This window comes from Ochotona curzoniae, unplaced genomic scaffold, assembly GCF_017591425.1.
Source record: "Ochotona curzoniae isolate NIBS_2020 unplaced genomic scaffold, NIBS_Ocur_1.0 contig_883, whole genome shotgun sequence".
Lineage (NCBI taxonomy): Eukaryota > Metazoa > Chordata > Mammalia > Lagomorpha > Ochotonidae > Ochotona > Ochotona curzoniae.
Window position 1 is genome coordinate 49108149 of NW_024466599.1, and position 288358 is coordinate 49396506.

A 288358-nucleotide genomic window follows, 5' to 3' on the forward strand; every position below is an offset into this window, starting at 1 on the left:
AAGTGAGAGGATCAAATACTCTGGCCTCCCAAGTCCCAGATTTAAATCCTCATGTGTCTTGTTTAGCCTTCTTTTGTCTCTACATTGGTAACCTTTGGGGATCTTACTATGGTGTAAGCATTTATTTGTATTATAGCAAGAGAAAATCAAATGTACTGGAAATCAACTGTATGCACATTTAATATGCAAGGTATTGAACAGCTTGGATTCCTTTTACAATTCCGTTCTCTAAAGACTTATTGTGGCCAAAATATTGAGTGCCATATTTAGAAATGGCCTGGATTCCTTTCTATTTGATTAAACCTTGTGTTTACCTGACAATACAACAGAGATTCAACAAATACTTATTGAAAACCTGAAAGGAAAACAAAAACGAACAGGATTCTCTTGGGAAGCATTTACCAAGTGTTTTGCAGGACTAAGAAGAATGGATGTGAATACCAGTTCTGTCCAGTCTCAACCTCATGTGTGTTTCACTCAGTTGCGAGATGGCCCTTCTACATACCTTATTTACTTATTTTCATTTTTTTTCAGAGAAATATTCGATCTGCTTAATCACTCCTTAAATATTAGCCCACAATAGCCAGGACCAGGTCAGGCCAAAGCCAGGAAGCAGGAATTCAATCCGAGTCTCCCAGCTAAGTGGCACAAGTCCAAGAACTTGAACTATGGTCTGCTGCCTTCCCAGGGTGTGCATTTGCAGGAAGCTGGAATCAAAAGCTGAAATGGGATACAGCATCCCCAGAGGCGTCTAAATGCTGAGCTAAATGCAGGCTCTGCAACTACTTACCGAGAACATTTGGGTGAATTTCTGTGTGAGGGCTCCTCACTCAATCTGAGCATTGGTGACATTTGGTCAGAGAGGTTTTTGTCCTGGATACTCTAGGCTATTAGCACCCACTGCATTCTAGTCGTGCCCCCACCCAGTTAAACCAAAAGTGGATCTAGGCATTGGTGAATATGCTGGGGAAGGGGAATCCCCTTCATCTAGAAACCTAAACGAAGTAGCAGTGAGTGATTCTGCTATCTTAAACAATGCTACAATGCAATAACCAGTGCTTTATTTCTGCTTGATGAAGATGTTCTGTAACATCCTGCTTCAAGGAACACAGACTGAATGGAATGGACTTTTGCTTGAGAAGTAGAGCTTTTGTTTCTGGGAACAATGATCCTTGCTTCGGCACAGAAACTTCTTGTTACAAAAAGTTTCAAAAATATTTGATTTCTTTTGAGACAGAATAATAGAAAAACAAAGTCCCAAATGATCATAATCCTACCGCTGCTAAATTCTTAATGTTAAAAAAGTAAAATTCATAAGTGTACATGATAAAAAAAAAAACAACAACAAGAAAGTAGCAATGGAAAAACAAACGTATCCCTTGTTCTGTTCTGGTCCTCATTCCTCTCCCTAGAGTTACCTACAGTGCTTCCAACATTTTTTCATTTCAGACAATAAATAAATAAATAAATAAAGTGTACTGAGAAGGAAAGGTTAAGTTTTCCTTTGGAAGAGCTGGACTAGAGGCCAGGCATGGCGCGAGGTGGAGACAGGGTAGCTTGGGGCTAACGCCAATTCTGCACAGATCAGAAAGCAAGACCTGAGCTGTACTTTCAGTAAACGCACCTGAGACAATTCATTACCTATCTGGCCTCTCGGTGAAGGCAGAGTCATTGTCTCGTGGTGCTCTGGCTGCATATTTTGGAAAGTTAGCTGTTTTTAGCTTAAATCTGATAGAGTTTTAACTCACAGAGCGGGTCTGCTGAGGCCAGTTCTTTGGCAGACAGCTCTATCCGCAGCTTTGTGAAGGCTGACCTGTTGTATTGGTGCCAGGGACTCATTTACTGCCTTTCCTACCCCCTCCTCCCCGCTGCAGTACACTGGGCACCCACTCTTTCACTGCATTATCATGTTATTCTGCAGAGAACAATTAGGCCTTTGTCGTGTTGCTGAGTGGCCCCAGGCAAACTCTGTGAATGGGCGCGGGTTTCTAGTGAAACGGGCACCCAGTGCTACTGTCACTTCTGCTCCTTCCCAGGCACCTGTGGATTTAGGCAGCTTCTTCGAATGAGTCAGCTCTTCCAAAACCCCTGAGTTTGTCTGATGCCCTGAAACACTTGAGGCTCTAGATCTACAACTGTAGACTCTGGGAAGAATTTCTTAGTATTCTCTAAGCATGCTTTTCATGCAGTGAATGAATCCCTTTATGTGTTCTAGCTGCTGACACCCTAAAGTTCAGATGCGCAGAAGCAAAAAGGCCTTTTTGTACGAGGAAAGACTATTTCAAGATAACAGATTTATATTATTATTATTATTATTTGTGAGCTTTCTTGACATTTCCCCTCTGAATATATTTATATCTGCTTATTCATTGGTTCATGCAGACACAGACCCTAATTAATCCACAATTCTCAAGGTACATTGCTGGGGCTGTGTGGGATAGAGGAATAACTGGGAATGTGCGTAGCAGAGTGGCTAAGAGCTAAAGTTTGGGAAGCACAACATTTCTTAGCTTGGCCTCTTCTAAGCTATGAGCAAGTCACTTAACCTCTTTCTGGCTCAGAGTCCACATCTGAAAAGCATAATAAGATTATCTGCTTTATAGGGATATTGTGTGAATTAAGATATGCTGGCAGAGCAACACTGCCAAATGTCTTATAATCACCCACTCGACATTCGTTTTTAAAAGAAAGCAACTTGCAGGCAGCATGGCTGGAAAAGGCACAGCTGTAAGTAACTGTGTCTCATGTGGTGAAGAACAGCAAACACTGTGTGGAGTCAGGGCTGAGGCTTACACAGAGGAAGCCTGTCCCTGCGCAGCAGCCAGCAGGGCTCGGGGCTGCGCTTTGACCATGGGGCAGCTCCTTCAAGGGGCTCAGGCTCCCTGGCTCCCTCCAGTGTGCAGCCATCTCGAGTTTTAGAATCATTCACTTCAAGGTTTGTCTGAGTTTGTCTGAAATATTATATTGGATGTTTACTAGCTGAGCCTGAAGCTTACATGACTCATCTATTAATCTGTTAGTTATCTACCATCTTAATAGTTTTAAACAAAACCCACTCATTAACTCACAGTTTCTGTGGATCAGGAATTCAGGGCAGCATGGTTCTGGTTCACTCACGAGGCTGTAATCAAGGTTCACTTGGGCTGCAGTCATCGGAAAGCCCAAGTTTGGGGGAGGACCCTCTTCAGTTTGACTTCATTCACATGGCTGTTGGAGGCGGGTCTCAGTTCTTCGCTGGATATCGGGAGGAGGATTCAGTTCCTTGCCATGTGGTCCCCTCCCTCTGTCAGGATGACTGCACATTGCCATGACAGGGTAGTTGATCTGATCTGAGCAAGAGCCAATGATCAGAGACCAAGAAAGAGAAAGAGTGGTGGAAATTCTAATGGCTTTCTATGATATAGTCTCAGCTACATGGGGAACCACTGTCATCTTTGTTCTTCAGATGAGACTCATAAAGTTTAAAGCATATGCAACAAGAGGAATTAAACTTCACTGCTTGAGAGAAACAATATCAAAGAATGTGTGGATGTATTCTAAAATCATTACAGCCTAAAAGGGATGAGTATCAATTCTGTCCACACAGCACTGGCATAAATTAGCCACATGGTCCAATCAAACGAATGGGAAAAAAGGGAGCACAGGAAGGAAGAGAATGGCTATTGGGTAGAAAACATCTGTGTTTATTAGTGTGCATGAATGGGCTAGTTAGTATTTGTGGAAGAGGAGGAGGTAAAATACAACTTGATTGGAGAAGTGACTTTTAAGTGTTAGAAACATGAAACGGTGACAGATAATGTAATAGTGAGACCATCAATGAAAATGTACACTTGACAAATTAAATTCTGCTCAGCCACTTTTTATGGCATAAGCTATTAACCTCTCCAGGCCTTAGCTTCTTCATTAATAACATAACTAATACTTACTGTGAGCATGCTTCAAGGAATACTTGAGATGAAATGAAAACTACTTAGGTGCTTATTGATACAGAGCAGGTACTGTACACAGGACAGCTACCTCTCTGTTCCTTCTCTCCTGGCATTCTATGACCCGACAGTCAGAGAGATAGTCATCATGGCTGTTCTCCCTCTGGGCTTTACCTAGAGGGAAGACAAGAAGAATCTTCACTAAAGAGCTATAGGAGAAAGCCTGCTGGCTTACAATCAGGTGTTAAGTCAGATGCAGTGTTATGGAAAAGTCATTCAACCCCTCCACCTCAGAGGGGCAGGTGGAGAAAGGTGGCTGAACAGATTTTAACTTCAGGGAAACGCAGGTCTTTAAAGGACAGCAGAGCAAGTAGTTGAAGATAGAGAATTTGATAATAGACAAAGCCAGGGTCTAATCTCTTTATTGCTCCTCATTAACTCTTTACCTTTGGGACATTTACATAGTTTCTCTACATCTCAGTAGCCTCATCTGAATGACTGAGAACAATAATCCTTATCGTGGGTGTTGGGAGGATCTGAGAAATCATGTGTCAGCTACTTAGAGTAGTTGGTACAAAGTGCACAGGCCTCAGTAAGTGGTTGCTTCCATGAACAATGAAACCTCTTTATGGTAAGGAAACAGCCTGGAGAGTTTTAGCAATCTGCTCAAAATCACTTGAGTAGTTAGTTAGGAATCGCATTGGAACCTCACAGTAGAGCCAGCATGAGCAAAGTTACAGATGACACAAAGATCACCTGGGCCCAGAACAGAGGTGGCAAAAGAAGGGCTGGGCAGAGAGGGGTGTGATAACACCAGTCCTTGGAAACAGAAAAGGAGCTTGAGCTTAAGGAGGCTGCAAGCAGGCTAATAGGATTCTAAATTCTCGGCAGGGAGATGTTTTATGCAAATGTATACCGAGACTCAGTGGCACGGAGATGAGTGATATAATTAATACAATAAGCATTGCCTCAAGACTAGGAATGCAGTCATTCAGCTCAATGGTGAAAGACCTTCTACAAGGCGCCAGGAGAGTTTTCATCATTCTCAATCTGTAGTCAAGGTAACAAGAGGCTAAAAAAGACTGCCACAGAAACGGTTTTGAAAATACCTATAAAGGACAAAGGAGAACCAATGTTGTATTCTGTGCCCACATTCTCATGTCTGTGTGTGAAGGGGTGGATAGGGAGGGCATATATGTGCTGCGGGGGGTGTCAGCAGCAGCCATAGAGAAGCCCAGCCCTGACTCACACGGCACTGCACTGGAGAGGAGGTGCACCCACACAGTTCTGTAGCATCTCCAGGTGGGGGAAGACTTCTCAAGCTTTCTGAGCTTTTAAATTCTTGTGCCAAATGAGCTGTGGGGCAGCATATCAGAGATCCTTTTTGGATCATTATAGAATAATATATATATATATTTATATATATTTATTTATATTTATATTTATTTATATATTTATATATATACTATATATATAGAATAATATATATATATATATATATACGATGGCCACACCATCCTGAATGTGCCCGATCTCATCTGATCTCAGAAGCTAGGCAGGGTCGGGCCTGGTTAGTACTTGGATGGGAGAAAAAAAATATCAGTTGTAACTGACAGGCAAATGGGTAGATGCTGAGAGGGAGTGGGACCGCCATGAGATATCATGGGAAATGGAGAGGATATAGAGCCAGACACACTTGTCTTAGAATTGAGACTTCACATTCATTGTGGGTGTTTTGGCATTTGTCTCATCAATACCTGGGTTCCTAGACTCATTACTGAAAGGGAATAACAAAAACATCTACTTTGGTGATATGAAAGTCATAAATAAAAGTACTAGGTATTTGGGAAACACTCAACTCACTGGCTTCCCTCTTCCTTCTAAAGGAAAGACTCTCAAAACCTTAGAGTGCATAATCACCTAGTAGGTGTAGACCTCAACCACTCCCAGAATCTTATGCAGAGGTCTGCGAGGGGAGCCCAGGAATCTGCATGCTTAATTATGGGCATGAGGCACCTGATGAGGTAGCCAGGAACACACATTGGGAATCACTGGCCTGGAAAAGTGAGGAACCAAACAAAAAACAATGTCAAAGGATGAAATCTAACACAGATGCCAGGAGACTTCATTATCCACAGCAATGAGGCAGCATTGTCGCCAGCAATCAGGTCACCTTCCAGTGACCATTTATAGCAAAAGCCCTGCCTTTAAAGTCCAATCAATGAACTTTTCTTGTGTACGATAAGGAGAGGAAATTGAGGGCCCCGGAAGTCGTGTTTTGCCATATTTACCGTGAATGCTCATTGGTTGCTTGGCAGTGTCATGTATTCATTGAGAAGTTGGGTGCCTGCTATGGGGAGTGCAGAGAGAAGCTACAGGGCTTGCTCCAGCCCAGGCTGTCTGTCCTCCCACAAAGAAGATGCTCAAATAGCACGATAGCTCAAATCTCTGCCAAGAGCCATGGCACTCAATGTAAGGAGAATACAATTACAGTGGTGGAGCTAAGAAGTCCTCCATGGTGAGAATTTGTGGGTCCAGAGAGGTTTATCAGAGCCTTTCTGACCTGGCCTTGGACTTGAGCAGGAGATTGATTGGCTAGATACAGCAGAGAGGAGAGCACCCCAGCTTTCTCCTTGATTAAGTATTTACCATTTTGTGACTTGCTATATATCCTTTAATTATTTTTGTTGTTCAACCCAGTACCTCATTATTAATTATAATATGCTCTGTTTTATAGAAAACTGGGCATTCCTGCATTTCTCCTCTATACTTCTCTTTGGTAATTTCACCTAAGTAGTTTCCCAAAAAGATTTTAGAATGAAACTTTAATGTTCTAACAAAAACAAAAGTTAAGTTTTTAATGTTAGTGATAATTGACATCAATCACATGCATCAATCATATGACATAATTAATGTATTAGGAAATAATTGAAATTGTTGCGAGAGCTTTCCTGCGTAAGCTATTTTATGCTCCTGTTGGAGTAATTTGGGAACAGGCCTACCACCTTGGATAAACTCTCCAGGCTATAAGGCTGTGCGAGTCTGAGATTGTTTTCCCCAAGCTTAGGAACCTTGGTAACTGGAGGCATACTAGCCCCTCCCCCCACCTGCTGGCCGGCTCCATCTGCTGAGGCATCCACCTGCAACAGCAGCACTGGTTGGGAGGGCTGAATTACACATCCTTGCCAAGCAGGAGAAGTATAAGGGCAGTGTTTCTTCCAGCCTGATCCCAACTCTGCCAAGAAAGGAAGGCAAGCCAGGCCTGGATTCCTGGGCTCTGTTGCTGTTGCTATGGGCGCTCCTAAGTCTGGAGGTTCTGTACATCTCTCAAATGACCTCTGGTAACTAGCGGAGGACCTGAAGGAGGTTGCTCAAGAGAAATGGTTCTAATATATATCATGTGCCTGTTGTTACAGGTGGCTTACATAAATCAGTCCTTATACCCCACACTTGTTCTATGTTTAAACATAGTCTCTACCCACTTTCTTTTTATTTTCAAAATAATTCCACAGGCAAAAACATTTATTAAACTACATTACACATTGATATACAATAGCCACTTGTCTGACTCCAATGACCATGCACTCCTTTGTTCACTGTTCAGTCCAATATTTTTTTCATGATTAAAAACCAGTATTCTTTCAATGTAGCAATTTCAGAATGCTCTGAAACTAGCCTGTATTGATTTTCAAAAACCAACTATTAAATTTTCAGCAATTTTGTGAATCATTTGTTGTACATAACTATTATTAGAAATGAAATTACACAAAACTATGATTTAATTTTATCCTAAATGTTAATCATAGGTGTGATCAAACTGCATTAAAAACACAGGTCTTAAATATTCGAAACTTGCCACTTTCTAATTGTCTTGTTAAAATTTACTATTGTCTCTACTCTTGAGGTAGAAATATTAATAGTGCTAACAGAGTATTTCAAAATGCTAGGGGAAAAAATGAATGAAAAGACAAGCTTATTTTCTGCACACAACATTTTTTAAATCCATTCATGTTATTTTAACAATATACATTTGCATGATTTTTTTCAAGACTCCTCCTATGTGTGGACTTTAAAATGCAATATACCAAAGTAAACTGACTGGGTAGGCATTTGGCATAGTCATTAAAATGATGCTTGGGACGCCGTATCTCATATTGGAGAGCCTGGATTTGAGTCTATGATTTGCTTCTGATTCTAGCTTCTTGCTCGTGTGCACCCTGAAAGGTAGTAGATAACGGCTTAAGTACTTGTGTCCCCAGGATGCATGTTGAAGATTTTGACTGAGTTCCTGGATCCTGGATTCAACTGGTCCAGACCTGGCTGTTGTGAACATGTGGCGAATGAGCTAGTAGATGGAGGATCCATCTTTGTCTCTGCCTCTCTGCCCTTCGGTTCAATAAAAACAGATAAATAAAATTTTAAACGCACATCTTCTAATTCATTCTCACAAACTTATGCCCAGCACGATGGTTCAGTGGCTAAATTCTCACTTTACACACACCAGGATCCCATATGGGCACCAGTTTGTGTCCCAGTGGCCTGGCTTCCCATCCAGCTCTCTTTGCACTCAAGGAAAACCAAGACTTGTGTTTACAGTGCTCAGCTGGCAGGAGCCTTGGAGGGTGGTTGACACACTTTCCAGACAACTCCAGCTTCCTAGGCCTCAGTGCAAACTGCCTTCTGGCAGGCAGCTCTGACAGTGGGGTGTGTCCATAGCAAGTGGCAGGTGGTACCTTTCTTCAACTCCTTCTGTCCTGACACCAAGCACTGACTGCCCATTGTACAGTGAATAGATCCTGCTTTATTTAAAGTACTCTTCACAGAAGTCAAATTTATTCCTGTAGGGACAGGTGTCTGGAAATACAGAAGGGTGATGGGGAGGAGGGTCAGAAATGAACCACTGGACTCAAATTTGAAATCCTAGACCTCTAGTAGAGTTCTAAGAGTCCAATAAGTGAGCTTGAGATTTTAAGGGAAACACACTGTTTTGGGGGGTTCCTTCACATTTTGTAAATTGAAACGTATGACAGGAATATAGTTAGAGCTTCTTTGGATACTGATTTTTTCTTAAGTTGTTTCAATTAAAAAATTTAAAAATAATATAATCATAATAATCTTAAATAGAAAAATATGGAGAGTATAAAGGGTAGTATAAATCTAAGTGAGTTTCTTCTTTATCTACTCTTTTCTAGGATAATCATTTTATGGTGGAGAATCATTCAGAAGTTTATCTACACAGACCTACACACATTCTCATCTATATGATTGGAATCTTTAAGAAAATGGGAACATATTGTCCATATAGATGTTTTGTGACTCTCTTTCATACTTCACGAATCTATCTTGGAGAAAAGCTAGTTTATGCTTTGAGGGCAAAATGGAGAATTTCATTACGCAAAGGTACCATGATGCTTTAAGTGTGTTATTCATAACCACTGACATGTTCTTCAGTTGTTTGGAAGGCAAATTGCTGTTCTTATACATTACTTGTGACTATCCTTTAAAATATGCTCTTATTTACTTGTACAATTATTTCTTTAAGAAAAATTAGATTAAAATTGTATGAATTATATCTACATTTATAATTTTGATAACTTTTGTCAAACTGCCATTCTAAAAATGTTGTACCAATATACTTCTACAACATTAACGTATGTATTTCCTCCAAATATACATACTAGCATTGTCTATGACCAATCTTTTAAATTTTGATTCATCTCATAGGTTAGAAACGCGTATCTTCTCCTTATTCTCCAAGTATTTAGTGGTATTTAATCTGTATTTCTTCTGCAAATTATCAATACATGCCCTTTGCTGATATTCTTATTAATTTGGTTGATGCTGTTTTATTGATTTGTATAAGCTCTTCTGTGGTTTAGATGTGGAAGGTGGGTCTTCAGTGTGGTGCTGTTGAAGCGGTAGAACCTTGAAGAGGTGATGTCTGGTGGAAAGTATGAGGTCATGGTGGCATTGTCCTGGAAAGTAGGAATGATGGCCTCACACTTGAAAGCAGACACTTATAGACAGAGCAAGCCTGGTGCTGCCTGGTGTCCGCTTGCTATATGATCTCTCTCTCTTGCTTGCCTTCACTGAGTTGTGACACAGCCAAGGAGTGTTACTCCAGAGATTGCACAGGAAATGACTCATCTTGGAGTTCAGCTTCTGAAACTGTAAGTTGAACAACCTCTTTTCCTTATAAAGTGTACAGCTTCCGGTATTTTGCTATAGCAACAGAAAGCAAATGAAGACAAGCTCTTCCTATTATAAAATCTTTCTATCTTACGTATCAGGAATGTTAACAGCTTTTTGTGTGTTATATCTGCTTTCATTCTTCCTATCAACATTTTATATTCTTTTGTAGATAAATCTGTTCTGTTTCCTCCCAATTTATGGGTTTGGTCTCTCATTTTGGACTTTTTATTGCTGTTAAGGTAACAGAAAGTCTTTTTTTTTTTAAGATTTGTTTTTATTGAAAAAGCAGATTTCTACAGAGGAGAGTCAGAAAGAAAGATCTTTAATCCACTGGTTCACTCCCCAAATGGCCACAATGACAGGAGCTAAGCTAATCTGAAGCCAGGAACTAGGGGCAGGGTCCCAAAGCTTTGGGCTATCCTCTACTGCTTTCCCAGAGCATAAGCAGAGAGCTTGATGGGAAGTGGAGCAGCTGAGACATGAACCAAACCCCATATGGGATCCCAGAGCTGGGAATTAGACAATCAGCCAATTAAGCCATCGTGCTAGGCCCAGCTAGAAAGTCTTATGAAGAAATGTTACTAAAACTCTGAGTAAGTGGGGGAGAACATGTTGACACAACATGCTAATCCTCAGCCCTGTGGCAATAGTACTCCATATGCCCTGGCTGCTCCACTTTCAATCCAGCTCTCTGGTTATGGCTTGAAACTGCAGATGGAAGGCTTCTATCTCTACCTCTCATTCTCTACTTCTCTGTCTGTAAATTCTACCTTTCAAATAATTTTTAAATAAAATTTTCAAAAGTAAAAGTTTGACTAACTAATGTAAATAAAGATAATCAATATTTATTTAATTAGATAATCTAATCTCTAAAAAGGATTAAAGAATGTTGTTTGCAGACCAGAGAAGAAAGCAGTGGGGAAAATCATGTTGAGCCTTCTGTGCACTATAAACATGCAAGAAGTGAGTTGAGGAGGCAAAAAAAAAAAATTAATTAATTAATTAATTAATTAAATAAAATAAAAGCACCCCCCCCCCCCAAAAAAACCCTGAAAGGTATCATGATGTGTATATTTCATCTATAGCTCTGGGGGAAAAATCAGTACTGGCTTATTCTGTCTTTACCAAGAAAGAAAGATAATTAGAAATCTGTCAAGTGCTGTGTGATTGAAAAGTGACCAACATTTGAGTTCAGGCTTACGCCACCTTTCTCTTTCCAGCACACATGTGAATGATTAATATAACATTTCTGTAAAGGAACAACTGGCTGGTGTGCAAGTTCTTTAAATGATGACAAACTAGTTTGTTATTTTGGAAGGAATTTGTTCTTGCTGGAAACACTTTGGGTGCACTATTGGTTCTTTAAGCATTATTTTATCTTACTTAAAATATTAAAACTCTTACATCCCTTTTACCTTAAGATAGTTTTATTTTCGAAGTTAAAATTTCTTTAATGACAAAATGGACTGCATATATCCCAATAGTTTTTAAAACTTCATTTCTCAATCAGATAAATTTAATCACTCAAAATGACTGCTTGTTTTCAAAAGAACTTCCAGTACCTAGGCATGAAATGACTTGGTATATGTCATGAAAGGGAGAGATTCTTTTTTTTTTTTAAAAAAAAGCAGATTTCCATATTTGGCTGTAATAGTTACAGCACTAAGCAAAAAATGCTCAGATAAAAGTGGAAACCCAGTTACTATGGAGAATATGGACAATAAGAGAATGCAGTGATACAGAAGAGCATCTTGCATTGTATAAAACAGCTCACAATCATGCAAGAGAAGGCAAGAAACAATACTGTTGATTTTAGGTGTTCACATGACACTGAGCATCAATTCACCAGCTCGATAGCAGATTTCTTAAAAACAACCTCATATACTGTCCTAACACCTGATGTAAGGACTCCACAACAGGATACAGGAATGAAACACACTCTGACTAAAAGAAACAGGCTATGAAGAAAATAAATATGTGAACAGAAACACATGAACTGAACATGGCACCAGTATGCGGGCACAGATGAGAGCAAGGATCCAAGCAGTACACAGGTGGGCAAGGTGCTTACACACCCAACTTTTTGGGAGATTTGAACTGTTTGCCCAATGCTCAAGCCTCGTTCAGTCCAAAGACATAGCTGCATGTCAATGATACAATGCCAAGGAGCTCAGCTTTCATGAACAGGCAGCCACCTGAAGTTCTGGAGAACAGATGAACTTTGAGGGCTGCACTTTCTTTTTAGGTTTATTTTTATTGCAAAGTCAGATATACAAAGAGGAGGAGAGCCAGAAAGGGAGATCTTCCATCTGCTGGTTCACTCCTGAAGTGGCCACAATGGCCAGAGCTGAGACAACCTGGAGTCAGGAGCTTCCTCTGGGTATCCCACCCAGGTGCAGGGTCCCAAGGTGCTGGGCCATCCTCAACTGCTTTCCGAGGCCACAAGCGGGGAGCTGGATGGTAAGTGGGGCTGCTGGAACATGAACTTGTGTCCACATGGGATCCTGGTGTGCAAGGTAAGGACTTTAGCTACTAGGCTACCATGCCAAGCCTTGAGGGCTACACTTTAAAAATACAAATGAAATAAGGGTAACAACTACTTTTGGAATTAAGGCAGTATCAGAGGAAATTCTAGAAACCTCTATAACATATATATTATATACCAGGAAGGCCCTGGATTTATTGAATTGCTACCAAAGTGGCACACGTACTAGGAAACAATGGGATGGATATGAAGAAGTGTGTGTTGTGCTTGGGGTTGTTAGAGCATGACCTGCAGAGAGTCATATCTGAGCTAGTTCTTAGAGGGAGAATTACATTTTATAGATATGGGAGAGGTAAGGGCAATATAAGAAAAGGGAACCACGTGGAGATGGGAGAAGCACAAACAGCTTGTCATGATCAGAGAGGGAGGTGCTCTGGATGTGAGCATGGAACGCAGGAGTAGAGCCTGGCTGGCTACGGAAAAGCTGCCCAACCGTGAAGGTCATGTCAGTTCTTCAGGCAGCAATGGGGAGCCAAAGAGGAATTTAAGAAGGAATGAGACTAATCAGGCTATAGGCACATATAGAAAGACCAGTGCAAGCAAGAGCAGTGCAGAGAAAGGGTGCAAGTGGGCAAAAGCAGAGATCAGTTAGGACACCGGCACCTGTGGGTATGGACAGAAGGAAAGCGGGACAGTGGAAGTAGAAGAAAAAGCAGATGAAGAAACAATCTGATAACTGATGGGAGATGGAAATTGAAAATTCCTGACTGACTGGTTGACTATGACACCATGGTCTGGAAGACAGGACTACATTTACAGGGGAAATGCAGGAAGCAGGGATGACTGCTTCGGGACTAAGTATATCAGTTATCTACTACAGCACAAGAGATGACCTCAGCCATGGTGACAAACAGCGGTCATTTTATTAGGCAATGGGTAAGGTTTGTCTCTGCTCCTGTCTGATCCTTCCCTGAAAAGACATGGGATGACTCACGTGGCTGCAGGAGCCATTTCTAAGATAATTTTTCAATCACTTGTCTGGCATCTTGGTAGGGAAGACTGCAAGGTTGCCCTCAACTGGTGGAATGCTGGCATGTGACCTTCCTTCTAGCATGGCACCTCAGGGGAATCAAACCTCTTACAAGGAGGCCTAGCGTCCCAGCAAACAATGCCCTTTTATGACCTAGTCTTGGAGGGTTCACTTCATCACTTCTGTCTTACACTATCAGTCTAGACAGCCACAAGGCCACCTAGATTTTAGTGAAGGCACACAGACATACTATGTCAGTGGGAAAACAGAGTTTGAAGTCATGTTTTACACTGTTGCAACAGTATAAGAGAACAAAAACAAGAGGACAATTATGGGACATGGGGAGACCCTACATGGTCTCAGCAGTGACTTAAATTGCCATTTCAGGGATCAGTGCCATGGATCAAAAGGCCAATTCTCCACTTTTGAGCACCGGCATCCAATATGGGCACTGGTTTGTGTCCCAAGTGCTCCACTTCCCATCTAGCTCCCTTCCATGTGTTCTGAGAGGTAGTGGATGATGTTCCAACACTTGGGTCCATGTTACCCACATGGGAAACCCAGATGGAGTACCAAGTACTTGGTTTATGTCTACCCCAGTCTTGATAAATGCAGGTATTTGGGGGAATGAAATAGTAGGTGAAAAATCTCTTTCCCTCACTCTTTCTCCCTCCCTGCCTTTCAAATACAGTGAAAACAAGATTTAAGGTTTAGAAATCAAGCCATCTAGGCCCAACACAATGGCTCAGTGGCTAAATCCTTGCCCTGCATGTTGCTGGGATCCTATATGGATGCCAGTTCATGACCCGGCTGCTCCACTTCCCACCCAACTTTATAGTTTGTCTGCAGCAACTGGCTTACTCTCCCTTTTTTCCACTTGCCCCTCTTGAACAGGGATAACAATAACAATCTGATTCAAAGGTTGGTAAGGATTCCAGTTAAGACACAGACAGCTCATAGTACCAAGCAGGCACATGGTCTTACTCTGTGACAGCAGCTATTGCTGTTTACAAAGCACTCCCACAGGCATGATCTCATTCATTCCCTATGAGGACCACGTGATGTAGCTGTTCCATTATCATCATCTAACAGATGAAGAGCTGTGACTCTGGGAGTCTGGCTAACACTCTGAAGGTCACACAGCTGGGAGGTGACAGAGCAGCGAGTCGGAAACCTGCTTCCCTGCTTCCATGGATGCAGCTCTTCCCACGGCTGTGCAGCTGCTCTCCAAGCAGGAGGCAGCCCGGGGCCACTCCTGCGCCCACCCACTCTGTGGGATTAGCTTCCTGGCAAAGCTATGATTGTGTTTCTGGCACTGGTGTCGTCCTCCCAGGAGACGCCACCACGGCTGCCTCTGCCCTCGCCTACCACTGGCATGTCTGAAATTTACTAGAAACAAGATGTGGACAACTGTGATAGCAGGTGTGATGCCTGTGGCGACCCAGCCTCCCTTCAGCGGGCTCCAGACTGGGGCTTGCACCCTGTAATTGCAGGGGTGCTGTGTTGGGATATCGCCTTTCTTCCCAAGACCAAGCAGAACCTAGGTCAAGGCACCTGCTGGGGCCAGCCGTGCCCCTCTAGGAGGTGGCAAGGGGAAGCAGCATAAGGATGGGCCTGCCTCAGCTTTGAGGTTCCCACAGCAGCTTGCACCCTCCCAGACAGGCAGGGTGTCGACTCCCAGCAGTGGTGCTACAGGGACAGGCCTTCTCATTTCCACAGTGCTGCTCTAGCATGGGAGAGGGGTACACATCTCCATATCCCAACATGCCCCATTTTGCTATCTGCAGGACTCAGGAAGAAACGAGGACATATTCAGACAGCAACTTGATTTCTCTATTTCCTTGAACAACCTCAAACACAGACATGGCTGTGAGAAAATTCATCTGGCCGCCCATCAGACCCCATGGGTGCCTGGAAAGGACTAACAGCATCCGCTGCTTTCTGTCAAAGGTCACCCCCTAGGCTCTGAGGAATTTTTTCCAGATTTACAAAGGAGGAACGGATCAAATGCCTGTCATAACACACTTCAGAAAACAAGGAGCAACCAGAAGTTCCCATTCAGCTAAGGAATCTTTGAAAATCCTGCCCTGGGTGGAGTGACATTTGCTAACAATAAAAACAGTTCCCTTGGCAGGCCGCCCTGGGTATGGCCAAGCCTATCCAGGCAGCCACACTGTCCCTCTGGGGACTGTGTCTCACCTCTCAAGACTTCCAGGAAGTTCCTGAGAACGTCAGGAACTCTGTGCTGGTCCTGGTGGGTCACACACTGCCCTGCCATCCCAGCTTCCTCTCCACCCACAGAGCAAGAGAAGCAGACCTCTGCCAAAGAACTTTCCCCCTGCTGTGGCCCACAGGAGGCTGTTTTCACTTTTCCCTACAGTTTTGACTGACCTGTGTTGGTGGAGGCAGAGTCAGTAGGCAGAGAGGTCCCGCCAGTCTGAAAATGTGGTTTCAACTCCTTCTTTAAGGGATGACAAAAATACGAGACTAGCAGAGAATCACTCAGTGTGCTTGCACCATGTGAACTCCCTACAATGCTAGCGGCAAGGTGAGGGGAGGACCGTGGCGCTCAGCCACGCTGCACCGGGGATGCCTTTGTTGCTCTTGCTGGATTCTTTCAATAACCTTGGCAACTTGGTGCAGTGAGAAATGTCAGTGTGACACTGATTTACAAATGACCCCATGGCCTGGGAAGGCAATATATTTAAATACATATGAAAACAAATTGCTCTATGGTATTCCTTTTCTCTCCTCCAAAGAGTGCTTGCACTCTAACCAAGGAACTGCGCTGGTCACTGAAAGAACCATTTTCATGTGCTAGTTAAAATATTCATCATGACTTTAAAGAGGAGACGGTGAAATTCTGCAGCTGTTAGTTTACAAATTTAAAAGCACTTTCAAACCAATTTTCTTCTCTTCTTGATGTTTAAATTCCTCCAGTGAGTCAGGGAGTATTGCTGTACTTTTTGCTTCAAGAGTTAGGAAACTCAGATTTCTTTTGACACAACGACCTTCTCCAAGAGCTGCCTTGGGGTTAGAAACCAGATCATCCAGCATTTGGTCCAGTGTCTGGTCCAAGTTGCCTGCTCAATGGTTTTCAGGGCTTCTATTCAGCTTCCTGACAGAGGGATTACTGTTAGACAATAAACGCCATGATGTCTATAAACTCAGGGTCATTTCACATCAAATATCCCATACAAATTCCCAACCTTTTCCAGGAAAATCATTTTGGTGAACTAAGGATTTCAGTGCTTGGTATGGAAGGACTCTGTATTCCAGTGTGATGGCCAAAGTTTCTTGCGGCCTGGGTGTGACTTGTATGCGTAATTGTGTACAACACTGATTGGAGCTTCAGGTCCCTACAACGACCCTCAGGCTGGATAGTTTGTCAGAATCACTCCAGAGCCCACTGAGAGCTCTTCTTCTCACTGGCATAGTTCATATGGTGTAAGGGTCAGATTAGCTCCAGAAGCCAAAGGAGGCAGGTCCTCAGGAGGTCTAACTCCAGGCTCCCTGCGGAACTGTGGACAGCACTAACCTCTCTCAGCAGGCATGCATGACAAAAGGCACAGCGTGCTGCCTCACGGGGAACTTAGCTGAGCTCAGGGTGTCCAGAGTTCTCTGAGCTTTGTCCCAGGTTAATGGTTGGCTGCCTGCATGGCTAATCGTAGTTCACAATGCCTGTAGAGGTCAAGTGTGTACCAGGCAGCCCAAGACCCTTCATCATAAAGCATCACATGTTAGTAAAAAGTAATTGGCATGGCTAAGAACCCTAAGTAAACAAAAACACTCCTATCAGGGAGGACATATTGAGCTGTTAGAAATGACCTCCCAGGAACCAAGAGCAAGAACCAGGCCTCTTTTTGGACAAGGTTAATCCTTTTCTGAACAAGCATATATAGGATCAGAGGAGTCCAATGTTGAAACAAAATGGAGGAAACTACAGATAGACATCTGATAGGGATTCTTTCTCTGCCCCTCCAGAGCAGTAATATTTTTGAGTGTGTATGAGAATTACTATATACCAAACTGTGTGTACTATTAGCAAGAGAATCCAGCTTTAATTATTTTAAAGATACCATCCCACTACCCTGAGCTTTCACCACAACAAAATACATCAGCTGTTGCTGCTCTACAATAAACAAAATCAAGCAAACAAAAGCGTCTCCTCAAATAAAACTGTTTTTACAGAACTAAAGCTGAAAACCCGATTTGTGATTCCTACAAGTAATATTTTAGCCATCAAAATTGAGATCATGATTTTCTGCAACTCTTTGGATTATGATTGTGAAACAAAGGGCTAGGAACTCTGGGGACCGATTCTGGAGTGTCTCCTTCTAGTATAAAGTTGACTCGTTAATGAGGAAATGGTGTGAGCCATAACGTTTCCCAAGAGTAAAATATTAGATGTTCCAATATGTAGAACTTTAAAACTTGGTTTTACAGAGCTATTTGGAGAAAACATTACAATAAAAACTTAATACAAGTAAGTAAAATATAAACTCCTTTCTCTACTTCTCACAAAACCCATCTTTGAATGTCATGAGCTCATAATGGTAGTGGGCTCTTGCTTCCTGGGTAAAATATTGTACCTCATCTTCATAAACTGAGTCAAACAAAATCATTCCCTCCATAAATCTTAATAAATTACCAATGTATTTCTGTGATAGAGAATGGTTTCCTTCTGCTACATTTTGATTTATAGCATACCCTTTACTAGAGCCATGTTCTTAAGTAGCGCATTTTCTAACCAAACGGTTTTATGCAGTCTGTATCCTAACATCCTGAATACAAATATATTTTTTTAAAAAGACCATTACTAGACTACATTAGCAATAGACTTTATACATATGCATTTCCAGGAACATTTATAAAAAGGGGGCACTGGCACTGTGGTATAACATGTTAAGCCACTGATTGATGGCAGAAATCCAAGAGTGCTGGTTTGAGTCCTGGTTGCTCCATTTCTGATCTAGTTCCATGCTTATGTGCCAGAAAAGCAGCAGAAAAGTTCACAGAGAAGCAGTGGGAGCAATTCTAGGGCCCCTGCATCTGGGTGGGAGACTCGGATGGATTTTCAGGTTGCTGGCTTCAACCCTTGCCCAATTCTGACCATTGAGGTCATTTCGTGACTGAAGCAACAGATGGAAGATCTCTCTCTCTCCCCCTGAATTCAGTCTTTCAGATAAATACATCTTTTCTTAAATAAATCTTTATTGCACAATAGAGGAGGCCAATAGTTTCTAGACTCTTGAGATTTCACAGACGAAGGAAATTACTCTAATTTGAGGAGAAAACGACGTAAAATCATATTTTCTTTTGCTAAATAGGCACAGCAAGGAAAATGCAACTCCTAGAAACCATTATCAGACTATTTCATGAAGGAACATTATTGTAGTGAATATACAGATTAACTATAATATGACTGACTTGACTGCTTTTCTGTTTATATCTACCTTTTCCCATTGGATTTAATATATGTTTATTTTTTAATTGAACTATTGGAAAGGCAGAGTGGCAGGGGCAAGAGACAGAGAAGACAGATCTTCCATCCACTGGATTCCTCCGCAAAGGCCCACAACAGCCAGTACCAGGCCATGTCAGAACTGGGAACCAAGAATTCTATTCCAGTCTCCCCTCTGCATGGCAGGAACCAAAGTATTTATGCCATTATCAAGTTGCCTCCCATGTATATTGGCAGGAAGCTGGATCAGAAACATAGTAACTAGGACTTGATCTGGGACTCTGATAAGAAATGTGGGTGTTCAGACTTTCTGCACCTCGACACTCACCCCTTAATCTTTTAAATGACATTGTTAAGTGTCTACTTAAGTGAACACTAGTGGGTGCCTGATACCATTAGTCGTGAAATAATGAGACATGGTGATCAACTGAGTCTGGAGCAGAATACTCGGGTTTGAATTCCAGTCTGACTGCTTAATAGCTATGTGACCTTGAACACATTATTTAAACTCTCTAAGTCTGTTTCATTATCTCTACAATAATAATATTAATAACATCCACTTAAGAGAGATGCTGTGTGGATTACTGATTTAAAATACATCTTACACATAGAACAGGGCCTTTTACAACTGGATTGTGTTTAATATTATTTATAAAGGTCTATGTCTACAGGTATCCATATTTTGCCCTCATGTTTGAATTGCAATTTGGTTTAGCTTAGAACTCTCTCCTGAGTGGACAATGTTGTAGTATACAAGGTTAAGCTTGCTCTTATGATAACAACATCAAATATGTGCATCCCTTCATTTCCTAGCTGTTCCGGTGACACATCTGGGAAAGCATCATATGATGGTCCGATTACTTGGGCCCTTGCATGCATGTGAGAGACCCGCATGAATCTCAAGGCTGCTGCTTGGAAGGTCTCTCTCTTCTCTCTCTCTATATATATGATATATATGATAAAATAATACACATATATCTATTATAGTCAACCCAGATGCAAGGAAATCTGAGAAATATTACTTTTAACTATGGTTAGCCAAAATTCCAGATAAAAATGGGTGATCTTTATTTTTAGAGAAAATAGAGAGACTGGCTATTGAGGAATAACTGTATCATTACCACTTTTATGGCTAATTTCTCTCATATTCCCCCTATTATCTACTTTTGGCACCTGTAGTATCCTGTGTCTTCATTTTAATATTTTTATTTTTATCTTCACACACTGCATTATGAAAGATTCATTTTTTGTGTATTTTGTATTAATACAAACATACTGTAAGTCTTCCAGAGGTACAGTTCTAAGAAAACAACTGTACTACCCTTTCTGCCCTTCTTCTCCTATACCCCCCTCTTCCCTCCCTCTCTTCAGCAGTACTTGTGCAGGTAGAATTTTAATCCACTCTATATTTGCAGGCTTTGTAACAGCTGGCATATAACAAAAAAAACATGATATTCATTTTTTAAAAAGATTTATTTTCTTTTCATTACAAAGTCGGATATACAGAGAGGAGGAGAAACAGAGAGGAAGATCTTCCATCCGATGATTCCCTCCCCAAGTGAGCGCAACAGCAAGTGCTGCACTGGTCCGAAGCTAGGAACCAGGAACTTCTTCTAGGTCTCCCACACAGGTGCAGGGTCCCAAAGCTTTGGGCTGTCCTTAATTGCTTTCCCAGGGCACAAGCAGGGAGCTGGATGGGAAATGGAGCTGCTGGGATTAGAACCGGCACCCACATGGGACCCCAGCATGTTCAAGGCGAGGACTTTAGCTGCTAGGCCACTGTGCTGGGCCCTGATAGTCGTTTTTTTGATAATGGCTTATTTCACTAGGCACAGTGGTTTCAAGTTGCATTCATTTTGTTGCAAAACATAGGATTTCATTCTTTTTTATGGCTGAGTAGTATTCCACAGGGTATACATACCACATTTTCCTTATCCAATCATCCATTGATGGACATCAGAGTTGATTTCATATCTTAATTATTGTGAATGGAGCTGTTATGAACCTAGGTGTACACATAACTCTCTCATTTGCTGGTTCTATTTCATTTGGGTAAATACCCAGGACTGGGATAGCTTTGTAATATCATGCATTTATTTTCACATGCCTGAGAAAACTTAAAACTGTCCTCCATAAGGGTGGTGCTAGTATATATTCCCACCAACAGCAGGCTAGGGTCCCCTATCCCCCACATCCTTGCCAGCATTTATGTTTTGATTTTCAGATGACAGCCATTCTAACTGGGATGAGGTGATGCTTCATTGAGATCTTTATTTGCACTTCCCAAATAACAAGTGATTCTGAGCATTTTTTCATGTTTATCTTTGCCATCTGTAATTCATCCTTTGAAAATTGCCTGTTTATGTCCTTTGCCAATTTTTGTTGTTGTTGAATCTCTTAAGCTCTTCATAGATCTTAGATATTAATCCTATATCAGTTGCATTTTGCAAATATTTTCTGCCATTCTGTTGGCTCCATCTTTGTTGACTTTTTTTTTTTGGCAGAGCAGAAGCTTCTAAGCTCGATGTAATCCCATTTATTTATTTTTGCTTTAATTGCTGTGCTTCTGGGGTTTTCTCCAAGGTTTTACATCCATGTCTTAAAAAGTTTTGCTAATGTTTTCCTCTACTACTTTGATGGTATGGGACCATGGGTTTAGTCCTTTGATCTGTTTTGATTTGACTTTTGTATAAGGTGTAAGGTAAGGGTCTTGTTTTGTTGTGGGATAAGGAGTCAATTAGTGCTCCTTAGCCTGGGCACAACAGTAACTGGGCTTGTGGCTAAAAACACCTAGACTAATTGGACTCATCTGTATCCAATATCCTGCCTAAAGAGGATGTGGGGGGAAGAGTATATAAGGAGAAGTGAAGGAGCAATAAAGGGAGATTGTGCAGACTTCTACCATTACTGGTGTCCTGTTGGTGCTTCATCCCCAGACCCTCTCCCTGTCCACATTACTGACTGCTGGCCGGAGCATTGTTTCATGCTTTTAAACATGTACATCCAATTTTTCCAGCACCATTTACTGAAGAGACTGTCTTTTCTCCTTGGATTTCACTTTTCTTGTAAAAGTTAATTCCTGGGCATTCTATTCTGTTCCACAGATCCAATGGCACATGTATTATTAGATTTCTGAGAAATCTCCATATTGTTTGATTCATTTAGCTTCATCTTCCAATTTATTTATTCATTAAACATGTTTAGGCTACTGACTTATGTTTTTGAAAAATAATGTATTTTTGTCTCTGGAATCTTCACAACTTTTTTCTCCAGATATACTTTTTTTTTATTGTGTCCTGATCTTTTTGTATGGATTCCCCTCCACCCCCATATTTAGAGTCATTCTTACCATATTCATTATATTATTTTTTCTTAAACTTTTATTATTTTATGATACAATTCCATTTACAAATTTACAGCACCATGACGTTCAACAACATGCTACTGAATGACTATTGTGTCACTAAAGAAATGAAAATCAAGAACCTTCTGAAGAAAATGATGTTACTGTATGATCTATGAGTCAGCGAAGAATTTAATGAGAAAGTGTTTTGATGAAACTAAATTTAAAAAGGTCAAAATCCATGAGATATTGCTTCTGCTAATCTTTGTTGGTGAGATATGTCTCCTTTAGGCAACAAATGTTTCTTTTTTTAATCCAGTCTATTCATATATGACATTTGATTGATGAGTTTAAGCCATTTACATTAAGGTTAATATGAATGGGTGGTAATTTTGTCCTGTTATTTAAGCAATGGGCTGTTAACTATTATTCTGTTGTATTACTGGTATGTTCTTTGCATTTGCCTTTGGTTTTGTTTGGTGCTATTCCTCTTCTCTGTGAAGAGAACATCTTGAAGTATCATTTGTAGGGCAGGTTTGGAAGAGGCAAATGCTTTTAATTTTTCTTTACTGTGGAAGAATTTTTCATTTTCAAAAACAAAGGAAAACGTTGCTAGGCACATTATCCTGGGAGGACAATTTTTTTTTGCCTTTAGAATCTGGAATATATTGCTCCATTCTCTTCCTGCACGTAGTTTCCTGAGAGAGGTCTCCTGTGAAGTTGCCAGTTCTCTATAGGTCAATTGAGTTTTTTTCACATGCACATTTAAGGATCATTTCTTTATGTTCAACTGAAGAGAGCTCAATGATCATGTGTCTTGGTGAAGATCATTTTTGATCAGGCCTGTTGGGAGTTCTATGCCCCTCCTTGATCTTGTTTCCCAATTCTTTCTCTAGATTAGGGAAATTTTCCCTTATTATTTCATTAAATACAGCTTTAATCCCAGCTTCTCCTTTTTGCACCTTCTGGGACTCCCATAACTCTTATATTTGGCCTTTTAAGAGTGTCTTTCAATTCTTGAATACCTTTTTTTAGCTTGATCCAGCTCTGCTTCCAGCTTTTTGTTTGCTTCCCCCTGGTGACAGGAAATATCTTCCAATTCTGAGATTCTTTTTTCTTCTGCTTGCTTCATTCTATGTTGGAGACTATCCGCTGTACATTTAATTTGCTCCACTGTATTCTTCATTTCTGATATTTCAGTTATCGTTGGATTAATTTCTTGAGTGACATGTTCCTTAAATTTCTTGAACTCCTATATTATGTGCTTCTTGTTGTTAAGTTTTATAATAAGTGTTTTGAATTCTGTATCCCCCATTTTCTTGATATCTTCCTCAGTAAACTGTGAAGTTTGCAAAAGCTTTTGCTCCTTTTCAGGGGAGTCTTCAGTAATATTCCCTGTGCCTCTGTCTCTTCTTTTGCTCTTGGTCATTGTACTTCTGGTTAGCAAAGTCTTCTCCTTGGGGCAGGTTTCTAAGCTGTCACCCACAGGTCTACAATGTGATTTTACTTATTGTGGTTGACACACAGCTCTTTATTTGCAATCACTTGTGCCACTCCCTCCAGCGGGTTCCAGGTCTGGGTTCTTATGTTAGATTTCCACCATGGTCTCTGTAGGCCTAGCTCCTGGCTCACCAGTCTCCACCTCCTGTGATGATGTGCTGAGCCTATACCATTGCCTGTATAATCTTTCTCCCACTTCTGGTTTGAGCAGGTCCCAGGATTAGGGAGACACCCAGAATCCTAGATTGCTGGTGGTGCTAATTTTGCCAGAACCTGTTGGGTATTAGGTCTGAGAGTTACACGGACCTTTTTTGAATCATACAATGTCAAAGTCGGTATTATTTTCACTGTGGGGCCAGTGCAATGCACTGATCTCAGTGAGTTTGTGCCCAGCTCGGTGCATGCACGGTTCACTGTTGTTTCTGCAGTAGTGAAGTCTTTCCACACTGTAAATGGTGCCTGATGTGCCACTACTAGAGTTCTTGATCTGCTGGCCGTCTACCACCTTAAAATTTTATGAATTCTTTATGGTCAGCATATTAAAAATATTCTTTGAGATATACATGTATTATTCCCACCCTGCTATGCCATAGGAACCAGAATTCATTCCTCCTCATTAACTGCAACAGTGTACTCACTGAACAACCTCTTCCGTCTCTGATTCTACTGCTACTATCTGTGAGATCAACGTATTTCAGATTCTAGCATCACGTAGTATTTACTTTCTGGAGCCTGACTTATTTCACTGAACTTTATATACTCCAGCCTATAGTTGTTGCAAATGTGCGTAACCACCCACACACATTGTTTTTTTTCTTTCTTTTTCTGTTAAATTGGCTTTTAGGTTGATTTCCCATCCTGATTATTGTGAATATTGCTGCAATAAACATGGGAGTCAGGTGCTTCTTCATTATGTCAAATTCATTTCCCCTGGATCTATCCAAGTAGTGAACATTCAGTGTTTTAACATTACTGGATCATCCAGTAGGGTTTTTTTTTTTTTTTGAGGAATCTCCACATTGTTTTCATACTGGTTATACTGATTTATATCCTTACTAAAAATATATGAAAATTTTCTGAATCTTCATAAGTATATTTTTATCTTTAAAAAATATTTGAAAAGGAGAGTAAAAAAAAAAAAACCCAGAATCAGATGAAGAGCTCTAATTCACTGATATGCTCTCTAAATACCTGCAAAGTCCGGGGCTGGGTTGGATCAAAGCCACATGTCAGTACCTCAGTACAGGTTTCTGACATGGGTAGCAGGAGCCTATTTACTTGAACTTGACCACTATTACCCCGGAATCTGCATTAGCAGGAAGCTAGAATCAGAAGTAGAGCTAGGATTTGGACCGTAACTACCCTGATATGCAATGCAGGCATCTTATCCCTAGGCCAAACAGGTCCCATTTCTCACTTTTTTTTTTTTTACAGTCATTCTCACTGGGGTGAGGTGGTCTGTCCTTGTGGCTTTATTTGCCATTTCCATAATCAAGCCAGTCTTTCTGCTTATTTCTTGGTTTGGGTGTCCTACACTACCTATACATACACATTTGGACCCCCCTTATATGCACAGCTCAGTATGGTAAATATATCTTCTTGGTAATCAGTTTCTTAAATCTTAGACAATTGGGAGAAGACAGTCTACAATCCTTTTCGTGGCAAGAAACCTCTTCCAGGAACTTGGCTTTCTACTTAGCTCCAACTCCATTGGATATGGGATTTCCATTTTTATGCCACATCAGAGATTAAAATCCTCAGCTGCTATGTACATTTTCTGATTTTGATAATCTAGTTACCTACTCAGTTTTACCTCTTTCTCAGTGATTCTTTTATTTTCTCTGCATCTGAGGCTTTTAAATTCCTGTTTTAGTTAACTGTGTTTCAAATGTTTTTTTTTTTAAGATTTTACACAGAATTTATCAGTGATAGGAATGATGGGTACTTTCCATGTAGTTCATCACAGTGATGTCTAACAAGCAATAATTTAAATATTCCAAAGCAATGAAATCACAGCCTTTCACTAAAAGAGCCAGAACTACTTACTCTGACACTTCTTTGACTGCCTGTGTTTATTTGCAGTGTATCAGTATTGCCTTGTTGGTTGACATCAAGAATTAAGAGAATGGGCACTGAAGATTCTAGGTTCTGGCCCTAGTTTCCTTACTTGCTAAAGACGAACTTGGGGCAATCATGTTAAATCTGTTTACCGTCAGCTGTAAAACCAGAATACTATTTTCCCAGTTCCATGGATTTGTAAGGACTTATTCCAATATCCCACCCTGGACCCTGCGCCATTCCTTCTTCCTCACAGCTCACGGAATTCGCGCCAGTCCAGCCATCCACCAATCAGATGTAACCTGGCATTCCACCTGAGAATCTCACCCCCAGTCTCTCAGCCCCTTCCCCAAACCCGCTCACTCGCCAATCATCCCCAGGCATTCACCTGCAGGCACCAATCCCCTGGGGCCTTGACCTCAATCCCTCCCAATCCCCGCTCCCCCACACCTGGCAGACAAAAAAGGCCCCCAGGTGCGGTTCGCCCCTTTTTGCTCTCTCTCTTCCTCTCCTTGGTTCCTCTCCCCTGCTCTACCTCCCTTCCCTCCCCTTCCCTGTTCCTGCCCCACTCGGTTCTCTCTGTCTCTCTCTCTCTCTTCTTCCTTGCTCTCCCCCTTCCCTTTCCCTTTCCCCCTTTTCCTGCCCCGCTGGAATAAACTTCCTAAGATATGTCGTTGCGTCTGGTGTTTTCAGCTCACGGTAAAGAACCAGGTTGCGAGAATTAGCTGCGCGTAAAGTATCGTAATATCGTATAACCTAAAATAGAACTCTTACATTCTTTTAAATAACTAACAGGATTATTGAAAGGACCAAATGAGGGAGCTGATTTGAAAATGTTTTAATACTTACACACATTATAAAAACTTAGAGTATTATAATTAGTAATGTTAGGAGTTAAGAACCATTTAAAAAATTCCCTTTTTCCCCTGTAATCTGAAAAGGACTTCATGTTCTGGCAATAAAGTTTATCAGTGAATGGAAACACCTAATGAGAGAGTTACTTGAAAACACTGATTCTCATGAATCTTAACAGTACTACTTCTACTGACAGGCAGCTCTGACTATGGAATTCACGTTTGCAGAGACATACCCTTAGATATTAAAAGAGAGAAGTGATTCTGGAATTAATCATTGCATTTTTCAGTATGCATTTACTTAAGGAGTAGATACTGAAAACTCACTTAACTATTCCATAAGGGATCTACAATTTGGTGGGGGTGGGGGGAGAAGGACTTTTAATTGAATTGGGAGACAGGTAAACTTGTGATTAGACAACAACGAAATTTTTAAAATTCTGAAAGACACTATGAAAAAATAGATGTCTGGAGAAAAAATACTGAGGGTTACAGGAGCTCAATGTATGTGCAGAGGTGAGTGCTGTGGGGCTACACCTAAGACTCATAAACCTAGAGGCAATGGATAGCAACAGATGGAAGGGACTTTGGAGCCTTTGCATTTTGGAAACTCAGCAACTGCATATGGAACAGTAAACCAGTGATCCCTCACCATTGTACATGCGACGCAAAGGAAGCTGCAGCCTGAGCTGTGTGGTAGTAGGGCTGGAGAAGCAGAGCGGTGCCTGGTGATTACTATTCCCAGGAAGTCCAAAGTGCCCATCAGAGAAACCGTCCTCAGATCCTACCTATTGGTATAGCCCAAACCCTATGCCAAAGGCAGACGAAAGAAAACAAAAACAGTTTACACTGATAATGATCTTGCTATCTCAGAATCCAGGGAGACTACGGAACTAGGAATCTCCAGGCATTTGAGAAAAACAGTACAATTCCAAGAATGAGAGGCATCAAATTCAACAAAAATCAAGAAAATAAAGGGAGCAATAGAACGCAGTAAGTATAATTACAATATTCCAGGAGAGCATGTAACTTGCATAATACAGAAAGATGTCTTATGTATTAAAGAAGCATTTATAGATACTGGAAATCTAAAGTATAATATATGATCTTTTGTAATTATTTTTTCCCCCCCTGGGAATCAGAAATACAAAGAAATAGAAGAACAGAGACAGACAAAACTTCTCCATCTTCTGGGTCATTCCTCAAATGCCTGCAACAGCTAGGGTGGGGCAGAGCCAAAATCAACAGATAGGAATTCAATTTAAGTTGAATTGACTCACAAAAGAGCCATCATGCATAGTACCAGGAAGCTGGAATTGGAACTGCAACTAAGATTTGAACTCAGGCACTCCAGTATTAAATGTGGGTGTCTTAAGTGGCATCTTAACTACTGCACCATATGCCATTAATAGATGTCTTTCAAGTTTCAAAAATCGGTTGGCATTTCAATGGACATGGTTAAAAACCAAATTACTTAACAAAGTGTCAAAACAATCCTTCTATTACTTGATGGTAAAAGCACCATGAAAAAGATGAAAGGAAATTTAAGAGACATAATAGATCCAAGTATTCAGTCAGCTAGAACCTATTTCACAAGTGGAGATGAAAATGGAAGAGATGGAAAAAAACAAAATTAAAATTTCAAAGTGTTTCAATTACGTTATTTACTTCTCAGTCTTCTGCTATTGCTATTGTTTTTCTTCTTTGTGGGATTTTCTTTTTTGTAGGATTTTTTTTTCCTGTTTCATAGAAATATCTTGGCAAGATTTGTGCATTTGCAGTGTATCACTAGCAAGTATTACTAGCAAGATTACCTTTAAATATCAATTTTATGTCACATGAGAAGTCCAGCAAGTAAAGTCATATTCCAAACTGGAAGCAGCACAAGCTTAGGGTTTTACTTTCTTGTTGCTGCCCTGGTTAGGTGAGTGAAGTGGACGCCACTTTGTACTGACAGACCAGCCTTGGAGAGTTAGCTTTACATAGCTTGTAATTCTGTCTCTATTATGGAAATCATAAATTCCAGTTCTGTTCTAATGTGCTTTAAAATTAAAGTCCTTTGCTCATAAAACTTTGTTCCAAATCTGGTAACAAGCTCTCCTTACCAGTAATAATGCTTGTATTGTTATAATCATTAATTTATGCTATGAAAGATGAACTTTGAAGCTATTAAAATGAGATAATCTACATGTACAGACAAGGAAAGATCTTCAAGATAGAGATATTGACACAGGAATAAGGAAGTTTTCCTTTTTGGAATAATGAAGTTTTCATTGTTTTATGAGCTTGACTGTATGTTGGGGTCATTTTGTTCAGCATTTCAAGGTGTTCATGTAACAGAAAGGAAATAATGTGACCCTTAATCTGTCACGATGCAACAACTAGAATCCCCCAAGGCATAAATCTGAAATGACACTCATGCTTTGGCAGTTTATTACAATTGCTTCAGTTGAAGCTACTGGGATAAAGCTACAGTTTTAGTCTTCCAAAGTCCAAAAGACAATAGTAAGACACTGGTATATTCCCATGGAGATTTTTTTTTTTTAATTGGAAAGTCACTAATACAAGGAGGAGAAGAGACAGAGAGGAAGATCTTCCATGCACTGATTCACTCCCCAAGTGGCTGCAATGGCCAGAGCTGTGCTGATCCAAAGCCAGGAGCCCAGAGCTTCTTCCGGGTCTCCCACATGGGTGCAGGGTCCCAAGGCTTTGGGCTACTCTTGACTGCTTTCCCAGGCCATAAGCAGGGAGCTGGATGGGAAGCGGGGGTTCTGGGATTAGAATCGGCGCCCATTTGGGATCCAAACGCACGCAAGGTGAGGGCTTTAGCTGCTAGGCTACCACACTGGGCCCCCTGGAGAATTCTAAATCTACAGCAGAGGCATACTCTACCCACTTCTACTTGCAGTGTCACCTATACTATAGTGATATTTTGTGGCACATCAAATGAATCAAATAGAAATAACTAGTGGAATTAATCCTTACCAAACTCATCCAAAAAATTGATTGTGTTAGTACTAGAACTTAAGTAGAAAAATAATTTTGGAAATATTTTGATGTTCTAAGTAATCATGTGTTTGAATAAAGTGTGTATTTGTGTGTTTATCTTCTACTTTCAGAAATGATGCTATATGTTTGTGTTCCTTAGAGGAATTCATCATATAATAATGTATTTATAGAATACAATGCAGATTGACCAGACAGTGGAAGCTGGCATATGTAACACATCAGACATCGCATAACTTCCTTGTATTAGAAACTTTAACCTTCTTATTAACTATTTTAAGTATTTACTGAATTGTTAATGATAGCTACTATAGATTTCACACGCCTAGTTGTGTATGAGTTCTGAATTCAAGAAAAATGAGGAAAACAGCATATTATAAATCACGATTTCTTGAAATTCTAAGAACAGTGATTATGTGCTTACACGGACCATTTACTGATTAATTTACATAATCTTCTCCTTGATAATATTATGAAGTTGATATTCTGCTAAAATTACAAGAAAACTGAAGCCCAGAGAGCCTCAGTAGCTTACCCAAGGTCGCACAGCTCATATGAATTACAGCCAACTTTCCCACCTGTTTGGTCCAAGATTTGTAACTAAACCATGTCTTCTTAAAGTTTATTATTTGTTAACTACATTAATTTTTGTGCAAAAAAAGCCTGTTATGCTTACAAATATTGCAAGATTGACATCAACTGCATGATCTTTTGCAAATGGGGGACTGTGTTAAAATCTGAGTGTATTTGATCTTTTAACGCTTTGTCTCACTTATGTACATGAGATGTTCTAAGATGATAGATTAAAAAAAAAAAAAAAGCAAGCGCCGGGACCTGTATAATGATTGCAACATCTCTACATTTCAGGGATTTCTTATCTGGAGAAGGTAATTTGCCCTGTTTTATCTGTACTTTTTTATTGGTGGAATTAAAGGCTCACGCCTGGTGAGAAGAGCATCTCCTAGAGCCATTTGAAAAATTCTCGCCATCTTCTCCCTTCTCTCAGGACTTCAGGGCATGCCTTGGCTGCCTGTCTGACATCTGTTTCTGATAAGTGAATTTTAAGTCTTTAACAGCTCTTGGGACTTTTGTCGGCAGAGACCTGGTGAGATCATTCTGCTTTCCGCTGAATTTCCTTTCTCTGTGTTTTTGGACTGTTTGGATGAACATGACCTTGGAGCGTTCAGTAATCCCTCTGTTCCCTTAGGAACTCTTGGCCTACTCCCTGGTTTTATCTCTCTTTGCACAAAAGTTCCATGTCTCTGGAAAGGAAAACAAAGTTGACATTAACCAGGGAACACACGTTCTGGAAAAGGCAGCTGTGCACTGAATTCCTGGGTAGCTCAATCTTAGGGATGCTGGCACTTATTTTTTACTTCTTTGCTCGCTGATCCCTACTCTAAACCTAAAGATGCTTCACAATGGTTATCTGTGTGCACCAGAGATGGCACAGGAAGGGAAAAAACCAGGAGCAGGAAATCAAAGAAGCATCTGAGCATTCCGCATTCTCAACCTTTCTGTCATTAGCTTGTATAACAAAGTTCACACCAAATTTCACTTCTTACGTGACAGGATGTTATGATGCAATTTCAATTCATAGATCTAAGGATTTATGACTTCATTCCAAATTAGTCTATTTAGCCTATTAGTTCCAATAAAAGCCTTAGCTATAATGAAAGTAAATATTTGTAGCTTAAAAATAAGGATTCAGCGAAGGACTCCATCAGTTCTATTTGGCTTCATAAGCCTTACATAGAGCTCCCTGCTGCACAGACATGACGCCTATGAAAAAGGTTAGCAGGCCCAGTGTCTGCCATAGTGGTTAAGACGCTGATTGTGATGTGCACATCTTCTAACGTCAGAGTGCCTGGGTCTGATTCCTGGTTCTGCCATTGATTCCAGCTTCTTGCAAATGTGAACTTTGGCAGTGACAGTTCAAGTAGTTAAGTCCTTGTCACTCACGAAGGAGACACGGCCCTCAGCTTCAGTCCACCTAGCCACTGCAGGTATTTGGGGGAGGGAACCAGATTTGGGAGCTTCTAAAAATTTTTATGAACTCCTTTGAAAATGATCAGCATATAAATTCTAAAGAGTGTGATTCAAAGTATAATACTATTCCCTAGTTTTTACTATGGCATATAGATGGGATTCTACCCCACTATATCAGTTTGCTTAACTTAACTAGACTTTTAGAAGGATGATTATTCCTGAAAGGCTTACAGTTACAGCATAAATCTATTCTGTGTATTACGCAGTTAATTCTAAGTACTATCTCACCTTTCCCCGGATAGGCTCATTGGGAGACTTCCGGGCATCATATTGATGTATAAAAGAGATGCGTTCTATAAAATTATTTTGATGTTCTGTTGACACATCAGGAGAGGCAAGTGGAACTAAGGGAAAGGAAAGAGGTTCCATGAGATCTGAATAAAAAGTACATTCATATACGGAAATACAATCAGTATAATAGTCACACTTCATGAAAATTGTTAATATGCAGGATTACATACCACACACGTATTTATCATTCTTCAAAAAAGAGAATTATATCACGATAACCAAATTGGCCCACACATGTGTAATATAATTATTAAAATCACAGTGATTTCAAAGGCTAATTCAATCAATATTAATATAATGAAAGTATACTAGCTTAAAATGCATCACATATGCTTTTTGCACAAATACCAATAAATTTTAGGGGAAGCAAAAGTACAATTTGTCAACTTATTTTTTACAACTAGAATGTAATAACTTCATCAAAAGGAATCTCAGACAGCTGAATAGTGAAGGGACTGATTTTGTTTGTGGGATGGCAACAGAAGAGCGAAGGAAATGCATTCCCAGGGGAGAGTTGGAGAGAAGTTTGCAGTGGAAATTCTACAGAATGAAGTCATACTTCAGAAGAGCAAGTCATACTGCAGCATGGACAGTATAAGTAGGCAGCACTAGTTGGAGTGGGGGCAGACAGGGTGGCCACCTAACTCAGTGAAAGGGGAGCACCTTTCTTCCCAGCTTCCTATAAGGGCACCACCAAGTGATTAGCAGGAAGGAAGGGGCATCTTGGTAATGTATAGGTTTCTGCTATCCATGTATTTGCAGCTAGGTTTTACTGGAGGTTAAGTTTGTGGTCCCCACTGACTTTCAACATGGCCTGAAGATGGGCAGGGCGCAGGACACCTGTGATGCACTCTCTTCCCCCCACTATATCTTGGATTCAAAGACCCTCACTGCCACGGCAGAGCAGTAACCAGTAGCTGTTTCCAAGAGCACCTCTTCTCTCCAGGGATGGGGCTGGCTTCTGGGCTGAGAGCCAGTTCTTTGCTCTCAGTGACTGTGGAAGCCTGGTGTGATTCCTTGATGAACCATGCAGTGTAGCTAGGTCATTGGGTTCAGAGATGCCCACATGCCTGTGGTGGATCATCACAGACGGCTCTGTATTCACACTGAGGACTGCATAGATCCTTAGTGTGGTTCAAGTGCATGTGTGGGAGGAGTGTGTAAGCACTATGGGCTAACCCTGGGCATCGATCATCTTCGTAGTAAGGAGCCAAGGCTTCGGCCATGACAGCCAATATGAACATGCCCTCCCCACTGCTGACAACAGAGGAAGTCTACCAGGTCCAACTTAGATGTCAGCCTGGACTCTTGTCCTACTCTCAAGCACACACACACACACACAAGCTCCTGGCCCAAGCCAGCACATCCTCTGGATATCCACTGCAGAAGCAGACACTCCTTAAGCCTCTGAGGCAAGAAAATCAGCAAACATTTCTACAAATGTCTAAAACTAAAAAATAGAATTACAAGAAAAATGAACAAGGAAGACAGTGTAACTCTCCAGAAGGAACACAAAGCTGAATATTAGATTGTGAAGACAGACACTGAAGAAATGACAGACAAGAATTTCAAAAGAATAAGATTACTCAAAAACACATAGAATCAAATACATGAGATTAAAAAATTCCATACACGCTAGATGAAAAATCATGCCAAGAGATAGAGATATTAAGGAGAAATGAAGCTGAAATTTTAGAAATGAAGAATTCAATATGTACGAAATACAGTGGAAACCCTTAACAACAGACTTGATGAAGCAGAAGAAAGAATATCAGAGCTGGATGACAAATCTTTGGAAACAGACAAAAAAAAAAAGGAAGAAATGATAACTACATCAGGAACATTCTACTGATACTTATGTCAGTTGTTTCGGATGAATATCATAGTCTAGCACAGAGAACATTAGTGTTTTCAAAAACAATTTGATTATATCTGGGGCAAAATGAAACAAAGGATATGAATTGGGTGAGGACATCCAAAATATGGGTTGTGAGACAAGACAGATAAGTTTCAAAATTGCGATTTAATTACATTTCATAGCCATGTGACTTTGAGAAGAGCATTTAACTTGAGATTAAATTTTTTCCTCTGTAAAATATGAATAATAATTTGCTTTCAGATTTTTGAAAATTAGGGCAATGTTTATAATTTACCTCTAATGCTGAGGTCAAATTTCACAGAGCCTTAATATAGAAAAGGAACAGGTCTCTCTCATGTCCTGACCAAAGGAGATTCCATAGAATATAGAAGGAAGCATGGATCTGCTGAATTATCAAAACATTTTGCAAAACTCAAACGCCTTAGTGAACTGGTATGAAGGCTTGGTGGCAGCTTGGGCATGAGGGTATGAAGGTTAGCTGCCGTCAAATGAAAACAGGTCTGGGGACAGCTTTTAAAATATGCTCTTGAATACCTCCCTCCCCCGCATTGCCTTGGGAAATTCATTGTTTGGTCCCAGGCCTTGGAAACTGGCATTAGCTGCCTAGCCATATGTTGTCAACATAGTAACAGCTGAATAGCATAGATTCCCTCCAGGATAAGGAGCTGATGAAAATGGGTGCCTGCTGCCCCCTCGGGCATTTCTTCCTCCACCATTCCCCAAGCAATTGTTCATGCTGGTATATTAAAAGCATCAAAGGATTGCCTTCATTAAGTGATCCCTCTTTTAAACAGTTTAAAGTGGTAGGGGTGGCTTCCAAATAGAGGATGAATCCAGTAGAGTGACAGCAAATGGCAATGGCCAAAACTCATTTTGTGGTGCGTGAAGCTATCCAGTCTCCGTCTCATTTTCTACCAGAGGGAATAGTAGAATAAGAACCTCTGAAAAGCTGTTCCTCCACAAAAACTGTAAGAAGATCAACATCAACTTTTTCAGAACTCTGGAAATTAACGAAAGATAATAATCTAATGAGCATTTAAGAAAAATCACCTAATGTCCACAATAAACATGTCTATTTCCACTGTTTTCACGATGTATTTACTTGAAAGGCAGAATCACAAGGACAGAGGGAGAAATGGCGTGAGAGCAGGGTGTTGTGGAGATCTTCCATTTGCGGGTCTCCTCCCTAAGTGGCAGCAATTGTCAGGGCTCAGCCAGGCCAAAGCAGGAGCCAGGAACTCCATCCAGGTCTCCCACATGGGTGGTCGTTGGGTCCCAAGACTTGTGCCATCTTCTCCTACTTTCCCAGGCTATACATTAGTAAGGAACTGGGTCAAAATTAGAGCAACTGTGACGTGAACCAGTGTCCATACAGAATACCAGTCGTCACAGGTAGCAGCTTAACCACTTGCACCACAATGCTAGATGCTTTTTTCAACAGTATACGGAATATCTAGGTCTTTATAACATATCTGTGTATTTATAAAAATTTGTTTAACTCACAGTTTTGGATGCTTAATGTTCAAACAGCATAGGGCCATCTCTGGAGAGGACCTTATTGCCTATATTACTTCATAGGGGCTGGTATTACAATTCTAGGAAGCAATATGAGTGAGAGATCACATGGCCATACAGGAGATCAGATCCACACACACACAAAGGGGGCAGTAAGGTCCTTCCTCTCTGCTATAGGATGTCATCTCTTAAAGGTTCTACCCCTTGTAAAACACCATTACAGTCAGTACCAAGCCCCTAGTACATGGATTCATCCAAACTACATCCAAAGTGCAGCGCTAGGCTTTATGCATTTTCACTGTTTCTACTCCCTCTGCCCCTGCCTTTTGCAGAAACTTTCAAAACCAGGAGCCTCACAGATACTGAGGCTGCTGCTAACATGGTGGGTAGTTCTCTAGAAACTTCATTCACAGTGCTTGTCTTTATAGCATGTTATAGAGGTGTTTATCAAAGACAAGCAGAGAATTGTTTAACATTGCAGCCACCTAAGATGGAAGTAGCAGTTGAGACAGTAAAGAATTTTTTTAAAGGAGGAAGTTCTTCTTCTTTTATGTATTTGTTTATTTTTAGTTTTTATTGCAAAGTCAGATATACAAAGAGGAGGAGAGACAGAGAAGAAGATCATACGTCAGTTGATTCACTCCCCAAGTGGCCACGACAGCTGGAACTGATCTGAAGCCAGGAGCCCAGAGCCTCTTTTGGGTCTCCCATGCAGGTGTAGGGTTCCAACACTTAGGGCCTTCCTCGACTACTTTCCCAGGCCACAAACAGGGAGCTAAATGGGAAGCAGGCCAGTAAGCATTAGAATCTGCGTACATATTTGAACCTGGCATGTGTAAGGCAAGGATTTTAGCAGCTAGGCTACTACACTGGGCCCACAAATAAGAATCTTCCTCAAACTAGAAATACACATGCTTGCTATTAAGGTTAAAATCCAAAGCCAGCAAGTTCTCAGTCAAAACAATTCCATATCTACTGTATGGAAAATGCTAAGTATAATGAATTCAATTATAAAATTCATATTTTATTGAAATGCAAAAGGCAAAATTTCTATCAATAAAAAACCTCTGCAAGTATAGATTGGGGAGATGTTGGTCAAAGGATATAAAATTTCAGTTAGGAGAAATAAGTTCACGATATACAGCATGGTGACCAAAATTTATAATAACGCATTGTATTCTTAAAAGGTGTCAATGGATAGATTTAAGGGGAGTAGCTGTGCAATGACAATAGCACAGCTGTTTGGCAGGCCTGCATCCTATCCTGGAATGCCTGGGATTGAGTCTCCCTTCTGCTGAAGATGCAGATTTCTACTAATGTGCCTGGGAGGCAGCAGAGGGGCCAAGAGTCCCTGCCACCTGGGAGATGCAGATGGAGATCCTGGCTTCAGTCTGACCCAGCCCCAGCTATTGTAGGCATTTGGGGAGCGAGCCAGCAGACCCTTCCTCTTACTGTTTCTCCCCCTCTCTCTCTCTCCTTCTCTCTTACTTTGTCTTTCAAATAAATAACACTCAAAAGAACTGATTTTAAGAGTTCTATGGCACAATGGCTAAGCTGGCTAATCCTCCACCTCCAAGTGCCAGGATCCTATATGGGCAATGGTTTGTGTTCTGGCTACTCCACTTTCCATCTAACTCCCTGTCTGTGGCCTGGGAAAGCAACAGAGGGATGGCCCAAGGCCTTGGGACCCTACACCTGTGTGGGAGATCAGGAAGAAGCTCCTGGCTTCTGGCTTTGGATTGGCTCAGCTCTGGCCATTGTGGCCACTTGGGGAGTGAACCAGCAGGTGGAAAATCTCTCTCTCTCTCCTTTTCTCTGTAAATCTGCCCTTCCAATACAAATAAATAAATCTTTAAAAACAGTGTTCTCACTATGAAATGGCAGTCAGGTGAATAATGTCAGTTAACTAGCCCAGTTCAGCCACTTCACAATGTATATGTATTTTAAATATGATGTAACATACAATACATATACTTATTTCTCAGTTTTTAAGAGCCATCCACAACACTTAGCCATAGTCCTGATTTAATATAAACAACATAACAAGCACCTTATCTTTTAGGATAACAAATATTGGTTACAGAATAGCTTTTTTTTTTTTTGCAAAACAAATACTTTAAAGCTTTATTAATATTCAAGCTCAATAATTTAGGATTTATGATCTACCATTAAAATAATTGGTTGCTAAATATATTCATACCTGGGAGCTTTTAGATTAAACATAGAGATGATAAACACAAAATACAATTAAACCTACAATCTTTTAATTATGTCAGAAGAAAATTTGATCTAATAGATTTCTAGTGTCATGCTGACAGCTTAAGGAAATTAGATTAAGTCTATAAATAGTATATTAAGATGTCTGAGAGATTTGGATTTAGTTTAAGATTTATATAAGACTATATAATATCTTCTAGGTTTAATTCATAAGATTTATATGAATTATTGAAGTGTTAGGAAAGGGTTAAAATCTCTTTTAAATTTGTTTACTGGTGAGGAAAAGAGAAAGAGTAACTCACACCCATTGGTTTGCTACTCAAATGCCTGTAATGGAAAGGCCAAGCTTGGGGCTAGGCCAGAGCCAGGAGCTAGAAACTCAATCCAGGTCTCCCACAGTGGTGGCAGGAGCCCAGTTACTTGAGGCATCACTTCTTTCCAGGGTCTGCAGTAACAGCAAGGTGGAATCAGGAGCTGGTGCTTGGACTCCAACCCAAGTAACCCAATGTAGCACACGAACAGGACACTTAAACCAACATCTCAGCTGCCAAGGTAACACTGGGAGTCATTCTTAAGGTTCATTTTTAAAAAAAAGATTTAGTTTTATTAGATATACAGAGAGGAAGATCTTCTGTCCTATAATTCACTCCCCAAGTAACTGGACCCCTGGATCTGAGCTGATCTGAAGCCAGGGGCTTCTTCTAGGTCTCCCATGTGGGTTCAGGGTCCCAAGACTTTGGGCCACTTTCCCAGGCCATAAGCAGAGAGCTGTATGGGAAGTGGGGCTACTGGGATTAGCACCAGCTCCCATATGATCCTGCCATGAGCAAGGAAGGCAAGGGCTTTAGCCACCAGGGTATTGCGCCAGGCCCCTTAAGGTGTATTTCACTTGTTCACTCAAATTAAATAGCAAACAAATTAAAGTCACCATTCTTATTTCATGCAAAATATTAAGGGTTTAAGGAAGGAAACATTTTTAGATTTTGTGATATTAAAACTGGAATATTACTTTAAAGCTATGTTGATCAAAAAGGCTATCTTCGACATTGATGGTCTTATATTGAAACATATTATGCCACACCTTGCCACAGTATAATTGTTGATAGTGAGGAGAATTTAAAGATATTTTCAAACCAAGAAAGATGAAGACAGCCACTCCTCCCAAGCCTTTACTCTAAATACTATTACATAAGGACATTGTTCTAGCCTATTACACTGGCATTTCCAGTGAATCCTGCATCTAAATATTTAAACCCTTGTGGCATCCCTTCCCTGTAAATGTGTGTTGGCCTTGTGATGAATGTTTAACTAGTGGGATATGGCCGAAGTGCCAATGTGCCAGTTCTGGACACCAACATGAAGGAAGAAATGCAGTTTCTGTTGCACTCTTGGAAGCTCTGAGTTATCAGGAAAGCTAAAGAAACCACATGGAGAGAGCAGATGGAGAAGTTGGGCCTGCTCATCCCAGCATTAGGAAGTCCAGTCCTTAGACTACCTGCCACAAGTGACAGTCTCTACAGTCATACAAGCGCCCACCATCACAATAGCAGGGCACGCTGTCCTGCTAAGCCCAGGCCAGATTGTAGAACAGTGAGAAAATTAGATCACTGTTACTCTAAACAACTAATAAGTGAAGGGGATTGCTATACAGATAACTGAAACAGAAGTACCTCATAGGAAGAAGTCAAATCAATTAAAATGAATCCTCCTCTAAATAGTGACCTAGAGACTCTTAGAAGCTCAAAATAACTCAAAAAAGGACTCGTTTCTTCAATGAGGACTAAAAGAGAATAGTAAATAAAGTTATTACAGAAATTCTTTACCCAAATATTCCATCTATTAGAATTCGATGTAAGTACTGTGTTCATTGAAGCATTCATAGAAGACTTTCAAAAAAGCTCACAATGGTGAAGAACATCCAAGTGTGAAAACATCAAAGACGACATTCAGGTTCTTAGTGGCTACTCTACTTAAGGACTCAAATTGGATTCAAAGCAATTACTTGAAAGAAGCTTTGTTAGATGAGAAGTACAAAAATAAGACTAAGTCTGAGAAGAATGTTTGAAATTCACTGTTTCTTGGAAACTTGATCTAATTAAACTACAAATTTTCCAAACAAGCCGGTATATAGCCATTTATATTTTAGCAGGAAAACCAGAATTTATTCAAACACACAGTTTGTTCCTTGTACCAGTGGAAACATAGAGGTTTCACTAAGAAATTTTCTTTTAATTTCTGCTTGTATCTGCTTGAAAAACATTCAACAGAAGAATCTTTTTCTATTTGAAACTTTATCTTAAAAAAAGAAGAAACTTCATCTTTTCAATAGTTTTTATTCTCCTCTAATCTAAAAGATTATTCATGTAAAATAGTATAGATTTTCAAGAATTTGAAAGAGAAATAAACATAACTACAGCAAGAAAGCATTGTTCTAGATTGGCACCAGAGTAGCAACAAAAACCACTGTGAGTTACCTATTCAAAAACATTTTAAAATATCAAATAATTTGTAAATAATCACATTTTCTTTAAGTATGAAATTCGATCAATCTTCCCAGTGTATGAAGTTTTGTGAGTTAAGGCTTCTGTGTAGTCAGAATGAAGGAGTGTAGCCATTTGTTAACTGCTTGGGGAAGGCAGCCAGGAAACTATGTGGTGGCACAAGACATAAAGGGCACTTTCATTGTCAGTACAAGATAACATTGCTGAAATGCCAAAGCCCAGGCGTAATTAAGTGGGCTGATGGAACAGAATGACTATGTGAGGACTTTCAATTGACATTAGTGCACATTTATGTGCAGCTGGCTTATATACATATTATAACACTAAAGTATTTTCTCTGCTAAATAACTTTCATCTCATACCCAAACACTACCTAAAATATTAATAAGTCAAAGGCCACTGTTGCATTTGTATATGTTAGTTTAAAATCACATTATGAATTTAAGTAATATGTGGAATAATATGCAATTATGATCTAACTAGTTAATAAATATTTATTGAGTTTTATTATGCCCGAGGATACAATAATGAACTTGGCAATGAGAAATGCCAATGAAAGAATAGAGAGAAAAAAATGAATCACGCCAGATTCCCAAAGTTAACTTCTAACTCATCACCAAATTTAATACAATGCAACTAATAACTAATAATAACTAATAATATAGTTACTATGTATTATTTATTATGTACCAAGCACTATGATCTGTACTTCACATATTACTTCATTCATGTCTCACAAAAATCTGTTAAAAAGGAATTAGTCTCATTTCATAAACTGAAGTAAAACAAAATAACACTTCAATGGTAGGCCCTGAATCAAAAAACTAAACTCTGGGCCCAGAATGCTGGTTCAATAGGCTAATTCTCCCAGTATTCCATACGGGTGCTGGTTTGTGTCCTGGCTGCTCCACTTCCCATTCAGCTTCTGCTTATGGAAAAGAATATAGGATGGCCCAAAGCCTTGGGACCCTGCACCCATGTGGGAGACCTGGAGGAGGCTCCTGGCTTTGGACTGGCTTGGCTTTGGCCCTTGTGATCTTTTGGATGCGAACCTGTGTCTTTTTCTGATTCTCCTTTGTAAATTTACCTTTCCACTAAAAATAATTAAATCATTTTAAAAAAAAAACCTTTAAGCTCTGAAGCAACATTAAGTTCCATGAGAAGTATAGATGTCAACAAAGTTACTGATTTGCATTTCAACAAATGCATTTCTCTCCTATTCGTTCCCAGGACAGAGACAACAAAGAAAGTTAAGTGGTTTACATCCTTAAGGATGAACACAACACGACACAACAAAACAAAAACAGTGACTGTGTAATGGAGACTGTCATGTCCAGTGCAGTGTGCATCTCTACTTCCAGATCAAAGATAGTCTACTAATGAAGCTATTAGCTATATCTTGACAATAGGATGCTGGACTCTCTGCCATTGTCCATGCCCGCAGTGATCAACATATGACTGTTATGAAGAGCTATGCTATAGCAATGATATAGTGGAATTCAATGGGCAGGGAGGGGTCTTCAGGAGGGGGCAGGGGAAATCCCAGGGCTTATGGAGCTGTCTCATAAAATGATGCTAATAATTTAAAAAGAAATAAAAACAAAAACAAAACAAAACACCCAGGTTTGGAAGCTAGTAAGCAGATGAATGGGTAACAACTGAGTAGGCCACAGAAGATTGGAAGCTAACTTACAGGGATAGACGAGAAAGGTAAAAATTGAGTACGTTTATATCGTAGCATTCCAGTTGTCCTGGGAATTGGATGAGAAAAGGAGTATGGGGCAGGGATACAAAGTGAAGTTGTAACAAGATTAATGAAGGAATTTTGGCTTTTCTATTCCAAATCTTGGGCAAGGTTTGGAACTTTTTACTCCAGGAAAACCGACTAGCTCATGGGAGATTGCTTATAGAATGATTGGATGGGACCCAGCATGATGGCTCACTGGCTAAACCTCAGGGAGTGAACAACAGACAAAAGAGCTCTATATCTTCCTATCTCTCCAAATCTGCTTTTCCAATTCATAATAATAAAAAAAGATTGGATGTTGTCTATAGAACAAAGCCCATTCCTCCTGTCTTTAATCAATCGTATATTTGCTTTTCTTAGAAAGTTAATATAAGTTCTATTATTTAAACTTTATATATTTTATTTAACTTGCAAATATTACATAATTAAATATATTTTCTTCACTTAAGGGCTAAATATTATGCTAGATTTCATTTCTTTCTCAGTGGGTTCAATACCATATGCCACTTAAGAAAATGACTAGTATCCATGCCAAATAAATTCTCTCCTAGGTTATAATTGCTTTCCTTGAGAATGCTGAAGATATTAACTCTGTTGTATTCTTGCATAAATCCTGCTTTATTCCATGTTAATTAAAAAAAAAACTTTTAAAAATGTTTAACTGACACCCTAGATGTACATGTATCTATGGGACACCATGTGTTGTTGCAATAAATGTGAAGATTGAGTCATGTCCAATTAGGGAAAACATCTCTCACTTCAAACAGTTAATATTTCTTTACTATGAAAACAACTCAAAATTCTTTTTGGAGGGGGTACAAAACAAATTGTACACTATCACTATCTGCAGTCAGCCTACTACTCAATGAGATACTAGAACTTTTTATTTATTTGAGATGCAGAGACATTCCCAGCAGGTACCCATCTACTGGTTTACTCCTTCAAAGTTCTCAACAGCCAGAATTGGGTCTTGGCTGAAGACAAGAGCCATGAACTCAACCAGGTCTCCAACACAGGTGGTAGAAAACCAAGTACTGAACCATCACCATTGCCTCACAGGGTTCTCATTAGCTAGAAGCTGGAGCCATGAGCCAGAACCAACTGTCAAACTCAGGTCCTCATATATAAGATACCAACATGCTAAACTTCTACCCCAAGTGAAACATTCTTGACCGCTCTACGTAGCTCTTTGTTGTGCACTGTGGCAGGAGTTTACTAGAAGTTTAGCTTATTAACTTTTGAGGACCAGAGTGAGAATTCACTGCTATGACTTCATCCTGCAACTTGTTTTAAAACCTGCTAAAATCCTTTGTCAGAGGCAGACATGAGGTAGTTTGAGAAACAGATACATGATTTAGTCTTAATAAAATGGTACTTTCAGATAAAGTCAATTTTAGATCTGAAAATATTTAATAGTACATTTAAAGATAATTCTTTAACATTTGACACCAGTCGTGTGAGATAATTAAAAAAGGGTAAGACAATAAGTGGAGGAAACAAAATTCTTTATTCTTGGAAATTTGTCATATTCATACTTGGATGAAGGTTTTCAGAGTTCTGTAGCTAAAGAAAATCTGCTTTTTAAATTCATTTTCAAAATGTTTATCATATTCATTGTTCTGAGCGACATCTACATCAAACAGCATACTAGTGTTCCTCCCGGTTCATTTTGAGGAACACTGTTATTTAGTGTTATCTACTACTTTTTAAAAGATTTTTAATTTTTTTTATTGCAAAGTCAGACATAAAGAGAGGAGGAGAGACAGAGGAAATTCGTCTGTCCATTGATTCACTTCCCAAGAGGTTGCAAAAGCCTTGAGCCAAGCTGATCCAAAGCCAGGAGTCAGAAGCCTCTTCCGGGTCTCCCAAGCAGGTGTAAGATACCAAGGCTTTGGGTTGCTCTCTACTGCTTTCCCAGGCCACAGGCAGGGAGCTGGATGAGAAGTGGAGCTGCCGGGATTAGAACTGGTGGCCATATGTGATCCCAGCACGTGCAAGGCAAGAACTTCAGCCAGTGGCTACTGTGCTGGGCCCTGTTACCTACTGTTTTAATAATCTTAATTTAAAATTTTGGCAACCAACAGAGCATTACTAGATGTCTGACTTCGAAGCTGCTATTAACGGTCAGTAAAATTTTCAGTATGTTGCAGTAAATGTGTTTTGAGAGGAGCTGTATACTGTACTAGGAAGGGATAATGGGACAGACTTGTCAAAGGCTGCATTTGCAGTGTGTGTATTTTCAACTCCAATACAGCAGAAGTTTTCCCAAGAGGTATCAGCACATATATCTTAATTTGATAGCAGTAACCTGAGGTAACAATAATAATAATAAAGTGTTACTGCTGCTAAACTTACCTATTCCACAAGAAGGCTTTTGTATCCTGCTGTGTTTGATTGGCAAAACCAATGGACAGGATGGCTTTTGGAAGTCGCTCCTCTGGGTGCTTTTAGTATCATAAGGTGGCTGGAAGGAATGTTCCAGTTCTTTACCATGTGACCACCAGTCTCCCTTTACAGAAAAAAAATAGAAAAATAAAATTGGATATTGTAGGACATTTTCATGTATTGTTTGATGTGCATGAATCAATCAGTAACTGGATATTCTAGTATTAAAATAGAGTTTTGAAATCCAGGAATAAATATTTTCCCACAAAGATTGTATTTCTTAAAAGGCATTTGAAAGTAAATTGTAATATATATTCAGCTAGAACACCACTACTAAATTCCTAAGTTACCCTCTACCAATGGATAGAGTGGCAAAATGTAAATGTTATATTTTTGTTTCATACTATAATTCCATCATGTATACATGGGTATATATATATATATATATATATAAAATATTGAACATAAGATTTATATATTTAATGTTTTCTGTTGTAATAAAAATAATTTACAAACATCTAAAATGGTGATTTTCAAATTTTTCACTCTATAACCCCCATAATGAAATACATTTGTCATGTACAATGGTACACACATGAGGAAACTTCAAAAACTTAATGGAAAATGGAATTGAAAGTTCATTTTGATGCAAAAAAAGTCCCCTGAAAACAGGCTAATATTTCCATAATATGAATTTCTCATGATTTTTTAAAACATTTCTATGGATATAATATTGAAACAAAAATTTCACAAAACACTTATATGCAATGCATTTAGCTATTTCTACATTCTATTTTGATTTATCTTCTATGTCATTATAGAGTACTGCTTACAACTCTCATGAATTCACTAAAGTCTGATTTATAAAAAGTGTTCTACTGGGAAATATCTCTGATGTCACTGAATTTTTGGCACTAAATCCTAAGCATATAGCAAAGTGAGAACTGATAAAAGAATCTTCACTCGCACATGAAAATTTCATCTCAGTAGTTGAGAAATCCATAAGAAGAAAGGCTGCTCAACCTAATTCTGAGCAAAAACTATAAAAACCAGTAGAACCTAGCGTGGGGATGGTGTAGGGAAGTTAGTTATGACACTTAAGGGGATTTTGGACAATCAGGGAATGAGAGTAACTGAGCATAATAAAACTATTTGGGCCACAGGCCATGGACCTAGCTTTTAAAAATTTAACCATGATTCCATAGTCAAAAAGTCATAAAATATGCTTCAGTTGGAATGAAAATATGATTCTAATACCTAAAACTCATAAAATACAGTTGAGGCCATGTTGATAGAAAATGCAAAAGCCATGTGAAGAAATCTATGTGGTTATATAGGAGGCTCTCAAATGAGCCTAGTTTCTAAAAACAGGTACATATAAAAAGAGGTGCACAATATCAAATTTTTAAAATTTGATGTCATCAGAAAATTGCTTAAAAATTCGAGAAATTGACAAAATGGGACAAAAGCAGAAAAATAAGATTTTGGGGGGAAAATGTTTATAGCAAGAAATCAAGGCAAGTCTAACCATTCAACTGTAGGTTCTTTATTATAGGGACTTCCTTCCAACTGAAAAAGCTGGGATAAGCATGTACCAAAAAGGAAGTGGGGCCCAGCCTGATAGTCTAGTGGCTAAACCCTCGTCTTGCATGTGCCGGGATCCCATATGGGCACTGGTTGATGTCCTGGTTGCTCCACTTTCCATCCAGCTCCCTGCTTGAGGCCTGGGAAAGCAGGTGAGGGCGGCCCAAAGCCTTGGGATCCTGTGCCTGTGTGGGAGACCAGGAAGAAGCTCCTGACTCCTGGCTTTGAATAGCTCAGCTCAAGGTTGTTGTGGCCACTTGAGGCATGAACAAACAGACCAAAGATCTTTCTCTCTGCCCCTCCTTCTCTCTATCTGCCTTTCCAATAAAAATAAGTTAAATCTTAAAAATAAAAAAGAAAGAAGGAAGTAAACCCTGAGGACAGAGTTAGATCTCACTTTGTTAATTTAAATTAGTGCCAGTTTTCAGCCACTGAAAAGTTGCAACCAGCGATAACAGAAGAAAGGGCAAATGGACTCGGGGATAGATTCTGTAGAGATCATAGAAATTGCAAAAGCAGAGAACTGTGGAGAACAGGAGAGGCTGTAAAATGTCTCATTTTTCATAATGGGCTAAAGGTGAATTTTTAAAATAACTACACTTCATATAGATCTTAGGAAAATTCTAGAACAGATTACTAAACAGATGGTGTCTTCTCACTGTCTGGCTAAAAATAGTCAAAATTTACTGTTTTCAGAGCGCCTACTTCTTGTAGTGCTCCTACCCTCCACTTCATAATTTTGATAGTATTTATTATGCCCCACAGAAGGGCATTTATAGACCTATCTTGCTCTCACCACAACTGTGTGATGGAGGCACATCAACCTTGCAAATGAGAACACTGTAAGATTACGTGACTTCCCCAGGGTACATCATTCAGGGGCACCAACAGCAGCGTCACAATTCAAGCCCTCCCCCGTCTGTGCTTTCTGCTAACTTGTGTGCTACATTACATTTACTGAGGGATGCAGAACCTAAGAAGCACTACCTGAATCATTTCTAAAGTAAAAACAGAGGCTCTGCTGTAAGTACCTTGTCTTCTATGCCTTGGCTGCTCTAATGCAGGACCACAGATTAGGTAATTTAGAATTTACTGGCTCACATTTTGGGAGGTAGGCACATTTAACACAAATATTCTGGCAGGTTAGGCAATTCCAATTCCAAGATAGCACCTTGAATGCTGTGTACTCACATGGCAGAAAGAAAAACAGGAAAACAAATAACAAAAAAAAAAAAAAAAAAAAGAAAAAAAACCAGGGCCCGGCACGATGGCACAGTGGTCAAGGTCCTCGCCTTGCACGCCCAGGATCCCATATGGGCACCGGTTCTAATCCCGGCAGCCCCGCTTCCCTTCCAGCTCCCTGCCTGTGGCCCGGGAAAGCAGTCGAGGATGCCCCAAAGCCTTGGGACCCTGCACCCGCGTGGGAGACCCGGAAGAGGCTCCTGGCTTCGGATTGGCAAAGCATCGGCCATTGTGCTCACTTGGGGAGTGAATCATTGGATGGAAGATCTTCCTCTTTGTCTCTCCTCTCTGTATATCCGCCTTTCCAATAAAAAAATAATAAAAATAAATCTTTAAAAAAAAATAACAGACACTGAACTTGGCCTTGTAAAATGGCATCATTAATTGCACTCATGATAATGGAATCTGGTGGCCTCTTAATATTGTCACAATGGCAATTAAATACCAATGTGAATTTTAGAGGATGTAAATGTTTAAACCACGTTAGTAACAGTAAATTCTTCTATGTCAAGGACATACATTTCTTACCATCTCCTTTTGTTGATCACAAACCCGTGCTAATAATTTAAAAAGTGTTTCCTGGACAAGCGAACCCCTAGAAAATACTTGTTACATTGCAATGTTTTTCTTAAACAAGAACTTCATACAAAAGTTATCTCTAAAGCAGAGATGTCAGTTTACCTTATGAACAAACTCGGAATTTTACCAAAATGTTTTCTTTAGTTTTGCAAATATAAAGCAAATTATGAATCCCTTTTCCTAAATTATGGTAGTGACATTAAGACTGTAATTGTCGGGCCCTGCGTGGTAGCTTAGCAGCTAAAGTCCTCACATTGCATGCACTGGGATCCTATATGGGCGCTGGTTCTAATCCCAGCAGCCCTGCTTCCCATCCAGCTCCCTGCCTGTGGCCTAGGAAAGCAGTGAAGGATGGTCCAGAAATTTGGGACCCTGCGTGTGCATAGGAGACCTGGAAGAAGCTTTGGGCTCCTGGCTTCAGATCAGCTCAGCTCTGGCTGTTGCAACTACTTAGGGAGTGAATCATACAATGGAAGATCTTCCTCTCTCTCTCTTCCTCTCTGTATATCTGACTTTCCAGTAAAAAAAAATTTTTAAATCTTTAAAAAAAAAAAAGCTGTAATTGTCAAAAGTATTCTGATGAGTGCTATAAATTGGATGCATCTCCAGCTGAATGAAATCTTACAGTTGAAAATACTGTTATTGTTCCTATTTCCAGATAGCCTTTCTTATGCCAGAAAATTGATTTGTTCCTGAAGAGTGAGAACATGTTATATGCCCAGACACATTTGAATGCCTTTTTGGTCTAAGCATTTGCTCGTAAGAGACTATGAGATGAAAGTAGATAAATGGAGCTTGTTTTTATCTTCACCTCATATTGAAGGAAATGACTAATATAAACAATTTACCACTCTGTGTACCAACACATACATTTGAATTACAGGGAGGGTTTGCGAGTATTGATGTGGGGTTATTTTCAAATAAACCAAACTGGTAAAGTGATCTAGGGTAGTGACTTTGTGTAGGTTAAACGGGGAGTTTTGCATAAACAAAGAGTTGATCTCAACTGAATACTATGAACTCAGAGAAAGGAAGAACTTCTCCTTCCTAGCCTAAGGCATGTCTCCTTTCTGGATGGGACGGCAGGTCACTGGGGATCCACCATCAGGAACTGGAGGCTTTTGACTTTGGGAATGCCTCCATTCCCCCAGCATCAGGAAGGCCCCCTGGCCACACTGAGAGGTCAGTGTCAGTCAGTGCCTATGTTATATCTCTGCCAACCCTGTGCTTTTAGAAATGGTTTAGTAAACATCACTCATTTTCCGTTCTTTGGGAGATTAAGGGGAAATCCTTGGGGAAAAGTGGTACAGCCAGTAAGGAAAAGGCAAGAGGCAGAAAGCCCAGCTCCAAAGCAGCAGTCACAGTGGTCTGGCCAAGACAAGACAGCAAAAATTATACTCCAAAAATGTCCTAAAAATGGATTTTGAAAAATATAAGCCTATTATAATCTCTTCTCAAGTAACAATTTCTAGAAACACAAGACAAACTGGTTGTCATCAGAAGATTATGAGCTAAATCTCCTTTTTTACAACCTTCCATAGCATCTTCAATTTATATTCCTAAGTAAAAAATGCATACAGTTTCATTTAAAAATTTTGTTAAATAATTAAGCCAAGTATCAGATATAATTTACAATATTTAGGTAATCTTATTTTCTTTCCTCTTATGCTAAAGCCAATATTAATATAAACCAGTTAATTTTTTTCTTAACCAAGCTAACCTTTAAATGGAAACTTGTCATCTTAAATAAATGGACAAAGCTTACAAATACATGAAAATAAGCATCCTGTATTACTCCTTGGGTACTTGAAAATATACATACTTGTTTCATTGTTGTTTTTTGCTTTTAAATGTGAACATCTCCTAATTTCACTCCAAAGCAAACATACCTTTAACTCTCTGATGAATCTTCAGTGTTTCTCCTAACTCTTCTCACTCATACACATCATTAGCATCTCTTACCTGAACTCATTTCAATCTTTCACCAATTTTTTTAAAGGCTCAACAAGCAATAGGCAATGATTTTACTGCTATTCTGCCACTTGGTCTTTTGACTGTATCAGCTGTCACCTTTTTTCAATTTTTAAAGACATGTACAAACTAGGAGTCTAGAAATGGATAGGATTAATTCTTTAAATTTTTCCATTTCACATTTCTATTCTTGAAATGCCTTTTCAGCTTTTCTTCAGTGTCTGCAAGTTAAGTATGGAAACAGTGAACAGTTTTAGACTCAACCCTGCACTAGAGCTTGGTAGAGGCATTCACTAGTTTTCTGTAAGAAATACAGGGACTTCACTAATCTGCCTTTCTACTGTAGCAGATGTATTTTACCAATGTAGGTCTGGGCTAACAATAATGACCAATCTCTTAGACATCCAAAATATTTAGCACTATAGTACAAACAAGGGAACACTTATAAAATGCAATAACCTTAAAATTGCCCTTGAAAGAGGCTATTCTAGGATATTAAGATGTGTTTGACTACAGAATTCCTTCCTTGAAAAGATCTCACAGTCACACAGAGCCCGGTTATGCTATTTTATGACAAAGAACAGTCGATGTTATCCGTGTGGAGAGCTATCAAAAGTAAATGCCATTTAAATGTCCAGTTAAATGACATCTCCTAACTGGTGCACAGGCAGGATGAACAAAAAGTGGAGCAGGGCGAGGCTGCCACTGCCACTGCCGCATGACGCGGTTAAGGTGGTTCTCTTTTCCTTCCTCACAGGGCGTGCTGGAAAACTCCCATCTGAGAAAGCATTAGTACCTCTGCCATGGAAGGGAGCATTTGGAACTCACTGGACCAAGCACTACGCCATGTCCTCGCCCATGGCATCCTGCCCTAGGCTAACACTGGTGGACTTCGATCCCCACAGCTGTTTGGAGAGTAACAGACCAAAACTGTGCCGCTGCTAGAGCCTACAGTTCCTGGCTGCTTCCCTTGTGCATTACGAATGTTCCCCAGCCAGGTCCCTAAGTGTTCACACCCTCTTGCTCCTCCAGGTTTTCACTAAAATACCACGTTCTCACTGAGGACTTCTCTCTTTCTAGCTGTTTTAAATTACAGCTGTACCTCCAGCATTCCTTACTCCTCCACTTTCTATGCCAGCCAGCACTACCATTTGACATTCCTAATACAGCTTACTCATTTTATTTACCTCTCCCCACCTCTGCCAGGAATGCAAGCAACAATGACAGGCTGTTTCCCATTTATTTTGCTCACTACTGTATGAATACCTAAGGATCTGACAGAAGTTTCTACTTTAATCGTCACAAAGTCCTGGAGAGAGATGACTACCATCCTCACTACATAGACAAACAAATGAAAGTTTAGAAGGAATGACTTGTCCAAAGCCATACAGGAAGCATGCAACAGCAACAGAATTGAACGAGTGATACAAGCAACAAAAGGAAGACATCCCAAATGCAGTATTTTGAAAGAAGACAGATTCAACAAACTGAGGACTGTTACACAACACTGTGGGAAAAGACAAAGCTGTAGACAACATATCATTGGTCCCAGGAGCTCGAGTAGGGAAAGGAGATGACCACAGTGGGGCATAGGAGAAACCTCTGGGAGTTATGGAAATGTTCCACAGCATGACTGTGGTGGCTAACATGACTTTTTACCTTTGCCTAAGCTTACAATAGAATCAAGCGTTTGGAAGGGTGAATTTTACTGTATACATGTGGTAACCAAAACAATGTTCCTCTCACTCCTAAGATATTCAGGTCTCAGTCACCCAAATTTGTGAATAGATACTGCACATGGCAAATCACTCTGCAGATATGATCACATATCTTGATATGGGGAGATTATCCTGATCAGCTGGGTAGGCCTTGTGTAATCATAAGGATCCAGAGATGAGAGGATGACAGGAGAGTCAGGCAGGCAGAGAAGGGGATGCAATGCTGCTGGCTTTGAGCAGTCAGGGGCCATGACCATGAGTCCAGCAATACAGACAGCCTCCAGAAGCTAGAAAAAGGCAGAAAAGAGACCCTCTCTAACAGCCTGCAGAAGCAATCAGCCTACCAACACCCAGAGAGACGGAGGTTGGGCTTGTCTGTCATAACAATACAAGAGAATAGATTAGTGTTGTTTTAATACAGTGTTTACATTAAGATGAGTTATAGTAGCAAAATAGCAACTAATATAACAAATTATACCTCAACAAAGCTGACATAAAAAGATAACGGACTATATTAACATGGAAAAGTGATTAAGACTGTGCTTTGGTTATCCAACAGTCCTGTCAGAAACATGAATGGCATTTGCCTGCTATGTAACCTCAGATGTGTTAACCTCATTGGAGGTCATTATCTGTAAAATATTACCAATAATATCTCATAGAAACTGTGATAGAATTAAAGGATATAATTCATATAAAACACTTTGTTCATCTCTAACACTTTATACTTTTCAATAACTGGTAGTTATTTTACAGAAAGTATCTGAATTGCTAACCATCATGGGAAATCTTTATATTAGAATGTATGTCACAACATAGTATTTCAGAAATTTTCTTAAGTACTCTCCAAGTAATACTTAGTGACTATAATCTAGCCCTATATAGAAAAATGATTATTTGGATTCCTTTCTCTCTATATACTGTTTGTATGCAAAATTTATTTGGCAGCATCATTCCAGGTTTCTGCGTCTACTGGAGTACAAATAATACTAATCTGAGATGTTATATCCTTAAATCACCTATGGCCAAAGTGTCCTGTAAAAAGCTTCTGAATCTAAATCTCTATTTGTATGTAATGAACATCTGTCCAACCTGCTCTTCTGGCCCTTTTTTGGGATCTATGTAGGGAACAGGTTCATTGTATGTTCTTGCATTTGTGTTAATGAATTTGGCATAATATACACGTCCTCTCCCGATACATGGTTTTGAATGTTGTATGCTTTTTCCAGATTTTTTTTCACGTTTGATTTCTTCTTTTTTTTCAGTTACAGATATTATACCAGAATCTTCCATTTTATGCTGTCTGAAAAACATAATTAGAAATTAAAATCATTTATATCAGTGAGTCATAATTAAATGAGATTTGTTTTTAAAGCAGTAAGACACTTTAGGCTTTATTGTTAGTTATAAGGGACTTATACTATTAAAATTTGGGATGATATCTTCTCATTCTGAGACACAGAGGATTTATGTTGATTATTCATTATAATATGCTGGTACAGAGGTATGTAAAAACAGTTTATAGAAAAACAGGATAAACGGAATAAAGTTTATTTTGGTGAAAAATCTTATCTCTTCAAGAATGGTTATAGTGCTACTGCTTGAGACACCACATCCCATATTGGAGTGCCTGGATACTATTTCGCCTTTGCTCCAAATACAGCTTCCTTCCAATGTGCCTGGAAGACAGCAGATTAGGGCCCAGGTACCTCGGTTCCTGCCACCTGTATGGGAGGCCATTGCCATTTCAGGCTCCTGGCGTTCCTTGGCCCAACCCTGGCTGTTAAGGAATGAACCTAGTAAATGAAAGATATATTTCTTTCTCATCTGCCCCACCTCTCAAATAAAAAAAATACATAAACCTTTTTAAAATTCTTTTTAGAAAGTCCAGAAATGTGTATAATCAAAAGAATTATGCATGGATTTCAAAGTTGTGGCAACAAAATCAACATTTTTAATTCATTTTTTTTTTCCTATAACCATTTTGAATTTGCCTCGGAGTAAAAAGTAATGATAGTATCATGATTATAAGCCAAGTTTACAGTTTTTATACCTGTGGCTGAGTGGCATGTTCATCTTAAACTCGTTCTTTTTAGACACTGTATTACCAAGAGTTGACACTCTATCCCCAGTCCTTTACCTGTAAGCTCCAAAGTAAGGTCCCATCTGATCTGTTTCAGCCAATCTCTAAAGTAAGGTCCCATCTGATCTGTTTCAGTCAATCTCTAAAGTAAGGTCCCATCTGATCCGTTTCAGCCAATCTCTCCCACTTTCTCAAACTTTCTCCCTTTAGTTTTTTAGTCACTCTGGAACAATTCTGAATGCCGGAATACTCCCATCTCTTTTTTCCTTAGTGCATCTGCACTTGGCCTTCCCTATGCCCTGAGGCCTTTCTCCTGGCTCATTATCACCTGAGTGGCTTTTTCAAGACTTATCCTCCAATTTATTCGATGTATTCTCTTAGAATTATGACTATCTCTTCCTTAACACTTGTCATAGCCTGTGATATATGTACCTAATTTTGTGTTTCTTGTTTTCAGTAAAAACAACAACAACAACAAAAAAAAACCCTGTACTGGTTGATCAGTTCTGTGAGGTGGAGACTGTTTCACTTACCACTGCACCTGGCAACTGGGAAGTGTCTTGTTCACTGAAGATAAATGGGTTGTCACTGTACTATTTACAACAATTATAAGGGGCGTGTGTTTGGGCTGGGTTTGAAGGTGGCCAAACGGAGATGCCTGGCATTAACTTTCTCCATTGAGAATCAGAACAAGAGAATAGCTGTGTTCTCAAGGTGAGTGCCCAAAGAAGAACTTGAGAACACAGTTAACAAAAGTTTATGAACTCTGTAAGAAACAGCCCTGTTCATTTGGGGAGTGAAACCAGCATATAAAAGAATCTCAATTTTTCTCTCTCTCTTTCTCCTTCATTTTCTCCCTCTCTCAATCTCTCCATTTCAAATAAGTGAAATAAATCTTCCAAAAATATCTGCAAGAGATAAGCAGCAAATCACATACAGGGGAACAACAATTATCAGTGCATTTTTCAACAGAAACCAAATAGGCCAGGAGAAAATGGAATGATACACTGTATATTCTAAAAGAAAGCCTCTAACCAAGAATAATATATCATGTCAAAATTTGTCCTTATAAAAGTACTAGAAATGGGTCTGGCGCTTAACCTAGTGGCTAAAGTCTTTGCCTTGCATGCATTGGGATCACATATGGGTGCCAGTTTGTATCCCGGCTGCCCCACTTCCCATCCAGCTCCCTTCTTGTGGCCTGGGAAAAGAGTAGAGGATGGCTCAAAGGCTTGGGACCCTGAACCTGCATGGGAAACTCAGAAGAACCTGCTGGATCCTGGCTTTGGATCACGATTGTGGCCACTTGGGGAATGAACCAGTGGATCAAAGATCTTTCTGTCTGTCTCTCCTTCATTCTGTATATCTGATTTTCCAATAAAAATAAATAAAAATTTTAAAATAGTAGTAGAAATTGAGTCTGGCTTGGTGGCCTAACAGCTAAAGCCCTCACCTTGAACACGCCAGGATCCCATATGGGCACCGGTTCTAGTCCCAGCTGCTCCACTTCCCATTCAGCTCCCTGCTTGTGCCCTGGGAAGGCAGTCCAAGGCCTTGGGACTCTGTACTTGTGTGGGAGATCCAGAGGAGGTTCCTGGCTCCTGGCTTCAGATTGGTATAGCACCGGCCGTTGCGGCTCACTTGGGGAGTGAATCATCGGATGGAAATTCTGCCTCTCTGTCTCTCCTCCTCTCTGTATATCTGACTTTGCAATAAAAATAATCTTTTTTAAAAAAGTAGTAGAAATACAAGCATACTAAAACAAGCAAAAATTAAGAATTCACTACAATTTCAAAATATCATTAAAACTGCCATCTTCATAATTTTGAAAGTATAAAATCTACTAGAAAAATGAAAATGAAGAAATGTTTAGAACAGAACTATATTATTATCAATAATAACTTTAAATATAACAAATTCCCCAATTCAGACCAACTTAAAATAATACCAAGCAATACAGCATGAGAAACTCATTTCACCAGTAAAGACACATGCCAGATTGAAAGCAAAAGCATGGAAAAAGATACTTCACACAAATGGAAACCAAAAATGAGTAGGCATACTTATACCAGAAAAAAAGATTTTAACAAACAACTAGAGAGTAGGCATTCACTAATGATCAACAGATCAACTGAAAAAAGATCTAACAACTGTAAGTATACATGCTCCCAATGCTATAAATTTCAATTTTATAAAGCAAATTTTACTAAATCTGAGATAGACATACAATAAAACTGGCAAAGTTCAACATTCCTCCTTCATCCAAACAAAGGAGTCAACATGACAAAACATTCAGAGACGGGCTCAGAAGATTGGACTGCCACATGCGATGCCAGCATCCCACCCACGTGGGCAAAGCTTCTAGTTTAGCTTCCTGCTAATGCACCTGGGAAGGCAATATATGATGACTCAGCTGCTTGGATCTTTGCTACCACACAGGAGACACAGATGGAGCTTTGGATTCCTGGTTCAGCCTACCCCAGTCCCAGCTGTTGTGGCCATTTGGGGAGTGAGCCAGAAGATACAAAATCTCTTTTTCCATCTCTTTTTGTAATTCTGCCTTTACAATAAACAAATCATTTTGAGGAAAACATACATACAGAGCTAAACTATACCACAGATATGACAGAGCAAAGAGACATTCACAAACTATATATCCAGCAATAGTAGCATATACTGCCTTTTATCAGCACAGGGGACATTCTCTGTATATTGGACTTAAAAACAAACCTTAACAAACTTAAAAATGTTGAAATTACATTATATGTTTTTTTCTAACTACAATGAGATAAAACGGCAAGCCAACAATAAATCAACAGTAGGAAATATAGATACATGAACAGCAAGCTTTTAAACTGTGGAAAGTTGGGGTAACCATGTGGCATAGTAGGTAAAACCTTTGCCTGCAATCCCAGAGCAATGTATGGGTGCCAGCTAGAGTCCCAGTTACTCCATTTACAACCCAGCTCCTTGTTAATGTGTCTGGAAAAGCAGCAGCAAATAATCCAAGCATTTGGGTCCCTGCATCCATACAGGAGACCCAGAATATCCTGGCACATGGCTTTCATCTGGCCCTAACCTGGCCATTGTGGCCATTTGGGGCATGAACCAGCAGAGAAAGATTCTTCCATCTCTCCCTCTCTCCATAACTCTTTCAACAAACAAGAAAACATTTTTTTAAAAAAACCACTCAAGTACACCTCTTAAATTGTAGTCCTTGTTGCAGCAGCCTCTGACTCTCCTGCCTGTCCCTAGCAGGGTATGCCAGTGGTAGTCAGCTGTCCAGCCTGCCATGCTGCTCACCTGCAGTACACTCAGGAAGTTCAACTGCTTATTTTATCTTACTGCTCTGGGGAATTATTACCCCATTTGAGAAATCCACCTTAGCTGGTCTTTTTGAAGAAATCAAAAAGAAAATGTAAAAATACTTTGAAACTTCAGCTGATGTTAGGAACACCATTTGTGACAGTTTTGAAATGCCCATTTGAGTGCCAGCTGCTCTGCTTCTCACACTGTTAGGCAGCAGAGGACAGATCAAGTAGCTGGGCCCCTGCAACTGTGTGGGAGATGAGGGTGGAGCTCCCAGCTCCAGCCTGGCTCAGACTCGTTTATTAAAGACATTTGGGAAGTGAATTGTTAGTCAATCTACCTTTCAAATGAGTAAATGTTTCAAAGAGTCTTTGTATTCAAGTCATGTCGTTCTGACTGCAGTACCCCCTGGCAAGTGTGAGATCCAGGGCTGAGAGTGGCCCTGGTAGGGGCACTGTAGGCACACCCCTGCTAAGCTGCAGGTTCTGTTAGTGAGCACAAGAATCAGGGCTGGAGACAGGCCAGGGTGGACAAGGGAGCAACACTCACTGGCAACACATGTGGGCTAGTGGTTGAGCTAAGCTCAGTCAGTACCCATGGGTGTGTATGAGAGCCACATAGGTTGTGAGATGGACTGGGCTAGGCCAAAGCACATGCAGATACAAAAACTGTGACTGTGGGACAGGCTTGCTGGGGGCTTTGGCCTGGGGGTTAATGCCGATGTGTGTGAAGACCAGGCCTGTTGCGGCCTCGGCTCACCTGGGCTAAGCTGCATCACCCATCAGTTCTCATGAGAGATGGGACTGGGGGCAGAACTGACAAGGCAGTCGCATCCACCAATATATGTGTTGGCTGGTGGAGATGATGGACTGAACCTGACACTGGACTAACTGGCACATAGAAGAGTTAAGTCTTGGGTCACCCCAGGAGAGGTTTCTTGGCGTCTCCCCAACTAGAGAGCTGGACTCAAATCCCAGCCACAGGAGAAATTACAAGATAAATGGCCCAACATTAGTGTGCACTTATCTGGACTGGGACTCCTCAGCTGTTAATGCTCATGCAGTGGACAGCATATATAGATGCACTCAGAGGACAAGCTGGCCAGCTCATCTAGACCAGCAGAGGCTGTTGAGTGTCTCGTCAGAGGATGGAACACAGCACAGGTTGGACAGCTCCCCTGGTCAATCTTGGCACAAATGTCTGGGTCTATGGATGCACTAAGGTGGACTTTGTCAACCAACAGATGATGGAAAGATTTTCTCAATCCAGGTACAACAATGTGTCAGAACTATCAAAATTGCTCCAGTGACACCCTTGGAACATTCTTCCCAAGGTGGTCTCTAAGGTGTCCTCAAGTCACCATTCTCCATCCCTGGGTGCTGGTGTGGCCTGACAGCAAGGAGTGGCCCTCTCCCTACCCCCTCTGTGGATACAGGAGAAAGAAAAAAACGGATAAATTTGTTCTGCCCACTTTGCTTCATGCCTCAGTCCTCTCCACCTGAGGGTCCACATCCATCCCTCTCAACTATGTAAACAATATTTAAAAAAAAATAAAAACATTTAAAAATGAATATAGCACATATCAAAACTTATGGGATATAGCAAAAGCAGTACTAAGAGAGATTATTATAGTTATAACTACCTACACACACAAAGAGATATTTCAAAGAATTAACTTGAAACACATGCGCAGAAATTAAAAAAGCATGAGTAAACCAAACCCCAAATTAGAAGAAAATAATGAAGACTAAAAAATAAACTAAAAAGGGGCCCGGCGCGGTGGCACAAGTGGTTAAGTCCTCGCCTTGCACGCCCGGGATCCCATATGGGCGCCGGTTCTAATCCCGGCAGCCCCGCTTCCCTTCCAGCTCCCTGCCTGTGGCCTGGGAAGGCAGTCAAGGACGGCCCAAAGCTTTGGGACCCTGCACCCGCGTGGGAGACCCGGAAGAGGCTCCTGGCTTCGGATCGGCATAGTATCGGCCCGTTGCGGCTCACTTGGGGAGTGAATCATCGGATGGAAGATCTTCCTCTCTGTCTCTCCTCTCTGTATATCCGCCTTTCCAATAAAAAATAATAAAAATAAATCTTTAAAAAAAAAAAAAAAAACTAAAAAGTTAATACAATTTGCTTTTGAAAAATAGGCTAAAGTAATAAAATTTTAACTAGGCAAAAATAAGAAAAAACTCAGGTAAATAAAATCAGAGACTAAGAGATACATTACATTGGATACCACAGACATAAAAAGTTTAAAAAATAACCATATGTTAACAAACCGAAAAATATATAATAAATTTCTGAACACACATAAATGATCAAATTTGAATCATGAAGACACAGAAAATTCAAACAGACCACTTACAAATAATGAAATTGAATCAGTAATAAATTAACAAAGAAAAGCTCAGTACTACATGGCCTTGCAGCTGAATTCTACCAAACTTTCAAGAAAGAAATAAAACCAGTTTCCAAAGTATTCTAAAAGTTTGAAAAAAAAAATATGGCTCAGGGCCTGGCACGGTGGCGCAAGTGGTTAAGGTCCTCGCCTTGCACGCCCGGGATCCCATATGGGCGCTGGTTCTATCCCGGCAGCCCCGCTTCCCTTCCAGCTCCCTGCTTGTGGCCCGGGAAAGCAGTCGAGGACGGCCCAAAGCTTTGGGACCCTGCACCCGCGTGGGAGAACCAGAAGAGGCTCCTGGCTTCAGATCGGCATAGCATCGGCCCGTTGCGCTCACTTGGGGAGTGAATCATTGGATGGAAGATCTTCCTCTCTGTCTCTCCTCTCTGTATATCCGCCTTTCCAACAAAAAAATAATAAAAATAAATCTTTAAAAAAAATATGGCTCAGTCTTTGTAATTAACATGCAAAAGTTGTCAACAAAACACTAGCAAGTCAAATTTAAAAACACTCAAAAAACTATCCAAGGTATCAAGCTGGGTTTTCCCAGGCATGCAATGATTATTTAACATATACACATGGATCAATGTCATCTTTCACAGCAATAAAATGAAGGACAAAAACATAAATGATCACCTTAATAGATGCAGAAAAAGTATTCACATTTTAAAAAAGATTTATTTACACTTATTGGAAAGTTAGATTTACAGAGAAGGAGAGACAGAAAGATCTCCATTCGCTGGTTCACACCCCAAATGGCCACCACAGTTGGAGCTAAGCTAGCCTGAAGCCAGGAGCCAGAAGCCTCCTCCAGGTCTGCCAGGTGAGTACAGGGTCCTAAGGCTTTGGGACATCCTTGACTGCTTTCCCAGGCCACAAGCAGGGAGTTGGATGGGAAATGGAGCAGATGGGATATGGACCAGCACCTTTAAGGAATCCTGGCGCATGCAAGCCGATGACTAGCCACTAGGCTACTGCACTGGGCTCAGTATTCATTTTCTTAATATTAACTAATGACTAAAACCCTAAACAAATTAAATTTTAAAAGGTTGAACATCAACATAATAAAATTTTTATGTGACAAACTTAGAGCCAACATTATAAGGAAGAGAAAAGTTGAGAACATTTCCTCTAAGATTTGCAACTGGATGAGAAGATCTCTCTTTGACTTACCTAATTTTGCATAAGAAAATTTAACTAGAGCTATTAGGCAAGGAAACAACAACAACAAAAAGATGAAATAGGAAAAGGAGGTGGTCAAATGATCCCTTTCAGCAGGTGACATGGTTCTACTGTACAGAAAAATATAAAGACTCCATGGGATGACAACTGAATCTGATAAACAAATTCAGTAAAGTTGCAAGATAAAAAAACACCTTGCATACATGTGGCGCAGCAGCTGTGATTTTGTTTGGGATGCCTACATCCTGTGTCAGAAGGCAAGTCCCAGCTCTACTTCTGATTCCAGCGTCCTGCTAAAACCTACCCTGGCAGGCAACACAGAATTACCAAGTTAGTTGGGTCCTTGCTGTGACATGGAAGAACCACATTTAACTCCTGGATCCTGCCTCTCGCCTGCAGAGCCTTGGCTATTGTGGGCATTTAGGCAGTCAACCAGCGGGCTGCCCTACTTCTCTGCTTTTCTTTCATAAATAGAACACAAACTTTGAAAAGATACAAAATCAATGGTGCTTTTATAAACCAATAACAGAATTTGCTGAAAAAGAAATACTAAAATCTTCCTACTTGATAGCTACAAAAAATAAATACAAAAAAGAATAAATTTTATTAAGGACACAGAAGATCTCTATAGTGGAAATTATAAAATAATGATGATATAAGCTGAAAAAAGAAACATATAAAATTGGGCACACTTCCCAAGCTGAAGGACTGGAAGAATAAATAATAGTATAAAGACTATATTACCAGAAACAGGTTACAGATTCAATGTAATTGCCATCAAAATATAAAATTATGTTCTTCAAAAAACTGGGGAAAAAAACAAATGAAAATTCAAAAAGAAAGTAGCACAAAAGTTACCAAATAACCTAAGCAATTTTGTGAACAACAACAACAACAAACCACAAGGTTAGAAGCACATATTACCTGATTTCATGATACATTATTGAGCCATAGTAATCAAAGCACGTGGTGAGGGCCTACAAATTGACAAGACACCCAGCAGGACAGAGATCCCAGAAATGAACCCATACATGTGCAATCAACTGATACTTGATTGAAGACCTAAATGTAAGGCCGGAAACTATGATACCAATGTTACAACAATGTAGAGAAAACACTTCAAGACATTAGCCTAACCAAAACCGAACGCCATAAAAATAACAGCTTCTTCTATATAGTATGCTGAGACCTGGATATCCAGCACCACAATACTGAATTTTGGGAATGTTTGGCAAAAAGATTAAGATGTCTGAAAACAAACACATCCTATGGAAGAGCATCTCGGCTCAGGTCATAGCTCTGCTTGCAATCCCAGCATCCCGCTAATGTGTACCCTGTGTGGTGGCACCGGAGGCCTCCAGTAGCCGGGTCCTTGTCAGCTCCACGGACATCTGAACTGCATTCCTGGTTCCTGATACAACGCCAGCTGTTGCCAGCATTTGAGGAGTTACCGAAAGACTTCGGTCATCATGTTTGCTTCTCTGCTTTCAAAATAATTTAAAAACTAAGAAAAAGTCTACTCAAAATGAATCAAAGCATTGCAGTAATTTGGGGGGAAAATGGGGCAGGGGGAAGGGAGGAAAGGAGGAAAGGATGGGGAGTATGGAGGCACCCCTATGTTCTAAATCTGTATCACGAAAAACGTGAAATCCACTCATTTTGTATAAAGACAGAAAAAAAAGTGCTAATCCAGAAAAAAAATCAATTTTCTAAATGTAAAGCCGGACACATGAAACCACTGTAAGATTGTGTAGACAAAACACTCGACACTAGCACAGACAACAGCTTTGTGAATATGATCCCAAAACAGTGGCAACAAAAAGCAAAAACATACAAGTGGAATTACACCAAGCCAAAGGGCAAAATTACACAAATAATATTGTATCAAATAAGAAGCTTCTATACAGTAAATTAAATTAATAAAGTGACAGGTGTGAAAACAACATGTAAAGTAATTCGTTCTTTCAACAGATACTTATTGTCACAAGCTGCTCGAAGCACTGAAGATGCAACAATGACGAAACAAACAGTTCTGCTCTCACAGGGCTTCAATTCCAATGGAGGAAGGCCAATGGGAAACAAGAAAACACATCATCTGATACATACATTCAGTGAGAAGACCAAGAACAAAGCAGGGGAAAGGAGCCCCTGCATGCGGAGGGGAGGCTAGTGTAGACTGAAAAACAAACAGAAAACATAGCGGGCAGAGAATGCCACCTGGGTGGGGAGAGCATTCCAGCAGAGTAAGACGGAACGGTCATGGCAAAGGAAATCCTCCTTTGCTCGAACGGTGCTTCTCCCAGTGCGGCCCAGGGTGTGGAACCAGCAGCAACCGTGACCTTGTGAGAAACACACATCACAACCTGTGCGGCTGGTTCCCTCTTGTTTTCACCCCATTTTCCAGGAGACTCCCGGGTATGTTCAAGTTTGAGAACTTGGGTCCTACAGACAAAACCGCAGGCTTCGGAAGCAGGTGCCCCTGACTCCACACGCCTCTTAACCGGCTGCACGGCACTGAGTCAACAGCTCACAGGAGTTGGGGCACATCACCATCACCTGGAGGACATGGCCACAGAACCCCTGACTCCGTGAGTCCGAGTCCGCATTTCTAACAAGTTCCCAGGCGAGGCAGGATCGCTGTGGATGGCACACAGTGGGCAGCAGGGAGGCGAGCTGCCCAGCAGGCCCTAGGGAGCCCTTGGTGACTCTGCGAGGCTGGGTGCAGCAGCACGTGGACCAACTTGGGCTGTGAAAGGGCCCCTCTGCTTGGGGTGTTGCCACGTGTAGCGGAATCACAACACCCAGGGTTAACAGGCTTTGGCGCTAGCCAGGGATGAAGGGCTGCAGGTTGGGGCAGGTGGGCCATGACACCACGTGGAAACGATACGTGGCGCAGGTTAGGGTGGGGGCGGGTGGGAGGGAGGCAAAGCCTATAGATTAGCTAATTAGTAACACGTGCGCTGAGAGAAGATCATTTCAAGAAATTGGGGCCTGGCAACGCAAGCCAAGGTCCCTGGCAGTCAGTATCCGCTCGGTAAGCCGCACGTTTTAAAAGCTATCTTCGTAAATCCTCAGCTACTAGTACTGGGAGGCAAGAAGCGGAGCGCTCGAGGTTTGGTCATGGCGACACGTGCTGAGGTACCTCAGTGAGGAGTCTCCCCTAAACCTGTCCCTGAAGGGCGAAAGTATTTTACGCAAGGGGATATTAAAAAAAAAATCAGCACTTACTGCTGCTTTTCCTCCTTTTCCTCCATGGGCCTCTACGGCCTGGCACGAGCCAGTGAGGAGCCTGACGAAAACCTTGACTGGGGCGCGAGAGCGCAGCCACTGTGACTCGTGCGTTGCTAAGCGACGGAAGCCTCTGGGCGCGCAGCCTCAGAGAGGGGCGAGCCGGCGGGACCGGAGCGCGCAGGCGCAGTAGCTGCCCCGCTGTTGGGCTGGTTGCTTGGACGCTGCTGTCAGACCCACGCCAGCTGCTCACGCTGGGTTTGAATTTGCTCTTACCCCTGGGGGGCCGGGAGGGGCACGCCGTTTTATCCCGGGCCAATCAATCCTTAGGGAATCGGCGAGGGGCCTGCGATTCCCCGAGCCTCCCCCACCCCTGGCCCCTCAGCTGCAATGCTGGAGACTGTCCTGTCGCGTCCTGCAGGACATCTCCTCGGCGCTGCCCACGGATGTCCACAGCCCGCCCGAAAAGGGCCATGGGTTCCCCGTGAAGCGTTAGCTACCGTGAAGCCGTGATTCGCTGCTGCTGCCGGGCTGCCTAGCCTGTGCCTGGCTGTGCCTGCTCACCGCGGCGTTTGACAAAACCCAAGCCATCCCCAGCCCGGTGGCCACTCATCTCCTGCCTGGGAGGCTCCCTGCGGCGGGTGCCTAGGGTCCTGGCTCAGCATCGTAGGCCTGTGCATGTAGTACTGACCCCAAAAGAACTTTTTGGGAAGAGCCGCTGATGACTTGTGTCCACACCTCCGGCCCTGGAAATTCTTACCTCATTTCACCATTTGCCTCTTAGTTTTCCACTAGTGGAGCCAAACATCATTGGCAGCTGCCACACTTTGTCCTTCCTTGGTCAATTCAGCTGTGTATCAGCCTATGCATGTGCCTGAGGCTGGTAATTCAGAGTCAGCATCAAAGAGGGTGAATTGACATTTACCTGGAGAAAAATGGGAAAGGGTGGTCCTGGAGCTCCCTGTACATGGTGAGCCAGAGTCTTTTCCGGAACAAGAGCACTACAGGAATAGAATTGACAGCTGTGACCAAGATATCCGTGTGTGGTCTTGGTGGCTGACAGACTGGACTGAGAGGGTGGGGCAGAGAGTGAGGAGGATGGATTGAAGAACAGACAGCAGAGGCAGCTAACACTGAGCCTGCACTTTGCAGTGTGGCGTTTATTAGAGATTGGATTGAACACCATCTACCCATCTAGTTTTATCTTAACCATCAATATGTGATTAGGAGCCTGCCGTGGAAGCTGTTGTTTTTGAGTTCTGACTCCACAACTTACTAATTCACTTGGCCAAGTGAGCCTCAGTTTCTTCACCCACAAGGTAATTGTGAGATGCAGATGATTTAATAACGGCAAAGCATCAAGAGCAGCATCTGAGTTAGCAAATACGTGCTCATTCTTAATTGTTTTCCTTGAGCAATTTGACTTGAATATGCTGCCACATGTCCTTGAGACTTAATCAAATTCTTCGCCATTCCTTCTAATTTCTTTTTCACCCTTCACCAATCCCTTTGACTCTGTAACGCCACTGAGTTCCCAGGAAGTGGAACTCCCAAGTCTCAAGAAGTGCCATGAAGAGATAGAGGCATTTTCTCAACTTCCTTTCAGGCCAGCAAACTCACAGGACAAGGGTAGTTTGCCTGTGTTGGGCACTATCGTATCCAGTCTAAGAACATACATGTATTTTTGTTCATCTCTTCCCAATACTCAGGATAATAGGGAGCTGGGTGGCAAGTGGAGCAGCCAGGACTTGAATAGGTGCTAATATAGGATGCTGGTGCCACCGCTGAGGGATTTGTTTATTATGCCCCCACACCAGCCCCTGTAGTGGTATCTTAAATGTGATGGTCATGTGGTAAAAATTAATTGAATGGCTAAGACTTACAACTTCTTAAGCTGTAAGTAATCAGTAGTGTAAGCTGTCTAGTTTTTCCTAAGTTTTCTGTCATCTTTTTTCACCTTTTGGGGGGCCATTTCCTTTGTTCTACTTGAAGAATTCCAGGGATGTGATCTTCCTTGCAGGCCACGACCACATCTTTTAACCTAATTTTTAGGCAATACGATATTTTTTGAGGAACTTCTGCATTCTGGCCTAGTCTTATTGGATTGTGAAACTTCCATTTATTTGTTTGAAATTTCAGCACTTAAAAAAAGTATCTCCCTAAAACAGAAAAAAAGAAATAAATTATCTTCCAAATAGCAGATTCTGTACATGAGATCAACCCATGAGATCTTATGTGCTAAGAAACATGTTCAATTTCTAGATTTTTTTTTTCATGGACATGGATACAAACTCTTCAACATCCTCCTTTGAGAATCTTCACATTTTTTAAATGGCAACTTAAAATTTGCTTTTACCCTGAACAACTTAAGCTCTTCAACTTTTGCCCCATAAAAACCCACTTTCAAATCGAAGTAAGTAAATCTTTAAAAGATTGATGACACAAACTATCATTATCTGAAATTTTCTCTGGAAGGAAAACTGATGCTTATTGAACTTTAGATCTGTGTTTATATCCTAAGTTTATGTTTCTGGGCAAATTATTTAAATCCTTGGAGCTATAGGTTTTAAGTATGTGTTCTGATCATCTTTTTTTAAAAAATGAATAACAAAAAAATTGTTGTAGAGTTGTTAGATAAAATGACATGCGCAAAGCACTCGGTGCTGAGTGGACACTGAGTGGTATTTCCTCTCTCCCTTGCCCATCCCTGCCCTAATTTAAGGTCACTCTGTTCAGAAGTGATATTTCCAGGATTTGATGTTAACCTGTTTACTTTTATTTTATATACCTCACATTCTTCTTTGTCCAATGTCTTTCTTAATTTGAGCTATAGTCAACAAAATTGAAGATTAAATTCAAAAGATAGCATCTTTCTCACGTAGATTGAACTAGAAAGACTGAGGGGCTCAGTGTTAATACTCCAGCGGCTAAAGTCCTCACCTTGAACGCACAGGCATCCCACATGGCTCTAATCCCGGCAGCTCCACTTCCCGTCCAGCTCTCTGCTTGTGGCCTGGGAAAGCAGTTGAAGATGGCTCAATTCTTGGGACCCTGCACCTGTGTGGGAGACCCAGAAAAAGGTTCCTGGCTTTGGGTCTACTTAGCTCTGGCCATTGCAGCAGCTTGGGGAATGAATCGGCAGACAGAAGATTTTCCTCTCTTTCTCTCCACTCTGTATATCTGACTTTCCAATAAAAATAAATCATAATAAATCTTAAAAAAAAAATAAAGATTGGGAACATCATGGTATAAACTGGATAAAATCACTAGAAAGAATAAAGTCACTTCATGTTGTAGGAGTTGGTTAGTGGAATGTTTCAAGACAAGAAGGCTGAGCTAGGGGACGAGACAAGGATAGTCATGCCATGCTGGCGTGGGAGCAGGGTTGAAAGTATGTTCCACTTACTCATTAAATGCCACCTGTGTGATGCTTGCTGACAAATGTGTACCAAATTAAGTTCCGTGACTGGCAATGCAGAAACAATCACAATCTAAGGAAGTGCACAGTCACAAATCACTGTGACTCCAATGCCTGACTGTACGCGGAGCCACAATTTTGAAACCATGCCAGGAAATTGGTAAACAGTGGTAATCATTTTGATTTGGATGATTAGATGCATGATAATTGTTTCAACATTTTTTTCTGTGGCCAGAGTGAAGAGTTAGGTGCTAACTTAAGATTCCATTTAAAGAAGAAAAAAGAAATAAGAGTGTTGACCTGAAAGATAAAAAATTCCTAAAGAGAAATCACAAACTAAAGCTTCATGGAGCAAACAACTCTTAATTAGTAAGGGCTACTTAGCCTCCCAGACCTATGTCATTGTTTTCAAAATGGTACAGCGGATAAAGCTTTCAGAGTAAGATTTAAAACTATTATTCTAGCCTATCCTTTGCCACTTATATATAATTATAACAGAATTATGTATTTCATGTTATAGTTAACTGAGCACATACAAGCTTTTCAAGAATTTGGAAACAGTATATTTTTAATCCTCTAGAATAAGCCTGGAAGCAAGCTATTTACCTGATTTAAGTCTCACTCTTTTTTTTTTTTTTGGCTTTCTCTGCCAACCTCTGAGGCTTCACAAATGGCTTGCATAATTCAAAAAAAGAATTCTGAAATATTTTCTTGTGTTTTAAGGTAAACCAAGCTATATTAGAAAGCAACATGGCATTTCTGCAGTGCACTGCCAGAACATTATGGGCAGGGCCCCCAGCCTGGCTCCCTCTGGGTTATGGCTAGTCCACATCAGGCTGACTCTGGGGATCAAAGGTGTGGGCTCTCCTACTGTGATTCAGATTTTGGGTTGGCATTTTTGCTTATCTTGCTAAGCCCCTTTGTTAGTATACCATCTTTACCATGGTTATACTAATGTCTACATTAGCTACCTGAGCAAGCTGCAGAAGCACTTACTTGTTAAACTGCTCTTACAACAATCATGGAGCACCACTTACCAAATCCGGTTGCTGGACTGTGCTAGTGCCCTCTCCTCCCTCTCTTGGGATGAATTTCACAAAAGAAAAGAATGTAAAAATCTCCAGCGGGATGCGCGTTGTGAACAGCCTCCCAACAAACAAAACTCTCAAGCTGCCTTTTCTTTTGGTTATACTGAGGACATGTTTATTGAACCCATTGTTAACTCTCATTTTAAGCCAGACTGCTTTTCTGCAAGAATATTGAGCTGAGAAGGCCACCCACGAGATCATCTATTCAGTCTCTTTCTGAAGATGGGCCTGAGGAGTGTAGAAGTTAGGCCCACCTAGCCAATTTTAGACTTTTGCTTTAACTTGATTATGGTTTGATTAGCTTGGATGAGAACAAGAAAGTCTTGCTCGTGGGAAACCATAATGATTCTAAATATGTTATTTTCATAATGAATGCTTGAGATTACTTAAAATATAGTATAGACATTTCATGATGCTATCTTGGGCATCCTAGTGAATTTACAGCCCAGGCTCACTATTTTCCATTACTTCCTAGTCACATACAGTAATGTGTCTTGTGTTGCTTCTTATGACTAGTACTCTCTCCACACTTTATTTCTTCCTTCTCTCTGAACATTTTTCTACTTTTCAACTTGTATTTATTCATTCTTTTCAATGAACCAAATGTAGCTTGAAATGAATTCAGTTCCTATTTTAATATTATCTTTGCCTCTTAATCAGTATTTGAAGGACTCTGGCATGACCATTATGTGCTGGGCCCTTGAATTGGAGTCATTATTTGGCTGCATGACTTGGAACAAGTTTTCTCTCTATGATATTTCCTTTCCTGTACAGTAAAAATAATGACTATACCTGCTTTCCTCATAGAGTTCTCATGAGGAGCAAATAAAAAAGTATCTACTGCCTGGCATTCACTTACTATCACCAACACTGTCATCAGAATAGAAATTGAAAACAGACTGTCTCCATTCCTCCATATTCTACTGCAGCACCTGGAAGTTTCCTGGTGGAGATTCACTAAATGAATGACAGAACATCTGGTATGTCTTATACAGTCCCCCATCTTCCTCTGCCAACCTTTTGGTATCACATTGTTTCAGGAAATTTTTGTTAGAGTTACAAGAGATTGGACTCACAAGGGTGCCCTGAAGACCTTAGTGGCAGGAAAAATGGGGGAAAAAGCCATGATCCCTTTTTCTCAGATGACACCCTTTTCTCTTAGGTCATTTTTCAGCTCTGTCTTGCTTGTGACTTCATCATTTCAAAAAGTGTGATTCTCTCAACGCTAAGCCCCACTGATCTCATAGCTCTCTAGTTTGCATTCTCTTCTCAAGACAATCCATTCTTTTTCCACAACCATATTCGTTTCTGCTTTGCTCTGTATCCTGTCTTAATTAGATGTTATCTGGGATACTTTACATTCCATTTGGCCTCAGTTAATGGGTTCCAGGGAACCTGCTGCCCTGTTTCTGGCCTCCCTCTCTACCCCCACCTCCATTCCTCTGGAGAGCAGACTTCCCATTCTGATGTCAGAGTAGATACTGACAGAGGCCATTATGCTGGCAGGTGGGACCATCCAATTATTGTATTAAAGGTCAAAGCTTGGGAATGGTCCACACCATTACCCCCTCTTGTACTTCCAACTCCAGAGACTGGACAAAGTAGGCAGGGTCAGTCTCAGTTGTCCTCACTACCAACTCTCTCTGCTCTACCTACAGTGAGGAAGCTGATGGATCAGTTACCGAATTCATTGAGCTGCATGGAAAAAGCATATGAACTTCAATAAGGGCATTCAATTCAGCCTCTTATGCTACATTAATTTCTGTAATCTAGTCTCACTTGCATTTGCCATTTGTCAAATTGGGTTCTGGTTTATCTACTGACATGAGTGCTTTGTTTGCCTTCTGACTACCATTTCTTCCTAATAAGCTTCCTCAGCAGAGAATACAAGAATGAGACTAAGCCACGTGTCCATTCAGACCACCCTCGTTCCCAAGACCTTGGGAGACAGTCCTTTTTCTGACACTGGACCACTACTGAGATATAGCCTGATATAATCACTTTTTCCTTTCTCTCTTAATGAGGAAGGAAGCTCTGCCCTAGGATTATAGGAATGGCCACACATTTGACACCTAACACCTGACACTGAGCTGACAAGCACAACAGTAGTTTATCAGTCACAGATACTAAAGGGAAGCAGGCTACATGAGGCTGCACTTGAGAACAGAACAACATTCTGTGAGGCTGGAGAGGCAGATTTTGTAGTATATGAGCACGAGGGATCCCTGATTTCCAACAGAGGATGTGATTGGCTTGTATTGCAGGTTGGTAAGGAACAGAAACCTGCTACTCAATAGTAAATAGGAAGCTTCTAGTTCATTGATGAATCTAGTTGTTTTAGCTAAGAGACGATTTTTATGATTAGGTTTGAGGGGAGAAGGACTTCGCAGGTAAACAATTTGAAAATCCCCTATATTCCAACAGATGTCGAGGCCACACAAAATATCGGGTCTTAATTTTAAGATTTATACCTCTCAGATGACAGGACCTTAACATCATTTAAACATTATTATTATTACTTTGGAATCTTACTCTGGGTGTGTGTTGGTCAATGCATTGCTTCTATGTCAAATTGTGGGTTAGTCAGGGACATCCAACGTTGAAGAATTTCACTTAGTCAACAACACACAATTTGGTCTGGAAAAACATGAATAGCATTAAAACTATATGTTATGTCTTAAAAATCATACTTTTAGATTTACTCATATGAATAACATGTAGCATACCTGAATTTTGTCTTTGTACATGTTTGATTAAAAAGAATGTAGTGAAACTTTTAACATCAAAGGGTATGCTAAAGTAGAACTTAAATTTATATCAGCATTAGTGTCTGAATTTGGCTGGTATTGATGTCCATGTATGCACATACTCCATTATGAGCCATGAGTTGATGGCTAAACAGTTACCCAGGCTTGCTGACATTAGAAAATAGCTAATGTCTTTTTTTTCCCCACTCTGTCTCCAAACAATGGGTAACAATAAAGTGAATGTGACACTGGCATTCTTTGTAAAATCTGAGTTAAGCTACAGCCTAAATACCAGAATGCTGATGTCTCAAATGTATTATTCAGATTGCAAATTGTTGGCACTAATCGGGCCCATTAAGAGAATTCTTATTGTTACTAAATGCAAGCAAATTAGTATGGGGAGGGGATGGTAAGGAGGTCACACACAAATTGGAAGAATTTATAGTATATTATCCCAGTTTCCTAAAAATGTAATATTAAATCTTTTATTCATCTCAATTTTCGTCCATTAAGCTAATTTTATTTTCTACTTTAGTAATTGTTGAACTGTATGTAATGATAAAATTAAAGCATTTTCCCTTTGAAAATTATTGTATACAATTAGATGAATTAGTCAGTTTCAACAATTTATACTTTCAGAGAATCACATCTGAGAAAATGTCTTTATTGCATTGTACAAATTATCCTATCTTGAGGTATCAAAATGCAAACAAAATATTGTGAAAGCCTGCTGACTGCATTGTTATTTTTATCTCTTGGAATGCCAGACTGACCTAATCAGACGCACAGACCGATCTCCCATTTGCTGGTTCACTCCCCAGGTGTCCATAGCAAGACAATGCCCACCCCACTGGTTTAATTTTAAAGTCAAAACTTAAACCTTATTTAATGACACTGATATGAGATAACCATTGAATGTCAGCATAGAAATATCCAGAGATAAACATGTTTTTTAAAGAACTGCTAGCTTAGTTTCTATACTATTAGAGTTTAATTGTGAAAGTTTTCTGATGAGATCTTCACTTGCAATTTTGTTGGTCATTTAATGCACACATTTTCAATAGTTTTCCCATACTATAAGACATACTTATGATATAAAAACTGTTTAAATACAGACAAAAGTAAAATTCTACCAATTAGAAAGAAACACTGTTCAGTTTTAGTAAATTATTTTCCCATCAATCTATAAATAGTGGCATCCACTATGGCATCCAGTAATCATATATAACTATTTAAAATAAAATTCAATAAAATGAAAAATTCAGTTCACATTTAAACAGTATTTGTCCATATAAAGTACTTTTTAATCAACATTAAAAGTTTTGACAGACTAAAAGCATATTTATATTTACATATCATATGAAAATTTACTCATATATAAACCTCCCTAAATATTTATACCTCATATATGCACACATTTGTAGGTGTGTGACAAAATTACACACACACAGAATTATACAAGTAAAATGACATTTGATGCAAATGAAAGTACAATTTCCTTTCTTTTTACAAAATCAGATTTTAGTTTTCTAAATATGGGTTCATTTGTTGTAGAAAGCTAGTTCTGCATGATGATTACCACCTATTAAAACACTGAAGACAGTTCTCTTTTCTGGCTTCCACTGGTGTTATTGTGCAGAACCAGTTGCTGCTTGATGGTCTGTCCCTGCTCTCTGCCTGCTTTTAAATATCTTTATTTTTTAAGCTCTTAATTTTATTTTGGGAGGGCAGTAGGAAAAGCCAGGATAAATACTAAAATTTCATTATAACATATTTATGTGTGAATTTTTAAAAGTGTTGTCCTACTTGGAGTGTATTGTGTTTTCTGTGTAGATATGTGTGTGTGTGTGTGTTGTTTTAGCAGTGTGTGTGGCGAGAAAGCAAGGGGAGCATTTGAGTCAGTCTTGCAATTGTCTATCATTCTTTCACTGTGATTGTCCCTTTCTTCCATTTTTTTCCTCTTCTTCAGAATTTGATGAGCCATTTTTAGATTTCTCATTCTGTCTTCCATGTCTCTAATTTCCTTGTTATTTTCAATTTGCGTCTATAAAGTATTTCTTAGCAATTTTGTTAAACTTCACTTCAAGCTTTCTAATGTTTTCTTTAGCTGTATCTAATCTGCTGTTCAATATGATGTCTGGATTTATAACTTTGGCAATTTTTTAATTTTTGAAAACTTTGTTTTGAGCATTAAAAAAAAAATCAAACAGATAAAAACAGGAGGCCTGGTGCAGTAGCCTAGTGGCTAAAGTCCTTGCCTTGTGCGCTCTGGGATCCCATATGGGTGCTAGTTCTAATCCTAGCAGCCCCACTTCCCACCCAGCTCCCAGGCTGCTTGTGGCCTGGGAAAACAATTGAGGACAGCCTAATGCCTTGAGATCCTGCACCCGCATGAGTGACTTGGAAAAGGCTCCCGGTCCTGGCTTCAGATGGGCTCAGCTCTAGTCATTGCGGCCGCTTGGGGAGTGAACCAATAGACAGAAAATTTTCCTTTCTGTCTCACCTCCTCTCTGTATATCTGACTTTCCAATTAAAAAGTAAATAAATAAAAATAAATCTTAAAAAATCTAAAAAGAGCTACTTAGCGAAAAAGAAGGTTTATTTCAGCTCATAGTTTCGGAGGGTGCTGCCCAAGGCTAAATGGCTCCGTTAGTCTGATGCCTGACCGATGGCAGAACACCACAGAATACAGGGACAGTCAGAATGCAGACAGGCAGAGAACACGCTCATCCCATGTTTACATCTATGAAGCCACCATAATGCAATCACAATGGCTCTGCTCAACAGCCTAACCCAATCTAACCGTCTTCCAAGAACTTGCCCTGATACACTTTAGTTGAATTAATTTCCATCTTTTATCCATTAGCAACAGATTCGTGCACTATTATCCAACCTGTATCAACTTCTAATTTACATATAATGCAATACATTTATCATAGAATACTTACATTTTCTTTGCATTATTTATATGGCTTTTCCATATTATAAGCTCATCAACATATTATTGTTATTTTTACTGCAGGTAAGCAGCTGTCACAAAAAAATGTGTTAGGGAATGGTGTGAAACAGAACATTAAGCCATCCCACTGTGGCACTGAAATCACATATGAGTACAAGTTCATGTCCCAGCTGCTGCATTTCCAATCCAGATCCCTGCTAATGCAACTTAGAAGGCAGTGGAAAATGGCCCAAGTACCTGGGCCTCTAGACTGGATGGAGTTTCAGATTCCTGGCTTCCACCTGGCCCAGCCCCACTTCTAGCCAGAGCTGTTATGGACTTTTTTTGGGAATGAACTAGTGGACAGAAGATCTCTGTCTCTCCCTTTTTAAAAAATTGTTCTAAGAGAAAAAAAATGCATTCTTAATCTACCCTAATAACCATTTCTAGTAGTTGTGATTTCTTCATGTACATCTAAGTTTCATCTCATATGATTTCCCTTCTGCTGAAGAACTTCATGTAATATTTCTTACAGTGAAGATTTGGTGCTAAGTTTTTTTCTTTTCAGATTTGGTTTTCAAACCCCCCCTTTTTTTGCCTTCTCTTTTGTATCTTACTGGGATCTAATTCTAGACGGACAATTTTCAGATATTTTATTCAGAACACTGATATTTGGTTAATTTTGAAAGTTACATTTTTAGGAATATGGAATCTTTTAAGTGTCATTGCACTTTTTAGCCAGAAGTTAACTTGTTGATGAATTAGATGCCATCTTATACTATTTTTAAAAGTTCTTCCTGGCACAGATCTGGAAGGATCACTGACTACCTATTTTGAACCTCCCCTTCTCTTGGCTGTGTGTCAGCCCTGAGCTAACACAGTTCACCAGATATTCTTTGCATACACAACTTCGTGGAAATCTCACCTGGTGTAGGCAAGGTGTAGTGCCCAGGAAGTCAAAGGAGACTCTGTGACAACTTCCAGAGCCTTTCCCAGCCACCCAATCCCACCCCTGGGTGGCTTGTCTTTCCAGGACTTTGTGCAGAAACTCTCAGTTGGCTCAGTCTCCATCCTCTGATGTCTTCACCTAGACATCCGCACACTGGGCAAGCTTCCCTTCCTGAAATCTGGGAAGTATCTCTAGGCAGAAAGTTGGAGCAATGTTAGGGCTGCTCACTTGCTTCATTTTCTTCCCTGTTCTCAGGGACCAAAGTCCTGCACTGGCCACTGTCCAGTGTCTGAAAACTGTTGCATATATCTTGGCCAGCAATCTGGCTGTTTACCATAGGAGGTTAAACCCAGGATTTGTCTGTCATGAATGACAGTAGAAGCTTTTTGTCACTTTACTTTATGTGTGTCTCATAACGAGCATATGTGTGGATTATGTGAGGAATTATTTTAGAGAATTTTAGCCACTTTTAATTACTATGATGAATATATGGTATGATTAGTGTGGTGTTAGCTTAAGTCCTTAGAGGAATGTTTTTCTTCTATTTATTTAGTTTGACAAATATTACAAAGTACTCACCATGGCCAGTCACATGTGATGTTACAGCTGTTGCAGGATTCAAGCTTCCATAAACACTTGCCCCACTGTAGCTTACACTGGGTGAAAGACAGTGAGTAAACAAGGAAAGGCCAGAACATTACCTTGCTACAATTTGAATGTGTCTCCCATATTTCATGTGCTGGAAATTAAATCCCAAATTCATGTGCTAATGTTATAAGAAGTAGAACCTTTGGGAAGGGATTGATTCCTGAGGGCTCTGTCCTCGTGAATGAATAAATTCATTCATGACTTAATGGCTTAATGGGCTATTGGGAGAGTGGCTTCATTATAAAGCAAACCTCTCTGGAGTGCTTGCTGTGCCTCCCAATGTGAGGCTTCTGCCATGTTATGACACAGTGGGAAAGCCCCCACCCGACGTGGAGCAGAGGCCAGTGCAGCCTCCAGAAGCATGGACAAAATAAACTTCTGTTCTTTATCAGCTACCAGTCTGTGATATTGCTATGGCAAAAGGGAAGAGATTAAGGCAACGGGACTAAGTAGCCTGGAGGAAGTACAGGGACTCTGGGCAGTAAGTATCTGACCATTTGAATAGGGTGGTCAGGGTAGGGTCATTAAGAAAGTGACCTTCATCTGAAGGGTGGAAGAACACGAAGGCATCTATGATACTCAGGAGAATAATACTTAGTGAGAGAAAACCGTAAATGGAGAGGCCTGGGGACAAAGAGTGCTGGATAATTTAAGGAACTGTCAGGATTTCCACATGGCTGAAGAAGGTTGAACAAGGGGGAGAGTAGTGGGATATGAAGTCAAAGCCAGAAGAGAGAAGAAATCAGATTATGCAGGTTCTAGAAGGCCGCTGATGTTGGCTTCTGGTAAGAGTAAAACAGATTGTCGTGAGGAGGTTTGAACTTAGGAGTGATGTGATCTGATTTCTGCTTTAACAGTAGCACTTGATACTGTGTTGAGAAGTAGAGAGGTCAATTAGGAAGCTGTTAAAGTCTCCATGGTAACTACAGTCAGGACTACAGCCTTCTTAGAGTAGAGAGGCGTGGTTGGGTTCAAGCATGTATTTTTAAACCTTTTGTTATGGAAAACATAAACACACAAGAATAGTCTAGTCAACACATGTGTGTGCACCTTAGTAGTTACAACCTCAGGTTCATTCCTTTCAACCTATTGCTTTATCTACTTTCTGTCCTTTCTTCCTCCCAACCCCTTCTGTGCTATCTCTTATGTTGCCCTTCACTCTGCAACCACTGGATTATTTCTAAGCAAATTCTGGACATTTGGACCTAGAGACAACATTCCTCTTTGATGCAAGAGGAAAGGCCATGATGAATCCAGTGTTTCTGCACTGAACTTCTTAAAAGATGGTGTTGCTGTCACCTGAGGTGAAGTCTCCAGGAGCATCCATCAGCTAGGTAGTCAGCTGAGGTCAGAACAAGTATGTACTCAGAAGGTATAGTGTGGGACACTGAAGTTTGAAATGCCTAGCAGATGTCCAAATGTAACTGCTGAGTAGGCTGCTGGCTCTGTATATCTGGAATTGTTCATGTATCAAGGCCATTTAAGGTTATGAGATGGGTAATGCTATCGAAGAGAGGCAGTGTCCAGGTGCTGAGCTCTGGGACACTCATATATTGAGGAGTAGACAGGCAAGCAGGAATCATCAGAGAAGACCTTAAATTCTGAACTGTGAAGAGGAACACCAGGGAAGTGGGATGGTTAGTAAGCCAAGTGAAAAGTGTACATAGGTTCAAGTGAGGAGAGAAAACTTGGCCAATGGAGTGGCAGCAATGAAATGAAACCATCAGGGATCATGAGTGGAATGTTAGCAGACTGATGGGGTGGGGGAGAGAAAGAGGGCAGGTTTCTTTAGAATGGGAGGAAATTTTGAGTTAATCTGTAAAAGGTAAAAATATATAGCCATGGCCAAAGGGCCCAAGAGAGGGAGAAATAATAGCATATTTGTAGACTGATGGGAAAGATTACAGCAGAAGGAAGCAGAAACCAAGGATGGAGGAACAGTGGGGGCAGGGGAGAGGGGAATGCAGCAATCACATAAAGACTGGGAACTCCTGCGCCTGCAGCTCAGCTTCTTTGAGTAGCAATTCCTGGAGATGCTACTGGGGGAAAGGTGCTCCATGAATGAGAAATCCACAGCTTTGCATCCCTTTCCAAAGTCCTGCATAATTACTGCCTCCTTGGCCCTTACCACTTCTGCTTCTCCTCAAACTAAAACCCCTTTTTCATTATCCACAATGCTGTCTTTTAAAAAAACTTCATGGGGCTGGCATGAGTGGCTGAACAGGCTACCTCCTGCAAGTGCCAGTATCCCTTATGCGTGCCAGTTCATGTTCTGGCTGCTCCACTTCTGATCCAGCTCCCTGCTTATGGCCTGGGAAGGCAGTGGAAGAGGCTTCAAGTCCTGGGCCTCTGCACCCATGTGGAAGACCTGCAAGAAGCTTCTGGCTCCCAGTTTTGGATTGACTCAGCTCCAGTCACTGCAGCCATTTGGAGAGTGAACCAGTGGATGGAAGATCTCTCTCTCTCTTAAATTTACCTTTCAAATAAAAAGTAAGTCAGTCTTAAAAAGATAATAATAAAACCTTGGAAAAACCATTGTCTTCAGGGCATGTGGCCTCCAAACCTCCTGAGGTAGAACACTTGTTTAACCTTCCTTGAACAAAGAAATGAACATGGAAAGACAGCAAAACCCACATTAAGATGACTGAATTAAACTACATTTACAGAAGTATTTCTTTAAATATATTTAGAAAGTTATTCCCTAATCTATTGCCTATATATTTATATATGTTCATATCTATTTATATGCTTATTTATATTTATAAATATATAGATATTCATATATGGATGAGGGTAACCACACTATCCTCATTCATGGAGTTAATCTTTCAAACCCAGTTATTCTACTGATGTTCTTCCTTCAACCCTTAACTTGCAGCAGGCAGAAGGAAAGCCCTGAATTCTCTATGCTTCAAGTCGACCATGGAGATCTGTTCCATAGTTATAATGGGAGTTTCCAACCAGTGTTCCCAAGATATATGAAACTGTCTAATGAAGGAAAAAAAAACCACTAAGTATGGTGGGCTCCAGTCATCCCCCGCCCCCTAATAGTTGTGTATTGTTTTTCAAAAATTATTTTAAATATACAATTCTACATAGTTTTATTTTGAGGAGATTCATTTCCATAAAAGAGTATCTACAAATATGTATCTACAACATTTGAAATGTGACATTCCAGTGTTTTTTACCTCTTGATTCACTTTTACAATTTTTTTTTTCACTTTTACAATTTTACGGTATAAAAACAAACCTTCTCCTTAAACTACTGCTGCTTAATTATCATTTACATTGGAACACACAACCTTCTGATCTGGAGTCAGACATGCTACCATTGCGCCACAAGGTCACCATTTACATTAGAAGATTCCCAAATGGCAGACTATGTTGTATGTGTGTGTTGGGGAGGGACAGTACTATAAGACTCTCAGTTCCTTTTCTGTGGGTGGTCTGGATAAAAAAACCTTGCTGCCTCTCAGGAGTGCTATTATCAGCTGCCATTACTCAACCGGAATATTCACTGGTGATATTAAGTACCTCCCATGTAAGTACTGAAACAGGTTCACATATAACCAGAATTTAAAATATTAACTTTATTGGCATTAGCTTATGGTTATATTGTTCATCATACACATTTATTTCTAACTTTTGGTCTTCTTCAAGACTTTGATAACATTCAGATTTTTAAATTCGCTGCAAATAAAAATAAAGAATTTTAAATGATTAGCTATTATTTTACATTTAGCCAAATAACATGTATACTATAATATCGATTGAAATTAAAAATTCAGCAAGGCAAGCTTAAATTGAAATACTCATATATTAAATATCTTATGATGACATTTTAAATATCAGAATAGTTTTGGTTTACTAAAACATAATTGAGCAAAATCATTTGTGTCAGACATTGTTAGTAATATATAACTTAATATCTTTCAGAGGCAAACATTCCTTTTTTAAATCCTACTTTGCTACTATTATTCTATGGTGTAGACTAAGCATATATGGTGTCTATGTTACAATACAACACAGTATTATAACCTGCATTTCTTTCCCGTCAGTATCGAATGCTAAAATTGGAGTACTCAAGCTTAGAGATGGTTTTTTCATTAGAAAAATCTGTGCGGTCAATGCGAGAACTAGGACTCCCAACCTTGCTCAGCCAGGATTTCCTACAAAAAAAGAAATAATAATAATTTAAATTAGCATATGAAGTATATGTGGTTCAGCAAAAATGATGTCACAACAGGTATTTATGGAAATTCATCAATCAACATTCACATATGACATAATAAATTATATATATATGTCTATATCACCTACAAGTATTCTAAAAATATCACAAGGTATATATTTATATAATTATGATTAAATATGAACAAACAAAAGCTAAACACAAGCATAGCTGATTCCCAATGATTTCACCTAAAAGTTATTTCCCCCACTCTTAAAACACATCAGGATCATTATTACCTGGCTTTTATGTGCAAAAGAATCAAAATAACTTTACAAGGTTTATAACAAAACAATTCACCACTGATTGTTTCATACTGAGAGATTTAAAGAAAAAATTTGATCAGTCTTAGAAACACGAATGTAAGATGATTTAAAAAAAATATCTCAACACTTTCTTACCACATACATTAACAAAGTAATTGTGCTAAATATTAAGTCAAATGTTTTGAGAATACTTTTCTGCTTATTTGGTGCAATGGTTTATCCTACTTATTAGCAATACCCATGTCTCTAATTTATGCTTTTACATACTCACCTGAGATGCTTCCTATGTAATTCAGGCCTACTGAATATTGCTGACACTTAGGATTATACTATTGGGGATTTTCTGGAGTCCTTCTATCTATTACTTAGTTAGAATGACAGATTTAATCATGCTATAGCTTTTATAAGAGTGCTGCCATCTTATGTGTTTCCCACATCCCCAAGCTTGAGGCCACGAAGCTAGTGTTGTCCACAGCTGAGCAATACATGTAACAATGTCATAAATCCTTCCACTAGGGCCATTTTCTAGGCCAAATCTTTCTGGTTAACTGAAATTAATCTTTCTCAGGATAACAAAATTGTCTAATCTGCTGTGCTACAAAACCTTTCTGATGTTATCTGTGATAGTCACTGGTAAAGTTAATTCTGACTTGCCTTTATTTCAGAAGTGAAGGCATCAGCCAGTATCACATTGTTTCAACCATCTAGTTAAAATTTTTAAGATAGAAATTTCACATGTTGCATAATATAATTCAGCTTTCTTATCATCTGTTTTTATGAAAAGGGGCCACAATTTTATCATCCAAATCTCCCTAAAAATAAAAAATCACAAATCTCCTTTAAACTTAAAACAACTAATGCAAGCTAGCATTTACTGAGCCCTGTCTGCTCAGCTATGCTAAGTTCTTCACATATATCATTTTCTTTACTCCACCCATGAACCTGTAAGTTACTGCTGAGAAGAGAGAAATCTAGGCGTTAAGTAATTGCTCCAGCTGGTGGCAGTGATAAGTGGAAAGTGCTCAGATTCGGTATATATTCTGAATGTGGAGTAAGCAGATCTGCTGACAGACTGGAGGTGGATGGGAGAGGCCGAGAGCAGGGAAAGAAGACAGCAAAGGCCGTGGTGCGAGTAACTAGCTGTGTGGGACTGTCTTACCAAACTGGACAGACTGTGACAGAGGCAGATTCTGGGGCAGGTGAGCTCAATTTTGGAATGTCTGAGATATCTGTGAGACATCCCAGGGAGGCTGTTGAGTATGCAGCTGGATCTGAGAGTCTGACCAGAGGAAGCAGACTTTGGAATGTGTCATCAGACTGGAATCATTATGAGAAGGAATAAAGACAGAAAAGACAACAGGTCCAATGACAACATCTGGGGATTTTCCTATATTAAGAGCCCATCAAGATTGGGAAGAAGCAGTGTAGGAAGAGAGGAAGGCATCAGTCAGGTTCAGACAATCTAAGTAAGTGCAACATCTTGAAAGTCAAATGGCAATCCTTGGGAACAGAGAGGGACCAATGACACCAATGCTGCCAGCAGCTCAGTGAGGGGAGAGCTGAGAATCATTGTGTTAAACAAGGTGGAAGTCACTGGTGAGCTGGACAAGGCATTAAAAAAAAAAAAGACTATTTCTTTGAAAGGCATGGGAAGGAGAGAGAGGGAAGAAAAAAGAAGAAAGGAGTGAGGGAGAGAGAAACAGACATTTTCCATATGCTGGTTCACGCTCTAAATGCCTACAACAGGCAGGGATGTGCCAGGAGGCAGGAACTCCGTCTGCATTTCTGCATGGGTGGCAGGGACACATGTACTTGGTCCATCATCTGATGCCTTTCTAGGTACATTAGCAGGAAGCTGGGTTTGGAAGCATACCATCTGAGACTTGAACCAATGCTTTGATATAGCATGCTACTGTCACAAGTTGCAGTTTAACTCACTGTGCTACAATGCCAGCCCTGATAAAAGCAAAGCAGTTTTGATGAAATTAAAGCCATATTTGAAGGTGTTCAAGGCAGAAAGAAAAGACAGGAATTAAAACCATTGAATCTAAGGCTAGGATTATGGGTATAGGAACTACAACGCCTAACCCACCTGAGTTAATGAATCTATGTATGAAACTAGCTGGGAGACAATCTGTACTTGGTCCTGAAACAGTACCAAAAAAATTCTTCACCAACCAAATGTATGGCCAAGAAGGAAGCTCTGCCTCTCATAATTTGTTTTTAAAAATTTAGTTAAGAGGCATGAGGGGGCCCGGCGGCGTGGTCTAGCGGCGAAAGTCCTCGCCTTGAACGTGCCGGGATCCCATATGGGCGCCGGTTCTAATCCCAGCAGCTCCACTTCCCATCCAGCTCCCTGCTTGTGGCCTGGGAAAGCAGTCGAGGATGGCCCAAAGCTTTGGGACCCTGCATCCGTGTGGGAGACCTGGAAAAAGTTCCTGGTTCCTGGCTTTGGATCAGCATAGCACTGGCCGTTGCGGCTCACTTGGGGAGTGAATCATCGGACGAAGGATCTTCCTCTCTGTCTCTCCTCCTCTCTGTATATCTGGCTTTCCAATAAATAAATAAATCTTAAAAAAAAAAAAAAGAGGCATGAAGGACAGAAAGAGAGAGTGTGTGCTCCTATCAGCTGTTTCACTCCCTACAAAGCCATAACATCTGGGGCTGGAGCCAGGATCTGAGAACATATTCCAAATATCCCCTGCAGGTGGCAGGAACCCGATGATCTGAGCCATCATGCTGCCTCCCCAGGTCTGCACTGCTGGGAAGCCAGAATCACAAGCCGGAGGTAGGAATTGAACCCAGGCACTCCCATGTGAGATGCAGCCATCTTGACTGCTAGGCTTGATGCAGCATCCTCGCCTCACCACCAGTCACTTCTTTTATTTATTTATTTATTTAACCATGAGTCGCTTCTAAATAATAATATACTTGATAATATCGAGTAGCTTCATGTGGAGTATGAGAAAGGAAGCAGTTTACATTGGTGACAAAAGAGCAGACTTGTACAGATCTTAAAAAGAACACTGACACATTGTTGAATGTCCATATCTTACAGACATATTGTCACAGGAGCAATACCTGAGATGGTAATTAGCACACAGGATTTGAATTAGAGAGTATCCTTAGGTTTAACCACTCAGTGGAAGGCAGGGACAGGATTAGACCAACTGAGAAAATGCAGCAGTGAGGTAGTTAGCAAAAACCTGTCAAAATGCAAGGAATACTGAGGCAAGACTTTTCAGAACTGTCCTGTGATGAGGTCAGAGGACTGGGTCTTTGCATCCCCTCCATCAAGCTGTCACTGGGCGAGAGCTGCCCAAAGTGCAGGTGTGACCTTTAGTGGGTTACCTTTTTGGTTTTTTTTAATAATTGCTGAGAGCCTTCTCCCAGCATTTGGGGAACAAGTCCTTCAGCCCTGAAGGGAACTTTTCCCATGTATTTTTTCCCCTGGATTCTGTTAGTCTGGATATTTTTAAATTGATTTTTTATTTAAGGCTCTCTAGCCACATTTTTCTACTTATCTTCCTTTTAGAATATTGATATAGTAACTGTGTAGAGGGTAAAAGAATCCCTGAATTCACCCAGTCATGGAGCTAACATAACCCAATATATTGCTCTGGCTCCAGCACATTTTACCTATTAGTGCTGTAGACTCAATAAATATTGAATAGATGGCTAGATGGATGGATGAATTAGATTCGCTTGAAAGAGACTTAGGTCTAACATTTGTGCTGTAAATCTGATTCTGCTTTTTGTGCCTATCTATTTCAGGTATTTTTATTTAAGGAACATTATCTACTGGTAAGTTTTAAGAAACAAAAAATAGGAAGGTTCAACTAGCAAAAACAAAGAAATCATGTGATCTGATAACTATGTGTGTCCTTCCCCTGTGATACATTTTAAATGTCTGATGTAGAGGTTTTGAACATGCAACTAATTTCTGTAATGTCTGTCTTATTCTTTTACCAAAATATGCACTGCTGTTAACAATGAAAAGATAACATAAGGTATTTTGTTCCACATGTATGTCTCACATGCTTGATAAAAATTGCATACAATACTAATTAAATTATTTTTTATGAATGGCAAAATATAATTATCATGCCTGTATTTCTTTGAAGCATTCTTCAAGCCAGTTTGCATTAAAAAAAAAAACAAAAACAAAACACAGTGCTGATAAATGTTAAGTGATCAAGGAATAATATCTATTTATTCCATAAATTAACTCTGCCGTATTTTTCCTGTTCCTATTCACACAATTATCAACTACTGGAGCCTTAAGGGCTTTCACAACATTCTAATTCTTTGATGCAGAGGGCACATATTTAGCCATCAAATACACTAAGTGCTGCATATTTATGTTCTTGGCATCTATCAGACACCAGCTGCGGCCTCTTCTAAAGCACACTTTAGTTCTTAAGCTCTCCCAGGGGTGGTTCTTTGCCTCCAGTGGAAAAGGCCCCAACCCTACCTACTCTGTTGTGTGCATCGTGACAGTTACCACATTCTGTAATTGTTACACTTATGTAATTACTTATGTATCCACCATGTGTCTGCTCCACACTAGACTATAAATTCTAAGAGGGCAGAGGCAGAATCTTCCTCTAGGTCTCCAATACCTTGGTTGATGCGTTTACTGGGTACTCAATAAAACCACAGTGAATGAATGAGCCTTAGTCACCTATGTGCCTCCTTCAGGCCTTGCAGCTTCCATGAGTGAAAAGAGATACTTTTAGGGTCAAATACTGTTTACACACAGATGGGATCCCCTGAAAAATGACCTTCTAACTTTCTGAGTGAATTTCACATGAAACAGAACCCTCACATTTCTTCTTCTTCCTCTTCTTTTTTAAAAGTGTTCCCGTTACAGAAAAAAATGAAGTCCTTTCGCCTATGAAGTAACACAGGCAATAGGTATGTTCATCTGCTTAGAGGACATTGGAGGCCCAAGGAGTTGAATAATAATGCCGGCCACATTTACTGTGGAGTAGGTTTACTTATTTTTTTGACAGCTCCCACACCTTGCTGTATCTCTTGTGGCTCTGAGATTACTCATCATTGAAGTAAAAATGGTACCTGGTTTCCTTCAGAGTTCAAGTTGATCCTAGGACACACCACATGAGTGCTAACTCCACCTGAAGCCACATCACCTGAGAAATACCAAGTCCAGTGGAGGGCTGCATAAGCTCAGACATGCTGTGTAAAAACACTCTTACATTTTTTCTTAGAATCTTAAACATACACAGATACCTACTGTTCTATTTTTTGTGTTCAAGATCTTCAAGCCTTTAAAAGAAAGTATTTTTCCAATACAATCTTGCAAAAAAGCCTACTCCTTAAAGCCAAACTTGTGTAGTTCCCTGAAGTAAGGGAATTGCTGGGGTTGTACGTAGGTGTGCAGGCTTCTCTAACCTTTTTTCCATCAGCCACACCTTGAGCCCCTCTGTGGAAGACCAAGGGCCCTGAGGGAGCCCCTTTGGAAAACTGCCCTGATAACCTAGCAATGAGCAAGAATGTGATCAAGTGGAATATCTGGAGAATTCACCTTATGTAGAATTTTCTGTAATTCACATCAGTGTTTCCTAAAAATATAGTAAGCTCCTGCGGTGATATAAAAAATTCCATTTAACTAATATCCCTGTCTGAAACAAAGAAGTGGAATCAAAGCACTAGAAAGCCAACACTATCAATAATTCATAGCGGTTCTATTTCCTAGAACTAAAGTGGGGCAGCACAATGCCTTCAGTCATCATGGCAGCAGTGGTATAAAACGTAGATCATAAGGAAAGAGACGGTAAGAAAAGACAGCCAATGAATTAAAAGCTAATGTAGTGGATGTTAGGAAATATTGAGTGGCCTGCATATTTCAAGCTTTTAAACTAGCATAAATAATAGAAGGATAGTAAAATAATATTTTGCTATTCCCCTTTCACAAGTTCCTTATTCACTTGTATTCGGGCAAATAGTATCATAAGCTGTTTTACTGTCAAAATAAATGTTTCAATGATATTTTTGATAAAATGTTGAAAATACCTGTCAGAGATTGTCCCATAATTAATGAAGTTCAGTGAATATCCAGGGAACGGCAGGACAGCCATAATTAACCTGAGACCCAGATTTCTTATTCTTGAAATAAGACTATTCCTCTTCTCATTGAGATACTGCAAAGGTTAAAGAGAATTTATGTAACCTGTCTAATGCAAGTCCATCACAAGTGTAGGCCCTTCAGTGACAGTGCAGTGCAGCTGTCTGTTCTTGCCAAATAGGCTAGATGGACTGTTGGCAGTTTTGTGATCCCTAGAGACACATATTTTCTAGTGCAATTCCACTGATAAGATCTCTCAGCCTTGGGGCGGGCATTGTGGCACAGCAAGTTAACTTGCTGTTTGGGATGCCTGGTTTGAGTCTTGACTGCTTTATGCTAGTCCAGCTTTCTGCTAATGCCCCTGTGAGGCAGCAGATGATAGCTCAAGTGCTTGAGTTTCTGCTACCTATGTGGGAGACCCATATGGAGTTTGTGGCTTCTTGTTTGGGCCTAGTCAGTGCCCAGCTGGTGGTGAGCATTTGAGCAGTGAGTAAGTGGATAAAAGAGCTCTTTGAAATAAATAAATCTTTTAAAAAATCTCTCCCAGGCTTGGTATGGTGCTTGCCACCAGCAGTAAGAAATGGCAAGTCACTCAACCTTGCCAATTAGGTGGTGATCTATAGAGCTACCTGGACATGAGCTTTACCCAGGACTGTAAGGACCAGTCAACTGGATCAAAGGGCTTGGGAGAACAGTAAGGGCACCACTATAACCTCTGGCTTCCCTGCCACAACACAGTCAAGGTCAATACAGTGGCACAGTGTCTTTCTGTTTTATACAGTAGGAAAAAGTAGCTGCTATCACAGTAGTAATGGACCATGACTTTGGGATCATTATGCTTATGTCTGACTTCAACCAGTTTTCCTGTTTGGCTACCTTGGGCATTTCTCAAACTCTTGGTGCATCATTTGTAAAAGGGGGAATACTAGTATATTATGTATGTCATAGAACTGTCATAAGGATTAAATAAGGTATTTAACACCTCTAAGGGTTGTAACTAGATGTCTATGGCTTCATCACAAAAGCTTAATCCACACTTAACCCAACAGTCTTTAAAATGTTTATTAAACTAAATTCTCAGGATTCAGCTCCTCATATTGCCTGTCCAGAAATGTTAGCTCAGTCCCATTTCCAAATTCCTTTTCCACACACCAGAAGATCTGCCTCAGCAGCCTGACAGAGGTGAGAAAATGATCTTCCAGATGCTCCAAAGAAGAGAGCATTCAGGACACTGTTACCTGCACAGAGGGACTGGCTGGTAAAACTGAGATGACTCTTAGCAGATACGCTCAGCTTGAAAAGGAACAAAGAGACACTGGTCTTCAGGGAGTGCAGAGTCACCCAGGAAGTGAGCCATTCAGATGTCATTACAGTTACTGCCCATGTCACGGCTGAGACCCTTTTAAGAAAGCTAGGATAATCCTGTAAAGTGCTTAAGAAAGTATCTAGAAAATGATACACCATTTAGTTTGATAGCAGCCATTAAAAAGAATGAAACTGTACCATTTAAAACAAAATAGTCCCAGCTAGAGACTATTATGCTCAGCAAAAAAAAAAAAAAAAAGCCAATCCCAAAAGGATAAATACGGTATGTTCTAATTTTAGGTAACATTTATGCAAAATACAAAACAAATAAATATATAAGGTGAAATACAGATGAACTGTATAGTGGAAACTAGCATACGGGGAAGTAAAGATTTGTTGCAGCAGACATCTTTATTCAAGAATAAAAGAAGGATTGCCAATTAAACAGTTAAATATATCTTGATAATATTATACCAGATTTTTAAATCTTTGCCTATACCTACAATTCTATAATGCACTTAAATAGCAGAATGTTACACTTGTAACTGTTACTAAAGGAATTACATACTACTATAACAATATGGGGGGGAAACTGTGGGGGAGAAAAATCAGAGGAAGAATGGAGAAGAAAAGTAGGGAATACCTATACCTACAAAAATCTATCATGGAATGTAAGAAAAAGAATTTTCTAAAAGAAGAACTGATTGCTAAAGTAAAAAAATGTAAGTCTGTGATTCTTACACAAATATAAAAAGACATACACCACAGATTCTGTTCCATAATTAGTTAATGAGGGAACCTGTAAAATGTTAAGTCTGGTTTAAGGGGAATTTGAACACACATACATATATGTATGTGTATTAATAAAATCATGAATGCTGAAATCAGCTTGCTAGTAGATGCAAAACTCGTTAGCAGTACATATAGCAGCAGCTAAGAGAGTCTCTGGGATAGTTAAAATTTTCTATGAGCTGCACTTATGAAATTAAAAATAAGTAAAATTAAATTTAAGATAGTTTACTTAATATATACAACTATCTTAATTACTAATATTGACAGAATTAATGAGAGATTTTTACATATATTTTCCATGTTAAGTTATTGAAACCTGGTATTTAGTTTGCATTTACACTTATATTATCAATTTAAACTTGCCATAATACAAGTGCTCAATGACCACATGTAGCTAGTAGCTCCCATATAAGCATGACTTAAGGGAAATAGAAAATAATATTTGAATTATCCTTTTTGGAAAGCAAAAATCCATTTTATATATTCCAGAAAAAATGAATTTGTTCACAATGTACATGAACTAGTTCCATTTCTCTAGTGTTCTATAACTAAATTTCTACTTTATGGAGTAGTAAATTAGCCCAGCCAACAGGAAATCAACCAAAGTTTCACTCCCCTACAGAATCAGACAATTCACTACAGTTTCACCAGGTAACAACCAGACTTCCTTGAAAGATACTTCCTGATCTCTACGAACCAAACCAATGCTTTAGACAATTCTTCCTGATAGATCTATTGGGGGAACTGCTGGGAATTCAGAACGATGCCACTGAAGTTATTGCATGTATGAACATACTACTCTAATTGTGGTCCAGGTTTCAGGAAGCCACTCTCAGAACTGGTGGCTCCAGAGTCACAATACCCAAGATCCTGAAAACAGCTAAGTGGATGCCTCAATCCTGCTGCCTTGTTTCCTATTAATTCGGATTATATTAAAATTTCATATGAGTATTTCCAATTGATGAGGTACTAGTCACATTCTAACCCCGGCTGCAAGGAGCCCAGGGAAACACAGCTCCTAACTCTCCAAGGTCTTCAAGAAAGGAAAGACACCAGAAAGAATTCAAACTAGAGGACATAAGCTTAACCAGAGGACATAACTAGAGGACTTGACATACCAAGAGCTTAACTAGAGGACATAACATACCTTGTCTACTACTGGTACTATTCAGTTAACCAGAACCTCATGAAGTTCTACACTTAAAGGATTTGGAAGAATTAGAAAGATCTTTTTGTTGATCTGCATGGAGTCAATACTCTTCTTAGGTCTGGAGGCTTCATTTAAGCAGTGCAGCATAACTTCAAGGCACAACACTGAAAGGCCAGATGGAGAAGTTGATGCAGGGAACACCTAAGAGGAATGACTGCAGTAGAGGGAGAGAACCACAAACGTGTGGAGTTAGGAGAACTATGGACACAGATTATGGTAAAAAGGAATGAATAGCTAAGTAAAATGTAACTGAAAAATGTTTGGGGACCTTAGCAAGATCAGCTTCATTAAGGTGGTGGAGGAAGCCAGAATTGTTTTAGGAATGAGGGAAAAGTAAAGAAACAGACAACAGCAAGAATAGATGAATTTTTTGAGTTTACATAAAGGAGACACAGAACAGTTTACAGACTTTGAGATTTTGCTTTTGGCAAGTCAAATCTGCCTAGATTTCAAATTCAGTGCTTCCCACAACTTATGAGTACTTTGCCCTAGCAAAGCAATATTTGAGGAAGACTGTGATAAGGACACACAGTGCAGGATGTTCTCTATTCAAGATACATTAAAAATCCTTCCTATATGAAGCCAAATGAAAAGTTGGCCAGATAACCCTGTATTTTCACCCTTCACTCTGACCTCTCCACTGCCCTCCAAAATGCTCCTAAGCAAATGATACTTCAGGGATAATAAAACCAGCTGTTACAAGGACTATTATATAATTTAGAGCCAAACTGTGACCTATCCACATAAGAGGCTAGGCGGTTTTCAAAATCTTGTCCTTGGCTTTATTTTATGCCCCACCCTTGTCTTCATCCCCTTCCATTTTTAAGTTTATGTCCTCTTGTTAAAGTCATACATATCCTTACAAATCACTTTAAATCCTTCTTGGGAACCAAATAACATTTAATAATGGAAAGTAGTAGGGTGGGTCTATTTACAGAGTTCTGCTTCGCACTGACTTCTCCTGAACCTTTTTTATAGTAAGGCATGTAACTTTTACAGTTAATCTATAGTTAAGTATAAGTTAAGGCTTTATAATAAGACATGTAACTCTTTCGAAGCCATAAAAATACGCATCTTCAGGGCAGTCACATCTCTGTGGCCAGCATCCTGTCAACAGCAGAACTGTGGCTCCTTGCCCCACACAAGGATGGCTTTGGAGTGAACTGCTTCCACAAGGACCAGCTGCTGGGAACCATAAAATCATGGACAGCCCCAAGACCATGACTGCATGACAGAGAGCTGCAGGCACAGCTTGAAACAGGAATTCCTGCATAATCTTCCTGGAGTTACTTTGTAAATAATTTATGCACACTTGAATAAAAAGAACAAGTTGCAGGGAGAAAAGAGAAATAGAGGCTACAATAAGAATCATTGGAAGAAGATACGGAGAATCAGAAGAAACAGTTAAATGTGAATGGAGAGAAGACTGTTTACCTGTGTTTTAAAGGGATGCTCTACGTCCAAGCATATTGCATGAAGTTCTGCTAGCCCTGCAAATAAGGCTTTCAGAATGCCTTTAAACACCCAACAGAAAGTCAAAATGGTGAAGTTTTCCTTTATGGATATGTCTCTTGCTAAGGATCAGCTTAGCCTTTGAACTCCCCATGTTAAAAAAAAAAAAAAAGGTTTCCTCTTAGATTCTCATTTCTTCCGAGGAGATCTGAATCAGTTCATGAGGCTCCTGGTGGGATGTAAGAATGTACTTTTACATAAATGTTCTCAGTAGTTCCTGCCAAGACTAATGTGTTAAATTCTCACAAACTTCAGTGTGTATGTGGACAGAGATGTTGGAAAATAACTATTCCCTATCAAAATGTTTTCTTTTTGTACTTGTAAAATACTTTTTATAAAAACCAAATTATAGAGTAAAATAGAAGATGGGGGAAAATAAGATCTTGGTAATAACAATATTTTGCAGGTTGTACAAACACTGCCAAACACCAATATATGTGTTTTTGGCTAAATTTTTAAAGCTAAAACTGAGTGTATTGTTTTCACTCTATAACACAAAATGTAAAGTGCATATCCTTTGATGATTTAAATCTGCAATACTTTTCATAATGCAGTCCAACCTACTGAGGCTGGCATTGTGCCACAGCAGGTAAAACTACTGCCTGCAACACCAGCACCCCATATGGGTGCAAGTTTGAATCCCAGCTGCTCCATTTCCAATCAATCTCCCTGCTAATGACCTGGGAGAGACAGAAGAAAATGGCTCAAATACTTGGCTATTTGCAATCCACATGAAACCCAGAGCAAGCTCCTAGCTTCTGGCTTCAACACAGTCCAGCCTTGGACTTTGTGGCCGTCTAGGGAGAGAACCAGCAGTTGGAAGAGTCTCTCTTGCTCTCTCTCTCTCTCTGTCTCTTTCTCTCCACACCAACTCTTTAAAATAAATATGCGGGCCCGGCGCGGTGGCGCAAGTGGTTAAAGGTCCTCGCCTTGCACGTCCAGGATCCCATATGGGCGCCGGTTCTAATCCCAGCGGCCCCGCTTCCCTTCTAGCTCCCTGCCTGTGGCCTGGGAAGGCAGTCAAGGACGGCCCAAAGCTTTGGGAACCTGCACCCGCGTGGGAGACCCGGAAGAGGCTCCTGGCTTCGGATCGGCATAGTATCGGCCCGTTGAGCTCACTTGGGGAGTGAATCATTGGACGGAAGATTCTCCTCTCTGTATATCCGCCTTTCCAATAAAAAAAATAATAAAGATAAATCTTTAAAAAAAAATAAAATAAATATGCTTTCTTTCTAAAAAAATAGGTAAATAAAACCAGAAACGTAACTTATTAGCAGCTTGATGGATCTTGGAGAAATAAAAGAAATACTATCAATATAAGCAACTTGTTTATCTAGAGGGAGGAGTCAAAGTATTAGAAACAAGAATTAGAAGCTGAAAGGGAGAAAACAGAAAAAGATCTGCAAGACTTGTAATGACCCCCTCTCTAGGGTAAAATTCTACATAGTTATAAAATTGCACTCCAAGGTGCACTTGATTTTCCAAACAGCATTAATACAATGGTCTTATAAAATGATCTAAGGCTGTCTGGAAAAAAGAATCAAATGTATGAGATAAATTACATTAGACCTTCCTCTTTCGATCTACAAGTTACTCACACATGTATAACAGATATCACATATAATTTTCCAAATTATTTTTAGATAAGATGGCTCTAAGTAGGAAAATGAACTAAAACTTGCTAGAGAGACATCTTTTCATTCAGTAAATTCATAGAGCCTCTTCTACTTGCATACTGTTGGTGGAACTGCCAAAACTCTTCAAAAGCTTAAGAACTGATCTCTGAAATGATGTATTTCGGGGAACAGTCACAGAGACAGGACTACATAAGTGTCTTAATCTGAAACTCCTAAAATATTTTAAAATTTTACTTATTTTCATTTTATTTGAAAGACAGGCCAAGAAACAAACAGATCTTCCATCTCCCCAAATGCTCATGACAAGCAGATCTGGGCCAGGCAGAACTGCATCCCTATAGAGCTGGTAATGACCCAAGGACTTAATTCATCACAGCTGCCTCCCAGGATGCACATTAGCATGAAGCTGGATAGGAAGCAGAGTTGCTGGGACTCAAACCAGGCTCCCTAACACGGGACGTAGCTGTCTCAAGAGCCATTTATCTGTTGTGCAAAACACCTACTACTCAGAATCTTGACCTAAGATATACAAACTTAATAGCAAGCTTGTATATAATAATTTTCATAAATTTATCTCTTAACCATTAATTCAGTAGAAATGTGAAGTCCAAAACATGTCATAACCCAATGTCTTGGAATGCCACTGTGAAAATGTGAAAGATTTCAAACCAGTCAAGTGTTGTTTCACTATGCTAATACCTTGTGAATCATTGGAAATAATTCTTCAAATTATTCATTAAAGTAGTAATGCTGTAAACATTCAAATATATGTGAACAGGATGCAGAACATAAAGGCTCTTCCTCTCCTCCTCCCAGACTCACTCAAGGATTTTTACAACTCCTTGGAGACATACTCTTTTTGATTTCTCCTGTTGTACTTGTGTAACACAAGTAGGCATATAACTTCATGTGACAATATGTACTCATTTGGAGAATAATCATCCTGAAATTATTTATAAGTCACAGTACTCTGCTTTTGTATTTTAAAGTAAAAATCATCTAAGCAACTTCCACCAGGAAAGGTGGTCCCCCTTTTTTCTTTGCTTCCCATGATTTCATGGGAGAGTGAGTGACTCACTACAGCTATTTAACATTTAAAACCAAGTTAAATGTTTTGGTTCTGTTAATAAAGGAGTAAGTGTTTATTTCGTGCCTTTTTCCCCCTTGAACATTCATATAAATAGATGGGAAAAACATGTGACCTGAGCTAAGATCAAATCAAGTAGAATTGTGCTTGCTCCCGGTCAGAATTAATTTCCAGGATACTGAAATCTGACCAGAAGGGCAATCTGCTTACAGCAGAGAAAAAAAATAAAGGGCAGACTAGGGTGAAGACACAGGAGGACGATAAGATGGGTTGGAAATTGCATAAAAATGTTAACTGACTGTTAGTTTCCCAACATCCCCAAGGGTAGGACTGGTTGGGTATTTATTATTTTAGTAATTTTATTTAAGGTCCACAATCCTTAACTTCAACAGATATATGAGGCAAATGTTAACATTTAGAACAATGTTCTTTGTAAGATAGGAACTTGTTAATATTTCTGTTATTCTTTCATAAGAGATTTTAATTTACTATTTGAAAGCCAAATTTTTAAGGTAAAAATACTCAAATTAACACACACTTCATTCCTAAGAGAACTGAGTACTCCTGAGTAATGTATTATAAATTAAAAACATAAAATGATTTGCAAAGTCATGGTTCCTTTGTGGAAGGACATAAGCTCAAAAATGTAAACATATAAATGAAAATAAATACTAATGATGCTTGATAATTGCGTAGATTGTGTGGCTTCTATTTTAATATTCTAAGATACAAAATAGTTAGTGGATATAATTTCTATTTTTATAATGCTTTCTTGCTCAAACAGGTTTAATTGAATTCATATAATGGGAGAAAAAAGGGAGAATTTAGTAAAACATTTTCCATAATCATCTAGAATTTATATTGCTATAATCTATATTCAATTTATTAGAAAATGGCCCAAATTAATACATCAGTTATATCATCAGGAGCTGCGGCACTCTCATTTAAATAGTAACGTTTTTGTTTTTGCTTTTAATCTAATTTTACCTCATGAAACCAGCACCTAGACTTAACTTTTTTTTAATCATGAAAAAACAGCACAGAGGTTTCACTGAACTCTAGCTCTGGGGACTTATGTTACAGGAAGCCATTGTTACCCTAGTTCTAGATGATGAGGAATTTTCTTATCAATCAAAGACTCCAATATCAGCCCTTCCTTATATGTCCTAGGCACCGTGGATGCCAATAACTCACACCTCTCAGCTGATGGACTCATCCATTTGTAATCTGTAGCACTGATGCACAGTGCATCTGCACACTTAACTGAGGCAGTGCCTCTGATTGGCTTTGTGAATAACGCAGAATTGGATGTACTGCAGTAAACAAACAAGACATCATCTAGCACCAGAAGCATTAAGAGCTACCCACTGCCAGGAAAAGGAAAGTGAGCCCTGATTTCTGAGATGTAATGATAAGGTTAATTATCATGAGATTCTAATAAGTCACCATGATTGAGGCTGATCAGGAATTAGGTCAAGATAACAACTAGAATTGAAAATAACAAACTGGAATTCATAATACAGATAGTAACGTATTTTTGCATAGTGCTTTGTTGGTTTTTTTTTTTTTTTTGAATTTTTTTTTTTTTTATTGTTCCTTACATTGTATTATGTAGTACAGTTTTATAGGCGCTGGGGATTCCCCCCACCCCTCCCATACCCCTCCCCCCATGGTGGATTCCTCCACCTTGTTGCATAACCATAGTTCAAGTTCAGTTGAGATTCATTGCTTGCAAACACATGCCTAGCATAAAGTTCAGCGTCTTATTGTCCAGATAAGTTCAGTGGCCTCTTGGGGAGACCTTCTATGGTCTGAAGATAGGTCTAACAGAGTAAAGATCCGGTCAGTTAAAAGCCCCAACAAGGCCTCAGTATCAATATACAACATTATGGAATTAATTGACATAGTAATGGGTAGACAATATGTTAAAAATAATGCAAGTTCCATTCTTCGAAACATCTGGGTTGAGACAGTATCAATGACAGGTTCAAAAAATAACCAACAACCAAACAAAAAATTACAGGTTAAATCAAGGCAAACATGTGGTATCTAATCTTTTGGGATTCACTCATTTCCCTTAGCATTATAGTTTCCAGTTGTGCCCATTTAGCCACAAAGAACTGCATTTTGTTTTTTTTAATAGCTGAGTAGTATTCCATGGAGTAGATGAACCAAAGCTTTCTTATCCAATCTTCTGCTGATGGGCATTTCGGTTGCTTCCATGTTTTTGCAATTACTGATTGTGCTGCAATGAACATAGGGATGCATGTTGGTTTGTCGTAAAACAGGTGTTTTGGATATATTCCTAGGAGTGCTATTGCTGGGTCATATGGTATGCAGATTTTGAGTTGTTTGAGTGTTCTCCAGACTGATTTCCATAAAGGCTGTACCAATTTGCAGCTCCACCAGCAGTGGAGTAGGGTTCCCTTTTCCCCGCATCCTCGCCAGCAAACGTCGTTGGTGTTCTTGTTTATGTGGGCCAATCTTACTGGTGTTAGGTGGTACCTCATCGATGTTTTAATTTGGATTTCCCTTATTGCTAGGGAGCTGGAACATTTTTTCATATGTTTGTTTGCCATTTGGACTTGTTCCTTTGTGAAATGTTTGCCCATTTCCCGTGCCCATTTCTTGAGTGGTTTGTTTGTTTTGGTTTTTTGGTTGTTTTGAAGTTCTTTGTATATCCTGGAAATTAGCCCCCTATTGCCTATATCGTGTGCAAAGATCTTCTCCCACTCTGTGGGTTGCTTTTTTACTTTGTTGATTGTTTCCCTTGCTGTACAGAAGCTTCTTAGTTTGATGAGGTCCCATTTGTTTATTCTGTTCTCCACTGCTATTGCTTTTGGTGTCCTTCTTAGAAAGTCGGAACCTACTCCTAGGTCTTGCAGGGTATTTCCTACATTTTCCTGCAAGAGTTTGAAGGTTTCTGGATGTAGGTTTAGGTCTTTTATCCATGTAGATTGGATCTTAGTGTATGGTGATAGATGTGGGTCTATCTTTTTGTTTCTACAGGCTATCAGCCAGTTGTCCCAACAACATTTACTAAAGAGGCCTTCCCACTTGCTTGAGTTGTCATTGGTCTTTTTGTCAAAGATTAATTGGCTGTATTTGTGTGGGTTCCCTTTTGGTGCTTCTATTCTATTCCATTGATCTTCCTTTCTGTCTTTGTGCCAGTACCAGGCTGTTTTGATAACCACTGCTCTATAGTATGTCCAGAGGTCCGGGATTGTGATTCCCCCTGCTAACTTCTTATTTTTCAGGATGGTTCTAGCTATTCGTGGTTTTTTGTGTTTCCAGATGAACTCTTGAATCATTGTATCCAGTTCCGTGAAGAATGTTTTGGGCAATTTGATTGGAATTGCGTTGAAAATGTATATTGCTTGTGGTAGTATAGACATTTTAATGATATTGATTTTGCCTATCCAGGAGCACGGGATGTTATTCCATCTTTTGAGGTTTTGTTCAATTTCCTTTTTAAATAGTTTGTAGTTTTCTTCGAATAGGTCTCCTACGCTTTTGGTTAAATTTATTCCCAAATACTTCATACTTCTCTCTGCTATTTTGAATGGTATCCTGTTGGTTAGATCCTCTTCCATCTTGGTGTTATTTGCGTACACTATGGCTGTTGATTTTCGTTCGTTAATTTTGTACCCCGCCACTCTGCCAAACTCTCGTATAAGTTCTAGCAGTTTCTGTATTGAGTCTCCTGGTTTTTCTATGTACAGGATTATGTCATCTGCATATAGTGAAAGCTTGACTTCTTCGTTTCCTATACGTATGCCTTTGATTTCTTTTTCTTGTCTTATGGCCTCTGCAAGTACCTCTAGGACTATGTTGAATAGCAGTGGTGATAGCGGGCACCCTTGTCTTGTTCCAGATCTCAGTGGGAAGGGTTCTAGCTTTTCTCCATTCAGTATGATACTGGCATTGGGTTTTTCATAAATTGCTTTGATTATGTTGTGGATTTTCCCGTCTATGCCTACTTTGGCTAGAGTTTTTAGCATGAAGAGGTGTTGGATTTTGTCGAAAGCTTTTTCTGCATCTATTGAAACTATTATGTGGTTCTTGTTTTGCAGTTTTTGGATGTGGTTTATAACATTTATGGATTTCCGAATGTTGAACCATCCCTGCATTCCAGGGATGAATCCTACTTGATCCGGATGAATGATCTGTCTGATGATTTTTTGAATTCTATTGGCTAGGATTTTGTTGAGAATTTTAGCATCAATGTTCATCAGAGAAATAGGTCTGTAGTTTTCCTTCTCTGATGGTTCTCTGTCCGGTTTTGGGATTAAGGTGATGTTAGCTTCATAGAATGAGTTTGGGAGGGTTGCTTCCTCCTCTATTGTTTTGAAGAGCTTGTAGAGGATTGGGGTTAGTTCTGTTCGGAATGTTTTGTAGAATTCTGTAGTGAAGCCGTCTGGGCCTGGGCTTTTTTTCGTTGGGAGATCTTTGATGACTGTTTCAATCTCTACCTCGGTTATGGGTTTATTTAATTCTGCAGTTGCCTCCGGACTGAGTTTTGGTAAGTGGTGGGAGTCCAAGAACTTTTCTATTTCTTGGTGGTCCTCAAATTTGTGGGAGTACAGTTCTTTGTAGTAATTTCTAATTATTTTCTTGATGATTACAGTGTCTGTTGTTATGTTGCCTTTTTCATCTTTAATGCTATTGATTCTCACTTTCTCTTGTTTTTTTTTGGTCAATCGGGCCAGTGGAGTGTCTATTTTGTTTATTTTCTCAAAAAACCAACTTTTTGATTTGTTGATTTTATGTATAGTTTTTTTGATTTCTATTTGGTTTATCTCCTCCCTTGTTTTGATGATTTCTTGTTTCCTATTGTGTGTGGGACTCTTCTGCTGCTGTTTTTCCAGATCCTGGAGGTGTGAGGTTAGTTCCTGTATTTGGCGTCTTTCTTGGGCCTTGACATGGGCTCCGATTGCGATGAATCTACCTTGTAGCACTGCTTTGGCGGTGTCCCACAAGTTTTGGAATGTTGTATCAGAGTTTTCATTGGTTTCCATAAATTTTTTGATCTCATCTTTAATTTCTTCTCTGACCCATTGTTCGTTTAATAGCATATTGTTCAATTTCCAAGAGTGCCTATACTTCCTGGGGAGTTTTGAGTTGTTGATTTCCAGTTTCATCCCATGGTGGTCTGAGAGGGTACATGGTATGATACTAATGTTTTGGAAGTTGTTTAGATTCGCTTTATGTCCTATCATGTGGTCGATTCTGGAGAAGGTGCCATGCACCGCTGAGAAGAAGGTATAGTCTGTGGCCTTAGGATAAAAAGTTCTATATATGTCTACTAAGTCCAGTTGTTCTATTGTTTGTGTGAGCTCTGTTGTTTCTTTGTTGAGTTTTTGTTTCGTAGACCGGTCCATTGTTGTTAGAGGTGTGTTGAGATCGCCTACAAGAATTGTGCGGGTGTCTATGTCTTCCCTTAAGTCTGTAAGTAATTGCTTTACGTAAGTAGGTGCATTAAGATTCGGTGCATAAACATTAATGATGGTGATTGCTTCTTGATGGATCATTCCTTTCACCAGTATAAAATGGCCTTCCCTGTCTCTTTTGATGTTAGTTAGAATGAAATCTATCTCGTCTGAAATTAGGATAGCTACCCCAGCTTTTTTTTCTCGTCTATTGGCGTGAAATATCTTTTTCCATCCCTTCACTTTCAGTTTCTTTGCATCCTTTCTGGTTAGATGCGTTTCTTGTAGGCAACAGATGGTTGGGTCTTGTTTGATGATCCATTCTATTAATCTCTGTCTTTTGATTGGTGAATTTAGACCATTTGTGTTGAGAGTTAAAATTGAGAGGTTGCAATTTTGCCCTGCCATGTGATTGTGTTGTGTGTGTGTTGTTGCCTATGTAATTGTCTTGTTGGTGCGGCCTTTAGTTTGGAGACCTTCTTATTTGCCAACTTTGTTTGTGATTTGCCTCCTTTTTGTCTGGGACTAGCGCATTTCTAAGGAGACTTTGCAGAGCTGGTTTTGTGTAGACATATTCTTCTAGTTTTTCTTTGCTATTGAAGTATCTGATTTCGTTCTCATATACAAATGAGATCTTTGCTGGGTAGATTATTTTTGGTTGACAGTTGTTTTGTTTCAGGACTTGGAAGATCTTTGTCCATTCTCTCCTTGCTTGTAGGGTCTCTTCGGAGAAGTCAGCAGTGATTCTGATGGGTTTTCCCCTGTATGTGATCTTTTCTCTACTTCGTACTTGTCTCAGGATTCCTTCTTTGTCTTCATTGGAGTAGAACTTGAGCACCGTGTGTCTGGGTGAATATCTCTTTGGATCATGTCTGTTGGGAGTTCTCTGTCCATCCTGTATGCGGGGTGGATTCGTGTTCCAAGTGTTTTGGAAGTTTTCCTGTATAATTTCATCGAGCACTGCTTGCATCCCAGATTCTCTTTCTACTCCCTCGGGGAGGCCGATGATCCGAATATTCAATTTTCTAAGGTAATCCTTCATCTCTTGCATCATTTTATTAGTTTTGCTGAGGTTTGTCTCCAGCTGTTTAATTCGCTGGGCACTTTCATTTTGTGTGTCTTCTGTTTCAGAGATCCTTTCCTCTGCCGCATTTATTCTGTTGATGAGGCTTTCAATCTTATTATCTTGGGCATCCAGTTTGGTTTTGATTTGTTGTATTTCGGTGATTATGCGGTTCTGGAGGTCTTCCAGCTTTGTGTCCACGTCTCTGAGAGATTTTAGCATTATTTTCATCAATTCCTTTGTTGGTAACACTTCCATGTCTTCATCTCGTATCGTCGATATTGATAATGGCTTTTGGCCCTTGTTTGGTGGGGTGCTGGCTCTTTCATCTGGAGCACAACTCTTTCTGGTGGTTTTTCCCATTGCGTTGGTGTATTCTGGTGAGGCAAATGGACCCGTGTGTTGAGGGGCTGTCAGGTGCTTTCCTGTAGAGATTGGAGCCTGTAGGCGTGGTGTTGCCGGGCGTGGTAATTTTCAAGGCACCGTTGGTGCGTTCTCAGGGCCCGGGGCTGTAGAGCACCACCTTGGGGGCCCAGTGGATTCCAGGCACACTCTGGGCACCTCTTCTACAGGTGTGACACCCCAGGGCGTGGCGGGATGGAGGCGCTCTCTGGGTGTGCTCCCTTCACGGGAATCCGCAGGGCGTAGAAGGTTTTATGTGCTTTCTCCCTGCGTTCTCCGTGTCAGGGACTGCAGGGTTTTTCAGAGCCCACCTGGTGCATCTCCCACACACGGGACTGTGGGTGAGGCACTTTCCAGGCGTGGCTCTTATGCAGTGAATCCACCACTCGTGGTGTGTGGGTGTTCAGAGCCCCTGCTCCCATGTGGCTCCCCCACACAGGCCCTTAGCGGAGGAGTGGCCCAGGCGCCCTGTTATAATGACTTCACGGCGGCAGGTTCGCACCGTGTCAGTTTGGTGCAGGAGTTCTCCTGACACCTGACACCTGCGCTACGGAGGTGCTGCTGCTGCAGGCGGGGCGCCCAGCCCGCTCGGTGCAGCGTTCAGAGTCCTGGTGGTTTCAAGCACTCACCAGGCAGGATGTGGGGGACTCCAGACCCTCGCCAGCTACCTCTGCGCACCGAGCCGCACTGGTCCCCTCAGCGCAGGAACATCCGATTCGCCTTCCCGGGGCCCCCTCAGCCACCAACACAACACCACTGTGCGTAGTTCCACACAGACCCAACAGTTTCGGCCGTCTGCTCCGCGTTCTGAGGCTGGAGCCTCAGCAGGGGGCAAGAAATGCGGAGGCTGCCACGTCAACCCCCAGCTCACCAAACGTCCGGCCGCTGCAGTCTGCCTCCACCGCTGCCGAAGGCCTCCCGCCGGTGACGATCCCCCTGATCTCCCCGCCTCCGAGCTGGCCGCGTCTCCCGTCAGGCCGTTTTCAAAAGTGACTCAGCAGGTCTGGAGTGGGATGTCGGTTTCTCTGCCTTTGCCCTGCTCTGTTCTCGTTGTTCTTCCGAGTTGTGTGGATCTTTTTGGCTCCACACTGTCCCAGGGAGCTTCACGGACCTCTCCCTGCGGTACCCTGCTGTTCCTCTTTGCTGCTTCTGTAGCGTTCTATCCCTCTCTCACTAGACGCTCCCTCACAGCCTTCCTCCTACGTCGGCCATCTTCCCCAATCCTAGTGCTTTGTTGTTATTGAAATGTTTTACATTATGTCATTTCACATATATCTCTGACATCTAAGAAAGTATTATTATTTTCATTTATAAATGGAGAGACTAGATTCACAGAAATAAATCGCCCTTCCTCTTGGGAATGTTTCCTTTTCTCCCTGACTTTTATACATGTTTACTCTATGATCTTGACACTTCCTATGATCTTTCCAAGTAATCCATAATTCAACAGTGCTAGCCATTCAATAGATTGTATCCATTTTGACATTACAATCTCATTTCTCTTTCCCTAAATTGTTTATTAAAAGTAAAATCTACACACTATCCTTCCCCTTTAAGTTTAAAATGTACTCAGTGTCTCCTCTCTTCACATCATTGAATCTAGCTTTTTTTTTTTTAAGATTTATTTTTATTATTTTTTTATTGGAAAGGGGGATATACAGAGAGGAGAGACAGAGAGGAAGATCTTCCATCCGATGATTCACTCCCCAAGTGAGCGCAACGGGTCGATACTATGCCGATCCGAAGCCAGGAGCCTCTTCTGGGTCTCCCACGCGGGCGCAGGCTCCCAAGGGTTTGGGCTGTCCTCAACTGCATTCCCAGGCCACAGGCAGGGAGCTGGAAGGGAAGCGGGGCTGCCAGGATTAGAACCGGCGCCCATATGGGATCCCGGGCGTGCAAGGCGAGGACCTTAACCACTTGCGCCACCGCGCCGGGCCCATTGAATCTAGCTTTGCAGCCCCTTCCTGAACTTAGACCGCTCTCACAAGGGTGATCACAGATCTGGACCAGCAGATCTATAAATGTGAAGTACACCTTTTGCCATCTCAACATCCGTCCTTATTTTTTCCCTTGGCTTCTGGGACACCACCCTTTTGTTTTGTTTTCTTCCTTTCTCTCTGGTGATTCTTCAGTAGGAGTTTCTCTAACTTAATCCTGATTTATTTATTTGAAAGGGAGGGAGAGAGACAGACATAGAGACAGACACACAGATGCAGAACTTCCATTCATTGGTTCACTCCCAGGTGGCCACAAAGGCCAGAGCTAGGTCAGTAGCTTCAACTGGGTCTACCACATGGTTAGCAGCAACTCAAACATCTGGGTCATCTTCTGCTGCTTTGCCCAGGCCATTAGCAGGGAACTGAAGTGGAATAGCCAGGAACCGAGCCACCCCTGTGTCCCATGCTTTCTTGCTTTCTACTTACTCTTTGAAAGATTTCATATAAACCCACCTGGATTATGAAATCTCCAGGTTCATACTGGCCTAGGAAGTCTTACCACTTGACTGTACTTTAACTGTTTCCACCTCCACGTAACTGCTCACCCACATCTCCTTTATACATGTGCTCTGCCTCCGGCATTTGAAAACTTGACAGACATGGGCTAACCTATCCCTGAACAACCAAGACACCTCTTAATTTTAATATCCCTTTTCTATCTAATTCATTCTTCATAATCACAACTTTGGCTCACATCAAGCTCTTGTCTGATTACCAAGAATAAAGTCAAGATTGCCTCAGAAGCTTAGACCATTATTGAACTGCTGCAGTGCAGAGTATTTGTGTTTGATGTCTATTGTTGAGGCTCAGTGAGAAGGTTTTTAGGAATGATGGAAAATTGTAAATTACAACTTGTTATCTTACCTTCACCTTAGTTCTAGAAGAAGACAAAGTAGTCAAAGAAAATCCTTTTACAAATAACTAATCTGTTTTGTGATCTGTGCTATGTATCTGAGCTATAAAGACCAATGCAATGTGCTGCCAGTCACCATGAGCACAAAGCACAGTAGAAAAGACAGAGGATTATCATTCAGCCTGATGAATGCAGTAACAAATGAATGAATGAAGTGTATGAGTACAAGAGACTTCATCCATGTGTTCATCCTGTCCTTACTTCAGCAAGCATGGATGTGGACACAGCTGTATTTTGGAATAAAAACAAGGTTCCCACAAAGGATAGATTAAAGGCGGTGAAGAATACAGGCAAAGTATATACGAAGGGCAGTTATAACCATAACCTCTCTAAAAAGGGGTTGTTTTCCGTAAGAATAGGCAGGATGAGCAATCTATTTAAGTTTCATTACAATTTTTTTCCTTAAAAGAATGTATGATATATAAATGTAAATATAAAACCCAAAGCAATGACTTTGCAAACTACTGTAATGCATATAGCTGGGAACATGTTTAGTATTATATTTTGTTGTTTAACTAAACGTTAATAAAAGCTTTATTAATTTTTAACTCATTTCCCCTGTTTATTCTATAAGGAGAATCAAACAGGACTTGTATGCTCATCATAAAATAATACATGATGACTTTCCAAATTCCAAAGGTAAATCACTTAATGTTAGAACATATAAAATTTTTTAAAGATCTATTTTTTTTATTGGTAAGTCAGCTATACAGTGAGGAGAAGTTAGAAGGAGAAAGATATTCTGTCTGCTGATTCATTTCCCAAGTGGCCACAATGGTCAGAGCTGAGCTGATCCAAAACCAGGAGCCAGGACCTTCCTCTGGGTCGCAAGACTCTGGGCCATCCTCCACTGCTTTCCCAGGCCACAAGCATGGAGCTGGATGGAAAGCAGGGCTGCCAGGTTTAGAACCAGAGCCTATATGGGATCTCGGTATGTGCAAGGCAAGGACTTTAGCCACTAGGCTACTGTACTGGACCCAGAACCTGTAAGTGTTTAATCAACACTCAGAAAGTATCAAGCACACAGAGATATTGATCTACACTTTGGTGGTTATTAATTTCTATCCTATGAAAGCCTGGGGAAGATATCCCTGGAGGTGCTGAAAGAAAGCACTTGAAGATTTGCCCATTTCTGAATTATTCTATGGTTTCAGGGAAAGAATAAAAATAAAAATATTCCTACAATCCCATAACTTAATACCAGAAACTAGAAATAATAAAGAGGTATTGTTCTCCATTTGAAGTAAAAAATGTTTGCAGGTATTTACCTAGAGGATAAAATGCCAGTTGAGACACTTGCAACTGTATCAGAGTACTTGGGATCAGGAAATGAGTAGCCCAAGTGCCCGGTTTGGCTTTCAAGCCCAGTTTTAATCCAGGCAGACCCTTGGAGTCAGCAGCCACAGGTCAGTGTTTGTGTCCCTGCTACCCAAGAGGCTGACCTGGACTCGGCCCTGTGCAGCTCCAGCCATTGTGGCCTTTCAGGGAGTGAAATCAGTAATGGTAGCCCTCTCTGGGTACGTGTTTCTCAAATAACTGCTGAAATGTTTCTGTGAGATTGTTCACCTCTGTCAAATGATCTACAGCCAACCCTCTGTTTCCGTGGCTGAGAGGAGGACAGTGAGATGCAGGACAGATAATGAAATCAAAACAGTCTGCTGTTATTGAAAAAGTGTGCATGAGTTAGGTTCAGAAAACAAAAATAATCTCAGTAGGATGTTGGTTTGGAGGAAGCTCAAGAGACAAAATATCAGACATTTGTGCATGCTGCAAATCCCCATTTTAGTTCCACAAATAACTTTTGTAAGTATTGGTATTCAGATCTTTCCTCCTCCCCGCTTTGGCTGAGTTGAGGTGGAAGGCAGGAAGGCTGTTGCGTGTCTGCTCAGAATGATTTAGGAATAATGGTTTAGAAATGTTAATGGTTTAAAATAGATTTCTAACTTTAAAACATAAGTTTCACAATCCATAGATTCTATGCCACCTGATTCCTCCCCTTGGATTTTTTTTAAGATTTATTTATTTTTATTACAAAGTCAGATATACAGAGAGAAGGAGAGACAGAGAGGAAGATCTTCCGTCCGATGATTCACTCCCCAAGTGAGTACAACGGCCAGAGCTATGACGATCCAAAGCCAGGAACCAGGAACCTCTTCTGGGTCTCCCATGCAGGTGCAGGGTCCCAAAGCTTTGGGCCGTCCTTGACTGCTTTCCCAGGACACAAGCAGGGAGCTGGATGGGAAGTGGAGCTGCCAGGACTAGAAACGGTGCCCATATGGGATCCTGGCGTGTTCAAGGTGTGGACTTTAGCCACTAGGCCACGCCGCCGGGCCCTGCATTATTTTTTTTAACAATAAAACAATACTCTTAAATAATATGCTGGTATTAGACTGGATTTCTTAAAAGTATGTTTAAAATAATGCATAGTTGAGGATATTTGGTTCAGTGGTTAAGACACAAATTGGGATATGGGTGGAGGGTTTTGTGTTAAGCAAGTAAAGCCATTACCTGAGATGCTGGCATCTCATATGAGCATGTGTTTGAGTCCCAGCTATGCCACATCAAATTTAGCTCCATACTAATGCTCCTGGAAAAGTACTGGAAGATAGCCCAAGTGGTTGGGCCATATCATCCACATGAGACCTGGATGGATTTCCAGGTTCCAAGCTGTAGCTTGGCCCTACTCTGGCCACTGCTGCCATCTGGGAAGTCAACTGGCAGATAACAATCTCTTTTTGTTGTTCCCTCTCTATATATGCAAAACTCTTTCCAATAAACCAATAAAAGTAAGTAAATAAAAAAATAAATATTTTAGAACAACAACAACAAACAAAGACACAAGTCAGGGTGATTAGATTTGGGTGCTTTGGTCGGTGTAGATTCCATCTTCCTGCAAAGCGTATCCTGGAAGGAAGGAGAGGAACCACATGGAAGACCCAGACTGAGTTCCTGACTCTCAGCTTGCGTGTGTCCCAGACCCAGCTGTTGTGGGCATATGGGGAGTGAACCATCAGAAACAACAGCTCTCTCTCTCTTTCTCTCTCTGCCCTTCAAATAAATAGAACCTATTAAAATAAGTAAATATTGTATGTTTAAATTAAATTAAAAGCCTAACACTTGGTTGTCTAATGCATGTCCAAACATGGCTAGTAAGGCATGTGCACCACAGTCACTTACTTAACTCATAATTAGATTTGCTACTCTCAGCATCACAAAGATAAAAGTAACCCAAACAGCGTTGTCAGAGAAAAGTCTACCTTTCAGAATCTCCATCTTAATCCTCCCTGCATGGTGGCTCTCCTAAAGCCAATATTCAGTCTATGCACATGAAAATGACTGGCCTTGTGCTAGGCATCTTCTCGTGAAAAGACACACAGCAAATGTCATCTCTCATCAGATTCCACAGCTGAAATGCAAAATAATGAGACTTCGGGAGATCCCACAGAAATTTGTTCTAGCACTAAAAGGTTGCTGGTGAAAAACCTTTAAGACTATTTTCTTTGTTTCATTCATCCAATCTCAGAATACTGAGCATTTGTTATATGTAAAACAATAGGAGCAACTCAAGGATATCCAAAGTATAACCTGTGTCCTTGAGGAAACATGCAGCCTTAAGGATATAAGATCTTCGGTAAAGAATCAGCCTGTGAAACCTGGATCTTCTTAGATGCATTTTCTTTTTTAAAGATTCATTTTTATTGGAAAGTCAGGTTTACAGAGAGAAGGAGACAAAGAGAAAGATCTTTCATCCGCTGGTTCACTCTCCATGTGGTCACAATGACCAGGGCTGAGCCAATCTGAAGCCAGGAGCCAGAGCTTCTTTCAGGTCTCCTACATGAGGGCAATATCCCAAGGCTTTCCTAGGCCACAAGCAGGGAGCTGGATGGCAAGTGGAGCAGCCAGGACACGAATCGACACCCAGATAGGATCCCGGTGGATGCAAGACTACCATGTTGTGTCCTATATGCCTTTTTAATAATCAGCTGCAGAAATCAGAGCTCAGAGAGCTCTAAGGCAAGCCATATTGCTGTTATAGACACCATGAGGAGGACCACCAGCTATCAAGCAAGCCCCTTATTCCATCACTCAGTTTATGATATTGGAAAAACTATACAATTTTTATATAACTTCTAAGCTACACCTAACATTGAGAAGTTGAAATGGGCAGAAGGTAGTGGAAAATGAGAACACAGACTACCTTCAGACCTATTCTCATTTAGATTTACTATTACCCAGAAACAGGAAGTGGGAAGCACATGCAAGAGACTGACTCAGTCCCTTGATCTATCTCCCTCACCCCAGCCGCCTCTTAGACCCATTGCCAAAGTTCAAGGAGCCTCAGTCATAACATCTCAAAGCCAAATACAACATCTTCTAACACAGTTCACTAGAGTCAGTGCTCCCCTTCTAGATACTTTCTTGGGTCTAGGGGTGGGCAGTCTTTATCTGCCAAACTTCAGCTTCTTCAAATCTATCAGTTCATAATGGAATACACTGTGGGCTTGTTCAAAGCCTTAGTCAAGACAGCTATGTGAAGTGCCCAGAATGAAGCCTCATCCATGAAGCTGCTTCTGAGGGGACTTCCTCAGCTAAAGAGCTCAAAGTACAATACAGATCTCCTGTCTCGCTAGCCTAATCCTCTTTCCAAAACACAAATAACAGCATCTGTCATTTACTGGGCTTCCACTTTGCGCCGACACTGAGTTTATCAGTGACTTGTTTATAGAGAATGTACCATAATTAGGGGTTTTCGTTAGCCTGGTAACCACCAGGTAAATAACATAACAAATTGCGAGAAATTATATTTAACATAAAAATGGAGAGAGAAGAAGAAAAAACAATACAATGCTCTATGACACTTAACGAGAAAATTGTAAAGAATAGTAGGTACACACATAATGAAAACTATAAAGCTTTACTGGAATATATGAAACAAAATGAGTAAATTGGGAATATTTGCCATGATTTCACATAAGAAACTAATCTTATCAAGTTATTACTTGTTAAATATTAGAATTACATGCTAATAAAAAAATGAGCCATAATATTGGTCATGAAATTGGCCAGGAAATCCTAATGTACAAGGTATACTAATAAAATTATGATAGCAATGAAATATTTAGAACATTATTAGAAATGCAAAAAACATACTTTTATGAGGTACCCAATAATAAAAATAAGGAAAAATACTAGGAATTACATAATAATACTTTAAAAAAAGATTTATTTTTATTTGGAGTCAGATTTACAGAGCCAAGAGAGACAGAGAAAAAGATTTTCCATCTGCTGGTTCACTTCCCAAGTGGCCGCAATGGCTGGAGCTGAGCCAATCCAAAGCCATGAGCCTGGAGCCTCTTTCAGGTCTCCCACATGGGTTCAGGGTCCGAAGGTTTTAGGCCATCCTCGGCCGCTTTGAATGGGAAGTGGGGCAGCTGGGACACAAACCAGCCCCCATCAGTGATCCCAGTGCATACAAAGCAAGGACTTTAGCTACCAGGGTACCACACCGGCCCAATTATACTTTAATAACAGCCAGGATGATTGGCCAACTATTAAACGCAAAACAAACAAGTGATTCATATCAGCTTAAACACCATTAAACAAAAATAAACCTCTAGTGCATTAAAGAGCTAAATATTTTCTTTAATTTTTAGCAAAACTGGTGTGTGTAGGGGGGATCAAGTATATCTTGGAATATTTAAGGAAATCTCCTTTAAAAATTTTACTTGGGAGGCTGGGAGGGAGAAAGGAAAAGTGAGAGGAAGATACACAGAGAAAAGAAAACTCATAATGAAGCTCGGCGGCATTGTGGTGTAGTGCGGCAAAGCCACCACCTGCAACACCTGCATCCACCATGAGCATCTTTCTGGTCTCATTGCCCCATTTCCAATCCAACTCTTTGCTGATGTGCCCAGGAAAGCATATGGGAGTCCCAGATGAAATTCATGCTCCTGACTTGGTCTGGTCCAGCCCTGCCCCTGGGGCAGTGAACCAGCAGATGAAAGATCTGTTCCTCTCTGACTCTGTCTGTAATGTTGCTTAAAAATAAAAAAATGTCTTTAAACACACACACATACACTCACAATCTTAAACTGGTCTTTTCTATGGCTTTCAATACTTTTTTAGGTCACTATAAGAGTCATAGTTTAATTTAAAAAAAACAAAAAGCAAGTTGCGTTACTTTGCTATCTTGCTTTTGCCTTTATAAAGATACCTCAAATCCTTTATGGAAAGGAATCACATATAAACAGACAAAATTTCCTTCATCAATGCACCTAAATGAACCATTTCATTTACTAAAATTGGAGGTAAGATAAAGAAGAAAGTGTATTCAACCCTGTTTAAAAGTCCAACAACTTCAACTATTGGAGGCTGTGGAATGATCAAAACTAAAATACAGAACTCTTTGATAACATCTGCATTTAAACTCTTGAAAATTAAAATTAGTATCAGTTAAAAAAAAACCAAACACTTCAGGGGGCGAAATCTGGAAAGGAATTAAATGTTGTGGCTCAGGTTTAAAGCAATTATAGCAGAAAGTAAGGCTTTCCATATTGTGTCTTTGGCGATGACAGCAACTGAGGTGTAGGTTTTGTGAATATGTGATTTTCAACCTTAAAATCAGTCACTGTAATATGAGCATTAGGTGGACTTTATTTGAATGTCAACAGCTACCAACCCATGTGCTTAGGATGAACAGGCTCCATTCTCCAATGGCACAGCAGTCCTCTGAAATGAGAAGACAGCGCTGAATCCTTTTTCCAGCTGCATAAATAATTCCTCTTGGTGACCCTCTGACCAACACCCAAGGGAGCCACTTGAAAAGGATTTCTTTTTTCCAACAATCATTTTACCATGGTAACCCAATTCTGCTTCAGAAAACCTATTCTCACTTCTCCAAAAGAGCACCAAATGGCAGGTGAGGCTGGTGCAGCAGAGAGGCCCTGGAATAAGAGGTAGCAGTGACTTCCAGCAGCGGCATCAGGGGGTCATGGACAGGCCCAGTGTTCAGGCTAGGGCCAGGGCCATGAAACTCAAGGAGGCAAGGCCGAGGCCAAGTAGTGGTCACTGCAGCCACGTGGGAGTGAACTAGCAGATGGAAACTGTCTTTCTCCTTTCCCCTTCCCTTTTTTTATCTCTCTTTGCATAACATTACCTTTCAAATAAATCATTTTTTTAAAAGGAGCTCTGTTTTGGATAACTAATTAAATTTTTTTTTTTTTTGTCACTCAGTATAACTTCCCCGTTTCCCTCCATGATGGTGTTTGCTATATGGGGAGCAGTGTAGTTCTGTGATCTCCCGTCTGCAGGGAAAAGGAGACATCATGGTTCTCAGGCTCTTGAGGATTCACAGCAAGGCTCTTTGTCTACCTGGACCCTGGGCACATTACTGGCCTTGATGATAAAGTTTTAGCTGAGGAGGGTCAGCGGTCCTTTTTTCCAATTCTACTCCAGCACTAGGGATGTTTCATATTCTTTGTTTCTCCCTCCCTGCACCACTTTCTCAGCTAGTCTGCGTTTGGGTGGGGACTTGTGTGTCAATTCCTCACTATGAAAACCAAGGGCAGCCCAGAGTTCCAGTTCAGGCTCTCTTGGTCTCCCTGGCCTGTCCCCCTTGACACGTCACAGCACAGTTCACAGCGGGTCTCTCCTACGGGGAAACAGCTGAGTGCCCCTGTGTATTCAGCACTCTCTGAGGCCATCCTCTAGCTCCATCTCTAGACTTCAACCCAAAGAAGGGGAGTCAGGAAATAGGGGTCTTTTTATCATTAATTTCTTCCTAGCTCCTTTTGAGCTTCCAACTTCATTCTCCTATCTTGAGATTCTAGATTTTTGCCTCAACCTCTGCTTCCTCTGTTTTAATGTGCAGGTGAATCATCTAGGACTCTTATTAAAATGCAAACCCCAATGCAGGGTATGAGAGATGAGTAAGACTGAAGACGTGGCCTTTCAGTCAGGCTCTGAGACAAAGCCAGTGCTGCTGGCCCACAGACCTCACGCTAACTAGCAAGGCTCCTTCTCTAGAGTCAGCTTTCCTTCCCCTTCTCCTGGGCTCTACTGACCCAATGACTGCTGGGCAACATGATTTACAGGGACAAGGAGTCAAAATATAAGGAATAAATATGTCCAGTTAATATTTTCAAATATTATACCTGTATTATTTCATTAGTTTAACCTTCCTTTCACCCTGGACCATAAATGAAGTTGAAGAAAACTTAAGTTCAAAGAAGTGTCGGCCCAAAACCACAACAAGGTCACATGATGGGTTCTTCCTTTTTTCCTTGCTACTGCTCTTCATCTGCTTCATCCAACCAAGGTCAAAATGGAATTGTGACACTTATCTTGTGAATTTTACTTTCTATTCAAATTTTCATACATATAAACAGAAAGGGAATGACTGGTATAAATGTTCCACCTTGATAACACTGACTATATTTGCTTTTATTTCTCTTTACCAATCACTTCAATCACTCTCTTTTATACATGCAATTGCTGTTTTGGGACTGTACTTGAACTTTGTGAAAGTGAGTCATTATGTCTTAACACTTGACCTCAAAACATAAATATGCCTCTTTTGAAAATAACAATACTTTTTCCCATGACTACAGTGTGATTATAATATAAAAGGGAATACATACAATTCTTTAAAAATATTGCCAAGTCAATATTCAAATTCCCTCTATTTTCCTGAGAATGTGTCTTTTAAAAAGCACTTATTTATTTATTTATTTATTTATTTTAAAGATTTATTTTTATTATTTTTTCATTGGAAAGGCAGATATACAGAGAGGAGAGACAGAGAGGAAGATCTTCCGTCCGATGATTCACTCCCCAAGTGAGCGCAACGGGCCGATACTATGCCGATCCGAAGCCAGGAGCCTCTTCCGGGTCTCCCACGCGGGTGCAGGTTCCCAAAGCTTTGGGCCGTCCTCGACTGCTTTCCCAGGCCACAGGCAGGGAGCTGGAAGGGAAGCTGGGCTGCCGGGATTAGAACCGGCGCCCATATGGGATCCCGGGCGTGCTAGGTGAGGACCTTAACCACTTGCGCCACCGCGCCGGGCCCAGCACTTATTTATTTTTAAAAAGTTACACAGAGAGAAGGAATGACAGAGAGGAAGACTGTTCGCTGACTGATTCACTTCTCATTTGGCTGCAATAATTGTGACTGGGTCATGCTGAGGCAAGGACCATAGAACTCCATTCAAATCTTTTACACAGTTGACAGGAGCCCAGATATTTGGGTCTCCTTATGCTGCTTTTTTCACATCATAAGCAAGGAGCTGACTTGAAAATGGAGTAGCTGGCCAGAGCTGAACCGATCTGAACTCAGGTGCCAAGAGTTCTTCTGGGTCTCCCATGCAGGTGCAGGGTCCCAAGGCTTTGGGCCATCCTTGACTGCTTTCCCAGGCAATAAGCAGGGAACAAGATGGGAAGTGGAGCAGCTAGGACATGAACCAGCACTGAAATGGGAGCCCAGGTATACAAGGTAAGGATTTAGCTACTGAGCCACTGCTCTGGGCCCGAATCTGAGTACTTGTAAAACAAAAGGTTGGCATAAATACTGGTGTTCTGACATTGTGTAACAGAAACTAACTGTGGTTGTATTATTTTGCTTCTGTATTGTGTTCATTGGCAGGGCCTCTTAGCACTAGCCAGTATACCAGTCCAGTAACAAGTCTGTGGCTCTGCCTACCCCTGGCTGATCTGGGTCACCCCTGCCAACTGGTTCTACCATCCTAATTCCAGGCTAGGACCTTAAACAAGTCTGAAGTGTCTAAAAACACCTGTTATCTTTATATTAACAAAAAAAAACTTTTTTAAAGAAAAAAAAAGCCTATGTCTTACTAGAGGTTTTCCTGGCAAAGTGATGCTTATTTGCTGTTCATGAGTGCAATATTAGCAGAAAAATTATTACATTGCAATTATTACCTCTACTAGAGTGAATTATTACCAACACCATGGCAACTCAAATATTTGTCCACACTTGTCTGTATTTATGCACTGTTTCTAACAGGCAACAGAGATGACCACAGCTGAAAAGTCACTTGATTAAACACTGAAAGCCTCTTTTTGGCCATCTCTTTTACAAACAGAATTTAATGGACTTTCTGTGAGAAACAGAGGAAATTAACAAAGCATACATCTCCTTCTCTTGTCTACCAACATTCTTTTGCGTCTTAAGAAAGGGACATATTGTACTGAGGCCCTCAGCTTTCTAAACTGGGTGGTCTAGTCTAAGAATAGTTCTGCATGCTAAAGCACTAGGCAAACAAGGTTGTTTAAAGAATTTAAGTCAAGAGTGGAGGATCCTTTTCAAAACAATAAGAACTGGATAACAACCTTAGAGAAGCCAAAGGAAAACAAGTCTACAATGCACAGACCATCTTATATTAGCTTCTGAAAAATGCTTCTGACAGAACGTAAGCACCTCACAATTCTAAAGTGTACAGACATATGGCTCAATTCTACTCTTTCCAGGAAGCCTGCCTTCTTCCCTCCCTTGGTATCTTCTTTGCTGGCTGAGTACCTATTTCGGAGATTTTTATATTGGTAGTTCTGATACATACTTTTTAGAAAAGGCTATAGCCAGGATGTTCTTTTCAATTATTTCTGCTCTGTCCCTTCAGACACAAGCAGAATGGAATCCCAAAAGAAAATAATATTTCATACTGAACTACAAAACACTATCAGTAGTCACTTTCTAATTAAAAAAATACATCTTCCCTACATCTGTTTAGCTAATATTTGTACAGACCTATTATAGGCACTTTGAGGAACTGAACATAAACATGAAAAGCGTCTGTGACAGTAAGAAATGTGAAATCCTGTGCATTTCCACTGATTTTAGTAAAGGACAATGAGGCTCACAGATGCTTCTTGGGAACTCCAGTCATTGGTCTGGACCACCTGTTGCCTACATCATTCCCACTCATTTCTCTAGTCTAAAGACAACTCTCTTATCCTTATAGCTCTCTCTTCCTAGTACTTCATCCCAGCAACTCTTCAATACCCTGGTCTCCAGGCCATAGAACTGACCGCTTCAACTGACCCTCATTTATAAGCATCCTTGATTCCTGGAGCCTAACATGTAAGACTAATTGTTGTAGTGCCAAGCACAGTAGCCTAGTGGCTAAAGTCCTCACGTTGAATGCACCGGGATCCCATATGGGTAATGGTTCCTATCCCTGCAGCCCTGCTTCCCATCCAGCTCCCTGCTTGTGGCCTGGGAAAACAGTGAAGGCTGTGAGGGATTGGTGGATAAGGGTGGGTAGAGGGGAGGTTGGGCGCAAGGGATTGGTAGATGTGGCAGTACACAGGTACTAGGGGGAGGAGCTGCAAGGGAGTGTAGATTGGTGTATTGGTGTGTAGATAAAGCTGTCAGGTACAGTGCCATGAGGTTACAGTGCATTGGTGGCCACAGGGTTATAAAGTTACAGCAGATTGGTGGCCATAGGTTTTTGAGGTTACAGAGGATTGGCAGTCAACAATATTGAAACCTAAAGGGTACCTGAATCTCAAGGAAGCTGAGACCTGGGGGAAGCAGATATTTAAAATGGTGCTGAGTCAAAAATAGCAGGGGTCTTGAAGGCCAATATTCGAATCTCTCCTCATATACATAGAAACCTAAGCATGACAGAAAAATAGTAATAAATATACAGATAAACTTAACAGAATGCTATTGGAGACCCAGCGCAGTGGCTTAGCACCTGAAGTCCTCACCTTACATATGCTGGGAACCCAGTTGGGCACCAGTTTGGGTCCTGGCAGCCCTGCTTCCCATCCAGCTGCCTGCTTGTGGCCTGTGAAAGCAGTCGACGATGGTCCAAAGCCTTAAGACCCTGCACCCATGTGGGAGACCCGGAAGAAGTTCCTGGATCCTGGCTTCAGATCGGCACAGCTCCGGCTGTTGCGGTCACTTGGGGAGTGAATCATTGGACAAAAGATCTTCCTCTCTGTATATCTGACTTTGTAATAAAAATAAATAAATCTTAAAAAAAAAAAAAAGAATGCTATTGGGCCTGGCAAGGTAACCTAGTGGTTGGGATCTTTGCCTTGCTCATGCCGGGATCCCATTTGGCTATTGCTTTGTGTCCTGGCTGTTTCACTTGCCACCCAGCTCTCTATTTGTGGCCTGGGAAGCAGTCGAGGACAGCCCAAAGCCTTGGGACCCTGCACCCGTGTGGGAGACTTGGAAGAGCACGTGGCTCCTGGCTTCGGATCAGTTCAGCTCCACTTGTTGCAGTCTCTTGGGGAGATCTTTTCCTCTATCTCTCTTCCTCTCTGTGTATCTGACTTTCCAATAAAAATAAATAAATAAATAAATATATATTTTTAAAAAGATTAATTGTTCTTACCATTCCCCTCTCCCTCTGGGTTCAGTCCTAAATTTCATTTTCTTTTCTCCTGTACTTGTAAGCTGAATGTGGCTGAAGAAAAATCCACAGCCATAAACTGACAGGCCTCACTTCAAGTTCACTTCTTTAATTTCGTTTCAACATCAAACCTTATGTCATAAGTCAGTCAATCTTCTACTCTTGAGACAAGTATTTAAACTCTTTCTTCAGGCTTTTGCTCTCTTGCCTCAGTCCCACATTCAACTGAAGTCTGGCTCTTGATTGCACAATGAACATTGAAAACATGAGTATTTCACAAATCTCACCATTACCTCTACTTATGTCCCAGCATTCATACCATAATGTTTGCCTTCCTGCCAGTTACAGGAGGTAACTGTAACTTGTCATGCTCCTACCTAAAGCCATCTCCTCTTCCCCTACTTAGACACCAGATTCCACATGCTGTCCTGTAATCATAATTCTTTTAATTTCTTACAACATTAACTTTTGCTTGCCAGTGAATCATTCACACCAGCATGTATGCATGCTTCTTTTTCTTTTTTTTTCTGTTTAGTTTTTTTTTTTTAATTTCATTTCATTTTACGACACAGTTTCATAGGCTCTGGGATTCCCCCAACCTTTCCCCATGCCCTCCTCATACCGTGGATTCCTCCACATTGTTGCAGTAGTACAGTTCAAATCCAGTCATGATTCCTTCACTGCAAGCATGTACCATGTATAGAATCCAGCATCTTATTGTCCAGATAAATTCAACAGTTTCTTGGGGGAGACCATCTCTGGTCTGAAAGCAGAGCTGGCAGAATATCATCCCATCCAATGAAAACCCACAACATAACATCAACAACAATTTACAACATTATGGAGTTAACTGACATTGTATTGAGTGACTAATATGTTAGAAAATGCAAGTGATTAATCACATCCTGTGACTACATCATTGACATTTCAATTTTAGTTTATACACAGATAACTGGTTTTAGACTTAAAATGTGTAAAAGTCATTAAAGTTTATGCAGCAGGTTTCTCTAATTTTTAAAGGTTTATTAATTTTTATTGGAAATCTCTAAAAATAGAAAGATCTTCCACCTGCTGGTTCACTCCCAAAGTGGCCACTACAGCCAGGGCTAAGCCAGTCCAGAGTCAGGACCACAGAACATCTTCCAGGTCTCCCATGTGGTGCAGGGTCCCAAGGCTTTGGGATATCTTCCACTGCTTTCCCAGGCTATAAGCAGGGAGCAGGACGAGAAACGGAGCAGCTGGGACATGAGCCAGCATCCACCTGGGATCCTGGGCATGTAAGGTGAGGATTTTAATAACCATTGAGCTATCACATTGAGTCCTCAGTTAAAAATATAATACACAAAACAAAACAAAAAACCCGATTTCACTGGGGCCAGCACAGTGGCACTGTAGGTTGGAGTACCTCCAAAATGAACACCTGGTTTGAATCCCAAGTGACCTATTCCTATCTAACATCCTGCTAGAGCACATGGGAAAACAGCAGAAGATGGCCCAGGTGCTTGGTCCCAGCCATTCACATGGGAGATCCAGACGGAGTTTCAGCCTTTTGGTTTTGCCCTGGCTATTATACCTATTTAGAGAGTGACCAGAATGAAGATCTCTTTGTCTTTCTCTCCCTGTCTTTCAAATAAATAAGTCTTAAAAAAAAAAGACATTTTCTTTAACCTACATTTCCTATCAGATATCATCCCATTAAAAATATTTTATTTATTTATTTATTTGAAAGGCAGAGTTAGAGAGAGAGAAGAAGAGAAGGAGATACATGCAGAGAGAGAGCTGTTCTATCTGATTATTCTCTCCCCCAAATGGCTGCAATGGCTGGGGTTTGGTCAGGTGGAAACCAGGAGCCAGAAGTTTTTATTGGTCTCTCACATGCGTGCAGGGGCCCAAGCAATGGGCCATCTGCTGCTCCCTTCCCGGGGCAGTAGCAGGGGAGCTAGATTGAAAATGGGGTCCATCTCATTTTAATTCACCTGTCACCATCATGGGCTAGAGCTGAACACCTTCCTTGCACATTTGGCTTCTAGCACATTTCTCCCTCTTGATGTCTCTCTTCCCTCAATGAACCTTCCTCACTCTTTCCATTCCTTTTTTGTTGGCTTTTTTGTTTTCTTCATAATCTTTTGTGATTTTGGATGTGGTGGGACTTGTTTTTTTTTTATCCATCCTTGCTCTCAGGGTGATCACATGCAGTTGTTTGGCTTTAAACATCATGTATGCTGATTATTACAAATTGTGTGTCACCATTCCAGATCCCTCCCCAGCTCCAACTCATAATCCTATTTGGCATCTCAACTCTACTGTCCAAACAATTATCTCAAACTTACTATATCCAAAAGCCAATTTTGATTTTCCTGTAAAAATCTGCTTTATTACAACATTTCCTATCTGTGTTTCCATCAACTCCATCCTACAACCTATTCAGTCAAAATTATTGGGAATACTTTTTTTTTTAAACTTCTTTCTCTTATACTACATATGCAATTTAGTTTGAAATCATACTAATTCTACCAACATATCATCTCCATCATCCACCTTCATAGCTACCATATGGCCTGAGAAATGGCTTTCACCCAGATTTCTATTACAATCTCCCAAAGATGTCTCCAAATCTACCATTGTTTCCATAGTCTATTTTTTAGCCAGGAGTGAGAATGATCCATGCAAAACAAGTCATATTTTGAGTCCTCTGCTTGAAATCCTTTAATGATTTCTCATTTCACTATGAATAAAACTAAGTTTTTCACAATATCATACAAAACCTGACTGCTTCAACCACACTGACTTTCCTGTTCCTTGGAACATCCCAGGCAGGCTCATACCTTCGGGCCTCTGCTTAGCTCTTCTCTCTGCTTAGGATGCTTTTCTCTAAAATTGCCACTTAGTTTATTCCTTCAACTTCTCTGAATCTTCAATAAAGTAAGATCCTTTCAGTCATGGCATCCTCTGACATCTGTACTCAATAATGTTGGCTTCCTACTGCTTTCCTCAAGAACTCTGATTCCTCCTACAGCCTATTTATTGTTACTTACATCTCACTTACAACTTTCTAGTAGTCTTTATTAGTTACTTTATTAGTTATTATTTATCACCTCTTTCCATACTAAAATGTAAACTGCAAAAAAGAAGAAATCTGTTCTGTTTAGTGGTATGTCCTAAGAGTCTGGAAGTGTACAGGCACACAGCACAAACCAAAGTATTTGCTGAAAGTTTAATAATATAAAAAATAACTATAAAAGATATAATGTTGAAAGGCTTGGTGATATCTATCTAAAAAAAATCACTTAAACTTCGTGCTATTTTTGTGGAAAGCTTTTTTTTTCTTTCAAACACTGAATCAATTTAATCCTTCTTGTCTATTTGAGTTTCCACTTCATTCGATCAGTATTGGGTTATTCATTTCTATGAAGTCATACATTTTACCTTAGTATTAGCATAATAGTATCCATCATGTTTTCTGTGTGTCTTTAAATTATTACTGTGACTATCCTTTTCAATCTAAATAATATGTACTTAGTCCCTCTCTCTATTATTGATCTTTGGTAAGCACTCTACATTCTCTTTCGTAAGTTTCTCTGATATATTGTTATCTTGTTTATATTTTCTTTGACATAACTCTTGGTCTTCCTTCTACACACCACCCAATGAATGTTCTCTGGTGACTAATACAATGCTCAACAATATTTTCAGTTTTCTTTTCTTTCTAGGCTCAGGAGAAGTTCACTCTTCCCTGTCCTTTGAAGTCAGGCAATAAACTGATTATCTCTGGCCAATTATATGTTACTTTTGATGAAAATGTTAAAAAATCTATACATGAGAAAAGGATGATTTTCAAATGCTTGGCCAATTAGATATTAATATGGAAAAAAACAAAACACAAACCTGTCACATCAGGCACAAAAACTAATTCTGGATGGATAACAGAAAGTGAAAGGTCTAAGAAGGTAAGTTTTTTTTTTTTCAGCAGGACACAAACTCATTAAAAGAGGAAAATGATAGACTATATTAGGATCAAAATTTTTGTTCCATAAAATACATCATTAAAATAGCAGAATGGGAGAAGATATTTCTAATAGTTGTATCATAGAATAAGTGGGTACCTAAAATGCATAAAAGAGTCCTACAAATCAACATACAAAACATAGAATACCCAGTAGAAAAAAAAGCTGGATTTTGTGCACTGAAGAGTCTACCTAAAGCATCCAAACAACAACAACAGCAACAAAACATGAAGGAGTGACAGATAAGATGAAGGAAAGGTGGGGCCCCAGCCTGGAAATGCAGAAAGCCTCTGGGGGGCCCCTGTGCTGAAACTGGACACCTGGAGTGCTCAGGGTGACAGGGTTCCTCCAGCTGGACCATAACTTGGGCCATCCTCTACTGAGAGAAGGAGCGACAAAGACCTTCCATCCAACGATTCACTCTCCAAATGGCCTCAATGAATACTACAGCTAAGATGCAAAGATCTTATTTTTTAAAAAGATTTACTTCATTTTTATGTTAAAGGCAAACTTACAGAGAGAAAGAGAGACAGTTGTGGGAGTATACTCCCAGGACATGCTTAACAGTGTTTCTAACAACACAATTTTCATAGCTGACAATGAGACCTTTCCCAATGTACTTCAAATAGTAGAAAAACTTGAAAGGTTTTCAGATAGAATACTGTGAGAACTGCATGCAATAATAGGAATGAGTCTCACAAACATAATACTGGGTATAAGAAGCCCAGGTACAGAAACTACATGCTAACTAGTTGCATTTAAAACACATGAAATTCAAAAACAGATAAAATAATGATGATAGAAGATATAAAATCGTGTTTAAAACTAAGAACATAAAATTCTAAAATTTATTACATTTGTAAGCTAACAAGTTAACTTTCCTAATCCTAGGATGCTGAGTCTGAGACAAAGGACTTCACAATTCAGTAGGCAGAATGTCAGTATTTATACCAGTTTCCCAAGTTCCCATAAGGCACCATGAAGGTGACATGAGAATAGGAACCCTAAGCTCACAGAACTTGAAAGTTTTACAATTGGCAGTAAGGGTTGCTGCTTTTTGCTTTTGAAGAGAAAGGTTTTTATACTGAACAGTAAGTAAACTTCTGCTTTGCTCTACAGGAGACCCAATTTATTTTTTCAGGTTGTTAGCAAACCGGCCTTTGCTCTGGAGAGCCTATATCTTTGAAAGTTATTCACTATATAGACAGCCTCAAAAAAGATATTATAAACACTTTTACTGCTGACAAGATGTGCAAAAACAAGGTAGACATGTGTAGAACTATCTTCCAACATTTAAGTTAGATGGCTGGTACCTTCTACCTACAAGGCAGAAATGAGGGTATAGATACCACATGGCTGGTTCTGTTAGTGAGACCTGCATGCTGGCCCCAGAAGTCTTCAGTTTTAATAGCATCCAAATTTTCTGTAGAACTAAATGAAATTATCTGACTTGGTGTATTTCAGCAAAATCTACCCCCATATACAGCAAGGCATTTCAGGAAAATAAGATAATTCACTGCTGAAAATGCATTATTTTTAAGCATACAGGATATAAAAACATTGATTACAATATTGGGGACTGGCGCTGTGATATATTAGGTAAAGCCGCCACCTGCAGTGTCTGAAGGCGTATCTATGCCTCCAATGTAAGCTTTCCACAAAACTCCGTGACCTTCCACTGACTTTAGTTACTCTTCCTCAGTGACTACTCACTGCCATAGCCTCTGCCATCAACACTGACATAAAGGCTCTTTAAAAGACAGAGAGAGAGATTTCTTTTATTTGCAGATTTTTTTTCCAGTAATTTTTATCTTTGTGAATTCTTCCTTTCAAACTGGTGTACAAGACTTCCTTCCTTTATTTATTTATTTATAGGCTTTTCACAGTATGATTTCATAGGCACAGGGATTTTTCCTTCTACCTCTCCATTCCTTTCACCCCTGTTCTCCCCTACATCTTTACAATAGTCCCTTAGCAATAGCCACAAGTCCATTATTCTACCACGTAAGTGTATCAAGAGCAAAGCAGAAGAAAGAATCTCAGGATTGGGAGACATTTTTTCAATCATTGGGGAAAAAATTAAATAGCTGGAAGAGAAACTGAGTCAAAGGAAGAAAAGTATTCAAGCATTAAGGGACACTATGAAAAGCCCAAATATAAGAGTTACATGAGTTCCAGAAGGCAAAGAAAGAGAAGATGAGCTTAAAAAATGCATTCAATGAAATAATAAAGAAAAACTTCCCTAATATGGAGAAACAATTGGGAAATAAAATATAGGAGGGACACAGAACTCCGAATAGGGTTAACCAAAAGCTATCTTCCCCACGACACATGATAATCAAGTTCTTTTCAGTCAAACACAAGAAAAAAGATCCTTAAATATGCACGATAAAAAAAAATTAACATGAATAGGACCCCCAATGAAACTCACTGCTGACCTCTCAGATGAAACTCTACAGGCCAGAAGAGAACTGAGTGATATATTTCAGACTCTCAAATGAAAAAAAATTGTCAGCCCAGAATAACGTACCCAGCAAAGTATCCCTTTGTCTTTGGAAACGAAAGAAAATTCTTCCACAGTAAAGAAAAGTTGAAAGAATTCACCTTTTCCAGACCTGCCCTACAAATGATAAAGATGTTTTCTTGACAGAAAAAATGAATAGCACCTACCAAAACCAAAGGCAAACATGAAGAACAACTCCAAAAAACAACAAAAGAAGACTAAAACAATGAACAACCCTTTGCTAAAATGACAGGACCAAATAACTACCTATCCACATTAACACTGAGTGTAAAAGGCTTAAACTTATCAATCAAGTGTCATGGATTAGCAGATGAGGTAAAAAAAATAATACCCATCTATCTGTTGCCTATAGGAGACACAACTCACCAACAAAGATATGGGGGAATTGAAACTGAAAGGATGGGAAAAGATATTCCAGGCTAATGGAAAATAAAAACGAGCTGGTGGAGCTGTTCTTATATCAGACTTTTTGATGTGAAAAATACTAAGAGATGAAAGACACCATATAATAATCAAAGGATTCATTCAACAAGAAGAGCTGACTTACTAGTTTCTTCTGATGTTTTCTTTTTCATCTCTAATTTTGGTTGGTTTTTCTCTCTTGCTTTTCTTTGCTAGTCTGGCTAAAAGTTTGTTTTGCTCATCTTCTTAAAAAATGGCTCTTTCTTGTGGCAATTGTAGGGTTATTTTGTTTCAATTTTATTTATTTTTTGCTGTGATTTTTTTAATCATTTTTTGTGTTCTAGTCATTTTATTATTTTTAATTAATCTTGGAGGTATATTATTAGATCATTCAAGATATTTTGAGTTTCTTTTAACCAGCTGACGTTACAAATGTCCCTTTCAATATTGGTTTGCTACATCTCATGGGTTTTGATATTTATTTATTTATTTGCATTTCTTCAAACTTTGTTTTCTTATTATTAAATTCTTCAGTGACATGCAGGTCATAAGTAGCATCGTTTTTTTTAAGAAGCTTCTTGATCTGAAGCCAGGAGCCAGAGCTTTCTCTGGTCTTCCACAAGAGTGCAGGGTCCCAAGGCTTTGGACCATCCTCTGTTTCTTTCCTAGGGCACAAGCAAGGAGCTAGATGGGAAGTGGAGAGCTGGGACATGAACAGGTGCCTATATAGGATGCTGGCAATTGGAGGTGGAAAATTAACCAGTTGAGTCATTGTGCTAGCCCCAGCACTTAGTTTTGTATGTATCAGTCACTCAGTTTTCAGTTTTTTCAGATTCCAAGATCATGGTTTAGTTATCTTCTTTTCTTTTGCAATACACAATCCCTGTTCTTAAGCAGTCTATAGTCTATCCCAGAAGACAGAATATTAAGGTACAGTGTGATAAATGCTAAAACAGCTGCAAGCACAGGGTGTTATGGAACCCCAAAAGATGGACATCTCTTCATCTGAGAAGAGCATTAAACTGTAAAATGTGATTTTTACATTCCATTATACACACCACACTGGATGAAGCTTCTTCATAGTAGAGAATAAGTTTTTTTTTCACCTATGTATGCCTAAGGCATAATATACTACTAAACAAAGTAGACTCTGGGCCCAGCGTGATGGCTCAGTGGTTAACTCCTCACCTTGCATGCACCAGGATCCCAGATTGGTGCCGGTTCATGTCCCATCTGCCCCACTTTCCATCCAGTTCCCTGTTTGTGCCTGGGGAAAGCAGTAAAAGATGGCACAAGACCTTGGGACGCTGCACTCGCAAAGGAGACCCATAGGAAGTTCCTGGATCCTGGATGAAGCTCCTGGCTCTGGATCGGCTCAGTTCCAGCCACTGCAGCCATTTGCAGAGTGAACCAGCAGATGAAAGAACTTTCTCTGTTTCTCCTTCTCTCTGTAAATCTGCCTTTCCAATTAAAAAAAATAAAATTTCAAAAATAAAAAATATAAAATAAAGAAGTTGATATTTTTAAAGCTTGGAGTTTTAAACAATTGTTAACTGGCATGATTATCCAAACAATTCCTAATTTCTAACTTCCAGGAGACTATATGGATAAATGAGTAATTTCATTTTCAATTAAATGTCCAAAATGAGTGAAACTGCAATATTTACTTTTAACATCTAAAATGCTGTAGTAATAAGCTAAAAACAACAGACTTTGTAACAGAGCTTACTATTAACTATACTAACAATGGCTATCTATAATTTACTGAGACCTTACATAATCACTTTTGTAAGGAACTCCTATTCCAACACTGAAAATGAGGAAAGCCACTGTTGAATTTATATTACTTGTGACAAATCACCTACATAGGCAGTAGTAAAGGTAGAATTCAATCTCAAATCTATCTGACTCCAGAGTATGATAACTGTATTGACAGAAACATCTGTAATAGAAAACTACTAGTCAAAAAAGACAATGGTTTAGATTTTTCCCCATTGTCATAAAGTTGTGCATATAAGACACTTATTAATTTTGATCATTAAAGTAAGTTATGGCAAAGATAAATGCAAATTCAGAAGTATAATATTGGTAACATAAAACCATTTGTTCTTTTAAATATTAATAGTCATATCATTACCTCATCTTTTCTGAGATCTGAATAACATCCACAAATGAATATAAGATATAATAGCGTTTAGAACACACCCACTTATAGCTAAAACCATTTTTACCAAGGGGTACCATCAAAACTGAAGCATATTTTCAACTGTTCATTGGCTACAGTAAGCTTTCTGTTTTAATTCCAGATATAACAGCATCTGGGAGACAATACGCTGTGTCCAGGAAGAGCAAATGGCAAGGAGGTCTTTTGGGGTAGGGAAAGGATTATGTCACTGTCTAGAAATCTCCTTTGATAAACTTGGCTTCTCAGCAATGGCAGACAAAAGGAAGAAAGCACAGCCATGTGGCACATGTTAGGTCCCAAAAAATGTGAAGGAAATGGAAGCTAAAATGGGGAAATCTTGAGAGAACAAAGCACACTGAAAAACAGTCACTGAGAAACTTTTTATACTAGGCGCACATACTCAAAAGAACACTCTGTGAGATCTACAAGACAGTGTTCTGACTTCTTAGCTACTTTCACACTCCCTGGAGGAATTGCAACCTCCCTGTGCTTGGAGTTTATTACCCAAGATGGGAGGCAGATGAACTATGGATCAGAAGATCCAAGCTTCATTTTTTAGAACATTGCTCCTCTCATACAGAGAAGGCTTCAGATTCTTAGTTGTGGGGCTTTACTATTTAAAAAATAGAGCTAAACTCAATAAAGTAAATGCCAACTGCAGAAGGGATAGTAACAAATAAATTATACTAGGTAAGTAAACTATAAAGAACCTATTAAAAAGAAATAAAATAAGAATTTCGAAGAAACATCCCAAAAAAGAATTAGAATAAAGGAACTATTTCTAGAACTTAATATAAAACAGTAAAAACATACAATTTAATTTGTAGTGTTGACACAAGAATAGATAAATCAATGGAACACAACAGGAGGTTTGCAAATAGACCTAAATGCATACAGAACTGAACATGGGATAAACATGGCAACCACTTCAGATCAGGGGAAAAAAGATGAGTAACAAAATACTGTCTATAGAAACATTTTTAGTAAAATTGTATTCAACCTTGTGCTGTACATTAGATAAATTCCACAGGGGCTAAATTTTAAATTAAAGGTGAAATAATAAAAATATTGGGAGAAAATAAAGGAGATGACTGCCTTTATGAACTTAGAGGAGTGGGGAAATCTTTATGAGTATTATTTAAAATATGGAAATAAAAAGGAAAAAATGATGATTATAAAAAATTTTAAACATTAAAAAATACTCCATAAGAAAATCAAAAGAAAAATTGTAAACTGGAGAAAATATACTATCATCTCATCACAAAAGACTAATTTCCCTAATACAGACAGTACTTTTACATATAAATCCTTATTAACTCTTAGAATGGTGAGAGAAGACTATGACAAAGGACTACAAATTACTGATACAGGAATTTATCAAAGGATGCCAATTCTACCTAAGGCATAAATACAAAACTATTAATTTAGTTGAACAGAATCCTATTCATTTTTTTTCTTCCCTCCCTTGTTCCTTTCCTCCTGTTTCTCCTTCTTTCTTAATTGAGAAAGAGAAGAGAGAACTCATCACATTATCCCCCAAATGCCTACAACGGCCAGAGCTAAGATAGTCCAAAACCAGGAGCCAGGAACTTAATCCAGGTCATCCATGTGGGGGCAGGGATTCAAGTTCTTGTGCCATGATCTGCTGCCTCCCAAGGTCCACATTATCAGGAAGTTACAGAATAGGGAACAGAGCCAGACTCAAACTCACATACTCTCATATAGAATGTGAGCATCCTAAACTGTCTTAGTGGAGGAAACAAATAACCACAACGACAAAATAAAATGAATAAGACAAGCCTTGGATGTCACATAGGACAGAAGTAGGGGTAAGGTCATCTCAGCATTACTAAATTCTGGAATTCTTTCTACCAAACCTAGTTCTTTCTACCACGTTTGAAGCTATGTAGACAACAAAATCAGAACTGCCTCAGACTGTAATGACTGCGCCACAAAAGACTTCTCTGTAACGGTCTGTCCCTGTATGGGTTTGAACACATTAACTCAAATGTTATGAATATAGCAAATCTGCTGTTACTTTCACCAAGCATACAATACAGTCATGGTGTCTGAATTTTTATTAGGCTTAATGTAAATACATGGTCAATTTCTCCCAAATGCTTTGATTTCTTCTCGAATATTTTTATATTCATAACAGAAGTACATTTGGTGAATAAATCTGACCCTACTGAAATATGATTTATCTCTTGAACTAGAACTGTGCTCAAGAGCAGAATATGAATGCCAATGCTTCCCCTGACACAGATGAGTCATTACCTCATACAGGAAGAAAAATAAAACTATTAAACTACTTTTTATGCAGTCTCTTCTACTGTTTGACTTCAGACAGAACATAACAGTACTGGAGGTCTCAAAATGCGGAAAATCCCAAAGTATTTGTGTCTGAAATATTTTTGGTGCATTAAAAAAATATATTGATTGATTGATTTAAAATTCTTTATTTTTCCTGAGATAGTTCCTTAGGCTCAGGGATTTCCCCTTCTACCCTCCCTCCCCTCACTCAACTGTTTTCCCCTATATTGTAATAATAGTTTAGTCCCTCACTAACAGTCACAAGTCCATCATCCTTCTATTTAAATGTATTGTAATACTGTAGGTAGAGAGAATGGTATAAAGTAGAGCATTCTAGTGAATTGTTTTTCAAGTTAATCTTATCTCCTGAGCACCTGGGGATACACCTTAACATACTTTGCCAATGGATGGTTTCCTTTTTAAGATTCACTATCCCACTTAAACCAGCTAGAGACTTTAGAATAGTTCAAGAATGCATTGTGTTGTAAGATTGCTATTTCCATGGAAATTTGGATAAGGGTCAGCTGGCATATTTATAAATAGTTTCCCAAGACATGCCTAAATTAGAGATTAATTCAACTTACAGTAAATGGTTTGATTTAACTTAAAAATGATTTCTGTGTCTATCCTCCATAATCTTTCAGCAGAGGAGGAAGGAATAACCACTCTGTGCTTTGGGCTGTGCTTTGGGCTGTGCCACTGACACTCACTCTTCAGGTAGCCAAAATAAACCAAAATATGAGGGAAGAAAACAAAAGAAATAGGTTTCCAGATTAAAAGCAACAACTTTACCAAAACATGTATGAAACATCATCTCAGCAAGAACAGAGAGATTCATCCCCTTGGTCTAAAGGGGACTTCACTAAAGTAAAAGAAAGTCATTTGGAGTTGGATCACCTGTCACAGATGAAAAGGAGGGACAGGTGTTTGGTCTACTGGTGAAGTCACTAGCTGATAAGCTGACATTCCGCACTGCAGTTCCTAGCTTTGAGTTCCACCTTCAATTTCCATTCCAATTTCCTGCTGATGCACAGCCTGCTAGGTAGCAGGTGATGGTTCAAATAGTTGGGTCCTTACCACCCACATGGGAAATCTGGACTGAGTTCTTGGCTTCAAAATTGGTATTGCTCAACTCCAACCATTGTACACACCAGGGGAAGAGTGAATTTGGGAAAAGCGTTTGTTTTGTGTTTGTGTCTGCCTCCTAAATAAATTCACACAAAATATTCACACACACACACACACACACACACACACACACACACACACACACACACACACACACACACACACACACCAGTCAAGGTCAGCCTGGTAGGTAGAAGAAGCTCTAAGTCTAGATCTTAGGTTTCCTTACCCTATCACTATGTTCCCTACCCCATCTGATTAAGAGCTGTTCGTCTCATGAGAGAATCGCTTATGTAAACTGCACTTCTTATAGCATAAGCCTCACTTTACATTATTTCAAATGTGTCAGAGGTATGGTGAAGCAGGTAATGTTACAGTGACAAAAAGTTCTGAGAACCAATAAAAATTGGAAAACTAAAAGTTACGAGGGACAATATTGATGTCATTAGATTTGGTACAGGAGTATCTGCCCAAGTAATGATGAAAAAAACTTCTATATTCCAGAAAAGAATGAGTTCTAACTACAAAAGTCTAATGTGTTTAATTTTTTTTTTTCTATTCTCTGCTCACCAAGAAGGCATCACTTCACCTGCACACTGATGACTGCATTAGGCCTGTTTTTACTCTAAATAATGGGCATATAACTTACTCATCATCCTCTTCTTAGAGGGCTGTGGCCTAAATTTAGTTTGTAAAGATGTAACACTGATATCATGGTGACACTCTCCCCTAAGCCACAGATCCTCTCGACACTCTGTCCATCTACCTTCACTAAGATAACCTCCAAACCACTTCAAGCATTCATGTGTTACCCCAGGAGGAACCCATCTCTGATTTCATTCTGAGAAGAAATTGCTGCTTTCACCACAGAAATGTAAGCCTTACACCAACGGAGTCAACAACTTCCCAGAGAACACCTCAACTTTTAAATTTCCATTAATATAAATAGAACAGATTTTATGCATCCCATAATACAGTTCCAAGAAGACAATCGCACTTCACTCATCCTCCTGATCCCCACAAGATCACATTTCCACAGGCTAAAAATGACTAGCATATTCCAAAGTGACCATTTCATTCCTACACTTCTTTGTATCAGTTGCCACACATCAGACAAAACATGATATTTGTCTTACTGAGACTTGCTCATTTTGCTAAGCATAATGGTTCCCAGTTTCATCCATTTAGTGGGAAAACAAAGGATTTCAGCAATTTTTAATTAGTGAGTAAATGTACAATATTTGTTCTAAGTACTCAGAATCTGAGAATTATTTTTAAAGTACTACTTACAAGAAAATAATTTTAAGAATAAAGTAATGTCATATGTAAACTCATGATATTTTGAAATATTTATCAATTTATTCTTTTCTAACCCATCATGAAAACAGCATTTAGGCTTTTTAAGGATAGCTATGATTGAGTCTCCTCTATTTAGATTTTTTTTTCTACCATACCACCACCTGCTTAGGTCACCATGTGTGGTAAAGTAAATTCATATTAAATTTTAGTTCAGCTGTGATAATGTTGTGCCCTTTGTAACCTGTGAGTTAGACAACGCCTGGAGTTTGTTAGTCATTATGAGCTCAGTGCTTCCAACACATATGGCACAGCCTCAAATACTCCTCCAGCTCAGGTGAGAAGCTAACCTTATTTCAAGGGTGGAGAATGGGAGGGGTGGGATGTTAAATCCTTGTCTCCTCAACCTTTCTAAGAAGCATCTCTTTATGTCATTAGTTTCTTTCTAGACTAAAAACCTCCTAGGTGGCAGAGGGAAGCTCAGCCTTGATGACTTCATCAGTTCCATTTCTATTTTGAATCTGCTAACAGAACAAGACGCAGACCATTCTTGTTCTCTTTTAGGCAGTGAAACATCACAGTATGACATCTTTTTCTTTCAGATAGGATCACTTTGAGACATTTCTGGAAAAGCAGACAATTTGTAAACATCAAGAAAGTATACTGACCTCAGGCAATCTGGCAAAATACTGTGGAAGCAGCAAGGTAAAAATGTTGTCTTGGTTATACTCTATGGAACTGTGGTCTTCCTACTTTTCATTTGTTGAATACTATGGTTAGTGGTAAGTTAGGTCTATAAATACAGATTGGATTAAAATTATGTCTGCAAAAACTTATAAAAGAAAGGGGGAGGGGCAGTGCTGCGGTGTCCCATATGGGTGCCAGTTTGAGTCTTGGCCGCTCCACCTCTGATGCAGCTCTCTGCTCGTGGGCCCGGAAAAGAAGAAGATGTCCCAAGTCCTTGGACCCCTGTACCCACATGGGTGACCTACACAAAGTTCCTGGTCAGCGCCAGCCCTTTTGAGGAATGAACCAATGGATCGAAAATTCTCTCTCTCTTTTTATTAATAGAGTCCAGGCTTTCCTCAATCAAGTAGCTTTGACCTACACTATAGATCCCTTCTGAGTGGTTATAATAAGTGTATGTTTTGTGAAGGTCTAAGTGATACAGATGGATTTATGATTTATTTAGTGAAGGAAGTTTACATAAGACATTTAGAATATCAGGGTTTTTGCCCATAAAAATGATACACTTGTATGAGCCATTAAATTTCTATAGAACAAGTAGATATCTCTGCAAGTCACAAAAGAAATAGGTCAGGCTGTACCCAGGTCTTGGACAGTATTAGCATTTGTACTTACAAGTACTCATAACATTTTTCCAAAATAGTTGAATCAAATTTTATGTGCAATTACAACAATTTCACACTCATTAAAATAGTCTTGAATCCATGTACTCATTAATTCGCTGGAAAAGAATGCATCTTCTAGGGGTGACACTGGGCCTGCCTGGACACCTGGACCCCACGTGCTCCACAGGAGCCATAGGAGGCCTCATATGGCCTGCTAAGGGGTGCTTTTGCCCCTGCCCAGCTGATGTGGTGTCAGGGGTGGCTCTGAGCTGGGAGGACAAGGTCCCAATGGCCTGGGTGCAACCTTTGGCCAGACCTGCGTCGTGCTCCGGGAACTTGAGGTTGAGGATTTGCAGAGACATTGAGGCACAGCACAAGTGAGGGAGAACAATGACCTGTGAATTCATGCCCAGGTGAGGAATTACTGCTGAGGGACATCCCTGGAAAAAAACACCATACATGTAGCCAAAGAATGACTCCAGAAGGACTCCAAACAACAAATCCACTGTACTTGCAGAAAAACAAGAGACTCAGACCTGGTGATTTGAAGTGGAGACACCAGAGGACCTTTATGAGTTGGACTGATGCTCCAGCCCATATGGGAGTTCTAAGTTAAGCTTATTAGCATGGAACACTGTTGACCACCACATGTCAGCACACATGAAAGCTAGGGCTAGGGGACTGTCTGGCAGGGATAGATCCCAGTACATGACAGTGTTGCTGGGCCATGACACCAACCAGCATGAAAGAGAACCAGGTCCAGAGGTAGATTTTGTAGAGGATATGTGGACCTAACTGTGGAAACACAAATCCCACTGGTTAGCTTAAGAGTTGGGGTGGTAAGGGGCTGAGCTACGTGAGACCAAGGAATCTGCCAACATGGTACTGGGGCTGGGAGCAGGCTGTGATGCAAGTGCACCCTAAAAAGGGGTGGGGCGGGCTGGGTCGCATCATTCAACAGCTCATACAAAGGCTGGGACAGAGGGGACAGGCTCTGCTGGGTGGGGATCTGGCACATGCTGGCACATGTGATATCTGGGTCTGGGAGTGGGCCAAGTGGGGGAACCTGGGAAACTCCCCCCAATTGTATCATATCTTCTACTGGTGAGCACATGGTCCAGGCCTGGGTGTTGGGCAGGCTGGGCAAGGTAGCTCTATCCATCAGCTACGTCAAGTGTGTGGACTTGAAAGAGGGCAGACTGGATAGGGCCAAGCAGACCTGAGCCCACTGGCGAGTGCAGAAACCAAGTTGGAGTTCAGACCGTGCTGGGCTAGCCTACCACACCTTCTGGTTTGCAAGAGCCAAGGATGGGAGCAGACTGAGCAGGTCCTGGTTGCAGCTCCCACCAGCGAGAGTTGGAACTGAAGAGGCTGGCTGGACCAGACCAGGCTGTAGTATCCAAAGACAAAGGTCAAGACAAAGGAAGTTCTATGCCAAGCTAGGTCAGAGCAACCATTGGCACGTGTGAAATCTATGGCTGGGAACAGGCATGGTTGGAGGACAAAGGGGACGTCATGGCTGGCTTGTGCTTCCCATTGGTAAGCACGAGGACTGTAGTGGGGGCTGTGGTTTGGTCTGGACATGGCTGCAGTCTCCCTTGGATGGCTGCAGACTGGATCTGGGGTGTGCAAAACTGGGCCAGACTCCAGTACCCACTGGAGCTCCTGAGAATCAAGTTGGGTGTAGGATGGGCTGGACTAGGTGTCTGTCCTTGCTCAGCTATGCGTGAACCGTGTCTTGGACCAAGCTTGGCTGGGCTGTAGCAACCAACAGTAAGAACCAGAAAGGATAAGGGCCAGTCAGGAAAGGCCACTCCCTGTTCCTGCTAGGACAGAAGGTGGACTAAGTAGGGCTGGCCCATGGACCCACCAGTTGCATGAGTTCTGGCATTGGGAGAGGTTTTGATGGAAGAGCTTTGCAACTCCTCTGTTGGACATAGTCCCTGAACGTGAGTGCAAGAAGCAAGAGAGGGAGCAGCCCAGACCAGGCCAGGTAAGGGTACCCACTGCCATATATTTGGCTCAAGTTTGGGACAAGCTAGGCTAGGCCAGTTCATATCACCTGCTAGCAAATGCAAGAACAGAATGGTGTGTGGGTCAGGCCAGGTCAGGTTGCAATACCAGCCAGTTTACATTAGGGCCTGAACTGGGGGCTGCCTGGGTTGGGCTGGGCTAGGCTGTAGCCCCCACCAGGATGATCTGGAACTGGGGGTGGTGCAGGGGTGGGCCAGGCTACAACACCAACTGGCAAATGTCGAAGTGAAGCAGGCCATGCCAGAATGGGCTGCAGTGCTCAATTATTACCCCTAAGACGTGGGGTGGTAGGGTGCAGACACAGTATGGGAGCCACATAGGGCTCCACTGCTGGAGCACTACTCCCACTGGTGAGCATGAGAGCTGGGATTGGGGCATGTGAACTGGATCAGGTGAAAGTCACGCTGGGTTGACTGTTCCTACTAGTGCATGCATAAACCAGAGAGGGTGTGGGTTGCCTGGGCTTTGCTGCAGCAACAGCTGACAGATGCTGGCACTGGGGCTAATCATGTCAAGGTAAACTGCAGAGCCACCTGGCAAGTGCAAGATCTGGGAGAGGGTGTGGGCCTATTATGAAAACAGTGGATACCTTTCTTTTGGGTTGCCACTCCAACTGGTGAGCATGAGAACCAGAACTGTGGGAGGCATTGCTAGATAGAGTGGCACCCATCAGCACATGAGTGGGCTGGATAGTGGGGCTGGTTGGGTGGAACTAGGCTTCAGTGCCTATTGACATGCACAAGAGCTGAATGGGATACGGAACAGACTGCAGTGGTCTGCTGAACATATTGGCAAGCATGAGAACCAGGGCAGGGGTGGGCCTGGTGGGAGTTATTGCGGATCTCCTCAATTAGGTTGCAGTTCCCACTGGCTTATGTGGCCAAGTGTGTGGTGGGTAGGACCAGGCTAGCTGCAACACCCATTGGTTTGTGTAGAGGACAGGGCTGGAGACAGAAATGACCCAGCAATTGCAGCCACCAGTGTGCGTATAAGCTAATTGGGGTCACAGACTGTGCCAGATCCTGTATCAGCAAACACACACAAGAATCAGGTCTGGGATCAGATGAGGTTTCTCTGGGGATCCCAGCTGAACCGCTGAACTCAGAACTCCAACCATGGAGAAAATTTCAGGTTCCATAGTCCAACTGTGGAATGCTTATGTCAGAGCTGAGCCTCCTCGATGGTTTAGATAGAGCAATGGAGCGGTGGTCAGCATAGCCAGTTGCACATGGAGGATACAATGGTACTAATTAGAACCTGCAGAGGACACCTGGTACCACAACAGAACATGGAGGACAGAACAAATTGATCAACTACCCCAGCCAAGTGTTGGCAGTGAAAATCTGGACAAATGCAGACTCAAAGGTGGACTATGTCAGCCAGTGGATTCTGGAGAGATTTTATTGTTTGGAGTAGCAAGATTGACAGCAATTCAAAATTGTTGGACTATCAAAACCACTTAAGCAGTGCCCTTGGAGCATGCTCCACATGGAAGACCCTGGGATGGTTGGGAGGTTGGGTGTGGCTTTCTACCTTTATCTCCTCACTTACCCAGATACAGGACAAAAAAAAGATAATGTAGAAACAATGTTCTTACCCAATTTCTGCAAGCCTTTGGTCCTTTGTGCCCTAATCAAGTATGTAAAGATTATCAAAAATTTTAAAATTAAAAAACAATGCACCTTCTTTAGTTAAAAATATTAATTTAGGGAGGGAACCAATGGATGGAAGAATTCTCTATTCCCCCCCTCTCTGACAATCAATCAATAACATCTAAAAGAAAAAAAAAAGATCTGTATACTGTGGCTGGGAATGCTGAATAATTTTCATGTCAGTTCTCAGATTCTAACTTAAGAACTTTTGATACTGTTTTTTTTTTAAATAATTATTGGCAATTGTTGAGAATGGGAGAGAATGGGAGTGTTGGATGAGGACTTCAAGGAGGGAAGTTGCCACTACCAAATCTAAACCTGGAACAAAAACATCATATCATAAAAGATCTTTGTTCCACTCCCAGGGCTGACCTCTGCCACTTCCAGTGTTCACTGCACCTCTCTTCAGTTTCACTTAGACGGTAATTACTGTTAAGTCATCTTATGACCCAAGGCCCAAAACCATCCTGCTGTTACACTGCAGGAGGAGCTCAGAGAAAACACATTTGCAGATGTTTAAATGTAACATTGCTTCTTATCAGAGATGGCTCAACTCTTATCCTGATATCAGCATATTACTGAAAGTTCTAGCTGGTCAATTCTTTGTCCTTCCTGACTCTGCCCTTTCAGGCCTGCCTACAGCCAATAATGACAACATTTGTCTATCACAGGAAACTGTGGCCATACAAAACCACGTAAAAATGCCAGATACTCCATATCTTTTAAAGATGGGTCCAGACTAACCCACAAGAATCAGGTTTGAGATTTGGCTACTACCTCTCAAAGCATCTAACATGTCATGTGAATTCACAGGATGACAGTGAGAACTTGGGCCATGCTGGTGCCTCTCTGGAATTTCTGTAGTGAAGAAACAAGACTAACATGGTAATATGAGGTCTCACTTTCTTACAAATTTATCCATATGTTCACTAGGTACTTTTTTAAAAGAAGATTTTTTTTTTTAATTTATTGGAAAGTCAAATTTACAGAGGAGGAGAGACAGAAGGCCATTCTGTCCACTGGCTCACTCTATAAGAAGGGACTCTGAGGCCTGACCTCACCATTCTGGACTCAGTGCTACCTTGAATGCCTTCAATGCCTGCTTACCCAGTACTGCCTTAAGTCCCATAGGTCTCAGTCCCCCTGAATACCTGATTACCCAACACTACCTACCATAAACTTCCTAGACCTCAACCCCCTTAAGGCCCACTTGCTTAATTCAGCTTAGTAACCGTCAGGTTCAAACTTTGTGCTCCACCAATCTCCTGAGGCATTTATCCCTGGTGTCCACTTAAGCTGCAACTGCCAATCCCTGACCTGGCACTCTCTATTCCCACCTCGAAGCTGTAAAAACCTTCCTCCTCCATTCTCTCTCCCTCCTTGTGCTGTCTTTGCTCTCCTCTCTCTCTGCTCTTCCCCTCATCCTCTGCTCTGCTCTTTGCCTGTCTCTCTCTTCTCTCTGTCTCTGCTCTGCTCTCTCCCTGTCCTACACTACTTCCCTCACTGAAATAAAGGCTTCTCATGTGGCACACTTGCTGTGTCTCTGTCTTGAGTTTGTAGAAAAAACCTAACACACTCCCCAAGTAGCCCCAACAGCCAAACCTGAGCCGATCCAAAGCCAGGAGCTAGGAGCTCTTCCTGGTCTCCCACATGGGTACAGGGTCTCAAGGTTTTGGGCCGATCTCAACTGCTTTCCCAGGTCACAAGCAGGGAGCTGGATGGGAAATGGGGCAGCCAGGGTGAGGATTTAACTAGTATGCTACCATGGCAAGTCCTGGGTATTTTTTTAAAGATTTATTTTATTTTTATTGTAAAGGCAGATTTACAGAGAGAAGAAGAGACAGGGAAAGATCTTCCATCTGCTGATTCACTCCCCAAGTGGCTGTGACAGCCAGAGCTGAGCCAGTCTGAAGCCAGAAGCCAGGAGCTTTTTCCTAGTCTCCCATATGGGTGCAGGATTCCAAGACTTTGGGCCATCCTCAACTGCTTTTCCAGGTCATAAGTGAAGAGCTGGATGGAAAGTGGATCAGCCAAAACACAAACAGGTGCCCATATGGGATTTCAGCGGATACAAGACAAACTTAATAGGTACTTTTGTAACTGAAAGACATAGCAATTCTGCTATAGTAAAGCATTAGATACAGTAGGGAATTCAATTTAACGCTAAGTTAAACCATTAACCTCTGAAATTTCTGATCTTGGGTGAGCACTTTATACTACATGGTATCTTCCAAGAAGCCTCCTCTTCTCCCACCCCTTTGTATACACAGAAGGTGAACACTTATTTATTTTTTTGTCTAAGAAATAATGCCTAAATCCTTAAGGCACTGCACAGACAGACCTAGTTATTACTAATTGGGAATAATCTGCCACTTGTCATTCCCTCTTTCCTATTACTGATTATATTTTTGAATATACTCACAATGCTTTGATAAATAATTGTTATTTAATAAATAAATAAAAATTTTAAATGACCATTTTATACACAATCATGGAATATAGGAAAGCATGAGTTGGGCCAGCAGTGTGGCCTAGCAGCTAAAGTCCTCGCCTTGAACGTGCCGGGATCCCATATGGGTGCCGGTTCTAACCCTGGCAGCTCCATTTCCCATCCAGCTCCCTGCTTGTGGCCTGGGAAAGCAGTAGAGGATGGCCCAAAGCTTTGGGACCCTACACCCGTGTGGGAGACCCGGAAGAGGTTTCTGGTTCCTGGCTTCTGTTGGCATAGCACCGGCCGTTGTGCTCACTTGGGGAGTGAATCATTGGACAGAAGATCTTCCTCTCTGACTCTCCTCCTGTAAGTATATCTGACTTTCCAATAAAAATAAATAAATCTTAAAAAAAAAAAAAAAGAAGAAAACATGAGTTGATGTTGTAGCACATTGGATTTAGTCTTGCCTATCATGCCGGAATCCCATACTGGCACCAATTCAAGTTCTGGTTGCTCCATTTCTAATCAAACATTCCTGCTAATGTACCTGGAAAATCAGCTGAGGATGGCTCAAATGCATATGCCTTTGCGCCCTGGGAGACCTAGACAAGCTTTGGCCTTAGCCTGGCCCAGACGCAGGCATTGTGCCCATTTGGGGAGCAAACTAGCCAATGGAAGACCCCTCTTTCTATGTCTCTCCTTCTCTATATATCTTTGACTTTAAAATAAATCTTTCAGAGGGAAAGAGAGAGAACAAAAGAAAGAGAAAGTATAAGTTTCCAAAATACCGATAAGGCAGTATTTTTGGTAAGAATTTCTTGTCTACCAAATCACTAGGAAAATTGCTTCCTAAATTACACATGAACCAATTAAAATTAAATTAGGACTGAAAGAGAACCAAGATTCTTTTGGTCAATTGTTAATCTTTCTCTCATTAAAAATAATTTTGACAGAATTAAATTTTAGTGAAAAATTATGCAAAATGAGACAGCAGTCTGGGTGTATCCAGAAGCTGAAAGTAGCTCTTCTAGCATAGTGCTGTAGAAACAAGTGCTGCAAACTGCTTACATTCACAGTTACACTTTGAGCAGTATCTATATTCTGGGCTCACAAACAAGTCAAGTTTTCAGCCTCCTCAAGTTCACTCTGAATAACTCACGGAAAAAGTGGTCTCCAAAAAAAAAAAAAAAAAAACCACAGACAAGACTTACACCCATATTTATTCTGTAAATCACATTTTTGGAAAGAGGTAGAAAGTAAGTAAAATTCTAAATACACACTTTTTCTTAGTTACATAAAAACAAGTATCTTGTTTCTAACCTAAGAAGAAAATAACATCTTGCTCTTATGTTTGATGATTCCAGTTCTCACCATTTCAGGTTAATAGAAAAAAAAATACTGATGATGAAACTTCAATTAAACTTAATTTTAAAATAAAAATTTGAGCTCTACTGAAGCTGTCAGATAGATAGAACGAATTCTAACTTAATGCTGCTTCCCAAATGTATTTCATACCTGTGCTTTAAATGAGATATAGACAAGAGAGGTACATACTGATGCCCCAGTTTGGGGAAGCAGACAGGAACCCCCCAAGTCATTGGTAGCTGACTATAAAGGCTTCATAAGAAGATAAAGCTATTCTGAAAAATAGAAAATTCAAAAAGTGGCAGGCCTTACATATGAAGGGTAAAGTTGTGAAGTAAGAGCAGTAGAAAATCTTGTATTTTGCAAGGGACTTTTATCAAAATTCAAAATGTTTGGTGAAGTTATGTCCGTTAGAAGCCAGAGAGGGTGGAGCTTACCTTTCCAGCTGATATGTCAAACCAAAGTGTCCTCCACCTGAGGGGCACAATCCAACAAAATCTCTTCTTGTACCAATTATCAATGTACAAAATCCACGCTAAACCATGCAAGCATACTTAGCTTCTATGTTACATCTACTAACACTTCGTTACCCAAGCAAGTACTATGGCAAACCTGACATCAGAGAGAAGAGGGTAAATAACAACAATCAGAAACCGCTCAAAAATGGCCACTAAAATTTTACTGGTTGGTTGTAACTGCAATAAACTACTTATATATCTGTATTTTTAGTTGGAATTAAATTCATATTAATGAGATGCTGACAGAAAAATATGGTAATTGATGAGATGCTGGCATAACAAGGTACTAATTATGATACTTTGAAATGAAAGTTTCTGACATTCAAATAAATAAATTAATGAAGGAAGTCAGGTTTTGCATGTACATTTGTAATTACACAGAAAATAATTTTAAACATATCTTATATGTGTCAATCAAATTGAACTGTCGATTCAAACGGCTATGTCAAACCACAGACACTATTATTAAAGTAGTAGATAAGAAATCTTACTATTGTATGAGATTTGCAGTTGAATAAATATCTGTCACTAAAATATTAACAACTGTCTGGGGAAAACCTTCATGTACCTCAACATTAAAAAGAATGCATTAATTTAAAATTTAATCTCTTAAGAGTGATTTAAAATGAAAAAGAAAACATTAAGTCAACAAAAGTGTTTTGAAACTCAAGCATTTTCGATAAACTTAAGTTCTAGGTTTGAGGAAACAATGGACAACAAAAGTACATTTACTCAAAAGAGCATCAATCTGTTTTCAATCATTATAAATTATTCAAGCCTGGAGAAATGATTTTAATTAAGAAAGATTACACTTGGGTATTAACATAATAAAATACGCTGACATAATATTTTAATCTATCCTGCAATGGTAACAGAAACAAAAAATTACTTGGAAATGTTTATTTTTTTAAAAGTCTGGGAACACATCCTGGCGTAAATGCTGGCATCCCATATGGGCGTTGGTTCCTGACCCAGCTGCTCCACTTATCTTTTTGTAGATCCTAATGGCTTTATGTGTAAATTTCACATCTAAGTTGCCCATTCACTACTATTTCACTGTCTTCCCTATAAAAATAATCACTTTTACGTGGATGAAAGTCACTTAGCCAAAAGCGCCATCCCAGGTTCCCTGGCAGACAGTGATGCCCACGTGACACTAATTCTGACTAATCTTGTAAGAGCTCAAATCTGTAGAGACCATCAGAAAAGTTACTTATTTCCTATTAGAAATGGACAGAAACATAAACGTGGTGTCTAAAAGGATTAGAGCCTGGAGTGAGCTCAAGGACAAAAGCAAGAGACAGGGAAAAAAAATCTAGGACACTGATGACCTCGTGACACTAGTGTACCACACACCTAGACAGTCTACCTCCAGACTGCTTTCTTAGAAGAAAAAAACTGCTTGGTTAAACTATTCTAACCAAATTTCCAATTGATGTGCAGTTCTAAGTAACTAAGCCTTACAGTTATTTTTACCCACAAAATGCAAAAATAATTATCAAATGAAAAAATAACTTAGCAGCAAATACTCAATTGAACTAGCACACAGAAGTAACATAAACAAATACAAATTATCTTGACTCCTCAAAAGTTATCAGTTGAAGAAAAGCTACACAAAACATAAATTAATACAAATCTAATTTCGATGCACTTAATGTTTACTAAATGTGTGTAGACACACAAAGATCCACACAGAAATGCAGGACATAAGCTGCAGACTATGTAGAAAAAGATAAATCAATCATAATACAACACATATATTCATAAAAAGCTGTAAGAAAAATGTATAGAACTAAGTAGCATTTTAAAGGGCATAATCAAGTACTGATTTCATTTAAACACCAGAACAATTATTTCTTACACAAGGTACAGTGGTGAAAGATCTTGAAAAATGGTAGATACAGGTTGTGGAAATGGGAGTGGGATGGAGGTGTGTTTGAATATTGGGATATAAAAGAGGTGAATTCAAACAAGTAACAAGACTATGGACTACGGCAATAATGGCAGTTTTAAATTTATATTAATGACACAGAAACAGGTCTATACTTCGAAAGTTCATTCAGGGTAAATTACATATATAACAGAATATTATTCAACCATAAAAAAGAATAAAATCTTGATTTACACATGATACTTTCACTTTGATTCATTATCTTTACTTCAAGCTGGACTCATAAAAATGTAACACGATTACTTTTTTGCACAAACTCTACAATAATCAAGTATAAAATGTAACTTGAATATAATAATATATAATTATATAGTTAAAATAGTAACTATAGCAATCTAGTCTTTACCAACATCAACTTTATTAATACCAAATCATTCTGTTCACTGTAAACTCTTGCAAATATTAGGAATGCCTAAGTAGATTTATATTTACCTATATTAAAAGATACTGACAAAAAATATACCTAAGTATATATGACGTGTTTCCAGCTTTATAAAGAATATAATCATCATAAGTTTATATGATTTATTTACAATTTAAAAGCCCAGAAAACTGGGCCTGGTGCAGTAGCCTAGAGGCTAAAGTTCATACCTTACCCGCACTGGGATCCCATAAGGATGCTGGTTCTAATCCCGGCAGTCCAGCCTCCCATCCAGCCCCCTGCTTGTGGCCTGGGAGGCAGTCAAGGATGGTCCAAAGCCTTGGGACCCTGAAGAGATCCAGAAGAGACTGCAGGCTCCTAGCTTCAAATCAGCGCTTGGGGCTGCTTGGGGAATGAATCAATGGATGGAAGATCTTTTTTCTGTCTCTCCTCCTCTCTGTACATCTGACTTTGCAATAACAATAAATAAATCTTTTAAAAATATATCTATTAATTTTAGTTAAAAGGCAAAGTTAGAAACAGTACAAGAGACAGGGAGATAGTCTCTCCACTTGTTCCCTTCCCAGATGTTTACAATACCCGTGGCTGGGACAGGCTGAAGTTAGGAGCCCAAAACTTGAACTAGGTCTGCCACACAGGAACAGGAGCTCAAATTCTTGGACCACCTTCCTCTGCTTTCCCAGGAATACTAGCAGGGAGCTGGGCTGAAAGTGGAGCATCAGGAATACTTGAACTGGTGCCCAAATGGGATGCCAACATTACAGGTGGTAGCTTTACCCATTATAGCACAACAGTAGTCTCAAGCTATTTTTTCTATGTTTATGAAAATAAGTATTTTGGAAGCTATGTGAAATCATTACCTTGTATTGGAAAAACAGGCCCAGAAACTTCATTTCCAACCAGCTCCCTGCTAATGCACCTGGGAAGGTCCCTGTCTCGCATGTGGGAGACCCTGATGCTGACTCCTAGCTGCGGCCTGGCCCACACCTAACTGTTTCAGCCATCTAGGGAGTGAACCAGCAGATGGACACTCTCTATGCCTTTCTCCTTCTGTTACTCAGCCAGTTCAAACAAATAACAAACTTCTTACAAAAACAAAAAGAAAAATGGGTATTTTAATTTTAATCTGCATTCTGATTTTTCTTTATTTATTTGAAAGGTAGAGTTAACAAAGAGAGAGTGTTCTTCGATCTGCTGGTTCACCACCCAGATGGCTGCATGGGTGGGCCAGGCTGAAGCCAGGAGTTTCGTGTGGGTCTCCCAGAAAGGTGCAGAGGCCCAATGAGTTAGACTATCCTCCACTGTTTTGGCAGGTGATTAATAGGGAGCTGGATCTGAAGTGGACAGCTGGGACACGAACCAGCACTCATATGAGATGCCAGCATTGCCGGTGGCAGCTTAACCTGATTATTCTGAAAGAAAATCTGTACTACCCGAGCAATAAATAAAAAGTATTTTTAAGTTCTTGTAGTGTTTGTAACTTTACTTACTGTAGTGTGTGTAGAAATTCTAGTATTACCAAATGCTGAGATTACTGGTGACTTAAAGTTTCTTCCTTTTGAACATTTGAATATTCGGTATTTTGAAACTTCTTGAATACTTTTGCACAGAATTTGTCACAATCCAATAAAATTAACTTATCAAATGTATCTGGCTATGGTGCAGCTATGACTTAAATAACTTTCCTATAAAAGGAAATCTGTTGACCTAATGAATGAATTGTTGAGAGAAAAAGGCAAATTAGCTCCTCCATTTCACATTCTTGCTAGGTCAATTTAAAAAACTGAATATACACCATGAGAAATAAAGCCATTTTTTATGCTTTTAGTGTTATTACTGCTCTTTTGATGGCAGGAGTTGGGAAGCAGAGAATAAAACCTCTAGGACAGACCAGTTCTTTATTTTCTTTTAAAGATTTACTTTTTTTTTTTTATTGGAAAGTCAGGTATACAGAGAGGAGGAGAGACAGAGAGGAAGATCTTACATCTGATGATTCACTCCCCAAGTGACCAACACGGCCCGTGCTGCGCCAACAGAAGCCAGGAGCCAGGAACTTCTTCCAGGTCTCCCACATGGGTGCAGGGTCCCAAAACTTTGGGCTGTCCTCGACTGCTTTCCCAGGCCACAAGCAGGGAGCTGGATGGGAAGTGGAGCAGCTGGGATTAGAACCTGCACCCTTATGGGATCCTGGCGCGTTCAAGGAGAGGACTTTAACCGCTGGGCCACGCCGCGGGTCCCTACAGACCACTTCTAAAGTGATTGTCACTGGGATATTTCCAGCCACGTTAAAGCACAAGGAGATACACATTCTCAGTCAGTCTTACACGTAAAGGAAATAACATCTGAAGTTCCAAGATGACAGGTGAAATTGGTATTAAAAAGCAAAACAAGGTAGAAATTCTTTGTGTCACTGAACATGTGAGCTCTGACAACTGCTTTATATAACGTGAAATGCAGTTCACCCTCTTGGTTATCTGAAGATCATACCTCTGTTCATTAGTCAAAGGAAGTAACAAAATTTCCAAAAGATCCCTATATTTCCAAAAACAAAAGTTCAAGCAATTCAAATATCAGTAAGACAAAGCCTTTAGCTTCAAATGGAAAGCAATCCAAAGCTGCCTCTGCCAAAAAACCTGAATGCTGTTGCTGCCCCATCACCATTATGACTATGCCAAATCCATTTTCATTTGTTGAGTTCCTTCCTCCACCTACAGTGAACACCTACTAGATATCAAACATGATGACAGGCAGTGGGTGAGGCCTGCAATCAGCTCTTCATCAAATGTAAACATGTTATGCCCCTGATTGAAATCCTGCCAGAAATAAATTGGGGGAATAAAATGGAAGAAAGCAGAGTTCCTGGCATTACAAAGCATAGTTTTGCTCTGTTTGAATTTTCTCTTTCAAAATTAATTTACTTACTGTATAGGCAGAGAGAGACAGAATCAAAGTATAGATTTCCCTCCCACTAAGTTCACTCCTCCATATGGTGGGCAACAGCCAGATGCAGGTCAGTCCAAAGCCAGAAGCTAGGAACTCAATCCAGGTCTCCCCATTATAGACATTCTTCATTTAGCTGAAAACAGATCTAACATATGACCTACTTTTGGAATTCATCCAAACTAAATAAAACCAGTATGTGAGAGAGTTATCTTTATGCCCATGTTTATTGCAGCTCAATTCACTGGAGCTGAGATATGGAACCTACTCAGATGCCCATCACCTAATAACTGGATAAATACAATGTGGTATATGTATACTACAGAATACCACTCAGCAATTAAAAAAAAAATGAAATGTTGTCTTTTGCAACAAAATGAATGAACTGGAGACCATTATGCTTGGTGAACTAAGCTACTCCCAAATAAGCTAGTCCCCAAAAACCAAATACCACGTTTTCCCTGATCTGTGATAACTAATACATAGAGTACCCCAACCCCCAAATGTGATCTATAAGACTGCGAGTGACATCCCTGGATCAGAGTACTGTTTACAGCCTTCATCTACACTCCTGAGGAACAGCAGGGAGGTTTTTTTTTTTCTTGCTATGTGTTGGTATCTTTACCCAATGGAGTGTTGAGCCTATGATTATGACGTGAAATGAAAATATGCCACCATAAAAATTAGGGGAAAAAAGAAATAAAGCAGGAGGAGAGTAGGTGGGAAATGTGAGCAGGAGAGAATGTAGGTGGGAAGTAGCATTATGCTTCTAAATCTGTATCATGAAATACGTAAAATTTGTTCTCTTTATATAAAATTTTTAAAAGAAAAAAATTCTAAGCCTCTGCATGTGTGTAGCAGGGACCCAACTACTTGAGCCATCATGCTCCGCCTCCCGGGGCATGTATCAGCAGGAAGATAAAATCAGGTATGAAGCTGGGATTCAAACTCAGGCCCTCTGCTATGGGATGCAGGCATTTCAAGCAGCGCCATAATCACTCTGTCAAACACATTCCTCATTTATTCCAATTTTCCAAGACTGCTTACATTCTACATTGATGGTCAATTAGAAATTGAAATAATGAGATTTAAATGCTATATAAGAAAGAGAACTCTAATGTAGTGCATAAACAGAATTGTAGACATTATTCAGATGCGTGAAGAACACAGATAGGACTGGGAAAAAAATTGGTCTGTCTACAGTTATTTTTATATCTTGGTAAGTAAATAACAGTATTTAGAAATCAAATATAATCATCAATACATGAAAATTTGAACACTACAATTCCCAAAGTAAAAAGTATATGCTAAAACGTAAAACTGACAATATTGTCTACAGCCAAGACTGGCTATAGGAGATGCCAAAACTGACATCCTCAACCTTTCTTTCAGCCAAGCTAATCACACCAGGAAGCTCAGTCAGTCAGATTAGCAGAGAAAAAGCTAACAACCAAAGATTTATCAAAGTTATTTTAAAAACCTATTTCATAAGTCAGGCCTTGGGCAACAGACTTAAATATCAATGTGATGGTATGTTTTAAAATGGATTTAAAACTGAAAAACTATTTACAAGTTTATTTTAAATATACATACATCTAGTCTTGGAGACCAAAGCCTTTTTTTCTACTCTCAGAAAACTGTTGGGTACTCAATAGCAGTATTTCTCTAAGTAAGATTTATGGATCTTCTTTAAAAAGATTTATTTTTAAAAAATATTTATTTATTTATTTATTTATTTATTTATTTTTACTCCAAAGTCAGATATGTATATATAGAGAGGAGGAGAGACAGAGAGGAAGATCTTGTGTCCGATGGTTACTCCCGAAGTGACCGCAAGGGTTGGAGTTGAGCCAATCTGAAGCCAGGGGCCAGAAGCTCTTCTGGGTCTCCCACGCAGGTGCAGGTTTCCAAGGCTTTGGGCCATCCTCAACTGCTTTCCCAGGCCACAAGCAGGGAGCTGGATGGGAAGCAGGGCCGCCCGGATTAGAACTGGCAACCATATGGGATCCTGGCACGTTCAGGGAGAGGACTTTAGCTGCTAGGCCATAGTGCCAAGCCCTACTAGTAAGTTTGTACTATTATTATTATTGCTATTCATTATACAGTTTTGTAGGTATAGGGCTTCCCCACTTTCTTCCCCTTCCTCTCTCTTCACCCATCTCCCCTCCCTATTGGATCTGTAATTTTACAATGATACAGTCCTTCAGCTGCAGTCTTATCTCTAGTGTTCCACTCTTTATGTGTGTCATGACACAAGCAATGACGAGAGTCTAGTATCTTGCCAAGATATATTTAACAGATTTATTGGGGGGCCTACTTCCATTCAGGAATAGAGGCGCATACTGCAGTTCTTTTTTTGTTTCCTGCTACTCTATTCTCCATTATACAGTTTGTATTTACAGCACAAGTACAGTTTATGTCAATAGAAGTAAAGAAAACCACATGACTTGGAAGCCCTTGGTCCAAATAAGCATAAAGGTGAGAGATTCCAATACCATTTCTTTGTCTGTATCAATTCTAATAATATTAATGTATTAGAAATAAGTATGTTTGGGCACAGAGCAATAGCCTAGCAGTTGGGATCTTTGCCTTGCCCACACCGGGATCCCATATGGGTGTTGGTCCATGTCCTGGCAGACCCGCTTCCTATCCAGTTCCCTGCTAGTGGCCTGGGAAAACAATGAAGGATGGCCTGAAGCCTTGGGACCCTGTAACCACGATGGAGACCCAGAGTTCTTGGTTCCTGGATTCAGACTGGCTCGGCTTCAGCCACTGCGACCACTTGGGGAGTGAATCAGTGGAGAGAAGATCTTCCTCTGTGTCTCTCCTCTACTCTGTATATCTGACTTTCTAATAAAAATCAATAAATCTTAAAATAAAAAAGAAAGAAATATGCTTATAAGTATATCAAAAAATAATTTTTTGGCAACTGTATATATTGATGAAATCTCTTTAATGAAAATATCAATTAAAATAACTAACTTCAAGTGAAGTCATTTTACAATAATCAGTGATGCATCTTCAATGTACTGTTCCAAGACTATTCACTGACAGTTTTGCTAAAAACTCATGAACCTAACTTCAAAGTAATTAGATAATTCAGAGTATTAATACTGTTTTTAATAATACACAAACAGGCATACCAACATAGTGCTATCAAAATTCAAATTTAGAGACAGATGAATCACAGAACTAGACTTGTGGTAGCACGCTTCTAATATAGTCTCCCAAGTGAGTAACCATTTCAGCAGAGCATTTATCCCACTAAATTGGTGTTGATTTATTTTAACTATTCATTTTAACTATACCAGTTCTGTAGATGTTTAAAAATCAATTTCTAAATTTCTTTCATCCTTGTACAAAGAGGCTAAGTATGAAAATTTTACATAATTTTATGTAAACAATAAAGATGTTATAATAGATAAAGATATTATCATAGAAAGTTTTGACCAACTGCAGTTCACAGGAATTCAAATATCTTCAAGAGGGGAGATACATCCCTTGACTTCAGGAACTCTGCTTACTAGGTGTTAGGCATCCGGTTTTCAAGGATTTACTAGAAAAGTAGCACAGTATCATGGTTCTCTGTTGGCCTAAGCTTACTTCTTGATTCTGAAATCAGTTTACCTACATCCTTGCTTGTACTGTATTCCCAACTCTGAAGCTCAAAATGGCAGGAAAAGGAAAAAGATGGCAAGAAATGTGAAGAAACAGTCACTTGCATGACAGTCACTACACTCAATTGCTTTTATTTATTTTTTCTCAAACTAAATCTTCAGTCTCTGAAAAGGTAGGATGGTTCCAACATCTGACACAATAGGAAATAAATGTTGGCCAAATGAAGGAATGAACCATTACAGGTCATTTTCTCAACTCAACTTATTCCAGTCTGGTTGAAAGAAAATGCAGCAGTACAATGACTTGATAAAATTTAAAGAACAATAAAAACTCTATAAGAAGTGTACTTGTTGACTCATCTTTCACAAGTCACAATCTATCACTAGGTATCAATATTCTTGGGCACTACCTTGTAAAGAAAAGTTTCTGAATGATGGGAAACAATTCTCTCTCTTTTTTTGAAGTACTTACTTATGTAAGAGGCATAGCTAGAGAAGGGAAAAAGGGGAAAGAAAAAAGGGAAAGTGGAAGGGAAGAATGAGAAGGGGAGGAAGAGGAGAGGATATGCTGGTTCACTCCCTGTATAGCTGTAAAACCCAGGACAGTGCCAGACTGAAACTAAGAGCCTGGAAGTTCATCTAGGTCTCCCACTAGGGTGGCAAAGGCCTCAGGCTGGTTTACCAAAATTAGCAGATTCAAAGTGGAGGAGCCTGGCTTCTTTCACTGGGCATGATGGTCTCCAGTGGGACCATTTTGTTGTAAATGGTAGGATTTCATCCTTTTTTATGGCTGTACATAGTATTTCATGGAGTACTACAGTGAGTAAACAAGCATATACATCTTCTCATAGATGAATTGTCTAACGGAGACTGGCCACACCGGGAAGTGAAGATATATTACAGTAGGCATCTCTACCCCTGAATAATATAGGCAGCTCTACTCATGAATAACAGGATTCTCAATGATCCGTTAGATATACCTTAACAATATATTATTAGATTTTCTGCCTTTGCCTACACCTAAAATGCCATAATACCTTAATTAAGAAAATATTAAACTTGTAACTAATACTGTTACTAATACTAAGACTATGTTACTGTGATTAATATGGGTGAGAGGGGATGGGAGGATGGTGGGAGGAAAAAAATGGGGAGGAAGGAATGGGAGAGAGAGGGAAGAATCCCTATACCTACAAAACTATCACAGAAAACAATAATAATATTAAAAAAAATTTTAAGTGGAGGAGCAGGACTTGAACTGGGTCTCATATGGGATGCTGACATGGTAGGCACTGCAGGCAGTGTGTTAACATAATGTGTCAAAATGTGTACCCCGGGAAGTAATTCTGACATTGCTTGAACATTGTATTTAAATTTTCTACAGAAAATAAAACATGAGAAACTTTTATTCACTTTCCATAAATATTACTAACTATAAACTATGAGTACATAAAGTTAAACAAAATCCACAAAGCCAACATAGAACTTAAGCAGTACATGTATTACTTAATATTTTTAAAATTTTAATATTCACAAAAAATGAAAAGATTCCCTACATCCCCACAAATATATTTTAAGAAAACAATTTTTTTCTAATTTCTGGGTGGTACTAATGTAGAAGCCAGCAACATTCCTAACTTCATTCTTAAGAACTGATGAAATACATCTGCAGAAATAAATAGTTTGAAAAGCCAAGCTTGCCAAAAGTAAAATAAAGCAAACGCAAAAAAAAAAGGTCCTCAATATTTTAATAATAAAGAATAGGTAAAAGCAAAAACAAGTGATTGTTTAATTAGGAATTGTCTCACCCACTCACACAACACACAATCACACAACAGGGTGTGAGGACACAATCTGGTAGCTGACTAATCCCATAAAATGTGATTTATGACCCAGAATATCGCTCAGTACTACTTGTAAATAACAGTTTTTTATGTTACTTTTCTCTATAACTGGAACCTATACTGAGCCCTGAAAAAAAAAACACACACACACAAAACAAAAAACTCTCTTTTCTCTCAATATCAAAGCACAAATTCTCATCAGCAGGCTAATGAGTTAAGTCAATCACTAAGCCACTATTTCAGTTTGTGCTTCTTCAGCAAACAGGCTTTGGAGCTAAGAAAACCACTTCTGTTGAAGCCTGCTATTCTACACAAAAACTGATTTCCTGACCAACCCTAGAGTCACATGATGCCAAGATAATAGAAAGGCACCTAGAGATCAAGCTCTAACAATTAAAATGAAACACATATACACAATAAACCTATATTCACCAGCCTGAGGATTTACACAGCAAACTATAATCTCAGAAAACAAAAACATAGATGAAGTCAGCCTCACAAAACAAAAACAAGATTAAGAATAGCACATTTTTAGGAGCCAACACTGCAGTGTAGTAGGTAAAGCCACACCCTGCAATCCTAGCATTCCATATGGGCACCATTTCTGATCCCAGCAGCTCCATTTCCAATCCAGCTTCCTGATAACTCACCTAGGAAAGCCGCAGAGGAAGGTCCAAATGGTTGGACCCCTACCACCTATGTTGGAGACCCAGAAGAAGATCCTGGTTCTGGGCTTTAGCCTGGCCATCTGTTGTGGCCATCTGCGGGGTGAGGGAGGACATGGAAGATCTCTCTTTCTGATTCTCCGTCTCTCTTTATAACTCTATGTTTCAAATAAATAATAAATCTTCTTTAAAAATAGCATAATATTAACTTCAGAATCGTAACTGAGTAAACCAAGGAGAGAGGAAGAGGAAGTAAAAGAAAGCCCACATTAGGATTGTTAAGAAAGATAACTAAAAAGATCTTTTTGAATATGAATTGAACTGAACAAGGCAAATAAAAACCCTGAGACCATATATATATAACTAAAAGACCTCCAACTAAACCACATGGATCAGAGAAATATCAAGTGTTAACAAATTCATTAGCTGGAGACAGACACAAAACACATGAAGAACTTAATCACAAGATATGGTATGTGGACCTGTGTGAGATCCTGGAACATTCTGTGGTGTAACAAATTTTGGACTACAGCAATTGCATAGGGAGAGCCAACTGATTAGCCTTCTCTCTCTCACTCACATTTTGGTTAGTATTCCAAGTTTGTATTCACAGTTGCCGATACAGAATGCACACAAAGAACCTGGCAATTAAGATTTAAAGAATAAACTAGAACAACACCATTACCAAAAAATATTACTGAAAAACTCCAATATGACTTATTTAATGTTCTATTCATTCAGGTTTGAAAATTCAGGCTGTAGATAGGCATCTTTATTTCTACAGAAGTACACTAAACACTGAATTCAAGTTACGAAAAATCTGAGCTACCATTATTAATATTTTATTATCATTATTATTTTGCTGGAAAGGCAGATATACAAACAGAAGGAAATATAGAGGAAAGATCTTCCGTTCGTGATTCACTTCCCAAGAGGCTACAATGACCAGAGCTGAGCTGATCCAAAGCCAGGAGCCTGAAGCTTCTTCTGGGTCTCCCACATGGGTGCATGGTGCCAAGGCTTCAGGTCATCCTTCACTGCTTTCCCAGGCCACAAGCAGGGAGCTAAATAGAAAGTGGAGCAGCTGGGATATGAACTGGTGCTCACATGAGATCCTGGCACATGCAAGCCAAGGATTTTGTTACTAAGCTATTGCCCTGGGCCTGGGCCCACCTACCATTATTTTTAATTTGGCACATATCTATTTGACAAAAACATATGTGAGAGGTCTGTGATGACAAAAATGCCAGTTTGAGAGCCTAGCACAGTACCCCAGCAGCTGGGGTCCTTACTTTGCACGCACTGGAATCCCATATGGGCGCCAGTTCTAATCCCAACAGTCCTGCTTCCCATCCAGCTCCCTGCTTGTGGCCTGGGAAAGCAGTAGAGGACAGTCCCAAGCCTTGGGATTCTATATCCATGTGAGAGACCCAGCAAAAGCTCCTGGCTCCTGGATTCAGATTGGTTCAGTTCCAGCCATTGTGGCCACTTGGGAAATGAATCAGTGAATGGAAGATCTTCCTCTCTTTCTTTCTCTTTGTATATCTGACTTCCCAATAAAAATAAATAACATTTGCAATCAACTGACCTTTATCAATAATGTTTCATAATTTAGATGAATCTCACCCATTAAATCAATTGAGAAATTTAAGAGCAAAGAAGAGCCAGAATTGTGGTACAGTGAGGCCATGTTGTGGTGTAGCAGGTTAGGCCACCTTTGCAATGCCTGCATACTACATAAGCACCAGTTCAAGTCCGACTCCTCCACTTCTGATTCAGCTCTCCACTGATGTTCCTAGGAAGGCAGAGGAGGTTGGCTATCAGTATTCACCTGGCATACCTGGATGGCATTTCAGGCTCCTGAATGTGGCCTGGTCCAGCCCCAATTGTTGAGGCCACCTGGGGGGGGGGTGAACCAGCCAGTGGAAGATCACTCTCCCCTTTATGTCTCTGTCTCTCTCTGTAACTCTACCTTTCAAACAAAATAAGCCTTCTTTTTATTTATTTGTTTGTTTGTTTGTTTAAATTTTATTTTATTTGGGATTCCCCCCATTTTCCCACCCCCAACAGGTTTTCCCCACGTTGCTACAATAGTATAGTCCTTCATAAGGAGTCATAATTCCATCAGATCTTATTTAAGTGTACCCCGACATTGCTGATACAGTGTCAGACAGTCTAACATCCCACTTTCTACACATTTCCAACAGTTTCATTGGGAGTCCATCTTTTGTTTGGGAGCAGGAATGCATGTTGCATTGTACCTCTACATCTGGATATGGTAGACCCCAGTACTTCAAAACTATACATTTCCATAAAGGAGAAGCCATGAAATAAGGTCAACAACTGGTATGAATTAGAACAATAGCCCCAACAAGAACAACAACAAATTACAGCGTCATGAGGAAAAACAAAACAAAACAAAAGAAAAAAATGCCACTGAGTAACCAACACATGGGTGACAAAAAGGAAACACAAAAGTCTCTTGGGAAGAATGATGCCACCATGTAATCCATGAGCCAGAGATGAATTCAACAAGAGAAAAGAAAGTATGTGGAATAAATGAAAATGAAATAAAAACATCAAAACACATGGGATGCAGCCAAAAACAAACAAACAAAACAAACAAACCAATATGGATCAGGTTACACTTCCATGATGGTTTCCTTATATTAGAGAGAACATATGATATTTTGTGACTGACTCATTTCACTGAGCAAAATGGGCTCTAGTTGGGACCACTTAGTTGTAAATGGCATAATTTCATTCTTCTTAGAAATAGCTGAATAATATTCCATGGAGTAGATGTACCACAATTTATTTAACCACTCTTCTTTGTAAACACACCTGATTTGTTTTCATGTCTTTGCTATTGTAGATTGTGCTACTGCAAATATAGGATTACAGATTCCCTTCTCAGATGCAGATTTCATTTCTTTTGGGTATATTCCTAGGAGCAGGATAGCCAGGTCATATGGCAGACTTATTTGCAATTCTCCAAGCACTCTCCATACTGATTTCCACAGTGGTTGTATTAGCCTACACTCCCATCAGCAGTAAAGGAAGGTACCTTTCTCCCCATATCCACGCCAGCAGGTGCTGTTAGTTGAGCTCTGAATGTAGGCCAGTCTCACTGGAGTTAGGTGGTACCCCAACATGGTTTTCATTTGCATCTCTCTGAAGGCTAGGGAGCCTGAGCATCTTCTCAAATGTCTGTTAGCCAATTCGAATCTGTTCTTTTGGAAATATATCTGTTCATTTCCTTTGCCCATTTTTTCACAGGGTTGTTTTATTTTACTGTCCTTGGTTTTCTGAAGCTCTTTGTAAATCCTGGATATTAGTCACCTAGCACTTGGGTGGTGTTGAAACTTTTTCTCCCATTCTGTTGGTTGCTTCCTACTTTGTTAATTGTTTCTTTTGCTGTGCAGAAGCTTTTTAGTTTGATGTAGTCCCATTGTTCATTTTGGCTTTGCATGCCTTTGCTTTTGGTGTCGTTTCTAGGAAGTCTTTCCCTGTTCTTATATCTTATTTTAAAAAGCAAATACTGAGACTTCTAAGAAGAAAGTGATGAGGTCAGTGTCGAGGCATAGCAAGTAAACCCACTGCCTGAAATGCCGGCATCCCAAATGGGCACCAGTTCATGTCCTGGCTGCCCAGATTTATTTATTTATTGGAAAGTCAGATATACAGAGAGGAGGAGAAATAGAGAGGAAGAGCTTCTGTCCAATTTTTCACTCCCCAAGTGAGCGCAACAGCCAGAGCTATGCCGATCCGAAGAGAGGATCCAGGAACTTCTTCTTGGTATTGCACATGGGTGCAGGGTCCCAAAGCTTTGGGCCATCCTCGACTACTTTCCCAGGCCATAGGCAGGGAGCTGGATGGGAAGTGGAGATGCCGGGATCAGAACCGGCGCCCATATGGGATCCTGGTGCGCTCAAGGCGAGGACTTTAGCTGCTAGGCCATGCCACCAGGCCAGAGTTCGTGTCCTGGCTGCCCAACTCCTGATCCAGCTTCTTGCTGGATGGCCTGGGAAAAGTAGCAGAAGATGCTACAAGTGTTTGGGTCCCTGCAACCCATGTGAGAGCCTGGAAGAAGCTCCTGGTTCCTTCCTTCAGCATGGCAAAGCTTCAGCAAGGTGGTCATCTGGCTAGTGAACAAGCAGATGGAAGATCTGTCTCTCTCCCTTCTCCCCTTGAAATAAATACATACATACATACATACATACGAAGAAAGTGTTTTGAGGAGATAAAACTAACAAAAAAATCAAAATCCATGAGATAACAGTTTCCACTGATCTTTGTTGATGAAATGTATCTCCTGTAGGCAACAAATAGATGGGTTTTGTTTTTTAATCCAGTCTACTAATCTGACGTTTGATTGATGAGTTTAAATTCTTCAATGAATCATAGATCATATAGTAGCATCACTTTCTTCAAGAACGTTCTTGATTTTCTTTTTCATTTCTTCAGCTACACAATAGTCATTCAGTAGCATGTTATTTAATTTCATGGTGTTGTTAATTTCTTTTTTTTTCTTTCTGTTGTTGATTTTGTTTTGTGGCTTTTCATTTAAGGGGGTGTATAGTAACTGTGTAACAAAGACTACCATTTCTAGCAGCATGTTATTTAACTTCATGGCATTGTAAATTTCTATTTTTCTTCCTCTTGTTGAGTTTGTATTGTGGTCTTTCATTTGAGGGGATGTATAGTAACAGTGTTATGGAGACTATTTTATCCATATGTGAGGATGCAATGCAGTATGCATCTCTACTTCCAGACAAACATGGACTCCCAATGAAATTCTTTACTATGTTATTTATGACAATAGGATGCTGGACTCTCTGCCATTGTCTATGCCCGCAATAATGGACATATGACTGTGTATGAAGAACTATACTTTAGTAATGATATGGAGGAACTATGTGTAGGGGGATTTGTGGCTGGGATAAGGGAAATAACAGGAGCTTATGGAACTGTATCATAAAATGATAATAATAAAAAGAAGCAAATTAAATAAATAAAGCTTATACATATTTTTTTTAAATTTTTGAATTATGTGGTACAATTTCATATAGACTGGGATTTCTCCCTCCAAATTCCCACCCCCGACAGATTTTCCCCATTTTACTACAATGGTATAGTCCCTCATAAAAAATCACAATTCTATCAGTCTCTTATTTAAGTGCACCCCAACAAAAATCTGCCTGAGTTTTCAGCCTTCAGCCTCCGGGGGATCAGGGTTTCAGGGAGAGCGTCCTTTCTCTCACAGAGCGTCTACTTCCCTCCGGCCCTTACCTCCTTCACACTAACTGGTTTCCTCTTGTGATCAGAAAGGCCTCTCAAGGTCCAGATGCTGTTTCAGTTTGTCACCTCAGCTCTCACAGGTCACTGCTAACATCCACCATGGCCCCAGAGACTTCTCCCACCATATTTACCCAAATATTTGACAGTACACAGTCCCTGACCTAAGAAAGCAAATAAACTGTATAGACATATAGGGAACCTGGCAGTCAAAGCAGGAAACTGAGAAGTGGATAGGAAAGGCAGATTTTTACCAAGTCCAAATTAATGTGAAAAAAAATAACAAAAACATAGTAAGAATGTTTGCGAGGTACACATAGAGAACAACACAAGTTGGGTGAGTACCAAAAAGAAACATGAACTCAGAGCAGGCATTGTGGCATAGCAAGTTAAGACAGTGCTTTCCATACCAGCGTCCCATATGAGAGCACCAGCTTAAGTCCCAGCTGTCCTGTTCCTATCTAGCAACCTGTGAATGTGCCTAGGAAGGTAGCAGAGGATGGCACAAGCATCTGGACCTCTGACCCACAGGGAGCTGACGGTGGAGTTCCGGGATTCTGCCTTCAGCCAGCTCCAGCTAAGATTTTAGCAACCACAGAGTGAACCTCTGAATGGAAGACAGATCTCTCGTTTCTTCATGTCTTTCCTTTTCTCTTTGACTCTGCCTTTCAAGGAAATAAAAACCTTTTAAAAATAAAAAAGCAACAGAGTTATAGTAGAGGCAGTGAAATTAATTGCTAATATTAAAAACCAAACCAGTAAACTGGAAGATGAAGTAAAAGAATGATCATATCACAAAGAAACAAGACAAAGAAAAAGATACAGCTGTGAAAATTTAAGACATATATAGTACAGATCCACTATGCAAATGCCAGGATTTCCAAATGAGGTAAAAGAACAAAGCCATTATCATATAAGAAAACTCTAAAGTGTCAGATCAAAACAACTCAGCAAATGTCAGACATTTAAAATGAAGTAAAATAAAAAAGTAAAAGACATACCCTTAATATATTATGATAGAATTTCAAACTATATTAATAAGGATAAAATAAAAAATGAGAAATTAGTCACTGATTTTTTAAAGAGGAAAGGCATATTAAAACAGCATTCCAGTATCAATATATGAAATTCAACATAACATACCATATTAGCTTAAAAAGCACAGGGGAGAGGGGTGGAGTACCATGGCATAGTGGACTAGGCCTTTGTCAGTGGCACCAGTGTCCCAAATGGGCCCTGGCTCTAGTTCAGGCTGCTTTGCTTCTAATCCACCTCCCAGCTAAGAGCATGGGAAAGCAGTAAAGGATAATCCATGTCCTTGGGCCCCTGCACCCATGTTGGAGACCCAGCAGAAGCTCCTAGCTCCTGGCTTCAGATCAGCTCAGCTCTGGCTCTTGGGGCATTTGGGAGTGAGCCAACAGATGGAACATTCTCTTTCTTTCTCTTTCTTCTCTCTCTCTAAAGACCTTCTGACAGAACACAAATTTTAAATAAACTGTCAAAACAACAGAACGATAGAGATAACCAGAGAATAGTTCCCAGAAAGATAAAGACTTGTAAATATACAAGGTTATTCTGGATATGTTATATACAACAATATAAACAATAAAAGTGAATTTAATCGGTATATGTAAGTACAAAGTTCCTACGTATAACTCAGATATTTTTGGATTCGGGGAATTAAGTTATATCACCTGGTTCTTTCTCTGAAGCTCTCAGCTATCCTGTTACTCCTTGACTTCATTTATTACGATGGACTTATTCATGTAACAGGCAAGGTAACCCCATGGTTGCCCCAAAATTGTGATTCCTATTTATCCTCCCAATGTTCTGACAGAACGACTGGGGCCATCTAAGTGACAGGGAGTGAGTTTTCTGCAGTATGCAGAATTCTAAAACGGGCCCACGAAATCCATCCAGTGCTGTTCCTGTGACTGTTGTATTTCAGGAAAAACAGAACTGGCAGACTTAACTAAGACTACCAAAGAACTGGCTTTAAATGGAGAAGTTGTCTAGGTGAGCCTAACTTCATCAGAGTCATTAAAAAGCAGAGATTTCTTCAGTTAGTAGAGAAGAGGAATACAGAGAATCAAAGTATTAGAAGATGCAATGCATGGCTGCTGGTTTAAAGATGGAGGACACGTGGAAAGGACCCAAGAACAGCTCTTGGAGCTTAAAAATACCCCCAGAAAACAGCCTTATGAAACAAATCTGTTATATAATCACAAAGAACTGGATTCTGCTCCAGGCATGACACAGCTTGGGCTTCGGCGTCTCCCCAGAGCCTCCAGATGAGAACTCAACACAGTTATGCTCTGTTTTTGACTCTGTGATACCTTGAGCAAAGAATGCAGCCATGCCATGTCGGCTTCCAATCTACAGAACTGGGCTCATAAATGAGTGTCATTTAAGTCACTGAATTTGTAGTACTTTGTTATACAACTGAGAAAATTAACTTGGCCACCCAAAGGAAAAATGGCATGATCAGAAGAAAGACATCACAGCGGGTGGACAAAAGCAGCATTTAGTGAACACTATTATCTGATGGATGATACACTATGCCTTTTTTTTTAAACATATTATCCATTTAATAATCATACAAACAGTCAGTGAAGCATTATCACCTCACTTCACAAGATTAATGCACTCAAGTAATTTGCCCAACATCTCTAATGTAGTAGGTTCAGAAACTCAACCTAAATCTTATTGAAAACTTAGTCCCTGTCTTCTACAATCTCATTAAAACATGTCATTAACTGGCGTTGGTGTGATGGCACAGCATATTAACCCTCAACCTGCATTAAAAAGAAAACATCTTTTTTTAAAGACATTAAGTGCTACAGATAGAGCAAAATATTCACTTTATAAGTGAAAAACAGTGCAGGTTAATTAATTTGCCCAAGAACAATTAGCTAGTAATTGATAGGTACAGTATTCAACCTTACATGTCTTTTTTTTTTAAGATTTATTTTTATTATTATTATTTTTTTTATGGGAAAGGCGGATATACAGAGAGGAGAGACAGAGAGGAAGATCTTCCGTCCGATGATTCACTCCCCAAGTGAGCACAATGGCTGATACTATGCCGGGCCAAAGCCAGGAGCCTCTTCCGGGTCTCCCACGCGGGTGCAGGGTCCCAAAGCTTTGGGCCGTCCTCGACTGCTTTCCCGGGCCACAGGCTGGAAGGGAAGCGGGGCTGCCGGGATTAGAACCGGCTCCCATATGGATCCCGGGCATGCAAGGCGAGGACCTTTAACCACTCTGCCACCGCGCCGGGCCCCTTACATGTCTTTTTAACACCAGAATCTGAAAATACACTTCGTTACTTGTGAACAAGAAAATCTGTATAATTATTTTTTACAAATATTTATTTTTTATAAATATTTATTTATATTTTAAGAATATAATGTAACTGAGATTCAAAATGGGATTTTGCAAGTTAAAGGAATATTCTGTTGATCAGATTTTAGTATAAATTACAAAAAAAATTTTTTCAGCATCAAGAGCTTTGAAAAGCACATGGCTGGTCTGTTTGTCTACATCACCCTAGAGCTCTGCATGGCTAACTTCTTGCTGTTTGGGTTTCAGCTCAACTGTCCCTCTCTGAGAGGCCTTCCTACAGTAGTCCCCACATTTCTGTCACACAGCCTTTGCTTTATCTTCTCAGACCACTCCTCACCACCTGATGCTCTGTAACTTCCTGGTCACTTGCCTCCAGCTCAGACTATCACTCCTTAAGGCTGGATCTTTGTGAGTATGTGCATCACTTCCTTCAGCTAACACCAGAGCAGTCAGTTCTCTGCAGGTAACCAATGTGAGACGGGACTCAACGAAGTTCCTCTGCTCCTTTTCAACCTAGTGAGTGGAGGAGGGAGATAATTCTGAAACCGCCTTTTCCATGGTTCCTCCCAAGAACCTCAGAAATGCAGTGCCCTTGGTGCTAGCTTCCAGGCCACCATCAACTCCTTTACTGCTTCTTCTTTCCTCTCTGTTTCATTTTCCCTTATCCATTTTCATGTGTCCTAGGATTACCTCCCAAACAACTCACATCCAGGACTATGGATCAGGCTCTGTTCTCCCAGGAATGCAAGTCAAACAACCTATAAATCTCATTTTTCTCCTCTGCAAAATGATATAACAACACTATTTAGTACTTGGACTTTCTTTTGACATAATGTTATTACAAGGATTAAATGATATAATCAATGAAAAGTTCCCATCATGATATCGGGCACACAGTAATATCAACAGAGAGGAAAAATAAAAATATCACTTAAACTACAGTGAGCACTTTTGCAGGAAACCAAACATGTAATTTGAATAAATGTGAGACTATATTCCAATTTGGGGATTCTCCACTAGGTGAGCTCTTGCCCCCTTTGGGGACATGTGGTAATGTGTGGAGACAATGTTAGTTACAATAGGAGCGCTATTGGCATTTTGAGGTCTGAGGCCAGGGATGGTGTTAAATATCCTACAGGGATATGGACAGCCCACCACAACAAATAATTATCTGACCCAAAATGGCAATAGTACCAAGACTAGAACACTGTCATACACTACTCTGATCATGATAGGAGTTTAAAAACGTTTACCATAATTCATCAAGCCAAAAAATTTTGAAATAATTACTTTAGAAGAATAAAGCTGCCTCAGCAGAGTCATATAAAGCATATCTTCATGGCTTACGTGGGGGAACAAGAGATAAATGCTAACAATAAACCGGTGAAATACCATGCAGAAATTTTCACATGCACACATGATACACAGTTAGTCTTTCTTCTTTAGTAATAAAATCCAATTTTAACTGGCTTGACAATGTGCCCAGGCAAAAGCATGTTTGTCTTAACTAGCCTATCTCACAGCTAATGAGGTACCAAATCACCAAATGAAGCTCCTAAAAAAACCCTTTAAGGCAGCTGTTACACTCAGTATGCATCCCTTTTGCCTTTACCACTTTTTCCCTGTTGCAGGCTGGGTTACAAAACTAACAGATGGAGCTGTGGAGCCATCCTGCAATTGTGAGGTGACCTGTTGGCAGGGAGCTGGTGTCAAACGATTCTTGTGACTATGAAACATCATGCAAGCTTTGAATTGTGTATCTCCAGACTTCTCTTACATAAGAGAAAAATAAACTTCACTTTTAAAATGATTTATTTATTTATTTGAAAGTTGGAGCTTCAGAGAAAGGGGTAGAAACAGAGACAGATCTTCAGCCACAATGGCCGGAAGTAGGCTATGTCAAACTTCTCCAGATCTCCCACATGGGTAGTAGTGGCCCAAGTGCTTGGACATATTTTGCTGCTTTTCCCCGGCATTAGCAAGGAGCTGGATCAGAAGTAACAGCAGCCAAGACTCCAATCAGCACTCATACGATTCTGGCATTATAGCTGGCTTCTTAACTCGCTATATCACAATGCCAGACCACAAACTTCCCTTTTTGCTTCAGCCACTATTACATGGGTTTTCTATGACATGCAGCTAAACATGTTTCTGACATTTCCATGATTAAATATGCAAACCATACACATAAAAATGACTAAATGTCAAAAGAGACATGTAAAAAATTAATTTCTCAGCATTACAGAAAACCAAGAAGTCTAAGAATCAGACCTCCCGGCCTGTAGCAACACTGCTCCCTGTACTATAGGAATCTGCCCTCAGCTTCTCACATCAGCAATATTCCCATGGGCGCAAACAAGGCCAGCAGAAGACAAACATACCCTACAGGAAGGCAAATACAAGGTACTGTGAAAATCAAGGAAAACGGGGAGGTTTTGCCACTCAGTCTTGGTGTCTCTATTCTGAACTAGCCTGAGAGGTCATAAGGACAATCCAATGCTCTTCATTTTCCCTATTCCTGCTTCTACTTCAATATTCATATCAGAAAACAAAAGATCCTAAAATAGCTCCCAGAATTTCCTCACAAATAATGCCATCTCCCATTTTAAATCTTTAGAATTATCTCCATCAAGAGCCCACTACTCTAGAGAGTGTTTTAATAAGTTATAAAGGCTTATAAAAAATAACAACTTCTTTCCAACTTAAGTAATCTTCATATATAGTTATAGATAGAAAATGTTATATTTACAGAGACATTTATTATAATATTTCAATGTGAATTAAAAACAAATAGCAGAATTTATAAACACATCAAGTAGAAAAATGAAAGCTAAACGTTGAGAACACAACTTTTGATATTAATAGTGTTTACTACTCTACAAATTTATACTAAATGCTTATCATACAGTAACACAGTAATATGTACTTCCTGACAAAAGAAAAATCAATACATGTATTCAAGATTTGAATTGCATGCCTCCTGGATGAGAAAGCTCAATTGAACCAAAGCTATAACTCAATAAAAGTGTGCAGTTAATGTTTTTCATTTCCAATCATTGATGTCCTACTTCCTGTAGAATTGACTAAAGCCCATTACACAGTGCTCCCAAAAGAAAACACTGATGAGGTAAAAGACGATTTGTCTTGTACTTTCATATTTCATATCTATTTTAAACATTACTTTTTAATCTTTTTTTTACCATAGTACAAACAACATCAAATGAATGGAAAATATAACACTATAACTTTGTGCACTCTTAACACCCCCCACCAAACAATTCATATAAGAGTTATCCCCAAAGTCATATATTAATGGGGTTAAGATTGGGGTTAAGATGGTAAAAACTTAATCAGACAATGGTGTATGTGGTGGTGCAGGGCACCGTATAAAGTGATTAGATTAGTGTTTAGGGTGGGCTCCCCATGACTGAATCCTGGAGGAAAAGAAAGATCTCTCTCTCTCTCTCTCTCACACACACACACACACACACACACACACACACCTCTCACCCTGTTTAGTTCCACATCACCTGAGGACTCTGCCAGCAAAAAAAGCCCTTTTCAGAAGAGGTCTCTAGACCTTGCATCTGCAGAATAATAAGCTAACAGAAAGAAACTGATTAACAAAGTGATGTTAGGTCTACATGGTGGAATTGCACATGATCCAGCGCAATCTTCTTTTAGAGGAATACTCAAGACAAGGGGAAATGCTTCCAGTTCATCTTTTTATCAGTCATAGTCCTGCCAGGAACACAGGACACACTCACAAGGAGTAAGAGTGACTATTTGCAAAGCTGTGGGCAAGGAAACAAAAGGCAGATAATGATGGACCTGAGGGCTACTAACAATGGGGAGTCACTGCCATTACCACTCCTACACCTGAAAGGGCTGAGAGGGAACAGTAGACCTGAACAAAATTACACTTAGTTCTGAGGGAGGGGGCCTAAGGTAGGAACTATGGATTTATTGGAGGAATAGTTATCTCTTCCAGTCTGCTGCCTGGTAAGGAAATATTTGAGAAATAAATATCTCAATCTTCTATCCTCCCATCATCTGACCTCTAATCAGTGTCTTTCACTGGCAGAATCAACTCTGAGGAAGTTTTCTATTGCAGTGAGCCTCTCAGAACACAGCTGAATAGAGGAGAGTGGAGTACGGTGCTGAGGGAGAAAACAGCACACTCAGCACTCTGTTTAGTGAAAAAGACAGTATTATAATTCCAAATTGGTAAGTATTTGTATTCCATGAATCATGATACCTAGCAAACAAATTTTGAAATTTGCACACAGGATTGACTGTTGTGGAGGACTCCTGTAGCAGTACCTGTGGGTAAAAAGGGATGCAAGAATGGCAGAGGAAGAAGGTGAACTATAATGAAACAGAGGCCTCTGCTGTACTGGGCCTTTACTTCATGTAGCCAGAATGAACTGCTTTGGCTCACTTGCTAGTCAGTGCTTGATTAATGGATAAACACCTATGTCTACTTGTGAGTTCTGCCTAAGATATACTTTTATCATTATCGGTCCCAACTGTCTGGATTTGATTTGGGTACATCTCTAGAAGGGTCAGGTGCTGGAACCTTGGTCCCATTGTGGATGTGTTGAGAGGTGGGGAAACATTTATAAGATGGGGCCTAGCACTAAGTGCTAGGACTACTGTACTCTGAGAGGATTAGCATTGTTTTTGTGGGGCCTCAGCTAGCTCCTATAAAAATGAATTTTTATTTAAAAAAAAAAAAGCAAGCAAGCCTGATCTCTCAATCACTCTATTTTTCTGTCTTACCTGTGAACTTTTTCACATGCACTTATATACACAATTATGATATCTGCCATTGTTATGTAGCTAGAATGTTCTCACTACAGCTAAGCAGATGCTGGTACCCTGCTCATGAATTTCTAGTTAGTGTGTTAAATTCATCTCTTATTAATACATTACCCAGCCTCAAGCATTTTGCTGTAACAACAGATTAAGACATTCAGCAGCTAGTTTGTGAGATGACAGCTAACCACATTGCCTCAAACCTCACTGGTAGCTAAAGAATCTAAGCATTATGCATGTCTAAACTGCTTTGGGCTCAATTTACAATATGTACTGCACTAACCAGGCCAAATCCAGAGGATATCAAAACACTGGATATAATTCTTATCTTCCAAAAACAATCTATTAATTCAAAATTAAATTAGAGGAGTATGACAGGGAGTGATACCAGCATTCTCTAAGGAAATGGTATTTGAGCTAAGGCCTAAAGGACAAGAGAGAGACAGCGATGTGAAGGTAAGGATATCCCAGGTAAAACCTCAAAGAGACTACACAGACTCAAATCTTATGGAATAAGAAGACAACCAACAATGGGAGAGTAATGAAAGCACATATATGTGTGTGTGTGTATGTATGAGTACACACACATACACATGTATATATAAACATATACACAGACACACACACACCCATGGCTCTACAGCCACTGGGGACAAAAGGATTTTTCTGAAACCAGTGACAGCATCTGAAATGGGCAATGTAAAAGCATCAGAAGGGAACACAGCCTGAGAGACTCTCTTTTCACACACTTCTTCTAAAAGCATCGGAACAAACTATGTGAGTGAATGGAAATCAGTTAAGGCAACATGGAAATTTTACAGCATCCAAGACCCATGAGCTATAAAATGTAAGTACAGGAGCTAAGAAATTACTGAGGTTCAACTTGTCGCATCTTCTCCCAAACGCAGTCCTGATACAGAAGTTACTTTACTTACCACGCTGTGGGTTACCTACACTGTTGTTAAACACCAGTCGGCCTGATCAAGAATTTAGGGAAAAAAAGAAATTCTACCCAGGCCATCACTTCAGTTGTTACCAATGTGTTCAGAATTAGTGTGATCACACTAAAGAGCTTCAAAGATTTTTCTTGAAACATCTGACTTTTGTGTTATTCCTCTGCAAGCACTTATGTAATATATTTTAATGACCATGGTTAGAGAGAATATGAATTCCTAAAACCAATATTCCAATTAGAACAGGAAAAATCCACAATTTTGAAGAAAAGCAAGCTTCTCAAAAGAAAAGAAATGTAATTAGCATTGTATTAAGTACTGAAAAGCTGGTTTTAACTTGTTTCCTAAGAAACCAAAAATAGAACTGACAAGTACTATTTCCAAAGAAGATTAGATATACTTACTCTATTATTAAATTCCTCAGCTCAAAATTTTTCGAATCGCTAATTTAAGGAATGAAAAAGCTCTCACATGAAAAAACTGCTTCCCTCATTAATTTTGTTTATGATGCTTCCACTAATAAAAACTGATCTTCACACAAAAAAGGAAAAATCAGCTCTCAAACAGGTTAATAATGTATATAAAGCAACCAGAATCACAGTGTAGTTCTGATATATACACAAAATACACCAAAACAGGCAACATAATAATAAATTCGTGGACATAGCAGCTTGTTTGTAACTAAAGTTACTTAATAAGAAAGGTGCACATTCAGTCACTAGGAACTGCAACACTTAGCAGTCTTTGATAAAATTTACTTATTCTACCACATATGTTTAGTACTGAGAGGAAGCATCGGATGGGGTTCCTGTGTTTCTTTTTTGGGCAGTTTTATGTTCTTCAAAGGCTCCCATTCAGGGTGGGAGCATGCAGTCACGAAGGAAAGCCAGCAAGAATCTCTGGAAATGCACAATCAACCAAAAGTTTCATGTTCAGCCTTGTACACTCCCACCAACACCATCAAAGAGCTACTGGAAGAAAGGCAATTCAAAGATAACCACAAAACACCCACTTAAAGATATTGGCTCATGATCAGTCACTTAACACACAGAAGATACATGCAAGAGGAGGCAGAGGAGTATGAAATAGAGCCTTTCAAATTATCTTGGCAGGCTCTCAATACAACCAACTGCTCCAGTAAAACAAACAAACAAATAAATAAATAAATAGGATGGGTCTGGCATTCCCACCCCCACCCTGGCTGGAGCTGTACTTCAGAGCAGCGGTGAGGAGATGATTATCAGGGCAGTGAAGAGTTCCTAAACCCTGCAGTCAGATCTGCAAGGCCGCTATCCCCTGCCACCTTAGACTGCATCCAGTGTTCCATTCCAGGGGTTCCAGAACTTAAGAAGGGTCAAGATATCCAGACTGCAATCATATCCTTCCTCCTTCTGCCTACTAGAATGCAAATCTTTCCCTCTCAAATTCCCACTATTTGGGGAAACCATGTCATAATCCTCGCCCTCAAGACTTCATAGTCTAGCTGGAGATATGAACATTTATTCCATGATACAAATATTTTATTAATCAAATCTGTTGTAATAATATTTGGGATAAAAATGTTCCTATTGCCTGGAACTGGCAACCAAGTAACATTAAGTATCTTCATATTCCCAAAGACTGGAATCAGATCCTTCTTAGAGACTTCCTAGAAGGACGATGAGCAGCTGCATCTGTTCCGAGACTTCTCACTGACTGGCCGTGGAAGGCCTATGAAATCATTTGTTCAGCCCTGCCACAGCCACTGCAGGCAGGACTCGAAATTCAATAAATCCATGGCAGCTTAAATTGATGACTACAAATGTTGTTAAAAATATCCAAATGGCCCTTAGCAGAAAAAAGTCCCTTCCCAACTGCTGACACTTTCAGAGGAGGACAAGCTGAATACACTGAACAAACCGTGTAGGAAAAGGTGCTTCGTGCAGGAAGAGCACTGCAACTCCCTCCTCAACACCCTGGAAGCCTACTGCAAGAAAGAAAGGCCTGCCCAGCTCCTCCTTTTCCATACCCTGGACAATCCTCAAGCCTCTGAAACAAAAGCCTTGGTAAACTGTTTCTCCAAGAGGCAAATTTATTTAGGGATGTTACACCTTCCTGCTGTTTCCTTGTCATAAGTGAACTAAACTTTGCTCTAAGTATCCACTTCTTTTTTTTTTTTTTTGTTAAAGATTTATTTCATTTTTATTGGAAAGTTAGAGATACACAGATGGAGGAGAGACAGAGAGGAAGATCTCTGTCCACTGATATACTCCCCAAGTGGCTGCAACAGCCACAGCTGAGTCGATCTGAAGTCAGGAGCCAGGAACCTCCTCCAGGTCTCCCACACAGGTACAGGGTCCCAAGTTTTTGGGCAGTCCTCAACCACCCTACCAGGCCACAAGTAGGGAGCTGGTTGGGAAGCAGGGTCGTCAGGATTAGATCTTGATGCATGCAAGGTAAGGATGCTAGCCACTAGGCCAATGCACTGGGCCCCAAGTAATCATTTCTTAAAGCTGACTATTGAAAGAAACTCCAAATGTATTTCTTGTGTCTGCTAACAGTGTACATCTGCAAGGGCACTATTGTAAGTACCACATTCCTAGGAAGCACACTACCACATTACACAATTCAAAAACAGAAAAGCCAGGCCAGTGTTACAGCATAGCAGGTAAGGCCACTGCTTGTGAAGCCAGCAGCTCCTGACTACTGCCTTCAGCCTGGCTTAGCCCTGGACTGTGGCCATCTGGAGACTGAAATAGCAGATGGGAGATTCACTCTCTCTCTCCCTGTGCCCCTCTTTCTCTCCCTTCTCCATACCAATACCCCCTATAACTCTCAAAATAAATAAATAAATAAATAAACCTTTTAAAACATCAATTTACAGAAATAAAAAGGCACTATTTTTCTTTAGAGAAAATCTTTTCCTGGGTGGTATTTTTTCAAAAATGTTGTCTAGATTAACACAGATAAATCCTATAGGTTGAGAACTGTTTATCAAGTATTCTGCAGTGAGTACAAGTACAGGTGGTTACTGATCAGAAGTTAAAAACCAATGCGGGCTGAAACAAGGTTCTCATGGACTTGTAGCAAGTGTCAAACAAGGTAGCCTAGTGCCTAAATCCTTGCCTTGCATGCACCAGGATCCCATGTGGGTACCACTTCATGTCCTGGCTCCTCTACTCCCCTTCCAGATCCCTGCCTGTGGCCTGAGCAGTAGAAGACGGCCCACAGCTTGGAACCCTGCACCCACATGGGAGACCCACAAGAGACTCTGGGCTCCTGGCTTCAGATCGGCTCAGTTCTGGCCATTGTGGCCGCCGAGTGGACCAACAGATGTAAGATCTTTCTTTGACTCTTCTTCTCTCTGTAAACCTGATTTTCTAATAAAAATAAAATAAAATATTTTATTAAAAAAACAGATGTAACAAAGAAACAATGCAGAAGGACACAAAACTCAACAATATTTTGGCCATTTGTTGCTGGCACAAGTGACATGAGGTATGTTAACTGGCCCAGAAAAATTCAGTACTAATATTATGGACTAGAGTCATCAAAAAACTTGCAATGTCTCCTAACAGCTTCTAATTTGAAGGTGTAAGGAAAGTGATAACAAAGCATGAACAAAACAGTTCAGAAAAACTACCACTGAACCTGGTTAAACTATGAAAATTACAGGAAAAGCATGCTTTACAAACACTAGAATATCAAAAATGGGTCTTGGGCTCATCTTACCACTGTTTCCTCATGGTTGTCCTATTATATGACATTTACGAGTAAGCATGCAACAATAATTTTGCTTCTTCAACTCTCAGCTATTCAGAAAACAGCAATCAATAATATTTTATTTTTAATAAAGATAACAGCCAATTAAAGTTTTACCTATAATAAAATATCCTATACAGTACTGGTGTTTTATCATCCATTTTACTTCTCTTCAAGAAATATTTTATATTCACTTTTATAGCTCTTCCTTCTTATTGAGTCTTAGTTTAATTTAATGATCACCACCAAAAACATTTCAGGGGCCACCACAGAGGCACAGTTGGTATCAACATCCCACATGGGCAGTGGTTCTAATCCCAGCTTCTCCACTAACAATCCAGCTCCCTTTATGGCCTGGGTAAGGGTGGAGCATAATCCATGTTCCTGGGCTGCTGCACCCACATGGATGACCCAGTGTAGGCTCCTGGCTTCAGAATAGCTCAGTGCTGGCCACTGCAGCCATTTGGGAAGTGATCAGCAGATGGAAGACCTTCTATTATTCCTCTCACTTTGTAAAGCCTGCCTTTCAAATAAAATAATTAAATCTTGGAGAGGAAAAAAAAGTAACTCTGCAGCTATCTACCAATAATTAACTCCACTGTTACTTATTTAATTATTATCCTAACAATCTCTCTAAAATTATTTTTAAATGCTTTCATTGGTAATGTCCAGTAAGCTATGATTATTAATCCATGTTGCTTGTTTTGTTCATACTAGATGTGACACATGATTCTTGCTTGGAGGATGTTCTGATGGAGTCAACATGCAAAGTGAAATACAAGCCATCGGCAAAATACAGAAATGAGGCTGGCATTGTGGCAGCACAGGTTAAACTGCTGCTTCAGACACCAGCATCCTCTACTGAAGTGTTAATTCAAGTCATGGCTGATCAGCTTCCCAGAGCTCACTGCTAATGGGCCTGAGAAAGCAATAGAATGTTGCACAAGTTTCTGAATCCTGGCTTTGTCCTGGCTCAGACTTGACTGTTCTGAGACACTTTACATTGAGTGTGAACCAGTGGATGAAAAACACCAAGCCTGCTCGCTCACTCTCTCTCTCTCTCTGTGTCTGTCTCTCCACTCCCTCACCACGCCGGTTGCTCTGTATTTTAAATAAATTAATATTTTTGCAATACCAACATAAGTAGAGATCCAAGATGATTGAATAGGAAAAAGGATGTGCTGATGCTGACCACAGGAAGGTTATGAAAGAAGAGGAGAAGAACTGCATTCATAAAAGACAGTTGGAGAGAAGTCGGGCTTGGAAATTCTACCAAATGAAGAGAGATGGAGGGCAAGAAGAACATTACAATCATGCAGCAAAGAAGAAGGAATCACTGGCAACTCCTGTGCCAATAGCTGAAGGGATACCCTCCCCCCCTTTTTTTTGAGCAAGGCATGTGGAAAGCAGAAGGGAGAAAACATCATCAAAATAAGAAAGTTTGGATGCTATGACCAAACCATGTGACCCTATCATACTCTGCCCCCCATTGTCAATACAGGAGATCTACTATACTGCACTTGGGTGTCATCCATTTGCCCCATGTCCAAACACTGCCCAAACTCCCTGGCCCCATCCAGCACACTTCTGAATAGTCTCGGAAGCAGAAGATACACCACCAAGCCACAGGGGAATACCTGAAAGATAAAATCCCCCAGAAGAGAAAATATTTGCACATATGCCTAGAAATATGAGAGGGAGAGACAGTAAGCTGGCCATTTGGAGAAGGTAGGTGTAGCTGAGAGTACAGAGAGCTTTGGGACGGGAACAGAGAGAGCAAAGACCTGGAAAAGGAAAATCACTGGGTGAGGTGACTGAAACACCCAGGAGTCCACCAGAGGGAGGCGGGAGCCACACAGACGAGAAACCATCCAGGGTTGCAGCCGACAGCCCAGGAAATTGAGTGCACAGAGCTATAGGAAAGCACTTCAAGCTGCAGGAAAAAAGCCTGCTGTAAATGGAACGTTCTCCAGGATTGACCACATGATAGGTCACAAAACAAGCCTCACCAACATTAAAAAAAAAAAATAAAATCATACCATGCATCTTCTCAGACCACCATGAGTGAAGCTAGAGATCAATGAATCAAAATACATGGTGAGCTGTCCCCGTGCCTGCCCGAGGTCCTGAGGCTGGTCCCTTCCTGGTAACACTGAGAGAGGAAATCTGGAGAACAGGGTGGGCCCGGGCCCCACTTGCCACCAACATAGTGTGGTGGATGAGATTGGGAATGGGCGACCTTGGGATCTCGGGGGTAAAACTTCCAGCAGCCTGTTGGCTGCTGGCAGGTCCCAGGTCAGGTCTGTCTCCATGCTCAGAGCCCTGATTGCGGCCACCGCAAACACGTGGTGAGCTGTCCCTGGGGCCTGCCCCAGTTCCAGAGGCTACTCCCTTCCTGGTGAGTACACTAAGATGGGAATTCAGAAGAACAGAGCAGGCCCCGGTCCCACCTGCCACCAACATTGTTAGGTGGATGGGATTGGGAGGGGGTGCCAGGCTTTGCCTGCTGGCCGCTAGGCTATGAGCTCTGAGGTTTTAGGGCTATGAATTGCTGCTTAGGTATCTCCATGTTGAGCCCACTGTGCTTCTAGATTGCAAATCAATCCAAAAACTCCCAAAGATAGAGTAACTTTTCCTTTGAAGGTAAGCAAGGGTACTGAGACCTGATGGTTTGGAGGAGAGGGACCAGATGATCTTTATGGGTCAGACTGATATGCCAGCCTCCTTTGAGTAGAACCTGTTAACACCGAACAATGCTGACCACTGTACACCAGTCCGTGCAAAAGCTATGGTTGGGGGCTTGTCTAGCATGACCATATCTTAGTACCTGACAGAATGATGGATCAGGAGACGGGTCACATTAGACAGGGTCATGACATGTAAGACAAAAAAAGAGAAGAAAGGAAAGGGGAAGGAAAGGAAAAAGAAAAGAGGAAAGGAAAAGAAATTAGAAAAAAATCAAAATAGTATTTGAGATTTATGGGATACTATGAAATGACCAGACATGTGTTTCTTAGGAGTTCCTGAAGGTGCAAAGACACAATGGAATAGAAAGGCTATTCAGGAAAATACTAGCCAAAAAAAATCCTAAATTTGGAGAAACCTAGGGACATCCTAGTATATGAAGTATAATGTAACTATTACACCTAGTAAATTTAACACTAAATTCTTTTTTTATTTTGAGGTTTCTTTTTTTTCTAAAGATTTATTTTGATAGCAAAGTAAGATATATAGAGAGGAGTAGAGACAGAAAGAAAGATATTCCATCCGATGATTCACTTTCCTAAAACACTAAATTCTAAGTCTTCTTTAATATCCAGACTACTATATTCCAATTTCCCAGTGCCCCTACCTCAAATGCCTGTTGGTTTATTTACCAAATTGATTTAAAAAAATGAGTAACTATATTTGCTACACAATTATAGAAAAAATATTACAACCATGAAATCTAGATGTGGACATTCACTATGCTATTACATAACTTTCTATGTATCTGAAATTTATTATGTTTAAAAGAATTGCATCATTATATCTGAATATATACACATATAAATATATATATTTATATATAGAAATAGAAGGAATATCTATTGCATGTTATTGCCTTGTCTAGTTCAGTGCTGTAACAATGATACAGAAATGACATTTATCAAATTTCTCAGTTGATGAGCTGGTGGGAATAGTGTTTGATAACTCAATCAAGACCCAAAAATATTTTGACAAGATCTTGTGACAAAATGAGGAGAGTCATACTTTGCATGTATTTTGCAGGAGATTCTCTCTCCAGAAGTCATGGCAATTTCATGTCCAGTAAAGGCTGTGATGCCAGCATCCCATGTGGGGGTCAGTTTGTAAACAGGCTGTTTCATTTCCAATTCAGCTCCACGCTGATGGCCTGGAAAAGGCAACAGAGGAAGGTCCAAGTGTTTGGGTCCGTGCATCTTTATGAAAGACAGGAACATAAAGTTCCTGACTCCTGGCTTCAGCCTGGCTTAGCCCTGGCCATTCAGCCATTTAGGAAATGACCCAACAGACGGAAGATTTCTGTTTATCTCTTTTTCTCTCAGTAATTAACAAATCTCAAAAAATGGAAATACAGAGGTTATTTGAGCAACAAAATGCCACACTACCAGCATGCAGAGATGGAAAAATAGTAAGTCCTTTCCACAGGATTATTCTGAATCCACCTCCCCATTTCTTGCTTCCTATTTTTTTTTAAGATTTATTTTTATTTTTATGGGAAAGGTAGATATACAGAGAGGAGGAGAGATAAAGAGGAAGATCTTCTGTCTGATGATTCATATTCCCCAAGTGACTGCAATGGCTGGTGCTGTGCCGATCCGAAGCCAGGAGCCAGGAACTTCTTCCAGGTCTCCCACGAGGGTGCAGGGTCCCAAGATTTTTGGGCCATCCTCTACTGCTTTCCCAGGACACAAGCAGGGAGCTGGATGGGAAGTGGAGGTGCCGGGACTATAACTGGTACCCATTTGGGAAGACTTTAGCTGCTAGGTCACTGCACCAGGCCCCTCTTGTTTCCTATTTTAAGTATCTTCTGGGTTCCCCTGTCCATTTCCCCCCAATTTCCTTAAGACACAAAATGCTTTACTCCTCTCTCTTTCCCAATGCTATGGATGACATATAGGAGATACAAATATTCATGGAGTTAATGAATCCCTATTCAACATTCAGGTAAAAAGCATTTGCTAGACTGTATCAGATATTTTATGTAGCTGCCAGGATACTCCCAAGGGAACATCATGGACAATCAAATGTACACATGCTAATGTCCTTGCTGTCAATAACTGAGGATGCACCCACATATAGACAGTAAAATAAGACTGGCCCAACGAAATCTGCACAAATCTAGCCCTGGCTCACTTTTAAAACCTCTTTGAGAAAAGAAGTCAAGCTCCATGCAGTAAGAACTATTACCAAACAACATTCCTAGTACACCGTAATCCATGTTATATGTCTCAGGGGCAACTGCTCAGTTCCCCTCTTCACTGAATATTCTAATTCTACCTGCTTCCTAAAGCCAAAATCAGATTCTATATTCTCAAACTCCTCAGCCATCAGCTGGTCTTTGTTTTGTGAAGTTTTGCCATGCTTTATGGAGTATTTTATTTGTTTCATGAATACTTGTTACATTTTCCTCAATAAATTATAATATTTTTATAAAAGGATGAAGGAATTTATCATTACCCCTAAACTACCATGTTACACCTGGCAGATGCTCAATAAGCAATAAACAATCAATAAATAATTCAAACATTTATGAACTACTTTTTACCTAAAATTATTTTATCTGAAAATGTCCTCAAAACTTCAGGGTTTTTTTCCCAGCTATATAATGTGTGAAGGAATTAGTTTCTCACATAAAAAATAATGCCATCCTTAATTATACTTGCTGTTAATTACATCAAAGGATTTCAGAGACTGAACCTGGCAAGCAATACCCTCTTGCAGTAAGACTGAGTCATTTTAAACTAGAGAGAGCTACAATGAGTCACTTTGAAAAGACAGCTTTGTTTCAGGAACACATGTTTTTCACTGTGACTGGAAAGGAAAAGCTGATCTGAGGAATACTAAGCCAAAAGGTTAGATATAAATCCTAGCTAACTTTTATATCATGCATGGGTATAATCTTAACTATAAGCTACTTGGCTGGTGAATATCTTTACTGCTCAAAATATGATATCTGAACAGGTATAATACATATTAGTTGGGAGCTTTTTTAAAAATGATGACTGTCAGGTTGCATCTGAAACTTAGTGAATGCACTTCTGCCTTTAACAAAATCCCTGATGACTTGAGAAGAACCCTAAACAAACCCAACATGGGTTCAAATCATAGCAGAGAAGATATTTTTCAATACAGCTTGTGACACTATTTCAAGACAAGTTATTAAACTCCAAACCCAGGTTTTGTTTTAGGGTAAAAGTCCTGATAATCTGCATTTCTAGCAAACTTATAATACCAATGGTGATCACGCTTGCGTAGATCCACATCACCAACTCATACCATGTAAAACAACACGCAAGGCAGGCATTGTGTGGGTTAAGCCATCGTTTGCATTGCTGGAATCCCATATTCCATATGTGTGCTGTTGGCAATCCTGGCTGCTCCACCTCAGATCCAACCTACGATACTGTGCCTTGGAAAGCAGCAGAAGACAATCCAAGTACCTGAGCCCTTCCCACCCATGTGCAAAACCAGGAAGCAGCACCTGGCTCCTGGCTTCAATCATTTATTTATTTTTATTGAAAAGGCAGATTTATAGAGAGAAGAAGAAACAGAAAGATCTTCCATCTGCTGGTTCACTGCCCAAGTGGCCCCAACGGCCAGAGCTGAGCCAATCTGAAGCCAGGGGCCAGAAGCTTCTTCTGGATCTCGCACACAAGTGGGTCCCAAGGCTTTAGGCCTTCCTCAACTGCCTTTCCAGACCACAAGCAGGGAGATGGATGGGAAGTGGTACAGCTATGACTTGAACCAGCACCCATATAGAATCCCAGGACTTAGGAGGGAGGATTAGCTAATTGAGCCACTGCACTAGGCCCAAAAAAATAGACCTTTTAAGAAAATAAAATAATTGATGTGGAGAGGAATGTAATAAACATGTATATGCATATACTCATCTAAAAGAACTACGTAAGAGTGACTAGCATACTGAGAATTGCAGATACAATGCATGATGCATCTCTACTCTTCAATAAACAATGAACTCCTGAAGAAATTGTTAAAGATATCTTGACAAGAGGATGTCTATACCTACAATGTCATGATGCATTTAAGTAGAAGAATCATGGACTTGTGACTGTCACTGAAGGACTATACTCAGTGGAAGGAGGATAAAGTTGGAAGGGAGGGAGAGGAAAGTTTTGAACCTATGGAAATGTTTTATGAAAGATACAACTTTTTTTAAAAGGGGAAAGGAAAATAACACGCCTCCATGTATACTCCCCCCAAAAAGAATATTGAACTAGTAAAAAGCAAAAGAAGTGGCAGCAAACTGTTTTATTTATAAGAAGGTGGCTGTTAATGCTCCTTTGTACATAATAGTGCAAAAACAGCTGAAGTAAACACGATGGCAACAGTTGTATTGTCAGTAGCGACTTTCTCTAAAGACATCATCCACTAAGGGACACTCAAGTTACTGAAATTCAATTTCAACACCAAAATTTACCTGAAACAAGGACTATGGGAAACATATTCTTTTGTTAAGTATCACAAAATACTAGTAAAATTTAAGGTATTTGAAAATAACTCTGATGTGCAGGTTTGGATTTGTTTTAACAATGAAATACAAGTTTTTATTTGGTTCTGAAGCAAGGAGAATAGGAGAACTGAGAAATGTTAACAACACTTATAAATTTTAAGCAAATTTTATTTTAAAAGATCCCAAAATAGCTCTCTATTAAAAAAATACTCAAAATAACAGTTTGAAAAACCAAAGAGCTCCACCTAGAGCTTTAAAAAAAATTCTTGTTACTTATACACACATAGATGTTAAATTAATATTTATCTGTATCTTACCTATATAATTGTCATTAACATTGAAATATTTTTGCCAAGTCTTTACAGAAGGGCCCAGCATGATGACTCATTGAATAAATCCTCACATTGCAAGCACCAAGATCCCATATGGGTGCCAATTCATGTCCAGGCTACTCCACTACCATCTAGCTCCCTGCTTGTGTCCTGGGAAAGCAGTAGAGAATGACCCAAAACCTGGGACCCTGCACTAGTCTGGGAGACTCAGAAGAAGCTCCTGACTCCTGGCTTTGGTTTGGATTGGATTGGCTCAGCTCTTGTCAATATAGCCATTTGGGGAATGAACCAGATGATGAAGGATTTTTCTCTCCATCTCTCCTCCTCTCCGTAATTCTGTCTTTCTAATAAAGAATAAATCTTTTTTTAAAAAAGTATTTACAGAAATTATAACTTTTTAAAGAGTGAAACATGTTAACAAAAAAATAAAATTTTTTCAATGCTGTGACTTCTTCTTGTAAATATTTGGCAATTATATCTGTCACTGTGAATGATTATCTCTGAAAAATCATTAGGAAGTCAAGATAGTGTTTAGAGCACCCCGAAAAGGAGAGTTCACAAGACTTACCTAGGACATGTAGTTCTTACCTGAACTTGCTACATGGCCTACAGCAACTCCTCTCCCAATACTGACTTATCTGATCTGTAATAGCAGTTGCACAGGCTGCACACTGTGACTCCCCCAGAAGTGCTGGAAATACTTTGATGCATGAACCACCCTGGAGATACTGATTTAGCTGTTCTGCCAGGGGCTTTAGCAGCCTTGCAAAAATTCACCAGGTAATTCTAACATAGAGATTAGATGCACCAGGTTGGAATTTTTTTTTTATCCCAAACTGTCTTTTACCTTGAGTCTCTGAATGATTCTCAAGCTTTAGTACAAGTCAACTTGAGGACTTACTAAAACACAGGTAGCTGGACCCTACTCTCAGAGCCCAAGAATTTGCATTTCTAACAAGTTGCCAGGAAATGTTGATGCTACTGAGCCAAGATCATACTTTGAAAATCAATGTTCTAGAGGAGATCAAAATTACATTTGCCAAAACTTACCAAATGATTCTTACCCTCCCTTACGGAACCAAAATAGGATGTGTTTAATTAACCTCCCTGATTGCAATTTCTCTTCTTGCATTTCTTAGCCCACACCACCAATAGGGTTAATGTTCTAATCCACAAAATTCTACTGTCATTTTCAACTTAAGCATTTCATTGACTCCCCACTGCTGAGAGAAGAAAGGGAAAATTAGCATGCAACTGTTTTCACAGTTTGACCCCAATCTGTCTTTCTAGGCTTAGTTTCTAACGGTCCTTGTCATCTAAGTTCCATTCACTTGTCCCCAAATGCACTATTAATGCTCTTTCAGTGTCATGCCTTTCTACTTGATAGATACTTCTCCCAGAATGCCCTTATTTCATACCTTCTTTCTGACACACTTGTCACCAATTTTTTAGTCCAGTAGATAGTTTGCTAGGCTTTGGGGATTGAAGGACGAACACACACAAACATACAATGTCTGCCTTTAAGGAGCTTACCATCTTGAGAAGTGTAGTGCACACTGCTGATTGCTCTCACACAAGTATTACTATCCCTCCTTCTTAGGAGTGTCTAGAAAAGCTAACTTGCCTAGCAACAGTCAGCATCACATCCATGGAAGTGTGCCACAGACAGGCTTCTGGCAGTCTGTTTTCCAGATAAAAATGAAGAGTCCAAGGCCTTCAGCCTAGAGTTGGGTGTGATGGGGACACACCCAACTTGAAATGGGGACACCCATCCTACAAACGCGAAGAAAAATATAAGGAAAATCCTATACACTGAGTCCTGACAGTGATGATCAGCTGAACAAAGGCCAATGGCCAACAATCTTTAACCTCCTTTGCATTAGAAAAGAACAGATTCCCATTTGCTGTAACCACCAATTCACTAGATATTCTGTAACTTAGAGATAAAGGTAGTATTAAGTGAAAGAGAGTTACACAACTCATTCCTAACAGCGGTGCTAAGTGATGTAAAGAAGCAGAGTATGCAGTAAGAGCCTATTAATCACGTGAGTGAGGGACAATCAGCAAGTCTAGGAGAAGACCTTCTGCAAAAATCCTGAGGGAAAGCATGAGGAAAAACTGAAAGGCAAGAGGAAAATAGGAAAAAATAAACTGGAATTGTTGGCATGGGGCTTGGGTAGGGCAGGCAAGGCCACAGCACCCACCAGTGCACAAGAGCCAGGCCTGAGGTGGGATGGCCTGGGCCAGGCCACAATACCTACTGGCTCACATGAGAGCCAGGTTTGGAGCCAACCTGGTAGGGGGTTCTTGAGGGTTGCCCTAACCAAGCCAAGGAACCCACCTTAAGCATCAGAGTTGATTCTGGGGGCCAACTTGACTGTGCCACTGCACCTGCCTGCCCTCATGGAAACTGAAGCTGGGGACCTGTCAGATGATGTGGAGGGGCTTCACAGCCAGGCACATGCACCCTCTAGACTGACAGCAAAGGACTGGCAGCAGTGTAGACCAGGCCACAGCACTTACCAGAGCATAAAAGAACCAGGGGCGGGGCAGGTAAGGTGGTCGGATCAGGAGGGGCTCTCTGAATCACAGTGCTTTATATTAGCAGGATACTGATTTCAGGGAACATACCATTGGCATGTGGTCCAGCTGCACAGCACACGCTGCAAGACCAAGCCACCTCCATTGCTGACTCCCATACAAGGATGAAGAACACACCAGAAGCACATGAAAGACAAGACAGTCTGTCCCTCAAATCCAAGAGGACATCTCAAATATCTTGTCAAAGAATAGAAAGAAAAGCAAGTGGTACAATACTTTAAGCCATATTTTTTTTAAAAAAACACCTAAGCCTGTAGACACTCTGAGGTAGACGTGGACAACCAACAGACCACAGCACTTACACAGAGAGAACAATGAAGAGCCCCTGTGAGGACAAATTAAATAGGTCACCTTTTACATAATGAAGCAAACAACATCCTAGGACAAGGCCTGGTGCGATAGCATAGTGGTTAAAGTTCTCACCTTGCATGCGCCAGGATCCCATATGGTTGCCAGTTCTAATCCTAGTGGCCCTGCTTCCCATGCAGCTCCCTTCTTGGCCTGGAAAAGCAGTTGAGAATAGCCCAAAGCCTTGGGACCCTGTACCTGTGTGGGAGACCTGGAAGAAGCTCCTGGCCATTGCAGCCACTTGGGGAGTGAACCATCAGATGGGAGATATTCCTCTCTGTCTCTCCTCCTCTCTGTATATCTGCCTTTCCAATAAAAATAAATAAATAAATCTTTAAAAAAAATCTTGAGACAATCAAGATGATGCAGCAGACACAGTCAAAGTCCCTGAAGGTAAAGCCTCTGGACAGCATAAAGATCCACTTGATGAGGGTCAGAATTGGGACAACTATACAGCATGCCTAGGGCCATAAGCCAGAAGTCATACCTCCCCCCAAGTCAATCTTATCCACATACCACCCAAGTATCTGGATATGCTTCCCCCACCAATGTCCCTGAGGCAGCATCAAAAGACCACCTCCAGCCCCTGGTACCAATGTCATCGGACAACAAAGAGCAGCGCATCGTCTTCCCCGTCCCATCTCTCCCAATGCTAACACAGGAGGGAAGGCGGAAATGTTTCCCTCACCTCCCCCTGACCCTCTCCATCTCAACCAGTGGTCCACATGGGTCTGCAATCCCCTCAAACTTTTTAATGAACTTCTAAAAATTAAATTTTTAAAAATGCTGGCATCTGATAATAAGGAAAAGTAAAGCCTATAGTTGGTTTTCCTATTGTTTTTAGGATCCCTATACACAATGCACCCTATTAACTGCTTCAGGCAGATGTTTCCAACACCTGCCCAGGATCACAGCTGTACACTGTTTCCTCTAGTTGCACTGCTCTTCCTGGTTTGTGCCCTAGCGCCTACTTGACACAGTACACCTTTCAGCACAGCACTGCTCCCTTCCACAAGAACCTACTTATTCCCTTCACAGGACTTACTGTTATCTAAAAACACCTAGCTTAGGGACTGGCATTGTTTTGGCAGTGGCTTAGGCCACTACCTTCGATGCTGACACCCATATCAGAATATCACATACTGGGACACTAGTTCACCTGGCTGCTCCACTTCCAATCCTTGCTATAGCACCTGGGAGGGCAATGAAAGATGGCCTGAAGGCTTGGGTGCTGCCACAGTCTTGCCTGGCTCTAGCCCTTTCAACCACCTGGGAAGTGAACCAGAGGATGATGAGTCTTCCTTTTTCTGTCTCTTCCTCTCTCTGTAACTCTGCATTTCAAATAAGTAAATCTTCCTTAAAAGGTAGTTTATGGGAGCTAGCTCATGTCCTAGCTGCTCCATTTCCAATGCAGCTCCCTACCAATGGACTGGAAAAGCAGTAGAACATGGTCCAAGGAATTAGACCCCACCACCAAGTGGGTCAGTGGATGGTTCACTCTTCTCTCTCTCCCTCTGTCTCTCTTTTTCACTGTAACTCTACCTTTCCAATAAATAAATAACCTTTTTTAAAAAAAAATTCAATTCATACATAGTTTGTTTATTGAGGGTCTCTCTACATCAGATAAGTAACCTTACCACTTGGTCACTACTGAATGCCAGCACTTAGAACAATGCTTTGTACATCTTAATGGTGACTGAACAGCCAGAATAGCAATGGCTAAATTATAGTTTATCCATTTAATGGAACTTCTGCAACAATTTAAAACAACATTTACTGCCACCAAAAGACACCCATAATACACCATAGTATGATCTTTTTAAAACCACAGAACAATATGTAAAGTATAATCTCACCTTAATAACTGATAGAGATAAATCAACTACATGGGTATATAAAGTTGGTTTCTAATAAGAGTACAGGTATTTTTAACATACACATTTTTTATAAACATAAGGAAATGTATAGGATTATGGTATTAGGGAAAACAGAAGAATTTACATCCTCTACTTCATATACTCCTATCTGATTTGAATCTTTGGAACAACCATGTAAATCTAATATAAATTTTAAAACATTACCACATATCAAGCCTTTAAAAACCTGAGATAGTGGGCCAGTGTCCTGGGGAGAGGAGGCTGTGCCTGGACTCCTGTATTTGGCCAAGGTAAGGGAAGACATGGAGAAATAGTGATTCCTCACAAGTGAGGCCTGAGAATAACAAAGATGAAAGTTCACATTTATCCTCTCCTGAAAAGGTAGGTGGCTTCTCCCACACAGCTGTGGTGTTTGGCCAAAGGAGCCCACAGGCCTGTGTTCCATTTACTCCTCCCAGCCTCCAGTCACCCCACCCCAACTCATCCCACTAAGCCTGTGCCAGCAGCCCCTAACTCCTCCCCTCAAAAAAACAAAGAAAACTGAGATGTATTTGATAAAACATGTTCACATTCTTATATTGTAGGTTACCCTTAAAATTATATTAAAAAGCATATTTTACTTACAATAGCAATTTTCAAAAAATTAGTTTCATAATTGATAAAACTTGGAAGCGACCAATATATCCTTCAATAAATGAATAAACTGTGACACATCTATACAATGGAATATTACATAGCACTAAAAAGAAATTCAACTTATTAAAAGACATGGAGGAATCTTACAGGCATATTTCTAAGTCAAAGAAGCCAAATCAAAAATACTACACACTATGTGATTACAACTATGAGGCATTCTAGAAAATGCAGTACCATGGAGACTACAAAAACTTCAGTAGCTGCCAGGGGTTAATGCAAAGAGAATGAGAGATAAAAACACTCAGGTACTTTCGGGATTTTACTCAAGAGATCTGCAGTATAATTTAAAAATAATAAACAAATAAAAGACTACAGAAAGCAGGCGAAATTATGAAATTAAAAAAAAGAAGACTATTTATACATGGGGCACTTTTCTTAAAATAGTAATCATAAACTTCATAAAGCATATTTTCATTGACAGTAAAAATAAAATTACAATTAGATAAGCAAGGTACCTGTACAATATAAAGGAGATGGTACTCGAAGCACTTTGAAGAACCATCCTGAGTCACTATGCTGCAGCTCTAAAACTTGGAGCCCTGGAAATCTCTGGACCTTGGGCATTTCCCTTAGATAGGCAGAGGCGCTAGAGAGCAAATTCATGTACACTGGAGAGTGACACAATCCCCTTCCAGAGGCCTGCCCACCAAGGAAATCCATTCCCAAACATAGAAATTCCTACTCTTTGGCAGTCCAGATCAACTATCATCTGAGCCCCATATTCTCTGTGAGGCCACAGCTCTGCCCTATTTGATGGCCATGGTCTTCCACAAAAACCACAAGATGACCAACAATTTGAGCTAGCCCAAGCACAGCTGCAACCACACACACTTCACCAAGCAGGCCTAGTTCATGCAGGACAAAATCCAGATGTTGTGTGGCTTTGCCCCATCTGACAGCAACGCCATGGAGCTCCTCAAGGTCTCCAAGGACCAAAGGGCCTTCAAATCATTGAGAAAAGGGTGGGAACATACATTCATACTAAAAGGAAAGAGGAGGAGCTGAGCAGCACCCTGGCCACTGTGAGGAAAGTGGCTCCTACAAAGGGCAGAGCTCCTTCTTGTCTCTTGCCCAAGCCCAGTGCTCTGCTTCTATCCAAGCAGTGGGAGGGAAAGAGGGCCAATCCACAGAACAGGGCCATGGAAATAGGCAGCCAGACGACACTGGAAGTGGCATTTAAATATAACAGTTCATACTCAGCAAAAACATGTATACACACTGAAATTCCACTCCCACCACTGGGAAATTTCTCTGCTAGCCTGTCCAAAAATATTGACTAACTTGTAATACACAAATGAAACACAACCCATAAAAATACTCTTCTAATTGTTCAACAAAACATTAAAATAGACTCATAAACGTTACACACATGTTATCAGTCTTCCTACTCACATGGAATTGACTTTGTCTTCAGGGCCCTGCACTTGGCCTGTAACAGTGCCTTTGCTGGTATTCTTCACCCAGCCAACCACTCCTATCTTCTTGGCTTCACCTTCCGTATACTAGTTACAGGAAGAAACAAGAAAGACAGAATTCATCATCAAAAGTTTGACTTTTGCAGCAAACAGGATTTTGATATTCAGGAAAGGCTAATTAGAAGGTCACATTTTTCCTAAATCACAGTGAATGCCACCAAATTGTGTAGCTTATCTACTGTAACATCCTTACTTGCAAGAACCTTCACTTCAATTCTATCTTTTGTTAAGTTTTACTGTCAGTAAAAAAGGAAAATACACTATGAAAAAAATAACTCATGGGAATGGTTGGAATTACTTCAGAAACAGTTTCTACGATGTGTTTTGGGATTCTTAAAATCAGCTGCATTGTCCTCATGTATTAACACAAAATTATACCATTAAGCTGAGTTGTAAAATGAAAATCAATCCAAGATTTTTAATAACTAAGGAAAAATATCTACTTGTAAACAACAAAGTACCCATAGGCAGAAACACTAAAACATCTTGACATTTCCAACAAAAATGGAGAAAAATAATTCTACTAAAGAATTAGCTAATGAAGACACTAATCTAGATATACTGATTTGCAGAGTTATTAAAAGATTAAAATACTCTTGAGCTATTTGGTTCTGGTGGTTCTGGTTTTAGCACAGAAGTGCTGTAACTACCAATGGGTACATTTACCTCTCCTATTAATAGTACTTCTTACATTTCCCTTTTCCAGCTCAAACTTCAGTTGTGCTATTCTACTGGCAAATGAAAAACAGCTTTTGAATTATTATAACTACATACTACAGAAATTCTTGCAAACGTACTCTTCTAGTACTTTTCAATAGAACTTTTTTTAATTGAAATAAGTTCTTCCTATTCAGAGGTCAATATGATCAAGATGTCTTACTGCACCTCACCAACTGAACAAGGCAACACAGAACAAAATGGTTACAGCTAAGACATAACTAAGATCTTACTACTATATAGTAGATAACACCCATTTTGAGGGATGGGCTATCTCAAAACACAGACACTATTAGGAAGAACACACTGGAATTCCCAGAAGCTGTAAACCAGGGACCGAATCAATAAATCCCAGTTCACTCTAGCCTTTTGCTAGTCAGGGTCAGGCCCCTCCTTGGCTGGCCTGCGTGCCGCAAGATCAGTCTGACCCCAGCATGCTGAAACAATAAACTCTGCTTGCTTTTGCATTATCAAAAATAAATAAATAAATAAATCCCAGTTCAGACAGCAAGTGAAAAATCCACACTACATGTAACTTTCAGGAAGTGTATTTTTAAATACGTACTAACATTTTCTCTTGTTATTATCCCCTACTTAAATAACTATTTAAGTGGCACTTACACTGTATTAGATATAATATCTAAAGATGATGCCCAGTCTAGAAAGGATTGCACAGGTTACATGCAATTATAGTACAATTTACCCAGGGAATTCACAGACTTTAGTACATGTTCTCAGGCGTAGTAGATGTTTCTAGAATCAATCACCTATGGATATTGAGAAATTACTTTATTTCCCTATGGAATTTTCAAAGCACTTTTAATGTAGTAACTATTTCCTTGATACTAAACATCTGTAAGTGTCACCTATTTATTAACAGTATGTCTTATTTGTTTCTATGAGGAATTTTTGTTTAGCCTTTTTAATACTTGTACCCAGTTCCTTACAGGGCTAACCCACAGCAGCAGCTGCGCTAAGTCTGCACAGGCCTAAGCACCCTAAAATTCATGGGCCAATTTTGACACCCACTAAAAGCAGCACCTGGTTTACCACATCTTCACCAGAAAACATTATTGTTTTTTAAAATTGTTTTAAATTAATTAAGAGTTCATTTTTATTCATCTGAAAGTTAGAGAGACAGAATACTTCTACTAACTGCTTTACTTTCCAAATGGCTACAATATCCAGGGCTGGGGTAAGAGCAAAGCCAGTAGTCATAAGTCAATCGATCTCCCACGTGTGGCAGGCACCCATGTACCTGAGCTATCACTTGCTGCCACTCAGGAGATGCACAGCAAGAAGCTAGCACCAAAAGTAGGGCCGAGACTCGCACCAAGGCATTCTAACACAGTAGGTGGGTATCCTGAGCTAGTTCATCTTAATCACTGTGCCAAACATCTCAACTTAAACATCTCAACTTAACTGCAACTGTTTAAAATGTTTTCTAAAAAATGCAAGTTGGCTAAAATCCTCAATTTCCATGCGTCAGGCTCCCATATGGGTGCAGGTTCATGTCCCAGCTGTTCACTTCCCTTCTGGCTGCCTATCACCTGGAAAGACAGTGGAGGACAGCACAAAGCCTTGGGACCCTGCACCTGAGGGGGAGACCTGAAAAAAGCTGCTGGCTCGTGACTTTGGATTGGCTCATCTCTAGCTGTTGTAGCACTTGGGAAGTGAACCAGCAGATGGAAGATCTTTCTCTCTGTCTTTCATTCTTTCTGTAAATCTGGCCTTCCAATGAAAATGGATAAATCTTCAAATACTTAAGGATTCACTACCATCCACTCAACAACATCCAGAGAGAAAGATATAGTCACCTAACATGATCACTCCAAGTAGCTACTTTAGAAGTGCACTGTGGGGCTCAACACAATAGCTCAGTGACTAAATCCTTGTTTTGGACATGCTGGTATCCCACAAGGTCACTGGTTCTTGTCCCAGCTGCTCACTTCCCACCCAGCTCCCTGTTTGTAGCCTGAGAAAGCAGTAGAGGATGGCCCAAAGCCTTGGGACCCTGCACTAGTGTGGGAGATCTGGAAGAAGCTCCTGGCTGCTGGCTTTTGATCAGCTCTACTCCAGCCATTGCAGCCACTTTGGGAGTGAACCAGCACTTAAAAGATCTCTCTGTATCTCCTTCTCTCTGTAAAATCTGCTTTTCCAGTAAAAATAAATCTTTTTTTAAAAAATGAACTGTGGAATAGTAAAGACGCTCCAAATTGCTCCACTTTTCAATCTACTGAGGCCCTCTGAACTTGTCAGAATTCCTGCTCTTACTAAATACTCCAAGGCAGAAAGAAGCAAGCAAGCAAGCAAGCAAACACCAGTTGTATTTCTCACACAGCTGCCTACCTTTATGAACAGGAACACACAATATTCTGTGTCATATCAGGCTGGGCCATCTTCCCCCCCTTTCCCTGTCCTTTCAGCCTGGGTAACATCATCACTCACTCAGTAGTATGACAAAAAAAAAAAAAAAGACAAACAAGATTTTTTTCCTGGTTTCCCCTAAAACTTCTTTGCAACTGTAAGGTGTGGAGGAAAAAGACTAGTGTACACCAAGTACGAATCCTTCATTTCCTGGTCGTGACGCAGTGAGCACGTTGCCAACAAAACGGCCTGGTTTTCTACCAGCCCCTCTACCCTCCTGCAGCTTCCGCTGCCACTGTCAGGATAAGCGTTACCCACAGGCCCACTTTTCAGGTAAAACAGGGTAACAGGTGTTGCCCACAAGTGATTGGAAAGGGACCGGCTGCCTTAAAAGCCAGGGTGACAAGCAGACACACTCAACGAAGCATTTCCCGGCTGAGAGCCCTGAGCAGAGAAGAGCAAACTCCTTCCTGATATCGAGAATCCATAGTCCCGGAAGCCGTGAAAGCATTCTCCGGCTTCTGATACATCCACTAGTCAGTATAGCCCCTGAGTTCCGTAACAGTGCAGTCTCTTGCGGCACCTGACAAATCCACCATGCCCGACTTTCCCTGACAAGGTCCAAGCTGCTTGGGCACCTTGCTTTTGTCCTCAACCTGTGGGCGCTCTGCATTCTGACCAGTCAGTGCAGGCAGAGCATCGTGACTCCTCAGCCCAGAAGCATTCATGAGTCACGGCACTGCAGCCGCCTGCGCATGACCACGCTGGCGGGAAAGAGTCAAATGACTGGCGCCCACCCATATTTAGTCGCCAGGACAAACTGAGCTAGCGACAAACCTTCCAGGACGTTCACTTCCACAAGGGTCTCAGACACAAGCAGGCTTCCCCTGTGGGTCGTCAAGTGATCACTAAAGCACCTGGCACACCTGCCACAGACCACCTGCACCTTCTGGTCACTCTTGTGGTTCGCCCTGCCCACCTGCCAGTCAGTGCCTGAGCTCCCCCAAAAAGAGTATTTTTTTTAAATGGTGACATGGAGTTTTAACTGCTGGTAATCTCAGAACTACTTCCTTGTGCAATGTTTGCATTTTTCCTTTGGCAGTTAGAGGATCTCTTCCATTCAGAACACATAGGAAATCCTGTATTTTTTTTATTCAGTATACCCAACCAAAATGCTCATCAATTCCAACCATCCCCAGAGGGGCACTTATGAAAATCAGGGAAAACATTACAAACTACGAAGGTGGTAATGTTGCTAGCGGACTATCTAGAAAATAATAGTAAACATGTTTTTCTCTTCTAGCTTCTAAAATGTGAACATTCTGTAATTCTGTACTTCCAAATAACTGCCTAATTGAGTCTCAATTCCTTTTTAAGTAATGCTAGTCTTGTTTTGGAAGGCTGTTAACTGGTCCTCATTCATTGTGGATAGCATCCAAAGGAAAATCCCAGAGGGCCAAGTATATGAATCCAGTGGTCACACCCAACCTGCAGTCAGTTCACCGTGACCACTGTGGTCTCAATCCAACAAGGCCTTGTGACCTACTACACCAGATATAAAGACAGCTTTTGCAAAAATTCCAATAATTTCCATTAAATTATATCAGATGGCTGTCAGGCACAGGAAAACATTTAGTTAAAGAAAAAAAAACCCTCTGTGATTAGAAACAGCAGAAAATATGACCAAAAACATCCAGCAGATTGTATTGACTTACCATTCTGAAGCAAACACCTACAGGAAAAAGAAAAAAAGATAAAAAGAAATGTCAGTATGATAATCTTTAAAGAAAGGATATACACTACACCTCTGTACTTTGATAAAAAAAAAATAATAAAATGCTTGGAGTAGCCACATGTGGCACAGTAGTTAAGGTGCCACTTAACAATGCTGGCATCTCATAATGGAGTGCTGGGTTCAGTCCCGACTCCTTGACTTCTGACCCAGCTCTGTGCTCATGCACATTAAAAAGCAGGACAACAGCCCATGTCCTTGAGTCCCCTGCCCTCTGCCACCCAAAGAGGAGGCCCCATGAAGGCTCTTGCTCATGACGCCAGGCTGGTACAGCCCTGGTTGTTGCAGCTGTATGGAGAGTGAATCTACAAAATCAATCTCTCTCTATCTCTCTTTCTTTTCCCCCTCTTCACCCCCACCATGTGATTGTGTGTGTGTCTGCTGCACTGCACTGCCTTTTAAAGACATTTTGAATGCTGATTATGACAGTATATTTAGCATTAATTTTATTTTTAGCTTTTAGAATTTCTTTAAATACAATAACTATATTCAAGTTTAAGTGCAATGAAACATTTCTGGTTTTATATTATTTCTAGTCATAGACCAAGTGAAGCATATATCATGAGACACGTGACCATCACTTGGCTTTTGGATCCTTCATACTAAAGAGAATTAACAAAATGGAAACAACACTTGGAATCTCTGTAGTATGGCTTACATTATGTTCAGATATGGAGTCATACAGGTTCGGGTAATATTGCTGATCCTTAAAATGTTTTCTCTATCTAGATTGTGGTGGACTAGGTTATTCCATATTGACCAAGTACTTTGGTTACCCAGCCTGCAAAACTGGGACCTCCATTTCAGACAAGAATGCTATGAAGTATCCTATCCTGGCTTGTTTGGGGCCCAAAACTGACATATGGAAAAATGAGCTGTAAAATAAAGGCAAAACATGAGGCAATCTGGTTCCTATTTATCAGAAATGTGTGCTAATGATTTGGAACTCTTTAGAGGGAAAGGGAAGCCTTCTTACATCTCTTCTGGGAATTGTAGCAATGATCCAAAGTACGAATCTCATGTTAATTCTGCAAATTTCTACTTGCAAGATCCTTAACCCAAAAAGACATATAGAACAGACATCTTTGGGATAGACATGCCCCACCTCCAGGCCTGTTCCCAGGAGTAAGGCCTAAGAGAAAAACCATCTGGAATATGGCAGGGGAGGAAATACAGAGCTTGTTCATAACAACTGCAACTTCGTTCTTATTCTCACCTAGAACACACAGGCAATGTCCCTTTTGTATCCAAAAAGCAATTGATTTAAAAAAAAAATACTTAAGTTTCAGGGACAGAACATAGTAGTTAAGACACAAAGAAACAGAAGGAATGTCAGATTAGTGGAAATTAAATGTTATGTACAATTAAGCTGGATCTCAGAAGTCCAAATAGAGGGAGTACCTGATTCTGTGCCTCTTTGTTTCATGGTACTGATATCACGTGCTAATTAAAGTTTTTCCTTGTTTTGTAACCACACACACACACACACACACTGAAAAAGCTGACAAGAGTGGGTATTTGGTACAACAGTTAAGACACAGCTTGTGATATCCACATTCCCATATCAGGGTTCAAGTCCTAACTCTGCTCTCCATCAGACTCCTGCTAAACACCCAGGGATGCAGATAAACAGTTCAAGTATTTGGTTCCTAGCTGAGAATACCCTTCTTCCACCATTCCCTTTCTCTCTTTCCCTCCCTCCCTCTCAAAAAACTAACTAAACTAAATATCATTTTAAAATACTTTGGGGGCCCAGTGCGGTGGCGCAAGTGCTTAAAGGTCCTCGCCTTGCGCGCCCGGGATCCCATATGGGCGCCGGTTCTAATCCGGCAGCCCTGCTTCCCTTCCAGCTCCCTGTCCATGGCCCGGGAAGGCAGTCGAGGACGGCCCAGGGCTTTGGGACCCTGCACCCGTGTGGGAGACCCGGAAGAGGCTCCTGGCTTCGGTCCGGCATAGTATCGGCCTGTTGCGCTCACTTGGGGAGTGAATCATCGGATGGAAGATCTTCCTCTCTGTCTCTCCTCCTCTATGTATATCTGACTTTGTAATAAAAATAAATAAATCTTAAAAAAAAAAAAGTAGATTCAGGACTGAAAGCAGTTATCAAAATCATTATATAACTAAAATTGGCAAATTTTATTGAGTGTAAACTATAACCTAATTGAAAAAAAATGAGGGCCTGGCGCAATAGCGTAAGGGTTAAGGTCCTTGCCTTGAATGCACCAGGATCCCATATGGGTGCCGGTTCTAATCCCGGCAGCTTTACTTCCCGTCCAGCTCCCTGCCTGTGGTCTGGGAATTTAGTAGAGGATGGCCCAAAGCCTTGAGACCCTGCACCCGCGTGGGAAACCCAGAAAGAAGTTCCTGGCTCCTGGCTTTAGATCAGCGCAGCACCAACCATTGTAGCCACTTGGGGAGTGAATCATCAGGCACAAGATATTGCTCTCTGTCTCTCCTCCTCTCTGTACATCTGCCTTTCCAATAAAATAAATAAATCTTTTTTTAAAAAAAGAGAAAAATGGAAAAAATTGCTTTGGGAAGTAACAGGGACAAGACAAAACTGACTGCCACAGAGACCACACTTTTTTTTCTGCCTTCAGCAACTGAGATCAGTTAAAAGAATATAGAAGAGGTCAGTAGCCCAGATATTTTATAAGCAGATTTATGATAATATTTCCTGAATTAGTGTATTATAGTACTGAAAGAATATGAATAAAAGAAGCAGTAAAGCAATAAAAACATGACAGCATCACACATAGAATTTTATAGGGCTATAAAATATCTCAAAAGATATATGTAAGGTGTGGAAGCATGATGAGTAGGAAATACTAATCTTAAGGAGACTGAGAAAGGCAATCTGCTGCATAAACAGAGGATAAAACATTAGCTAGTAGACATATAAAGAATTGGAATAAATTTCAAAAAACCACAGGCCAACCAGACCATGCTGAGTAAATACAAAACTCAACAAAAGTGTGTAGTCCTTTGCTCATGAGCGGGGAGACTGCAGAACATGGTAATATAATGATTAAGTAAGTAGCCAGAATGATTTGTTCAAGACTATATTGTGTATATTCCCTTTTGGGTTCCTCAACAGTGAGCAAGTTCCTATATTAGCCTTGTGAAAAGAGAAAGAACATGCAACTGAAGTAAACATAAATTGTAGACATGATCTCTTTCCTGTGCTAAGAGTGGTCCATGAACCAACAATACAAACAAGAGCTTAGAGATGGGGAGTTTTTTAAATGCTTGTTTTATTTTTGTTGTTGTTTTACATCTACTGCAGGGAGGGTGGGAGGAACAGAGAAAGAGAGAGAGAATCTTCCATTTATTGGTTTACTCCCCAAATCCCCAAATCCCCACATCAGCCAGGGCTAGAACTGCATCCCACAACGTACACCATCATTTGCTGCCTCACAAGTTGCAACTCTAGCAGGAATGCTAGAGTTGAAGCAGAGTAGTATGAATTTAAATCAGCACTCCAATATGGAATAAAGGCTGCTTAATTCACTGCACTACATCTTCTACCTCTGAGGGTTTCTAAGAAAATCAAATTCTATGACTGGCATTGTGGCATAGTGGGTAAAGCTGCCACCTGTGACACCAGCATCCCTTATGGGCACTGATTTTATTATTGGCTGCACCCCTTCCAATCTGACATCCTGCTAACATGCTGAAGATGATCGAAGTGTTTGAGCTCCTGTACCTACATGGCAGACTGAGAAAAAGTTCCTAGCTCCCACTCTGGCCTGATCCAGCGCTGGCCATTGTGACCATTTGAGGAGTGAATCAGCAGGTCAAAGATGTTTTTAACTCTCTGTCTCTCCTTCTCTATGTAACTTTGCCTTTCAGTCAAATAATAAAATACCCCAACTAGAGATCATTATGCTCAGTGAAACAAGTCAATCCCTAAAGGACAAATACCATGTGTTTCCTCTGATATAAGGCAACCTTCATGCAAAACAGAAGATCAATAACCCTTTCAATACTGATTTGCTACACCTCAACAGGTTTGATATTTTTATTTTTATTTTCATTCATTCAAAAAAAAGTTTTTGTTTTTCTTACTAATTTCCTGACTGACTCACAGGTCACATAATAGCATTGTTTGCTTCAGGAAAGTCTTTGATTTTCTTTTTCAGTGATCATTCAGTAGCATGTTATTTAACTTCATGTTGTTGTAACTTTCTGTTTTTCTCTCTGTTGTTGATTTTGTTGTATAGCTTTTCATTTAAGAGATGTATAGTAACTGTGTAGTAGAGATTATCACATAGAGATGTGAAGATACAATGCAGTGTGCGTCTGTACTTCAAAATCAAAGATGAACTCCTAATGAAACTGTTGAATGTATCTTGACACTAGGATGCTGGGGTCTGTCATTGTCCATGCCTGCAATGCCAGGATACACTTAATGGCAGAATGATGGACTTATCCCTGATTGTGAAGGACTATATTACTATAATGACATGGGGGAAACCTGGGGGAGGGAGGGCAGTAGGGGGAAGGGAAATCCTGGAGCCTATGGAATTGTGTCATAGAATAATAAAATAGTTAAATGAATTTTTAAAATAAACAAATAAAATAAAATAGCCCAGCTGTAGGCAACTGCCTAGGTTGCCCTATACCTAGTCAGCTGTTACACAAATGTTACATATTACGGGGTTAAGGAAGTCACCTATTCCAATCTTCTGGTGGAATATTTTTCTTACACAATCTTTTATCAAGTAACTCAAATATATTTAACAAGCTAACTCTGATTATGCATATAACATATATTAATTGTCTAATTTTAAGAGCAAAGAGTAAAATAAAACACAATCCCTACATTTAGGAATTTAAGTCCAGTGGGAAAGACAAGTAAACTGACATGAGCTAGTCATGAGCTGCAAAATGTGTAAACATAGATACCAACAGGAAGTTATCCAACAGACATTCAACTTGAGTGTTTTAGGGCAGGCTTGTTGAAAACAGGTCTTAGAGCTGAGATTTCAATCATGAGTAAAAATTAGCATGATAAAAATAGAGTAATATTACAGACAGAAGGGGATCTAGAAAAGCCCCAAATTGAGATTTTGGCATATTTGCTACTAGATAGTTAAATATTGAGAACCAGATGTTGCATTCATATTCTAAATTATTTCCAGGTCCCAAATTTCACTGAAGACTCGGTGAAAAATAGTTTAATTCTGTTCCAACTGTTCCTTAGAAAAATTGATAATAATATGTTTATTCCAAAAATTACCATTATGTACTGCTTAATCCTTCTTTAATTAAGCTCCTTTCTTCCAATTCTGCCTGGCTAAGGTGGTTTTCTTAAGCAAAATCAAATTATTTCCTATTGTTTAATGGCTTTCCATTAATACAAGAATTTAGATATATTCTGGTTACCAAGGCTTCCACTTCACTCCCTAATGCTTCTAGCATTTCTTAGTACTCCCATTTGTCAAATTTGCCTTCTTGGGTACTTTAAATATGACAAGCTTATCCCTCTATGCCCTTTGCATTTACTGTTCCTTCTGCCTGAAATGGTCTCCCTCAGCCTTCGCATGGCATCTCACTATTCATCTTTCTGCAGAAATGCCCCCCAAAACCCCAAAGATACATCCCTGACCAATCTGTCTAAAGCAAAAATGCATGCACAGCATTTATCTGTGTACAACTGTCTATTTGCTTTTTTATTTTTGTCTTCACTGTAAAGTTAAAGTTATACAACGACTTGTTCATCATTGTATTCCCAGAGCCTAGACCAAAGCTTTGAGTATAGTTGCTCAATAAATAAATCAAAGAAAAACTGGCTGAAAAAAAAAAAGGTCTTAGTGAAATATCTACCTACCCTGTAACAATTCTTCATCAATACTGCAAATATACCTATAATAATTGTGGTCAGAATTTATGTTAAATGTAAGAGTAATGACTATATTTATTCCATTGAGAACTCTGGAAACACCCTGAATACTTAAATTCTGGAACCGGTACAGTCCCATAGCAGGTAAAGCTGCCACCTGCAGCTCCAAAATCCTACATGGGCACTGGTTGCACTCTAGATGGTCCACATCTTTGGCAGACACTATTAGTTGAATTCACAAGATTCACTTTTTCCCCTTTCTCTTTTGTAACAGAACTTTGATTCTAACTGCAGCAGCAATATGCGCTTTCATGTTGCCCAGTCTTCCTCATAATAACAGGTGGTCATTGAGATGTAAGCCAGCTGTTGGCTGAGGCTTTCAAAATGTTCTCTGACAGTGACCAACTCAAAAATTTTGTACTTACACGCTGCTCTTCCTGATCATAGCGTGAATATGATAACTAGAGCTACAGCAACCATCATGAAGCCAAGAGTCAAAGTCAAATGGCATTAGAGGCCTCGGCTCTAACTCCCCGAACATGCTCATGGTGCCAGGGGGTAGGGAGAGAAGTAGAAAAGGCAGAAAAATTGGCAAAGATTGCTACAGGAATGCAGGAGATTGCTCCTTTGGGGGATGGCAAACATGTTATGAAGTACACAGTGGGAACAGTTGTGAAACATTGTGAATATTCTAATATATTATTCTAACATAATATAATATCCTAATATGTAACACTGTATATTTAGTGTTATATGACTTGTATCTCACATTTTTAAAAGATTTTACTTTTATTTAAAAGGTAGGGTAACAGAGAGAGATGGAGAGACAGAGAGAGCTTCCATTTATTACTAAATGGCTGCAATGGCCAGAGCTAGATCAGTCCAGAGCCAAAAGCTTCCTCCAAGTCTCCCATGTGAGTGCAAGGGCCTAAGCACTTGAGTCATCTTCCACTGCTTTCCCAGGCACATTAGCCAAAGTGAAGTAGCCAAATCTCCAACCAGGTTGCACCTATATGGGATGCAGGAACCACAGACAGAGGTTTAACCTACTATACCACTGCATGGCCCCTATTTCAGATTTTTAAAACTACCACAAAGCAGAAAACAAGGCTGTGACACAGTCCTTCCCATCTCTATCAGCAGAACAAAGGCAGCCATGTTTCAATTTTACTCCCCATGACTTACTCTATCACTCAACATGAAAAAACATGTGCAGTGCACGCCATCTTGAATTGCTAGGTGCAAAACTAAATCTGTGAGCTCTCTTTAGATGTCATTTTGGAGGAGAAAAGTTTCCTCCTCCCTACCAATAATATTAGAAGAAGCATACATTGCTATGACATGGTTGGCCACTGTCTTCCCTGCTCCTAAGTTCTCCCCAGCAACATGCAGTGACTCATCTGTGGGCAAGTTTAGAAGAAGAAACATATGTCACCCAGGTGCTGCTCCTTCTTTCTGCCGGGAGCAAGATGCCCACGGAGACCACGTCTTGTGCTCTATCCCAGAGTAGCCCTACTTGTGCCTGGGCGGGTGTGTTTAGTTCGCCTGTGAGGATTATTATCAAGTCCGCCTGCAGCTATGCATTACATCCACAAAATCCTGCTTCATTTTTTTATCTGCTTTGCCAATACCTCACATAATGAACAAGGGTGTTAGCTTGGGACTCCTCAAATTACAACCCATATTTCAAAGTCATAGAAGCAACGTGTGCCTGAATCTACAACAGTGATTAGAGGAGGCTGGAAAAGGAGGCAGCGGTAATAGGAGATCTGATGATGGGTACCAAATGCAGTCAGGTGAAGATAATAGGTTCTGGTATTCCACAGAACACCAAGGTTAACTATAATATGCAATAAAGGAAATGGAAGCTCTAATTACCTGGTATATGGTGTATCTATCTGCTTAATGCCTTATAACCCCAGAAAATACACGGATATTTCATCTTAGTCCAAACATTTTGAAAGAACTACAAATGATTTTATTAAAGAAGCAATGTGTGCCACAGGATCCCAAGACCTACAAGCCATTAACTTTGCAAAGCAGTGAACCATGTAAGAATCAACCGTCCAAATCTCAATCACCCACTTGAAATATTCTCCAACGATTTCTCAGAGTCCTGACTTATAACTGAAAGCAATAACGTGCAACCAAGAGCCGTCTACAGAAGAAGGGGAGGTGAAGGTGGAGACAGACTTTCTGCAGCTTGCTAACATCAGCTTACAGCAAGCACTCTCAGGACACAGCCTGTGTTGGAGCTTTCTCCCCACACCGCTTCCACATCACTTGTCAAAGAGAAGGGAAGCTGGTAGGACACATGCCAGTTTTTTACAGACACATTGCTCTGCAAACTGGGCCAGACAGCAGCCCCTTCAGTCCTGAAAACCCTAAGCACAATGTGCTGCACAGGCGAGGCTCGCTCTTGCAACTGTTCCTTGCACTGTGAAAGAATCCATCAGTGAGAAACCTGAGATGAACATTTACAAAGCAAATCGTGCTGTAAGTCTAGGAAGAAATGCTGGCATTCAAAGAAACCATATAATGAATTTTAAGGTCAGTATCCTTTGATGTAAAACTGCAGTTTCATTTTTGTCATATGCCCTTCCTTCTGGGATCTGACTACATGTGGCAATTCAGAATGCGGGAAATGATCTAGTCACTGCCTTATCACAAAGCAGCCCTTTCCATGGTTTCAAAGATCTTTCATTAACAGAAAAGCTTTCCTTACCAAAATAAAATTCTGCTTCACTCACACTTTCACCACTAATGCAGGGTATATATTTTCCCCCAGAGCCATACACCACGACATCTTTCAAATAGCAGAAAGAGCCATCACACACTGGTCTCCTCTCTGAGCTCATTATTCCTGCGCACGTCAGTTTAATTGGAGACACTCTAAAGGCCCCACAAGGGACATGGCCCTGTGGGGTACATAAAAACAAGCCACTAAGCTGACCTTCAAAATACCATTATTACCATCTGCTGCGAAAAACAGACATGTCCATGAATAATTGTAATGGAAAGTAGAAGGATGGGAAAGAAATAAAAACAGTAGATCATATCTGACCTCCAGAACATTTTTTCCTTTTCCATGATAGTTTTGTAAGTATAGGAATTTCCCCCTTCACCTCTCCTTTCTCCCTTCCTCCCTGTCCCACTATTTTCCCTCATGTTATTACAGTAGCATAGTCCTTCAGCAACAATCACAGATCCAACATTGTGTTATTTAAGTGTATCATTGCACTGTAAGCATAGGCAATGCTAGAAAATCCAATATATTGTCAATGTATATTTAACAGTTTCAGTGGGAGTCCTCCTTTTATTCAGGAGTAGAGAAACATACTACATTGTATCTTCACTTCCCAGTATTCTGATCTCCATTATATAGTTTGTCTATAAGAATATATGTACATATTCCTGCTTCCCTATATATCTATTTGTTTTGTATTTTGCATGAATGTTACTTATATCAGAGAGAACGTGTGATATTTTTCCTTTTGAGATCAGCTTGTTTCACTGAGCATAATGGTCCCCAGTCCAGGACATTTTGGTTGTAATTTTGTCACCAAGATTGCTTTAAATTCAAACATTTTAAGTAGAACTATAAGATACATTGCTTTTAGCTATAAAATATTTTCTGTGAAAAACTCCAGTAAGCTAATTTAGTTCACTGATGAATTTTCTATAAAAAAAAAAGTTAAATCACTTTCCACTTCTGTCATGTCTGTTTTTATATCACTGAGATAATTTTCATAAAGGACATTTTCCATATAAATACCTTAATAATAAATTTGTTATTCCATATTTTGTCCACATTAAATGTTATCAATTACAGCTTTCTTCATTGTTAATTAACTTTCATAGTCACTAATTCTTTTTTTAAGATTTATTTTATATTTTTAGGTAGATATACAGAGAGAAGGAAATACAGAGAGAAAGGCAGGTATACACAAAGAAGAAAATACAGAGAGAAGGAGAGACAGAGAGGAAGATCTTCCATCCACTGGTACACTCCTCAAGTGGCCGCAACAGCCAGAGCTAAGCCGATCTGAAACCAGAAGCCAGGAGTTTCTTCCGAGTCTCCCACGTCGGAGCAGGGTCCAAAGCATATGGGCCATCCTCTACTAAATTCCCAGGCTACAAGAAGGGAGCTGGATTGGAAGTGGAGCAGCCAGGACATGAACTGGTACCCACATGGGATCCTGGTACATGCAAAGCAAGGATTTATCCACTAGGCTATCACATTGGATCCAGCCATTATTTCTAACAAGTCAGTGTCCATTAAAATTTCATTATCCAATACTTTTAAATTGGCTGAATTCTACAATGTTCTCTTTAATTTCATTTTCTCTTAAGTTTTATTTCTAATAATTCATTGTCAATTTTTTCTATATAATCTTTATTCCTCAGATATATGGCCCACAGGTTTTATCTATTTCTTAGGTAATCATCAAGAAAATGGTAAGCAGTTTTGTGAGATACAGACACAGATCCATTCACAGTGTCAGCTAGAGACAGTTTTTCTGAGTGTGCTATGCACCGACCAGGTCTCACTTACCTGTTTTCAAAAGGGCAATCTATGGGGTCAACACAACAGCATCGCACGTTAAACCACCCCCAGCGATGCCAGCATGGCATAAGGAAGCTGGTTCCACTTCTGATACAGCTGCATGCCTAGCACCGGAAAAAGCAGCAGATATGGTCCAAGTGGCTGGGTCCCTGCACCCATGAGGGAGATCCAGAAGAAGCTTGTGGTTTTCGCCAGGTCAAGCCCATGATGTGGCCATGGTCATTTAGGAAATCAGCTGAATGACATCTCTCTTTTCCCTCTCTCTCTCTCTCTCTCTCCCACTGTGTGTGTGTAACTGCCTTTCAAATAAAATAATCTTTAAAGAAAAAAAAAACAGTCAAAAAATCCTCCAAGTCATCAGAAATTATCCAAATGACTAGATTCACTAAAAGCTAGAAAGGAGGCAGAATAGGAGATGACTTGAGAAGACAACCAGTCAGACACACACAGTGATGAAAAGCCCGGACTCTGGTATGAACACTGGCAAGGTTCAAATCCCAGCCTCATAGCGTAACTCTCAGTGTAACCTGAGGAAAATTCACTTGTTAGGGCCTCAGTACCTCCATCCATTCACTTAAAAAATGGCTAAAATTCACATGGATGACACTTAAATAAGACAAAACTCGCAGAGCTGTAAGTACAGAGCTTGGCAAACCATAGGTAGGTCATGGGGTGTCGATGCAGGTGTGATCAGGTTGGTGGTTATGAATTCTTACCAAGTACTATGCTTTAATCAATAGTGAGGAGTGTGTTAGCCTCCACTCAGTACATCACAAACTACAGGAACTACTGCAGCAAAGTTTAATTTTTAAACACCACTATCTATGTATCAGACACTTCTTTTTAAAAACATACACAGTTCTAAATTTTTTATTTTAAAAATTTTACAGAAATACAAAGTTGCACATAGTTACGGGATACCATGTGCTGTATCCTTATATATACACATTGTACAAAATTCAAATATGTTAAATATATTTATTCTTCCAAGCATTTAACAGCTCTATATAGTGCTACTTTCTAGGTTTTTTTTTAAATAGAGAAAAACACAGTCATCCTAATACTCAATAGAGCTCCATAACTACCTACTCCTCTCTGGCTATAATCTAGTTGCCTTCAACCGACCTTTCTTCATCCCTCTCTCCTTATTTCCTTCCCCAGCCTTTGGCAGTCACCATTATACTTTTTTTTCTATGACGCAAGCTATTGTTTAAATATGAGTATGATCATGTGCTATTTGTCTTTCTTTGCTTGGCTTATCAGCTTTACTCTCATTCCATGCATGTTGTTGCAAATTCTAAGATTTCACCCATTTTGTGACTGGTGTTGTATATAGCCACCACATGTTCTGTATCTGTGTATTCACCAGTGACGGGACATCCAGACTGCTCCCCTTCTGGGCTACGGTGAACAGTGCTGCCACAAACCCGGGAGTGCAAATGCCTCTGTCAACAGATCATGTGGTAGAACAATTTTTACTTTTTAAAGGAATATTATTTCTGTATTTATTTGAGAGGCGGAGGGAGAAAAAAGAAAGAACTCCTATTCTCTGGTCCAAATGCACAAAACAGCTAAAGCTGGACTGAGCCAGAGACACAGCAGGGCCAGAGCCACTAGCCAGCAATGTAATCCAGGTCTCCCACATTGGCGGCTCAAAACCCAATTACACTATTGAGCCATCATCACTGCCTCCTTACATCTGCATTAGCAGGAAGCTCGAGTCAGAAATCAAGCAAAGCTAGGAATGAAATCCAGGTACAGCTGCAATGGCCAGAGCTGCACTAATCTGAAGCCAGGAGCCAGGAGGCTCCACCAGGTCTCCCATGCAGGTGCAGGGTCCCAAGCATGTGGACCATTCTCTACTGCTTTCCCAGGCCACAAGCAGGGAGTTGGATGGGAAGTGGGGCCACTGGGATTAGAACTTGGAATTCCATGTGCAAGACAACAACTTTAGCCGCTAGGCTACCACACTGGGCCCTCCACACAGGCATTTTAACTGCCATATCAACCACTTACACCCTATACCTCTTTTTCTATATTTTTGTTATTGCCTCAAATTTATCTTTATATACCATGTAACTACCATCTGCACAAGAGTAAAATTATAATATAAAATTAAAATTAGTAAAAACACTGAAAATGTCATATAATACTGAAAATTTTAAATACTGAAAATCAAAATATAATAAACTGAAAAATTTTTTAAAATACTGAAAATGTCATATAATAGGAGAATGCAAGTTTTAAAGTCAGATATGCATAGAATCAAATCCCATTTGTCAACTAAGGGCTTGTCCAAGTGACTAAACCTCTACGTGTCTTTTTGCTGAAACAGGAATAAAACATGTGCCTCAGAAAACCGTGATAAGAATGAAATCAATAATGACGAGGTACTCAGCACACGAACACTCCCAGTAAATTTCACACACAGAGACCTACTATTTCCTAACTACTGCCATTTCTGTCCAGTGGATCAAACATTTTGTCAAACAATCACTGCAATCATTTTTGTATTTTATGTAATGCATTTCAGTTACTTACTGTGCCATTTTTCAAACGACTGTATAATTATCTTGTCTGTTTCCAAAATCTTTCTTTTTTTAAGATTCATTTATTTTTAAACTCAAAATTACAAAGAGAGAGAGAGGAAGTCCATCCACTGATTCACTCCCCAGATGTCTGTGATGGCCAGCCCAGGTGAGGCTGAATCCAGGAGCCAGAAGCCTCATCTCATGTGGGTGCAGCAGCCCCAACACTTGGACCACCTCCTGCTGCTTTCCCACGCTATTAGCAAGGCCAGGGATCCTAAGCAGAGCAGCCAGTACTCAAACCAGCATCGCAAGCTTTACCCCTTTATCTGCTATACCACAATACCAATCCCAAAAACTTTTCTAAAAGATACAAATCAATTAATAATTTTTAAAATCAACGTTCAGATTTTCAGCCTCCGTACATAGTCTGCCCAAGGTGACGTGAGATGTGTTTGAGGCCTGCTTGCCATAGTTCCCCTTTCTTATCACCATTTTCAGTCACCTTTTGAAAGAAAGGCACCTTAGAAAGGGGAGGCAGGGGAGGACAGCCCAAGCCCTCGGGGCCCTGCTTCCGCATGGGAAACTCGGAAAAAACTCCTGCCTCCTGGCTTCAGATAGCTCAGCTCCAGCCGTTGCGGCCACTTGGGGAGTGCAGCCAGCAAATGGAAGATCTTTCTCGCGGTCTCTCCTCTGTCTGTAAATCTGCCTTTCCAACAAAAACAAATAAATAAATCTAAGAAAGGGGGGGCATTTCCGCATTTTCTTAATTATACCCTCATACAGCATCCCAAAAGTATTAGGCCTCAAGAATGTTTCCAACATTTTAAGAAGTAAATTTCTACTACAAATTGACCTTTTAAATTCACTGCTTATCATATTTTTAAGGATATTTACATTATTTTCATTAACTGTGTTATAATAATGCTAGATTAGGTGTGTTCGGGTGTTATGGCCGTAAACTACTGTGTTATAATAATCCTAAGGGCAACTCTATCTGGAAGGACAAAATTAATAATTCAGAACCTTACTGTCAAAAGAAATAAGGAAAAATCAGTCACCTACAATTATCTGTGTGTGTGCGCGCACACACACACACACACACAGAGGTACTACAAAAAGCCCATGGAAAAATCGTATTATCAAAAGCATTACATGGATTTCAACGTTTTTCTCACCAAAGCAAATTTATCTTTTTTTTTTAAAGATTTATTTTTATTATTTTTTCATTGGAAAGGCGGATGTATACAGAGAGGAGAGACAGAGAGGAAGATCTTCGGCGTTTGTATACAGAGAGGAGAGACAGAGAGGAAGATCTTCCGTCCCATGATTCACTCCCCAAGTGAGCTCAACGGCCGATGCTATGCTGATCCAAAGCCAGGAGCCTTTTCCGGGTCTCCCACGCGGGTGCAGGGTCCCAAAGCCCTGGGCCGTCCTCGACTGCTTTCCCAGGCCACAGGCAGGGAGCTGGAAGGGAAGCAGGGCTGCCGGGATAGAACCCAGTGCCCATATGGGATCCTGGGCGTGCAAGGCGAGGACCTTAACCACTTGCGCCACCGCGCTGGGCCCAAATTTCTCTTTTCAATTCCATGCCCTACAACCCTTCTGAAAAACCCCAGTCCGTTTTGCCAAAAAAAAAAAAAAAAAAGTATGATAGGGTGAACTATGAGAAATCTATAAGCCTAACAATGGGATGCAATTATGTGGGAAAGTAAAACAAAAATCAAGTTGTGAGAAAAACACAGGAGGTAAAATTTACCAACATTACGGAGCTACTTTATATGAATGACGTAGATGTGACATTACGACATCATGCCACTGCGTACATTTTAAAGAGTGGTCTGGCACTCTGACTTTAAAATATCAATATCTACTGATATCTAAAATATCAATAAGGGAGACAGGCATTATGTCTTTCCAGCTATCTAAACGTGACATAAGGAAAAAAAAAAAAGCTTGGGCGGAGTGCGACCTCTGACAAAGTCGACTCGGAAACGTCCTCAATGTCTCAAGCCCAGGTGGCCGCACGGTCAAGTGACGCAAGCCCCCTCTCTTTCCAAGTCCAGAATCGGTGTTCCAGGCTCGGAGGGCAGCGCCTCGGCCCCCGGACGCCCCGCCAGGCCCCGGACACCCCGCCATCCCAAGCGACCCCGAGTCCGGGGCAGCACGTCCCAGCCGCGCGGCGCATGCGCGCCCCCCCCCACCGGGGCTGCTGTGTCATGGCCGAGCGGAAGTGCTCCCCCACCTCCGTCCCCGAGAAAGGACGTCCTGACGCGGCCGGCCCTTCCCTCCGCTTTCTCCCTCTGCCTCCGGTAATTCCACTTGGAACTCCCCGCTGTAGGGGCTTCCTACCCTGCACTCTCCCGAACACTTCGTAGTCCACGGATTTGAGGGGCCCGGCGGTAGACATGGCGGCGGCAAGCCCTCTGCCGCGGAGCCGGAGCGGGAATCGGGGCGCGGCGACTGCTGCGGCCGCGCGAGAGAGGAGGCACATGGCACCGCCGGGCGCACCCCGCGCTTGCCACCGGCCCGGGACGCGAGCGCGCCGGGGTCACGCGTCGAAGGACTGCAAATGAGACGCCGGGCGCGACGAGGGCTCTGGGCCCAGGAGCCCGAAACCGCCTTGCCCTACCCGCCATGCCCGCGGAGCCGCACTGGCTTCCCGGGAAGGATGTGCCCCGGCTTCTTCCAGCTTTGCTAAAGTGCAGTTGTTCAGGGCTGTAGCATACGAGGTTGTTTTGATAGCCGTATGGATTGTGAAGTTGTTAAATCAATCCAAAATACATCTATTACCTCACCTGCTTTTTTGTAGCAAGAGCAACGAGGTGATAATTTTCAAGTGTACGTTGTTAGTCACCATAATTCATATCCTCCACCACAGACCTCCGGAAATTATAACAATTGAAACTGTACCCTCGGACCCACGTCCCATTCCTTCATCCTCAAGGCTTGGCTTTTGAGGGGCCAGTACTGCAGTGCAGCCACTGCCTTTGGCTCCAGCATTCCATATAGGCTCCAGTTCGAATCCTGGGTACTCCACCTCCCTTCCAGCTCCCAGCTAATGGGCGTGGGACAGCAGCATATGACCCAAATGCTTGTGCCCCTGCACCTGAGCGCAAGAAGCTCCCAGTTCCCAGCTCCGTTGTGGCCGTTTATGAAGTGCACCAGCAGACAGTCGTGTGTGTGTGTGTGTGTGTGTCTTTCCATCTACAACTCATTCAAATAAATACTCATAAAATGCTTTTGTTTTTAAACTTAGAGCCTGCTTTGGGTGGCTTAGGGTATTTGCAGGGTGAATTAATTATCAAATGCTTAGACAACTGCCAAATCTAGTGATTATGAGGTAACTCATGAGATTTGTATCCGTTTTAGCTTTTCTCCTAAGTCAGAAAAATCTATATTCTAAATTGGTTGTGATTCCCTAAGGGACAAGAAACAAAAATTTTCAAACTATCTTATGCTAGTTTCTAGAAACAATGAGGGAGAGATTGTAATTACCTGAATGTTCTATCACACAGTCCTTTATGATCTTCATTATTTTTCAGCAATATATAAAGTCCTAGAACGTTGAGACAGTTTGACTAGAGAATTTTATTTCCTGGTAATCTATTATACGACTTAATTTGAACCAATCCACTGCTCCAAGGGATCTAGACACAGCTAGATAGTCTGTCACCTTCTAGAATTTCAAGTCCTTTTACCTGTAAGGGTTTGCATTTCTCTATTTATTTATCAGCCTCAATATCCACGTATTTCTTGGCCACATAGTTAAAATAATCCACTCCAACCTGGTTCCATATTATATGCCAATTCTATTAGTAAACATCAAAAATTATCTAAACTTTCACTAAAATGTGGTTTAGCCAGTTTTAAGTAACATATATTCTGGAGGAATCAATTCCAATATTCCTAATACAATGAATCAGGTCTTGGTTTATTATAACAGATCTTCTTTATCTCCCTTTCAATTTATTCTATGCAAATTATAGAATGTGACTAAGAGGGGGCATTTGGTACAACTGTTAGGGTGCTGTGTGGGGCATCCACGTGAGGGTGCTGTGTGGGGCATCCACGTGCCATAGAAGAGTGTGTCAGCTCTGCTCCTAGTTTCAACTTCCAACTAAGACGCCTCCTGGAAGGTAGCAGATGATAGCTCAACTGCTCAGAGACCAGTCCTGTGGGAGCCCAGGATTTAGCTCCTGGGTCAGCTTCAGCCTGACCCAGCCTTGCCTGGACGACTCTTCCTTTCAGATAGAATGACAATAAGCTTTTAAAAATTATATAATCAAACGGATTTTTGAATCCTTCTCAAATATCTTCAGAGTCTCTCTACTACATTCAGAATAAAACCTAATGGCATCTGCCTCCAGTAACCTCTTATCTACTGCTCGCCTGACAGTCCTGCAGCTGACCTAGAGTCAAGACATTCTAGATTATATTGCTGTCTGAATGCAGAGATTAAAATAATAATAATAATAATAATAATAATTGCTCTTGGATTTGCTTTATCTAGAACACCTCCTCCTACTCCAGAATCTCTTCCAGCCTGTGCAGACATCTTTACAAGTGCTCGGCAGCTTTCATCCCAGTTGTTTATTTGGTTTGTCCTCCCCATGAAGTCACATGTGTTCCCCAGGAAGGTTGACATTTTCCTTTCTTAATCAGTCTTTGACTTTTCTCCATATTTACCCAAGAGTACTGCTATGCCAATTATTATGTAGCTTTATTTTAATTTTAGATGTGCTATAGCAACAACTGACATTTGCTTAGCTAAGAAATTTGCCGTGTCTGCCAACAGCCGAACATTAACAAATGGAAATTTCTGTGTACCATTTAAACATGAATTGTCAATGATGTGTGATTCTTAAGGCTTCAGAAATTTTAAGAAAATGTTTCTAATATTTAAGCCACTTAAAGAATTATTTATTTTCATTGTAAAGTAAGATATATAGAGAGGAGGAGAGACAGAGAGGAAGATCTTCCATTGAATGATTCACTCTTCAAATGGCCACAACGGCCGAGGCTGAACCGATCCGAAGCCAGGAACCCAGAGCCTCTCCCAGGTCTCCCACTTGGGTGCAGGGTCCTAAGGCTTTGGGCCATCCTCAACTGCTTTCCCAGGTCACAAGCAGGGAGCTGTATGGGAAATGAGACCACTGGGATTAGAATCGACACCTATATGGGATCTCGGCGCATTCAAGGTGAAGACTCTAGCCACTAGGCTACCATGCCAGGCCCCTAAGCTACTTTCAAATAACAAAAGCATCTAGAGAAATTTCTTTAAAAAATGGAAAAAGTAATTTAATCTTCACATTATTATCACTCTTATGTATTTTCTTCATATATGTACTTTCAGTAATTACAGCATGAACTGAATGTTTATTCCTTGTCATATGAATATTTTAACTTGCTGTAACTATAAATTTACCTACTGAGTGTATGCTATTAACATGTTAAGACTGCTTCTCGTTTTTCACGACCACAAAAATATAATGTGAAGAAAATATTCATGTATGTAGCTTCCTTGTCCTATCTTTAAATTAGGAAAGAGGTTAGAATACTTCTAACATCAGATACATCAAAGGATATAATGCATCTGTTGTTCTTGCTACATATTGCCAAATTATTTTTCAGTTATACCAATTTCAATTCAACTGCAATGTTACCAATATTATATAAGTGTAAAATATATTTGGCTTTTTTATGCAAATGTATGCAGGTGCTTCACATACATGATTAAATTATGCAAGAATGCTAGATTTTTGTGACCTGAGTGACAGCTGCAGAAAACTAAGGCTCTGTGTTAGCACTGATTGAAAGTAAAAGCTGGTCAAATCATTATCTGCCTTAAACTTTTTAAAATTCTTTGTTTTTCCTGTAGGGAAAGGTAGTAGACAGCAAAGGAAAGTCCTGCCTATATAATATGTGTGTACAAGCTAACCAGGTACCCGAACCTGTGAAATAGGGTGAACAAGACAGTCTGGTGTCCGATGTTTCAGCTGTGGAGGAGCCACCTGTGAGTCTCTGATTCCTAACCGCGAAGGGCCTGTTCTGAGTGATCCGTGGAGTGAAGGCTCAGAAACTGAATATCAAGGTTAAATTTATTTCAAGGACAACCCAAGTTATTTTATCCATCTAAACAGTTTTGAAAGAGCAGAACTCAACAAAATACAAACTGTTATCTTCCACAAGGGAAGAAGCCTAAGCAAGCCAATTTAGGGTTTTTTTTTTCCCCCTGGAAGAAATACTTTATAGGTAAATAAATGGTTAAATAATTGTTATTAAACTGAATTCAAAATCACTGGAGAGTGGCCTGTTAGCTGACTGAGTAGCTGGTTTCCCAGAAGAGGCTTTTGTTTCATTACAAATTATCAGAAAACTGCTTAAGCATTTTTATCGGGAAGGAATAGTTCTTCCCAGAAGGAATTCCTTCCCTGGTTTGTATCAGGTCTCGTTTCTATGGTCCAACTTCATATTAAACACTCAGAAGAAAGTCTCATGTTAAAGCATCTTCGCTGCTCCAGCTAGGTTCCCCTGGCTAGGGTGGAAAGAAGGCACCTTTCCTCTGCTTCCCTTTTGTAGCTGAGAATCAGAAGGAACAGGTACAGTGTGGGCTCTCTGAGTTTGGCCAATATCTAGAGCTGTTTAATTCTTTTACCAGAATCTTTGGAGCCCTTGTGTCGGGGAGGGTGATAGGGCTTTATTCCATCCAGAGTTCCTAGCTGCTATTCCCTTAAAGAGGCAGTGCCTGCCTCCTGTACAACTCCATCCCAACCTCTGTTCTAAATGCTATCACTCAGACCTCCTGCTGGGACTAGCTTCCCGCAAGAAAGCCAAGTGGGTGAGAATCCATTTGTAACAACCACAGATCCTGTCCTGCCATCACTCATCTAATTGTGGGGACTCCTAGGCCTGCCTTACCACGGTGAGAGGTAACCAGGTATTCTGAATCCAGCTGTGCTTGGTGGGCATTATTTTAGGATCCAGGTATGTCCAGCCACATCCTTACCGCTGTACTTAACTCAGCTATGGTTCAACAATCAGCCCAGTCCCTTCTAGCGCTCTCTCTCTCTCTCTCTTTCTAATGGGGAAAGGCCACAACTATTCAAGATCTTTCACAAAAGAAATCCTCTGGAGCTGCAGTAGTTGTCAGGCTAAGCTTCTTCAATTAAAAAAAAAAAATACCTCTTGTGTATAACACATGGATCTAGCACCTAGTAGGTAATTTTTTTTCAGTCTCAGGTTTCAGCCAACACAGACAAAAGGCCCATTTTTCAAATTCACACAATTCAAAATATAAACCATGTGTGGATACTGATTTGAATGTGCAAACTGAACTAAGCATATTAGCACCAATGAGGAGATTTGCCCACAGACTCATTAACTAAATATTACCAAATCATCATACACTTTATTTAGCTGTGATGATGGCATTGTGGGCTTGTACTTTTTTAAAAGCCTGAATATGTACATATACTGAGATATGTAACAGTGTTATGATTTAATACTTTGGATTTTCTTTCATTCTTCAGGGATGGGGAAGTAGAAAAGTTTAGATAGTATAAACTTGGCAAAGGTGATAGTTTTTGGAGCTGGGTCATAGGAACAGAGGCATTAGCTATTCTATTTTATTTTATGTATGATATTTTTACATGAAGCTTTAAAATAAAAATAGTTCATTTCATTCCACAAAATACTTGATTAGCAAGCCTCAAAACTGTTCAAGTCATCAAGAATAAAGTAGGCCGGGGACACCCTAAAAAGAGACTAAGACGACAGGAGGACTAAGTCTAGGGTGGTATCCCAGATGAGATTCTGGAAGAGAAAAATAAATTTAGATTAAAAAGTGAGGAAATGTTGAACTGTCTGCCATTGTCCATACCTGCGATGTCAGGATACACTTAAACAACAAGATGATGGACTTATGACTGTTTATGAAGCACTATCCTACTATAATAATATAGAGGAAATCAGTGAGGGGGAGGAAATTTTGTGAGGGGCAAGGGAAGTCCCATAGCCTAAGGAATTGTATCATAAAATAAAAAAATAAAATAAAATAAAATAAAATTTTAAAAGTGAGGAAATATAAAGAGTATGTACTTCAATTAATAATCAAATGTCAATATTTTATTGTGACAATATAACTAACAATGGGACAAAGTGTAATTTATTATTAATTTTAAGATAATAAGGAAAATCGGATATGGGCATTTTAGGACTCTGTATTATCTTCATAACAATTTCACAAATCTGGGCCCAGCATGATGGCCTAGTGGCTAAAGTCCTCACCTTGAACACGCCAGGGTCCCATATGGGCGCAGGTTCTAATCCCGGCAGCTCCACTTCCCATCCAGCTCCCTGCTTGTGGCCTGGGAAAGCAGTCGAGGACGGTCCAATGCCTTGGGATCCTGCACGCATGTGGGAGACCTGGAGGAGGTTCCTGGCTCCTGACTTTGGTTCGGCGCAGTAGCAACCGTTGTGGTCACTTGGGGAGTGACTCTTCGGATGGAGGGTCTTTCTCTCTGTCCCTCCTCCTCTCTGTATATCTGACTTTGTAATAAAAATAAACAAACCTTTAAAAAATTCTCACAAATCTAAAATTGTTCTGTATTTAAAAGTTTACTTTTAAATGTCAGCACAATGGTTAACAGCGCTGACCTCCCATATGGGCAACAGTTCATGTTCCGACTACTTCACTTCCCATCCACGTCCTTACTTATGGCCTGGGAAAGCCACAGAGAATGGCTCCAGTCCTTGGGCATACCACACACATGGGAGACCCAGAAGAAGCCCTTGGCTCCTAGCTTCAGTTAGCTCAGCTCTGGCTGTCAATGCCACTTGCGGAGTGAACCAGTGAATGGAAGACCTCTCTTTCTCTCTCTGTCTCTCCTTCTATCTATATAAAATCTGCTTTTCACATGAAAATAAAGTTTAAAAAAAATAAATAATTACTTTTTAAAAAGTGTCTTCATAGTTTTAAAAACATTTTCATAATAATTTCAGAATAATTTCTCACTATCGTACAGAACAGATTCACTGTTTTGGCACACAGGCACATAACTCCAGTGTTTGTCAGTTCCTCAGTCTTACCTGGGCAGAGATAGGACCAAACACTAGAGTTTCAAAGCATCCAAACTCGATGGCATAGGAAACACAGGTCAATAATAACAGATACCCAACGGCCCTCTCAGCAACTCCCTAAGCCATTTAATACCCAATCTTAAAGCTGTTTCTGCTCAAATTGTCTAAAGTATTTTTTGTTTTGCTTTTTTGTTTTTTATAACTGACCCTTGAGTAATGCAATGCCTTGGGGGCAAAATCTATACTGTGGAATTAGATAAAAGATTAAGCAGAGTAAAAGTTTAAATATGCCATTTTCCCAGTGAGGAAGTACTAAAATTTTCAGGATTTGCAATGAGAAGAAATGAAGGTGGTGAGGAGAAACCAAGCTAAGAATGGTTTGGATTTTCTTTCATTCTTCAGGGACGGGGAGGTAGAAAAGTTCAGATCGCATAAACTTGGCAAAGGGTGATAGTTTGGGAGCTGAACTAAGCCTAGAGTTTTTGCAAAATAAATTGATGTTGAAAGATTATAAGATATAAGTTTGGATGACTAAAGTCTTCAAATTGGTTATTTCCAACTTATCTAGATTTATTACCTACTTTATTTATAGCTGTACTGTTTTGAGAAAAATTAATGGAAATCCCAAAATTAAAAAAGATTCCTAAGGCCAGTGTAGTAGCATTTCAAGCTAATCCTCTTGAGGCACCAGCTTTCCATATGGGTGCCTCTGGGTGTCCCAGTGGCTACACTTCCTCTCCAGCTCCTTGATTATGGCCTAGGAAGGCAGCAGAGGATGGCCTAAAGGCCTGGGACCCTTCACTGTGTAGAAGACCTGGAAGCTCCTGCCTCCTGGCTTCGGATCAATTCAGCTCTAGCCATTGCAACGACTTGAGACTGAAACAGTGGATGAAAGATCTTTTTCTCTGTATCTCCTTTCTGTGTAACTCTGCCTTTCAAATAAAATAAAATAAATATTTTAAAAGACAGAAAAAAAACTGTGCATTGATTCGTTAAATGAATCATTTCTGGTCTGTGACTGCCACCTACCAACCATCCAAGGAAAGGCAAGTCCCATTTACAGGATCATGCTGGAGAGTGTGAATGTCACATTGGCTCTCATTTCAGTTCCTGCATACTGTATAGGGTGTATTCTACATCTTCAATTAAGAAGCTTAAGTGTTTCAGACTCTATTCAACAAAGTATTTAAGAAAGCATCTTGACCATGAATTACTATCAAATATAGATGATACAGAACAAGCAAAATTTACATGAAAATCTGTTAGGGGGTGGGAATTCGCAGGGGCGGGGAGGGGGTATCCAAGTCACTACAAAATTGTAACATAAAATTCAAAATAAAAATTTAACAAAAAAGTTTACGTGAACATTTATTCAGTAAATATTATTTGAACTCCTATTAAAACACCTGATATATGTTTCAAAGTGTACTCTTACTACTCCCCTTAAAATCAAGCATTTAAAAGACTTCATGTCTTTAAAATACATAAAATTTTTTGTTTGGGAAAAGCAAACTTTTTGCAACATAGGAAGATATCCGCTGGGATTATTTTCTTTTCACTCCCTTTTTATAAAATATTATCTTTAAAAGATTGATAGTGATGACTAACATGGTACAACATCAATAATTCAACACTTAAATATATTTTGCTGATTGAAAATAAGTTGTTTCAATATAGGTGACTTCCTTTAGTATATTCATTTATATATATATAGTGCCATTATAAAATTAGTAAAATACCCCCAGCTGTAGGGAATGGGCTAGGTTGTCCTATACCTAGGCAAGTGTTACACAGCTGGGAGAAAATCAGTCAATAGCTGGCAGGAATCTTGGACCTGGTTAATGTCAAATTTGTGAACTATAACAGTGTGCCAGCACAGTACCCTATTCTATTTTTTAATTTAAATTAAATTTTTTAAACATATAGAGGGATTTGACACCGCAGGCCCCCCAGACCTGGCTTGGACTAGCCCATGCAAGCAGCATTTGATGCTGGGCACCCCATGTACTCCTGGGCAAAAGGACTGTGGCTTGACCAGGGAAAGGGGTAAGGAGATGTGTGGGAGGGAGGACCACTAAGCGAGTATATTGAAGGTGAAGAATGACTTCTGAGGGACTTCCATCAACAAGGCCACTGTGCTTGCTGACCATGTAATGCATGTGTTAGAACTGGGCTTCCTCAATGGCTTAGACAAAGCAGTGGATGGCATGCCCAGTTGCACATAGAGGATATGGCAGTCCATTGGTGCCTGCAGTGGACATCTAGTACCATAGAGAAGAGGCTGAACAAATTGGTTAACTATCCTAGCCAAGAGTTGACAGCAAATATCTGGATGAATGGAGCCTCCAAGGTGGACTATGTCAGCCAATGGACCTTGGAAGGATTTCCTCATCCTTGGATTGGTGAGATCGACAGCATTTCAGAACTACCCAAACCATGTGAGCTGAACCCTCGGAGCATGCTCCACATTGGGGACTTTGGATGACTGTTGGCTGTTGGAATGGGTGGCTGTTCCTCATTTCTAGGTACTGAGGCAGTTGGGAGGCTGATTGTGACTTCTCCCCCTTCTCTCCCCATCCCCTGTCTTCCCCATACAGGAAGAAGAAAAAGAAAATTTGGAAACAATGGTCTCACCCACTTTCCCCTAATCCTTGATTCTTTCCACCCTAACCAACTACGTAAACTTCAACCAAAATAAAATTAAATAGTACTTTAAAAATTAGTAAAATACCTTTCTATACTAGCACCCGTCTGATATTTATAAAATCCCTACTAAGTAAGTGCAGCAGTACTATTTTTTTTGAGACAAAGAAACAGTCTCAAAATTTTAAAGAACTTGCCCCCATCAAATCATCCAGAAATAGAAGCTGGCCTTTTATGATAAAATTCAGACTTCTTTCTACTATGCCAACCTACCTTCAAGCAGTCTTTCATTCACTCGTTCAACAATTATAACTGAGTGTCTAATGTGTGCCATGTAGAGGTGCTGCAGGAATATTATATCTAATTCAGGAACTGTGGGTGGGTTAGGGTAAAGAGTGTAAGAGAAGGCCACTATGGAAATGATCTCTGGTGAATGGTTAGAAATGAATCCAGAAGAGAAATGGAAGAACCTGATCAAGGCCAAGGGAATAGTATGGAGAAACCCTTAGTTCCCCATGTAAGAGGAATGAAAGGATCCAAGTGTGGCTGACACATAAGTGCAGGGGAAGGCAGCATGAAGTATTGCTGTCAGTCCAGACAGAGAGAAAAAGTTATTCCAGGTTTCATGAGCCTTGGTAGAAAGTCTGCTTTCTTTTCTTCTTTGTTCCCTTCTTCATCCTCCTCTCTCTTCCTCCTTCTCCTCCTTCTTCTTCAACTATTTTAAGATGCAGGGAGACAGACAGAGAATGAGCTATGGTGTGCTGGTTTACAGCCCAAATACCTGCAACAGCCAGATGCTAAACTGGGCTGAAGCCGGAAGCTGGGAACTTGATTCAGGTCTTGCTTGTGGGTGGCAAGAAAATCCATTGAGCCGTTACCGTTGTCCCCCAGGGTCTGAATTAGTAGGAAGCTGGATTTAGGAGCTAATTCCAAGTACATTTTTAAAGGTTTATCTATGTGAAAGGCAGAGTGACAGAGACAGGGGGAGAGACAGAGAGAAAGAGATCTTCCCTCTGCTGATTTATTCCCCAAATGGCACAATGGTTGGGGCTGGACCAGGCCAAAGTCAGGAGCCCTAAGTTCCATCCAGGTCCCCTAAGTGCGAGGCAGGAGCCCAAGCATTTTCCCACGCACAGGAGCAGGGAGCTGGACCAAAAGTGGAACAGCTCAGCCTTAAGCTGATATGGGATGCCAACAGTGGCTTAACCCAGTGCACCATGATGCTTGCCCGCTAGTACTACAGAATGCATTTACCCCACATGGATCCAGGCATCCCAAGCTGAGTTTTAAAAGTCTTTCTGAGGTGTCTGCCTTGATTTTGTCTTCTGTTCTGAGTGCACGGCCAATGAAGGCAGATCAGACTGTCTAAGTCTCAAGCTGAAAATCAGAAAACAACCCAATTCTCATAAAGACCAAAATGCCTTAGAATGAGCTCAATTCCTGATAGCATCAGGATGACCTGACAGTAGTCTAACTCCCGGCAGTAGGAATAATCTTTCTACAGAATAACAGCATCAATCAGATCCTTTGTTTTTTTTTTCTTGAATTTGAAAATAATAACATGTATGCCAGGAGGAAGGACAAAAAGACAAAAAAGCAACAGGAAAACCAGCACATAGGTAATCTAGACATTGCAGTTATGAGACACAGAAATTTTAAAGAGTAGGAAGATGAATTTATGAAAAAAATGTGAGATTAACACCTCTATTAAGTGGCTTTTTTTAAAAATGTGCATTTTTATTTACATTTAAGAGTGATAGAGAAAGAGAAATCTTCTATATTTTGGTGGAACCCTCAAATGTCTACAAAATCCAGGGCTGGGGGAAACTTGTATCTTGAGTGGCTGAGACCCAAGTCCTGGGCCATCATCTGCTGCCTTTCCAGGAGCATTAGCAGGAAGCTGGATCAGAAGTGGAACATTACGGCCAGTACATTGTTCAACAGGCTAATCCTTCACCTTCAAGTACGGGATCCCATATGGACACCTGTTTGTGTCCTGGCTGCTCTAATTCCAATCTGATAGTGGCCTGGGAGAGCAATGGAGGATGGCTCACATCCTTGAGACCCTGAATTTGCTTGGGAGAACAGCAAGAAGCTCCTGGCTTTAGATTAGCTCAGCACAAGCCATTGTGGCCATTTGGGGCGTGAACTAACTAGTGGATGGGAGATCATTCTCTATCTCTTTCTCTCTGTAAATCTGCCTTTCAAATAAAAATAAATAAAACTTTAAAAAAGAAGAAGAAGAGGAGGAGGAAGAAAAAGAAGAGGAAAAAGAAGGAGGAAGAGAAAAAGAGGTGGAGAAGCCGGTTGGAGTCTGCAAGGTGTTTGTCACTGTTGGAAAATGCTTCAAGCAATCACTATGTCAACCAATACAATGTTTCTCTTTCTTCATCTGATAAAGATTAGGGATCCAAGCTTACCCGAAATGCTAAAGAGGCACCATTTGTCCCAGTTGGGATGGCCAGTTTTGCAGCAATTGTTGCATATGAGCTACCCAGACTGAAAAGCAGGGGAAATACAAAAATGTCCCTTCACTCGATCCATATGTGCATGGTGGCTCAAGGCTTTGTTGTAGGAACAATGATTGTATGGGCTACTCTGTGTATTGGGAATTTGGGGCAAAACCTTAGCCTACACAGAAGACGAGATGTCAGCTTGACTCTGTTGGAGATGGTTCCTTTAGTTAGACATCTCATATTGAGATTGCATTTATGTTGAAAATAAACCATCTGAGTGGGTTTAGACAATAATACATAGTGTTTTGAATATTGATCTCCTATCTTGTAGGTGTAATTTGCATAGTGATCAAGTTATTTGTGACTAGTTCACTAACGGGTCATCCAGAAGAAACAAGTTAACATGATGTTGCATTTTTATTTTCCTCTTCTTAAACTTTTGTGATGAAATTACTCCTAAAGAACACAGGGCTGGTTATCTCTTGAAGAACTTCTTAAAAGTTAATGGAATATAACTTGTAAACCCTCCCCCAGCTGAGTTTGTGTGTGTATGTGTAAACAAAACTTTTAAGATAGCTGTGTGGCAGTGTATTTCAGAATCACACCTGTAAGCACAAGACTAGTTTAATTACAGATTTCAGTTTAGCTCTTTCATAACTGCAAAATTGTATTTTGCTGCTGTTATACTAGAATACTTTCTAAAGGTCATCTTGAAATTGAAACTTGTATTTTAACTGCTTAAGGTGGGTGAATTAATGTTTTTAAATGTGTACAGCATCCCATACTGGATTCCCTGGGTTAACATTCTGGTTCTAACTTTGATCTAGCTTACTAATCCACTAACCCGCACCCTGAGAAGCAGCAGAGGATGGCTTATTATTTAAATCCCTGACACCTTTGGAAAATACCTAGAATGAACTCCAACTCCTAGTTATAGGCAGCTGCAGCCCCTAGTGTTACAGGCATTTGGGGAGTGAAGCAGTGGATGAAAGAGCTCTCTATTCATCTATCTGTATCCCCTAGCTCTCCTTAACATAGAGTTCACTTTTTAAAGATTTATTTTTGTTATTTTTTTATTGGAAAGGCGGATATACAGAGAGGAGAGACAGAGAGGAAGATCTTCCATCGATGATTCACTCCCCAAGTAACCAAAATGGCTGGTGCTACTCCGATCCAAAGCCTGGAGCCAGGAACCTCCTCCAGGTCTCCTACACGGTGCAGGATCCCAAGGCTTTGGGCCTTCCTCCACTGCCTTCTCAGGCCACAAGCAGGGGGAGCTGGGTGGGAAGTGGAGCTGCTGGGATTAGAACCAGCACCCATATGAGATCCCAATGCATTCAAACCAAGGACTTTAGCCACTAGGCCACCATGCTGGGCCCAAGAATTCACTTTCTAAGAAAGTAAGACTACAGCCTCCCTGAATTAATTGCTCCTTTATGAAAAAAAAAAAAAGCAAGCAAACAAACAAATAAATAACAAGGGCAAGTACAGGTTAGGCTGTTCAGTGGGAGATCCACAGCCCATAACTGAGCATCTGGGATCAAGTCCCATCTCTATTTTTTTTTTTTTTTTAGAATTTTAGAAAATTTTTATTGGAAAGTCAGATATACAAAGAGGAGGATGGACAGAGGGGAAGATCTTCCATTTGCTGGTTTATTCCCCAAGCGCTGGAGCTCAGCAAGTTGTACTGATCCAAAGCAAGCAGCCAGGAGATTCTTCCAGTCCCCCATCTTCATTTTAAAATCAGCTTTCTGCTAATGGGCCTAGGAGGTAGCACATAATGGCCCACATACTTAGTTCCCGCTACCCACATGGAGACCTGGAGTTTCTGGCTCCTAGATATGGCCTGATTCAGCCGGTATATTATAGGCTTTAGAGGAGTGAACTAATAGATGTAATATCTCCATCTATTTCTCCTCTCTCTCTTTCTCTGCCATTCTGTCTTTCAAATAAATAAATAACTTCTGTTTTAAAAAGTTAAAAATATACATTGAGGACCCACCGCGGTAGTCTGGTGGCTGGGGTTCTTGCCTTGCATGCACCTGCATGTAGGATCCCATATGGATGCCAGTTCATGCTTTGGCAGCCCCTCTTTCCAATCGGCTCCATGCTTGTAGCCTGGGAAAACATCGTGGATGACATAAAGCGTTGGGACCCTATAGTCATGTGAGAGACCCAAAAGAAGCTCCTGGCTTCAGGTCGGCTCAGTTCCAGCCATTGTGGCCACTTGGGAAGTGAACCAGCAAATGGAAGATCTTTCTCTCTGTCTCCTCCTCTCTGAATATCTGACTATACAATAAAAATTAAAATAAAATTTAAAAAGCCAAAAAAATATATTGAAATGAAAGAGTTGGGAACAGGTGCTTACCACAGTGGTTCAAAATGCTTCAGCCTATTCTGAATCATGGCTCTGTCTATTGAGTCCAGGTTCGCACTGGTACAGATCCTGGGAGGCAAAGGTGACTGCTCAAGCAGTGGGTTCCTGCCACCCACGTGGTAGACCTGGATTTTATTATTCGTTTCTAGCCAGTGTAAGCATCTGGGACTACCTCAGAAGATGTGAGTGCTTGTCTCTCTCTCCCTTCTTTCCTCTCTCCTTCTTTGCCCCCAAATTTTAAAAAAATGTTCATTTTTTAAAGTTTTTTTTAAATTATTTTTATTACAAAGGCAGATTTACAGAGTGAAGGAGATAAAGAAAGATCTTTTATCCACTGATTCACTCTGCAGGTCGCCACAATGGCCAGGACTGAGCCAATCCAAAGCCTGGGCCAGGAGCTTTCTGCAAGTCTCCCACGTGAGTGCAGGCTTTGGGTCAGCCTCCACTGCTTTCCCAGGCCACAAGCAGAGACCTGGATCAAAAGTAGAGCACCTGGGACATGAACTGGTGCCCATACAGGATCCCTGGCCATACTGCCAGGTCCCCACCGCACCCCCAAAGAAGAAAATTTTAAAACCGTAAAAATACATGAAAATGTTTATTTCACTTAAACTTCAGGAAATTCAAGCCGAGTAACAGCAGGTCTGTTGTTCTGACCTTATGTTAAGGTATGGGATACCAATACATCAGAGTCAGAGTTTATAGTGTATACAGCAGCAAACCAGAGCACAAAGAGAGAAAGTGTGGGCCCAAACTCAGCAATCACACACACACACACACACACACACACACACACACACACACACACACACACACACTACCCCCCACCTGCAAAGGTCTGAGGACCTCCCAGTAAGCTCTACCATCATAACCCTAACCCTAACCATTCCCACCACCTCCCAACAGCATCATTCTAGCATCTAGGTCTTCGGAGACATTCAACATCCAAATCCTAATATACCAGAATCCTAATTTTATATACTGAAGGTTCTTATTCTTTATATTTAGAGTTTCTGAAAGATCATTTGAAGTGCCCAGTCCTCCATCACCAGTAGAGGCTGTATACCCATGGTTGCAATCAGGAAAGCCCCAATTTCCTGCTTCCTTGTTCAATCTGGGTTTAAGATTGTTTAGATTAGCCTTATAAAGTTATCTCCAGTGTGCAAGCTCCAACTGGTATCTGCATTCTCTGTAAGCCTTCAGGCATTTCCCCTGCGTAATCACCTGCCCTGGCAGGCTAGTGCAAAGTTTTATTCTACTCCATTTGCCATTTGAATAACTTTAAGCTGCAGTGGTTGTGAGTCACTCATGGTACTTCCTGTGACATATAATCAAATATCGCCTGGCAGAATTAGCTCCAAGTATTATTCTTTGTATTTCTTTATTTCTTTTTTTTTTTTAAGATTTACTTATTTTTATTTGAAAATTAGGTTTTACAGAGAGAGAAGGAGAGACAGAGAAAAATCTTCTACCAGCTGATTCACTGCCTAAATTACCACAACAATCAGAGCTCAGCTATCAGAAGCTGGGAGACTCACTCATGTGAGCGAAGGGACACAAAGACCTGGACCATCCTCCACTGCTTTCCCAGACTGTAAGCACAAATGAGATATTCCTTTTGAAAATCACTTAGTCACTTACACCTGGAATCATGTAAGGACAATCTGCTTGAATGAAGTCAGCAAGAGAAAGTAGGACAAAAGATCTACAAGAACCACACCTAATGACATGGTTTGAGTCCCTGAATATAGCTGATCTTGAAAAAAGGAGTCCCCTAGATTTTCCAGTGTCTGAGCCAGCATAGCCACAACTTTTCCTTTAAATACCTTAAATTTGGTTTATATCATAATATTCAAATGAACTCTATTAATATACTGTCAAGTCAGTCCAGTACAATTGCTCAATTAGTTAATTCCCTCTTCAAAGGCCAGGATCCCACACAGTCACCAGTTCATATCCCAGCTTCTCCACTTTCCATTCAGCTCCCTGACTGTGGCGTAGGAAAACAGTAGACGATGACCCAAAGCCTTGGGATCCTATACCCGTGTAAGAAACCCAGAGGAAGCTCCAGGCTTCAGATAGGCTCAGCTCTGGCCATTGCAGCCCCATGAGGAGTGAAACAGCAGATGGAAGGTCTTTCTGTCTCTTCTTTTCTCTATAACTCTCCCTTTCAAATAAAAATAAATTTTAAATATAGATATTTATTTAAATATATATTTATACACACACACTATTAAATCAAAGAGAACAAAGGTTTCTCTTTCCTCTAGACCTCCTTGGCTGAGGTGGCATAAGCCAAGAGCTGCCTATCATCGTTGCTTCTTCCTTGAAAACAGGCCTTACTCAACAGAAGATAAACAAGGGACAGCACATTCTCTGATATCATCTGAGTTCTTGCATCTTATCAGTCTTGAGGCCAGTATTCAGAAGCATGAAGAAATAAATACTATTTTTCACTCAAGCTGGTTTCCAATGTCATCTATCTACTGTGTAGAGTCCTAACATAACACCTTATTAGTCTGTGTCCTAATAGAAGAGAAATAGCAACTTCCCCAAAATTAAAAATAATGGTAATGCCCCTGTGTTACTGATGACACGTTAAAACAGACTCTCACACACTGCTGATACTTGAACACAAATATTTGTAAAACAATTTGACTACAGAACTCAAAAGCTTTGAGGTAGCAGTGTGGCCTAGTTGTTAAGCCTCCACCTGCCTTGCCAGCATACCGTACAGGCACCTATCTGAGTCCTACCTGTTCCACCTTCCATCCAGCTCCCTGCTTGTGGCCTGGGAAAGCAGTGGAGGATGGCACAAGTGCTTGGGCTCCTGCACTCACATGGGAGACCTGAAGGAGGCTCCTGGCTCCTGGCTTCGGATCAGCTTAGCTCCATCTGTTACAGGTACTTGGACAGTGAATCAGTGGATGAAAGATACTTCTGTCTCCTGTCTCACCTTCTCTCTCTGTAACTCTGCCTTTCCAATAAACATAAATAAATCTTTTTTTTAAAAAAAATCAGAAGTTTTGAAAAGCATACCTATTTGGGGAAGGGTAATGAGAATGATGCTTACCAGGGACTAGAGAAAAGGGTTGAAATTCCAGTGATATTCAAATGACATAAAATCTGAGGTAGGCATTCTAGCTTGCATGCTGCATCAGCGTGGCAGTTGAAGTTCTTGATACTCTGCTTCCAACCCAGCTCCATGCTGATGCATGTGGACAAGCAGCCGACTTCCTGCCATTCACCTAGGAAACCTGGATGGAATTCCTGGCTATCCCAGCCTTAGCTCTTGTAGTCATTTGGGATGTTAACCAGCAGACTGAGGGTGTGTGTATCACTCTGTCTTCCAACTGCTTAGGTTGCCTTATACCTAAGCAAGTATTACATTTCTGGGAGAAAAGCAGCCAGTAACTGGCAGGCATTCCGGGCCTGGTTAATGCCAATTTTGTGTTAACTATACTAATGTGCCAGATAGTAGCTTATTTTTTTATCTTATTTCATTTATTTTACTTAATTTTATTTCTTGAAAGATACCTGGGGAGGGCTAGGAATGCTGGGCCAGGATATGCCACCCCAGCCCTTAGGTGGAAGGAGCTGCAGATTGCCTACAGAAGGGAGTCTGGGAACAAAATGGAGTGGGAACTGCTGAGGGCATGTTCAACAGGGGAGGGATGACTTCTGGGGTCTTCCACACACTGGACCACTGCACTTGCAGGCAGGCTAGGGAGACAGAGTGGTCTGAGTCAAGCCAAGGTATCCTGCTTGGGAGACCTGGCCTGGACTAAAAAGCACCACCCACCACCCGCTCAGTGTGTAGAAACTGAGACTGAGGCATATTCCTGGCTGGGTTAAGCTACAGTGCCAACCACAGAGTTTCAGAGCAGGAATGGGCACTGTCAGACTGGGACTTAAGGTAGATGATGCCAAGCAGGGCCACTGCAACTGCCAGCACATGTGAGATCCAGCACTGGGAGTAGGCCTGGTAAGGGAATTTGAGGAACTTCCCTACTGGGTGGCAGCTCCTGCTGGGGAGCACAATAGCTGGAGCTGGGGTCAGGTCAGGCCAGGCAAGTTTGCAGCACTCATCAGCATTTGTGTTGGCCAGAGCAGGCTATAGGTCAGACTGGGCCAGGTCACAGCACCCACTGGCACTCACCCAGGACAGGGTGTGGACCATGCCCAGCTGGGTAAGGCTACAATACCCATCATTAAGAACTGAGACTGTGGGTGGGCCATGCCTAGCTGGGTCAAAATGCCTCCCAGCACATGCTAGATTTAGGAGTGGAAACAAGTCTGATGGGGAACTCTGGAGACTCCCCTGCTAAGCTGCAATTCCCACTGGGAAATGCAAGAGGGAGGCCTGTGGGTGGACCAGGCTAGGCATACAGGCTTTCCACAACTCTCCACTATATTATAAATGTTTGAAATTAATACTTACAGCTTGCTTTTTCATTGGCTAGATACTCCTTTGAGTTGCTATGAAATTCTTCATTAGAATGTATAATTCTTCATAAAATTTTCATTACTGTACGTATCCCAGAATAGAAAAATCTATTTTAAGCCAATTAAAAATTATGTCCGTGTTCATTATTTCCAGGGCATAGTAAGATACACAGGAACATTTAAAACAGAATCCCTATCCTCAAAGCACCAAAATTTAGATGATGAAATAATGTGTATACATAGAAAACATTAAGAAGTTTATGAATGCTGCCTGGCAGATCCCACAGGAGTCACAGAGCGAGGGTCCCACACACAGGGCTGTCCCAGGACAACGTTACAGGGGGAGGCCGAACATGTTTGGGAGAGAACCAATAAGTTGCTGCGGGAGATCAGGTAAAAAGGATGATGATCAATAGTCTCCAAGGGAGAACACGGAATTGACAAAGGCATGAAGGTATCAAACACTGTGTTTTCAGAGATATCAGGAGGCCATCTTGACTGAAAAGAGGCTTGTGGGGAAGAATGGCAGCAGATGGAGAGCAAGGCAAGGAGAAAGCAGAGTGGAGGTAGGCTTGAAGACAAAGAAGAAAATGTCTGACATTTTCTCCTCTTGGCATTCTAGTCAAGGTTATTGAGCAGTGAATAATGTGAAGCTGTGCAAGCTTTTTAAACTTCTAGTTGAATCAGAAAATGCAGATTAAAAGAATTCTGGGGCCCAGCGCGAGACCTTAGTGGTTAAAGTGCTCACCTTGCAGGTACCAAGATCCCATATGGGTGCCAGTTCTAATCCTGGTGGCCCTGCTTCCCATCCAGCTCCCTGCTTGTGGCCTGGGAAAGCAGTGAAGAATGGCCTAAAGCCTTGGGGCTCTGCACCAATGTGGGAGACCTGGAAGAGCTCCTGGCTCCTGGCTTCGGATCGGCACAGCACCAGCCATTGCAGTCACTTGGGGTGTGAACCATCAGACAGAAGATGTTCTTCTCTGTCTCTCCTCTCTGTATACCCGCCTTTCCAATAAAAATAAATAAATCTTTTTTTTTAAATAAATAAATCTTTTTAAAAAAAGATTTATTTTTATTATTTTTATTGGAAAGGCGGGTACACAGAGAGGAGAGACAGAGAGGAAGATCCTCCGTCTGATGATTCACTCCCCAAGTGAGCTCAACGGCCGATGCTGTGCCAATCCAAAGCCAGGAGCCTCTTCTGGGTCTCCCATGCGGGTGCAGGGTCCCAAAGCTTTGGGCCGTCCTCGACTGCTTTTCCAGGCCACAGGCAGGGAGCTGGAAGGGAAGTGGGGCTGCTGGGATAGAACCGGTTCCCATATGGGATCCCGGGCGTGCAAGGCGAGGACCTTAACCACTTACGCCACTGCACCGGGCTCAAAACAAATCTTTAAAAAAAAGAATTCTGATAGGAAGAGAAAACACATTGGGAAATATTAATAACGAGGACAATAAAACATTACATAGAGATGAAGATTTGGCACAGCAGACTAAGATGCTCTTAGGGATGTCTGTGTCTTGTATCAGAGTGCAGAGTTCAAGTCGTAATTCCACTTATTCCTGCGATGCACACCCTGGGAGGAAGCAAGTGATGGTGTAGGTACCCGGAGCTCTGCAAGCCACCTGGTAGATGCTGACTGAGCTCCATACGGCATCCTGCCTTGGGCCTAGCTCAACTCCGACTGTTGGCAGGCATCTACATAGGGAACCAGTAAGTGGAAGAGCTCTGCCTATGACTCCATTTCTCTCTTTCAAATAAATATATAGTTAACCAACATATTTATGCAACTAATGAATGTTATTTGATTCTATTAAACATTTAGATTATTTAAGAGCTCTATAGACTTTGGGGAGTGAATTAATGGACAGAAGATCTTCCCCTTTGTCTGTCTTTCTCTCTGTATATTAGACTTTAAAATAAAAATAAATTAATTAAAAACTAACCCTTTAGGGCCCAGCACAGTGGCACAGTGGTTAAGGTCCTCACCTTGAACACCCAGGATCCCATATGGGCGCCGGTTCTAATCCCGGCAGCCCCACTTCCCATCCAGTTCCCTGCCTGTGGCCCAGGAAAGCAGTCAAGGATGGCCCAAAGCTTTGGGACCCTGCACCTGCGTGGGAGACCTGGAAGAAGCTCCTGGCTTTGGATTGGCACAGCATCGGCTGTTGCGCTCACTTGGGGAGTGAATCATTGGACTGAAGATCTTCCTCTCTGTCTCTCCTCTCTGTATATCCACCATTCCAATAAAATAAAATAAATCATTTAAAAAAAAAATAACCCTTTATAGCAATGAGTGCATAATCCACTGGCGTATCAAGCTTATTTCTTAACTCTATTTTGTTTCATTCCAAGTAACTCTAGTTTCCCCAAGGAAAAGTCTGAATTCATTGTCAAATCAAACAAAACTTAAAAATTCAACATCAATGTCATCAATACAAACGATATTTAAGTATTCTCCAAGAGGGATTTTCTGAGCACCAACCTCCAAGGTCCCTTCTTATTCTAGATGGACAAAGATGGCAGGAAGAGGGCAGTGCAAGGCAAGTTACTGACGGTGACAAAACTTTATAAGAGGGGGCTGATTCCTTATGACTGCTACAATGTTCCCTTTTTAGCAAGTAATGCTATTATATGGCTAATCATACTTCTTGCTTAAATAATTGCTGTTGTTATCTGTACTTTCAGCAAACCCAAAAGAGGAAAGTGAAATCCACATTATTTAGAAATTAGAGATAAACCAATTACTAACAGTTCCATTTAATCCGTGGACAGAATCTTTAGATGATTATATTCTCTGGGTTGTAAAAGGACGCTGGCATATAATCATTCCTGTGTTTTTGTATAGGGGAACTTTATTCACCAAGTTCACCTTTCATCTAGATCGTTAGATTTTTGTTTCTGTTTTGAAGGTAGTTATGATGACCCAGGATCGGGAAGAGTGTAAGTGCATATTCTGTCCTGGCAGCGCCTGTGGCAGGTTGGGAGGCTACAGTTAGCGGGCCTCTGGAGCCTGCAGTCAAGCTCTTTACAGATGCCTGAATGCAGACTGCTCTCCATTATGCCGATTAGACTCTTTAATCCTCTTAGGTACACTATTCTTTCCGACCAATCTGTTTACTGTTAATTACCCCAACAACGGCTTTTCCTTGTAAACACAGGGCTGCCGTCCCTCTCAAAAGTAACAACCCATTAGGACTTGTCCCAGATGAATCTTCTGGGAATGTTGCGGGAATTAAAATCTTTATTGGACACAAGCAAAATGTAATTGGACAGGAAACATGCTTTCAGAGTTTCAACTAGAATAGCAAATGAAGACAATGTGTTGGCTTCACAGGGCTGCCACTGCTGCGGATCCTGTCCAAGAGGTTAATACACCTACTGATTAGCCCTCAAAGGAGACAACATTCGCAAACTGACTCTTGGCTGGTGGCAGCTAACACTTGGGTTAGCTGCAATAACACATCCTGTTGCTGGGACTACATGGGCAACTGTTACCGTGACAACACAGCATGTAAGTCTGATTCCCTCTGCAGTTTCCCTCAGAAGATAATGATTACTTAACAGTCCTACCTATGAAATCGAGTTTTCCCTCCAAGATCAAGAATGTCAATCCATAACTCAAGTACTGCAAGGTTGTTGGTATCAGAAATTTGCTGTAGATTCAAGTTTCAAACTATATAAAACATGCATAAAGAAACCAGCTGCCATAATGCAGAACACTAGGTTTAAAATTTGTGGAGGAGGGCCCGGTGCAACAGTAGAGTGGTTAAAATCCTTGCCTTGCATGTGCCGGGATCCCATATAGTCATCGGTTCTAATCCTGGCAGCCCTGCTTCCCTGCTTGCCCTGCAGCTCCCTGCTTGTAGTCTGGGAAAGCAGTCGAGGACAGCCCAAAGCCTTGGGACCCTGTACCCACGTGGGAGACCAGGAAGAAGCTCCTGGCTCCTGGCTTCAGATTGGTGCAGTACCAGCTGTTGTGGTCACTTGGGGAGTGAATCATCGGACAGAAGATCTTCCTCTCTGACTGTCCTCCTCTATATGTATCTGCTTTTCCAATAAAAATTAATAAATCTTTAATAAAAAGGCAATAAAAATAAAATTTGTAGAGGACAGACATTCTGTTTTGACAAGCAAGCAGTTTTACTATGAAGAAAATGCATAGGTGTACCCAAACTATATATTATGACATTACACAGGAATAATGAAAATGGATTTCTATTTTAAACTCAACACCATCATTAGAGAAACTTTAAGGACATATCTCTGCATTTAATTGCTGTGATGCACCTGTTGGACGTGGATCTAGTGAAAGCAGCATCAGGCCAGGGCAAGGCAGAGCTTGAGTATTGGCAAGTGTTGTTAAGTGTCCCCTTGATGAAGCAAGCAGAGACTTGAAAAGTGCTTGTGTGTTCCACTTTCAAATTATGACTGTCTTTACTAACAGTCTGAGTTTCCCAGAAGCTTTCTGAATGATAAAAGACATACAGCCTGCTTATCCTTTGGGCCTCACTGTCAGTGGTCAGCCAATGTCTAGTCATGAGAATGAGGTTATCCAGACCGTCCCATGGTCGGTCAGCTCACCTGATCCCATGTGAGGGTGAGTGAGATCAGGTGAGCTACACAAAATGGGGAATTCCTCCATGCTCAGATCATTCACAGTGTGTGTGTAAGAACATAACTACCCAAAAAAAAAGCTTCCTGCTGTCAGGTAAATACTGGATCATGTTAAACTGACACTGCAAATACACTGTGACTTTTCTTTGTTAATGGGGGCATCATCTGGATATTCTAGTATTTACAGGTCTCAAATTATAGTAGCACTACAAAAACTGAGAAAAGTCACAATGATGCAGCCCCTCACAATTTCACTATCAATGAGGATAATATGAAACTCATTATCTACCACTGTGAAGGGAACACTGGGGCCCAGTGTGATAGCCTAGTGGCTAAATCCTCCTTGGCATATACCAGGATCCTATATGGGCACTGGTTCATGTCACGCTTCTCCATTTCCCATCCAGCTTTCTGCTTGTGGTCTGGGAACACAGAAAAGGATAGTCCAAGTCAATGGGATCTTACACCTACATGGCAGACCAGAAGCCCCTGGCTCTCAGCTTCAGATTGGTCCAACTCAAGTCATTGTGGTGAATGAGCCAGCAGATGAAAAATCTCTCTCTCTGTCTCTGCCTCTCTATCTCTGTAGCTCTGTATTTCCAATAAAAATTAAAAAAAAGAGGACCCGATGTGATGGCTCAGTGGCTAAAATCCTTGTCTTGCACATGCTGGGAACCCAAATGGGCAGCAGCTCATATCCCAGCTTCTCCACTTTTCCCAAGCCTGCTAGTGACCTGCAAAAGCAGTAGAGGATGGCCCAAAGTCTTGGGATTATACACCCTTGCATGAGCGAGCTGGAAAAAGATCCTGGCTCCTGACTCCAAATCAGCTCAGCACTGGCTGTTGCAGCCATTTGGGCAGGGAACCAGCAGAAAGAAGATCTTTCTCTCTGTCTCTCTTTCTCTGGAAATATACCTTTCCAATACAATTTTTTTTTGCTTTTAACTGTGTTTATTATTATTATTATCTTAGATGATGTTTACATAGTTGATCAGAATAGGAAAGATCTAGGGTTAAGGAGAAGAGGGTGTGATCATTGTTTCCAAACTTTCTATTTCTTCTTCCCATTTCTGAGGGGAAGGGAGAGAAAAGGTGAGAAGCCATACCCAGCTTCCCAACCATCCCAATGCCTGAGGATGGGGAAAGGCTACCTGCTATCAACCTAGGGTCACAATGTGGTACAAATTCAGAGTTTTGCTAAGGTGGATGCAATAGTTCCAAAATGTTGTCACACTCACCGATCCATGGATGAGAAAATCCCTCCAGTGTCCATTGGCTGACACAGTAGACTTTATAGTCTCCATTTGCCCAGATATTTGCTGCAATCATTTGGCTGGCATTGTTGTCCATATGTTCTGCTTTGTATTCTCTGCTTTGGTACCAGATGTCCTCTGTGGGCCCCAGTAGGCTACCACATCCTCTATTTGCACCATGCTCTGCCATCCAGCACTCCATCCTTTACATTGAGGAGGATTAGCTCTCATAGGTGGGCTCATGGACCTGAGCCAGATGACCCGGGCCAAGCCAGACTTCCAACCTTGGGGTTCAAGGACACAGCACCTCCCCCATCTCCCTCTGCCCGGCACATGTAGGCCCAAGAATCTAGAACAGACAGCCTGAGCCCAACCAGGTCCTCTACTCACAGGGCTGTCGGACCCAGCTACCCACTGTGTAAGCAGGCCCAAAGCCCCAGGCCTTGTGACCCAAGACCCGCTGGTCCCCCCACCACTGGTGCCCATGGATCTAGCACCCACCAAACAGGTGAGCCCAAAGACTTAGGCCAGATGACCCAGAACCCACAGGACCCCTCACCCCCAGGGCTCACAGACCTGGCTCCTTTCATGCAGGTGGGCCCAGTGACCTGGGCCAGAAGACCTAGACCCCTCTAGATCCCCCATGCCTACGGCTCATGGACTCGGTACCCACCAACAGACAGAGCATCTATTTTTTTTTTTTTAAGAAAAATGCTGTAAGAGTGATAAGTTTTCAAAATAGTCACACTTTAAAAGGCTATTTTAGGGCCTGGTATGGTAGCCTGGTAACTAAAGTCCTCATCTTTCACCTGCTGGGATGCTGGGATCCCATATAGGCACCAGTTCTAGTCCCAGCTGCTCCACTTCATATTCAGCTCCCTGCCTGTGGCCTGGGAAGGCAACTGAGGATACCCCAAAAGCCTTGGAACCCTGCATCTGCATGGGAGACCTGGAGGAAGCTCCTGGCTCCTAGCTTCGGATTGGCTCAGTCCTGGCTGTTTAGCTACTTGGGGAGTGAACCAGTGGATAGAAGATCTTTCTTTCTGTATCTTCTTCTCTCTGTATATCTACCTTCCAATTAAAATAAATAAATAAATAAACCTTTAAAAAAGACTATTTTGGCTTAAGATATTTTAATACTGTTATGGGACTCATGTATAAACTAATAAATTTTACTTTTTAAGTCCTCTTTTCACTCAATGAACACGTGTATTTGAGCAGACTACAAAATGGGAGTTTTTGATACTATGAGTTTAAAAGCTTGTTGAAGTGTATAAAGCAAAAGAGTAAGATGATGAAATGATTAAACAGGTGAACTAAAGAAGTATCTGAAATTAGCCAAGTTGGTATAAGTGTATTTTCTTTTTTAAAAGATTTATTTATTTATTTGTTTATTTTTACTGGAAAGTCAAAATTTATAAAGAGAAGGAGACAGATAGGAAAATCTTCCATCTACTGGTTCACTCCCCAAGTAACTGTGACAACAAGAGCTAAGCTGATCCGAAGCCAGGAGCCAGGTCTTCCAAGTCTCCTATGCAGGTGCAGGGTCCCAAGGCTTTAGGCCAGCTCCCACTGCTTTCCCAGGATGCAAGCAGGGAACTGGATGGGAAGTGGAGCAGCTGGTTACATGAACCAGTGCTCATATGGGATCCTAGCAAATGTAAGGCAAGGATTTAGCCACCATCCCCAGGAGATGTGCTAGTCCATTGTGTGGACATTATCAGTATGTATAGGATATGCTGCATAGGGAAAAGTAAAGCATTTTCAGGTATAAATTCAAAGTTGCCATGCTTTGACTGGGCTGAAACATCCAACAGCAAGAACCAGATTGGGTTGAAGGCCAGTCAGGAAAAGCCACAGTTCCTGCTATGACAGGAGGTGGACTGAGTAGGGCTGGCTCATGGACCCCCTGGTAAGCGTGAAACCTGGCATTGGGAGAGGTTCTGATGGAGGAGCCTGGGCAACTCCTCTGGCAGGACACAGACCCGGCAGGTAAGCGCAAGAAACATGATAGGAAACAGCCCAGAAAAGGCCATGGAAAGCTACACACTGGCATACAATTGGCATGGGTCGGGGGAAGACCAGTCTGAATCTGTCCACGTCATCCACTGGCAAATCCAGGCACCAGTGTGGGTCGACCCAGGTTCGGTCGCAACAAAGACTAATGCACAATATGGAATGCCAAGTTGAGGTTGCCTATACCGGAAGGGACCGCAGCGCCCAACCAGCCTGAGAACAAGAAAGGAAGTGGGCAGAGCCAGCAGGGGAATAAGGGAGGGTTCCTTTGCTGGACAGCTACTCCCGCAGGAGAGCACAGGCTGGAATGGGGGCAGACCAGACTAGGCAGAGCTACCACACCTGTGCGCCTCATGTGGACTAGATCAGGGAAAAGCCAGGCTGGGATGATTATTCCTACTGGTGCAAACAAAATTAAAGTGGGCGAGGGTTGTTTGGGCTTAGCCACAGCATCAGCTGGAATCTGGGAGTGGGAGAGGCCTGGGAGGGAAATAGTGGGCTCATCCCTCTTGGGTTACCACTTCCATGGGAGGGCACAAAAACCAGGATAGCGGCTGGGGTGGAATGGGGTGTGGGACAGACTGGATTACTGCTACACTTACTGGCAAACCAGGGTAGGGTCCTGGTGGGGGTTATTGTGGGTCGCTCCAACTAGGCTGCAGCTCCCACTGGTTTATGTGAGGACCAAGTATGTGCTGGGCAGAACCAGGCTGGACTGCAACACCCATTGATTCCAGTGGAAGTCGGGAGTGAAAACAGAACCAACCCAGCAATTGCAACCAACAGCTGATTGGAGCGATGGACGGTGCCAGGCCCTGTACTTGCTAGCACATACAAGAAGTTTCTTTGGAGATCTTCCTAATCTAAATGCTGGACTCAGAACCCTAATGAAGAAAAGAGAGAAGACAGAACAGGTCAACCAACCATCTCAGCTATGATAGACTATGTCAATCAGTGGATTTTTCAAAGACCTCATAGTGCTTGGAGTGGCAAGATTGACAGCAATTCATAACTGTTGCAATATCAAAACCACTTGAGCAAGAATCTCAGAGCATGCCCTACATCCGGGACCTGGGGCGTGTGGAAAATTGGGGGGCCTTCTCTCTTAATACCCCCCTTTAAACATGAAGGTAACAATATGGAAAACATACTAGTATTATTCACTTTCCTGTAGCCCTTGAACCTTCTTACCCTAATTAACTATGTAAAGAATGTCAAAATAAAATTTTATTAAAAAAAAAACAAAGTTGCCATGCTTTAAAAAGAATTTTAGAAACACTCATAACAGATTTTCCCTTTCTTGATGAATAATTTTCTAGACAGAATTTTAGGAATACCCAAATCCCAATATTTCCGTAACAGATAACAATTCATTTTACTCAGGCTTTCTGTCTAAAAATACTCTCCTAATTTCATCTTTCAACATTATCTGCTAAATGTAACCATAGATACACTTGTTACATTTTTTCCCCATAAATGGTGTAAGGCAGAAGTATCCTAAAGAAGGAAGCACATGGTTAAAAATAGGAATAAATCCTGATTTTGTTTCTTATTCTTTCTCTCTGACCCAGAATTTGTCTTGGCTTCTCAGTTTGTAAATTTTATACAGTGGCAATGCCTCCAGCTATTTTGTAATAAAAAAAAAAAAGTGAAGATTTAACAAATAGAAAAAGTAACATGATGGCCTATATTGCTACTTATAGCAACACAAACACCAGTTGTCCTAAACTTTACTCCCAGAAATTCAAACTTTTAGGCCCTCAAATAGCTTAAAAACAATATCTGCATTTCTATGTGACTTTATGCCTTTATAAGTGGTTTCTGTTAGTTATTTGATTAAGTCTCATGCATGTTATATGACAAAAGTGGTAGCATACAAGGAGACAGGAGCTGAGACATCAAATAAATTTACCAAGTTTGTACAAAATTAAGATTCAAAGGTGAGATTAAAACCCCATCTTTTGATTCATCCAGCATATTCCCTTTACTTTAATGGATCTAGTCTGATGTTTTACAAGTTTATTAAATTACTTCTCATCCTAATTTACAACATAGAAGTCAAGTGGATGATTTCATTGGAGAGTGGTCAATTTTTCTGGATTGATTAGAGGTACTGATAACTTCCTTTAGCAATTCAGTTTTTAAAAAGTGTATAATCTTCTCCAGCTGTAGGTAACCCTGGGTTGGCCTGCACCTAGGCAACTGTTTATACTGCTGGGAGAAAAGTAGCCAAGACTGGTGGATACTCTGGGCCCGGTTTATGTCAGATTTGAGCTAACTATACTAGTGTGCTACATTAGTTGCTTATTCTAATTTTCTTTTTTAAAAGATAATTGCAGAAGGCTAGAAATGCTGGCCAGGACATGCCACCCTAGCCCTAAGGCAGGTGGGTTGCACATTGCCAAATAAAGTGGATCTGGGGACATATTGGAGTAGGAGCAGCTGAGGACATGTTTGACAAGGAAGGAATGGCTTCTGGGGGCTTTTACAGACTTGTCACTGTACTTATGAGTAGGTAAGAGAGGTGAGATGGAGTGGCCTAGAGGGGAGAAACTGCAGGGCATGTCTGAGTTGGGTCAAGGCACCTGTCCACATGGGAAATAGCATTACCTACTACCCAATGACACATGCAAAAATTGAGCTTCAAGGAATGTCCGGCTAGGCTGGGCTGCAGTACCCACCCAAGTGTGTCACAGAAAGGAATGGGCCACATCATTCTGGCTCACAGCACCCATCAGAACTCAAGAGAATCAGATCTGGAGGAGGTTTTGTGTGGGCTCACCTCTTTGGGACTGTAGCACCCATTGGTTTGTGCCGAGAGCTAGGAGTGATGATGGGCGGAGCCAGGCTGAATCACAGAATTCATCTGACAATCATAGGAGACAAAACTGAGAAGAAGCTGGGCTGGGCCAGGCTGCAGCACCTGCCAGCATATGCAAAGGGCAGAACTGAGGACAGACCATGCCAAGCAGGGCCATTGCATCTGTCAGCACATATAAAATCCAGGGCTGAGAGTAGGCCTGGTAGGGGAACTTAGGGAACTCCCTTGTTGGGCTATAGTTCCTAATGGGCTGGGGAGCACAATAGCTGAGAGTAGGGATAGACCAGGTCAGGCAAGGTTGTAGCACTCCTTAGCATTTGTATGGGCTAGGTCAGGCCTTTCCACCCACTGGCAAGCATGAGAGCCAGGACAGGGTTATGGGCCATGCCTGACTGGGATAGGCTACAACATCCACCGGAGAGGATGAGACTGCAGATATGCCATGCCAGGCTGGTGTGTATAAAGACCAGGCCTGTGGCAGGCAGGGCTGGGCTAGGCCACAGCATCATCAGTTCCTATGAGAGAAGGTGCTGGAAACAGCACTGATCAGGCTATCCACTGCTATATGCATTGGCTGGTTCAAGTGACAGAACCTTATCCTGCACTAGTTGGCACACACAACAGTCGATTTGAGGTCACCCCAGATGAAATTTGTTGAGGGGCTCCTCGACTAGATGGCTGTACTCAAACTCTGGCCACAGGGGAAAATCGCAATTTATGTGATCTGAACTTGGAATGCATGCGTTGGGTCTCCTCAGTTGCTAATGCCTATGCAGTGCCCAGATGCACAAGTGGAACATGATTGGCAGCTCATCTTGGTCAGCAGAGGATGTCAAGTGGTTCATCAGAGCATGGAAAGTAGAACAAATTGGACCACATTGCTGGCCAAGCTTTGCAACCTATTCCTAGGCCTGTGGAGGCACACTGAGGTGTACCGATCAGCTAATAAACCTTGGAAAGATTTTTCTCAGTCCTGGAGCAACAAAACCAACAACTTCTCAGAACCAACAAAACTACTCAACAACACCCTTGGCATACTCTTCCTCACCCTGGGGTCTGTAAGGCATCATCAGATGACTGTCTCCCCATGGCCAGGTGCTGATACAACTTGACAGCAGGAGTGGTCCCCTCTTCTTCTCTACCTGCAGACACAGGAGGAAAAAAAAAAATTGAAACTTTCGTCCCATCCACCTTTCTCCACACTTAGAGCCTCCCCACTTCAGAGACCTACATGGATGTATAACCTCCTCAACTAGGTAAACAATGTAAAAAATAAAATATACACAGTCTCAATATTTTAAACAATATTTTAAGAGACTTATTGTTTATTTAGAAGACAGAGATCATAAAAATGATCAGATAATTCATCCTTAAAATGGTTGTAACATCTGAGGCTGGGCCAGGTTTAAATCGGAAACCTAGAACTCCATCTGGTTCTTCACATGGGTGGCAGGAACAAAAGTATTTGCAATGTCACCTACTACTTCTAGGCACATTAGCAAAAAAGCTGGATTGGAACCATGGAGTAGCCAGGACTAAAACAGGTACTCTGACATTGGATGAAGAATTGCCAGGCAGCAGCTTAACCTACTGGGACACAATGTCTAGCCTTTACCTTCTTTTAATCATTTATTTAATTCCTTGTCTTATCACTAATTTATTTATTTTTATTGCTTTTTTTATCTCCATGAAGGAGTTCTTCAATTTCAAAATATTAGAATTCTATATTAACATTCTACAATAACATCACTTCAGGAAAAATAGAACAAATGAGAGGAAAAATTATATCAAATTGTCTTTTGACAGTGGTTTGGCATAGGTCTTATAACACATAACTAGATTCAAACTAGGATTTCTTTCTTCTTTTTTTAGATTTATTTATTTTTATTTGAAAGTCATATATACAGAGAGGAGAAGAGACAGAGAGGAAGATCTTCTGTCCAATGATTCACTCCCCAAGTGACCACAATGGCCAGAGCCGATCCAAAGCCAGGAGCCAGAAGGTTCTTCCAGGTCTCCCACGCGGGCGCATGGTCCCAAGGCTTTTGGCCATTCTCGACTGCTTTCCCAGGCCACAAATGGGGAACTGGATGGAAGCAGGGCTGCCGGGATTAGAACCAGCACCCATATGGGATCCTAGCTCATGCAAGCTGAGGACTTTATTTTATTTTATTTTATTTAAGATTTATTTTATTTTTATTGGAAAGGCGGATATACAGAGAGGAGAGACAGAGAGGAAGATCTTTAGTCCGATGATTCACTCCCCAAGTGAGCGCAACGGCCAATGCTATGCCGGTCCAAAGCCAGGAGCCTCTTCTGGGTCTCCCACACGGGTGCAGGGTCCCAAAGCTTTGGGCCGTCCTTGACTGACTTCCCAGGCCACAGGCAGGGAGCTGGATGGGAAGTGGGGCTGCCAGGATTAGAACTGGCTCCCATATGGGATCCCGGGCGTGCAAGGCGAGGACCTTAACCACTGCGCCATTGTGCCAGGCCCAAGCTGAGGACTTTAGCCGCAAGGCTACTGCATCGGGCCCCCAAACTAGAATTTCTAGAGACAGATGTTTGCTGCAGCAATTTAATCCCCATGTGGCATACCAGCATCCCTTATTGGACTGCCTAACTTTGAGTCCTGCCTCCATTTCCAGCTCAACTTCCTGCCAGTTCATACCCTGAGAATCAACAAGCGATGGCTCAAGTATTTTAGTCCCTGACACCCATGTGAGAGATCTGGATGAAATTCTGGTCTCTGCTTATCGCCTGGACAAGTCCCAACTGTTGTGGGTTTCTAGAGAGCGAATGAGAGGAAGGAAGATAGATCTGCTTCTCTCTGTTTCTCTTTCTCTCTTACTCTGTATGTTTGCCATTTTTGTCTTTCAAACAAATTAATATAGATAACTAAACCTTAAAATTAAAAGATATCAGGACTTCTAATTCCTTTATGTGTAAAATGGGTTCAGCAATATCTAAGATTAGAGTGAGAGTTAATTAAATACAGGGTGTAATAAGAATGTATGGTATGGGGCCCGGTGTGGTGGACTAGCGGCTAAAGTTCTCGCCTTGAATGTGCCAGGGTCCCACATGGGTGCCGGTTCTAATCCTGGCAGCTCCACTTCCCATCCAGCTCCCTGCTTGTGGCCTGGGAAAGCAGTCGAGGATGGCCCAAAGCTTTGGGAACTTGCGCCCACGTGGGAGACCCGGAAGAGGCTCCTGGCTTCGGATCGGCATAGTATCGGCCCGTTGCGCTCACTTGGGGAGTGAATCATCGGACGGAAGATCTTCCTCTCTGTCTCTCCTCTCTGTATATCCGCCTTTCCAATGAAAAAATAATAAAAATAAATCTTTAAAAAAAAAAAACAACAAAAAAGAAGTTCCTGGCTACTGGCTTCGGATCAGCATAGCTCTGGCCATTGTGGTCACTTGGTGAGTGAATCATTGGATAGAAGATCTTCCTCTCTGTTTCTCCTCCTTTCTATACATATCTGACTTTGCAATAAAAATAAATAAATCTTAAAAAAAAGAATGTATGGTATGTATAATAGAAATATACTACTTTGTAGAATGGCAAAATGTAAGTGCAAGATAAATGGAAATGTTATGACTTTGGTTTGGGAAAAGTCATAAAAAAAAGTCAATTTGGAAAAGAGCCTAAAAATATCTTAATTAACACGGGGAAGCTGTGAATACCAGCAAATAAATGCAAGTTTCAGAATTTCCTGATGTGACGTCCTGGTTGCATAACTGATGATAGAGAACATTATGTAATAATACGTTCAACTGAAGATACATAAACACAGGCAAGAGGATATTTAAACAATGTCCTTAAAGGGAAAACAAAATTCCAGCTTTTCTCATGAATGGAGATGATACATATCCCTTTCCAAGCCCTTTCTGCTAAATGTTTTATTCACCAATCGTGTAAGAAGCAGAGCTCCGGGATGACAGATGGAGGGCCAATTCTGGCTTCTCCATTTTGCTCCTACCCGCAGGAGCCCAAGGATGTGTTGCATCGGGCACTGCAGATGAATCCTCAGCTCTGACTACTACTCACTGTGTGACTCACAGACCAACTGTGTTTCTCCTCCTCTCTCCTCCACTGAAACATGTTCTGAATTTAGAGTCTGTGTCTAAAGAAAATTGATGCGCAAAATGTCATCCAATCCCAACAAGTTTACGTGTATATATAAAAGCATAGACGAGTGAAGAATGGAAAACTGGTCCAGACATTAGGTGATTGGTAGCAATCAAGGATTTAAAAGTGCTTAGGCTTCATGAAGTCAGTGCCCAATTCAGGAAGCAAACAACAGGGTTAACCTTGAGGCTTCTCTGTTCCTCAACCTTCGGCCCATGCAGTCATACCAACTGCACTTCCTATATATGTCTTAAATCAATGTGGATGTCAATTTCCCCCCTGAAACTTCTAGTCTAAACCAACAACATCTATCTATTGATCGCCCTACAATTGATCTAGACCTTCCCCAATGTAGTCAGAGATTTTTCTCAAAATGCAGACTTGTTCCTGTCACTCCATCTTTGCTGCTGAAAGCCTTCAGTGGCTTTCCTTTGTTCTAGGAAATAGGTTTTTAGTGTGGGCTATAAGACACAGTGATCTTAGTCACGACAGTGAACTTAATTATCAGACTTATTAGCTATTAATAAAAAATGGTAGGACCCAGTGCAGTAGCCTAGTGGCTAAAATCCTCGCCTTGAACATGTCAGGATCCCATATGGGCTCCAGTTCTTTCTCTCTTTTTTTGGTTATTAATTACATTGCATTATGTGACACAGTTTCATAGGCTTTCGGATTCCCCTAACCCCTCCCCATGCCCTCCCCCCATGGTGGATTCCTCCACCTTGTTGCAGTATTACAGATCAAATTCAGTCAAGATTTTTTCATTGCAAGCATATACCAAGCATAGAGTCCAGCATCTTATTGTCCAGATAAATTGAACGGTTTCTTGGGGAGATCATCTCTGGTTTGAAGGCAGAGGTGGAAGAATATCATCCCGATCAATTAAAGCCCCAACATAACATCAACAACAATTTACAACATTATGGAATTATTTCACATGGTATTGAGTAACCAATATGTTACAAAATGCAAGTTCTTAACCACATCCTGTGACTACTTCATTGACATTTCAATTTTAGTTTACATACAACCGGCTTCTATACACCTTAAAATGGCTATAAGGTACTAATCAGCTGTCTTGTGTCTATTTTCATTTTAGTATTTAGCACTGTATAGTGTTGAAGCATGATTTTGCTAAACTTCGCAGATTTTCGGATAGTCTAAACTGGCTTATAACTTTAACAAGGCATATGTCAACAGTTGAGAGGGCACCGGTTCTAATCCGGCAACTCCACTTCCCATCCAGCTCCTTATTGTAGCCTGGGAAAGCAGTCGAGGACAGCCCAAAGCCTTGAGACCCTGTACCTATGTGGGAGACCTGGAGGAAGTTCCTGGCTCCTGGCTTCAGATCGGCATAGCTCCAGTTGTTGCGATCATTTCAAGAGTGAGTCAACGGACAGAAGATCTTCCTCTCTGTCTCTCCTCCTCTCTGTATCTGACTTCCAATAAAAATAAGTAAATCTTTAAAAAATAATAAAAATTGGGGCCCGGCGCGGTGGCGCAAGTGGTTAAGGTCCTCACCTAGCACGCCCGGGATCCCATATGGGCGCCGGTTCTAATCCCGGCAGCCCCACTTCCCTTCCAGCTCCCTGCCTGTGGCCTGGGAAAGCAGTCGAGGATGGCCCAAAGCTTTGGGAACCTGCACCCGCGTGGGAGACCCAGAAGAGGCTCCTGGCTTCGGATCGGCATAGTATCGGCCCGTTGCGCTCACTTGGGGAGTGAATCATCGGACGGAAGATCTTCCTCTCTGTCTCTCCTCTCTGTATATCTGCCTTTCCAATGAAAAAATAATAAAAATAAATCTTTAAAAAAAATAATAAAAATTAAAATGGTAGTAAAAAGGGTCACTTATTTATTTTAACATTCAAGTTATATAAAGAAAAGGAGAGAGAGAGATCTTTCATCCACTGGTTCATTTTTCTGGATGACAGTAACAGAAAGGAGTGGGCCAAGCCAGGAGTTTCACCTGAGTCTTGCACATAGGTGGCAGGGGCTAAAACATCTGAGCTCTTTTGTTCCTTTCCTAGGCCATTAGCAGGTAGTCAAATTGGAAGTGGAGTAGATGGGATCCAAAGCCATAAGGAGCCCTCAACCACCACAATAGCCTAGTGGCCAAATCCTCCCCTTGCATTCACCAGGATCCCATATGGATGCTAGTTCATATCCCAGATGTTCCACTTCCCTTCCAGCTCCCTGCTTGTGGCCCGGGAGGCAAGCAGAAGATAGCCCAAAATCTGGGACCCTGCCCCATCTGGGAGACCTAAGAGAAGCTTCTAGCTCCTGGCTTCAAATCAGCTCAGCTCTGACCGCTGCAGCCAGCTGGGGAGTTAACCAATGGATGAAACATCTCTCTGTGTGTCTCCTTCTCTGTATATCTGCCTTTCCAATAAAAAAATAACAAAAATTTAAAATAATAATAAATAAAATAATAAACCATAATGAATGCTGGTATTATAGGGCAAGAGGAGGGTGACTTTACTTGCTATGCCACAACACAGCTTCAATGATGGTAAAGGAAACAAAAAAACGAGGGGAGCATTTGCATTAGGCTTAGTGTCCAGAAAGCCAAGACTCATATTGGAATACCTGAGTTCAACACCTGGTCTTTGATTTTGATTGAGTTTCCTATTAATGTTGCCAAGAGGCAACACTAATGGCTCAAATAGAATCCATGACACCCATTTGGAAGATTGGATTGCGCCTGCAGCTCTCAGCTTAAATCTGGCCCAACCACAGCCATCACAAGCATTTGTGCAAAGGAATTCTCTGTGTCATTCTCAAATTTAAAGAAGGGGGTGGGAAAAGGAAATGTACAAAAAAAGAATATTATTCCTGGGAAGAAATTGGCTCTTAAAAATAAATTTATAAAGAAATTTCTGAAAGGATGTGACCTCCAAGAAGTAATAGAAATAATCAGGGGTCCGGTGTGGTGGTCTAGTGACTAAAGTCCTCTCCTTGCACGCCCGGGATCCCATATGGGCACCAGTTCTAATTCCGGCAGTACCACTTCCCATCCAGCTCCCTGCTTGTGGCCCGGGAAAGCAGTCAAGGACGGCCCAAAGCCTTGGGACCCTGCACCCGTGTGGGAGACCTGGAAGAGGCTCCTGGCTTCGGACTGGCATAGCATCTGCCGTTGCGCTCACTTGGGGAGTGAATCATCGGAAGGAAGATCTTCCTCTCTGTCTCTCCTCCTCTCTGTATATCTGACTTTGTAATAAAAAATAAATATTTTAAAAAATAGAAATAATCATAGCAAGGATATTTTCACTGAAACTAAAATAGGATCATGAAGTAAACAGCAAAATACAAGACCTAGAAGACAAAAAGAAGAAAATCTTCTAAAAATGAAATCAAAAGATAAAAATATGTTTAAAGAATCATCCAAGACTATCTAATGTCTGACAGATTTTCCGGAAGAAGACAAGATGGAGAAACGAGGCAAGAAACTACTCAGTAAATGTGAGAATAAATTATTCAGCAGCTGAAAAAGTACAATTCAGAGTGTAAGGTGCAACTAAATGTCCAGCCCTATAAATAAGGAAAGAGTTACCGTAAGTCATAGGATGACACTAGAGGACACGAAGAATGAACTTAGAATTCCTAGGAAGTTGAGGATAAAGGCAGGCACGTAAGGATTGGGAGTAAGAATGGGTATCATCAAACCTATAGACACCTTTCTTAGGTGGTGATGAAGCAATACCTTTCCATTTGTGCAGGAAATTTGCTTACACCCTAAAATTCTCCGGTCTGTCAGTAACCATTAACCAGGAAGGTACATATGCACACTTCTTACCCTACTGAAGGGTAGTAACCTAATAATAATAATAAAAAAAAAGAGAGAATATGGCAACTGGAAAACAGAATGTCACATATAAACTGTCCCCTCACCTACAGCTTTGCTTCCCATGGTTTCAGTTACTTGCAGGCAAACACAGTCCAAAAGTACGAACTCAAAAATTCCAGAAATAAGCAATTCAAAAGTTTTAAATTGCATGTTGTTTTTTAAGGGTTATCTGAACAGAAGCACCATGACAAGATGGCAGTCAATCTGATACCCAAAATGACTACCGTGTGGCTAACAGGTGTGGCAACATATAGAATGTGGACAAGCTAAACCTAAGAGATAATTCACATCCCAGGCAGGGCTAAGCTATATTTAACTGCATGACTCAAAATAGCTTCCTGTAGATCAATGGCAGAGATCAATAGTGGTCCAAAGTTGCTTCACAGCACTTACACTTCCTCTCATCATGTATGCATATGTATAAACTGATAGCATCACAAGAAGAAAGAAGACTTGAGTGCAGTAAGATTTCTTGAGATAGAAAATCCAAGCCACATGACTTTTCCTACAATATTATTATTTTGATCGCTCTTTTTTATGTTTATGTTGTACTGTTTGTCCCTTGTTGTGCCTAATTATGAATTAAGTTTCATCATAGGTATGTGTTTATAAAAAAAGGCAAAAAGCTACTGGTTCCTGGATTCATACCCCCAGCTCAGGCCTTTGTGGCCATTTGGAGAGCAAACCAGCAAACAGAAGATCTCTGTGTGTCTGCCTCTTTTGGTCACTCTGCCTTTTAAATAAAAATAGAAATAGAGGCATCAGCACCCTCATGCAGTCAGCTAAGCATCCATCTGAGGTGCTGGCAATGCAATGTGGATGCTGGTTCATGTTCAGGCTGCTCTACTTCGGATCTAGCTCCCTGCTAGTGGTCTGGGAGGGCAGCAAAGAATGCTTCAAATCCTTGGGCCCCTGTATTCTTGTGGGAAACCTGGAGGAAACTCCTGGCTTCAGATCAGCTAAGCTCCATCTGTGGCAGCTATTTGAGAAGCAACCCAGTTGATGAAGAATCTCTTTGTAACTGCCTTTCAAATAAAAATAAATTAATCTTAAACCAAATGAACTAGCCAAATAAATAAAATATAGCTTATTTTGCTGCAAGAGGATCTTGAAGTCCACATGTTTTACTGTACTACATATTTCCCATGGATGTTTTGAAGTAACATAATCTATATAGGGTTCAGTACTCCTGACAGTTTCAAGCATCTGCTGTGGGTGAGAGGGTGGGTGGGGGGGACTATGTATAGAGACTTCAGATGTTGGATGATCATCTAGGCAATAGCCAGTGTGGACAGGAGTAGAAAGAGCAGAGACAACTGGCTGATTATCTGATACACTGAGTACAGCGTTGATAAACACCTGAAAAATCCAATGAAATACTTACAGCGATAGAAAATCAGTAAGATGGAAACATAGGCAATTCTCAATGCCAAAGGAAACAAAAAGTGGTATCATACAAAGAAGGGCAAGTAGCCAAAATACACTGCTTGGTTTATTAGCGACCATCACGTACATAATAGTAACACTAAATATTTAGTTACGTAGAAATCAGGTTAAAATTATTTTAGGATGATAGGAAATGGAAGTATTATGTAAGGAACTAACATACAATGTCTAAAATTTATAAATGAAAGAATAGAAGTCCAGTAGTAAGCAATTTATATTGGGAAAACTGCCAACAAAAGATTTAAAAATATCTGCAAAGCTCACATCAGGGAGGAAGAAGGAACTGATTTCTTGTGAGCAGAATTTTTTTAAAATCTATTTTATTTATTATTTTATTTATTTGAAAGGCAGAGTTCAAGGTCAAGAGAGGGAAAGACATAGAGAAAGGTTTTCTATCCACGTTCACTTCCTAAATGGCCATAATGGCTGGGGTTGGGCCAGGACAAAGTCAGGAGCCTCTTCTGGGTCTCCCACATGAGTGCAGAGGCTCAAGGCCTTGGGCATCCTCTACTGCTTTCATAGGGAATAGGATTAAAAGTGGAGCAACCAGGACTCTTTTAGGGTGAAGCTGGCATTGCCAGTGACAGCTTTACATGCTATGCAACATCGCTTCTCGGCCTTTTGGCTAAGATCAAGTGTACATGCTATGCCACAATACTGGTCCTTTAGTGGTACTATTTAGTATTATGTGTAACTTTGTATTACTTGATTTAAAAAATTTGCAATGCCCTCAAAAGAACCATGAGAATAAATCCAGGGGTTATTCATATGTTAGTTTATATCATGTGTCAATGCCAACATTCCACTTAATGTCAGTTCTCTTTAGGGACAGAACATTTGCTGAACTTGGGAAGATGTTATTGTTTCCATGTGCAGGATCCTGCAGTGGTCAGTATCTGACACTCCAAAGAGTTAAAAAAGAAAAGCATTCTCTCCTATTGCCTGTATGTGGTAAATGAATATCTCAAGCATGAAAATGATTTAAAAATATTTGTTTTCCAATATTCATGTGTTTTCTCTTATTTACTGTAGCACAACTGCCTGGCATTTGACAACCAGTCAATGGCCTCCCTTGCTCTGCTCTACCTTGACCTGGTTCTCACTTTATCCCCACGAAGGTCGTGAGGATTCTGTCATCCAGGGTCTTCCCTGTTGTGACTCTTCATTTGACTAATTTCAATATTTTACTTAATAAATTACCAAATACTCAGCATTCAACAAATATGAATATTGTATATATTCTTCTAAAAACAAATAGCAGTGAATGCATTTATAATTCAGAATCCATTCACCCAGAGTGATTACACTTGCAATGTCTCTAATAAAAAGCATTTTTGGGGGTAGACAGAAAAGCCTGTCCGAGCCTATGTGACAGTAAACAGCTGTACTGGAATTGAGTCAATCAAATTCAGGTTCATAATTCACTTCTTTACATGGCATTTTCTCTTCAAAACGTTTCTGACAGGAGCCCGGCATGGTCGCCGAGTGGCTAAAGTCCTCACCTCGAACGCAGCAGGATTCCATATGGGAGCAGGTTCATACCCTGGCAGCCCTGCTTCCAATCCAGATCCCCGCTTGTGGCTGGGAAGGCACTGAGGGTAACCCAAAGCCTTGGGACCATGCCCCCACGTGGGACACCCAGAAGTTCCTGGCTCCTGCGAACCCAAATACATGGGGAAAAGGGAGAACATGCTGCAAAGCTCTTCTGCTTTAACTAGTTAGGTTATGCAATTTTCACTTAAATTTTCAATAAAATGAATGTTTCAGTATAAGGAAGGCTCTGGTGAGTTATTTGTCATCCAGAGTTCCTCTATTTTTTTTTAATACAGGAATCAACAGATAATATAGTAGAAAGGTAGCCACCAAAATGCATTTATGCAATATGCTAAACTATTTTTTTAATAAAAAGAATCTGGACTGAGATAGGTGAAAAAAACACTACCAAGGAAAAATAAGAAAAAACTTGAAATCAGAACTCTTTTCATAAGAGATGTAGAATGTGTCCTCATTAAGATATATTTCATTTGAAATATAAACACATGATTCAATCAAATACCATGAAGTTCCATTCTACACTATGTTATTTATCCACTCAGGATGGAGCTGCCCCTTTTCATCTTCTCAGCAAAGTCTTCTTTTCCTTTTCCTTTTTTTTTTTTAAGAGAATGCTATATAGGCAATTCTAATTCTGCAAAATTTTGTAAGTATGCACCTTTGGTGAGGGATTCAATCAAAACTAAGTGGTCTATTCATGTTGACAAACCCATGGAAAGAGTGTAGGATTTTATTTGTATTATATCCTTGACAATACACAAAGATGTCAGAAGTGTAATCCAGGGCACCAAGTCAAGAATGATGATGTCTTCTTGGCTGCCTATCAGAGCCACAGACATTTCCAAGACGTCTTTCCTGGCAGGCAGCCTGATCTTAACTCCCCCAGGGCTTTGCCTGTGTTTTCCTCACTAATTCTCTTCAAAGCACAACCTTTGTGTTCAAGCTGGTTTTTCCCTGCTCCCAAAAGAAGCTTCCTACATGAATATTTTTTTTCTATTCAACCACATTAATATAGAAAGTGTATACATTCTGCAGTCATAGGAATCTGGATTAAGCCAGATAATAAACTTAACTTTTCTGAGCTTCAATTCCCATGGTTAGAGAGACAGATTGTAAATTATTGTAAATTATTGTAAATTTTTATTTTTAAAAATTTACTTTTCATTACATGGTCAGCAGTGTGGCCTAGTGGCTAAAGTCCTCTCCTTGAACGCGCCAGGGTCCCATATGGGCGCTGGTTCTAATCCCAGCAGCTCCACTTTCCATCCAGCTCCCTGCTTGTGGCCTGGGAAAGCAGTCAAGGACGGCCCAAAGTCTTGGGACCCTGCACCCGTGTGGGAGACCTGGAAGAGGTTCCTGGCTCCTGGCTTCGGATCGGCGCAGCACCAGCTGTTGCGGTCACTTGGGGAGTGAATCATCAGATGCAAGACTCCATCTCCATCTCTCCTCTTCCCTGTATATCTGAATTTGTAATAAAAAAAAAATCTTAAAAAAATAAAATAAAAATTTACTTTTCATTAATATTCCAGAGAAAGAGAGTCAGAAATATTTCTCTAAATGTCTGCCATTGCCAGTGTGGACAGGCAGAAGCCAGGAGCCTGGAGTTCAGTCTAGTCTCCATGGTGGGGTGGCAGAGACTCAAGTACTTTCCCACCGCTGCTGCGTACTTCCTTCTCTCTGTGTCACTCTTTCAAATAGATAAAATACATCTGTAAGGGTTTTTTTTTTAAAAGATTTATCTATTTTTATTGGAAAGCCAGATATACAGAGAGGAGGAGAGACAGAGAGGAAGATATTCCATCCGATGATTCACTCCCCAAGTGAGCGCAACGGCCAGTGCTGTGCCAATCCGAAGCCAGGAGCCAGGAACTTCCTCCTCCAGGTCTCCCACGTGGGTGCAGGGACCCAAGGCTTTGGGCTGTCCTCAACTGCTTTCCCAGGCCACAAGCAGGGAGCTGGATGGGAAGTGGAGCTGCCAAGGTTAGAACTGGCACCCATATGGGATCCCGGGCATGCAAGGCAAGGACTTTAGCCTTTAGGCCATGGTGCTGGACCGGTTGGGTTTTTTCTTTTGTTTTGTTTTTTGTGTTTTTTTTTTTTTTTTCATTTTTTACCTTAAAAGTGGAGAGATCTTCAAAGACATTCATTCCCTCAAATGCCTACAAAAACCAGAACTGCACCAGCTGATGCCAGGAACCTGGAACTCCAGGGCTGCCAAGTAGATGACAAGGACTCAAGTGTGTTAGCCATCATTGCTGCCTCTCTGGTACTGCAAAAACGGGAGGCATCAGAAGTGAAGAGTCCAGGACTTAAACCAGGTACTAAGATACAGAAAGTGAACCAAGTAGCAAATATCTGTCCCATGATTAGGATTTCTATATCAACTCTATCTACCCAGAAAGTCTGCTGATACTAAGTTTCATGGCAGGAAACTGCTTTCTTCCTTGATATTTTAATAAAGGATTGAGTCCACTATACCTATTGTATGAGTTGACCAAATTTATCCCCCAAAATGAGTCGGAGGCAGACTCTCGGTTCTGTAGTCTTTATTCACCGGCTGGTGCTGACTGGTGGATTGTCCCTTTCTATCACACATGAAAGAGGGGAGCCCTGGCCAGTCATGTTCAAGGTTCATGTTGTTTTTCAATATTTGGTTTTATTGGAAAGGCAGATATACACAGAAGAGAGAGGGGGGAAGATCTTCTGTCAGCTGATTTTCTCCCCAAATGTTGGCAATGGCTGGAGCTAAGCTGATCCAGAACTAGGAGCCAGGATCTCTTCTGGGTCTCACACATGCGTACAGGATCCCAAAGCTTTGGGCCATCTTCAACTGCTTTCCCAGGCCACAAGTTGTAGTGAGGTAGGTGGCTAATTCAGGGTCACGGGCTTGGAAGTCACTCCCCCACCACCTAGATGTTCCTCCAGCCCACCTATGAGTCTCACATATCACCTGACAGGTGGCGGTATTGCATTGTCATGTAACCACTCCCATCATAAGCTCCTATAAGGGCTCATGATAGGGAGGGGCTTGCTCTATTGGTCCTGTGCTTCTGTGTTCTTGGCCTCTTCAGTACCGCTGAGGACAGGTAGCCCCTGAGCATGGCCCCTGTGTGTCTGTTTCCCCCAGAAACCTAGTACACCTCTGTTTACTGCTTGGGTGGGACAATGAAGATAGCAATGCTAAGATGCTTTGTATTTCCAATTTGTGTACTATCAGGAGTTCTAGGAGAGGTGGAGCCTAGCAGTAGTGGAATGTGGGCAGAGAAGCCAGGGAAAGGTGTATGCAGCTTTGTGTCCAGGTTATTCGTTGCATGTTTCTGGGGATAACTTACATTGTTGGAGAAGCTGGGACATGGACTTTAGGATAATGACCATTTGTTTCTCTTAGGCTTACAATTGATTGGATTGCCATATGGACTTGAGATTTGCTATTTCTAGTGGGCCCTGTTATCACCACGCTTGGTTAATAAATATGTCTGACATGTCTGGCGTGATCTTGCTCCCACCCCGCAACAAAGTAGGGAGCTGGATGGGAAGTGGAGCCACTGGGACACGAGCCTGTGCCCATATGGGATCCTGGTGCATGTAAGGTGATGATTTCAGCCACCAGGTCACCATGCTGGGCCCATTTCAGGGGCCTTTAACAATCATCCAATCAATCAAGAAAACCTAGGTAAATGGTAGGAATCATTCAATCAACTACAATGGTGCAGAACACAGATACCCAATCCGTGTAAACATCATGCACCCCAGCCCGGTACAGTAGCCTAGCAGCTAAAGTTCTTGCCTGGTACGTGTCGGGATCCCATATGGGTACAGATTCTAATCCCGGCAGCCTTACTTCCTATCCAGCTCCCTGCTTAAAGACTGGGAAAACAGTCGAGGACAGCCCAAAGCCTTGGGACCCTGAATCCATGTGGGAGATCTGGAGGAGGTTCCTGGCTTCGGATTGGCTCAGCTCTGGTCACTGCAGCCACAAATAATTATTTTTTTAAAAAAATAAACATTGTGGGAGTTAAGTAGCTCAGGTGACAACAGCCCTTCACAGTGGTGGTGACCCTCTTAAGGAGCGTACCGGGGCCAGGTCAGATCCAATGCCTGGGACTGGGCCCGTGGGCACCATCACCACATGGTGACTGAGTCTTAGGCTTTGGGTGGCCAGTGTGCCCTTGGGATCCAGACTCTGCCTGCTGGCCAGCCAGCAACAAGCTCTAGGGCTTTTACGGTATATAATTGCTGCCTAGGGACATTCAGGGATAAGGCTAGTGTGAGTGTAGGTGAGGGATGAATTCTGTGTGATTCCTGGCAATGGGGTCATGAAACTTGCTTGCACGCATGGGGACTGAGATCTGAGGGTTTGGAGGGGAGAGTCCATAAGTTCTATTTGAGCCAGACTGATTCATCAAGCTACATGGGAATCCTGAGATGTGTTGTTGGTGTAGAGCATCGCTGACTGCCGCACACCAGTCCACACGAAAGCTATGGCTAGGGGCCTATCTGGCAGGGCTAGGTACCAGTACCTGACTGAGTGGCAGAACAGGGGATGGGTCACACGTGGCAGGGTCAAAACACTAACCAACATGCAAGAGAACCAGGTCTGAGGGTAACTCTCTGGGGGAAGTGTGGGACCAACCCTGTGGAAATACAAGTCCCTCTGGTTAGCTCACGAGTTAGCATGGTGATGGGCTAAGGAATAAGGAATCATTGAGCAGTGAACAAAAGAGTAAGATATGCTGTATAGTAAACATGAACGAAGATGGGCTTACAGCTCATTTAAAAAGGGATAGTCGTAGTCCACTTAATGCTGAAGAACTTCCTTTGCTTTCTAGTCCTGAGTTGACAGGAAGGCAGAAAAATCCTTTGGGGGCACAGACAAACCTGAACTGCAGGGCAGGCAGGCACACAGGGCAGACAGACGCAGACTGGCAGGAACCAGTGCTGGTGTGGCCTGGAGATCACAAAGTCAGATTCAGGATAGCCATGGGAAACAACTGCCTCAGATCCCGGGAAGCTGAAGCTCACAGGCAGGTGTGCAGAGGCAGCTGGGCTGTCAAGGTTAGCAGTGTTGGGATCGAAAGTTGAACAGGCCTTTTTCTGCAGAAACCTAGTACACTTCCGCATATGGCCTGAGCCAGGGAAGTCCTGAGACAATGGACCAAGAGTGACTAGAGTTTCATAGACACATGGACCCATGGTGGCCCCAGGATGTCCACATAGAGCAGCAACCTAAGCTAGGGTAAGAGTTGTACATCTGCTCCAAGACACGCCGCTGTCATCAAGAAAAAAGCAGAAGGAATCACTGTAAAAGCTACAAAGACTGCTGGCATTCAGTAATCGGCTAGCACCAAAAAAAAAAAATCTTGCTCTTCAGGAATTTGATTAGCATGCTTTGGGGATCTAATGTTTCTCTCTAGTACCTTCTATCAGATTCATTTTCGCAGACTTGTAATAAAGGAAGTCAAGACGATAAATGGTACCTTCTGCCTCCAACTAAAGCTCTTCATAGAATCAGACAACTCCAGTTAATCACCTCTCTCCTATCGCCCGGAATTTATCATGTCCCATGTGCTACCTGTTTGTATCAATTCCCTAATACATCTGCTCTAATCCAGCCCCTCCAGCCATGTGTATGTGGGAATCTCTCAACCCGCACTGTCTCTGTTACAGAGCTCATCATTATGAGCAGTCGAACCTGCCTGCGCCAGGTGCAGTACTGCACACCTCTTTAAAGGAATTTGATAACAGCAATCAAAAGCTGAATTAGAGATCAGACAGGCAATTTTAAAGGAGATGTAACTCCCCTACCTAACCTATCTAGCATGATTTCAGGTGCACATGACTGTATTTTTTTTGAAAGATTTATTTTTTTTTTATTACAAAGTCAGATATACAGAGAGGAGGAGAGACAGAGGGGAAGATCTGTCCGATGATTCACTCCCCAAGTGAGCCGCAACAGCTGGTGCTGTGCCGATCCAAAGCCGGGAGCCAGGCACCTCCTCCAGGTCTCCCACATGGGTGCAGGGTCCCAAAGCTTTGGGCCATCCTCCACTGCTTTCCCAGGCCACAAGCAGGGAGCTGGATGGGAAGTGGAGCTGCTGGGATTAGAACCTGCACCCATTTGGGACCCCGGCGCGTTCAAGGCAAGGACTTTAGCCACTAGGCCGTGCTGCCGGGCCCAACACATGACTGTATTTTTGCACTTGATCCTAGCCTAAAGGCCAAGAAGCAATACATGAATATAATTTTAAAAGATTGATTTATTTATTTGAAAGAGTTAAAAAGACAGAGATAGAGTCAGAGAGACAGAGACTTTCCATCCACTGTTTCACTCCCCAACTGGCCACAGTGGCTAAGATTTGCTCAGATCAAAGCAAGAAGCCAGAGCCAGAAGCTTCTTCCAGGTCCCTCCCATGGGTGATGAGAGCCCAACCACTTGGGCCATCTTTCAGTGCTTTTTCAGACCATTAGAAAGAACCTGGGCATGATCCAATGCCCATATGGGATACTAAAATTGTCAGCAGCAGCCTGATCTTTGTCACAACACTGGCCCCATTTTCTGTGTTATTTAAAACCAATAGAACTGCATGTCACGAGTGAATTTTACTGTATGCAAATTTAAAAACAAACTAGGATTCCGGAACATTCCAGTATGGAGTGCAAACAGTGACTGTGTTTTTTTTTTTTTTTAATTAATTTACTTTTATTGGAAAGGCAGACATACAGAGAGGAGGAGACACAGAGAGGAAGATCTTCCGTCCAATGGTTCACTCCCCAAGCAGCCACAATGGCTGGAGCTGAGCCAATCCAAAGCCAGTAGCCAGGAGCTCTTCCCGGTCTCCCACACGGGTGCAGGGTCCCAAGGCTTTAGGCTGTCCTTGACTGCTTTCCCAGGCCACAAGCAGGGAGCTGGATGGGAAGTGGGGCTTCCAAGATTAGAACCGGTGCCCATATGGGATCCTGGGTGTGCAAGGCGAAGACCTTAACCACTACGCTATCATGCCGGGCCCAGTGACTGTGTTACAAATGAATGACTGGAGAAGGCATTTGGTACAGCAGTTAAGTGGCTTCCTGTTTTAGTGTGCCTACTTCAAGTCCCAACTACTCCACTTGTGATCCAGGTGTCTGCTAATGCACATCAGGAAGGCAGTGGGTGATACTTAAGTACTGGTTGCCACCCTCATGGGAAACTCAAATGAAGTTTAGCTTCCTCGCTTCAGTGAGGCTCAGCCCTTGCTGCTGTGACCATTTGAGGAATGAACCAGTGAATAGAAGATGTGAATCCTCCACCACTCCCTCTGGAGTGGCAGTGAGAGAGAAAGAGATATCTTCTATTCATTAGCTCACCATGCAAATAACTTGCTATAAAACGAGTAGGCAAAGATTCCACATAGGTCTGCCACATGAATAGTGGAGGTTCAAGCACCTGAAACATCTTGCTGCTGGGAAGACAAATCAGCAGGGAGAAGAAGCAGAAATAGAGCAGCTAAGATCAGACAGGACACTGCTGGCTTAAGTTGCTAGATGCCAGAATTGGCTTTATGTCTCAGCTTCCTGCTAAGGAGTTTCCTGAAGCACTCAGATCCTTGCCATCCATGTGTGAGAGCCAATTGGAGTCCTAGGCTTGACTTTGTCTTGGCTCAGGCCTGGCTATTGTGGCTACTGGGAAATGAACCACCGAATGGAAGATGTCCCTCTCTCTCATTCTGCCTTTCAAGTAAATAAGCATTCTTTTAAAAAGAGAATAAACAAACAAAAACATACAGGATTAAAAGGCAGGATTTTTTGGAAAGAAAAATTTTGCTCAGTTTGATTTTTCTGTTTTGCTTTGTTTAAATGAGGGATGCTCAGCATTTTTACATGTGGACAGGAAGTCAACAGAAGGAGAGAGGTTAAAGCAACATGGAATAAAAGATGCAATCAATAACCTCATGGGTCTAAGGCCTTAACGGTGATGGATTCAACATACACATCCCCAGCAGATATGTGTTCACAGAAATGCATCTGCAAAACAATTCTAGTCCAGAAATTTATTTCATTGGGAGAATTCACAAAAGATCAGGATCAGGGAGTCAAATTACTATGCTTAATCTTTCTCCAAACATCTGCCCCCATTCCCTGCTCCTCCTTCGCCTGGGGTCAGGTGTTTTTCCTTAAGCTCTGTGCATTCCATGGGAACTTTAGAGGCAAGTGTGTCATTTCCCTTTGTAACTGAACAAATGATCTACAAATGCTTGCAAACAAGTCTGCAGATTTAGGCATGGAAGGTCTCTAAAATACACAAGATTTGTGACTGTCCTTAGAATAACTGAACAATTCATTCTTAAAATGGTGAAATGGTAAACTTAATGTTAGGCAAATCTCAACACAATCAAAAAATTAAACCAGCTTTAAAGTTAAAGAAAATTGTCCCTAAGTTCATAATACTGCATTTATCAGTTTGTTTTTCATGATGTAAGTGATGATGTGAAGCCCAAGGTTAAATGCTCAAAGATATTCATATGACCAACTTGATCTCTCTGCAACCGTGGAACCAGGCTGCACTGGGGAAAAATAACACTTCACAGTCTCTTTAGCCACTGAAAAGTTTGCTACCAGAACTAGCATGCTACTCTTTGGAGGCGACTTTCTTATCAGAATAAGGTAGCTGAAGTTTTTCTGACAAGTAGAATGGCTATGCCATATTTAATACATTAAAAAACTTTTTAAAAATCTATTTCACATCTTAAAAGTTTAAAACCAACTTCTTCAGAAATAATCTTAAAAGGACAAGTGCTGCCAAAGACTACTTTTAATTACAGTAATAAGCAAGGAACTAATAAGGGGGTATTCAGTCAAAATGGAAGAAAATGCTTCCACTTAGCTTTACCTTGACATTACATTCCTAACTTAGCACAAACTATACTCTAACACAATATGATCAATTTATTCATGGAAAGGTGATAATTAGTATGTAATCCTAGAAAAACGGTCTGATGATTTTATTTGACTTGTACCTTCTTTGGTTGGGAATATAGCCTTCAACAATTGTACAAGCATACCAAATAAAATGACTCGACAAGCCCACACTGCAGAAGCGAGTATTTTCAATAGCAAGTTGCCTTTATATGGGCATGTTTCTACATCCCAAAATAATATCTCCATTATCTTGCTTAGACTTCAACCCATCTAAATCTATAAGAAACAAGCTACCCATGAGTGTGTGGAGATGACTCACAGATCTGAAATAACACCTACTCTCCTTTGCTCCTGGCACAAAATGTGTCAGTGAAGCATGCAATTAGGAAAATTACCTTGGCCTGTCTTGCCACCAGGATGGTGACGTCAATATGCCCATCCACAGCAGGAGTGTGTTCACAGAAATGAGATTAGAAGACAGTTCCACTCCAGCACTGCTTGGTACTTTGGTGCATTTACAATGTCATCTTAATCTTTGTCAGTGATAACACTAATAATATCTACCAAAAACCTCTGAATAATATCTTTTAGTCTTTACTACAGTTGTATATTATATGTATATTGTATTATTATATTTCCTATTTTACAGCTCAAGAGAGATTAGATCTTTTAACAACTTCATAAAGCCAGTTGATGTTGGAGCTCAACATTAGCTAAGGTGTTTCTGACTCAGACATTCACTCTCTTGACTAGGACAGGCTAGGTAATGTAAGGGCTCAGAGAAAAATAAAAATGTCAGGATTCTTATCCAAAAATCATTCATAGGGAGCAGCTGGATGTGTTTTAAGATGCTTGTGTCCCATATGCTGGGTGTCCCATCCAGCTACATGGGTGGCAATGGCCATCATCTACTGCCTTGTCAGGTGCACTAGCAGGAAGCTTGATTGACAGCAGAGTTTTGGGACTGTAACTGACACTCGATATGGGATACTGAGTGTCCGAAGCAATAAATTAACCATCTGCACCACAATTCCTGTCTTCAGTCAACCATTTTACTGGCTAAGTTGTCATATTATACTCAATAATAGAAAGTACTCTACAATTTAAAGAGTCGTAAATATCAAGCCTTCTCTTTTGTCCCCAAGACCTCCTTTTCAATTTGTATGTTTTCCTGTAAAAGCTAACAAGAACATTAAAATGTCAGCTATTTCCCACTGTGTTTTTTAACACCTATATAATTCAGAGTTACAGAGAAAGTGAGAGGGAGAGAGAGAGAGAGTCAGATATCTCTCTTCAGCTGATTTACTCCACAGATGACCAAAACAACCAGTGCTGGGCCAGGCCAAAGCCAGGAACCACCTAGGTCATCTTCCATTGCTTTTCCCAGGTCATTAGCAGGGAGCTAGATCCATCCTGGAGCAACCAGGATTTGAACCAGTTCCTCTATGGGATGCTGTTGTCTCAGGAGACAACTTGATCCACTATCTTACAATGCCACCCCACCCTGTAGCTTTAAGAATGTAACGTGGTAGTTAGTTAGCTTTTCTGCAGTAATTATTTATAGCTGCTTCACCCTGAGGGTGAGAAGAGCTCTTTGGGTCTTGTCCATTCATTGTGAAGTTCAGATTAACAAACACTTTGCCCTCCTCCATGGATCTTCCCAACTTTCCTCTTGGCACATTCATTCATCAGTAAAATGTCTGGAGCACAGTGGATGACATATTTTAGTGTAAATCTTTTCCCATTTAATTCAGGTTCTGATAACAAAGGGAATCAGTGGGGTGACAGGAGTACTGGGACATGCAGTTTTCCTATCAGGAGACTGGAACGGGCTCTGTGTACCACTGTGGTGGGGAGAGTTTGGCAATGGAAACTGAGAGAACAGCATACGGCACCTCACAGGGCTTTCTGCCTAGGCTGCTGCCTGCCTCCTTCCCCACAGGTTCTCCCCAGCTAGAACTGCCTCTGTCTCCTCTTCATACATTCTGTGATTTCCTTTTCCATAAGAAACGCAGGCAGTTCTATTTTTAGTTTTCTCCTAGTATAGGGTAAGAGGGAAGTATCACGGCCAGACCTCAACTAAGATTTCCTTATACTTTTGGATTTAAATGAACATTACTGGGCCTGATATTTCCCCATCTCTTACAGTTATAAATGAATGCAGTTGGAGAAAACCTACAAATTTACAAAGAAAAGAATGTTCAGGATAGCTACAGAGTATCTAGAACAGCAGTGAACAACTGTATTAGACCAATTATCCCTTTTTGCAGTAAATGTCCCCTTCATTGACCTGAAGTGAAGTTTCTACATAATATAATCCACTTACAAGCAGAAAATTGGAGTTAGGGCCTATGTGAAAATAATTATGAACAGATGTTCAGTCACATCAATGCCCTATAGGGCATTGGAATGTCATGCAGAATAGCTTCTTTGTTCTATAGAACTGTTCCACACGTGTGTCAATCTTGGCCCTTTGCCACCAAATGTTAGGTTAGCATTACCTCAATTATTGTGATAACCAAAATGTAGGCACAATTCACAAATCACATCCAAAGTAATGTTCCTGTTTAGAACCACTGGCTTGAGTAAGAGTTGCCATTTATTGGAAGCCTTTGATTCTCCCTCATTTAGATTTCTAGGTAATACGCTAACAGACACTAGCCATGCTTCCAAGCTAGGAGTTCTAGGATGTGGCAAGTTGGCAAGCCTGAGTGCAACAAGCATGCATTTTCTATTTGTATACATCTATTTTTAGGGTAATAGTTCTAAAAATAGCATACACACTCCATAGTCACCAAGGTCCCTGGGGACATAAAGTGAAGAGGCTGTGGCCAGGGTGTTGCCACGCTGTTTATGGACTAGTGGTTACGTACAGTGAGGTAGAACATTTATTTTTGTGTTATGTTTTAGTCTGAGAGAGGTGGAAATTATGAGTGTGGTTCCTCCTGGCCAAGGACACATAGTAATATTTGCCTTTCTTTTTGCCTTCTGAATACATAACTCAAGTTAAATAGTGGCACAAAGGGAGTAAGAGTCCCTTCACCAACATGGCCTTTGACACAAACTCCTAATTAAGAACTACCCAAATACCATTTACAAGGCATTAATAAAGATCATGAGTTTCAGCCAAAAAGAAAAGTTTGTGGAAACTTTCATGAGTCACTCTCCAGCATGCACCAGAGGTCAGTGTGTTTTGCTATTCAAATGAGCCAATGTTTAAATGGAGAGGAATCTTAAACCATCTAAAGGAATACTTAACGAGAAAACTCCCTTTACATCATGACCTGTGATTTAACATTTTCCCCACTGATTAATTAATTTGAAAGGAAAAGAGAGGTTTTTCTACCCCTCTGGTTTATTTCCTAAACACCTCCAAAAGTCAGGGCTTGACTAGGCTGAAATCAAGAGCCAGCAAACACATTTGGGCATCCCATGTGAGTGGCAGGAATCCAAGGACTTGAGTCATCACCTGCTGTCTCCCAACGTTTACATTAGAGTGAGCTGGACCAGAAACAGAGGACTTAGGACTTGAACCAGGCAATTTAATATGGGATGTCGATCTCCCAAGCAGTGACTGAATCGCAGTGCCAACCACCTGCCCTTACCCCCTCAACCTACTCCTGTTCAGGAGAGACTTTTCCTAGCTCAACATGGAACATGCTTTCTGGACAGTACATTTCTTGTAGCCACTGAGTATAAAGTATGTTTAAATCAACGGATGGGAGGGCGAAAACACATCTCTAGTGAGGAAACCATTCATTTATATATGCATCTATTTGATCCCTCACCCAGCTTAAATCCACTTAATCAATTTGCATATGCCCTCCAGTTCTTTGTCTTCGTCTAACAACTCTGAGATACTCAGGCAACTCAACCATTAGGCTTACTAAAGACCATGTTCCTACTTACCTCAGTGACTATTTCCTATCTTCCCTGTCTTCAAGGTTTAAATATTTACTTGTCACCTATACTCATTTTGACTCCCATCTCACTGAGGAAATAGCCCCCTGGAAACACCTGCTACCTGTATCAGTGCCCCTTTTCTGGACTCCTTTCTGTGATGCTAGAGGAACATTCTGCTTTGTGAGAAGGACACTGCTCTATCTGTGGGCTAGGTGCAATATCACTCCAACAGTGTTCTCAAACGCCTGCATTAACTCTTTGCTTTCTACGAGATCTTTTACATCCTATGAATATTATTTCTCCCATTTTTGAAAAACGTTCTGTTGCTCCCTCTTCCTCTTCAATTCTTGTATTTCTCTCTTCCCTAGAAGTTGTCTTTATGTACCATGTCCAATATCTCACTTCTCATTCTCTACTAAACCTAAGGCAATCATGTTTTCATCCTATCTACATAAATTAAGTTACTCTTAAGATCACCTCAACCTCCCTATTAGAATATACAAAGGCTAGGTCTCCATCTTCATCTTTACTTGCTCAGCAGTAGAATATGATTACTCTTTCCTGAACCTCTGGGCTTTCAGAAGCACACTTATCTGATCTTAATCCCTCTCAACTGTTCCCCTCAAGTTTTGTTGTATTCTCTCCATTTCTATGATGTTCAGGAGTGGGGGAGATTCAGTTTTGAGACCTTTTCCCATTTTATCTTCACTTACTCATATGGTGATCACTTAGTCTCACAGATTTAGCTACCATCTAATATGTGCAGTATCCAGCCTACATTTTTCTCCTGAGCTCCTATTATCCAGTATGCTTCCTCAAGACTTCCACTTAGATGACCAATAGACACTTCAAATTTAACAAGCACAAAACTACACTCCTGAGGCCAGCACTGAGGCATAGTGGGTCAAGCCACGGGTTACAATGCTGGCATTCTCTACAAGTGCTGCATCAGGCCCCAGCTGTTCCACTTCTGATCTGGCTCCTTCTTAAGGCATCTGGGAAAGCAGTGAAAAATAAACCAGGTCCTTGGGACCTGCAGCCATGTAGGAGACCTAAATAAAGTGCATGGTTTCTTCTGGCTTTGATCTGGTACAGCCCTTGCCTCTGTGGTCATTTTGGGAATGAGTCAGCAAATGGAAGATTTCTCTGTGTTAATCTTTCTCATTGCAGATACCAGGGGAAGGAAGGAAGGAAAGAAGGAAGGAAGGAAGGAAAGAAGGAAAGAAGGAAGGAAGGAAGGAAGGAAGGAAGGAAGGAAGGAAGGAAGGAAGAAAGAAAGAAAGAAAGAAAGAAAGAAAGAAAGAAAGAAAGAAAGAAAGAAAGAAAGAAAGAAAGAAAGAAAGAAAGAAAGAAAGAAAGAAAGAAAGAAAAGGAGGGAGGGAGGAAAGAAGGACAAAGCTTAAACAAACCAAACAGTTGCACTCCTGACATCCTCTAGGCATGACCTTACTGTCAAATCTGTACTTTTTCTATCTTTTTCTTGCTGAAAGGACAAAAACTTGACGTCAACAAGGACAAAAAATTTGACACTTCTCCTTCTCTCACACTTAGATCTGGTCTGTCACCAAAGCTGTTGCCTGTACATCCAGAATCAAACCACTTCTCAGTCCTTTCACTAAAACCACTGCTGTCTCTCACCTAATTTTTTTTACGTTGCATTCATTTATTTGAATGGCCAAGTTATAGACACAAGAGGCAGAGAGAGAGATCTTCCATCCACTCGTTTACTCCTCAAACGGCCACAAAGGCCAGGGTTAAGCCAGAGCGAAGCTAAAAACCAGGAGCTCCACCCAGGGCTCAAATGTGGGTCTAGGCACCAAAACACCCAGGCCATCCTCTCTTGTTTTCCCAGGTTCATTAACAGGGAGCTGGAAGTGAAGCAGCCAGGGCTGTCATGGTGGTAAAACAAGATAATCTTCCACCCGCATGTTGCCATCTCATATGGACACCACTTTAAGTCCCTGTTTTCTTTCTTGCTCTCTCTATGTTTCAAATAAACAGATAGATCTTAAAGAATTTTAACTCCAGAAATTATTTTAGAAGCCCTGCATGCTCTGTTCACTTCTCACTCCCTAGCAACTTTATGTCCTCCTTCCTTTCCCATGCTTGTTTCATTCCAGCAGCACTCTCCCCGCCCTCTGTTCTTTTCCCAGACATGACTCACTCATTTACCTTCTGCCTTCAAATAGCATCTTCTCAGTGAATGCACCCCTACTTAGCCACCAAGAATGCAACTCTCAAGTGCTTCCTCTTCTTTATTTTGATTTATTATTTTTTGTATAAGCTATTATCATCCATCAGAACACACATTTCTCTTTTCTTTTATTTTTCCTCTTTTTGCCAACATCTTCCAACCAGAACATAAACGTTGTAAGTATAGGGATGTCGTCAGATTTTTCATTGCCATATCCTAGTATCTAAAAAAGTATCTGTATATATAGTCTTACTGTGCCTGGGGAGACAGTGGATGATAGCCCTCTCTGCCACACAGATGGTAAACTCAGATGCAATTTTGGGCTCCTGGCTTTGGCCTGGCCTGGTATTGAGTGTTGTGGCAATTTGGGGGCATAATGAACAATCTCTCTGTCCTACCTTCTTTCTGTCATTCTGCTTTTCACATAACTAAATAATGTTTTAAAAATATATAAATAAAATAAATCTTATGAAAATGTTATGAGGATTAAATGACTGAATATGTAGTGCTTGGTATAGCAATTTTCACATAGTAAGTGTTGTGACAAGTAAATGAAATATATTTTTGTACACGAATTATTATATGCCTACATTTCATATATGCCTGTACACGCAAGAGGATTTCAGAACTCTACCAACAATACCTGCTGGCATGGGTGTGGGGAGAAAGGTACCCTCCTTCCCTCCTTCACTGCTGGTGGGAGTACAGGCTAGTACAACTACTATGGAAGTCAGCATGAAGACTGCTTAGAGAACTACAAATAAACCTGCTGTATAACCCAGCTATCCTGCTTCTAGCAATATATCCAAATGAAATTAAATCTGCACATGAGAAGGGGATCTATAATCCTATATTTACAGCAGAACAATCTATAATAGCAAAGACAAGGAAACAACCCAGATGCTATCCAAAGAGGAGTGGCTAAAGAAACTGTGGTACATCTGCTCCGTTAAATACTATTCAATCATTAAGAAGAACGAAATTTTACCACTTGCAACCAAATGGTCCCAAATAGAGACCATTACGCTCAGTGAAATAAGTCAATCCCAAAAGGACAACTATCATACGTTCTTTCTGATACAAGGATACCTTCACACAATTTATAAAATAAATAGCCCTTTCAATACTGTTTTAGTTGCAACTCATGGGTTTTGATGTTTTTGTTTTCATTTTCATTTCTTCAAAATAGTTTCTTTTCTGTTATTAAATTCTTCACCTACTCATAGATCACACAGTAGCATCATTTTCTCCAAGAAGGTTTTTTGTTTTCTTTTTCATTTCTTCATTGATACATTGATTATTCAGCAGTATGTTATTTAACTTCATTGTGTTATAATTTTAAAAATGTATTCCTTTGTTGATTTTGTTTTATTTAAGGACAAATAAATAAAAAGATCATAACAAAAAGTTAGAACTTAGGGGCTGGCACTGTGGCTCAACAGGCTAATCCTCTGTCTCTTAGCACTGGCATCCAGCTCGCTGCTTATGTCCTGGAAAAGAAGCCAAGGATGACTCAAGTCCTCGGGCCCCTACACCTACAGCGAGACCTGGAAGAAGCTCCTGCTTCTGGCTTCAGATAGGTTCAGTGACCACTGCAGCCATTTGGGAAGTGAACCAGCAAGATGGAAGATTTCTCTCTCTCTCTGGCACTCCTTTCTATAAATCTAATAGAAGAAATAGTATTAAAAAGTTAAAACCTGATTTCTTGACATAAGCTCCATCATGTCAACACAATTTTGTAAGCAACAATATTAGCTATTTAGTCAATCCAGGGATTGTCTCCAGATAAAAACAGACTTCCTTTTTTAGTATTAGCTGAAGAAATATGGGTGTTTTTTGTTTGTTTGTTTGTTTGTTTGTTTTTGTTTTGGGTTTTTTTTTTTTTTTTGCTTATTTTTACTGGAAAGGCAGGTCAAATTTATGGAAAGGAGAGATAGAGAGAAAGATCTTTCATCTGCTGGTTTATTCTCCAAACAGCCATGATGGCTGAGGTCATTGAAGCCAAGTTCAGAAACTTCTTCCAGGTCTTCCACAAGGATGTAAAGTCCCAAAGCTTTGGACCACCCTCCATTGCTTTCCCAGGCCATAAGCAAGGAGCTGGATGGGAAGTGGAACACTTGGACATGAACCATATGGGATCCTTATATTGCAAGCACTGAGATCCCCTATGGGCGCCATTTCATGTTCTGGGTTTTCCACTTCCCTTCCAGTTCCCTGCTTGTGGCCTGGGAAAGCAGTGGAGGATGGCCTTGGGGCTCCTGCACTCCTGTGGAAGATCGCAAGAAGCTTCTGGCTTTGGATTGGTTCAGCTCCAGCCCTTGTGGCCACTTGGGGAGTAAACTAGCTGATTGAAGATCTTTCTGTCTGTATCTCCTTCTCTCTGTAAATCTGTCTTTCCAATAAAACACTTGTATTTTTAAATCTATTGCTTGGTAAAGGAACAGCAGCACTGCAGCACTTTCCAGAGCACTTTTCTGAAGCTTTGATTGACCTTCTCAAAACATCCTCAGAATAAGCAAATGTTATCTCTGACCCTTTAGATGTCAGCTAGCAAGTCTCGTGGCTATTGCATTGATCTTGCTCTTAAATGGTCCACTTTGGTCTTTACTGAACCACTTGTAGCTCCTGGTAGCACAGCTTTGACTGTGCTTTGTGTTCCGGGTTGTACTGGTGAAGCCACAATACATGTCCTGTTCAGAGCCATGCCCCAGGAACTTGGTCACTTCTTCAAAACTTTGATTGAAAGCTTTGCTTTTGCTTGCAATCGATCTGAGCAAACTACTTTTGGCACTTATCAAGGAGAAAGCTTATTTTTCTTTTCAATCAGAATTATATGAGTTGAACCACTTCAGGTGTTGGTGTTGTTGGCTATTATTTCTGCCGTTATTCATCAGGACTGTTCAACCAAGACATGAACAAGATTAATTTTTTCCTCAGAAATTTATGTGGATGACCTTTCACTGTGGCCTTCATCTTCAATGTCAACTATTTTAAATTGTTATCTGGGGGCCCAGTGCTGTGGCCTAGTGGCCACACCAGGATCCCATATGGGCACCGGTTCTAATCCCAGCAGCTCCACTTCTCATCCAGCTCCCTGCTTGTGGCCTGGGAAAGCAGTTGAGGATGGCACAAAGCCTTGGGACCCTGCACCTGCGTGGGAGACCTGGAGGAGGTTCCTGGCTCCTGGCTTCAGATCAGCATAGCACTGACCGTTGCAGTCACTTGGGGAGTGAATCATCAGATGGAAAATCTTCCTCTCTGTCTCTCCTGCTCTCTGTATATCTGACTTTGTAATAAAAATAAACCTTTTTTAAAAATGTTATCTGGGGCTGGAGTGATAGCAAAAAGTGGTAAGCCACCTCCTGGGATATAGGCATCCCATCTGAGTGCTGATCCTAATCCCACACGCTCCACATCTGATTCACCTCCCTACTAATGTGCTTAGGAAAAGCAATTGAAAATAGCCCAAGTGCTTGGACCCCAAAACCCATGTGGGTGCCTCAGATGAAGCTCCCAAACCTTGGCTTTGGCCTGACGCAGCACTGGTCATTTTCAGTCATTTGGGGAAATGAATCAGAAAATAGAAAATATCTTCCAATCTTTATTCTCTCTCTCATATTAAACAACCTTCCACTGCTTTTCTAAGAACATTATTAGGGAGCTTGATTGGAAATGGAGCAGCCTGAACTTGATCTGCTGATGCCTTGTGGGATGCTAGTGTCCCAAGTGGCTTAATCAACTATGCCATAGTGCTGGCCCCCCAAAAAACTTTGTGAAGATCCATTGTGTAAAGATGCACGTACGTTCCCTATCCTCAAGAACCAAAAGTACAGTGTTGAACGGTAGTGAAGAAGATAGAAAGGGTCAGCTTCCCAGTAGGAGAAAAAGCTTTTTCAGAAACTCTGATATTTAATGTGAATCTTGGAGAATTAGGAGTTTAGTAAACCAAGAAAAAGAGAATTCAAGGCCAAGGACACAGAACAAAGTTTTTAATCAGTAGGCTCAGAGGTAAGAATAAATTTGTTCTCCCACCTTCCAGGGAGTCATGATCCAGTGTTATCTCAATAAATCCAACTTGCTTTTCCTACTTTATACTTCAATTTCCTAAATATATAAGGGATGGTGTTGGTAACACTGAATATTCTATTTTAGCCATTTCACTGTTTAGGAGAGACAGTTTGGGACCTTTTACATCCTGGGGGAATGTGTTTTTCAAAATTAGAACAAAACACTTATTTATTGTGTTTGTTACAAAAACAAAATAAATGCAATCAGATAACAAAAATGAATTTTACAGTATTCAGTTTGAATTCTCCATCCTAGAATTTAACCAACAGTCAAACACAGGTTACTTCGACATTGCTCCTAAAGAGCACAAAGTCTCCATCTTACAACCATGTTTCTCCAGTGCGGGTCACAACTGATTTGAGAAACCCTCCTCTACATTGTCCTCATCCCAAGCATCCTCCTAGCCACACACATCCTCATCTTTTTCTAAACCACCTTTGTCTTTAACAACTCCTTGAATTTGCTATCTTCGTCTAGGAGACCCACCAGCTGCTTTTTCTCAGACATGCCTACTCTCTGCTGAACATCTTTCAAATGACTCATTGCTTAGGTCCTTGTCATCATGTATGATATTAAGATGGTCTTCCTTGCTCCTGGCTTCATCTTCTTGCTATGCCTTTCACATATAAATAAACAGACCTTTTAAATTTATTTATAGATTTTTTACATTCATATCTTTTTTTTTAAGCCACTTTAACAATCTTTACATAGCTGATTAGGGCACAAGGGGTCAAGAGCTACAGAAAAGTGGGTAAGACTATTGTTTCCACATTTTTTTTTTTCTGTATCTGGGATAGAGCAGGAGATAAAGGGAGAAGCCCAATTTATTTATATTTGAAAAGTAGATTTAAAGAGAGAGAGAGATCTTCCATCCATTGTTTTACTCCCTAAATGGCCACAGCAGCTGGAGCTAACTAGATCCGAAGCCAGAAGCTTTCTCAAGTCTCCCACGTGAGTTCAGAGGCCCAGAACTTGAGCCATCCTTTGCTGCTTTCCTAGTCCACAAGCAGGAATTGGACCACAAGTGGAGAAGCTGGGACTGGAACTGGTGCTCATATGGAATGTTCACACTGCTGGCAGAGGATTAGCTTGTTGAGCCACCTCACCAGCCCCCAAATAAATAATTTTATATATTTATATATATATATATATATATATATATTCATCCAATGGCAGACAGAATAAAGCCCACCAATAAAGCTCCATGTCCTAACACCAGAACATGTAGAGGTGTTACTTTATATGGCAAAAGGAAATTGAGATGGAAAGATTATCCTGGATTATCGAGGCAGGAACAACGCCATCACAAAAGTCCTTATAGGAGGGAGACAAGAAGGTCAAAGTAGAAATAGGAGATACGGTGACAGAAGCAAGAGGCTGGAGTGGTGCCTGGAAGAGGTGAGAAGCCAAGGAATACAGGTGGCCTCAAGGAACCGGAAAGAAAACCAATGCTCACAGGAAGCTTCCAAAAGGAATACTGCGTTGCCAAAACCTTGATTTTACATCTGTGAGACTTATGTTGGGTTCCTGAGCTCCAGAATTGCGAGAAAATAAATTTGTGTTACTCTAAGTGACTAAATTTATGGTAATTTGTTAGAGCAAAAAAAGAAAATTAGCATAGTCTGTGTCATTCATGTGAAACAAACTTCAGCTGCAAGTGGTAGAAATCCCCAAATATTAACAACTTGAACAGGTATATTAGCTCACAAAAATTACTTAAATATGAAATAGTCTTGGATAGAAATGGATGTCCTCCAATCTCCCTCTATTTTGTTGCTTTTTCATGTTCAACACAGTTTCAGTCCCATGATTACAGATAACTTTTTCATCTTTGGCATTGACATAAACTTTTAAACTCACAGGAATAACTAAGAGGTGAAAGGAATCATGGTCTTTCCTTAAAAAGACGTTTACTGAAAGTTGCTCAAACCTTTTCGGTGTATCTCATAGATGCCACTGATGATCATAATTCACATAGCATTGAAAGAACCTAGGAAGCATGGTCTTTATGCCTTGTAAACACTTCAGGCACAACACAACGGTTCAGTGGCTAAATCCTCACATTGCACATGCCGGGATTCCATACAGGTGCTGATTCATGTCCCAACTGCTCCACTTCCCAGATGGCTCCCTGCTTATGGCCTGGGAAAGTAGTAGAGGATGGCCTAAGGCCTTGGGAGGCTGTACCCATGTGGGAGACCAGGAAGAAGCTCCTGGCTTCTGGCTTTGGATCAGCTCAGCTCTAGCCATTGAGGCCACTTGGGGAATGAATTAACGGATGGAGGATCTTTCTCACTGTCTCTCCTTCTCTCTGTAAATCTGACTTTCCAAAAAAAAATTTTTTTTAATCTTTTTTAAAAAAAGAAAATTAATAGTTTAATTCTTAAGGAATAAAGGGAAAAGAAACAGTGGGGACTATTAGCAACACATCATTGAAGGCAAGCAGGTAGCATCAAAGAAAAAAGTAACAAAATTAATAGATTAGCAAGAAAAATTTTGATTCATACATGTTTTATTTTTTTTAAATACATGTTTTATGTGACATGGGAACCTTCATAAAGAAAGGACGAGATGAAGAAAGTAAAACCTGACTGGTTTTATGCTAGCAGTCATAGCTACATCACCTATCTTTGTTGAGATCATCTTATAAAAACAAAGTCCTTAGTATTCCGTTAGCTGACAGAACAAGAAGCATGCAAGCTAATGGCTAATGGCTAATACTGCTTTTCCTACTGAGTTTGGATGTAACTGCCACTTGCGTGTTTCTTTATCTTGGAGCTGAAGGCCAATCAATCCCTTTTTACTGGTATATTTAGATACAATAAATTATGTTCAATCAGTTTACTGACATTTCAACTGGCAAGTCAGCATTTCTCTTTCAAGAAATTTAATGACTGTCTGCTCTAGGTCTACATTTTATTCCCAGAGGACAGTCAAATTGCCTTTTATTTCTAAGCCTTTGGAAGGTACTTGTCCACAATTATAAATGATAACAAATGATGAAAGTCGGGTTAAAGTCTAGTGCCAAAGGTGAATTTCACTTTCACTTACAGCTATGAACTATGGCCTGACATTATAATCTTTGCCTTGTCTGAAATTCTTCTTCAACTTGAACCAGATAGTTGAGTATAAATCCAATATGACTATTTGAATGATAAGTGCCATCTGATAATCTAACAAGCAGGTGAAGTCCATGTGCTTTCACTGTACCTGTAGTAGACCTACATTGAATTCCTGCCTCCCTGTTTCAGTCTCACCCCAGTGTGGCTACTTGGGGAGGGAGCCAAACTTTTTTACTTTTATGAGCTTTTTCACTTGTCCCTCTTTTTCTATGCTTCTAAAATTTTTCTAATGAAATAAATATCCAGAGAAGCAGAGAAAACTGTTTTCTTACATTCTACAGAATCATGACCAAAGCACCCAATGGAATTGATAATCGTAAATCAGGAAGACTGTAAACTTACCAGAGAAAAGCAAATAAATTTGTCTAATCCATGTTTTACATGATACGGAAGCTTTCATATGAAGAAATACCTAAACCTGACTGTTTAACCTAGGTTTATAAAGATTGGGAAACCATGGGAAAATATGACAAGGCAAGAGAGATGTGAGGCCTTCTCTTCAGACTCCTTTTCAAAGCTGTCATTCCAGCTTCCGAGACAAGGCTGCTGCTCTCTTCTGGGTGCACAGAGGGCAGCTCTCCCATGAAGGCCTCTGAGCTGCTCAGGGCAAGGTCAGAGTCTCTCCTACATCTGTCATTCTCAAATTCCTTTGGCCTAAAAAAACTAAATGTGACAAGCCCTTTGTTTTTGGAGTGGTGTGTCCTAAGTTCTGTAAGGAGTAAGATTCCACGGATGTCTGCACCTGCTTCTCAAATGATTCAGTAAAAGGAAGAGGAAAGGAAGGCGAGAAAAAGAGGGAGAAAGAGATAATTTCTGCATAGGTTTGAAAAAGCTACAGAATAGAAAGTTGCAAGAAAAGCCAAGCTCAGTAACACCACAGGTAAGGTGAGAGGAATTTCTCTCAGGGTCAGTTTTTATTTTTCCCTTTGCTTACTGACTCAGGGCTGGCCAAAGTATTTATTTAGCCTGAGCATTGAAAATGTGACTGTCTTCACAGAACGGTCTCTTCTCACTGTTTATTAAAAGTTGCTCAGATGGTTCAACTAAATTTAGGATTATGTGTTTGAGTCCAGTACAATCCACTTGTAAAATAAAAATCTCCAACACACAACTGCCTTGGGCTCTGTAATTATACATATGAAGCTGAACTAACTTGTCCACTTGTGTTTGAATCATGTCTACATTTTTATTAATGATCCATTTTTACAGAAGGCAGAATAGACAACAAATGTGTTTATTTTACTGACACTACTGTTGCTCAGACATTGCTGGGAATCTCACGTCAGAGCTTCAGGGCCCATTTCTGAGCTGCCTAATAAAATCAGTGTGGTTATTTTTAATACATCCACATTCTATTTTGGACAAAATTGATCAGGACATAGAACATGTGATCATCAAAACTATTTACCACTTCTTAATCTCAAATAATTGTTAGAAATTTTGAAAAACCCATTCTTCCTCAGCAAATTAATAATGGTGTTATTTAAAATTTTTTAAAAAATCATGTATCTAAAACCCACAACTATTTTACACTAGGGATTAGCAAACCTTTCTTTTTTTTAAAGATTGGGGGTGGGAAGCGAGGCTGTTGGGACTAGAACCGGTGCCCATATGGGATCCTGGTGCGTGCAAGGTGAGGACTTTAGCCACTAGGCTACCACGCTGGGCCCATAGCAAACTTTTTATATTAAGTTTCACATGGTAAATATTTTAGGGTCTGTGGGTCATGGATTCTTGTCAACAAATCAATTCATATGTTAAAGCAGTCACAGACAATACCTAAATAATGAACTTAGCTATATTACAATATAATTTTATTTACAAAAGCAATTTGGGGGACACATCAGGCACAATGGCCACAGTTTGCTGACCTCTTTTTTAGGTAATGACAGAATAACTGAAATAACTCTGTAGCTTTCCAAAATGACAGCAGTTACAGGGATATTTAATTTTAGGCTTCCTTCTTCAATGCAAATTTATCACAGTCAACTGTAAGGTATTTAAAAATCTTGTTTAAGAACATAAAGATACTGAATTCTTAAAAAAAAGAAAAGAAACAAAGGGAAAAAAGGTAGTGCTATTTCCTCTCCTATAGGGGAATCAATTGCAGTGCAATTACAATGTTATCACCCAAAGAGAAATAGTATTTGACTTTTAATGGTTATTACTTCTTTTCTTTTAAAAATTATTTATTTTCTTTTACCTGTAAGGCAGATGGAGGACAGGAGAGAAGAGGAAAGAAAAAGGAAGAGGAGGAGAGGGAAGGGGAGGGGAGGGAAAGAGGAAAGAAGAAGAAGAGGGGAGAAGAGAGGAGAGAGAAGAGAAATAGAGAGGAGGGGAGGAAGGGGAACAAGAAGGAGAGAGAGGAGGGGGAAGGAAGGAGAGAGGAGCAGAGAAGAAGAGAGGGGAGAAGAGCGGAGGGGTGGGGAGGAAATGAAAGGGAGGGAAAGAGAATAGAGGGGAGGGGAGGGAATGGGTGGAGAAGAGAGAGGGGAGAGAGAGAAAAGAGAGAGAGTGATGTTGAGATCTTCTGCCCACTAGTTCACTCCCAAAATGTCTGCAACAGATGGAACTAATGCAGACCAAAGCCAAGAAGGTGACAACTGCATCTGAGTTTCCCACAAGGGTGACAGAGACTCAAGTACTGGGACCATCACCAGATATGTCACATTATGCACATTAACAGGAAGCTGAATTGGAATCAGGTTAGCCTGGACTGGAACTAGGGTCTCACCTACAGCAATGCAGACATTCCCAGCATCAGCTTAACCTACTGGCATGAAACATCCATGCCTACTAACAAATTTTTAAAAGCAAAAATAAAAATATTTTCCCAGGGACCAGTGTGGACCAGTGTTGTGGCACAGCACATAAAGCCACTGCCTGCAACACTGGCATCCCACATGGGAGCTAGTGTAAGATCAACTGCTCCACTTCTGATCCAGCTTCTTGCCTGGGAAAGCAGAATAATTCCTTGGACCCTTGTACCCACATTGGAGTCCCAGAAGTTTTTGGTTTCTGGCTTCAACCCAGCCCAACCCCAGCCTTGCAGCCATCTGGCAATGACACAATAGATGGAAGATCTTTCTTGCTCTGTCTCTTTCTGTTGCTCCCTCTCTGTAGCTCTGCCTTTCAAATAAATAAATCTTTTTTTTTTAAAGCTTCCTAAAGACTTGTGTTTGTAAATGCTTGGGGTAATGAGCATATCCCATAAATTACTCTATTTAAAAACACTGCCCTTTTTCTGTCCATTTTATAGTATTTATTTCAATAAGTAATCATAATTTTCCTACCTTTGAAGAAAAAGAGCTATCTACGGGGCCTGGACTAACAATTTATGCTTATTGGGCTCTTTTCTCTTTTGAGTTCAAATCCCAGCTCCACTCCTGATTCCAACTTCCTGCTAATGCACATCCTGATAGGTAGCAGATGATGGCTCAGGAGGTTATGTCCCTGCCACTCCTGGAGGAGATCCAGATTGGATTCCCTGTGCTTGGTTTCAGCCTGGCCCAAACCCAGCTGTTACAAACATTTGCAATGTTGGGGTGGGGGTAGGGGAAGACAAGGTGTGAACCAGCAAATAGGGGACCTCTAACTGTCTAACAAAGAAAGAAAAAACAAAATCAACTCTTTAAAACAACAACAACCATAATGGTCAATGTGGTAGCATCAACAGGTAGTACCTTCAGGGTGGTGATTGAATCATAAGGCTGAGCCTTCGTGTGCTTCTACACAGAAGAATGTATAAGGACACAGAAGGGTCACTGCGGGATGTAGCAACAAGACCTTTCCCTGCAGGTGGCTTGATTTTGAATACCCTGACCTCCACAATTATGAGAAATAATCTTTTATTGCTTATACATGACCTAGTCTGTGATATTGTGCTCTAGCAGCACAAATGGACTAAGAGCTAGATTACAATCTTCACTTACAAAACAGTCACATATTTGATAATGATGAGTAATGAAATGTCAGCGAGGGGACCACACCCTCATTAGAGTGCAATGAAAATCCAAATAGGAGCACATGAATACATTATTTCCCATTTTTTTTTTCTGTTTGCAAGTAAGGATGGACTAATAATGAAAAGTAGTTATGCACTGTATTGTATTGGCATTTCTGAGCGCGGAGAGGCTGCAATGAAAGAAAATGGCATAGTTATAGATTTCCAGATGAAAGAACATTGCAAACCAAGGTGAACAGCAGAGGTCTCTAAGAAGCAGACTCTTAGGAACTCAGGAGCCTTTATTGACTGGCCCATTTTGACCGGTAGACTGTCCCATTCCAGGGTAACAGCCTTGACCAGCCATATTCAGAATCCAATCAACTAAGAGAACCTTAGTATATGGCAGGAATCAGTCAACTATAGTGGTGTAGAACACCGATACCCAATCAGTTTAAACATTGTGCACCCTAAGCTATCTAATCAGTAAGAGCTGCATCACACTTAGTAGGAACAGCAGGACCAAGCCAAAAGGTCCTTCCCATTCTGTTAACAGAAAACAATTTGGGTCAATCAGCTTACTGCTTACTGCCTGAGCTGTAAAAGAAACTATCTCATCCTGGAATGAGATAAGCACTTTCACTTCTCTTCTGGGACTTTCCAAGAGCTCAAGGTTATGGTAAAGGTAAAGGTTATGGACATGTCCCAAAGGAGTTTCAGAAGACCTAGTCTTACTATCACCATTTTCTATTGTCTGGACTGTCACAGTCTCCAGACCACACTTTGAGTAACTGGACATTAGGGTGCTGTCCTAAATTTAGGATATCCACTAAATTATAATAAATAAGAAAAAAAAAAGTGTACTATAAAGAAAAAAAAAAATCAGGGCCCAGCGGATAGTGTAGTGGTTAAAGTCCTTGTCTTGAACACTCTGGGATCCCATATGGACACCAGTTCTAATCCTAGCAGCTCCACTTCCCATCCAGCTCCCTGCTTGTGGCCTGGGAAAGCAGTCAAGGACAGCCCAAAGCCTTGGGACCCTGCACCTGCGTGGGAGACCTGGAAGAGCTCCTGGCTCCTGGTTTCAGATTGGCTCAGGTCCAGCCATTGCGGCCGCTTGCGGAGTGGACGGAAGATCTTCCTCTCTGTCTCTTCTCCTCTCCAATAAACATAAACAAATTTTAAAAAAAGAAAAATAATAATTTTGTGCAAATTTTATGTTGGTTTGTTCACCTGTTTGCAGGGACCAGCCATTCTCTGCTAACTGAAAGACAAAGAGAGGTTATAAAAAAGAACAAAATGGAATTTTTTTTTCTTTCAAAAAGGAATCTTAAAGAAACCGATACAGAAAATATGGTGGTATATTCTCTGGGAGCTGGAAGGTCACCAAGCAATGTGTGTCTTTCCCTCTGGTTGTATGCTTTTCTGAATCTGCTTTCTTCTTCAGCTTACTCATCAGCATGCACACTAGGACTCCCAGCCCTGACTCTGAAGACCTTTCAATTCAAGTCCCCACTACTCTCAACCTGAGTCTCCGCTTAGAGTCCCAAGAGAGGATCAGACTGGACCAACATTTGGATTGGTTCCCTGGGTAAAGAGTCCATCTCTAGTTAAATCACCCAATCTTATGCTTTGTCAAGTACTGTACATGAAATAAAGAGGTAGGGCTGGACACGGCAGACAAAACAACCAACAAATGTGCTAAAATGACTGGTAGGAGAGACTCAGTTTCCAGTGAAGTCTCTATTATTTGCACAATAGAAGTCAAGGACTGCCATGATCTAAAGATAGGTGCTTTTCAGAACACTGAGAAACCAGTTCTGTCAAGCCTTAAGCTATCACCCACCTCCAGACTATGAGCTGGTGACAAATTCACCGAGGTTAAAAAAGCAGCAGACAAAATCTGTTCTCAGCGCTGCTATGCATTCCATCCCCAGTCTTTGTCTACATACAACTAGGCTTTTATTCTTATTTATTTGAGAGACAGAGACAAATATGCACACACATTATCTTCTGGTTCACTCCCCAAAGATTCCCAATCAGTGAGGATCAGGGAAAGGTGCTCTGAATCTTGGAAGTCCATGTTTTCCATAATATTGCTAAGAACCCAATCACCACTGCCTCTCAGAGTCCTTATTAGCAGGAAGCTGGAAGCTGGAGTCAGGAGCCAGAAATAGGAATTGAACCCAACTATTCCAATATGATATATGGGTTGAAGATGTCCTACCTGGTGTCTTTAAAGAAAAAAAAAAGATGTATTATATTTTTATTGGAAACACAGATATACAGAGAGAGACACAGAGGAAGATCTTAGATCTGATAATTCACAACCACAATGGCCAGAGCTGAGCCAATCCAAAACCAGGAGCCAGGAGCTTCTTCCAGGTCTCCCACACGGGTGCAGGGTCCCAAAGCTTTGGGCTGTCCTCAACTGCTTTCCCAGGCCATATATAGGGAGCAAGATGGGAAGTAGAGCTGCTGGGATTAGAACCGGTGTCCATATGGGATCCCGGAGTGTTCAAGGCGAGGACTTTAGCTGCAAGACCACCGTGCTAGGTCCCCTACCTGGTGTCTTTACCAGCAGATCAAACGCCCACCTCTAAGTGTAATGTATCTTTTAAGCTTGCTACAAATGCAAAATTATGTAATTCCAAAGGAGTTTACAGATTATAAACACTGATTAACTGGAACCCAGTCTAGCAGCCCAAAAGGAGAACTCGGGGATCATGATGTTTTAGTTTTGCAATTTCTTTATCTTTATCAAGATAAAATGGTGCTTCATTTGGGATTTAGGATGCAACACAAAGCGCTCTAAAAGCACCAATGAAACAGATTGTAAGCTTAGGATTTACAGGTTGAGAAAGAACTGGAAGAAAAGGGAGAAGGGAAACAAATGTTCTCAATTATATAAAAGTCATAGAAGATTTTCTTCTGAAACTTTATGACAGGCTGGAGAAGGGAGAAGGCAGCTAAACAGTAACCAAGGCCATGAGATCAGCAGATAAAATGTAACACCTACACACTCAATTTAGTCAAACTAAGTGGAGATAAACCTGACTGCAGCCCCACCCAAATGTCACCACAGAAGGTGAAGAGTACAACCACAGAAACCGAAAGGTTTGCATTTCCCAAATCTGCCCTGCCCAGCCTGCTTGCTGGAACTACTTAAAGATTCCTTTGTAACCACAGATTCTTATCCTGGACTCCCAGTGTATTGTTTCCGTTAGTAAAAAAATAGTCCCATTTCTCATGCCAACTACAAAGTTAACTCATTCAAGTTTTTTTTATTACTTATAGACTTCTCTGATTTGGCAGTGTTTTAAAAATTCTTCAAGCATTTTATATTCATGTGTCAATGGCCAATGTGAGGCAATAAAAAAATACATCCTTTAAAATGTAGTAGATGATTGTTAATGTTATATTAACAATATAATAATGTTACATTAACAGCAAAAATTGAGAGCTGGCATTGTGTAGCAATGAGTTGAGCCACTGTTTGTGGTTCACAAATCACCCACATCCAGTATCAGACTACCAGTTTGAGTAACAGGCCAGCTTTATGCTAACTCACAGTGGTGGCAGCAGGCTATGACTCAAACGCTTGGGTCACAGCTGTTCGTGTGGGTGACCTAGATATTGTCATTACTTAGGCAGTGAATCAACGGATGGAAGATTTCCCTCTTTTCCGTCATTCTGCCTTTCAAGTAGATGGAAAAAAAAATAATAAAGTCAGCCATTTTTAAATCCTCAAAAAATGGCAGAAAAAAGGAGTAAGGAGTGCCTGGAGGGGAGGAGGTTCAGAGTTTAAAATAGGGGATCGGAGAAGGCTTCCTCGAGAATGGGATAGTTTATACAAACACAGGAAAGAGATGCAGGGTTAATTCAAGCAGGAAACCCTTCCCGATCTCAGGAAACCCTTCCAGGCGAAGGATAACACAAAGACAGTAGGGGCGATGATTTAGTGCACACAAATTATACCTGAGCACAAATGAGAACAAAACTAGCCCAAAATGTCACGAACTCAGAGCAAACGTTCAGCAGGGACTGGTTTACTTATGAGTAAGATGGGGGTTCCTCAGAGGTGATGTCAGCAACTGGCTGGCAATGAGAGTTCCACATCCCCTGAGAGATAAGTTCTAGATAGTAGCATCAAGTCCAGCAACTTACACTAACATTCCCACCCTCTGACAGTCATTATTTTTGCTCCTCCAGCCACGGGGCACAGGCTAGCACTTCACTTGGACCTCTGTCTCATGTTTCTTCTTCTGCACCATTGCCTAGGCATTCATGTCTTCTTCCTGTTGGTGCTTATGCACAGAAGTTTCTTACAAAATGGGGCCAAGGCCAAGTATTGGCACATCCAAGGAACAGCTACAAGTTGGTGTTGTAGGATCAGAGGGAGAAGTGAATGTGAGATGTGAGGGCAGAGAGGGAAGAAGGCCAGATCACTATTATGGATACTTTGGCTTTTACCCTGAATGAGGTAGGAAGCCAAGTGCCAGGTGAGACATGACCTAACTCAAATTTTAATGGGAAAACTCTGGTTGCTAACTTAAAAAGAGGACAAGATGCCAAACTGACAAACAAGTGGGGAGGTTCTTGAAAGTAGCTAGGCCCGAGACGACAGAGATAAGGACTATGGATCAAGCCATAGCAGAGGAGCTGAGGAGCAGTAACCAGAGACCGATAAGTACCCTCGCAGTGATAGACCAAGAGGGCTACTGTTAGACTTTCAGTTATCATGAGGAAAACAGAAAGATAAGTGCAAAAAACAAATTTTCAATTCAACAGCTAACTTACCAAGGGGAATTTCATTATTATTTTAGGAGAAATTGAAAAACTATGGATACTTTTTAGGTTCATAAACTTTACAGTATAGATATTTTAAAAACTAGAACATCTTTAAAATCTTTTAGAACTCAGATCAGGGACCTGGCATGATATCTCTTCATGAATTTGTGTGTCATCCTTGCACAGGTGCCATGCTAATCTTCTCTGATCATTCCAATTTTAATATATGTGCTGCCAAAGCGAGCATGACATGATATCTCTACTGGCTAATCTCCCACCTATAAGGGCTGGCATCTCATATGGGTGCCGGTTTGTGTCCCGGCTGCTCTAATTCTCATCCAACTCCCTATTTATGGCCTGAGAAAGCAGTGAAGGATGGTCCAAAACCCTGCACCTGCATGGAAGGCCTAAAGATGCTCCTGGATCCTCACTTTGGGTCAGTTCACTCTGGCTACTAGGGCCATTTGGGAAGTGAACCAGCAGATAGAAAAATCATTTCAAAAAAACTCAGATCAAATTCTCAGAAAGTATCTATGAATTTGACTAGGTAACTCAGAGAAAACACTTTCAAATGGAAAACAGAGCTTAGATTTAATATAAATATGGAAGAAGATACACATAGAAAACAACTGAAAATACACTGAGATGTCAATTTGTCAGAATATCATTTGATATTTCTGGGGAAAAAAATGCAGTGACAAAACTTACTGCTAAATGATGCAGACCACTTTCCAATGAGGAAAGGGCAACCAAAAGAAAAAAAAGGGTTTCAAAAAAGGAAATACAACATTAGACATATGTGACTTTAAAAATGATCTGCATACCAGAATTATCTCTTCCCTATTATGGGAGAGAGAGGGAGAACTATAAAAAGATGTTATGTATTCATGAAGGAAAATATAATAAGAGTGGAGGAAGCAGAATACACTTTTGAAATGTCATCAAACAGTGCCAATGAATGTTATTTCTGCCAGGAACAGCACAAGAATGAATGTTTTAGCCAAAAATATCCAAAGAAATAAAAATTCAGTTAAATGGAACATGTGTCAGCAATATCAAATTTTAAAATGAAAAATAGAAAAAAAGCTTCTGAAAATAAAAGTGTCATACTATGTATATTCTCATAAATTGTTTCTTAGATATTTAAGAGCTTGATTCTTGATGTTAAAATGAGACTAGCCAAGCAGCAGAGATTTAACAGATTATTGAGACTTTTCATTTGACTCTATCTCAACCAGCAATGAGTACTGGCAACCTGACATTTCTTTTCTTTATTTCTCATCCTTCTCCTAGATAAAATAATGGAAAACAAGGCATTGCCAAGAAAGACAGGTGGGAGAGGCAGACAGGGGCATCTTTGAAGTTTAGGCCATGTTCTGGCACCATCCTCTTTTCTTCCCGACCAAACTTGCCTATTAGCTTTGGGGATACCATATATATATGCTTTGGGGATACCATATATATATATATATATTAACTACTTCTTAAAATGCAGAGAAACAGAAAAGGGCAGACACATGCTGGGAGTGGGGATGGGAGATGGCGGGGGAGATTAGACTCCCATTTTCTGGTTCACTCCACAAATATCTGCAATAACCAAGGAAGGATCAAGGCCTGGAGCCAGAAAACCAACCAAGGTCTCGCCCATGGATGGCAGAAACCCAGTTACTTGAACCATTACTCTGGAAGCATTAGCAGGAAGCCAGAATCAGGAGCCAGACTGGGTGTCAAACTGATGTACTCCAGTGTAGAAGTAGGTTAAAAATCAGCTCCCCACCTGGAAAAGCTCTTGGTTCCTGGCTTCAGACTGGCTCAGCTCTAGCTGCTGCAGTCACTTGAGGAGTGAATCATCAGATGGAAGATCTTCCTCTCTGTCTCTCCTCCTCTTGTATATCTGACTTTGCAATAAAGATAAATACATTAAAAAAAAATTCACCTCCCCAACTCCACCCCAACCATGCTCTTTTATCGCTTCAAGAAATTTTACCCTTGTTCTCCAACCATATCATTCATGACAACTTCAATATCCCTGTTCATATTTAGCCTTACTTTTTACTATCCACCATGACATCTGCTGCATCTCAAAAATTCTAAATATATGTGCTATAACTTCTGGTTTTGTCATGTCTGCTATTTTACTGAACCTGGTATTTATCTTTAGAACAAACTGAATTCCACCCACCCTCAACCCTCAGTTCTGTGGTTAAGGTTACACACACACATACATATATATGCATATATATATTTAAGAAATCTTAAATATATTAATTTATTTGAAAAAGAGAAAGAGAAATGGAGAAGAACAGAAAGAGGAAGATGTTACCCTTGCAGGTTCAATCCCTAAATGGCCGCAACAAGCAGCATAAAGCTAAGAGCTTTATCTGGGTCTCCCACATAGGTGGCAGGGGCCCAATTACTTAGGCAATCTTCACAGCTTTCTCAGGTCATCAGCCTCAGAAGTGGAGCAGCTGGGACACAATCTGGTACAGATATGGGATGCAACAATTGCAGGTGGACCCAATGCTGCAAATTTTAAGGCCTGGGTTTAAATCTTAATCTTGCCCTTCATATGAGTGACCAAGTTCAAGTGATCCAATTTCTCAGAGACTTATTGTGAAGGCTAAATGAGGTAATCTGCATGAACTTGGCATATATTAAGTAAATGATAAATACTGACCAGCATTATTAGCATTCCATTTGGTTTCACTTACTCTGTATATCCCGGTCATCACAGTCAATTCAGGATCTCTGCTACTTTATTTGTGCTCTTCTCGGCCATTGTTCCTTCTCCCATTCCTTACAACAGCTATTCTGAACCAGGTCTACTTTCCTCAAATCTCCAAATCCTTTGATGTCTGAAATATTTTTAGAAAACGTGTTTCTCTCCAACTTTATTGTGAAGATACAGGCCACCCAGCTAGCAGAGAATGCTTCTCCAGTTATCTTACTCCTTTTTATATAGAGGAAACATATGGATAGAATTCTTAGTCTCTCTGCTTCTGTATTCACCCTACTTCAGAAAGTAGAGTGATTCATGTGATGGACAAGTCTGTGCAGAACTTACCAACCTTCTCTATTAGCCTTTAGACTACTCACTTAGCATGGGCATCATTGCTGTCTTCCTGGCCATGAGGTGTGAAGGAGGCAACCTCTGCCCATGCAGGGAATGGAAAGGGAATATAGCTCTCAAATCTTAGATCTCTAGTTGGGTGAATGTTGAGAAACCAAAACCAAAATTTGGAATTTATTATTTTTTAAAGATTTATTTTTATTATTTTTTTTATTGGAAAGGCAGATATACAGAGAGGAGAGACAGAGACGAAGATCTTCCATCCGATGATTCACTCCCCAAGTGAGCTCAACGGCCGATGCTATGCCGATCCAAAGCCAGGAGCCTCTTCCGGGTCTCCCACGTGGGTGCAGGATCCCAAGGCTTTGGGCCGTCCTCGACTGCTTTCCCAGGCCACAGGCAGGGAGCTGGATGGGAAGCGGGGCTGCCGGGATTAGAACCGGCGCCCATATGGGATCCCGAGCGTGCAAGGCAAGGACCTTAACCACTGCGCCACCGCGCCGGGCCCCAAAATTTGGAATTTAGATGAACTGTATTAATTTAAAGGTGTGAGTGGAATTCAGTATGTGGGTAAAACATTTTAAGACTTTTTTTTTTTTTTGGGGGGGAAGGTCAGGTTTACAGAGAGAAGGAGAGACAGAGAAGTATCTTCTGTCCACTGGTTCACTCCCCAAGTGGCTGCAACTGCTGAAGCCAAAGCCAGGAGCCAGAAGCTTCTTCTAGCTTTGCCATGCAGGTGCAGGATCCTAAGGCTTTGGGCCGTCCCCTACTGCCTTCCCAGGCCACAAGCAGAGAGCTAGAAGGGAAGTGAAGCAACTGGCATATAAACCAGTGCCCATATGGGATCCAGGTGTATGCAAGGCAAGGACTTGGGCCACTAGGCTACTATGCCAGGCCTGAGGCATTTGACTGTTTTAAATTATAATCTAAGTTCCAGATCATCTTCAGAGAACAAAAGCCAAGTTCTGACTTTAATATTTAATGGTTTTTCTGAACAAAGGAAAAAAAATAAACAGACTAAATTTCAGTGCCCTTTATCTTGCCTGCACACTCAAGAATAAAAAAATACTGCACCTGGAGCAATAGCTCAGTGGCTAAAGTCCTAGCCTTGAACACTCCGGGATCCCATATGGTCGCTGGTTCTAATCCTTGCAGCCCTGCTTCCCATCCAGCTCCCTGCTTGTGGCCTGGGAAAGCAGTCAAGAACGGCCCAAAGCTTTGGGACCCTGCACCTTCGTGGGAGACCTGGAGGAGGTTCCTGGCTCCTGACTTCAGATCAGCTCAGCTCTAGTCATTGCGGCCGCTTGGGGAATGAATTATTGGACAGAAAAATCTTCCTTTCTTATTTCTCCTCCTTTCTGTATAACTCTCCAAATAAATAAATAAATCCTTAAAAATAATTAAAAAAATATCTCTATAAAGGAAAAAGGATTTATTTCATTTGAAAGACAGATTTTACAGAGAGAAAGACAGAAGAGATATCTTTCATCTGGGTTTTTCCCCAAATCGCACAGCAGCCAGAGCTGAGCTAATCTGAACCTGGAAGCCAGGAGCCTCTCCCACAAGGGTGCAGGGACCAAAGGGCTTGAGCCATTCTCCACTGCTTTCCCAGACCATAAGTAGAGAGCTGGATCAGAAGTGGAGCGCTAGAACCGACACCCATATGAGAAGTTAGCACTAGTAGGCAGAGGGATTGGCCTGCACCAATACCACTTTGGTCCCACAAATACTTAATAGTCACTAGCGACATGACTGAGAAGTTTCCAAAATTCAAACAGGAACTAGTTTTATATGGAGCATCTAGAAAAGGTAATGATTCTCATTAAAGTCTTTAGAAACTTGAACAAGAGTCTCAGAATCTATAGACAATGATTTTTCCAGGTGAAACAAATAAAAAGGTAAGATGAAAAACCTATGTTAGTCTGAGTAAACTAAGAATAGTGAGAAGATTTGTTAATCTGATAAAGAACATCCACCAAAAACAAACAGGTAATGTCATATTGAATGATAAGAAGCTAGAAGCATTTCTGCTAAAATTAGAAAATAAGACAAGGATGCCCTTCCCACACTCTTTTTCAACATCATATTGGAAGTCCTAGCTAATGTAATAAAGGAAGAAATGTAACCTAGAAGTATTAAGCGTGGTAAGGAAGAAATAAAATTATTGTTGATAGAGGACAACATTATTATAAAGAAAATCTGAATAAACATACATATAAACTTCTGGAACTAATAAGGTTTACAACAAAAATATAATCTGCAAAACTGAGGCATGAGTTTGGTATAGCATTTAGGATGCCACTTGGAACACCCACATCCCATGTCAGAGTGCCTGGGATCGAGGACTGGTTCTGTTCTTAATTCCATGTTCCTGCTGGAATATCATGGAAGGCAGAAGGTGATCTCAAGTAGTTCACTACTACCTATGTGGGAGGGAGTCTTGGATTGAGTTCCCAGCTCCCAGATTAAGCTGGGCCAGTGCTGGCGGTTGTGGGTATTTGAAGAGTGAACCAGCAGACGAGAGTTTATTGTCTGCTTGTCTCTTTCTTTTATAAAGCTAATTAATTAATTAAAAATACATACAGCAGCTGGCACAATGGCTTAACTGACTAATCCTCTGCTTTTAAGCACTGGCATCCCATGTGGGCACTGGTTCGTGTCCCAGCCGCTCCATTTCTGATCCAGTTCCCTGCTTGTGGCCTAGCCAAAGGAGGCTCCTGGCTTCAAATTGGTTCAGCTCTAGCCATTGCAGACATTTGGGGAGCGAACCAGCAGATGGAAGATCTTTCTCTCTCTTTCTAAATATGCCTTTCCATCAAAAATAAATAAATCTTGGGCCTGGCACGGTGGTGCAAGTGGTTAAGGTCCTCGCCTTGCACGCCCGGGATCCCATATGGGCACCGGTTCTAATCCCGGCAGCCCCGCTTCCCTTCCAGCTCCCTGCCTGTGGCCTGGGAAAGCAGTTGAGGACGGCCCAAAGCTTTGGGACCCTGCACCCGCGTGGGAGACCCGCAAGAGGCTCCTGGCTTTGGATCGGCATAGCATCGGCCGTTGAGCTCACTTGGGGAGTGAATCATCGGATGGAGGATCTTCCTCTCTGTCTCTCCTCTCTGTATATCCGCCTTTCCAATAAAAAAATAAATAAATAAATCTTTAAATAAATAAATAAATAAATTTAAAAAAAATTTATAAGAAAAATACGTACAAAGTCAATCATTTTCCTATATACCATTAATGAAAAAGTAGAGTTTGCAGTAAGAAAAAATAACAGTGTTTACATTGGCATCTTCAACATTAAATGAAATAGTGTACAACCCATTTCCTTCCCCAGGTATCAGATCAGCATCTACGTTGGAAGGTTTTCCCTATCCAATCATCCTTCCTTCCCCTTTAACTTTCACAGGTGGGTGGCATGCTTCCACTCCCACTCCAACTCCTAAACCCCTTCTATTTTCAACTGTCTAGGGTCTGCTTCCTGAAGGACTCAAATCTAGAGTTTTACCTAGAAAAATCCAGTGTATCAATGAATCTTTTTCTTCTGGAACCTTTTAAACATCATTGGGCTTTAATAAATGTTAGGAGACTAATATAAAATACTCGGAAATACAAGTAAATTTATTTTAATACCGTGGAATTAATTATATTTCAGAAGAACATATTTTAAGTAAAATTAATTCATGGGCTAGAACACTAAGAAATATGATAATGATTTATGCACCGAGAAAGACAAGAAGGTCAATGCAGATTTGAAAGAAGTTTTCATATGCTAAATCTATGAGTTTATTGAGGCTAAATAAGAGACTAAAGTAGCTATTTGGGGTATTTCCTTAGAAGAACTTTTACAAAACAGACATTTCATTTCACAACTGAAAGTAATAATGGGATAAATGGGAGGGGGAAAACAGGTCTCTAAGACAAGCGTTGTAGCTGGAGTTTGGCAAGTGATGAGAGTCAAAATACGTATTAAACTATCACCTATAGACAGCGAGTGTTCTTAAAACTTCTTTGGAATATTTTATGCCTCACTTTCATGAGACACTTCTGTGAAAATGCAAAGATGCTTCAGTTGTCAGTGTGGTGTGTGTGTGAACTGTCACATAATACATTAAGTTGATATTCAGAATGTAACGGAAACTACATGACAGACCAGCTAACACTATCAGCTAGACATAACCACTCTTCCTGTTTTGTCTGAGGGGGGAAGTTAAAGTGTAATGTTAGAGGTACAAGTGTGTGTGTTTAACCTGGGTAGATTGACTGGTTGACTGGCTTTTAGTCATTGAGTTTCAGTTGTTCAGTATTAATTTCGGAATAAAATTATGCTAAAACAGTTCTGAGCTAATAAAGAACAATTTGATAGAAAATATAATTTTATTTCTATTTTTAACTGCTATTCAATGCAGTAGATCTTAAAGCATTTATTTAATTACATAAGTTAAAATTACTGTCTCTAATTAGGAAAACTTTAGAAAATAATTTCATGCTCAACCCTGCCACCATCTTAGGTATTCTCTTCCTTAAATTACTTTTCTTCTTATTCTACAAATTGTAAATTTTCTATTTTTGCTCATATCTACATCCTTTCCACAATCCTCTATTTGCAAATGACAAAGTTACCTCATTTTATCTCTGGGTAAATAGAAACCATAGTGGGCACAGCACAATAGTCAGTGGCTAAAGTTCTCACCTTGCATGCACCAGAATCCCTTATGGACGCCGGTTCATGTTCTGACTGCTCCACTTCCTATTCAGTTCCTTTTTTGTAGCCTGGGAAAGCAGTCGAGGATGGCCCAAAGCCTTGGGACCCTGCACCCTTGTGGGAGACCTGAAGAAGGCTCCTGGCTCCTGGCTTCAGCTTCATCCATTGCTGTGAACTGGCAGATGGAAGATCTTTCTGTCTCTCCTCTGGGTAAATCTGTATTTCCACTAAGAAAGGCTGTTTCACAAAAAAGAGAGTTACAGAGAAGGAGAATCACAGAAAGACCTTGTATCTGCTGGTTCATTCCTTGAATGTCCTCAATGGCTAGGGTTGATTGGACTAAAGCCAGGAGCCTGGAACTCTTTCTTGACTTTTAGTCACTTAAAGTTACAGCTTTTTTGTTTTCACTCCCAGAAAAAAAATTGTTTTGAACTATCCAGTTTTTACATGCATGTGTATACTATCTTACCAAGTCATTCCTGAATTCTCTCCAATCTAGCTACCCTGCCTGTCCATCATGCCCCTGAAATTGTGCCTGTTAAGGTCACCAATGATCTTCATGTTGCCAAATTCATTGAACACTTTGATCCTTATTTTATGTGATTCACCAGCATCATCTTTCTCCCTAAACTTCTTTTCTAGCATCTGTGATGACACTCTGTAAAAAACGAGTTAATACAGTGGCCTGAGATAACTTTTCACAGAAGAGGCTTACAAGAGATCCTTGGCTGATATCTAGGAACTTGGATTTCAGGAATATTCCTGTTCTTTCCTGACAACAATGGCTCATCATACCTGGACTGTTTTTATATATGCCACAGTTTACTATGTGGAACACCTGCCATACAACTGGGAATCCGCAGTGTTGTAGGCAGACGGTATCTACATGACTAGCCTCGGTAAGTATTTTGGTTTCTGAGTCTCCTACAGGTTCTTCCAGAGAGAAGCAGCATACCCGTGTTGCTGGAGGAAAAATGTGCCCTGTGTTTACCCGTTATGGGAGCAGGAGGATATAAGGAAGCCCGCCTATGGGGTCCTCCAAGCTCCACCAAAGTCTTCTTCCCTTATGATTCAGCATTATATACTTGTTACATCAAGGTGGAAATCCCTTTTACAAGGATTGCAGTGAATCCTTATAGTGAATTTCTGAACATGGAGCTAGTTTTAGGTATTCCAACACAATTCTGCCCCAATTTTCCTTTCTCAGACTCCTTTTATGCATTTGCCTGTTGAGTCCTACGTAGAATTTCATTTTTTTTACATTTTTTTCTATTAGTACTGTTTTCCAGGGGATATTATTTAGCCCCTTGATGTGAAAGCTACCATCATCTACATGTTGCCATATTCCGAATTTCTGTTCACCATCCTACTTCCTAACAATAATTCTAGAAATTAATATCCAGAGGCCTACATATTAATTTAGGATCTTGTAGGAAAACTTATTATGTGCAATATGGCTCTCATAATACTGTTTCCTCCAAAATCTGTTCCTACACATCATTCTTTCCATCTCAATGAGTTGACTCTGTCATACAAACTATTAACAAACAGAAACCTGGGAGGAGTCACTCTTAGCTCTTCGCTTTCTCTTATCCCACAGCCTATCATCAAATCCTAATACTTCTACCTCCAAAATAGTCCTCATATCTAACCAATCCTTGCTATCAGTACTATTGCCACCCATCATCATCTATCAATGGAACAGCCCTCTACTTGGTATCCCACTTTTCTCTTTTCAAAGATTTATTTATTATTTGAAAGGCAGAGTTAGACGAAGAGGGAGACACAGAGAGAGATTTACCATCTGCTAGATCACTCTCCAAATAGCCACAATGACCAAAGGTGGGCCAGTCTAAAGCCAGGAGCTTCTTCTAGGTCATTCATAGGAGTTCAAGGACCCAAACAGTTAGATTATCTTGCATTGCTTTCCTACACAGGGAGCTGAACTGGAAGTTGGGCTGCTGTTACATGAACAAGCACCCATAAGGGATGCTGGTGTCACAGGCAGAGAATTAACCTATGCCATAGGCAAGCTCCTGTATCTCTATTATCATCCTGATTCCTATATTAGCTATTCTATATTCAGAGCCAAGAGCAATTTTACAAAATTTTAAATCAAATCATTTCAGTTTCCAGATTATAACTTTACCTATTGGTTTCACCATATTTAGAATTGTTTTTTAAAAATACTTAAATTCTTATTTCATATATTACACATCATTAAAGAATACATGTTCCTCTATTGTGAAACAGCTTGCCTTGATATTAAAAAAAAAAAAATGAGATGAGGGCCAGTACTGTGATGTAGTAAGTTAAACTTCTGCCTGGGACACCAGCATGCCATATGGGTGCTGTTTTGTGTCCAAGCTGTTCCACTTTCAATCCAACTTTCTGCTTCTGGCCTGGGAAAGCAGTGATAGATGGCCCAGGTCCTTTGGACCCTGCACCCGTATGAGAGATCTGGAGGAAGCTCCTGGTTCCTGATCCAGTTAGCTCAGGCCATTGTGACCTTTTAGGAAGTGAACTAGTGAATGGAAAATCAATCTCTCTCCATCTCTTCTCTCTATATAACTTTACCTTTACAATAAAACCAGATTTAAAAATTGATATTGAATTAAGTACCTGGGGCAGAAGAGATATTAAGAGAAGAAAGATGAGACCAGCGCAGAGACACATAAGGTTAATTTTCTGCCCTGTAGAGCCAGCATCCCATTTGGGTGCTGATTCTTATCCAGCTGCTCCATTTTCAATACAGTTCTCTGCTTACAGCACAGAAAAGCAGCAGAGGATGGCCCATGTTCTTGGAACTCTGCACCCAAGTAGGAAACCCAGAAGCTTCAAATTGGCTCAGCTCTGGCCACTGCAGCCATTTGGGTAGTGAATCAGTGGATAGAAGACCTTCTCTCTACAAAATCTGCCTTTCAAATAAAAATAAATAAATCTTTTTTTAAAGAGAGAGAGAGAGAGAGAGAGAGAGAGAGAGAGAGAGAGAGAGAAGGATGAGTCTTATGGAGAAAAAAGTTATAGTAGCATAAAAAATGTTTTCTACTGGTGCTAACCATTTATAAAATGAAGCACTAAACATCTTCCTATATAAAACACTAGCACTTGGGCCCGGCACGGTGGCACAAGTGGTTAAGGTCCTCACCTTGCACGCCCAGGATCCCATATGGGCGCCGGTTCTAATCCCGGCAGCCCCACTTCCCTTCCAGCTCCCTGCCTGTGGCCCGGGAAAGCAGTCAAGGACGGCCCAAAGCTTTGGGACCCTGCACCCGTGTGGGAGACCTGGAAGAGGCTCCTGGCTTCGGATTGGCATAGCATCAACCGTTGCGCTCACTTGGGGAGTGAATCATCGGATGGAAGATTCTCCTCTCTGTATATCCGCCTTTCCAATGAGAAAATAATAAAAAATAAATCTTTAAAAAAAAATAAATAAAACACTAGCACTCATTTTCCCTGTCCTGTTCCATCCATTTGACTTTCATGTGACATTATATTGGACCAAATCTTAAGATTGTGGTAAAAAGTCAAAAATATCAATCAAAGCAAAATAGGTATTTGCAAAAGGCACCAGATTTCATGAAGTTGGTCAAAACGGTTTAGACTATTTTTCATATCAAACACAATGCTATTGGCAAGTGAACCTCTGAAATTACATCAATTAACAATATGAGAAGCATTGCAAAAATTCACAGAAAATACACTGTAAAAAGAACTATGGATTTAAAAACTGTTTCGTATTAAAACAGATCTTTTACTTCCATTTTTCCATAAATGTCTGAAAGACAATCATAGAAGTTGAGAAAATAAACTAAATATGCTTCGAAATGAATGCTTAGGGGTTTGGTAGTGATTACATTGCAGCTTGAGACACTGACATCCCCTACTGGAGCCCCCAGGGTAGAATGATTGCCTCTGCTTCCAACCCAAGTTCCTGCTATGTCAAGCCATGGGAGGTAACAGGAAATGGCTCAAGTACTTAGATCTCTGCTACCCATGTGGCAAACCAGGAATGAGTCCACCTGACTTCTCCTTGGCTAATTTGGACATTTGGGGAGGAACCACGGGATGCATTCTCTCTGTCTCTCTTTCTCTTTCTCAATCTTTCTAATGTGTACAAAAATAAACATTTTTTAAAGATTTATTTATTTTTATTGCAAAGTCAGATATATACAAAGAGGAGAGACAGAGAGAAAGATCTTCTGGTGTCTTGATCATTCTTAACAATTACTCCCTGCCTGTTAAGGGAATCGGGGAGGACGGGACACAGACAAGTTAGAAATATTTACAGATCAGATATATGGTACAGAATTTATCTCTAGGATATGGGTTTTTTTTATGTCAAAAATCAGTAAGATAAGCTTCTAAAAGAAGATATAAAATGTTTATAGATATTTCATCAATAAAAATATGTGTATATGCTAAATAAGGCCTCAGAAAGATGTTCCTCATTGTAAGTCATTAGGAAAGCACAAATTAAAACACAAGGAGAGGGCCTGGCACAGTAGCCTAGTGGCTAAAGTCCTCGCCTTGAACACGCCAGGATCCTATATGGGCACTGGTTCTAATCCCAGCAGCCCCGCTTCCCATCCAGCTCCCTGCTTGTGGCCTGGGAAAGCAGTCGAGGACAGCCCAAAGCCTTGGGATCCTGCACCCACACGGGCAACCTGGAAGAGGCTCTGGGCTTCTAGCTTCGGATCAGATCAAGCTCCAGCTGTTGCGGTCACTTGGGGAGTGAATCATCAGATGGAAGAACTTCCTCTCTGTCTCTCCTCCTCTTTGTATCTCTGACTTTGCAATAAAAATAAATAAATCTTAAAACACACACACCCTTATACTTCAATTAGAATCACTAAAGTTTTGGGCAGAGTACAATGGTTCAATTGGCTATTACTCCCCTTGTAAGCGCCGGGATCCCATAAGGCCACTGGTTCGTATCCTGGATACTTCATTTCTCATCCAACTTTCTGCTTGTGGCTGGGAAAGCAATAGAGAATGGTCCAAGGCCTTGGGACCCTGCACCCCTGTAGGTATGTGGAAGAAGCTCCTGGCTCCTGGCTTGTGATCAGCTCAATTCCAGCCATGGTGGCCATTTAGGTAGTAAACCAGTGGATCAAAGATCTTTCTGTCTGTTTCTCCTTCTCTCTGTAGATCTACCTTTCCAATAAAAATAAATATTTAGAATCACTAAAGTTTAAAAGATTGGCCATACCAAGTGTAGGCAAGAACATGGAATAACTAGATTTCTTATACATCACTGACACAAGGGTAAAGTGGTGTAGCAATTCTAGAAAAGTTCCTTACAATCTCATAAATAAGGGCTGATGCTATGGCATAGTAAATTAGGCCTCCACTTTGTGACACTGGCATTCCATATGGGTGCTTCTCTGCTTTGAATTAGGCTCCCTGATGTGTTCCTGGGAAAGCCTGAAGGACAGCCCAAAGCCTTGGGGGCACTGCACCAACATGGGAGACCTGGGGGAGGCTCCCGGCTCCTGTCTTCAGACCATCCAAGCTCTGGCCATTTCAGCCATTTGGAGGATGAATCAGCAGATGGAAGGTCTTTATCTCTCTGTCCTCCTATCTCTCTCTTTCTCTCCGTATCTATCTGTAACTCTACCTTTCAAATAAAAAATAATAATAAAATAAAATCTTAAACCTATGCCTACCCCATGTTCCTGTCATCCTACTCCTAGGTGTTTACTCAAGAGAAGAGAGTATTTATCCATAAAAGACTTATACATAAATACTTATAGTAGTTGTATCTGTAATAACCAGAAACTGGAAACAGAAATGTCCATCAACAGATGAAGAAATAAGCAAACTGGTGTATTCACATAATGGAGCACTACTTAGTAACTGTTTGGGAAAAACAAAACTATAAGCTCATACTGTTCTTGATGAAACTCAAGTGTTGCCTTTTGCAATGTTGATATCTGGAACATTGTAGAAATGAAAAAAAATTCTCAAGCTTCACTGCAAACCTGCTGAGGCAGAATCTGTGGGAGGAAGCTTTTCAAAAGCTTGGATACATTTACTGAAAGTGGAA

General features: G+C 40.7%; 2 protein-coding genes, 2 non-coding genes and 1 pseudogene across 5 annotated transcripts; 1 reads left to right on the plus strand and 4 right to left on the minus strand.

The window, feature by feature from the left end:
- Positions 1–30749: 30749 nt before the first annotated feature.
- Positions 30750–63842, minus strand: CUNH2orf73 (chromosome unknown C2orf73 homolog). Its single transcript, XM_040994056.1, has 5 exons — positions 63734–63842; positions 52629–52839; positions 44413–44566; positions 32136–32251; positions 30750–31120 (listed from the first exon to the last, which is right to left on the minus strand). Exons 1-5 carry the CDS (start codon positions 63757–63759, stop codon positions 30920–30922), a joined length of 708 nt encoding a protein of 235 aa, XP_040849990.1. The 5' UTR covers positions 63760–63842; the 3' UTR covers positions 30750–30919.
- Positions 63843–79096: 15254 nt separating this feature from the next.
- Positions 79097–203540, minus strand: ACYP2 (acylphosphatase 2). Of its 2 annotated transcripts, XM_040993470.1 has the most exons (5): positions 203296–203540; positions 187927–187943; positions 183045–183154; positions 79560–79690; positions 79097–79211 (listed from the first exon to the last, which is right to left on the minus strand). In XM_040993470.1, exons 1-4 carry the CDS (start codon positions 203435–203437, stop codon positions 79576–79578), a joined length of 384 nt encoding a protein of 127 aa, XP_040849404.1. In that variant the 5' UTR covers positions 203438–203540; the 3' UTR covers positions 79097–79211; positions 79560–79575. The 2 variants fall into 2 exon arrangements, with proteins under 2 accessions (XP_040849404.1, XP_040849403.1); XM_040993469.1 differs by having other exon boundaries at positions 79097–79690.
- A 39135-nt stretch (positions 203541–242675) lies between these two features.
- Positions 242676–242873, plus strand: LOC121165506. The gene has a single exon (XR_005885281.1). It is a non-coding gene; the product is annotated as a U2 spliceosomal RNA (small nuclear RNA).
- Positions 242874–262964: 20091 nt separating this feature from the next.
- LOC121164945 lies at positions 262965–263191 on the minus strand (annotated as a pseudogene).
- An 11490-nt stretch (positions 263192–274681) lies between these two features.
- Positions 274682–274787, minus strand: LOC121165458. Its single transcript, XR_005885248.1, has one exon. It is a non-coding gene; the product is annotated as a U6 spliceosomal RNA (small nuclear RNA).
- Positions 274788–288358: the final 13571 nt, after the last annotated feature.

Excerpts from the sequence above, each read along its gene's own strand:
- CUNH2orf73 (XM_040994056.1), bottom strand. The coding sequence starts at position 63,759 with ATGGAGGAAAAGGAGGAAAAGCAGCA. Across the intron at positions 44,567-52,628 it reads AAAAAGGGCCAGAAGAGCAG|GGAGACTGGTGGTCACATGG; the intron begins GTTGGACAGATG and ends TTTTCTGTAAAG. Across the intron at positions 31,121-32,135 it reads ATGAGCCTATCCGGGGAAAG|AGACATGGAACTTTTGTGCA; the intron begins GTGAGATAGTAC and ends TTTCCTTTCCAG.
- ACYP2 (XM_040993470.1), bottom strand. The coding sequence starts at position 203,437 with ATGTGCCTCCTCTCTCGCGCGGCCGCAGCAGTCGCCGCGCCCCGATTC. Across the intron at positions 79,691-183,044 it reads GAAGACAAAGTCAATTCCAT|GAAATCCTGGCTGAGCAAGG; the intron begins GTGAGTAGGAAG and ends CTTTTTTTGTAG.